Raw genomic sequence first — 288358 nt, 5'->3', positions numbered from 1 at the left:
TTACTTACACACAATTCACATCAAATAACATCAAATTAGAAAGACTTATGAGGCTAGAGAATAGCATCCTGAAAAGCATCTTGTCCAGGTGTTAAAAGTGAGCCCTGATAACGTACCCAAGGCCATGCTGGGTTGCTTCTCCCAGTCATAGAAGTCCTCATTGTATTCTGCCATTGACTAATAGTAGAAGTTGCACACATGAATACAGGACTCATTTCCTTTCTGTACGTTTTCCCAACAAGAATAGTAGTTGATTAGCCATACAGAAGACATGTTGCTGCATCTGGTAATCCATATGAAATGGCAGGAGAGACAGCAGGAGAGGTAGGAGCAAGGTTCATGTCTTTACCCACCTGATTAGTGAGATGGTGTTGCCCAAGTAGCCTAAGATTAGACAAGACAATAAAGGAGTTTAAATTCTTAATTTCATTATATCCTTATCAAATCAGATACTTGATGCAAATTGTATTTGTCCTCTAAATAACCTTCTCAGTTTCTAGAACAGAGACTAATCTATGCACACATCTATGCACAGATGTTTTCAGAAGCACTGTACCTACTACATATAAACATTTCAGCTCTGTCCTGATGGTAAACCAGAGGAAGGACTAATGCAGAGTTAACCATGTGGCCTCTTTGCTGAACTAAAAACATGAAGGCCTGCAACAGCTTCCCAATGAAACAATAGAGCAAAAAGCCTGATTAATTTTAATGTGGAGCTCAATCATTACATGAACATCATTATATGCTCTAGTGCCTGAATGATGACCTGGGAGGTGCTTTCCAAACCTAGAGTTTGTACAGTTGGGAGAAATCTTGGAGACAATAACCCAATCTTTTGTTGTTCTTTGCAAACTCTAAGAAGGAACTTGACGTATCTTTTGGGTTTGCGGTGGGAGAAGGAGGGTGAAGGGAGGTTGCTATCAAATAGTTGTTAGAAACATGCTAAATAAAAGGTCTAGATAAAAAAAATGAACTTTCTTCTACAGACTTTGATGTTTCCAAACATTGATTGTGAATTGAACAAGAAAAAAATAAAGCAAGCTGAAAATGTGCTGTCAGGACTTTTAGAACACCAAGCTTTTTTAAGATTTTTTTTTTTTTTAATGCTCTGATGACAGATATATGAAAATGAGTGCAAAATGCACAGAAGAAAGAAAATAAAACCTCACTGTAGAATTTGCATAGACAAAGAAGAAAGTATAGTTTCCTAGCACTGACGACAGCATAAGCACGGAGTAACTTTCAGGAGAATTATTTTTGCAAAACACCAGTACGTTTCACATGCTTCAGTTTCTAATATGTCATTGTTAAATCAAAGAGTATTTTTAATTTTTTTTTTCAGGCATGTAGAAGAGTTAAGAAATGTGAAGCAAATTGTAACACTACCAGTAAGGCGTTTTAAAAAAAAAAAAAAAAAAAGTAACTTCTTTATATTATTCCTCTAGATCAAGCCAACAGATAAAATAGCCTACAGATTTCCAGCACAGTACATGAGCATGCACAAAATACGGTAGTTAAATCTTGCATGAAAGTTTTATATAAAAGTATATCTGACATTTCAGTTTATCACTTTTTGAGGATTTATGCAGGAGATAAGTGGTACACAAGTCATATCTTCTTACTGAATCTGAGCAGGACTAAATTTCACTCCATTTAGTCTTTGTTTTCTCTTCTCATTTTACATACCAAACATTAAATAGCTCAAGTTAAATTTTAGGAAAATTGCATACTTATGCTTTCTTAGAGCTGAGGACTTGTCTACAGGTTGTTATTCCAGACTACCTATAGTGGATTAATCCATGCATAGATCACTCAAGTATAGAGACACATTAATCTGTGTTAGGAAATGATTTAGGAGTTTGGTTATTTAAAATATTGCATTTATATCACATAGAAAGGGATCTGAACATATGTTTTTATTTGGACATCTACAATTCAACTGCAAGTGCATACTGAAATTAATGTCACTGTTGAAAATAATCATAATATTGCACTAATCTTCATACATTAAATGGTTCTAAATTGTAAGTTGAATATCATCTTGCAAGCAGTTAATCCAACATTGTTTCTGGCTATCGTTTATCCATACAGTGTTGTAAGCACTATAGTAAAAGCAAAAATATAGTAGTCAAAGAAATAAAAGTTAAATTTCTATGGAAGAAATTTGATTTCATTGAGTGAAATTGGAGAATGGTTTAAATTACCAAGGTACCACACCACAACTCTAGTTCCTAAAAGCAGTCAGCAATGATTGTCAATCAAGCTACTGAGTTTTCATTTTAGGTAAATTAATTTTTGCCTCCAAATAATGTATTCTATGTCAGAGTACTTCTCTGCCATATTCCTCAGATATGATGTTTATGTAGCTCCAATATCCCACTACATTTTACTTCTTTTATTGAGTTGTACCGCATCCTACATACTTTGGGTACTTATATGGATACAAATATAAAATTACATTCGCTGGTCCACAGCAGCGAATTTGCAGTTCTACAGGGGAGTAAAGATACTTTAACCAGTCAAGGTGTGTTTTTTAACAAATTAAAAGTATTAAGTTAATGCAAAAGTTCCGCTGAAAGCATGCAAAGATTAGGGATTAATAAGACTAGATCAAGAAAATGTTATTTTAAGGAGTGTTAAAAAGAGACCCAGGATCAGATTTCCACAGTTTAGCCACTATTGTGTCAGCTGAGCTACAGTACTTGTCCACAAGCATCCTCTTAGCCTGTAGGAAATAGGTAATTCAAGTAGCATCTCTCCCAAAGAAACAGAGAAAACTAAAGTCAAACTACTTTGCTAAGAGCAGGCACAGACACTTTCAGGGCCAACACATAGCAGTGTTTTAAGTCAGAGTAGCCTTACACAGTGTCCCAGCCCAAATTCTGCAGAAACATGCATGGTTAATGGACTACCTTGCAAGATTTCTGAAGAGTTCAGATACCCTGTTGTCCCAAGAAGAAATATCCCATCCATCTGAGCTCAAGCTACTACCGGCAGAAATCTGCAAGTAGTTCATAAGCATGTTGCTAAACTCCATCTCCTGGAAGGTGGGAGCGAGAAGAAGGAATAGCCAGAGTACATTATAAGTGTATTGCTTAAACATTTCTAGAATTAGATGTAATTATATATCAAAATGATAGGAAATAAATTAGCAATAAGGCAGAAACTTAGGGAAGGAGGTTCATGCTGCCGAAGAGAGAAACAAATGAAACCAACTTTCTTAATATTGGTTCCTGGGATCTAAACTTTCAAGGAAAAAAAATCCTGAAATCTGTGGCCCAAGTTTAGCTTCCTCAAAACTATCATTTGGGATGTTACATCTAAAAGACCTTTTAAAACCTGGAGTAATTTTGATTTTTACTTCCCGTAAAATCCACTCTTACATCCCTGTCAGCACTCCAGTCTACCTGAAAAACCTTGGTGTAATAGCCCTACAATAACAGTCGCTTCATATCATGACTGGGTATTTCCAAAGTGATTGAAGAGGCTAAAACGTAGTCTAGCCCAGACTGAAGCTAGCACAGTGACACCAAAGATTAATTTGGCCCATTTTTTTCCAGTTTCATTTGTGTTCTCTTGTATTTGCACTTTTAAAATGAAAAAAACTGCAAGGGAAAAGTCCCCTATAATATATTTGTTGGTTGCCAAGACCATAATTCTGAGAATTCTGTAATGAAAAGGATATCAATTCCAGAAGCAGTTTCTTATGGTAACTTTTATAGGTTTCAGTGCAGTAAAAACAAGCTTGGAAGCACTTAGGATCCATCTTTACATTACGTGCTGTATCTTTTTCTTCCATAGCATTTCTCCTGCTTTGGGATGCCTGGATGGATGGTCCAATAGAAGTTTGTAACAGATCTCACTGCCCATGAGAGTCCCCGTGCAGTAAAGGTTAGTCCTGTCCTCCTGATCCCTACAAGTCTTTGTGATCCATGGCACTGTCCACACTCTTCACCACAAATCAGGTAAACAGTCACTTTCTTTTCTCCTATTCCCTTCTTTGGGAAGGGAATGTTATACCACCCTGGGTCCAAATCAAGCCTTCCTTCCAGGAATCATTTTTCAAAACAGAGGCAACTCCCCACAGATTCCCAGAAGTAAGAATGCAAGCAGGCAGGAATATAGCACAGAGAGATTCAAGCAAGGTTTAAGCAAGCTGGATCAGCATTGGAATCAGCAAAGTATTTAATGCAGGCTAATTTACCCAGTTTCTCAAAGGGCACTGGAAAGATTTAGTTAATTATGTGTCGAGGCAGCATGCCCAGGGCACTGCGCTGTGACAGGAGACAGAAGGACCTGTTCTCTGCTTTGTAGCTGATCTGCTTCGTAACCATGAACCACTTTGCCTGCCTCTCCTCCCCTTGTGAATCTGTCTTGCTCATTAAGAGTGTAAGGTTTTTTGGGGCACGGAATGTTTTTCATCACAGGTGAAATCCTTGATGTGTTGCAGTCAAGAGTAAAACTCCAAGCTCTAAGCATTCCAAGTTTTAATTCTATGCATTCATAAACTGTTTAGCACAGTGAGGGCCCTACTTCACTTTCTAGGTGCTATAATGCAATCAACTTAGAGCTATAAAGCATCCTTTAAATTATGATTTTAAAGCAAAGCAATAGAATCTTTCATAGCTAGGAGGATATATTTATCCAAATATTTGATTAAATCCAAAGCCTTCTGTAGAGAGGAAAGTAATTTTTTAATCATAAAAGGAATACATGAAAAAGAGGCATAACATTTTTTCCTTATCCCCTTACTAGGCACACTTCAGATAGATCAACATCATACATCGGAACCTAGACAATATGAGGCATTTGGAAGATGGAGGAGAGAGAACAAGGGGAAAGGTTAGGCAAAAGGAAAAAACAAAAGCAGACCACAGGTTTGGAAGACATTTGAATAGTTTGGAATTGCTTTGAATACACCACTCTGAGCTGTTGAGGTATGACAAATTTGGGCTTTGTTTTAAACTAGCGTAGTCTGCTGTTACTGAGAATGCTTTTAATATTTCAACTTAAAGATATCCTTTAGGGTGACATATTGCAAACATGCTTTCTGTTTTGTTTTCAATTTTTCTTTGTTGTTGGAGTTGCAATGTAAATATGCACCATATTTTCCTCTGCATCGTCCTTATTATATTCATTTTAAAGTCTTCTCTATGAAGTATCTTCCTCCTGGCACCATAGCATATGGGAACATGTCAGTAGCCTGCCTCTGTTGAGTTTGACAATGAAAATATTCTTAGTAGTTTAACTACACAAGGGCAAAAATTGTGAAGGTAGGCAACAACACATGAAACTTATTTGCAAACATCGAAGATGACTTCCTGAGCAGGCCACAGCAAAGTGTGAAACAAGCAAACGATCTGCGGAGGGGCAGAGGGGAATAACTACCATGTACGATAAAAGTGAAGAAAAAAATGCACATTTGTTGATACAAAGAGGAATTTCCTACTTTTATTCCTTTCTTGCTTCACCGTGGCTCTGGTTCCTTCAATGCAAGTCTCTCCTTTTCCCCCCTGTACTTAACATGAGAATTAAGAAACTCGGGATTCCTTTAACAACCTGTTGCTCCATTTCACTCAACAGCCACTGCTGTCCATTTCAACAGGTTCAGTACTATGCTACATGCTTCCAGGAAAGTCTTGCTTGCCTTATTTTTCAGGAATTCACTCTTAATTCATCCAGTCAGCACCAACCTGTGCCTTCCTATTTGAAATCCAAGGATGAATTCATGATTACTACGTAAGCAGGTTGGTGGCTACCAGAAGCAAAAAACAGAAGAGTGCTCCCTAAGAAAGGAAACCTACTTTATGTTGTTACAACATGTTTTCTAAATCATGCTTCTTAGACTGTAATATTCTTCGATAGCTATTACGTTACCATAGCAACTACAAGTACTTGCTGTGGACCACTGTGCAAGGGACTGTACAAAACAGGAATGGTCCTCGGTGTAAATTCAAAAAAAATTTCAACAGGGAGCTACAGATGCTTGGAAGAAAAAGTAGATTATTGATCCACAAGCTAGTATGTGATATCACTGTATCAGCAGACTCGTAACTGGCAAATTTATTGTAGATATCACAGTAAAGGAGAGGTTTGAGGAAGGATGGAGCCTAAGGGCACAAAAAGGATTGTTTGAATATGGTAGCTGGTGTCTGAACATGCATGTGGGATTGTCAGAAGGCAGGATTTGCCACTTTTAGTAATGAATAGGATTGATAGGATTCAACACTTTCCGAAAATTGCTGGCTAATACTGAAAAATTTTGTGTTATTCCTGTTAAAATTTATCATCAGTTGTGGGTTTTTTCAATTTCATACTTTAACAATTTTACAAAGCTTTGTATCACCATGACCAAGAACAATATCAAAGAATTATTCTACCATACACCTTATAATTTGTACCTTAGACATTACATAGACTTTAGGTGTTGAAATTAGGTGTGTTATTTTTGTACTAGAGCACTTGTCATTGCTTTCCTGAATTTAAATTTGACTATAAAAAAATCTGTCATTAAATTTTTAAACATGCTTAGATTATTAAATTTCAAAACAAAGCAAGAAGTGAATTAAGTGCTAGGGAAAAAAAATAACTCAATCTGTCAGAATCAGAATTGTCAAATGCATCACTCTGAGCAGCACTGTTTTTGCCATTTTCCTGTTTGCCTTTAACACCTTCTTTGAATAATGTTCAACTACATTTTTTGCTTTGTTTTTATAAGAGAGCCAAACTCATCTTTTACCTTGAATTTATGGGCACAAATCAAACAAATCTCATTGTTCAGGCATGGTATAGGCAGAGAGGGGTTCTCAGCATCCCACTACTAAATTCAGCAAATGACAACGCATCACTTTTCTGATGCTGAAATACAACTCAGATAGTAGTAGAATTGGGCCAGAAAATACAGAAACAACTATGTAGAGAATAACCACACTTTCAGTTTTCTGAAGGTTGTATTAGAATAACCACTTCACCCATCTGTAAGACTCAATGCTATTTTTAGTATCTGAGTTCTTGAAGGTAAGCAAGATTTGCACTGGAGAACAGGTCTGTTTTCAAACAAATTTCTTGAGATGTTCTTATGTCTCATCAAGCTTACTGTTTTAATTTTTTTCTGAAGATTAGGGAAGCTAATCACCCACTGCCTAGTGGGTAATTCATTTTTATTTATAAAATCATTGGTTGCACCCAGAATGTGGTTGGATTTTTTGTTGTTGTTGGGTGAGGTTTTTTTTCCAAATATGCTCATTTCAAGAATTGAAAGCACAAAGCTTTATCTAGATTTTGATTGTTGTCATATTTGAGCAAGTGTTCAGATGTGCCGGTGAGTCTTTCTGAGGAAAATCGGCCACATTCTCCCACAGTTCTCATGTATTTATCATACTGACTCCAGCTAGAAAAACTTTCAAGTTGGAACCACTCTTTTAGGAGATGTGAACATCCTTTGTAGCAATGCCATTTGCAACATCAGAATAAGTCTGGTTTTGCTTTCAAATGTGAATATTAATATTTCAAAAGGAACAAGAAAGACAAAGTAGTCTTTTGTGGAAAATTAGCCTGTTCATGAATGCAGTGAGGAATACATAGACTGAGTTGCTAAGTAAATCAGATAGGATTTAGATCCTTTGACAGCTTCCACATACCTTCCACCAAATCACTGTTGATAGATACAGTTTTCATGAACTGCCTTACATTCTTCCAAAACACTGTCTAACAAAAAGGCATAAATAGAAGTCTATGATGAAGAATTACAGTCCAGGACAGTTTCTATATTCACTAATTTCATTTTTAAAGTGGCAATTACTGCTAAAAGTCTTCCCAATACTGATTCCTTTCAAATACTCATCCTCCCAATCAATGTATATAGAAAACAGACAGTTCTGTAAGCTGTTCATTCTTCCAGTGCTTAAGGAAGTTGGGGTTTTTTTCCCTAATAAGAAAAAGAATGTATTTAAGAAATTAAATAGATAACTTGACACAGGAATAAGATAAAATGTAATTCTCTCAAACCAGAGAATACACTGAATCATTTAAGAACTCTGCAGCAAAATTTGCTTCTTGGCAAACTGCTTAAGCATATTTCTACGACAGTGATTTGCCTTTTTTCTTTCCCCTGGAACTTCAAGATATGGATGGTAGATTTCTAGCATTTTAAGTGTCTGGTTGTTGTGCTCCATCATCACAATATACACACACTAAGAAGTGTGAAATACTTGCTTGTACCATTTTCCTTCCATTTCTTAAATTCAAACAGTTTCACTGCAAGGTATTCTAAGAATCCATTCTCACAACTATTTTTTTATTGTCTCATCTGTTCTACACATTATTCTGCCCACCCTGTTTGAAGGCTACAGTGCAGCAAAACACCCAGGTTCCCTAAAACATGACTCTGAATAACAATCTACTAAAAAATAGAAGTACATATATTTATTTATATGCAATATTAGGCTGTAATTGACAGGCTGCTTTTTCATGGAAATTAATTTCATTATCTCATTTGAAATTGAGAGCTACCCAAAGATTGATCAGTGGTGGAACATGAAAGTTATGGAAGTAGTTTGCATATGGTGTAAGGAAAAAAATTAAGTTAGATGAATTTAAAGAATTGAGCCATGTGAACAAAATGAGAATGAAAAACATTTAACAGCACATTGAGCAGACGTAAACAGACAGAACTGAAAGGGATATTGACACGAATAATTTAATTATAAGTTCCAGTTGTGTGAATGAATAGAAAAAGAGAAATCTCAATGAGTTATGAAAAATTATGCTAGATTTGATTATCACCTAGATGTGGGCATCACAAAGAAATGCTGATAAAATGATTACTGCATAAATGACAAAGGTCAATTTTGTTCACAATGATTAAAAAGGAGAAAAGGAACAACATGATGAAAACACTAAGGGCTTTGTTTTAGCCATCTCTACATATGAACTAAAATCCAAACAACCATAAGATCATGTCAGAATAGCTAAAGCTTTAGTTTGGATGGAGGGAAACAGGTGTGAAGATGAAAGAGGGAGAAGATGGATCTGCATGTCACCTGCACAGCAGCAATTCTTGAAGGACAGGTTCCCTGGTTAATGGAAAAAGCTTAGAAAGCACAAAATCAAGGAGGCCAGGCAGAACAAGATTTAAAGGAAGGACATCTACCACTTTCAGAAGGATAACACCACCAGTCATGACATTTTGCCTGGATGAAGTAGAGGCTTTGGCAAAGGTATTTCAGTTATGGTTAGGGCATAAAAGTGTACTGGAGAAGAACTAGGATGAAACAGATATATTGTCCTCATCTTTTCTAAAAAGAAAGAAAGAACACTTATGGGTATCTTTCTACATGAGAAACTAATCATTCTCACTGGCTGTCTCTCAGCTTCGCTAATCCCACAGCATTATATTGGAAGTTTGAGAACCCAAGACTGATTGTTGTTCAATCATACAATTTTGGAGTGCATTTATAATGAACAACAAAGTCTGACTCTGAACTTGGCATTATTTTCAATGAGATCTGACTGTGTACAGATGTGACAAACTGTGCCCTAAGACTTTTACTGCAGGTTTTAATTTCTAATACCATTCACGTGCTCATTTGCAGGTCTAGACCTATAATGCTTTGTTAGCTTGAACAGCTGTGTTTTTATGGCTGGACTAGATTTGAATGAAAGTTTAAAGGCTTGTGTGTACTTATTGTATATGTCCAATTAATCTTCACTCTGCAAGAACAAGGGTTTTCCCTTTTTGCTACATCACAGTTCTTATGCTTGCTTTGGACTGCAAACCTGGCTCACACTTCAAGTTAACAAGGCTGAGGTACTGCCCTAATAATCCCTAACATGTTTAAACAGATGTTTATAGCTGCTGGCATACCTAAGCTCTTGTTTTAATTCGTGAAGTTACTTGTTAAACCTGAGTAAGACACAGGGTTTCTGGTGATAAAGTGTGATTTTTGCTATATTTGATTGCTGGTATATGAATGCAAACACCTGAAGTGTCTCAAACTGTTCAAAATAAATGGCTAGTACAGATACATGGGGTTTAAATCTCATAGCAACACAGCAGAATAATTTTATCTTATTCATGTTATAATATGTCTAGGAAAGAGATCAGGATTTCATTGTGCTGGGTACTATGTGCATTAGAAAAGGCATTTTCTTCTACATCAACAGACTAAACAGAAGACAAAACGGACATCTCCTCTCCCATTTTATAGGCAAGTAACCAAGACATGGACATGAATAGTTTGCCCACGACCATGCAGCAGACCATAGCTGAGCAGACTAAACACAGCTCTTCAGGGTGCTGGCAGGGCCTTAGCCTAGAGCAGTCTGGTTTTCTGATAGTTTGCTACAGTCTTCCCATCACTTCTGAGAGCACAATTTTGGCCAGTAAACTTTAGATTTCGGATTCATACCTTTGCTACTGCATACTCATTATAGATGTTCACATAGTATAGACTATGTGGTCAAAATGGCCTATTATACGTTGATATGTAATACTGCCATTTACCATAATTTACATGGGACAGAAGACTGGCAGATCAGGACTCCTCCTGTAAACATAAGTTCACATTGGTACTTTTAAAATCTTATTTAAAATACTTTTATGTGTATATACCTCTCAGATTAGGACAAAGCATCAAAAAGGAATATATAATCTGACCAAGATTGTCACTGTGTAACAAACTATTTTGTGATAAATTTTGAGGGAGGCATATTTAAAAATCCAGTTCTGGATTTATAAAATCCGTATGAACCTGCATATTCAAAAAGGGCCAACAGAAGATTTTCGTAACTCCTCATTTAATTCATCAGATTGCTCTGCAGATGGCGATAAAATTTATTTTCTATTTAAAGAGTGTCTCGCCTCATCATAATCAAGGAAATACACTTTCCAACTTAACCAAAAACTTGGCAAGGAGAAAATGCTGCACTAGCACTGAGTAATCCCATACAAAAAGCCTGTCTCCCATCTTGCTTGTTTTGCTGTGCCAGAAATATTTTTAAAAGACCACAAAGTAGACTTTTCATATTTTACTGTGAAATATTCACACTCACTTTTAAACACACATGCTCTCAAGACTCCAACAATTGGCTCAGCCTGGCCTGCACCACATGAAATAGATGTTTCCCTTCCCCACAAACAGGTCCGTGGGAAGTTAGAGCATCTCTAGGCTGTCAGGAGAGGGGCAGAGAAGCATAGCTGGCTAATTGCCTGCTCAGGCCTTGTGGTATGAAGGGGAAATGTCCTGGGAGGAAACCAAGGTCTTCCAGAGCACATCCTCAAAACTTTCAGATACAGCTGTTGAATCATTTTTCCTCAAAGGAGAGAAAGGGAAGGGCTTTCCCAGAAGACTGGGAAATCAGAGCTCTCAGGTTAGGTGTCAGAGGATCCAAGGCAAAGGATGGGAAGATAAAAGGGGAGAAAGACTGCATTTAGCTCCAAGATGAGCAGAGAGCCACTAGGACAAAGTACCCTGTGTCCAAAAGCAAGTGACAGTTGGTGGATAGCAAATCTGAGACATTTCCCTGGAGCCCTGGGACAGGAATAGGCTGCAGACAGGGTGAAAGTCTGCATAAATGGCATTATCAGAAAGGTAAGTTCTGTATCTTACCGCACTTCCACACTAATATTTGACTGCCTTTTCCTGGAAGCTCCTGTAGGGAAGAAAATGGCAAACAAGGAATATGCAGATGACACTCGGGCTTTGAGAGTTTGCTTCTTAGCTGTGTTATCAGTGCTGAGTAGTTTGTAAAGGTGTACTGTACTTTACTTGCACTTATATGCTATTGCTGTGACAGTGAATTCAGGACAATTATCATTTAAATATTTTAGCAAAGCTGCAACTTTAACTCAAGAATTGTCATCACTTGGAGCCAAAGGGAACTACCACCACTCTCATTTGTGCAGCTCTCATTTTCCAAAAGCAATTTCTATATAAACATTTTCACAGTAAAAATTAATGACAACTCCACATGCCTTCTTGAGATTGAAAATTTGCTAGCAAGCTAAGAAACAAAATCTTGGAAGACTCTGAAGCATTTCTGGTGACTCTCCAAAAGAATACTTAACTGTGCTAATTCATCAGTTCAGCTATATATTTTCCTGATCAGGTGGTTCTTGTTTTTAAATGGATAAAAACCCCTGCATTAAACAATAGAAAAGATGTCAGAAATAATTTATCAAGTCATTCAAAAATACAACTACAGATATGCAAATATTTCCTCACCACCAAAAATGGTTTAAAAGTATATTTACAATTGTAATATATACAGCAGAAAAATCTTTATAGTATAGAGTTTTCTAGCTCCAAACCTGCTGCTAGGAGTGAAACCCTCGAGAGAGAATCAAGGCAGGTCTTTGGGGAGCTAATGGCATGAGCATATATTGAACCACTGGGAGGTATAGCCTGCATATGCATAGCTCAGTGAGGGCAAATGACAAACACTGGCCTATTGTATGCAGCTAAAAATGTGTGCATACAGTCGGTTTTTCTTCAAGGTGCAAAACAATTTAACAAATAAATATTCAAAGCCTTTTATTAAAGTAAGTTTCATCGTGAATTTTCATATTTAATGTATTTAGTTTTGAGGAATCTTTTCAGGTTTCAGTACTGCAGTGTGGTAGCATCTCCTATACTAATGGCAATGGGACGAATAGTTACAAAGGAAACATAAATGTACATTTTAAATGAAATTTAGTAAGTTTTACCATGCAAGAGGAAGGAAGGAACCTTAGAACAGCAACATAGATCATATGCTGCTTTGAAATCTAATTGCTAAATAATTTTATAATGCACAAAATCTTTACGTAACCTGAACACTGAGCAATTATTTGCCAGTACTTAGCAGTTATTGGCAGGGCTTCGCTTACTCAGTTGCTAAACAAAATGCAAAATGATAACCCTTAAGACAAAACCAGGATTACAGATGAAACTACTCTTTTGTTAAAAGTCTGTATAATTGTAATTCTACTTTGTTTAAAATATCTTGAGAGATCATAGATGCTTATGCCTGAGGCAGCAAGGAATAACAAAACTAAACACAAATCCTTCCCGTAAGGGTACTACTGCAATACACCAGCTATGCTTCAGTGGGATTGTTTGTCATCAAATATACATGAAAGACCAAGCCCCCTACTTGACTAGACATGACAGTTTAACATTGCCTCTTCCATTGCAGTGACATGATCATAAACATATTATCAAGTCCTGCAGTGTGATCAACAACAGATGTAAAATTAAGAGTTGACAAGTTTTAGCAGGTAGCTGAGCCTTACATATCTTCTGCCAAATTTAATTTTCACTTCCAAAAATCTTCCAGGCAACTCTTTTTTAAAGACTTCAGAAAGTACTCTTATTTTTCTTTTCTATGCTTGCAGTCAGTACCAGTGTTCTGAAAAAAACCAGTATTCAGATGTTTTTTCTTTCAGGACAATTTGCCTTTCTTTTTTTGTTTGCCTTTATTTTGCAGGGAAAAAAGTAGATCCGGGAAACAAGTTGCCTTTATTTTTATTCACAACCTGGATGACAACACACTGCATGAATAATGAGGCAAAAAATTAAGCTAGTAAATGATGTATTGCAATCCTAATTTTTAGGAAATATATCAGAAACAGAGACATACTCTAAGGGAACGTTACAATCAAAATCCAGCAGCACAAGAAAGTGCAAAGTGAAAACCAAATATAAACATACCTAGTACTAAAGACATGTCACACTAACTTTGTCACCAGCTAGTAACCAGGTAGTCTAATCCAGACTCTTACCAGGGAGACAACAATGCTGCATGAAGTTCCTGTATCATTTGGAGCAGTTCATTTGGTTTTAAACACTGAATGATCAGAAAAGAAATTAGGCTACGCCAGAGCATAAGTTCAAACAGCCTGAAACATATGGCTGTGCAAAAAAATGTATATCCATACCGAACAAATGCCAATATGATCTCCCTTGGTATTACATAATACCAAGACAGAGCCCTAACAAAGGGAGGGGGATGGTGCAGAGCTGTAAGTGTGTGCCTGTCAGCTCTTAAATGCTTGTGCATTAAAGGAAATCTCAGTGCATTCATTCTTCCAAATGATTCTTTCTTCACCTGTATCAGATATTTATCATATTTAGCTAGGTTCTTTAGATTATAATCTAAAGATAGGATTTTGTCTCCCAAGTTTAAGAGCACTAAGACTCCAGTATTGTTTGTGTATAATTCCAATTCATATCAAATAGACAAGAACCTTATGAAGTTCAACAAGGACAAGTGTAAAGTCTTGCACCTGGGAAAACATAATCCAGGAGTGCAGCACAGGCTGGGATCTACCCAGCTGGGGAGCAGCTCTGTTGAAAGGGACCTGGGGGTCCTGGTGGACCGCAAGCTCAATATGAGCGAACAGGGCATTGCTGAGGCAAAGAAAGCCGACAGGATGCTGGGTTGCATCAACAAGGACATCACCAGCAGAGGTAAAGAAGTCACTATCCAACTCTACTCAGCGCTTGTCAGGCCACACCTGGAATACTGTGTTCAGTGTTGGTCCCTCCTATGCAAAAAAAGATATGGACAGGCTGGAGAGTGGTCCAGAGAAGGACCACAAAGATGATCAAAGGACTGAGGAAAGGCTGAGAGAACTGGGTTTGTTCAGCCTTGAGAAAAGAAGGCTTAGGGGAGACCTTATCACCATGTTCTAGTATTTAAAGGGTGGCTACAAAGAAGATGGAGACTCCCTTTTTACGAAGAGTCACATGGCAAAGACGAGGGGTAATGGGTACAAGTTACTCCTGGAGAGATTCCGACTGGACACAAGAGGAAAATTTTTCACAATGACAACAATCAGCCATTGGAATAATCTCCCCAGGGAAGTGGTGGGTTCCCCAACATTGGGCACTTTTAAGATTCAGCTGGACAGGGTTCTGGGCCATCTTGTCTAGACCGTGCTTTTGCCAAGAAAGGTTGGACCAGATGATCCTTGAGGTCCCTTCCAACCTGGTATTCTATGATAATAATTAAGCAATAAGGCATGACAGGTAATGCACCTATTATCTGATGGTTAACTCCCATGGCTTTATAAAGCATAAGGTACCAATGAACGTATCTATTCCCTTTGGGGATAACTGTATTTCAAAAACCATTTCCTGGAGTTGCTGGTATAGTTTCTCTTTGGATAAATGTTTCTCTATCTTCCATGGATTACACCAGTATTTTTCTTGAACTGTATACTATGATTGACAAGTGTTGTTATGAAGATTTAGTTGTGCTATGTCAAGTTCAAAGTTTAGTGTTCAACCTATGATATGGCTTAACCATGACAGGACGATATTGAAACATGAACATCAATCTTCTAAACCAAATTTTAGTCCTAAGACTAAGCATCATTCATACTGAATAGTTAAAACTTAAAACCAGTAGTTTCTGATCATGAATTCCTCTATTGGGAGTTCACCATAAAACCCACGTTAATATGGTAGGAACAATGGTGGTATAATGATCACATTCATGTGATTTATTGAAGATATTTGTCTATCCAGTACCACTGTAAACTGTCTTTTTTTCAGTCTAAAAAAAGCCAAAGCACAAGACAGCCATCTGCAGCATGGGGAAAGGAAAGGAGAAAGGCAAGGAGAAAGGAGAAGGCTTACTCCAAAATGTTGGAAACGTTTAGCCTAAGACATTATTAAGGCCTAAAACACAATGGAAGAGTAAAACATGAACAACTATAGTGCCTGGATCATTTAAGTTAAAATGGATGTTTACCTTAACAAAGGAAATAAATATCTACTGTGGTTGCTGAGAAATAGCATCTTTAATGAAGTCACATTCGGTCTCAATTATACTGAACTTCTACATCATGGTATGGCCAAGAAACAAGTAACAGAGCCATGCTGACAATGTATGGTCATATGTCAGCCATTTCAACCCACAATAGGACATGACTTTTTTTTTTTTTTAAAGCATTTCACAGTCTTGCTCCTATTGCCCTAATACCTTTATAGATTCCTTTTTTTTTACTGCTCTAAATTGCAAAGTTGTTTAGAATTTTTTTTAACTGGGATTCTTCATTTAAATATTCCCCTTCTTTGAAATTTCTATTTGCAACCTTGTACGAGTCACTCCCCCTGTATAAACCTTTATAAATCTAATTTTGAAACTTGAAAATACCTTGGGTTTAACTACAGTTAACTGAGTGTTTGTAAGATGGGCCGTAAACAGAGTTCAATGAATGTTTAGGCCATTTAAATTAAAATTTTTCAGGAGCTTGGAAAAAAAACCCCACCTTAATTTCTTCATAAGGAAAAATAATTATGGTTGTGTTATAAAGTACAGGTAGTGAAGTACTAAAGCAGATCAAAAGGTTAAGAAATCAACCCTTATAAAAAGGTAGTGATAACTATAGGCAACTAGGAGAGAATATTGGAATGAAAAGGTGATAATCCGGTTTAAGAAGCTTGGAACAAAAACTGAGAATTGCAATTAATGAATAAAACAGAACTGAGGGGAAGGGGGAAGGGATAGCCATAAAAATCACATAAAATGACTTTGTCATTTCCTCTAGTGAATGATGGGAACCCAGACAAAAAATGTTAGGTTTGATCTGTTTTGCTATACTTCTTCTGAAAAACAAAAACAGAAATCCTGCTGACAGATTCAGGGCACACTTCGCAGCAGTTAAAAGTGGTGATTGCTCTACTACTATTCCTTCCCATTTTGTTCTATTCAGTTGTTACTTCCATGACCTCTGTCTACACCTCCCAAAAAAGGATTCCAGGACACCTAACACAGGAAAGCGGTCCTAACCAAACTTACTATTTCCAGTTATTAAATAGCAGATCCACTAAAACTACCTCAAGATTTCTTTTCTTGTTTTTCATACATTTTTATGCTATATCAGTTTGCTCCTTCTTACCTTTATTTTTTAAAATAACCATTTCTAACTGCCACTTGTTTGTTTTATCCTTCATTCATTTCTAAAATTTGGTATGATACCTCAGTCATTCACTTTGACATCAGTAGGCCACAGCAGAAAGCTGCCAGTAATACTCTATTATTCTGAGATATTTCACTTCTTATGTTCTAAATTACATCTTTTGTGCTTCTTCATTCATTTGAAAGATTTGACACAAGGGAAGCCTACCAACATCTCCATGATACTTTTCTTTCTCTAACCACTCAGAGGCCTGAAAGTCACTCCCCCCAAAAAATCTTATCTCCATTTTCATTATTATGAAACTATTCTACTCTAAAAAAAACTTTAATTTTTGCCACCTTTAAATGCCAGATGTTGACTGCTTCAAAACATTCAATGTTACTTAAATGACAAATTTGTCTTAGTTCACATTTCCTCCAAAACACAGAACTCAGATATGCCCATATTTGGTAGAAGAGTGTTACCAAATGGAATGAATCATAGATGAAAATGAAGTCAACTAATTGAGTTACTATTTTATCCTTATTATGTTTAGGTTTTCCCAGTTGTTAGTAGTTATGGAAAAGAATATACTGATCCCAGATCTCATGATCTGCCAATAGTTTTTATTTATAATTCTCAATCTCTACGCAGCGTAAAGAAACAGTATGTTTTGTAGCTCATCTGCACACGTAGTTCTGTACACTGAATCAGTGTATGTGCAGATATCTTCTTTCAAGAAGCTTGAACACATTTACCTGAAAGTTTTTCTAAACTGTAGAAAGGCATTCATATAATACTTTTACACAGATTAAACTTTTGCCAAGATTTGCACAGAACAACACTTCAGAGTTTTGGAAAAATCTTTCCTTCTCAATACACTGCAATATACATCTCATTTAAACGATCAGTTTGGTTACACATTAGGGTATCAAAAAACATTCTTTTCGGAGTTGCTCTCTGGCATTACCCTGGTCAAACAACTTAGTTTGCTTCTCCAGTGACAGACTTAGCTACCACGTGTAGGTTTTGCTCCTTTCCATTTGTCATGCCACAGACTGCAGTGTTCTGCTGCCCTTCGTTCCTTTTCCTTCCCTCCCTCCCACTCCTTATTATCATAGCCCTTGCTACCTTCCCTGCACGAGACATATACAGGTCATTGCTTTTTATGGAAAAATAGATCATGCTATCATCATATAAAAGCAAGAGTTAGCCTTAGCTGTTTGGAAACTCCAAAGCTAAATTGCATAAAAATCTAGTACCATCTCTTGTAGAACAGCTGGAGTCAGACACTGTCCTTTACATCCATCTGGCTGGTACCAAACATCAAAGTTCAGTACCTGAGTATGGAAAGTCCTTGGGGCTGGGACTGCATTTCTTGATTTCTCCACAGTGCTTGGAGTGTTTACTAAATAGTAATAGTTAATAACCAAAAAAAATGGGCTAGCACTTTTTCTTCCCTGAGTGGGTAATAGAAACTACTACCCTCATGAATAAAGAATCTGCCACAGTTTGTTGTTCCAAAACCCATTAGGAATCACAAAGGATTAATGGAATTTTAATGTTTGGGATAAGTTCTCTAAGAAAGAAAAATTTATGTCATCTGCCTGCCCCCTCCTAGTAAATTTTGCATCCATTACCCAGCAGAGAAGTAGAGTCTTTAATCTTGTTAATAATACGTAAATGTTGTAAAGATAGGTTGATGAGTAGTTGCCCCTTTGGTGGGAAAGGCAGTCACAGCACATCAGCTGTGATTAGAAGCCAGTGCAATCCACACAGAAAAAAAACACTCCAGAAGTTTGGAACAGCATTTATACTTCATTGCACATCACAAGACAAATTCATAGGAAAACAGGATTCATTGGTTCTGCTCCTTGTTAAATTAACTGCAAGCTCAAGCTACCTGTTAATAAGTGCCTTTAGAGAGATCAGAGTATGGAAGTGCTGCATTACTTTTAGGTATTATTACTTTTTTTAACCAATACAGTAAAAATCATGCAGTGCAATATTAACATTTTATAGTTCTTTAGGTTTATGCCATAATCAACATTAAAACATCTATAGTTAAATGCATAGGCAAGATGTATGCACTGAATGTCTAAATGGGAAGATTCAGCTCCCAGTAACAGGCTTCAGTAAGCACCTTTGGAGCAGTTGTTACTTTTGCAAGCCCGTAGCACCGCCACTGGATACTGGATTTATGTTTCTCTCCATTTATTAGCAAGTGAACTTCAGGTTAATATGAAGGCATTTATAAGTAAATAGCCAATATTAATAGTTAGTAGTAGAATTCAATTTTCTTTGCAAGGTCTGAGCCTAATTTCACCTATAGATAGTGCATATACGGAAAGTTTCACAGAATCATCTCAATATATGCACAAAAATTGTTTTTGTTGAGTCCATCAGTGCTGCTTCACCTGTAGATGGGGGTTCATTCTAACCTCTGTGCATCCTCAATGTTTCTACTATGCCTATGTATCTGGTATTTACAGCCTGCTTATCCATATTCCAAAATGTTTTATATCTTATCTTCATTCATATGCAATGAGAGTACAAGACTTATCCAAATGCACCAGCAATGTATCATTAGTAAACAATAACATTTCAGCCATAGTGTCCTAATTAGGTGTAGTCTGTTTCCAGCAAAAACTCAGAAACCCTCAAATAGTGCAGTTACTTTATATAACCCATTCAATTCAAAATATAATAGGGTATACAATATTTAATATATAATTTCAATTAGTTATATTAATACTGTGATGTTGCATGCTATTACAAACTTCAGTAACCTTGGTGCAGATACCTTAGTATTCCATATATTCTGTAACAAAGGACCTCAGACATTAAACATACATCATGTGTCAAAGCTAGTATGACTTATTCTTTTAGTCTGTATTGTAGAAATACTCTTTCTACTTACACTGCAATGTCTTACAACATAATGAAGAATTTTAGGTTTTTTTTCCCCCAAAGTGAGCAAAAAGTGGAAATAAAAATTGACAGTCTGCAATGGTAACATTTTTCAAGTTTGAGTTCAGCTTGCACAGTAGATGGTTCTCCAAGGTACCGTGCAGTACAAAACCAGCTCCTTACATGTATATGAGTATTTAAAAACATTTACTAAGACTTGTTGTGTCTTAGTGTACAATATAAATGTGGTGCATTTTGAGCATTAAGTGTATTTTTAATAGAAATTTTAGTCAATAGTTTGCTGATTTTTTTTTTAATTTAAAAATAATGCCTTTCCCACAAAAGCAGATAAATGTGTCAGATTCATAGTAAGAGAGTTTCCCTCCAGAAGCTTTCCTCCTACAAAACTATCTTATTTAAACCTTTCTTCTGCCTGGAGCCGGATCTGGCTGGAAAAACAAAATAGAATGAGAACAAAAAGAATTGTGTGTTGGGCTTTAGCGTCATACCACAAAAACAAATGAGTAAAAATAGATTTTAAACTTCCAGTTACCAGTTCATCACGTACAACCATCATCAGAATTTGATCCATTGTCTTACCATCTATTTCTTTCTGGCACTTCCATAAGTCAAAGCCTGACTAAAATTTTCAGATTGAGTTTATATGACAGGCATGATCTTTGTGATGTTATAACATGATCCAAAAATATATGATAAAGTAAAAACTAAGGTTTTGGAGTCCCCCTCCCATCTTGTCTGTTTCTACTGTTTGTATTCTGCTGTCCCAGTCATTATCTTTTGCTTACTGAGGTTTCTCTATCTCCTCTGATTCCTTAGACATTTCATAGCTGCTGGTTAGATGCTATTACCATGTGACATGTTCAACCTTTAAAACAAATAATTTACTTTGAAAGTTGAAAACTGTTAGAATGATGAATTCTAATGTTTATCACTGAGTTCTTTAGGCCTAAAAATACTGTCAAACTCTAAAACATACAAGTACAATAAAATTACCCTTATTTTCAAGGTCTCAGAAAATGGATAGTAGGGGTTTTTTCTGGTTCTTTGCTCAGTCCTGTATAGCCTGTCTGGAGGTGCTGTTTGCAAAATAGCATTTTCAGCTTTTATCTGGCAGCCACATTTGAAATAAGCAACAGATAACCACTGTGCTGCTACCTGCCATTCCCATTCATGTTTCTGTGGGAAAGAATGTCAGATCAGCTAAAGCTCACGGCCAAGCCATACAGAGAGAATAGAAGGAGCTCAGACAGGATAAGAAAGTTCACTAAATCCCAGAGCAGTGAAGTGGCACCAAAGCAACAAGCACTTCTGTTGCAAGAGAGCCTGAGGAACTGCTCTGCACAGTGGAGGACATTGAGTGAAAAAAAAAATGGTACTTAAATGGTTGTTTTCTGTCTTAGCTAGCCTGCAAAAGTGCTGCAAGAAAACATATAAACAGCTTTAATTTAGTTACAAGTCTGAAGGAAGCTGGAAAAAATGCAGAAGCTTATGGTTCCACCAAGTATACCATGGTGAAGAGATGAATGTTCACAGAGTCAGGCCTGGGGAAATCATTCCCTCTACTGTAGCCTCAAAGCCCCTCCATTGCTTACCCCAGATGAGAAGAGTTCTGTTACAGCAATGTAACAAGTCTGGGTATGAGTAGGCACATGCGAGTAGTGCAACAGTGGACCACAAATACCCAGATTAGATCATGGGAAGAGAACATGCCATGCCTGAATTCTCTTCTCTTGCACGGGTCCTTCAGCTAACACGGACATTTCTAGGAATTTTACTATTGTTTTTCTATTGATCAAGTTAAACAGCACCAACCCTCCCCTAACACCATTTTCAGGTGTCATACAGATGTGTTTTTTCAGCCTCTGCCATTTTGATTTTAGGGAGAAACAGCAGCAATGCCTTAGAAACTGAAACAAGGACCAGGCTTTTTATCTCAAGTTTTTCCTTAAAATCAAATCATGGCTCTTGCATCTCAACTGAACAGTAGTTTGAGACTGATAGTAAGTGTGATTGAATTTAATAGTAATGTTAGTCATTTAAGTTGGCATTGGGTCTGGCTCTGAGCCTTAGAAACTAGTAGGCAGCTAACATCTAGTATTGTTGCTGTAACAGAAGGAGATAAAAGCTGGACAGATTTCCAGTTTTCCCAACTATAACAGCTGTGTTCTACTGTCCAGAAAAAAAATGGTTTGGGATGTATTCTGGCAAAGTGTTCGGATAGCTGCAAATCCTATAGAAATCACTAAGCAGAAAGATGCTAAAGACTAGGTAGAAGAAGGAACTGTGCTAAATATGGTAGTGTTGTAATAAAAAAAATATTTTAGCACTTCATACTTTCCATGTGATATTCAAGTAGCAAAAATATTCTAACTGATTTTTCTGTGTGATTTCATTTGTACCTCCCAGTAAAGCTTTTGGATAGGTTTGAGAGTTAAAATTATTTGATAGAGATCAAAATCTCTTCTTCTGAAATGAAGAAAGCAATCATTGCCTCCAACTGTAAACGCTCTATTACTTCTATGGTATTTAGGACACTAAAAGAAAAGAGCCCATAGAAAAGGGCCAGGGATTTTTAATGTCAGCACAAGGGAATGTCATCATTTGTTTCCTTTCAGTTAAAATCCTCAAAAAATAAAGAATAGCATGCATTCATTGCTCTAATAACACCTTTTTTAAAAAAAGGAAACATCATTCTGTAGCTTCTCTGAAGTTATGCAAATATTGTACAAGAACCATAAGTAAACTAACAGAAACAGCAGGGTGAGTTTCAATTTAGCATTAGCTTAGTATGTTCTTAAACCCTATTTATTTCAACAAGGTTCAATAAGGACTGGTTTTATGCTTTAAGTGTGCAGCTAACAAAATCTGAGCATGCAGCTAAGCCTGGGCATGAAAAGTTTTCAGCAGAAAATGTGAAATCCTACATGTAACTTCAAACTCAACCATTAATTTCCCTAAAATGTAAATGCTGTTGATAAACACAAAAAGCTTCCAACAACATTCTGATCCTTCTATAGCATGAAATTGTAATTCCTCAAACAAAGATTAATGCTGCCCTTGTCTAACTAGACTAGAATCTCAAAATTTCACTCTAATTCTTGCCACAATTGTCTTTCATTTAAGAAAAGTTGCATAAGTTACTAAAATCTCCCAGGCATTAGTTTAGAACTGTCTATGATACTTAATATTTTCTTCTCTTTTGCCTCTTCTTTTACTACCACTTAGTGACACATAGTTTTGTTTCTCCTGACCGCATACATGCCCTTTGTAGTGTTTTTTACAAACTCAATATCAAAGTCTTTCTTCAGGAAAAAAGGAAAGTTGAATTTGGACATTCAGATTGCTGAAGCAACAACAGAGTAACAAGGCAGCAGGCATTGTCAAAACATATTTAAAGAGAGAATTCTTCAGAGAGCTTTGTAAGAACAAAAAAGAAAAAAATTACTTGATGTTACAGTACCCTGTGGGACTTGATTTTTGTTTTAAATAAGGAAATATTGTTCCTGAAGAAACAGCATATTGATTTGTTAAATCTGTGATTTAAGAGTAGCTTTTATACATTGAAATGTAAATGGTATATTTTCTTTGTGAGTTAGGGAAGTCTTCAGAGAAAACAATCTTCTAAGAGACTCTGCAAGCATCAAAACATGACTTATTTGTAAAATGATTTGTTAAGAAACATTGGACATGTTAGTAAGAATTAGTGCTTTCTGTCAGGACAAGATGCATAGCCATACTAAAACTACATGAAGCAGTTAATTCGCAGTTTTGAAAGATACACCAGGGCAACTGCATCAGACTGTCTTGTAGTAAAAGCAAAGAAATACAAGAGAAGTCAAAGAACTACAAGAAAGCAAATAAGAAAATCTTCAGTATAGATGGTGTAGATCAAAAGCAAGCAGGAAGCTAGACCTTTTTTCTGATTTTTTACTGAAAGGGAGACATTTTAAGCCAGAAGTAGTTCTTTTTTGAAGCAGAACCGTTTGATTCAGTACGTGAATCAAGATCAGAACTTATTTTTTGTAACTATGCCTCCCAAAGCCCAAAAATCTATTGTCTAGATAGTGAGTTTTGTTCCACTGTTGTTCATTATCACAGATTGTTCCCATATTTCTTTGCAGCTCTGGCTTTAAGCGTGTAAGTACTTGCTATGCCCACGGTATGCATCTTTCTCTCCTAAATATGAATAACCAAGGCCCTGTCTGCATGTTAACTTGCATTTGTACTGTCTACAGGAATGACTAAGACTTAAGTATTTGGTTTGTAGTTGTCTCACCCTCTAGTGGCAGAGACACCTTAGTTCTCATGGATGAAGAAATGGGAGATAGATTTTTTTCTTCTAGTCAACTGTGCTGTGTTACCTATTTACAGCAATCTGATAAAGAACTGAAATTGTCTGGGGTTTTTTTTTAATAAAGCTGCAGACCACTGTCTTCAGTATGTGTCCATCAATTCTAATGGAGCAATGCAAAATATGCTGACCTGCAGGCACTGAAATGATTGAAAAGGTGCTAATGAAGGGTAGTTGTGTGCTCAGATGTACTCCTTCAGTTATGAGAAGTGACTGCTATTAAAGCCTTCCTATGCCACCACAATTAGTAGTAGTATTATGCTACTGTCTGAAGACTAACAGAGATGGAAGCTCTATTTTCCTCTAAACTCAAATTCCCTATTAAATTTTCATTTAAAAACAGAAGACAGACACCATCTTATTTTGATCCCCAAGAAAGACTTAAAATCATAAAGCAAAGTTTTTATGAAAATAGAATGCTGGCCAGATATTAGATGAAAATTTAATACATTTCCTATCCTGCTTTTGAAAAAAAAAAAAAGTATTGAGTAGCTTTGGCTCCCACAGAAATTTATCTGTTACTTTACAGGATTAGACCCTTTGAAACAGAATGAATTCAACACTGAATCATTTAAGTTGGTGACAGTTTTGTTGTTGCTATTTGGTATGTACAGTTGTGGCAAAACAGAACAGATAAGGCTTTACTCTGCAAAGAAAATATGTGTCATTGCCAATACTTACTCATAGGTAGCCATTGACTGAATGGAGAACTCTGGAGATACTGATCAGCTAGAAATTAGTTCCAAACACAATTTGTTTTATTAAGAAAAGCCTTTGGCCATATTTTAGAGGAGAATGTATAAAGTACAAAACCACAGGGAACAGCAGCTTACTTGCCAGTGTGCTAGCACATTTGTTAAAACAGTTTTACTATTTAAAAAGTTTTTTAAAATCATAATTCTTACTTGTAAATATATTGTTGCTGATAATCAGATAAAGTTCCACCATGTCACATGAAGCTGTGATTTTTTCAGTTGATTAAAAATAAGTATAGATCATGGTGCATCATTCTGCCTACATTCCCCACTATGATATTTCATTTTCTTACACTTTGGCCTCTTGCAATTTGGCCAGACTTTGGCCAATTGGACTTTTTTCCCATGCCAATACAAAAGAAGTATTTCTGAAAATTAAGGTACAGAAAGCTACAGTATTTTTGCTACATCCAAAAATCCTACTGGCATTTTAAATGAGAAATCCTCCTAGTAGAGCACAGAAAAAATTGCATCTAACCACATTTATAGGACTGTGAAGCATCCATAAGAAGCATGAAGCCTTTATGGTTGCTCCAAACACCTGCATCATCGAGCAACTACATAGGAATGTGAGCAACATTAAGATTCACTAAATCCAGAAAGCCCTAATTGTAGAATTAGGATGAAAAAATAGGTTTAGCAGTCCATGCAGCATACAATGCCAACGCTACTATTTTAATTCCAAGCATGCAGTAGCATTTTTGCAAGAATACTGGCACACATTTGCACAGTCATTTTGTAGATATAGTGATCAACAGAGTCTTCAGAAAGACTTCTGGAGAAAGCAAACCTTCAGAGAGAATAGCTGACAGTCACAGGGCCCAAGGTTTAGGCTCCAGAGTGAATCTGTCTTCTTTAGCTACGAAGTCAAAGTTTAACCTATTACCACACAGCTGGATGCAGTCATTGCTGGATAAATCTGAAATTGTGCAGCCTCACTGTCACCCCATACGATCTAGGGTGCAAATGCTGCCTTGGGTACAGCTAGTTCATTTAACCTACTGCCCTACTTGTTGAATACTTTCTCAATTTTCCTATGTAGTTTAAAAGTGTCTAATAAAAATGTTTTACTTAACGTTTCCTCATATATAGGTCTCAAAGCATAGATAATGGGAAACAGATGACATCAGCACATACAAGCAAACTCATTTTATATATAAATATATGAAGTAGCTTTCAGAAAAGAGATTGAATTCTTGTGAGTGGGATGGGTTTAATTACACCACAGACTTTGATCCTGTTCACAATTCCAGTGTGAATGTGGGCAAAACTTCACTGAAGTGATACAATTACAGGCAAAGGTAAAATAAGAAAAAGTGTTTCAATATTCAGAGCTGCAGCAGAACATCTGAGGAAGGAAGATGCTATTAGATAGGTGGTTAGAGTACATATGTTGTACCAGCCTACCAGATAGGTAGGGTAAACCCTTATTTACTGCAAAGTCTACATAGTGAGTATTCTGGTAATGTAAATAAGTCCATTAGAAAACAATAGTGCAATATCAGTGCACAGGGAACAAACCATGTAATAGTCTAATAATAATTTTATGTATGTGTTACATTTGTCATCATACTAAGCATTTTTAAGAAACTTTGGATTCCTATTTCCTAGTACTGTATACTGTATTTCACTTTCACTAATGCCACATTAATGATAATATATGTACTGCAGCAGTAGCACAGAAATACCTACATGCAGTGAAGGATTCCCCAGGATCGGTGGGAGTACTGCCACCGCTCCTTGCTCTTAAGGGCAATACACAGACACCTGGTTAATGCCTGTTGCACTCCCTTTGACAGGCTGCTGAACTTGAGGGTTGCTGCAAATAACATTGATTAATTCCAATCATTTGCTCCATGTGTGTAATGGTAAACACTCACGTATCATCCTATTTCCCTTCCAAACAAGATGTAGTGCAAAATCAGGGCACATGAATGAGGATTAGAGACTCTGCAGTTTGGAGTCTATAGGTCTGCTTGTCTTGAAAGTTGCTCTGGTATAATCATTGCCTAACTTGATTAAAGACAGGAGTGGCACTGGTGTGTGTAAAGTCACAGTTAGCTGACATTCACCAAAAAGGAATTTGCACTGGACAACACTATCTTCTAAGGAGCTGAGCCCATGAACTCTTTGAGTTCATGACATACCATTGTTTGAGTTTAAATGTACAGCATATAGCACTTCCTTCTGGGGAAGACATAGATACTTACCTGTTCAGTCTCCTATTGCTATTCTCCATTTTGATATTAAATAAGAGAGGATCAAAATTTACCTTGGATTAGGGTCAGACTAAGTCTGCAGAGGATTCAAACCACACATTCTGAATTTCATCTGTACATGGCACAGTGCAAACAGAACATTACAAAATGATACCATATATGCCCATACCAGTATTCTGCCTTCTGACATTAGTAACTGGTCAGTTATCCAAACAGTGTTACTCAGGAGGGAGAACAACAACAGGTTTCTGGAGGATCTGAAAAGAAACCTCTCTGAACAGGACTGCCATTAGCACAACAGGTGAAGAACCACCCTAGGACATACTTCCCTATTAGCCAGAGAGGAAATGGCAGCCTCTGTTCTGACACACGTGAGCAGCAGCACCGAGCATGGGAGCAGCGATGCAGATACCAGCATGTGTTCCACCACTGCATTTGCTCTTCGCTGCATTTTACAGTCAGAGTCAATTGACAGTCACCACACAAGGGGATTTATGCTCTGGGCAAACTATTATCCGACTAAGGTGACCATGTGGAACTGCATGCAGAGGGTGGAACTGGGTTTTAAATGCTGTTAGCATGGTTGCAAAGGCATTGTTGGACTCTGGTTCCCTTTCCTCTTCAGGCTTTGGGTTGCCTGAATGTTTCTACCTAAAGTGAAGGAGCATGAAACCACTTTCACTTGTGAGCAAGAAAATCAAGATCAAAAAAACCTCGAAATATTGGCTTGAGTCTGAAACAACTTTTTTTTCCCAGCTTTCTAAAAGCTGCCCAGGCTGGTTCTTGCTTATCCTTTTCATGGCTCAGATACAAAGCACTGGGGTTTTTAGTTTGTATTTGCACTGTCCTGGTTTCGGGACAGACTGCAATGCTTTATTGCTATCTCTGTCTCTCATATAGCTACTTTAAAGTTGTGCTGAATATTAAGTCTCATAATTTGGAAGCACAGAAAAAAAACAACTGTTGTAACCTGAAATACCAAAAGTAGGCCTTTTCATTCCACACCAGTCAGCAAATTAATAACATATGTGCAGAATGTATTTCATATATGGTAGTGACATATTTGCAAAATATTCAAATTATAGTTTCATCCTTTGACCATTTGTACTTTTGACCATTAATCCAACTGCTTCCATTTGTTCTAATGCTAATTCCTAACCAAATATAAGCAACTGACAACAAACAAGGCAAAATTCAGCAGCTATAGGGATATTTCACTAGTACTCTACTAACATACCTGAAAATCTTTAAAGTCTTTAAGAAGGAAACAGAGTTGGTATAAATTACGCACTAAACTCTGATTTTATTGGTTTATGCCTCCAGTTAAGTCCCGTACTGCAAATAATTCCTTTTAAATACATTTAAGTGGTATCACACAGGATAAGCAAGTTAAAGACATGCACAAATGTTTCCACAACGAGGATCATAGCATATGGATGCAAGTTGGAAGTAGAAAGAGGAGCTTAAATTAGGTTTTTCTTATCAGGGTTCTGCTGCCCATTAGCATTATAGTGTGTTGCATGGAACACTGCAAGTCTAGCAGCCTTACGGAACTCCTGCAGCACACCATCACAAGTCAGGCTCAGTACACATAAATGTAAGTATTTTTCTTTTCACCTCACAGCTCTGAAGCCAGAGCACATTTACCCCGAGTGCTGGGGTAGAGATTTCATCCGTTCCTCCACCCAAGATTCCCAGGCCTACACCTTCCCCTCCCAAAAAGCGGTTTCAGGCTGTCGGAGGGTGGGATGCATACAGGAGGGAAGGTGTCTGCAGGCCCTGTGGAAGCCACCACCTCTTGCACAGCTGACACAGACGAGCCCCGCAGGGTACAGGCCCAGCCTGCCTGTGACTGACCCAGCACCATGCCAGGGAGAGTGGCACAAAGGGTGACCAGGACCTCAAGGGCCAGGAGCCTGTTTCAGCTTTTATTTTCTAAGCAACTTTAACAGGCATCCCTAACTCTGTGCTGGGACGAAGGGTGGAGGAACCCCAGCTGCAAAACGGAGCCATGAAGGAAAAAAACTAACTAAATCATGAAGTATTCCTTTTCTTACCAAAAGCCCACCTTGCCCAAGGGTCCATGGACAGCTTAGGGACGCAGCTAGGCCACACAGCAACCCTGGTGGAGACAGTGCCAGAGGCAGGCTGAGGTACAGCACAGCTGAGAGAGAAATAGGGCCCTCAGGGCTGAGCTTAAATGGCGCCCTGGGCCGTGGGTGGTGAGGGCCCAGGTGGGGCTGGTCAGGGCCAGTTAGTGCCCTCAGCCCAACTGGCCTGTTGGCTGGTGCCATGTAGGTTGTGTAGGCCCGAGAATTAATAAAAGGAATAAAAGTTACTTGAGGAAAGCAGCTGGGAGTAAGGTATGTTCAGCTCTAGGATTTATACGCAGTGAAGGGTCTCATAAACAAATGCAGGTTGTGCTGATAAGGCTGCCCATGTGATCCTGTACAGATTGGCTTTACACGGGCAAAAATGATACAGAGGAAACACAAATGTTCAAAGATACTGGAAAAAAAGTAGTAAAAGAAACTGGAGGATTCAGCTTGCTTGAAGGAAGACAGTTTTGCAATGAGATGTTATTTAATTTAATAGCGAAATTCTTCAGAGGCTGAAGAGAGAGGCCTTTGGAAACTAGTTATTGGAGAGTCTGCTTCCAAAAAATGGGTTTCCTTGTTACTTTTCTCTTCTAAAACAAATAAACAAAAAAACCCCAAACCTCTGGACATTTGTAGAACTGTTCTGAACTGAATCTGAGTTCTGTAAAACTGTTTTTTCATTGATGTTATGCATTACTTCATTTTTCAGTTTTGCTAAAGACCAGAAAAGCTAGTAGTCCATTAAAAGACTATTTTTCTGTTTCAGACAGATCCAAATGAGGAAATCAAGGAAATTTAATCAAAAAGCTGCAGATTTTACCAGAATTCAACAGTCCATTCTGGAAATATGTTGAATTTACACAGTTTGAGTAGGTTCAAGGACACAACCATACTTTTGAGTTCTCTGGTTTTAATCTGTTGCTGTTATAATACAATGGGGCAAAAAGATCTCAGGATCTGGATGTTATTTATAAAAGATCTGAGCACTCCAAGCCATATCGTCTTCTAATGCTGCTGGTTTAGTGGTAAATTGTGATTTGGAGAGCTTCTCGATTTGGGTCTGTCCACAACAGCAGCAGTGGTTTAAAATTAGTGTTTTGAACCACCGATTACTATGTATTTAGTGTCATGTTACAGGTTAAATAGCAGAAGAAATGGATTCACTCAGGACAGTTCTAACACTGTTGAATGTAAAAAGCACTCCTGAGCAGCTAAACTATTTCTAGTAGTTTGTAATGAACAGCAGCAGCTCTAAGTTCTTAATTTGCTCTAGCCAGATTCACAAAAAACATATCTGTCCAAGGGTTTTATTCTTAAGAAAGTTTTGACAAAATGAGGTAGGAAATTATTCCAGCTAATGTAGTTACATCTTGTCTATGTAACCTTGTATGCAAGCAGCAAGGCATCTTCAAATAAAAAAGCAGAAAGCAAGCAGTAGCTTCTTTAAGACTGATATTCAGAGCCTCATTGCAGCAGCATTTTATATCAAATGTGCTAGCAGGCACATAAAAGGCACACAATCCCGTTCATGTACTTTACAGTGTCCATTTAACTTTCTTTTCTGTAGCCCACTTTTTCTTATAAAGTCAAAAAATACTCTGCTGGACAGCCAGAAAAGAAAATGAGAGGTATTGTCTAACATTTCTGGCTGCAACCCGAGCAGTAATTATGCAAGTATCTTTGCAGATGAAAAATATTCACTTCTGCCAAGTTGGTTACTTTCTAAACTTGTCTTACTGTCCCTACTGCCACTACATGCATGGCTCCTTGTTGTGATGGGATATGTATTTGTTTGGTAAAGTTAATTATCCTCTATCAATTAAACAGAAATCATGAGCCTGTGTATGTTTATGTCTTAAGATATAATAGTAATCAGTGCTCTCAGCTTTCCTGATGTTGCATTTTATTTTACTGATTTTAGGATATTGGGCAACATTTTGTTATTTTGCTAGACAATTATTCCTGAAAAATTCTTGTTACAGATTGTTTTCTGTTGCATCTTAGTTGTGGGATCAAGATGCATGTGGCAACAGCAAGCTACTTGATCGTTTACTCTCAGGTAAGTTCAAATTCCTCAAGGAAAACGGTGAAATAAGGATTCACAGGATGATAAATAGAAAACTACAACATCTCTCTCAGTGACTGCTTATATTTGCAGTCTGATAACCATTTCTTAGCTTGTTCTTTCCCTTATTATTTATTTGCTATGTGCAGCAGTATCACAGATTCAAAACATTGTGCATCTGTTCAGACTCAGAAATCTATATTGAAGTGTGTAATGGAAGTGCAAAAGGGAAGCATATCTAACTTTTATTTTCTAGCAGTAAAATAATTATTGACAGTATTTTTATCCTCTGTTGAAGTCCAATTTGAAAAGAGGGCAAACTGAAAAATAACACTGATTTTTGTCAAGCTAGATCAGACCTTCAGTCTAGCCCTCTGCTCCTAGCAGTAGCAAACACCAGAAATTTCAAAGGATGCTTGCTCGCAATCCCATTTCCAAAACCAGAAGCACACTTGAGCCAGAAATGAGTGCAGTGAAAAAACTATCATTTCTAATATTAATCATATTAGTTAAAATTAGAATTGAATGTATTTAATATCATTTGTTATGATAAAATCAGTTTGTAGAGGGGAGTACTCTTACAGTAACATGCAAGCCATGAATTCAATGATTGCAGTAGATTTGTTTTTCTAGATGTTACAGGAAAAGCTAGCAAAATAATCTGTACACTTAGACGTTTCAAGCACTACATTTTTTTGGTCCAAAGCTATGAAAAGAAAAAAACATACAAAAGTACAAATTCCTAACATAAAAACTACTCCGGAAAAAATGTTTTACTGTAGAGGAGTGTCAAAACAAAAATTATGACAACTGCCTTTGCTGGAATGTGTAAGCATGGAGAGTTGCTTCCTATAGGTTTGAATGACTTAAATATATATGAAAGTACTGGTTATCTGAAGGCAAGACAAGGATATGTATATTGGTATGTGTCGAGATAAGTCTGTGTCAAGTGAGAAGCGCAGAAGAATTGTTCAACATTGCAGAATAACTGAATAAAGTCTCCGACACTATAGTAGCTTCTGGAAATTCCAGTAGTATAATTTGTGTCCTGTATTTGGGTGAAGGAGGAAGAAATATTTTGAAGTCAATTTAATGCATGTGCCAGGTGCTTGGATTAGCAGCTCTGAAGAATGAAGTCCAAAGCACAGAGCAGCATGGCTGTCCTATATATTCTGTCTCATTCTGAAGGTTATGCTTTCTTTAGAGACAAGAGAGTAATTTAATCTCCATGTTCATTCAGCTCCTGGCTCAAAGCCCACAGAATCAGAGAGAGAATATTCACCAACTTCAGTAGGCTGCAGTGTCAGCCTTCTGCCATTTGACCTGGTCCTGCAAGCCGTTTCTCTGGTGAGTAATTCTGAGTAAGATGTTCTAGGACTGCACAATTTGACTTCTTTTTCAAGATCAGGAGTGCAAAGAAATATTGCGTCTAGACATGGATACGTATCCACTAGAAAGACCCCCAACACATTTCTCACTTGTGACAAACCCTGAAAACCTAAATTTGTCTTGCATTCTCTCAGATCTTGCATGAAATTATTCCTTTCTTTCTTTCTTTCTTTCTCATATAATGCTGCCCTTTCAACATGTTTACTCTCTTAATGCAGGAGACAGCTCTTTATCTTTCAAAAAATTTGGATTGGCTAATGCAACTAGTCAGGTCAATCAGAGCACTATGTGCAGGACTATCTCCAAACAAAGAATAGTGGTGTTAAGAAAAATCAAACCTTAATGTCTCTAACCAGACACGGAGAAATAAAGTTGTCCTGGTTCTACTTTAATCAGTGATGATTTTGCCATTGACTTCAGTGGCGCTAGTATTTCACCAGGAGTATTTAGTTAATTTATTTTTCTAATTTAAACCAGGTGAAAAAAGCAGCACACGGACAATAATTTAGACTAGAAATATGTCTGTAAGTATTAAACCAGGGGGAGAAGGAATCCAACTTATTAAAGAATGCAGTGATTTACAAAAGAAAAATTATAATACATAGTTTTTTTCTTGGCCGTAAACACCACCAAGTTCTTTACTGATTTGAATAACTAATGTTTGTAATATTTTCCTATGGACAACAGGGGGAAACCACATTATGGCTGTAACACAAATAATTGCTTTCCTACATTTACTTACTTTCTGCAGTAATAAATACGCATAAGGCTCAGTTTAAGAATTTCACAATATACTTAAATTTCTGATCAAGCTGATTTGAATTAAGTCCACCATGCTAACCTTTTTCAATAGAACTTTACAACATACTATAAAACTGTTGTTTAAACAATGCTTCCCATAATTGCCACCAATAAATGATACCTTTTTATTGCTGTTAGAACACTCGTGGTTACCGCTTTCCAGAGGTCGCTGCAGTAATCTGTACGTAACTTTGTGTTATGTTGTTAATAATTGTATGGTTTTCTTTTTAGAATTCAGAAACTGGAAAAGCTTAAGAAAACATGCAAAATGCTGAGGATACACGTAAGTGAAATATTTAATGTCCATCATCCATAAAAGTTACATTGTTTACATAGGGTTCATTAGTATATAATAAAAATGTCATCTTAATGAAAGATTTTCTGGCAAGTCTTTTATATGTTAATTTGTTTAACATATGCTTTGGCTATACAGCTAAATAGGAATATATTTTAAAAAATCTTTCTGCAAATAGTTGCTTAACAGTTACAAAACCTCATTACTAAGAATTGGTTATTGTTACACTTGCTTGTTGGCTTGTAAAAATCATCTGTGATTTGGACTGGGAATCTTAGGACCAACTTTTTGTAACATACTTGCTCATTGCATAGTGACCATGTAAACAGCTCAGGGATCCACAAATTATATCCTTGTACTCTAAAAGTCATTGAGGACTTTACATACTGTACTGCTTATGTTTTCTTATATTGATGAAGAATTTAGGGATTGTTTTATTGTTGATGCTGATAGGAATGTTTTTTAAAACATGTCAGTTTTATACAAGAAGTTAAAAAATTAAAAAGTTAACACCAAAGGAAATGATTTTACACTGTGCAACAGTATTGCTACCTCATTCTTTTTGATTTTAGATATATATAACATATTGGAACTGCACTGTACTGCTTCTTTTCAAAAGAAAAGTTTAAATTAGTTAGAACAATTAGCTATGTGTTTACATAAAGTTAACTATGTTTGCATCAAAAAATGTTTATTAATGAAAGCTATTATACAAGAAACATCAAAGAGAAATTCATCATACAGAAATGTACACTATATGTGACAGATGGAAAAGTGCATGCAGATTTGTCTCATTTTAAAAAAAAAATTTCAGAAACAATAGTACTAAAGTTACTGGGTTTTGATTCCTATGATCTCGAATGAGTGAAAAGTTCTCTTTGAATTTACAAAAATCCATTTAACAGATATGACTAGTACACATTAGCAAGCAAGTGGAATGAATGCACTCAGATTTTATTTTACAAGTACTTGTGCTTGACAAATGTGATTTTTTTTAAAGAAAAGTTTTCTTCGAATATGGGCTGGGTAGATTGCTGCCAGGTTGCTCTGGTTTTATACACAGTTTCTCTAAATTTGTTTTTAATACCACACAATTTGTTGAAGCCTTCAGTTCTGTTAATTAGACACCATAAAATAACATATGTTTTGTTAACATTCAGAAAATGACATCAAGTCTTTTATTTTTATTTTTTGGCTCAATAGATTTTTAAATGTATGATTATCATAACCTAATATTGTCTTTGTCTTCACTGCAGTGGATTTCCGATCAAACTTTTCCCCTTCTTTTAATACTTTAGGGAATTTTCAAACGTCGGGATGTTTGGCTGTAATGCCCCATGATTTGTTCTCCCTGAAAGAAATCATAGTGACAATTTATTAAACTACAGAGCAACCTGGCTTTTCGGGGTCTGCAATTCTATTTTGTGTTCAATATACCTAGCATTAAATCTTGATTCATTTCATCATATTATTTAGGTTATATTTGTCATGCAATTACTTTAGCTGCTAGTTTTCTGGCTTTTTTAGAAGTCTAAGACAGGGTTTCAATATCAAATCAGTGGGGCATTACTTTGCACGTTCAAAAAAGGAGGTTAAAAGGCTAAAATCTAAATTGCACCAGCAGTAGCATATACATTGAATATGAAGAAATTGAAAACCTAAGAAGGAACCATATTTTAAAATATTTAAAAGGCCGTGTTTCCGTGTTTAATACCAATTGTTCACAGGTACCGTAAAAGCAAAGAGACGCACTGGTACATGTAGACTTTAAATAAAAAAAAAAAACTGATGGGAAATAAAACTCCTTAGATTCAAAATGGTTTATTCACACAAATTTAATAGGATATATCACAATTGTTTGGTCCATAAATATTTAGGGGAAATAGTTTCTATACAATGCATTTATCAATAAACAAAGAAACATGGACAATTTTGCTAGACCACTTACTGTACTATAAACACGAAGCTCAATATATAAGATTATTGGATTTATCAACTATATCTGAAAGAGTGCACAACTGCTTTCTATGACATGTTTGTCCCCTCTAACAGGATACACCATAAAAAGAGTTTCAGAAATAAGAGGTAAAACAGTACAAAACTAGTGAGGTGTCAAAAGGGCTTAAAACAGTTAATTTAACAAACAACACATATATCCTGATTTTTCACAAACTTACTCCCAAGGTATATCATAAGGCACATAGTAGAACTGAGTTTTAATTAGTCTACTTAATAAAGTAGATCTCTAGTACCATATATTGTTCTGTCAAAGAACAAAATTTATAAGTATCAATATTTTTACCTGTAAAAGTGTATTAATAAAGATCTCAGCCTTACCAAGGTCGTTTGGTCTGGTTAGTGGTAAATGCCCATAAGGTAATAGAAATAGGAAAAGTCAAGATTTAATATCCGTAGAAGATGATAACCATACTTGCTAAATATATAATGGCAAACACACCTTTCTTCTATTACAATGTTAACATCTCTTCCATCATCTTTTTTTAAAAATAAGCTACTTTTCTGTGCTAATTTTCTAAAAACCCTGAGCAAAAATTACAATAATGCACTTTAATGTGGGCAGTGAACTGTCAATATGTAACCACACATTTATACAGCCAAAAAGGACACCTTTAAAATATATTAAATAGCCACTTTGACCACCAAAAAAGAGATTTGATGGTGTCTAAAAAGTGGGGTATATGTGCAAAGTTATTCTTAACAATCCACTAAAAGCAAGACATAGATCTTGACTGGTTTTTGTTCGGTTTTGTTTCTAAGACTCTCCACAATCTAATTGGTGTTCAACTACAATAAAAGGATACAAATGAACATTCACCACTGCCCAGACCATTCAGACTTTTAGCTTAAATAAAATTAAAAAAAGAAAGATCACTATTGTAAACTAAGAAATGTATTCAGATCAGCATCCACAAGGCTTCTGAGTTTATCTGCTTTAAAATTATTCACTGCCAATTCCCATTTTTGTAAGAATTTTTGCTAACATTTTTTTCTTTTATACAAAGTTTAAAAAGTTAAAGTATATGTTAGAGATGTTAATGAACCAAAGATTTTAAATTCATGTGTTAAACAAAGTGTCTGATACAATCTCAGGAAACATCTAAAGTAAATTCAAAATAGTAATGAATAAATTGTACTGAAATCATTTTCCTTGAACATCTTAATAAATTATATTTTGCTTATTTCCATTTTCCCTGAAAAATAGTATGATTTATCAAAACCTCATTTTAACAGTACACATGCATCCGTCTTCTTGGTAACTATTTTTGTGCTCAGTAGAGTAGCTGGTCAACATCCTGTTTGCTCTAATGGTACGGCATCAAGGCCATGTAGTGAATAGCACTTACTTTGTTTTAATTCCAAATCAGAGCTGCTTGACAGAAAAAAATGAAAAACCCTCCCTATGTGATATTTCAGATCAGTAGAACTCCTCACTCGAGTTGTTATTCCACTGTTATTACTTTAATAATACCCTTATAGGAGTGAGCTCATTCTGGAGGGTGTTTTCCGGATCTTGCCTCCTTAATGTACAGGACACAAATTTGGAGACCAACAGGCTGATCCTGCCATCCTCACCCACATGCACTCTCATCACTGGGTCTTTCCCTCCAAGCCCTCCATCCAGGCACAGCTTTCAGTGGTGGCCAAGGACGTCCCAGCTGGGTGAAGAACTGGCAGAGGAACATTTAGCTATCCCAGTGAGACTCCCCTGTGCTCAGGGAGGATCAGGCTTGTGACTAATGCATTAGAAAAAAGCACTGGCACTTCCAGTCTGACTATTTCAATGATTAGTTTAATTCATTTGGTATTTATTTTTCAACATTTAAAAAATAAATCATACAAAACTTTTAGAAGTGCTGTAAGTGAACATACAATCCTGAAGCAGCATTCTTTTGGCTATAATTAAACTGATCTTTATCTGGTTATCAAGGAGGGAAAAGAATCTTTTTTTTTAATGTGGTAGTAATCATTTTTTTCAAGGTTCTGGAAATAAGTAAGATACAATTTTAAGAGGCACTTATTAGAATGATTCATGACCTTCTCTTCAGTTATTTGATGAATTTAAAAAATTTGAGTACAATTTAACAACAATAAATGTTCGTTTATTATAGCAACATATTACTTCAAACTCATTTGCCAAGTGGCTGCAGATGCTACACATCAAGCTGTTTATTTTCCCAAATATTTTGTGGGTTTGTTATTTTTTAAAAAAAAAAAGGCTTGAAAATAATAAAAATAATAATTATAATAATAATAATAAAGAAGAAGAGTAAGAATTAAAAAAAAAAAAAACTGAAATGTTAGAAAAGGTTTGTTAAGGTAGTTTGTGAGGGGCTCCCGGATTCGTGGCTGTCCAAGTTAGAGGTCACTGATGTCACTACAGTGATAGTGGGATTGGTCAGGTCTGTTAAAGTGGTCGCAGTGCCGGGTGGAGTGAGTGCGCCGCTGTCTGCTGAGGGCGGTGCCGGAAGTGAGGTGCCATCAGCTTTATCGACACCCCCATTCTCCTGCCGCAAAAGGTTCCTTCTGAATTTGGCTCTTGCGTTTTGAAACCAAACCTGCAAACCAATCCCAATTGATTTCTTTACCGATGCTTGTTTTGTTTTGCTTATTTTCGTCTTTGTTCTTGCTTTTAAGTCATTTTTTGATGGTTTTTTTTGTGTGGAAAATCGCCTAAGTCACTCTGTAGCTTCACTTGCTACTGGTGGTACTGACTCTTTCACAGGTGGGACGCTGCGTACAAGGCCCAGTGCTACGGGTGCTCACTGGAACATTGCAGCCCAGTGTGCAGACCTCATAGAGCAGCCTTAAGAAAAATCTGCTCGCTCACTCACCCAAGGAAAGCAACTTCCTTGATGGCCATGTAGTGTATTCTTGGGTTGGGTAGGTTTGGGGTCAAGATACATGATAAAGATTGAGGCAAAGGGTGAATGAGCAGATTTTTGCCAAGGCTGAAAGTTTGCCTTGATCATTTTAAAAGACTGAAGAAGGAGGGGTAATGACACCATCCCTATCACACAGATTGTTGATACGGGTCACCTAGTCTTTCTGTTCTGTAAGGTTCATTGAAAATGTTTTAGGTGACATGTAACACGGACAAGGAATTGCTGCTAATAGATTCTCCTTCTACCTCGATCTCTGCCCTTCTTTAGCACTCTGCATATAATACACACCTTGTTTTAACTTCACTGAACTAGCACACACCGTATAGGGATTTTTTTAAATGTAATTTGCTAGGCTGTCCTTCACAGGGAAGTGACTTTTTACTATGTAGGTCCTTAATGGTACAGTTGTCTAACAGGCACTGAGAGAGGGAGCCGGCTGGCCCTGGTCAAAGCTTGCTTCCTGCATATGGGGGGATCTGCTCACTGAGGGGCCACATGAACTACTCCAGGGGAGCCCAAAGGCTTCACCCAGTGTGTATGAAATTAGTAGGTTTGCTACCTCTACCCTTAATAAGGTCACCACAGAGAGACTACAGATCCCAGGATATCTGCTGGGTTGGTAGACTCTGGAGACGGTTTCCTCATGTTGAGGATGCAACTAATTACAAATCACATTTTAGTATTTGGCTGCCTTGGGGTGGTAAGGCATACATTCGGCACTCCTGCCATGTAATACCATACCCCTCTGCACACCCACTAGGGACACACCTAGCAAAAGTATTTCTACATATATCGCTATCGTTACACATAAGGGAAATGCTATTGACTGGCAGGGGTAGGGGAAAATTCTGTCAAGCCTGTGATGTGGCTTCTTACCTGCAGAACTCTCTTGGTCAGGCCTGTTTTCTGGGCAAGCTGCTTGAGGTCCTTGGCATCTGGGTTGTGGTTGATAGCAAAGTAGGACTTCATGGTACGAAGCTGGTGGTGTTTGAAGGAGGTGCGCATGCGCTTTGTCTTCTGGGATGGGGGATAAGGCTGCTGGTCTCTGTCCAAGTGATCTGCCTCATTCTCATTACAACCTGTTCAATAAACAAAATGAAACAAGGAGTTAGTGGCCATGCATCATGTAGGATAAATGAATCAAGGCAAAAATCTTGAGTCATGTACTGTTTGGAAGGAAGCAAGCAAGCAAGGAAGGAAGGAAGGGCTAAGATGGTGCAAGGATAAGTACAGATGTGGTAATTAAATAAGACAAAAAAGATCTAGAAGATGACCTTTTCCAATTCTTAAAACATGCTATGTCCCCCGGGCCTGTACCTACTAAGGGCAGACTTAGAAAGTTCTCTCTCCTTTGGCATTTATTTTCAAACAAGTCTTTTCCCTGTGGTGGTGGTTTCGCTTTGGGCGTTCAAAGAGTCATTTGAAATCTCATTCAGATTTTGAAATCTCACTCATTGAAACACTCTTAGCTTGAGAGAAGAATAAAGGTCAAACGAGCATTTTGAATGTTCCTGAGCTTTTCCCCCAAATCACAAGCACCTATAAAAAGAGATGTACAGCAGGAAAGTTTGTTATGACAGTTCATCAAGAAAGCATAAAATCTGGAGTTTTTTGCTGATAAAATAAATGCTTTTGGACTCTGCCTGGGAGTTTATATGAACTGCTCAAAGACCTTCGTCTGTAAAACATGTCTAGAAAGCAGTTGCATCAAGGCTTGATTCAGTCCCTCAATCTCAATCCCAATCAGCAGTAGCTCTTAGATGGTACTGATTTAGGACATTTCTATAAGCAACCAACTAGTGGCTCAAAACTTTAACAGAGTTTCCCTGCTTTCCCTGATTCAGGCTTTTCAAAGTGTCTATGAAAGATGAATTTGTTTCAGATTACACTTTTATGGGTGTGAATTGTACACAAGAGTTACAGCTGTTGGGAGACTGTGGCATCATTACTTCATATTGGGGAAACGAATGACAGTATTGGCAAAAAAAAGTAAGAAAGACATCTATTTTTTTATTTTCAGCTTAAAAAAAATTGAGTTACCAATTTATAGGATCTCATTTTATAAAGATAGCTCAGTCACACAGGAGAAAATTAATGGTGTCATCATAGCAGGGAATATTAATTAAAGAACAGCTAATAAAAAATGTTTCAGAATGTCTGTAAACTAGACCAAGTTTCATTAGTTGCTCATTTGAATTTTTTAACTGCTTTCCAATAGTTATGGGATTATTTACTAGGCCTAGTTGGTCCCTATTGAGAGAGAGAGAGAGAAAAGAGAGAAGGAGAAAGAGGGAAAGCACACAATACAGAGAGGCTGATGTTGACAGTGCTAAAAACAGAGGCAAAGCAACTTGAAACCAGGAGAAAATAAAAAGCTTCTTGAAGGTGTTTTCTCTTTTGAATTATAAGACAAGTCAACATGAACAGATGCTGGTAAGACAACACTTTGACAGAAAATCAGGTGAATTTTTAATTATAGCTAGATTTGCTTCTAGTCTTGGTAAGAAGTGTATCTGCACTTTCAAACAAAGTAAGCTGACACTTCTGAAAATACCAGGAGTTGAAAGTTGCCTTAAAAACAATTTCAGGCCAGATTTGGATTGTATTTACTACTTGTTTTCACAAGCAATCACACTGCCTTCAGTCAAACTACGTGGGCCGTAACTTATGAGCTGACATAAATCAGAGTACCAGAATTCAGTCCTCAGGTTTTACTTCAGAGAGTTGCAAGCTGTTTATTTGTGTTGTTTTCCTTGAGTCGCTCAGGTTTAGAGCAGCAGCACAAACTTCCTCGGGCTCCTCTGTCCTGCTTACTGCCTTTGTTTCTGTGATCTACTTTATTTTGGCTTTTATTTTCGAGAGAAAATGGGAAGAGGTCTCCAAGCATCCTCAGACAATCCTGGTTTATACACTGATTAGCTCACTCTCTATTTTACATGGGTGAAACAGCATTATGTGGTTTGGCCACATCACAGAGCAGAGTTTTACACTATCGCCTGGAGAACTAAGGGGAAGCAAAAAATTGGGCAAGACATTATTGCTCATTTCTTTGCAGGGGATTGGGGGGTTGTTTAATTTTGCTTTGGAAAGAGCTAGAACAGTTTGCTTTTTATTGCCAAGAATTCTTCAAGTGAACTCTTCATAGTTTTGCACACACACACGCACACACACATATATATAATGAAATAAAGTAAACAGCTCTGTGAGCAACAGCTGTGTAAAATATTTTCCTAGGGAAATCTTCTTCACCATCTCATTTCTATATCCTGTGGGCTGTAAGTCAACACAGTTTCCCTCAAAATACATATTAATTCTATGATATAAGAGGTAATATAGAGAAAGCCTTGAATGTTTTAAGTACTTTTGAATAGTTTCTTCCATTTTTCACATTAATTCCAGACAGCTCGCAAGTATGAATGGCTTTTACCTCATAACATTTTGAGTTATTTATTGTTGTGTTTCCACTTTACAACCGAGGAGCTGAGAAACAGAAATTAAACTACTAAACAAAATACAGAATAGAAAAGCTGTTGTAGATCCGGCAGCAGAATCTGATTTTCCATTCTGGCCCTGTGCTCAGCTCCCCTGAAACAAAATGTGCACACAAATCTGAGCCAGGTACTGCCGGATCGCTTGTGAATATGCTTATGTTTATGCTCAGCTGGTGAAGTTTTTGGTGCAGTGTTGTGTTTTTAAAGGTCGGATTCGTTTTCCATAATGGCTTGCCATATCGATGCGGACACCCTCGGGTACGACTGTTTCGGTGGGATACAGGTTTGGTTTTCTGGGGAAGTTAAATTCGTGGTTCTCACCCAACACTGAGTGACAGGAGTAAACTTTTGATACAACTTAGAAGTTGCCTGCTCAGAGGCGGAGCGCTGTCTCCCGGCTCGGGTGTGCTTTAGCGCAGACAGGCGATGGACGGGGTCAGGGCTGCGCCTCTGCCCCTCGGCTCTCCTGTCCGAGCCGCGGAGGCCGCGGGGAGCCCGGGCCGGGAGGGGAGAACCGCGCCGTTGCGCGCCTCGCTGCGCCGGCTCCGCGCACCCCCGCCGGCTGGCAAGCCCAGCCCGCGGAGCCGGGCCGCGCTGGGCAGGTTGCGCCGGGGCTGCCCGCTGGCCCCCGGCCCGCCGTGCAAGAGGGCAGCGCGTACCGCAGCGAATGCCCGGGAGGAAGGGCCCGCCGGCGGGCTGCGGGCTGGGCTATGGGGTCGTGCTCCAGATCCTACCCGTGTCCCGCTTCTCCCTCTGAAGGCGGCAGTCATGTATCCAACACTTAATTTTCTGTGGACTGGTTGCCCTTTGTAAATGGTTACGTGCAAGAGCCGTTACTGAATCACGGGGCAGGGAACGAAAAACGCGTGGAGGAAAGTGGCTGCCAATTATTTAGAGATTCTTTTTTTCTTTCGAGAAGCGATTTCATCTACTGCAACTCATTTCGTAACTGTTAGAGATTCGTTTTCCTCCCCCTGGATCTGGAGCGCAGTGGGTCAATGGGCTGGAGTCGTTTGCACCGGATGCACAGTTTGGCTACAAACTGTATTTTCACGAGACCGTGTGTCAACCCTGGACATTGCTAGATAATACTTAACAAAAAAAAAAAAAAATCACGGCCCTAACAGATCTAATTTCTCAGCCATCTAGCCTGAGTCCAAAGCATCAGATTGGAGCGTTTGTTGTCTGTTTTTTTTTTTTTCCCTCTCCGTTGCCCGGAGGATTCTGTGAGATCTCAATGCAGTGAGCTGTATTTTCATAATGGTTAGTGCTTTTTAATCTCCTTTGGAGTCAGTGGTACATCTTATGTGCCCCGTTGTTGTAAAGAAGGAGAGTTTTAAGACTAGCACACAAAAACTATGACGGCGTTTGCAAATAACGTCTCTCTTGAGTCCTGACCTGAAGTTTAAGGGGTGTTTTATCATACCCACAACTTTTCATCTTTCCCTAATTTCTAGTCCTAATTCTAACGATAAATTGTCCCTAGAAATATTTCCATTTAGGGATCTGGGGAATTTGGGTGATGGTGTGCGCATCAGAGATAGCACAGACCGAAGAGCGGGCGTACGGGAAATCCACCATTCGAGGCCGGGACTGAATGAATGCTGGCTGCGCTACAGGTTCCCTTTTCTTTAGCAGCTTTCAGGATTGATTGGAAACCGCTCCGTAGCCAGGGATTCCAATGTCATCTTCAATTAACAAGGAACAATTAGCGCAGTGATTACCCTAGCTCCAAGGTCTACGCATCAGAGGAGATGAAATAGCCTTGCACAGCTACCCAGTTCCCAGCTAAAGCCCGTTTCACAAGCAGCCCCAGAGGAGGTGCCGGGGGAAGGACGGAGGGGGTTGGCGGGGGGGCGGTGGAGGATTGCTTATGCATCTCAATGGCGGCGGGTTGAACTTGGGTGGAGGGGAGAGAGCTCCGGGCCGAAAGCGGTGCACTTTTATCGACCTGCGTTTGTTGGAAGCGGAGGCCCTGACCCCTCTCCCGCCTCCCCGGCGGGGCCAGCGGTTCGCAGCGCTCCGCCGCTGCCCAGACCGGAGCCCCCTGCTCCCTGTCCCGGCCGGAACGGCTCCCCACTTCACAGGGAAACACCTTGCACCACTGTTGCTTCCCACACCCTGCTTTCCTCGTTACCGTCCGTGAGGAGCTTAAGTTTCGCTAAAACAATTTTTGGAGTCGGTAGCTTGTTAATTCGGATTTACCCTTACTGCTTTCGTCTTCCAGCTAATGAAACGCCGCTTAAACTGCTTCATCATACCTGAAACTCCTTTACCTCTGGCCCCTAACACTGTGTGTTCAGGCACGGTTTGGGTACTTCAGTGACTGCAGTTAGGGAAGAAATTTAATACGCGGCAACACTTGTTCCATTCCTACCGTTGAGAGAGCAGAAACCATTCTCCTTCATTACATTCGTTAGGGCTTAGTTACAGGGAACAACATTTATTCGTTGGCCTCTTGTACAGTTCGATCGTTTATGTGCCAGTAAAACAGGATTATTTAGCCTGAAGAATTAATTACTCTAAATTGATTATCGAGTTATGCGCATACTGCGTTGGCATTGTAGGAGCCATATACTATAACTTCTGGGTTTTTTTCTCATCCGTTTGGTTAGTTCTAATTTGAGGTCTAACAGGTGAAGTGCTTTTTGCTAATAAAATACAAATAATGATAAGAGTATCTCTGAGGTTCCTATAGAGAAAGAACGCTGTGGGTTTGCGGTTGGGATTTTTTTTCCTTTTCCTTTTTTTTTGTCTTTACCCTGGGAAGTGGCTAAGTTTGGGTGTTTGACATTAATAGGCAAAGACAGCCTTTGAGGAGGGCTGCTGTTAGCTTTCCTGCAAATGCTCCAGCCCTCAGAGGGCTGTTTGTTTGATTTTCCAATGGTTAAGCAAGATTTGGCCTGGCTGAGTTACTCATGCACTGCCTAGCTGAGGGGAAGCCCGAGAACGCTCTTTTCGGAGGAGCGGGAGGGAGGTTCGGCATGTGTTTCCCACCTGAGTTGTAGTTGACGATGTCCACTCCCAAGGCAGGGCTCTTTCGTTTCCTGGGCCTCCCCTTCTGGACTGTGCCAGTGCCGTTGAAGTAAGGCAGGGCCAGCCCTCCGCTCTTGGCAGCCAGCTCGGTGTAGCTCAGCTGAGGGGGATATTCTCCTTGCAAAAGGGACTCGAAGTGGGCCCTGCAGTAAACCAGGTTGTCCTTCATGCCAAAGTGATCGCCTGTGGTCAGAGTCTTGTTGCAGGTGGTGCAGGTGAAGCAGCTCAGGTGGTAAACCGACTCCCTGGCTCTCATGACCATTTCAGAGGCTGAGATCCCAAGGTGGCAGCGGGCACATCTCTGCACGGAGAACCTTCTGAAGGAAACAGAAAAGTGGGCATCAACTAGAAAGGTAAAGGCAGACGTTGCCCCAGTGCCGCCCACCTTCCCCCCCGGCCCCGGGAGCTCGGCAGGGAGCCTGTCCCCGCCAGGGTCGCGCCCTGCCCGGCCCCAGGACGGCCCTTGTGGCCGGCTGCGGCCCCTGGCCCGCCTGGTGCCGGTGCTGCGGCTGGTCGGGAACACCACCGGGGAGCCGGCACTGGGGTCCCAGGGCAAACGCCTTGCACTTTCTGCCGAGCTGACCTAGTCGCTCAGGACTTCAGCAAAAGCCCTCCCGCTTGGCCGTGCGCATGACGAAAGGCGGACCGGGGGGAAATCCGTCCCCGCTCTCCTGGCGTTCGCATAAAGACGAGGAGGGCCGCGGGGAGCTGAACCCCGGGAAAGCTGTAACGCAGGGATACGCAGTGCCCGCTCCCGGGGCCCGGCCGCCTGGCACTCTCCGCGGGACAGCCGCGGGGCTGGGCGGGGCGCGACGGGCCCCTGCGCGGCGCGGGCTCCGCCGCGGCTGGCCGCCCCTCCCGCCGCGCCAGCCCGGGGCCCGCTCCCCGGCCCGCGGAAAAACGGGCAAGCTGCGGGCAGAGGGAAACTTTTGCTGGGTCTTACGCTGGTATGTACGGAGGGATACCGCAGAGCAGCGGCAGACCCGAGTCTTCTCCTTCGCCTGTTTGTGTACCGCCACACATGCTCACTCGGCGTGTGCCCTGTCGATCCGTTCCGGTTTTAAACATGCGAGACTTTTCGGAGGGGACACGTTTACAGGATTAAGGAATCGCTGACTGCGAAAAGCTACCTTTGAAAGCCCGTGTGGAGAAAAGAGCGTTTCGGTTCATAATGCCTTTTGAGGGGATGTGCTTTTGAACCCATGGGGACTGATTGCTGTACCTGTAGTAATCCTCCTTGCAGTAAATACTGCCGTCCTTGGCAAAGCAGGTGAGTTCTGACTCCAAAGCCAGTTTACATTCACAGCACTTAAGACACCTGAGGTGCCATTGTTTGTCAACAGCCAGCAGGTAATATCTGTCTGAGATCTTCCCTCCACAACCAGCACACAAAGCAGGCTTCTCGGGGCTCATTGGGGGCATGTTCTGCAAAACAACCACACCACAAGGGGATGAGACAGGGAGAGAAAGACAGGCAGGCAGTCCGGGCTGGGGACGCGGTCCTGCGCAGGGCCCGGGGCTTGTACAAAGAGACTGCTCTCTGGGAACAAACTCTCTGCTCCCGGCGGGAAGTTTGAGGGGGAACCGGGACCGTCCCCGCTAGGAAAGTATTTACCGCGATTCAGCTTTCGTGTTTATCCCATTAAACCTCTTCTAACGATCTAATGTCATTTCAATATGTGAAGGCAACTGATTAGGCCTCAGTAAGAAAAGCAGAGCCCATTCTTTTCTGAGGTCCTAAAGCTGAAGTCTGTAACTTCCCCGTTACTTTGGCATTTTAATCTTAGAGCGCTCCACAAGAACGGCATTTTAAAGTAGGAAAATAAAGTTTTGCTGCGTCAAAAGTTTATGGCAGAGGGTGCAGGCTTGCACCGATTTTCCGGTAATTTTCACCCGTGCTTAAACCAGCCAAAACCCCGTCTCTAAAGAGAACCAGGCCATTTAAAACAGAACTAAGAGAACGGAAACAGGTGAATGGTGTAAAGAGCAGTGAGCGCGAACGCTCACCACCCCGGCCAGGGACGTGGACAGAAAGGTGGGACAGGCTGGTTTCAGCTAAAACTAGCATCTTTTCATCAGCGAACTTCTGCAAGTTCCCATTAATCTGCTCCCCACGAGGAGTGTCGCTCGGGACAAAGGGAGACGGAGGGACGGCGGAGACAAAAGCTCTGCCGTGAAACTTGGGGCAGCGTTTGCTGATAAAGTAACAGGGGAAAAAAATCCCGAACATCTTGTTCTAAAGTCGCAACTGTTTTAAAGTGGCAACTCCGCACTCACTTTCCAATCTGGAGTTGTGTTCCTCGCCCCCTTTTTTTGCAGCAATTGAAAAGGCGAGTTGAATTTACATTGCAAATCCTCATATAACAAAGCGGGAGTTTATTTAAGAGAAGGGGGGAAGGACCCTATGGCTCAAAGCCTTAAAGCAGTTTTCCAGGCCGTTACTTTGTGTGCAGAGCCTTGTGCGCGATCGGCGGAAGCCCTGCAAGTTGGAGAAAGGGAGATCTCGCTTTGCACAAAACACAGCGTGACACTCGGTTTCTCCGCCATCCGTTATTACACTTGTGAGGACTGTGGTCCTTTGACTAAGAAAAGAGAAGATGTTACTGCTAAGCAAAGTGGTCGGCGGGCATAACATTCAGAGAGATCGGTGCCTCTTTGTGTCAATCGCACACTTCAGACCAAAAATGGTTACGAAAAGTAAGCGGTCGCGGTTTGCGGTTTAATTTGGGAGGTGCCAGGAGTGCAAAAAAAGTAAAGTACACCTCAGAAACTCCGGCTGGAGCCCTGCTCGGACGGGGCAGAGCGGCCGCAGCTAGCCGAGCAGGGGCAAAAGGCTGCTTCGCTGTAAGGACTGAAAAACCGTCCCTGTTACAATTTAAAATATTTTCCCCCGGTACTCCAGAGAGCACACCCAACGACATGGATTAGACAAATGTATAACTGAGCCTGGCCAGCACAGCACCCAGCATTACGGGTGGGTTTACAGGGAGCCTCGGAAGGGTTTCTACAAGCAAGGGGTGGCAGGGAAGGGGCAGGGGGAAGCAGCGTCTTTCTCTTCCCCAAAGCCAGGGTCTGTCCCGGTGCGGGTCCATGCTTGCAGGGATTCCCTTTCAAAGAGTGCCAGCTCCTTTCTTACCGTTTCACGGCCGTTCATCTGTCCCCCTTTGGCCAGGCGGGACTCGGTCTTGGATCGCCTCTCCATCTCCTCCATGATTCCTTGGATGTGGCCTCCGGAGATCCCGTGGAAAAGCATGGCTGGGGGACGGAAAGGACAAGTATTTTCTTCTGCTCTGCACCCCACTATTTCCATATACAGACCCCAGAGTCTTTAGATCATCCAAAACGTTTACACCGAGGCGCACAGCGCAGGGAGTGAGGTTGCAATAGGAGCTTCTCTTTGCACAAGCACCGAGGGCTTCCTGAAGATGTGCAGAAAACAAACAAGGGGGAGAAAATGTAATAATAATTAATTTTAAAAATAAAATAATAAAAGCGAGCTAAAGGATCTGTTACTGTTCTGGAGAGCTGGGGCTCCTGACTGGAGAGACTTGGACCTGGGGCAGTAGAATCGGTCGGGAAAGGATATAGTTTTGAATACAAAGAAAGCAAAAAGAAGTGCTATTTTCAGCAGTCCCTGGTTGCTTTAAAGTTCCCAGTGCCTGTAGGTTGGATTTGGGACTGCTGCTTTCCGGAGCTCTGTCCAATTTGTTAAGAGACTAAAGCCAGCCCATTTTTGATAATTTAGTAGGAGGAGTTCTCTCCCTTGAGCTGCCACTGATTTTTATTCAGACAACAAAGACCTGTCATACTCCTCTCAACCCCTAGTGATGGGCAAGCAGTGACAAACAGTACAGTCGGGGCTGTGGGTGGGGTGGGGTTTATTACCTCCCCTAAACACGGAGTCCCGGGAGTTGGCGGCGACAGCGCCTGGCGAGGGGCAGGGTGGCGCGGGGGCCCCGCTCCCCTCGGGGCCGCTCCGCTCCGCGCCGGGGGAAGCTCCGTTCCGCGGCCCCTCGGGCTGGCACCGCCGCTCCTGGCTCCGCCGCGGGGAGGGGAGAGGGAGGAGAAGCGCCGTTGTGGGGCAGCCGAGGCGGGACGGAGCGGCCAGATCGCTCCCCACGCCCCGGGACCAGGCGGCCGCGGAGGAGGTGGTTAGGCGGGCCGGGGCTTCGCAGGCAGGAGGGCACGGCGTCGCCCGCCTCGGTCCCGGCCGGATCGAGCACTTACCGGGGCTCTACCCGCCCTGCTGCCGCCGGGGAGCATCAACCCCGCGGGACCCCCGCCCGTACCCGCAGTAGGACCGCCGGCAGCCTCCGCGGGCAGCCTTCGCCGCCAGCCCCGGCCGCCGACGGGGCGGGCGGGCGCGGAGCGGTCCGGGGACGCCCTCGCGGGGCTCTCTCCCCTCGCCCGCTCCCCGGCTGAGGGCTGCGAGCGATCATTTTGTGCAGGGGACTGGGCGATGCATTCCTTCCCGGCTAATCTCTCTCGCTCTGCTCCCCTTCCCCTCCTTTTCCCTTTTTCCTACTTACTTTTCACACCACTCTTCCTTGCCTTTCCCTGGAACAGCTGCCGGCTGTTTCCTGACACCTCGATCCCTACCGAAGGATCTTCCTGGCGGCAGTTCTGCGCTCCCTGTTCCCTGGGGGACGCTCCACACCAAACCCGAGCGCGACTAGTGAAAGAAGTACCCCAGCCCCCACTTCCTTTCCAAAGCATCCCAGAGACATCCTCAGGGGCTCCTCGAGTCACCTCTTCCATGTAACCCAAGATTCAGGCAGCCAGTTTCCTCCCTTCTCTTTCCCCCCAAGTAGCTAAGATTAATGTTATTTGCAGATTGAATGTTGCTACATTCCTCCGAGTGCCAGAATACAGCTCATAAAACACAATTTCACACAAAGATGAAGTCAATCAAGTGAAATAAGCCGGGACTTTTTTTCTCTGTTGGCACACTAGACCCTGGACAGCAGGGCTGCTATTTACTGTAAGTAATGTAATTAGCCCTTTTGGATGGAAATCAGTGTGTTGTATGTGTGTGTGTGTTTTAATAAGAGAGTAATAGCTCTAAAACCGACGAGACTCAAAGGGGTAAGGGAATCTCCCTTAAAACGGGTAGATCCCTCCACAAGCCGGAGCCTCCTGCAGAGCACTCCCGGTCGGGGGGGGGAATAAAAAAGGAAAAAAAAAAAAAGAAGAAAAAAAATCTGTGTGTGGGGAAGGAGGAGGGAGAGATAGGCTTTCCTTGGAGAAAACAAGTCAATTAGCACAACAAGCCATCAGGAAAAAATAAACAAGGTGATTCAATCCGGGCTACGGGAGCTGTTTGCTTGGGATCGCCCTCCTTCCCGTCGTCCCTCCGCGGTGCCCCGACGGCTTCGGGAGACGGGCGAAGTTACGCCCCTCTCACCCCAAATCCCGCCGGGGGAGCGGGAGCACAGCCGGCACCCCACGCGGGGCTGCGCGGCCCGGCGAGCCGGCGAGACCCGTGGCGGGGACGGCGGCTTTGTCGAGCGCTGCAAAGCCGCCTGGGGAGGGAAGGAGGCAGCGCGGAGGCTCGGGAGGGAGGCGGCCGCGCTCCGGGGGGGGGGGGGGGGGGGTTAACCCCTCTGCAGGAGGGTTTGCTCCCCGCACACCCTGCGCCCACGAGTTGCCGCAGGCGTGCGCCTGCCTGGCGTGGGTGATTGCAGTGGTTGCTGTCGACAGAGGTGAAAAAATCTCACCTAGAGACGAGTTTATTTCTAATAGTTGCAATATAATCTTTCCACTCTACTGGCACGTTGAGGGTTTGGGTTTTTTTCCTTTCGAACGAAATGTTCCTTTATTCCCGTCCAGCTATTTTGTCAGGGGTAACTCACCCTGTCTCAGTTTCGTGTTGCGTCTGCTCCCTTGGAAATGGTCTGCGTTGCCCACGGCGCCCGTGTTGCCAAAGATACCCCGGCGTGTGCCAGGCAGAGATACCCGCCGAAACCCGCCCGCCCGCTCTGCGCGGCCCGGGCCGTCCCTGCGGCCCCCCCTCGGAAGCGCCGCCGCCGCCGCCCCGCCGTGACCGTGTCCCTGCCGGGCTGAGGACGGTCAAACTCATCGCGCCCGCTGGGAGCGGGGAGAGGAGGGGTTTGGGGGGAGCCCCCGGGGGGGCGCTGGGCCCAGCTTCCTCCAGGCGGCTAACGTGGGGATACCGCGCCCCCCGAGCGGGCTGTGCCCCCGCCTCGGGCGCTCGGGGTGCGGGCACCTCTCCCTTCTCCTCCCGCTTGTCTGACATTTGCTGTCTCGGGTTCACCGAAATACTATCTGCAGGTGCAGTGGCAAAGCGTCGGTCCGAGCCAGAGGCACCAAAAAATACTGTTTGTTAAATTCCCATCTCTACCTTAACACGACGGCGCCGTTAGGAATAATTGGGCAGACTCATAACAAAACTCAGAAATGAGTAAACCTCCTCCGGTTGGGCACACTTAATTAATTAGAGGGTCCTTTCTTTCTGCTCCATCAGGTACGGTTAAGGATACGCTGCTAGCTACTGCTGCTCCAGTAAAGGAGGCCAGGGGTTTCCAAGGCGTTTTCTGATTAACATCTTAATGTTGGCAGACCACTTCTTACCTAAAGGGACACTAAAAGTTTGTTGCTAGCATCAAACGTGACTTCTCCGCCTGTAGGACATCAAGGTAAATCTATTTCAATGTTCCTGAGATCTCATTCCTCCCTGCAAATTGAAACTCCGCTGCTCTAAGGCAGGCTGGTACCGAGAGGTTGCCATTATGGCACGAGGGTCTCTATATAGTTTTGCTGGTTTGCTTGGGGAGGGGAGAGAAAAGCTCACAAAGAACGCGACAGGGAATCTAAAATCCAAATCTACCAGTTTATCCCTTATGAATCCATCTGCATTAGCACTTCGCCTCTGAACGTAATTTCTCATTGCAGGGTGCTTTTATCTCCTTTCGCCGCGGCACTTTGCGAAGGATATCTGATGTGCAATATTCAGAATATTTTAGTAACATGACAGGCGCTCTCCGCTGTTTCCTTTCTGTAAGGCTATGCCCGCACTCCCCAAGCTCATGAGGATGAGGGGGAATCCATCGCTATTGAGCTTTCCACAGGTAAAACGTTTGCCCGCGCGTCGCCACTGCCCAAACCAGGCTGCGGCGCTCCCACAGCCAGCCCGCGCCCTGGCTGCAGCCCTTGCCCGGAGCTTTCCGGGCGCTTGCCGGAGCCGTTTCCACCTTCGTAATTAGCATGTGCCCTGGACAGATTTCAGCATGCGGTCACTGGGATCCGCTTTGCTATAGAGCCCGTATTCTTCCTGGCCACGGGCTACAGTCTAAAGCCTATTACAGCGTGAACGATCTCGTGTTTAGTTCTGAGGATTTAGGACAAGGTCTACATGCAAATTAATAATTGACCAACAATAATTAGAAGGAAGGGGAGGGTATTCAGGCGGGGGGGGTGGGGGGTGGGGAGGAGGGGGAGTTCTTTAAGCAGAGACGGTTTGGATTTAGTCTGTCCTGGATGAGGCCATTGCATGTCCCGGGCTGCAGGCGCAGGGCACTGCCCGGAGCACGGCGCGGGGTCAGCCGCCTCCCGCCGCTCAAGGGCAGCAAAACTTCACACCGTCTCCGTCAGGTACCTGAACTTTTCAAGACACTTCCAGTTTAATCATTTCCAGAAATTTAAAGCGCGTAGTAACAACAGCAACAGGATTACGATCCTGTTGCCTGCGAGTCGGGTGGCTAATGCCAGGTCTATTTTTAAATCCTAAAGCTATTTTCTGCTCTACGAGCTTGTGGTGGAGTACAGTGCTATTAATGATCAACCTCATCTCTTTGTGAAGTCCGCGGCTAGTACCAGCAATCTAGACACAAAAAAGGAAAATCTGAACAGAGTTACATCTCTCGGCGGTGGCATCAAATGTAGCTAATGTCGTTTTCAGCATTTAAATGTGTTCGGTTTTTTTAAAAAGCCCGACAGTGTTTAAAATTCCACTTTGGTGTCAGAAACGACATATTTTACCATCACCGTCTTTCTCCTGCCTCGAGTCCTCTCGAGTGTGCCGTAGACCAACTTTCGGATTATGGTGTTAGAGAAACGGGGAAAGCCGACGCATCGCAGCCCGGACTCAGACACCAGCCCCTCTCTTCCCGAGCCGGGCTGCGCGGCGGCTGGCGGTGCCACTAACGCAAGCGCAGGGTATCTTTAACCGTAAACATCATCGAATTAAAAAACCCAAACCTCCAACGTGCTTGTACGTCCCGGTAATCTGAAAACATGTAAATTAAGCCATGTATTCATTTGCTTAAGGAGATGATATTTAAATAATAAACAATTAGGTGCTTTGCATACTAATCGCAGACACATATCCCCATAGCCACGCGCTGTGACTGACCACAAACAAGTGATCACACAGCCAGAAGAAAGCAGGAGAGGCAGTTTATTGTCTAACACGAAACTGTTCACCGCCAAGGACCTCAGCATTGTTAGGTTATGAGTTGTCTGATATTAACCGTAATCGTATTTGCACTCCGGTTGTAATTAAGCCATTGGAAATTATCGTATTTTGCTGCTTTTGAAAAGGACTCCCTTACAGGCTAGATTCACAAACAGGTGAAAGGAGCCATTCCATTCAAAAAAAAAAAAGAAGAAGAAAAAGAAAAAGATTTTTAAAAAAAAAGAAAGAAAAAACCCACAGGCCCTTTTTTTTTTTTTTAATTGAGCTGAATGGTTCAGTCTTCCCAGGCTGCTATTTTTCTAGATTAAAACACAGATGCACCAAATGTTGTCTGCGAATACACCTGGGGAAACGACCATTCTGTGTTGTTTAAAAAAAACCCACCACGCCAAAGAAACACCCCGCAAATGACATCCGTGAGGTCTAAATAGCTGCATTGCTAGCAAAGACTCATGCAGGAGCTTACCTTGAGACCTTAGAAGCTTCTTCCAAAATTGTACCCTCCTTAATGAGTGATGAGGGATGGGTTTTGGATGGAGAAGAGACGCAATGATCTAGCCAGTAGATGGAGGTTGTTCCTTGTTCCTAGCAGAGGATCCCTATGTTAATTAAAATAAACAAGCTGCTTGGTGGAAAGATTTTTTTTTCCCCCTCTCTCTTCCCCCCCCCCCCCCGCCTCTAATATAGAATTGACGTGAATTTCTAACCTCTGACCCCTCACCAACACACATTTATACCTGCCTTTTATTTTCTGTTTGTTTCGAAATATTCTCCAAAACAAAATAAATAAAAAAATAAGAAGACTGAATGAAAGCAAAAATAAATCCCACCTCTCAATTTTGGCTGGTTTGCTGGATTTTCTTGATTAGCTGTCTCAGCTCCTCAGTAATCAGGTGAGGTGTTAATGGGGAGCTGGTTGTAAATAAAACTAATAAAGCAAAGAACATATTAGGAAATTAAAAAAAGGCGAGGACTGAGAGGCTGCTAAAAATATTGTAGCGAGCTGAGCGTTTCCCCATCATGTCGTTTTTTTCGTTCTGTGCTTATTCACAGCTGAGCAGCAAGCCCCGTGTTGTTGCCATCTCTCCACATTTTTTTTTTTTTCAAATCGCACTGAACCAGCCATGGACTGCATCAACCCTTCCCACTTTCATAAAAAGCCTCTCAAATGGAGTCGCTAAACAGCAAACTTCAGCCTGATCTGATGTGATATGATATACGGATTCATGGAGCAACCTCGCTTTGCCAAACCCGATGAAACTGTGAGTTGTCATGCAATACTACGCAGTCAAACCTGGGGTAATTGTAAAAGTGAACCCAATTTAACCCATTAGAATAAAATCAGATGCCAAGATGAATCGGAATCATTGCTTCTTAGGTGACAGTACTGATGACAATTGATCCACCGGCTCAAAACAATAGACAAATATAGGGTCGGGAGTCATTTCTCATACTCGGAGTCTCCCTCCTCGGGGGGATGCAGGGAGCCGGCGGCGAGGCAGGAGCCGGCTCCCGGCCGGGCTCCGGCGGGGGCTGCGGCCGCGCCTCTCGCCGGCTGTTACGGAGCGGCTCTGGCAGGAAGGGGCTTACTGCAAGGACCCTGTGGCTGGGGAGCTGTTTCTGGAGCAGGAACACGAGATGACTTCTCGCTTTGGCTTTGTTTGCCTGTTTCTCTTAACGCCTGTGACAGTTTCAGTTCTTCTCCCCTGAGCCGTGTGACCCTTAGGTCTACGTGGCCAGCTTGGTAATCTATTAAAAAAGAAAAAAAAAAAAAAAAAAGCAGGCAAGGGACGCTAACGATCTTCCTTGGAGTTTGTCAGGGAGCAGAGATCCGGCGGCGTGCGGAGGAGGCAGGGCTCTGCTCCCCGCCAAGGTGCGGGCCGGCGGGCGGGGGTCCGGCCGTGCGCCCCGGGGCAGGGCGGCCGGGTCCCGCTCTGCCTCGGCTCTGCCAGCCGCCGGAGCTGCCAGCAAACCGCTGCCGGCGGCGGGGGTGGGGAGCTCGGCAGCAGCCGGGTAACAGCACGGTGGCACGGGGAGCCGCTCTCCCCGCCCCGGGCTTCGTCCTGGCCGGCGGGGGAGGCCCCCGCGGCAGCACCGCGCCCGCCCTCCCGCGGGCAGGGCGTGGGGAGCCCGGGGCTCCGCCGAGGGCGCAGCGGCTTCGGGTCCGCGGTCACGGTGAACGTGCAGCAAAGAGCACATCCCACCTAACAGCAGCTCACCTAGAGAAACCAGCCAGGGAGGTGTCGGGCGAGGGCGGGGGGGAGCACTTCTGGCGGAGAACTTAAAAGCCGAGGTGTCTCCCTGCAGGAGGAGTGGGTTTGGGGCAGGTGACCATGAGCTCTGCGCAGGCAGAGTTTGCTTTGCCGGGGCCGCGCAAGTCCGTCTTGCTCCCATGGTCTGGATGGCGAGAACTTTTAAAGTAAGGTTTTCATTAAATCCGCTGGCGACAAGGAAGTTTAAAGCCATCCCGGGCAAAAGCGGGAGCAGCCCTCGGGCAGGATTAGCTGAACCCGTCAGTCTGTGCCTGCGCTGGGAAGTGACTGACCACGCAGGGAGAGAGGTGCCTTCATGGGACTTGCTCTCTTCTTAATCTCCTTGAGATAGCAACGGCCATCTGCGCCAAGGTACAATAATAAGAATTATTATTATCATAATCACCACGGTTGTCACTGCTGCGACTTTGAGGGAGGGTGCCGCGGGGCCTTGCCGGGGCCCTGGGCGCTGGGAAAAGCCCGGCCTGGGCCGACCCGGCTGGACGGCGCAGCCAGCGGCGGCCGCAGCCGCGGGCTCTTCCCTGCTCCTCCGGTTACTCTCTAAAGCGCCTAAAATATCTTTTTTCCCCCAATTACTGGCGCTCTAATGGGAGCAGGAGGCAGAGGAATATGCAAGGCTTATAATAAGCCACCTGCTGCGTCGCGCCTAACTAATGTTATGCTTTATTTCATTATTACTGCCGCGGCGGCAACATAACCGGACCTTGCATTACAAATTCCCCACCTAGTACGACAGCCGGGAGAGGAGGACACCGGCACGCCGGCGGGGGAAGCGGTGGCTGGTGGCCGTTCAGCGACAGTGACCGATGCTCGGTTCCTGTGCACGGAACCGGGACCCACTGGCGGTACCTCGCCGTGGGGCTGGGTTCAGCCCGCAGCTTTGGGGTGCACAGCTCACTGGATGCGTTTATAGCTGTCTCTCCCCGCAATGACCCCCCTCTCCATCTATTTGCATGCACACGCGAAGCTATATAAACAGCAGTAATAGCCTCATACGTTAAATCACTATTTGTTAGCACGGCTATTCCAAGTCATTTCAGATGCTTGGACTCAGTCTGTTCGATGTAGCTTCAACCTATTGACTTGCCAGACGAGATGTTCATGTGGACCCAGTTGCTAAAACAATGAAAACAGACTTTAGCTCTAAACTGTGCCACTCTCCCATCTGACGGATGTTAATACACAAACAAAATCCATTTGGATGTTTTTTGTTACCAGAAGGCTGCGCTGACGTTCAAATGATCTAAATCTTAGCATCTGGAAGCCTGTACAAGCATCTTTTTGGAATAGTCTTCAAGACATTTCGTTCAACCAAGGCTGAGGAAGAATCAAAATGGGACACCAAGCAACTGACAATAGTTTCCCGTCTAAATGAAACTGGCCGCTTCATTTGAAAGTACACAAATGAAAAAATGCCTTTCCATTTACTACAGCCCTTTCGAGTAACCCCACATCCTCCCACCCAAGGCCCACCTCGGAGCTGCTGTGTAGCACCGGGATATCCCCACGGCCACCGCCTGCAAGTCCCCGCGCTGGCAGAGCGCTCCGCGGGGAGCGGGGAGAGGAGACCAGCTTCATCTCACAGACACTCGCTGGGCTTGGGCTTCATTTAGGATTTTCTGGGCGCAGCAATTCATCGACACTATGATAGGACATACTATCTGAGTGCCATTCAATCTTAATGAAGATCTGTGGGAGAAGTCGTGCGAGACAATAAATACAGTAGTCCGGATATCAATAACTTTAGCAGGAAATAAAGGAGGACTTTCGTGTTAATGAAACAAAGATGAAGGAGCTCTTGGCAAGGTTGCCTCTAACGTACAGACATGCTCAGTACCTCCTGGGTGCTCATGAATATCTGTAGTGTGCTTTACACTTCATATTATGTTTGCAAACAGAATTCTTTTGTCTTTCAAAGGCTTTTCCAAACTTGGACACCAAACAGACCGATGTTCAGTCAAATACAAAGAATTTAAATTATTCAGGAGCCCAAGCGATTCAGTTGCGCCTTTCTTTCTCCCATCCCCCATCTCAGTGCCGGGGTTTTAATCCGGTAATGAGTGTGTCAGGGAGCCTCCTCGGGCCCTGCCCCAAGGCGGCAGGATCATCTGCCCCAAGGGGGGCAGGCGGCCGCGGCCGGAGACCCGCGGCGGAACCGCCCGGCCCGGCCCGGCCCAGCGGCGGCTTCCCCGGCCTCCCCTCGGGAGGGCTCCGGGGCCGGACGCCGCGTTGGTGCCTAGGCATCCCCGAGCTCATTGTACAAAGACGTCGGAGCATCCCCCGGAGCAGCCGAAGGGGATGGGCTCATCCCAGAGGGCGGATTTCCCCGGGTACGCGGCGGGAGCGCTGCCGCCGCCCCGGGCACCCGCCTCTGCCGGTGAGGAGCAACGCCCGACTTCAGCGGTGCTCACACACCGCACCGCAGCACAGCACCTCAACACGCAGCACAGCACCGCAACACGCAACACAGCACAACAGCACGGCACCGCAACACACAACACAGCACAACAGCACACCAGGCAACACAACGTCGACCCTCCCTGCCCCTCCCTCGCTCCCAACAGCCGAAACTCCTGGGCGTACCACAATCGTCAACACTTCTTGGACATCACGGTGCATACAAAAGTAACGTTAAATAAAACCGTGGGATTTTAACGATTGCATATGCTCGCTTTCTTAGTTTCTTTCGAAGTGAAATTAATTGTATTGTGGGATTGTAACCCGTTACTTGTAGCGCAAAAGAAAAGGAAAGAGGGATCAATAATGCGGCGTCTAAAACACACGTGCACATATGGTTCAGTTTGTGTTTTATTACAATTAAAACGCATTCACTGGGAGCCAGGATCAGGTACAGCAAATGCCAGTATTCCACCAGTGGAAGCCACAAAGAGCTGGTGGGCTTCGGTTTTGCAGCCGCTCTCGCAGAATGAAAGACGTTGATACTCATACATAACAAAAATGAGTGGAAGCGCTTCTTTTTGGACTGGTCTTTCACGTTAACTTGCTCATATGGACACTGCAGAAGAAATAAAACAAGTCGTTATTGCATTACTCAGTAATCAGTATGGAAAAGCCCAACCCTGCTTATGGTTAACAAGAATTGTTAATGATATATAAATCATTTGATCTATTGTGCCCTCCAGACTAAAAGGAAAATAATGGCAACCCCAAGCAAATGGTCCTAATTAGTGTCCAAGAAACCACTTCCTAAGTGTGTCCTTCCGACTCATTCCAGTTTGACTGTCCAGAACAATCTTTTGTTCTTAAACTTCTTTATTTTGTGTGTAACTGCAAAAATGCTCTGCATACCGGAGCTCCAAAAATAGCTCATCTAAGGGTACAGCACAGCACCAGGAGCAGAAGGGAGGACGAGATGATCCCAGTCTCTCAGTGTCGCCTCTAAATAGGTCCTGATCGTTTGAAACTTTATTTCCCCAAAGCCTTGCCTCCTGATAAGTCTCCTTAGAGAAGTACCAAAGGGGATTTCATCAAAAAAGCAAGTCCCTGCCGCCACTCAGACAGCAACACAAACTTTAAAAAGGAAAAGCTAAAAACGGACCCAGAACCAAGCCGTGCATATTCGAGCTATCACATGCTTTCACCCACTCTTCCCACCGCTTTGAAGTGTGATCTTGAAGTTAAATACACTGTCAGTATACCCATATATACCACACTTGATGTGGTACCCAGGCGAAGATTCAGGCACCAACTGGAGGAATAACAAGAGCTTGGCCAGTGGGTTATTGTGGCCTTGATCTTGTCTCCACTGAAAGCGACAAAACTTTCGCTGCTTGCTCCCACCGGAGGCCTGTGTCTTGGATGTGCAAAATACAAACTGTTATTTCTCATTAGCTGGAGTATCAGATCCTGATGCTTCATGAAAATCACCCACCCTTCCACCGAATCCCACATCTTTTGTCACTTCTCTATCTCACTACAAAACGTAATTCCTAAAGTTTTAAACACAGTGCTGGAAACAGACTTCCTGGCATGCTGGTTCTCTTCCTAGACATGACAGACTTGCCAAAGGGAACAGAACTTCTATAAAACGACAGTCAATTAAATAACTCGTGTGCAGTGCTCTTCATGCTCTTTCCAAGAGATAATGCTAATGGGAAATGCTGCAATATTTTATTTTAACTTTAAGAAAAACCGTCGACGACCTTCCCTGGACTTAAAACGTCCTTGACTCGTTTAAAGTCACGGTAAAACACGTAAGATGGGTTGCCAACTCTTACTACCCCAGCATAAATGATTTTACAAAGTCACGGAGACAACATACAAGCTGATGCCGAAAGGCAAGGCTTCGTACTCACATGTCTGCATGCAGAGCCACAGCATTTACTTCTCTGCAACTGGGAACTTCGGAGAGGACTAAATAACCAGCAACTGGATCCACAGAGGTCTGCTGGCCAGCCTTAAAGCAAAAACAAACCAGCTCAGCTCTGAGGAGTCTTCAGCTCTTTGAGGTTTCATATTGCAAGCGAGTTTGATATTATACTCTTATAACTGCTTAAATGAAACAGGCTTTCTTGGTGATTCATGTTTAAATGCGTTTATAAAGGAATTGCAATCTGTTGTTCACAAAGACTTAGCAAATAAATAGATGGGGACAAGTTACAGAAGTGAATGCGCATATCTGCAGGTATCGTTTTAACACAGCCACAGCTCCGCTCTTGCCCACCCGTTCCCTCAGAGACACCGTGCGCAGTGTCGAAATCGGTCTGAGCTTTCGGTGCGGCGGGACGGTAACAGGCTGTCAGCCCCGGAGGCGGCCGCGCTCGCACCCCGAGCCGGGAGGAGTGTGAACGGCCGGGCTGGCCGGCTGCGGGAGGAGCGGGCTGATCACAGCAGCGGCGGCTTCGCGGGAGAGGATGGAGCATTTACGCTCCTCTCACTTTGGACGTTTTCCCTTTTTTCCACTATTTCCGCTTCCCTTTCCAAATTTCAGCTCCTCGAATTTTACTTGTAAAGCATTTCACGCAGTTATCAGAAAGCGTTTGACGTATTTGACTGCTTTTCAGAGCTCCTTGATCAAAAGCAACGTTTATCCCTCCAGCCTCCACGCTACAGGGTGCCCCGCAATTGCAAGCCCGGGGCCACCGAGCCACTGCTTCCAGCAGGGGAGCCGCAAAGGCGCCGGGGAGCAAGAGATGGCGTCAATACCCGCCTGCTCTCGCCCTCTGCTCCGGCGAGGCAGCAGCCAGTTGCCAGGGACGGGGGTCACCCTTCTCTCGCCAAGGACGTGCCTGCAGCGCGGCCGGCACCCGGCACAGCGGCAAAGCAAGGCTGCACCCCAGGCCCGCACCAGCGGTCAGTGCCTCTCGGCTGCGGGACACCCCGGGGGGACGCCGAGAGCCGGGCCGGGCCGCGGGGCGCTGCGGGGGCTCGGGGAGCGGGAGCGGGAGCGCCGCGGGTGCGGAGTCACTTATCACATCTGCACGCCGCTGCCGGGCGATTATCGGGTCATTTCTTCCGTAATGCAAACCATGCGCTCACGTATTACATCAAACCCGTAACTGCGAATGATACGTTTCGTAACGGAGGTCAGCGGGCTGCAGCGAGCTGCGACACCCCCTCCCCGCGGAGCCCCCGCTCCTCTCCTCTGCCGGAGGACGCGCCAAAGCCCCCCCAAACCCTGCAGCTCCCGCCGCCCCTCCTCCGAGCCGTGCCGGCTGCGTGGGGCTCCCGCGGCGGCGCGGCCGGGAAGTGCCGGCCGCGCCGCCGCCGCCGCCGCCGGCCCCGTTGCTCCTCCGCAGGGAAGCAGCGGGCCGGGGCGAAAGTAACGGACCCTCAGCCCCGGCCCGTCTGTGGCTTCTCTGTGAGGGGCCGGTGTCCGTGTTCAGGTATCTGGGTGCTTTTTGGGATGGGGGTGTCTAACGTAGCTGTGCTCCCCTGGGATGCTGAACGCCGTGCATCTGCTGGAGCCACCGCCAGCAAGGACTCCCTAGTCGGGGTATGCCAGAAGTAAGTGTCAGTGCAACCACAATTTTTGTCTTTGTGCCTACAGATTTTGATACCACTTTAAATTGTACAGTTACACAGTTTCTCTTTCTCTATACCTACCTCCTTAACCTATTTTTTCTGCGAGTCCAATCCTGGTTTTCTGCACAATCTCAGGTTGCACATGGTGTTTCTCAGGAGACATGCTCTTACCTTTCAGACCTCCTCCTCAAGCCTTCAGCCTCAGTCCCATTACCAACCATAATGCCTGTGATGAAGCATTTCTGGTTTCCCTGCCCTGGGCTTCTTGGTCTTGACCCCACTGGATCAGTTTCACCACAGCCAGGTATCTGCAAAAGCCCAGAGCACGAACCGAGAAGCTCAGGCTCCGGAGCCTTGGTGGAATTGAAGCCTTGCTGCTGGGCTGTTTCACTCGGGCCCTTGTCCCCAAACTTTTTGCTCAGTCTTTTCTAGTTGCCCACATGGATTTTGGCCTTTTTCTCAAGTTGTGGCCTCAAGGTGACCCAGCTCCCTTTCTGGTTCCTCTCCCATTGCCTGTTCCAGGGTAGTGATCAACTCCTTACTCCTTTATTTTTTTGCCTTCCCAAACATGATGGTTCTCAGGGAACACAGCTGCTCATCAGATGTCCCTTTATTCCTCCTCCATGCTGAGTGTCGCTTCGTTGCTTCAGTTGAAGTCTACCCTCTGTTCTCCCCACTGAAGTCCAACCCTTGCTGGGTCTGTGTATAAATCAGACACTTTCCTCTCCCACAAGCTCTAAGGCCAGCAGGGACTGCAGACAGCAGCAGAGAAAAGGCTTCTTGTCACCGGTTCCAGACCCAGACAGTCTGGGAAGACCCCAGAACAGTCCAGAAGACAAATTGCAGATAAAGTCGTGCTTTACCCTGAGTCTGAGCATTTCTACTGAAATGCAATCGCCAGAGAATTTAGCTGCACGTATTCAGCAGGTATAGCGGATATATGGGTACATGGAAGGCATGGTTTGTTACAGTTCATGACTTGGCCAAATTAGGATACGTTTTCACTTATTTGGCAGAAGTTGCATTCCCACACACAGAGCTCCTAGCACCCTATCTCCCTGCCAAATACGTTACTGCTCCAGAGCAGGGGACACAAGCATTGCTTAAAGTCATTGGAACTACTAACGTGAACACAACAAAATATTTTTTTCATAGCCTTATCTACTTATAAAAAAAAAAAGAAGGCTATATCTTTCTTGGCTAAATTTTGCAAAATATTTACCCTAAAGCAAAGAGGAGTCTGGAAATAAGAGCTTAATTTATTAAAAATGGTACAGTTCTAAGGAGCTGAAAACAAGGGAGATGTAGGGCAGCTTTACAGATAGCGAGATATTGGCTCCACCTAGGAATTTATGAAAAGCATATTGTTCAGCAGCAGTGAATAACTCTAAATAATTTTCTTCAGGATTGAGTAACTGCATCAAATTGGTTTCAAGCATTTAATTTTATTTATAAATTCATGTAATGTTCTGTGTGGTGCTTTGCAGGATCCAAAAATATGTGCAAACATTGTGCCTAATCTGGAAGCTTATTTTCTTTCCTAGGACTGTCTTTATTTGTTTGATGTATGCATCATCATTCTAGTTCGTAATTCATATAAATACTCCTTCCACTGGAGGTTACATTCCACAAAATTATTTCCTTATCACTGACCTCTAGAAAAAGAATCAGGGAAATCAGCAGCTAAACCAATGATATAATCTTAGTTCACCTGACATTTACATCTTCATTTATAAATGACTGTGCAGGTTCCCCTGTGCTATCACTGATTTTGCCTTTAAGTACGCAGTGACTTCACTGACGTAAATCCTGATGTATCGCAATGAAAGAAGTGACCTGGCTCACCGACACCGCAGCCCTGCAGGAGTCCTTTGGAAATCCTGCACCATCTAGTTCTTAACAGCCATAGAGACACGGGCCCTCAACTAAGTTAAAATCTATACCTTATATACCATATTATTGGAATCTATTTGAAAAAAAGTGCTACTCAGGATAGGTATTGCAGCTGAGTTTGGATGATGAAGAGAAGATTGAGAAGGCATCTGGTACAGGGAGTGTAGATGGAGTGTTGAATGACAACTACTTATTTTGTCTTTACAGATTGAGTTGGTGGATTATGCAGTTTAGCAGTTCTGACCATAACAACAAATAATGATTTAAGAAAATTTGTATATACTGAAACATCAAAAACTGAAGATATGTTGGTTTCCTAGCTGAGTGGCCTATTTTATAGGTGGGTGAGTTATATATTTCAGTTAACCGAATGCAATAAAACTAGACTCGTTTTTGCAGATGTTGGTCCCAGTTCTGTAATCCTTGTAAGATTCAACTTCAGTAGCAGTTTCACAAATTCTCATTTTTCAATGAAAAAAACATTTTTTATAAAAAGGAGGAGCCAGTTTTATTCATTTATTCCAAACCACCAAACCACTACTTTTTGAGAGAGTAAAAAAGGATTGGCAGGTAAGGCCTGTACTGGTCCATTTGGCCAGAAATGTCTGCAGGTGTGAGCAAATTGCTTATTTTCAGAGAATAACTGGTAACTACGTTCTTGAGATACAGAGCAGGCTTTGACCGAGCAGTGCTGACTTTGCTCGTTACAGACAGGAGGCCCCGAAGACGTGAAGGCAGAATGTTCTGTCGCAGGCTTTAGCCGCTCCTTCATAAAAATCACGTGGAGGACAGTGCTTTGATAACAAATATTTTAAATCAGGTTCAGTGATTGAATTCAAGGTGGAATGTCACGATAAGAATCTGAACTCTTTATTTCAGTGGAAAGATGTTGCCAAAATTTATTCTCACCTGGCCGTATCTTCCATTAGGTTTGTGTGGCTGCACATGATGAGCTATTGTTTAGGGCATTGAAAAGGGGCCCATACAAAAGGTTGTATTAGCCATTGTATGTCTGGAGACTATCAGACGGTAAACTTTCTGTTGCAGTCTACTGAGTCCTCCGAGATGATGGGAATTTTTCAGGAGACAGTGTGGAACTAAATCTTCAAAAATGTTGAGCTTCCTTAGATCTGTTGCAGAACACGCTACCTTTACAAGCACGTTTTGGGAGCAGTGGGAATGAGTGTCGCCTGTCAAGAAGAGTGTCCTCTGCATAGTCTCTATTAGGGCATGTTCATGGGAATACATCTTCTTGCTTTGCCACTTGGTACCTCCGTATACAACCCAGAAAACTGGCATTTGTAAGAGCAGTAAGTAGTCCTGGGAAAGGTTTAGTAAATTCTTTGAATTGGCAGCCCAGGATGCCGTTACTTCCCAGTGCTGATGGTACAGGTTATGCAGTGACTAGGTGTGCAGTGTTACGCTGTGATTAGTGCTTGTTTATGCGCTTTCCGTACATGTGACTTCTGAGTCATAGCACTAAACATTTTTACCTACTTTTCTCATGGTCCAATTGCTTTCCCCTTGTTTGGCAGCCCTTCCAACGCAGCAGTCCCTAAATAAGGACATGTTGACATGTTGCACATCATTCAGCCCTCTTCTCTGGATGTTAGGAGAGTTTCAACCCTGAGTAATAGGAGCTCTTCCTACAGCTTTGCAGTTTACTTAGTAGAGCCTGTTCCTTTCTAGTGGCTGGCACTAATTTCCTTCTGTATTTTTTCCTGTGTTCTGTAGAACATAAATCAGTATTTTTTCAAATCATAGTTACAGACAGAAAGCTATCTGTGACAGACATTTGGAGAACATGCAATGTATCTTATTGAGCATCTTTTAATAGACTCTGCTTTTTGGTATGGACTAACCTTTCTTTGAAGAGAATAAGAAATTTTTGTGAAATGTTTTTTAGTGAACCTTCTCACATTCTCAGCTGTCTACGCTAGATAATACAGTCAGCTGTGAGCTTAGCAATGACATGTGTTTTTAAATCTAGAAAGGAAAATAGCCTTTTACTTTCTATGTGCTGATATATTAAAAAGCACATTATAATGCTAAACAGAGCATATCTACTTTTGGTAAAGAAGCTGTGTTGGTACGTGAACTGCTACATGGCTTGGTGCCATTGGAACATCTGAGCACAGTAACAACAAAGTAATTAATGAGCATACAGTTGATGTATACCTTAGCTTTGTTTAAGATTGATTATCTCTGCTACTGTCTGACTCTGGTTTCTCTCTTGGTGTTCCTCACATCACCACTGCACTCTTAGCCAGAGAAAAAACAGGCAGTTACGCAATTTTGAGAACCTGATGCCTTCTAATGCTGCTTTACTTTATCTTGATGTAAGGCAATCTTAGCAAAAATGAGAATCAGGTCTTGAATATCATTGCAGGTCTTCTAACTATATAGATGTAAATCCTCTGCACATATCTTCACGAAAGATAGACTGTCCAGTGCCTACAACGCATTTTGAGGTCAAGGAAACTGAGAAAGGGGAGCAGTCTGAAACATTCATCAGTATCTGGGAGATCTCAGGGGTCTGAGGAATTGTTGTAGTGTCAAATTCTCCTTAGCAGTAACAAGCACTGCGATTTTTACAGCGAGCAAGCAAGAAAGGGAAAGAGCATAATGGGGAGACTGCCATTAAATACATGATTACTCACTGCTGTGCCTTTTTCCTTTCCTTATTTTTTCTTGTGTTATGTAAGCTTATCTCCCTTGTCATTTAAATTAATGTACGTTTATGGTACTTCACTGTTAATAGGAAAATATAATTTTTAGATCAAAGAATAGCTAATGAATCAGAAATACTTGTTCAACAGTTGGTGATTGCAGTAATTTGCTGTTATGTATTGCACGTACAATCACCAACATACAAAATTACAGTATCAATATCAACTAATTGAAATGCTGTATATGGTAGCATTTAATGTGAAAGGGCTGATTTGCTTTAGCCTGTGTTTTCTCCTATGATTCATTGCTTTTTCTCTAGCACACATGGAGGGAGTCCATTGAAAGGACTAGCATTAGCATTGTGAGGACTTGGCAATTTTGTTTGTATAAGGAATACAGGAATGTAAAGGGCTCCACTTGGGAAGAGTGTCTCTTTCCTCTGCAAGTTGGATGAAGATTATGTTCTCTCACAGAAAAAAAAAAAGATCATAATCTTCTAAGACTACTTTTTTAAGGATTGTAAATGAAAACACAAATTAAATATTTGGGAGCACTTGTAGAACACTTACAGTTATGACATAGTTTTAGCTCCAGTAAGGAAAAGATACAGCACTTCATAGGTTTCATAGTCTTTCCTACAGCAAATGAAATTCAGCTAATAATTTAAACTAATAAAAAAATTAAGCTAAAAATAATCTAATTCAGTCTACTTCAAACTAGCATTGAACTTCTTGTTCTCTTTATCCGTGACCTGAAGTAGCAGTCAGCATAAACCAGTATTCATGTAATACATGGGCAAATAAAGAACGATACACTTGTGTTTGTGATATAAGGGGATTCTGTCGGGACTGATTTCTAGCAAGCTGGAAAGACCATTTAGTGGTGCATATATTAGAGACATAATCCATGTAATCTAGAATCTGTTGGTAGAAGCCACCCTGCTGGTGCCTACAGAGATTGCATACATGTTTGTCCGCGGATCCCTTTCATCCCTGTGAGGCAGGAGGAGGGAGTATCCTATCACACCTCTGGACTGAATGTTTTATTACCTTTCTTCTATTGCACCCTATGGACAGCGAGAAATATATTTTTATCAGTAGCACAGTTCAAGGGGTGATGGTACTGGTGGAAGCGCCAGTAAAAATGGGGATTTCTACCATGTTTTTTTTTATCCCAAACCAATGATACAAACCCCCTCCCATTACAATATGGCAAAATTCCGAATTCTTTGGATGAAGGCACTTACTGAGCAAGATGGTGAAACCTTTCCTACAGGAGCAAATGCAGATGGATTAGCTAATTTCAACAGTAGGAATGTGCTGGAGAATGTGCCAAGAGGGTTTTATTCTGTGTATGCATATATGGGACATATATGCATCTTTCTCCTGAGCCTGAATAAGGTACTATAAAGTATGTTTGACAGCTGGAAGGAGTAGAAGTAATTGTCCGGTCCCTGAGGGCCCCAACAAGCCTTAATGCCCTGAACCTGGACCCCCACCCACACCCTGCCCATGTGGCCCAGGGCTCTATTTAAGCTCAGCCCGTGGCTGTCACTCTCTGTCCCAGCTGTGTGTGGGTGTGGTGGTCTTCAAAGCACCACTGCTGTTCCCCTGTCTGGCTGTGGGTCCTGCCCATCCAAATGCTGATCGGCTGATGTCCTGGCTGAACCTTGGACCTGCTCCATCACCAAGGCCTTGCCTGGCCACAGTCTCCAGCCCACTCTGCCTCCTGGTGGGGGTGGTGGGATGGGCTCTGGCTGTGAGACCCTGCCCTGCTGCACCCAGGAGAGGCCCCTCACTCCCTGGTGAGCTGCTGGTCCCTTGCGGTGCCCTACCAGGTATTGCCAGAAAGTAGGTCTACATTTGCTTCTGAGCTTGAAAGCAGATTATTTGTTGAATGCACCTGACAGGGATTTTTTTTTCAGTAGGAAAGTAATAGAACTAATACTATCCTAAAGGAACCACATCAAGATTTCCTGTATTAAGGATGTTAGTGATTACTGGCCTTCCTTATTTCTGATGGATTTTTTTTTTTTTTATTTGGAGGAGTAGAGTATGTGTGTTGGTGGCTTTCTTCCAGGAGGGAAGGATTTGGGAGTAAACTATTGTATAACTCTATTTTCATAAATAACCAATTGAACTGAGAGCTGACTTCTGTAACAGGTAAAATGGCAACCTAAAACTGCCTTACAGCTGCTGGGTGATTTATGCAGAAGATGCTGGTAAACCCAGACAAAAGTCATTATGGTTGGTACTTTAATCTCAGCAAAAACCTAAAACTTTTTCTCAGCTGCTGCCTCCAGTGGTAGGTTTTGATGGAGTAGCACAGTTTGTGCATGTTTCTTCAACACTGTAGACAACTTTCTGCTTTGAACATGTGAGTACCCTAATTGATTGCAGGGAATTAGCTCTCTTTTAACGGGGTTTAGCTCCCTTACAAGATTGCCTTGCTCTTACTGTAACTCTGATGCCCTTATTCAAGCTCTTAATCTCTGCTGGCACTAGGAAGGAAAACAAAAATAGCTTGGATGATGTTTGAAACAGGCCAATTCTTATGTACGGGCTGCTGCTGACTGTGGTTGGCACACAGGTGTACTGAGGCCTGAGGGGGCTGTGCCTCACACTGAGGAGGTATGGCACGCTCTTCCTGTCACAACATGGGGATACAGCTGCTGGCCCTGGTTAAGGGCTCTGTTTACTCTTGAGTAATCCTTCCTTTAATATTTCTGTGCTTTAAAATAATGAGTAATTAAGAATGGTTGCCTTGAGATCATTGTCAGATATTTGATGATGATATGGTGATGATGAAATTAGTGATTTTTTTTTTTTACATATCTCTTTTTAGGGAGGGTGTGTCACTCTTGAAGCCTTAGAAACTAGGAAAATAAGCACGGAGCCTTCTTGTAGTTCTCTTTACTCAGCCCTATGCCAAACACCAGTCAAACGCTTGTATGTGTACTGCAGGCTGTTGATCATGGTTTCCGTTCAGTGCTTGTTTGTCATGACTTAGCAGAGCACTGTAAACAATCATCTTCATATGATCTAAATTGATTACTATAAATATTAACTAATTAAGATTTTTATTGCCTGCACCTGGGAATAGTCTACTAAAGGAAAGTACAGCTCTTAATGATTTTTTTTTTTAAATTTACTTAAACTGAAAGGAGAACTTTGGAGGTTTGTTTTACTCTTCAGGGACCTAGAGCCACTGTTGGTGTGAAGAGCTCTGTTTGTGGTCTACAGATTCCTTTTACTGTTTCTGTGGTAGTGCTGTTAATGCTTTCCAATTTGCTCTTGTAGGTAACTTGTGAGGTCTAGGATCTGAAATTTGCCTCTTCCCTGAATTCTACCCATGTCTGGCAAGAGCTTTACAGAACAGTTTAAAAAAATAAATAATAAAAAAAGCTCTTAGCTTGGATAGCAAAATGTCCTTTCTTTTTAACCTATTCAGTCTATGTTCTGGATCCTTGTCTCTAGAGAGCTTTTCTCCCTTTCCTTGTTGCCTACAGGATGATAAGCCACCTGCCTGACTGGATCAGTGAAATTCACTTAGTTCTCGCTCAGAGGGACCAATATTTGCCAGTAGAGTACGGATTTTATGTGAATGCTGCCAGCTTGATACAGATGCTTTTTTTTTTTTTTCTTTTTCCTTGGGGTAGTTCTCCAAGGTAGTATGCATCATGAGCTTTCTTGCTGTGTATATGAAAAAAACACAATAGCTTTGTATAGCAATAATATTGTATAACAATAAAATATGAAATAAATCTTTAACTACAAAATGTATGTTTTTCCCAAGAAGCACAAAGTCTATCTCTGACCTTTCTCCGACACTTCTAACTGCCTGTGCCTGTTGGTAGCTATTTAACGGAGACCTTAGACTCTAGGGAAAGGTTTAAGATCTGGTTTGATTGGTTACAAAGGAGTAGTATTGCATTTATATTGCATTTATAACTAATCTGTGGCCTTTCTGCCTTTTTCTTTTATTATTAAAAAAAAGCAACAATCAATTAAATGCCACTTTATTTCTTATGCTGTAATGAAAAAACTGATGAGGATTAAGAGGATAATAGCTGTTTATTTCCATTTTCCCAGTCAATTAAAAACAAAGCACCTACTACCCAGTGTGACTTCTGTAAAATTCCTCTTATAGGGCCCAATTGCAACTCTTCAAAGGCATCACCCTCATTGCCTTTAATGGGTTTGAGTGTAGCCTTGTGTGAGGAAGGACAACGCCAGGCATGGCACAGCAGCGTGCCAAGGCACCAAGGTTCTGGTCTGGGGTTTCAAAGATTTAATGTGTGAACTTTGGATGTGTCTTTCCCTGTCTTCTGGATTCTGCCCCTTCAGCTGCATGACAGTGCCACTTTTACATGACAAAAAAAGTTACTGAAGAATTAAATTTTGAAGATCCACTTGACATTTTACCTACAGATTGCTGTTCAGTAGCTAAGCACTGTTGTGTGGTTAATGTTTTGATAATGCAAGATTGCTCATAGATGGTGAGGTATGTCTTATTTTTGTTTCTATATAAAGAATGTGCTTTTAAAATATCCCTGGAGCATTTAAAAAACAATATCCAAAATTACTTCATGTTTGTTGATGATAGTCCAATAGACAGCATACCAAAACTGACTTTGTAATAATCCTGACTCTGATCACGGCTTAAATATGTGAGAATCTGAACTTACAGAAATCTTGGATTATGCAAGTGTTTATTTGTGTCCTTTTTGTAAAGGGTAAATATTTTACTCTTAAGTGGGAAGTTTGACCTGCGTTGTAATTATGGTCATAAATATTAGCTGTGAATAACAGATTAGTCAATGAACTGTTTCATTGTCTTCCTTGATATTGTGAGTGGTCCATGTTTGTAGAACAATGGCTTATTTGATGCTCTCTGGTTCATGTGTTGCTAACTAAAGGTATTTATCATTTAAAAAAAATCATTTTCATTTACACTGTGGAACGTGTTACTGTATTACACAGCTCATAAGGACAAGGGAAAATAATTCCAGTAGAAAAAATTTGATGTATATGTAGTTCAGGAGACTGAGGACCTAAGCTTGCTGACAACCTGTTCCGTGAGGGCTCTAGCACTCCCCACAGGCAGGTATGGCAGAGATGAGACAAACCTGACATCTTATGAGATTTTGGCTCCTGCTATGCAGTGAATGGGGCAAAGGCTTAATAGAGCATTTCTAAAATCAGTTCCCTGAAGTCTTGAAATGTGTGAGCGTTTTGAGAGCTGGAAGCTCTTAACTAGTTTACTTGTTCCTGTGTAAACCGCAGGTCATCTCCAGTATAGGGTGCAGCCTTGTTATCTGGTGGGGTGGGGTCGGGTCTGTGTGGGTGACTGAGGAGCATCAAACTTCCACAGAGATGGAAAGGAGAGGCTACAGTAGTGTGTCACCCAGCTTGCTGGGAGCTGGAGAGGGCAGGGGCTTGACAGGCTTTGGTGGAACAAGATGGGAAGGTCATTTTAAGAAGTCATCAATATAATATTTGCACTGTCACAAAAGCAAAACTTTAATTTCAGATCTAAATTTCACACTCGTTTGGTTGAAGAGTTGGTGCAATTGCTTCTGTATCATAATGTGCCACAGCGATGCATTCACAGAGGGATTGGCTGAGGCCTAGACACCCTGACCTTGGGGCAGGGCTTCCAATGTTTCTCTTAATAATCTTAAATTATTATTACTTTAACACATGGTGGATTTATATGTACCCTACAAAGAGATCTTTGCATGTGCCTTTGAACTGTAGCTGTCTCTGCAGTAAAGCATGATTGCTTAAACACCAAAAGCACAATAGAATAATTAAAGTAGTAGTCTTAGTCTCAGTTCAACTCGGATTGCATGGGGAGTTGCAAGGAAAAAAAAACCTGACTGATTTTCAGAGGTGAGATATTTTTTGTGAGGAAAAAAGCACTGTTGGGCTTATGCTTTGTAGAGGGGGGGGGAAAAGGTTGATTGTCTTACAACATATGTGAGTGTTAGAGGTGAACGAAGACAGGAGAAACAGAATATCCTTGGTTTTGGTTTGCTTGTTTGTTGTGTATGCTGGTGATTCGACTGGAAAAGACTAACCTTCCGAAGTGATCCCTTCCCTTTCCAGGCAAAGGCAACTGTCGGGTACACGGAGACACTTGGAACAATGCAGTTGAAGTCCTCCTGTACCGAGGTTTTGGATGGAGTCAGTCATGGAGCTTTTTGACTGGATTTTAAATTCGTACCAGGAAGGTACTTGAAAAATGACAAGCTTTAAGAATCTAAATGATACACACCACAAACTTAGCTTATAAAAGGTTAAAAGAAATGGGGACCCCTCCATATGAACGGTAATGATTAAAAACTTCCTAGAATTCCTTCAAAAACTCAGCTGTGTGCTTCAGTTGTACTCAGCTCCAGGAAACAAACTTGGAGGACTGGCTTAGCATTTCTTTAGGCCTGGGATTTAGAGTGCTTCTGTGTAGATTAACACTGGCAATTACGCATGATAAACTGATCCATAAAGGAAGTGTTATTGCTCTCTGATGAAATAACTTCAAAATCCAGTCTTTGTTTTAAAGTTTTTAGAGCTGGCAGCAAAACTACTTCATGGGATAGAAACAGAATTGTGGCCTTTAAACTGCATTTTATCTGAATTGCCAGTAAAAATAGAATTCTTCTAGTAGACTGATATCTGGCAAAGCAAGAGATCTGGTCTTCATGGCTATCTCTAGACTTAATATGTAAGGAGTGTATTAACTAATATGATTTTAAGCAGGACTTTGTGGTCAGGGCACGTGGTGTTTTAAAGCATCAGAGCAACTGGTTATATTCAAGCTTGTTCCCCTCAAGTACGATGTGTGGAATTACTCATTCCATATTTAGACACCTACACTGTAGGTACCTGTACCTGAGCTGCCTGTTACTCTGTTTATAGTCAAGTTATTGTATTCTTCTCAAGTACAATTAATCTCTCTAAAACATCTCTCTTGCAATGAAGTTAGTTATGCTTTTGAAGTGCTTATTTTTCCTCCGTGGACTATAGACTGATTCTGTCCTACTTTAGGTGTGGGTTTTTGAGATCTGCCACTCAGGGAGATGCAATTTCACCCATCTTGTCCCTCCTATTTTGTGCAAAGTATACTGACAGCCTGCTAATTTAAGTGCACTGGATGTTTCAAAATACAATCCTTGGCTACTGTAATTATAGCTTAACATAAAAATGAATGCACTTGGTCCCCTGTGTTACTAGGGAACTGTTCGACAGCAAAGTTTCAGCTGGACATTGAGCCTTAGAATGAAAATTTAAATTATCTCAAAATAAGCAACAGCTCTTTAGGAGATAACATTTTCTGCATATAAGGTTGCTTGGTTATTAGGTGTTCATCGGTCTAACTTGTTAATTGTTTTTTATGTTTCTGTAGCTTGGCAGTGGAAGTGCGTCTGGAACACAGGTACAAAGCAGGAGGGCCTGAGCCTGATGGATGAGCTCAGGAATGGCATGCCATCCATGAAGCATAGGACTAGGAGCAATTTGTGGAAGCAGCACAGTAACGAACATTCAAGGCTTGCATCGTGAGGCAAGGAGGAAAAAATAGGGTAGGAAGGGAGGATTCATAACAGAAAAAGCAATACATTAACCTGTCAAAGTTAGCTTATAAGGAGTGATTTTAAAATACAATGGCAAATACAACTGCCGCAGCAAAGTATAAGATTTCTCACTCTGTGTGGGAGGCTTCCATGCTATGTTGAAACGCTATTTGAGCTGCATGAAATTATAGCCTGGGTACTCTGTGTGTGGAGGGGTTCCCCTAGGTTGTGTTGATGGGACTGATATGAGATGCAAGAGTCGTATACTGATTTAAATGTATACTTGTTTCTGGGAGTCATAACCCACCTTGTGAGCTGCATGAGTAGGACTTTAGAATGGCTTGACGATAATACAAGAGAAAGACAAACCATGATTCAGCTCTAATTTATGCTAGTTTTACATTAGTAAGTCAGCTGACAGCAGTAGAATTGGTCCTGAATTTTTGTGATGTAAGATCAGAACTAAGAACAGTTTGTGTGCTTGAAATTTGGGCTTCCATACTCCATTAATTTGTATCACAAAGACTACATTATTCAGGCATGAGTAGTTTCATATTTAATATCATATTACATATGTCCCTTGATGAACAAAGGACTGTAATGTAATTGGGTTCAACCATCAGGTTAAACCCTCAAGAGAACAGAGTTCAAGCTGTTAATAAATTGCTGCAGAATCCCAACATAAAATTGAAGGTTGGGAATTCCATCTGTTATTTTAATAGAGATAGAGAACGATTACTTAAATATTTTAGAAAGGCTTGGCTGAGTAATAACCTAAGAGATGTGGTAGGACTGTATTTACAAGCCTCTGAGCTACTGACTTACTGTGATGGCATGGTAAGACAAACAACAGGGAACTATTAAAAAAAAAAACCTTCAATTTTTCTTTTCTCAGTCTATTTTCAAGCTTCCCCAAAAATTCTTCATCCTGGAATGAGACATAGCATTAAAAAATTATGAAGTTGACATGGCCTCAACTTCATTTATGGAGGCATTATTACTATAATATTGTGAGGTCCAGCCTTGAGCTAAGTGCCTCTAGTCTGAAACATCTTGCTCGGAGTTATTCAACACAGTTTTACTGGATGGCGTTGGAGTTGCTGGTGATGGAATGAAGAAAACAAATGATGACTGGCTTCTCTGAAGCTCAGTGGTAGGAGCTGGATAGAGAAGGGAGGACTAATTGGGTGAGCAAGCACTAGAACTTGTGGAATAAGAGAAAACAAAATACTAGTCATTAGAGGACATGTAATTTGGGCTTTTTTCTTATTCTCAGAATGAACTAAATGCTAAATTTGTGCTCAATTCTGTTCTTAAAGAGTATGGAACTGCTTAGATATGCAATACAGAAACTAGAGCTGCTGCATATAGAGTTGTAGATTGGGTGAGGACTCGGAGGCAGATGATGTTCTTTTCCCCAAGATTTTTCTTTGTAAGACGCTGTCACTGAAGTGACCAGAGTGCTCTGCCGAGGCAGTGGTGAATGCTGACCCCCTTTACTCCCGTTAAGCTCTTCCTTTTGGTGACAGCACCAGCTGCTCAGCAGCATGGCCCAGAGACTGAAGGAATATTGGCTGTGATGGTCAAAAGCAGTTTACCTTTTTGGCCATAACCAGAGTGCCTTTGCTTACTGCTGGATTAAAACTCAGGCAGGTGACAGAGAATATTGCCCATCAAGACTTTGAATGATAGCTGCATTATGAAATATAAGCCTGCTTCCTAGGTGAGAAGGTGTCAAGTTTTCTTTCAATTAAAATCAAATTCATGTTTCTGTGCCAGAATGTACAACATTTTTCCATAACAGAAGGCTTCTTTGTTGAAGTATATTCAAAGACTTAACAGTGTGAGGTTTAAAAATACATCATATTGAATTTTTTAAAACCATCACATTTTTGTAACTGGGTCATCTATCCATTAATTCATATCCCTTATTGCTGAGAGATATTAATATAGATATTTTTCATAGCATTAATCTCCTGTAATATGAATCTTTTTGCTTCTAAAATAAAACCCATTAAGCATTTGTTGGTTCATACAAAAATACAATAATCTGATAGCCTGATTAGATGTTATTTAATCTGATAATGGTGCACCAGTAGCTATGGGAAGACTGTTAAAAAAACACGGAAGAATTGCTCTATTAAATAAGAATTAATTTATCCTCTTGAATCTATCCTTAAACAGACCTCCCACTTCCCTGGCAGCATTTTTAGGAACAGATTAATGAAATCTGGGGAATAATTTGCATATGCAAATTACACATGCAATTACTTTTTTGTAGTCACAGCAGACATAGGTAACAATACAACTGCCTTCAAGTTTTTGCCAAAATGTAAATGTATCCTGTTGCATTTGGTAAGGTAATGCACATGTCTTCAGCCACTCATATCCAGAGGGAATGAACAAGGATGGTGAAGAAATTCAGGACAGAGGCAGTGCTGTTGGGGATTGTGGTCCGTATGCAAAGTCCCCCCACCTTGGCTGGTCAGGCTGTTAGACTGTGAGCGCAGGACCTTTCTCCCTCATGTGCTTATGGAGGGGCTGATGCACTCTGAGTCCCAGGAGGCGGTAAACATGGACCAAAAAGAAACAGAAAAACCTGCCGTCAGTTCTGGCTATGCACTTGGCTTAGGAGGGGAAGGCTGGGGAAGACATGGGAAATGGAGCAGCGGGGGCTGTTGTGATGCAGGGCTGGCATGGGTGTCATGCGCTGCAGGGGGATGTCCATCTGCAGCAGCAGCATGGAGGGTCTTGAGGAGAAGTGTTGCAGCTTTTTTTGCTGCGCTGGCGAATTGATCTTAAAACAGGAGTTCTGAGAGGTGTCAGGGCAATTCTTGGTCACAGCTGTAACTTGCAGTCCTTGCAGAGAGAAGTTGCTGCTGTGGAGGAGTGAGTTGGGATTGGTATTTGTCACCATGGGTGGTACCATTCCTGTGATAAAGGTGTTGGTGAATTTCTTCACATGGCTCCAGGTTTTCTACAGAAAACAGAGCCTGTGTGACTATATGCAGTGCCATACCTTCACGGGGTCCTTTGCTGGGACCAGCAACAGCCAGAACTGCAGTGTGTGCATCCTATGCTACCTCTGTGGTAAACTGGATTTGCTTCAGTTGAGTTGCTCCAATTTATGCCTGAACAGAATTAGGCCTTCTACATGGTTTGGATTCAAATTATTGCTTGTCACAGCCACTGTGCAAAGTCATCTGATGTTAATTCACTGGAGTACTGTGGATTGTCTGTTCTCTCATCTTGTCTTTTACTGTCAAAGAAATATCCCAAACTGAAATGTATCCAGAGCTCATGCACAGCAGCTCCAGTCTCCTTTTTCTGCAACTCAGAGGAAAGGAAAAATCTTTTGTAGTATGTACAGTGACCGGAAACTAGGTTGTAAATGGGGTATGAACTATAAGAATGTTAAAATAAATCTGTGCCAAAGAAACAGCTTATAAATGCTCCTTGTGAGGATTATGCATGCAACCAGTTAGCAGGAATTACTGGGTTTTAGGCAGCTGGAAAGCATTCGTATATATTAAATGTTTTCAATTGATTAAGTGCAGCTTGTCTGTAAATACTTCTTCTTACCTTGGTTGCTGCTGTATTGTTACTTTTTACACTATGCTATGGACTCTTGCTCTTTGGCTTGATTTTTTTTTTTCCCCTCCAGTCACTTGAGGGTGACTGAAAGTCTTGGAAAATGACAATAGACTGTGATTTGTCTTACAAATCTGGAAGTGCTCTCTGTAGAAGGCAAGATGGGACCTGGAATAGGGTTTGAGTTTGGGGATTGTGGATCCTGTATATGACCCCTGAATACATATGTGGATCTCATTCAGTATGAGAAAAATGTGAATTTATGATTTATTATTATATACTTCAAATAGGTTTTCTAAAAAGTCAAGAGCAACTCTATTGGAAAGATGGTTTTGATGCTTTTTCTTCATTTCAGATGGTTTAATACCAAGTAGTTATACATGTTTGCAGTTATAAGCTCATGCTTTTAAAAGTTTAAAAATTCAAGAGAATTTTTGTATGTGAGTCTTTTCAGACCTTGCTTCTGTTTGCATTATCATTCACATGCCCCTGGCATGCTTTAAGGGATAGTTGCTTGAATCCCGTAAGAATAAAATAATTTTAAATGGCAAAAGACATGTCAAAAAAATATTTTCTTATTTCATAATGGAATAATTACTCTGATTTGTGCAGGAATGAAAAATGTATTTACTAGAATACATTGCTAGCTAATGGAAAAAAGGTAAGTGTTTTGTCTTATCTCAGTAAAAATGTATGTTATTCTGATCCAACAATTTTAGTATACTTTTCTCAGACATGGACAAGCAAATGGAGATTTCAAATAGCTTTCCTGTGCCCTTTTTGCCCTTTATTTCAGCAATAGGGTCTTGTGGCTTGAGCAGCTAACTAAACCATGCTGCTAATCTAACCTAGACTAGTGACGAATTGCATGGCCTTTGGCAAGTAATTTAAAAAAAATAAATTTTGTTTCTGAAAATTATCTGCATGCCAGGAGTTGGACCTTTGTGAAGGCTGATCAGTTTTTGTAAAGAGCTTTCAGGTTCCTCAGTATAGCACAGTGTAATGATGCCTAGCGTTCAGCAAACAGCTCACAAAATCTAGGGTGTGATAATTTAGAAATAATGCTCTAAAAATGCAAACTTGAACTTTATCATTACATGTGATGTGGAGAAAACACCAGTGGGATCATTCATGGGATGATCCTCTATTTTATCTACTGAATTTAAAACTTCTTTTAAAGATGTTGGCTGGTAGATCCTGTATGACTATAGAAAGTACTAGTGAATAGGATCCTGTATTTTGGGAGTTAATGCTTATTTCCAGCCTGTCTTAGTCCTCATCCCATTGACTCTCACAAGCCATTCTGTCATTGATCTCTGGGATTCCACAGAGCAGTTAGTCATCCAGAATTAACTGGCTCTGGTTTGCTTTAGACTGAGGTAATGGTGCTGTGGTTGGATGTATCAGGTTTCTCCAGTCCCCACTAAAGTGCACACAGAAGCATTGCCACTGTTGGAAAAAGCGAATGAAGAAGCTAAGCTCCACTTCATTTTTTGCAGGCCTCTGTAGATGTTTACTTTCTTCAGTAAACACTGAACTTTAAGGGCTGTAGTAATTATTTGAAATTATTGAACGTTTCAAGATTTGGAATATTTTGACTAATGGAATTCAAGAGTTGCAGCTGGAATTGCGGTGGAGACTCATCCCAGGAATGATCAAAGGTAGGGTAACTTTTGCTGCTGTGAAAAATACTTGGCCTAGGTGATCTTCCCACAAAGATGATGATCAAGGAAATGAGTGCTTTCAAAAGTACCCACACCTCTGTTTCCGTGCTTTCTAGAAGTGCTCAGCAATTACCTGTATGGGTAGGCAGCCAAGTGCCTTGAAAAACTAAATGCTGCATGCCTGTCTGTGCTTTCATTCTCCATCTGTACAATGAAAATAACCTAGTATTGTCAAATATCTAAAAGCTTCATAAAATCTGTTCAGCAGACCTGGAACCGATGAGCCCTTAAGCTTTTTGAAGCATCTAAACTAACTTTAAATTGTCAGTGTGGTTGTTTTGGTCAGGAGAAGTAATAAGGTTCAGACACCAGAAGTCATTTAAAAGGTGATGTTCCCATACCATCTGGGATTAATACATGCTGCAGGATGATTCATAAAACTGCATGGAAATGATGTATGTTTATCCAATACCTTTGGCTCTCAGCACTATTCATAAAAATGTAAGTGCTCTGCTTCCTTTGAAATAGAGACTTGACAGCATGTAGGGTTCCCTGCTTCTTGTTAGCATCTCATCTAAGCTAGGAGTGGACAGGGAACCTCTTCATCTCTCCTGTGTCCCAGGGGAAGGGCAGATCAGTCTGCCTCCCCATTATCCTGCCTACCAGTGGTCCTAGCTATAAAGTTATAAACAATGGTGATTTTTCTGCTAAAACTGATCTTGGACAAGTTGAAGATCAACTATGCAAAAAAGTTTAGTACTTACCACATAAAAATGTAAAACACCAGCACTAGAATTCTCCCTGGACTATTGTTAAGCCCTTTAAAACTACAACAAATGTTACTGAAACAAGCAACCCCAAAACAAAACCTAACATTTTAAGGCAAAACAACCCCTGGGCAAAACTAAGTAGAGCCTCGGCATTCATTATACATTACAGGATGCTTATTCCTATAGCTGCAGGTAATCTAGGTACTCCATAGCAACAACTTTGAAGCATTTTTATTAAATATTGTATCATTAAAAAGTAATAGTTGCAGGGACTCTTCAAACACAATTTTAATATTGACAGTCTACTAGAATTTTGGAAACTGAACTTTTATAGTTACTCTCATAACAAAGATTTTTAGCACAAAACTTTAAAAAAAACCAAACCACTTCCCAAGTGAAGAAGTGGGGTTTCTTACAATGCTTTTCCATGCAAGTCCGATCCCAGATCGAACAGCTACACTATACCACAGGCAGCTTGGAGCAGGGGCAGCCAAGCCCTTAGCGGTGGGGGGAAATGGCTGCACAGCCTGTTGGTGCACTTGGGCCCTGATAAGAAAATTGAATGAGAACTTAAACTTGTCTGAATTAAGAATTTATATGGAACCCCCTATTAAAATCAGCAACTCAGTGACAAAGTATTTTGGAAAAATCTCTACTTACTGTCAAATTAAAAAACACTTTATAGGACCAGTTATGTTTATAATGCAAGTTAGGTGGTATTGAACACCCTTTATCAACAGCCTCAGTAAAACAGAAGTGGGAGGTTAGTCTAACACTTGCATTCAAGACCCAAAGATCCGAAGTCACGCACAGCCTGACATGACAGTTTTCTGGTACCTGGTGACAATCCAGAAACTGCCCTCAGGGTAGCTCTGTGATCCTGAGCTGTTTGGTCAGTCATCTGGGATGTAGGAAACTGACTGTGACATTTCTACAGTGGAACAAAAATAAATGGAGAAACTTCAAAACCTCTCATGAAATAGAGTTATTTTCTGCTTTGCTATGTTATCTGCTAAACTTGTCCTCCTTCATTTGGAAAGCATGGATTGCTCTGCAGCTGGGGATTGAACTGAACCTGGCATGGGTCCACGCTGGAAGAGCACTCTATCCACCCTGGTAGCTGTGACAAGCACTCTTCCTTGTGAATTAATTTACACTCAGGAGACTAATTTGGAGACTCGGCGCAAGTAATCGTGCATATGCAGAACAGCAAAGCTGTGGGAGGCTTGTTGCATTAGCACGTTTGGTTTTATTATATATAAAGTGATGCTGAAGCAAGTGAACATACCTCCAAGGCCAGAAATAAGATCCTGGTGCTGGGCTGTAAGATGGCCTCATGTAATGGTGATTTTAGTGAGAGGGAGAAAAGTTTTTCTCCCCAAAAGCTAGATGCTTGGGAAGCAACTGCTGGAGCTGTGTTGCTTCTGAAAGTGCTGGAAACTCGAAACCTCGGTGACAGTGGTGGCCCTGGCCATGAGGGTTGCCTCTGGCTTTCTCTGAAGAGAAGTGGCTCAGGTGAGTGGGGGAAAACTCACATTTGGAGCTGGTTTCTGTGATGGAGGAAATGGGGCCACCTTTCTTTCTGACTTAACTACTGGTCTGTTCACTTCAATTCTCATCCTGCTTTGGTGTTAGTGTGCTGGGCAGCCAGGTAGAGAAGCAAGCACAGATTTTAAGTGTATTGAATATGTACAGAACAGCCTAGCAGCAGCTGCAGCGAGCAATGCCCAGAGCCCGGGCCACCAAGCAGCGATCCAAAGCATCTGCTCAGTGCCTCCCCTGAGCACCAGCGCTGCGCTGCTGCAGCACCGTGGTATTGGGAACAAACGGCCCTTTTCATTGACCGAGGGGCTGATGCTTCCAGAAAGCCGTGCCTGGCCTGGGGGGGACTGAAGTGACCCCGTATAGGTCTGAAAGGGGATGTTTGTGCCAGTATCTGATCCCTCTCCTTAGTGTGTGCCTGCTTGATTGCAGGCAGATGCTCTCCTTGTGCTCACACACCCTGCTTGGGAAACTGCAATTCAGTGTCTGTGTGGTGAAAGCAAAGGTCTGAAAGCATTGAAATGAGAATAGCTGTAGCTCTTCCTCAAAGTGAGCACACCAAATGGACTCTTAATCTCTAAAAGATTGTTTCAGTGGAACACAAAATAAGGTGCTCCTTAAACAGAAGTTCAACTGCTGCATCAGACAAATTATAATTTAAATGTTTTATAACAAAATCTCCATCTGGTGTGCCATTACTCTCAAGCCTGCAGTTCTTGGTAGCCGAGTTATGCTCCCTTCTAGCTCCTCTGGGAAACTCTCCCTCACCTCAGAGGTGGAGTTGCTGGACTGGCCCCTGGTGAGAGGTGATCCCACTCTTCCTCTGCTGGCTCTGGAAATTGCCTCACCATCTGTGGGGCTGGTTCAGACCACTGAATTGGCAGAAAACTAACTCAGGAAACTTTTTTTTTAAGCTTCTTCCAGATGAGCATGTTCATTTACTGCTAGGAAAGGTGTAATCTCCCTGTCCCTCTGCAGGGTGTTGCCTGACCAGGATGCGGGTGTCAGCATCAAGGTGAATGGGCAACGGAGAATACGCCAAGACTCATCAAAACCATCCTTTTTCCAAAACAAGATGGGACTCCTTACCAAAGCAGTAATAAGGATGCTGGACTGTGACATATATGTTGGTGTAATAAAAACCCTTGAGAATGAAAGATGAAGTCTGGGCATCTTTAAAATCAGTGGAAAAATCTGCTGAATGTGATTAAGATCTTTCACCATAAAAATGAGAAGTGTCCATTATACCATCAGGCTGTTGATACCTTGAGTCCATATGAATTAACAGCAATTTGCTGCTGCAAATTTTTAATTTGTTTTCTGGTGGCCTGGAGAAATACCACGCTGCATGTGCTAGGTAGGTGCCTTTTTTCTTTTGACTGATGAGAAAGCAAGTGCTGAAATCTGCTTTCCCTGGCCAATAACAAAAGGAAGTACTCTCTCAGCCAGGGACAATTTAAAAGAGAAAGTAGATCAAGACTTAAAGAGAAAAATTAAGAGCATGTAGTTATCAAATGATGCAGAAATCTGCATCTCTGTCTTAGTCATTATAAACCCCGGTGCTCTTGCAAACCAGCAGTACTTTTCCCAAAGTCAGAGGAGAGCCTATCCCTTGTTCTCCTGTTAGACCATGGGATAAGACATGCTTATCCACATGACATTTATATTTATTTGCCTATGTTGCAGCTTGGTGCGATCTAAAAATGTGGTCATTGTTTCTAGTTTTTTGAGCCTAAAACCTAAAGCTGCACTACTTCAGCTGGATCGGCTGGCGTGCTGTAGAACTGAAGGCACTCTGGTCTCAGCTTCATGGAGCCTGCGGTGACAATGCAAATGCAAAAACCTTTTGCAGGATTTGAAATGTTGATTATATTGGTATTATATAGGACATTGGGGACATAAAAGTCATTTGGCATTGACTTCATACTGGCATATTTATATTCACATTTTTCTATTTATGATTGTTTAGGAATAGGATCAGGAAATGGATATTGAAACATTACTTGCCAAAAGCAAAGATGACTGAAACAGATGATGTGATTCTTTAGAGTAATTTTGTACAATCAGGGAAAGAAAGGAGTAAAGGAGAAAAACAGTTTACATGTCAGTTCTGTGAACTTCAGGATAGAAAGGCCAGAAAGTACAGTGGGAAACAATCTGAAACAGTCAGCAGCATTACTTTATTGTGAGAAGTGATGATGATAAACTTGGCTACAAAGATGATGAGAAATTCTGTGGTGTAAAAGATCACAGTCCAGAGTTACCAGGTTCACTGGACTGAAATCAGAACTGAAACTGGATGCCAGCAGAATCAGACACTTTGGCTCCACAGAAGAAAACTGGGCAAGAATAAAGATTTTTTCATCCAAATGCCATGGCTCCAGTCCCTGGCTCTGGGAAAAACATGCACAAGAGCTTAGTTATTGTTTTCCCTGAAGATGTATTGTACAACTTGATAAAGCGCAAGAAATTGCATTTACTTATTAGGGTATTTAGAATAGGGCAAAGCACTAGGCTAAAGATAGGAGCATGGGCTGTAGGTCTGGAATGACCTTTTCAGTCACTGTTTTCTGCCCTGACCTGAGAAGCTACACTGTCATTATCCTTTCATAATTTACTGTAAAACTAGTTAGGTTTTTGCTTTCTCTGCCCCTATTAGTAGGCTGTTTCAAAACTCTTCTGAAAAGAAACCATATTTCCTCTTTAAACCTCTATGAAGAGTATTTTTTTAGCCCAGTTCTTTGTGTTGTTGGTATTACAACTTAGGCTAATATCTTCAGGTAGTAGCAACTTCAAGGATAGTTGGGAAACTGATCAACTGCCCTCACAGCCTTTGTTTTCTGAAACTAGATGAACCACTTGCTGCTTTTCTACTAGACATATCTCACCTGGTGTGAGACTCCTTTTTTTACCCACTTCTATGTTGGCCTTACGAGTTTGTATCGGCTTCTGTGCTTACTCCTAAAATGCTTTTGAAAGTGGTTATCATCAGCTACTTCTGAAGTCCTTTCCCTACAGTTTTCCCCACTTACCAGTTCCAGATAGTTTTAGCGCATTTCATTTAAGGAAATTCCAAGGCTCCTTGGCGTTCATATTCTTGACTTCTTCAGGAAAGCTTACTTCACTCAGTTTCCCTTCCTTAAAGTTTGCCCTTTGGAAATAAAAATCACAGTTATAGACCAACATTTGTTTCTTTTTCCATTTAACTAAACTGGAAGCAAGTTCCGATTGCTTAATTCAAATTTATTTTGCATGTGCAACTCTCCTATAACATAACTTCTAAAAGTCTAAAATAGCCTTGTTTGGTTCAATAATTATTTCATAAAGAAATCTGTCAGCTGCCGTGTTCAGGAATAACTTTGTCAAATCATTAGTAGAAAACACTGGTTCATACAAGCAAAATTAAAATTGCGTATTATAGAATTCCTGTTAGTGTTCAGCTTTCTAATAAGAGAGTGGGTTTCAACAGTAGGTTATTGGGGTGACCTCTCTAGAACCTCCCTTCTCATGCTTCTTCCATATTTTAAACAAAACTTTCTATCTTTAACTATGCTGTCCTTGCTTATTTAATTATTGTTTATTACATCATTGATAAATAATTCTACCTCCCTGTAATATTTTTCTTAAACATCTTTTCTTTCTTAAACAATAGCTGTAGGTACCTGTATTGGGGTTAGGGTGACATGTTCCCTTGGTTTTGAGTATCTGTATAATATCTGTGTTCAGTCATACATTAGCAAGTTTATCTCTTCATTTTTCTGTTCAAGTCTCTTGTATTATACAAATGACAGTAAGGGCAGGCATCCATTTTAAGCTACACAGAAACTTTATATATACACTTGGATGTTTAATATCTATTGAGCAGTGAAGCCTGATTGCCATGATTCCAGGACTTTACACACCCGTGTGGATAAGTCAAATGCATTGTCTCACTGAGTGCAAAGTGCTTATGCATGTGCAACAGCTTATCTATGCAAGTGGAGTAGTTAGATCAGGCCTCCAGCTAGCACTATTAATCTTGTAGTATGATCTGAGGTGGCCTTAAAATGAATAAATCTATCTGTGATAATTAACTGTTTTATAATACTGACCTTGTGGAAAAGCACATTAAACAACTAAGAGACTGAAGAAGGATGGTTTGTTACCTAAGTTCTGTTGAGTTGGAAGAAGCTGTTTTTCAGACAAAATAAGCAATCATTCATGATAGTGTTTGACACTGATCTGAAATACCGGGGCAGAAATGGCATTGACATGGTCTACGGTTGCCAGTATCTTGCCCAGTGCCGTGCAGTGGATTATTTAATCTTCCAGTTTTTAGTTCTCTGCCCAGGAAATAGAGAATAATATTTAGCTTTCTCATAATGGTAGCATGTTGGGATTAGTTTCTGTAGGTTTCTGAATTCAACAGATGAGGAGCTTCATAAATCAGACAATCTAGACGTGAATTGCAATCTGGACTCCTCCTTTGGGATTCCTTTGGAAGGCAAGTACATTGAAACATTTTCTCTTGGATTATCATACAGCAAAACTGCTGTACAAATATTAGCCAGTTTAACTTTTTTAGCATTTTCAATATGTTCTGTCTCTTACAGAGCCTATTATTCCTGACAAGATGGTCAGAAAGTTGGGGTTTGAAGTGTAGACTCTTTGTTCCTTGTTACGGTTGTTCAGGGCTAGTCCTGGTTTGTTCACGTGATCGTGTACCCAGAGACCAGCTGCAGGCTGGAAGTGGAGCTGCTGTGCAGTGGTAGAAATCTCTTGGAAAATATCTGATATATTAGTTTATATCAAACCATGAGGACTATTATTCATGCTGTTCCTGGTCTTCATCATCGTGGCTGTCAGCTTGAAATCCTTTCTAGTCAGCTGGGCAGAAAGGGTTTAAAGCCTCAGGCATACATATGAAGCGGAGAAAGAAGCACTCCGAGGCTGCCTGGCAAAAGTAGCCTTCTCTGTCAGTGGGGAGCAAGGGATGGAGATCACGCTGAGGTTTTTTATTTTGTTGGTTTTTTCTTGGGGGGGGGGGGGGGGAGAAAGGCAGTGGCATAGCCTTTCCCTATGTTCAATTTTGTTTAATAAAGCTCTGCAAAGCTGTAACATATCTCCTTGTCCTAAACTGCAAAAGCAACCTGAGATGGCCCTAAACTTGCCCCTGTGGACTGTTTGTGTCTGACTGTTATCACCCAGGTCCACTTCTTAGAAACAGTTTTAATAAGTGTGACCAATTGGGGCCAATCTCTTGATGACCTAAGCTAGTGGATTCTTTTTAGCAAGTTTTGCCAACCACAAGAATCTGCCAGCCACCCCAAAAGCAAGTGAAGTGCTTTGGAAGAGTAAAATTTAAGCCAGTTGCTAAAGGTAAGATTTTAAATGTGTAGCTATTTAGATAAATGGGAATACTGGAAATAATCCTGAAAATACTTATGCATATACTTAACCTTAAGCATACACGTAATTCCATTAACTTCAATGGGACTATATATATTTCTAAAGTGAACCACCTGTGTGTTTGAGAAGACCAAGCTATTAAGCTTCTCCGCATGCAGAATTTTATCCTGTGACTAAGTCTTTGTGTATCATGCTGTAAATTTACCCTGAAGCTTGCCATAAAGTCAGTGCTTTTAAAGAGTATATTTGAAGAGCTCCAGTAGAGTCTCAAGGCAGTTATAATAGTGTGTATTTGATTTACAGCATGCGATTGAATTAGAAGGGTATTTGAAAGGGGATTTATGTTAAAATAATGTAGACAGTGATTTAGAGCATGGATTGTGGCCATAAGTATGGGCAAAACAGAAGAGTTTATTGCAGCAAACAGCTCATTGCCTTCTGTGGGGAAAAAACACAGAAGTAGAAAATTTGGAGATTGTCATCTTGGCTAAGTATATCTGTCAACTAAAAATACTGGTCAACACATGGCTTTTCAAAGTAAAGATGACTTTCAACAACATCTTGTGTAACCAGCACTGGATAGAATCATCAATGAGCTGGAACAGCGATTTGGAAAGGAGAACCATGAAATCAATAAACCAGCTGGGACAACGAGTCCAAGAAATACACATTTCTTGGAAAATGACAGAGCATTCTGGCAATAAGCGTTATAAACGAGAGTAGATCTGAGAATTTTGCCAAATTCTTCAACAATACTGTGATGGCTCCCGAATAGACACATGCCTTGACCTGATTAGTAAACATTTGGGTTTTATACAAAAATGCAGAAATGAAATCTTAAAATAATAATTCCAAAGCTTTTTTATAACTCTCTAGATCACTCTCAGTATTGTTTTCGTAATTTCTTATTGGAAGCTTAAAATGCGAAGCCAAAACATCAGCTGGCATAAATTACCTGACTTTTGTGAAGATGGACTCATGTTAATGATCTGGGGCAACATCTGTCTCCTTCAACACGTCTATTCCCTGCCGTTAAGCACAGTCTGTGATTTTGGATATAAGTGGGTTTTAAAAAACATGAGGCTGTTCTGAAAAATGGAAACATATTATTAACATAATGTTGAACTTTACAAATGGATGTAAAAAATGTTCATGTATGCAGAGTGAAACCTATGAAAAAACCCAAATATAAACTTGCATTGGGAGAGAGACGAAGACCACAGTGACTCATTTGGTAACAAAGTGCATCTGAATGAACACAAAATGAGCTTCCTGTTGCTGCACAAAGGAGCACTCTTCTGTGCCCGAAGGTGCAATAGACAGAAACGGTGTAACTGTGTATAACCTTTTGGGTTGGATTACTCTGTATAATTGGTACAAACAGCTGATTTGGGGGTTCCCAAACTTCTCAGTTGACTTCTTAGTTTTGAGGGTTTTTTTAATGCTAACACTTGGAAAACAAACTAGTAATGATCCCTGATGTGAACTTGGGCCGCAATTCCCTGCTGACAGAATCTGATCTGACAGCTTCACCCATGAAAAAGATCCTAAGTGCCTTCTTACAGTCTGAAGTCCCAGTGTAAAAACCTTCCTGGATTCACCGGGAAAGGCAGCACTGCTTTCTGTAACAGCAGCCTCATGAGTGAAGTTACTCCCCAGCACTGTAAGGATACAGTGGATAAAAACTCATAGGGGACAAATGCTGAGGACAGAAAGGTCTATGCAGTGAAATGATGCATGAAATATTAAGAGGGCGGGTGTTTGGCAGCTTCATTAGGAGGCCAGGGGAAGCATTCTGCACACCAAGAAAGGATGAAGGCAACTGTGTCTTGGAAACTTGACAAAGAGACCTTTGTGTTCTCCTCACTTATTTGGTTTAGTACCATCACACTCCTCTCTCTTCCCGGAAAATGCCCTCAGACACAGCAGAGGACCCTGTGTTTTTGTTTGGGTGGATGTACAGGTCTTCAGTCCCCTACCCCTGACACACTGAATCAGTCTCCTGCTGGATCCACATGGATTCACACAAACTATGAGAGTAGATGGAGGGAGCTCTCCTGCTCTTGTTTCAGCAGGCTGTATGTTCAGCCAGACATTTCAAGATCAATTATTCTCAAATTTGAGTTTATATACAAGCTAGGGAATGAAAGATTTTTTTTTTTTTTTTTAAATGGGAAAACACAACTTCATCCCAGTGCTCAAGGCTTTATCTGATATCTGTGCCTCGGTCCAACATGGAGAGAACTGATGGCAGGAGCACAGAAGATGGAGCTGATAAATAAGTGGCAGCAGAGCTGCATAGAGCGCTGGAAATTGAAGACAAGGAACTACCTGCAAAAAGAAAGAATTTGACAACATAGGAATGTGGAGGAAAAAAGCATGCCAAGGAAAATGATTTTGACAATATTTGGGAAAATATCAGAACGGACAAGGTTGAGCTGAATGTAGTCAGGTCAAGATTCCTTCTTTGAACATGAAGATTGCACAAAAGGTTTAGTAATATAAAATTTTTACCCAAAAAATGATTGTAGAGAACATCAAGAAAATATTCGTTGAAACATAAAATGCTAATTAACATTCTCAGCGTAATTTATCAACGTTACAGACAGAAAGAACATCTACAAATTGTAAGTATTTCATAGATACAAATGAACAGGCAGTAAAATCTAAAGAAACGCTAAGGACAGAAAAAACCATTTTTTAAGGTAAATTAATCATAGTGCATTGAAGATATTTTTCTACTTCTGTGTATATGCCATTGTTGCTCCTTGTCATATAAAAGCATACTGTTTCATATGGAAAAAAGAAAGTGCAACTTTTTTGTCAGAGAGCTTTGAGAAATTTTCCACCACCAGTACTTCTCCTTTAGGACCCTTTGTCTTTTTCCCAAGCACCTGTTAGCTCCATGATGTTTCTGCAGAGGTAAATCCCCTATATTAGACGAAGAAAACAGCAAAGGAAGCAAAGCAGCACAGAGAAAATTCCCTTGCAGGTCGCAGGTCAACCAGTGCTTGTCCCAGTTGTTTAGGATCCTGTTTGCTTTGCGGTCCAGCTGCAGGACACATGTTTTCAATATAGCTTCTTCCAAAGCTGAGAGGAGATTGTAGATTTTGGTTTATGTACCAAGAAAAAGATTCTCTGTTGGCAGATATTTCCATGGCCTGGTTCTGCAAATGCTTTCTCTTAGATGCTTAACTGTGAACAGAGTCATTAGGAAACAGGGGAGGGAATTGCCTGAATGCTTGTCCCTAGTTAACTCACTTGGGTTTACAGTATGGGTGGTTACATTGACTGCAGGATGAGTTTAGCAAAAGAGTAGCTATAGTAGCAGAACCCTGCACTGCCATATTTTAGTGGTTATTTCGAGTTACACATATTTCATGTGTAGTGGAATACAGCAGAGGGACTGGAGGGATGCTGATTTGTTGCGTGCATTAAAGGTAGTTTGCACTGATTCTTCTGTTGCAGGGAGTGAAAGCCTGCAAATACTTGGTTTGAGAAGTGCAGAGAGGTTGCTCTCTTTGTTTCTGAATGGGTCGAAAAGAAAATAGGTTAGATAAATATCTTTACATTTACTGGTAGTGGATGACTCTGTTCCTCTGCTGTGTAACTGTGCGATCAAAGACGACTCTGCATAATGCCCAGATTTGTTGAAAATACTGGTTGACTTCCTCAGCAGGCCAGAAATCATCTTACAATAAAGCATGACATGTTATTACTTTAGCAAATTATTTCTTTGGGTTACTGCTGTTACAAGTTGATGACCACATGATGAGAAATTTAAATTTTTCACTGATAACATTTAACAAAGGCAGTCTCACGAAAACAGCAGAGGGAATCGCAAGAATTTTGGTAAGTTCATGGGCACTACAGTTAGACTATTTTGAGCGCCTCTTATCATGTCCATTATAAAAACAGCTTCTATGATATGAGTAGATTGATAGCACACTTTGTACTGTACATAATTTTAATACACTCTGTAGGTTACAAAACTGAAAATAAGTTGCATCGCATCAGAATTGCAGTATACCATGTCTCCAGGCTAAACTAGGAGATTAATAAAGAGGTCCTACAGTTCAAAACAGGTTTTATTCACTTAACTAGTGCCTGGAAATACCCTATAGCTTTACTGTAGAAAACAGATAAAGGAATTATTTCTTCTTTTTTTTTTAACTATATTGAATGATGGATTAGACCTAATTGTCATCCCAAGCTTATAAATTGAAGAAAGAAATTTATTTTGCAAGATTCTGCCTGTATTTTGTAACACATTTGAGGAATTATCATATGGATTAGATCTCCTGAGTCTGCTAGTGGCTGATGTATGTTCTGTGAAAAACAAAAATGACATATTGTTTTGTAAAACTATTCCCTGTGTTTTCCCACTTGCCAAGCCTACTCTACATTATTTGAGGAAAAAAATGTTGTGCAGAATATTTTGTAATTTAGTAGGAAAAGTGGAACAAATTATTGCAATTGATTGTGTCAGTAATGGATATACTTATGTTAAGTGTAAATGCTGGTACTGGGAATATTTATTAAGCTCTCCAAAATATTTTCACTTGGCAAATTTCAGATTGACTAGTTTGTACTCTGTGGAACAGGCCCAGCCCTGATTAACATATATAAATTGAATGTTAATAATCAATACCAGATGAGATGAGCAAACTGTGAAGAGCTGAATGATAACAGCTTTCACAACGCTTTTTGAAATGCACATCAGTAATGCTTTGCCACAGAAGCCTGGATACAAAATACCATGTTTAACAGCTGGCATCAAAGAAACTTAGGAGATGATAGAGCAGAAAGAACATGCCCTTGGACTATTTGATATGGTGCAATTACATGCTAATGTGTAAAAGGTCCTTGAATGATATTTTTGCTTTGTTTTTCAGGAGATTGCAACAGAAATAAAGAAGTTGATCCTTGGAAATGAGGATTTCAAGACAATTATATTTCAGTGTAGTCCATCAGATCTCATGTGTTGCTAGTGCCAGTATTTGGATAGAAACATTCAGAGATTAACTGCTTCAAGAAGTGGTAGTGATGAGGATGTAGTGATCCCTACTTCTTCAGGGTCAACACCAAATTCAGGACTTAGAATGATGCTCTCTTGCTTGACGTCTCGAGCTCTTGTCTTGGAGGCTCAGTCTCATCGTGTCAATCTACATTGTCCTGTCGACTGCAGTTGCACCATAGCTCTAGCTATGTTTCTGGCTCGTGCTATAAGTGTGCACGATGAGGTTTTTCTTCGGTATCGCATAATGTGTTTGCAGGGATATTTGGGGTCTAACATGTCGTATGCACAAAGTTGAATTATTGTTTAGTTCTGTTGTATTTGAGTGCCTCTTTATCACAGGCCCTGGCATTCATAGAGAACTTCAAACACCCTGATATCTGCTAGAATTGTACCAGGGCCACGCACAACCAATCCAGGAGGTTTCTGGAGTGTATTGAAGACATTTTCTTGAAGCAGGTGATCAATGAACTGATAAGGGGAGATGCTCTGCTGGACCTGTTACTCACAAACAAGGAAGAACTGGTTGAAAAGGTGAAGGTCAAGGGCAGCCTTGGCTGCAATGACTGTGAGACTTGGCAAGTTCCTATGGAAGACAGACCTGGAGGGAAAAGGGGCCCACGACAGCAGGTCAATCTTCAAGGACAACCTCCTTAGAGCGTAAGAGTAGTCTATTGCAATATGCAGAAAGTAAAGCAAGCATAGCAGAATATCAGCATGGATGAAGAGGGCGCTCCTGACTGAGCTCAGATGCAGAAAGGAAGCACGCCAAAGGAGGAAGCAGTGACGGCTGCCCAGGAAGAATACAGAGACACTGCTTGAGTGTGCAGAGAAGGAATTGCAAAATCCAAAGCTCAGCTTAGTTGAAATTAGCAAAGGATGTGAAGGGCAACAAGAAGGGCTTCTTGTGCATATGCCTGGAAACAGTGACCAGTGTCAGCCTTGGTCCAGTGACCACCCAGCAAGTCTGTTGTGATGAGGCAGGATCAAGGCCAAGCCAGGAAATCAAGTCAGCGGGTCAGGATCAGGGCCAGGATCAGAGAGGCACAAGACTGGGTACTGGCACAGCTGCAGCACAGCTGCAGCGTGGCTCAGGCAGAGGCCAAGCGCAACAGCCTCAGCTTGAAAGCTCCCAAGGGACGGAGAGGCAGGCAGGCCCTTGCTGAGGCTGCCTCTAGCTTTCTTCCCAACAAACAGCTCAGATCAGCAAACAGGCTGACCTTGAACTCAGTCAACTAAACTCCTGAACCAACTAAAATCCTGGAAGGGGGAGTTCACTCAAGGCCCTGATGCAATACAGGCTGGGGATTCACTGCCCAGAAAGCAGAATTGCAAAACAACCTGGGGGACCTGGTGGACAACGAGCTGAATGTGAGTCACCAACATGCCCTTGCAGCAAAAAAAGGCTGACTGCACTCCAGGCTCTACTAGCAAAAGGACAGGCAGCTGCTGAAGGGAAGTCATTCGTTGCTCTGTTTGCTTACTCTGTCCAGCTTTGGGCTCCCCATCACAAGAAAGACACTGACATACTGAAGCAAGTCCAGTGGAGGGCTGCCAAGATTTTGGGTGGCTGGAGCTCGTGATGAAGGAGGAGAGGCTGAGAGAACTGTGCTTGTTCAGCCCTAAGGAGAGGTGGCTTCAGGGGGAACCCCCCTGTTGTATGCAGCTACCGAGGGGAGGGTGCAGAGAAGATGGAGCCAGACTCTTCTCAGAGGTACACAGTGGAAGGACAAGAGGCAGTAAAGATGAGTTGGAACATGAGAAATTCTGACTTGATACAGTAATTTATTTTTTGCCGTGAGGGTGGTCAAACAGTGGAGCGAGCAGGTTGCCCAGGGAGGCTGCAGTATCCTCCGCCCTTGGAGATACTCAGAACCAACCTGCATGAGGCCCCGAGCAGCCTCCTTTACCGTGACGTGCTCTGAGCAGGAAGCGGGATGAGGTGACCTCTGGAGGTCCCTTCCCACCTGTGTGATTTCATGTGGCAGCAAGGTACTTCGGTGCACTGTCAGAACGCAAGTCCTAGGACAGCACACGGAGGTTTGCACTTAGCAACACTTCTAGTTCTCAGGAACACGTATGCATTATTCTGCTCCAACATCTGTCAATAATATAACAGAGTATAAAGCAAAATGACTTTCTAATGGAACTATTGAGCAAAGCAACAGATGGAGAATTCTGTGCAAAATAAGTAATATCAGTATGACTTAATTTTTCTGTTTGCCTGGGACCCTGAGAACAAAATGGCATGATCCTGTGGCAGACTTACAGCAACATTTGAGAACTGCCGAGTACCCTATGTTCCCTTTTACACCAGTGAGGAGTGAAGCCCTGAAATAAAATGGTGAGGTGGCTGCACAGGGTAGCTGTTGCCATCTTTCTGAACTCTCTCAAGCACATCCTCTCAAATGCCAAATAGTACGGTGTCCTACATTCTTCTGCTCTTAAACTGAATCTACAGCTCCGGCGGTTAGGGTAGGCAGCTGGACTAGCTCCAGTAATTAGTCATCAGCTGTATAATGCATGGCTGTAGTAAGGCTGTACTGTCCCAAGGATAGCCCACTGGCCTTGCTTTTCTTGAGCTGTCACTTCCTTCTTCCAATCTCATTCTAGCCAGATATTAAACTCAATAATTTCTTCAGTAAGCATACCAATAATTACGGCATTTTACTGTATTAGTTAATTACTGGAAATTACGCTCACATCTGCTGTGCTTAGAATCTCTCAATCAGTTTAGTGCGTTCAGTATCTGATCCAGTGGTGAGTCAACAATGGCAAATACATACAGAGATCTAAAACCATCGTCTGAACTGTTTGTAGTTATTTAGCACAAAGATAACTGGGTCAATTGTCCTAACACCTCTGAATGAAGAAACCTGCAGAAGATGTTTGATATTTCAGTGATTTACCTGTGATCCAATTGCATAACAAAGCGTTATAGCAACAGAAGTGTAGGAAGTCTTCCTCAAAAAGCTTGCTATATACCTACATTAGGATTCGTACGTTGCACAGGGATATAATTTTTCCTTTACCGAAAAAATATTAATCGATTAATTTTATGTTAGAGGAAATTTGCCTTTTCCTAAGAAGAAAGGTTGGCATTACTGAATTATCTGATGCAATTAATTATGAGCAAAGCACCCACAACAAAACATGAAGACAAATCTCTGGCCAAAGAGGCTGGCACTGTGGGCTCCTCGTCATGTCAGCCACAATATTAGAATGTGAGTTAGTGATATTCTGATAGGGGAAAATGTATGGTGCTTTTTAATCTTTTTATGCAAGTAAATATAAAAATACACCATCTCTATTGGCTACCTGAAAATTAAATACTGTTTGTGGAGCTGAGAAACTGCCTTTTTTATAACTAATTTCCATACAAAACATCTGTCAGTACATAATCTTTCATAATGATGGCAGTGCATACAGAGAGCCTTAATCCATGGCAAATAAACAGCTGGAAACTGTTCTTTTAATATTTAGTATTGCTTGATTTACTGTTTGGAATTGTTTTGGTAGACACAGCAGACAGTTTCCAAAACAGCTTATAGACTTTTAACACATCCTCATTTTAATAAAGTTCAGTTCCTAATTTTATGTATGTTTGGCCTCACTGCAAGAAGTCCACATTCAGAAGATTACAACAGTATGAAATTTTATGGCTGATAACAAAAATCAGTTTCTTACTGTTTTGAATAGAACTTTTTTAGAAATAACTTTCAAATCTGGCAAAAAAAATCTTGCTCCGTGGTAGTTTTAATGAATACCAGATTCATCAGGTAGCCTACAACCTGCAGCATTTAAAATATACATTTGAGAAGTGTGAGGAATATATCCTTGCCTAAACAGAACTGAATTTATTCAGCAAGAAAGCGTTCAATCTGGTAAGAAACTTTTACTTGCAAATGACTTGAATGAGTGATTTCCTTCTACCGAATACATGCATATTGAAAGATGCCGCCTGACCCCGCTGCTTCACTAAAAAATTCATCCTTAAGAAAACTATCTGCTGGGCTGAAAAAATCTCCACAACGATCACTAGCTGTGAGAAAGAATTGGGTATATTCCCTTAGTGTTGCCACCAATGTTTCTCAAACCTTTCTTGGAGGGATTTTTTTTACGCAAAGAAGAGAACAGTTTCTTTCTTCAGTCTTTCATTTCTTTGAACTTCCTAACAGGGAGGCCAGTTGCAAGATGTCTGACTCGCATCTAAACTGAAACTGGGCAAAGACCACCGCTTGTTTTCAAACACTCCTATGAATAATCAACATCCACCGGAAAGCACTTGGTATTCGCAGGCTGAAGGCTGGATTTGGGCAGCAGAGCTGAAAGGTGGTTTATTCTACTGTTAGATTCTGCCATTTCTGAATAAATTAGAAATCCACTCAAATAATTTTCTAAATTGTCTATGAATTGAGGTTAGCATGCATGGAAATATTATTTATCTTTAATTTCTAAATTAATTTACATCCAAACCACTGATAAGACAGTAGGACTGCATAGGTAAAGCAAATGTCTGGTTAAACCTTATGAAGGCTTGTAAATATTTGCTAGATACGTACTTCACATCTTCTGTAGATTATGGTGCAAATCTAACTAACAGAAGGTATTACAGATCAGACTGTGAGGATTTGCAACTACTACCAGTAAACCAAATGCTGAGCTAATACAGCCATATCGTAAACATTTAAACTTTTGAGTGTCTTAGCTCTTAAAACTCTGTAGCCTGAACTTATATTTGTAAAAGTTCCCCCAGTTCCTTTGTTAAACTTGCAATTAAAGCTGACCTGATTAAGATGACCTGCTTTCTCAGTCTTGTTGGTAGGACACATTGATTAGAAAGCCTGGGAATCCTCATTCCTATCCAAGCAGTGATCTCTCCCCAGGAGTTCACTGATTAATTACTCAGTGTGTTTACCTGCGTGTGCATGTTTGGGCAGATTAGCCTTTGCACATAGCATGGCTGAGGGGACAATGACAGCTACTGGAATGCTGCATCCCTGAACTTTAACGATAGCATAGCATAACCTTCACACAAAAGTCCTACTCAGCCACGTCTATACCTTTTCAAGGTCACCTTTGCTCATGTTTTCCTTAAATCACCTGTTCTGCAGCAGGAAAACTTAAGCTTTTTACCTTGTTTTTGTGAATGAATAATGTTGAAAGATGAAAAAAGATGTTTGGATGGATCATGCAAGGAGTCAATAAATGTGTAGAATATTTGTACACATGTATTTACTGTATATATTTAGTTAGAAGCTGAATTATGAAATGACCTAACGTAGGTATCTGGTATTTCTTAAAAGTAAAGTATTTTCTCTTTTAAATATTGTCTCATGACAGTATTATGGCTAAGAAGTTTAATGGGGAAATTGATGTTTGTGAATTTGTGGGTTTGGAGAACTTTGCATCAGTAGATTACATTGTCACTCATTTACAATTTGGGATGAGTATGTGTAAGATTCAAACAAGCTGATAAAAAAATAACCTCCAATCCCATTAAAATGAACAGCAAACTCAGTGAGGTCAATATTTCATTCTAAGAGATGCTTATCAAGTCTGTGAGGTCTGACAGGTGATTACGTTGTTAGGAGATGTACTGATAGCTGCCGAGATAACATAAACCAACTGTAACTCATTTGAAGGAACGAGGACTAAAAGTGATCCCTGTACAAACAGACTCAGTGGTGAATGAAGAAGTAATTCTTGGTACAAGGTATAAATTGCTGATCATATGAATGTGTTCTAAGAAATGTTTTGCTATAACCATACAATGGGAAATGGCATCTTTTTCAGTTTTGCCATTTTTGACAAACCCGTTGGTGTTCCCAGGGGAGAACATCTTTTTCAGCAAGCTCTGCTAACAGTGTTCTGAAGGAAATCCCTTTACAGGTTTTAGCAGCATTTAAGAGGAAGACTACTTTTATTAGTAGTATGTTTTACTATTAAATGAATCGTACCTGACCAGGGAGAACTTCTGTGATACTTAAGATCCCTTAATTCACAATACTTGTGCTCCAGCTTACGGAGATGATGAGAGCTCTCTTCTACCTCAGAACTGGGCAGCAAAGAAAAAGAGCCTTGCTGGAGTTAGTTGGAGCGGGAGATTTAGACCTGTACAGAGGCGGATTCAGCCAGTGATCCCTAAACCCCCTGGTATTTCATAGGGTCGCCTTTGTTTGTCGGGTAAATTCTGTTTCCTGTGCTCCCTGTGAATCTCCTCACACAAAGCATGTTTGCTTGCAGCTTGCATTGGGAGGATTCAAATTCCCCCACGCTAAATGCTTAACAGAATACTTGTCTTCAGAGGCTTTGTGCTTTTCCCTTCTTTCTGTCCCTTTTACCTTCTCCCTGCCAAAAGAAAATCACTAACTGTGTGTACGTAATGGTTTCAACTTTAAAAAAGTAATTGGATTCTTACGGAACTTCTCTCCTTTGCTCCACCATTTCCAAGTGACACGATGTGTGGACATTTTTCGTCTGTTTCTCATATCCCTTTTTGAGATCCTAACCCTGCTCTGCGTCACTTTTATAGACCCAAACCCACATGGTTTTGATTTGGCAGAGGATGGCAGATTGCTCCATATTAGAAAGGATGTGGATGCTTGGTTTTGGATTTTGTTTGGTGTTTTTCAACTACATCTCCTGTTGTTTCCATATTGAATTTGGTTGTAAACTAAAAAGTACGCTATACGTTTCATGTTGATCCTTGAGATGGAGCTGCCCTGATGGCACTTCCACCCTCTTCTTATCTGATTCAGATGAAGCAGACTTCTGGGTATTTTTCATGCAACTCTTACTGCGAAGCATTAATCAGTTTGGGAGAAAATTAAGACTTGTAGGTCCAATTCAATTTACATCGAGACCTCTTACTGACAGCACATAAGAGCTGAATAGTGTCTATAAATATCTGTATCAGTTTTAAGGCTCCTTTACCTTATTACAGTGCTACAAAGACAACTAATCACCGCCGGCAAATTACCATTGAGATTGAGTAGGAATCTTTAAATTACCTGATTTTCAGTTGCTCATATCTATGAAATAATTGTTCATCCCCCACCCCCTGCCAATCCTCTTATATCAGTCCCTACGCTAACCTTTTAGAGAGAATTTAGGCAGAATTCATCCGTTTTCATGTTATGCAAAGCATAAAGAAAAATGTTTTGTGTCTTCTAGATTACCCGGTAGGACAGTTGACTCTGAAAAGCCCAAGTATCATTTGCTTCATGGTTCTAATTTGGAAAGGAAAACCAAAGAGTAAAGAAAAACAAACTAGACTTTCCCAGCTTCAGAATATACTAAAGTAATCCATTCTCTGCATATCTATTAGGTTTTTCTTTCAGTTTCTCCTTCTGCCTCAACCCTTTCCCAGGCAAGGGCTGAAAACCAGGCAGCAGCAAGAGCTGGTTTTGAACACCAGCACCCCTCCTAAAAAAATCGTCTTTCATTAAAAGTTGCTGTGGTTGCAAAACAGTCTTAAAAACATGAACTAAGTGTAACCTGGGCATAGATGTCTGCTTAAGTTTTTACAGAGACTGAAATAACAGCTCTGAGAGATGGGAGCCTCCTCTCAACAGGGTTTTCTCTCGTGTGCCCTCTATTTTAAACGTGAACTTTCTCTACTCTTCCCGCTCTTCCAGGCAGGCAAGGTTGTCACTGCATCCAGTCAATTTACTCTAGTGACAAGGCACGTATTTACTTTGGGAAAGAAACCTTACCTATTTTTTCTCCAATTACGATAAAATAAATTCCAAGGGACCTGATGGTCATATCTGCCAAGACAGACACCAGTCCAAGAGACTGGTTGGAATCACACAGTAGATCAGCCTGATGGGCTGCCAGACTGCTCTTCTGCCTACACAAGTGGCAAGCATCAGCAGCTTAAGAGATGAGAGAAACAAACTCACAGTAGGCTTATAAAATATTTAATATAATCCGAAATACAGATTTACTGAAATCCTGAAACACAGCATTTTTTTCACTTTCTTGTACACTTCCGATGTCACTTTCCACAAATACACTTTCCACAAATACCATGTCTCAATATTTGGATAATCATCCAATCCAAATTCAGTCTTGCTAAATTATTGGCCATTTTTTGCAGCAAAGAGTTTCAAGTTCTGTGTGCTTTACAGTATGTATGGGAGGAGAGATGGAGGGTGGAAGGGAGGTAGAGAGGCAGACGTACAGACAAGATTGTGATCGTCTTCCTCCCCACATGCGCTTTCTGCTGTACCCAGCTTTACTTGCTGCTGCTGCTGCTGCTGCTGCTGCTGCTGCTGAAGCCCTTTCGGTTCTGCAACATCCCTGCGTGCAGGATGTGGGCAGCCTGCCCCGAGTGCTGCGGCTGAGCCGCTCAGGGCGGCTGCAGGAGGGTCCCTGCCTTGCTCTTCCCATCGCCCCGGCTGGAGCAGGGACGGGCATCGCTCCCCCTTCCTCCTGGCCCTTTAGTCCAGGCTGATCCTATCAGAGAAGTTAAGTTTCACAGCGGGTGAGTTAAAGCTGCCTGCTTCAAGGGCCACTCACGGTATACCAAAATACACATTTCATGATTTTTTTCCTAAAAAACCCCTGAGCTATATGAAGTGCGTGGTTATGCGTGAAGGATACAAAGCCCCAAACAATTTCATTTACTTCAGTGGGAGTTGCAAGTACTGGCTGTTAAAACACAGCCAAGAATTATTGCAAAACGAAGGCTGGGAAAGTAAGTACTTGAAAACCAAGAAAATCCCAAAGCTAAGGTTTCTGCCGCAACATTCAGTTGTTTTCGCTGCACATCTATGTGTTTTATTATTATTTAATCTATATCCTGTGAGGTGTGTAGGATGTGTAATGAAGCCAAAACGATATTGCCTTGGAAAAGTTAGTATTTGTCATTTCCTGACTTTTGAATATTTGATTTTTCAGCCTCAGTAATGCACTAATGCTGTTTTATGTGTTTAATATATAATTGGCTGGAATTTTTTTCAACTGTTGATACGATGATTAGTTTCTGGAGGAAGAGTGAAAAGAATGACGTTTTTTCTTTGGCCCAGTACCGCAGAATCTATTTTATGCATTTTTTCATTGCAATGATACTATGCTGGTGAGGGAAACTTGGTGTAGGTGGGAATTTGGCTGCTCAGTGCCTCTCAGATGAATGAGACTTGGAAGCCTCTCAAGGACGGTGTGATTTTTTCTTCCCTTCCAAACTCATTGGCAACAGTCGAGGGTATAAAGCTTTTTACATGTGTTTACGGGACGGTGCGTTTACTCCAGCGCCTTCCCCCGCCGCACCACCTCTTAAGCAGTTTGGGAGACTGGCTGTTTAGCACTCGATAAAAATAGAAGCTAAACAGATTACCGCAGGTTAAATTAACATTTATGACCTTTAGTACGAAAAGCTCCACTTTCCTGCTGTTCATAAAAAAGGTAAAAGGGATGTTAAGATGCGTAAGTTAACACACTCGCCCGACTCATCTGAGGAGCTTATTTTGCAGCGGGTGAAGGTGTCCGTGAGGTAAAACATGACCGCCGCCGATGCTGCCGTACCTACACGCTGCCCTACCCCACCTACGAGGAGCCTCCACCCGGCCCGGGCCCAGGCCGGCCCCCGGGAAGGGGCTGCAGCCGTCCCCGGCCTGGCCGGGCGCAGCCGGCTCCCCGGGCCCAGCGCACCTGCCGCGGAGGGCAGGGGTGTACGCCGGCCCCGCCGGGTGCAGGCCCCGCGGCCCCCCGCCGCCTCCCGCTCGCCCCCTGGCCCTCCCCCGCCGGGCTCAGGTGACACCGGCCCCGGCGGCTCCCCGGGCCGCCGCGGAGCTTCCTGGTTCCCAGAAGGTGCCGGAGCGGCTGCAACAGGAACTGAGAGACGGCGGGAGGAGGCGGTGCCGCCGCTCCGCTGCAGTCGCGGCCTTAGCCGGAGGAGCGGAGCAGCCATGGGCCGCCGCCCGCCGCCGCCGCGCTGAGCCGCCCCCGCCGCCGAAGGCAGAGGGGCCGGCGCTGCCCCCCTCGCCCCTGCCGGGCGGGGCGCTTCTCCCTGAGGGGCGCTGGAGCGGGCGCTGGGGCCCCGCGATGTGACCATGGACAGCAGGGTCAAGTGAGTGCGGGGGGGGGGCGGCCGGCGAGGGGCCGCGGCGGGGCCGGCGCGGGCGGGGCGGGGGCCGCGGCGGGGCTGTCAGGCGCGACGGGCCGAGCTGAGCTCCGCGGCGGGCAGGCAGCGAGTAGGCCTCGCAGCCGCCCCGGCCTGCCGGGCCCGCCAGGCGGCAGGCAGGGAGGGAGGGGAGGAGGAAGGGGAGCCCACCCGGCGGGAGCGTGCGAGGGGCCGGGCGCGCCGCGGCCGCTGAGTGACAGCGGGGCGGGCGGGAGGCAGCGGGGCCGGGAGCGGGCGCTGCGCGCCGGGCCGGGGCGAGGCGGGACCCGCGGCCGGGGGGAGCGGGGCGCGCACGGCGGCGGGGCGGCGCCCCCGGCCCGGAGCGAAGGGAGGAGGCGGCTGCGGCGCTGCCGGCCGCTCCCCCGCCCCTCGCCGCCTCCCGGCCCGCCGGCGGCCCCAGCGCGCCTGCCCTGACATCGTCCTCCCGCAACTGTGGGGGGAACGCGCTCCTGCGACCGCCGGCCTCGCCGGGCCACGCCGGGTCAGAGGCGTCGGTGCCGGGGAGCGGCGCCCGGCAGGGCGCGGGGGCGGGCGGAGCGGTGCCTGCTCTCTGTCGGCCTGTGACCGGTGGAAGGGGATCGTGAAATGGTGGCAGCTTGCTCCTGAGGCGCCCACCCGGCGTGGCGGGAGCGCGGCCGCAGCCCGCGGGCCCGTCTCCCTGCCTCGGTAGCCAGAGCTCCCTCAGGCCTGGGCAGTACTGCTGCCCGCAGCGACCCTGCCTGCAGCAGCTGGTGGGCTAAGGTTTGTGACATTAATCTCTCCAGTAATTACAAACCTTTTTGCCATTATGGTATGGCAGGTGCAAAAGAGGGTTTTAGGTGTTTGGAAGCACTGCCGTCTAGCCTTACCCATCAGGAGCGGCCGCCTGGTCTTGCTGACATTGGAAACCAACAAGGTGTTAAACATGGGTTTCAGGAATTGACAAAAATCTCTGTGTAAATATACGATGAATAAGCAGGCTGCTACCGAGGAGCTGTAAAGGAAATGAGAGACAGTCTGACAATTCTCAGATTAGTTTGACACATTTTTGACACTTCTAAGCGTAGTGGGATGTGAAGAGTAAACTTAGAAGCATTTTTCTGCAAAAGCAGATTTAGAGTAGTACAGTGAAAGACGGAAGGCAGTGTTACTTCAAAGAGCTTTCTTCATGAGCATAATTCAACTAGGAGTTGAGGTAGAAGCCCTCATTCGATGTTTGTAACACTTTAACCGATTCACATTAAAAACCCAGTGTTGTGTGGTTTGGGTTTTAGGAAGAAATGGAAAGGGTAAGTTGCCTGAGAGCATAAACCCAGCGCCTGAGCTAGAGTAACATCATGGGGAGATGTCACTTCTTTTAAAGGAAGGATTTTTGTGGTTCGCTTTTCTAGGTGGCTCAACGAAGCCAAGCGTTATCAGTTTAATTCAGAACTAGCTCACCAGCCAGAGGAACAATGGACAGACTTTAATACCAGAGTAAATCTCCAATATCCTGGATTTAGGCAGTTGTAACTCAGAGCAGAATTTGATCTCCTGCACACTGGATCAGTAGATACAGGATTTTCCCAACTAAATGCTTTAAAACATGATGCAAGGAAAGATTGTGATATGGGCAGGTTGTGTCTCCATAACCTGAATTAGACTATAATTGCATATCTCAGTTGATGATGGTGCTGAGGTCAGTGAAAGCATGTACTGAATCAATTAATTTGTGACAGCTGAAATTTTCCCCAGCTTAGCCTTTGGATTTCATTCAAAACTTTCTTTAAAGAAACAACAGTGTGTTAATTTGCTGCATGTTTTATTTGAAGCATTCTAGAAACCTGGAACCAAGTCTTAGATTTTTTTATTTGCCTAAAACTCCAGCTGACTTCAGTGGGAGCGTTACCCAAGAAGGGAGTTCAAGTGTGAGCCTTTTATGTGGTTAAATAGATAATTGATACGGGTGCGGTTATACCACTTGTTTTTAATATAAATAGCAGTGTGCTTGGTAGGCAGAGAGAGGTGGATGATATAGTAATGTCATTTAGAACAGTTTTAATAAATATTTAGTTTGGCATTAGGTTGAGTGCTAATTGCTGTTAGCATATGCAGTTCATTATTATCAGGTGTGTATTTACTGGGGAGGTGAAAGAGGTGTTGGCCATCTCACAGAGCTGACCATGATGGCTGCTGCAGATATGGAGGCTCCATCTTCCTGGCGAGCTCAGGATTGTGTCCATCCCTAGTTATTGCATTAATGTTTTCTCACTTGCTGAATCATGCCTGAGATTCAGCCTTTAAAGTCAAAGTTGATGATCAATATCTTGTGAAAGAGGAAGCTAAGTGATTCTCAGCCTTATGCTGGTAATCGTATGCATTTAAAGGGTAGTGGCTAAATTCATGGAATTAAAATGGAAGTCTAATGATGGGCTATTCCTATTAAGTAGAAATAAAACGTAGCTTTAGAAAAAGGCTGCCCAGGACTCCATTAATATGTTTCAGATTGATTGATAAGGATTTTAGTAGCACTTTCTTTTCCAGCTGTTAGGCGTGGTATGATGGAGTGACTTAAAAGCTATTTGATGTATAAGGCAGTGACAGTATCACTTAAATAAATCACACAGTTTAGCTTGTTTATCTTCCTTATTCTTTTTTTTAAGGCTGTACAGGGAAATGTGACTTTTTGCTTCTTCCTTAGAACTGATCTGATTACTAGTTTTATTTTAATGAAATTTTAATTTATTTTAATTTTATTCTGTACAAATAGAATGGAAAAGATATAGTATGGCAGAAGCACTATCTGAAACGTATATATGATTAATCGATTGTGTTTGCTTCTTCTAGGGAAAATCCAGAACGTACCTTTGATTTGGTACTGAAAGTAAAATGCCAAGCATCTGAAAATGAAGGTAATATACCGTGCCTATTGATATTTATTTACAGAAATGAGAGATGGAAAAAAAATAGTTTGCACCCTGATCTAGTGTCATCTTATGTTTTGAATGGGGATCACATCTTATGTTGGATTGGGATTGTATTAGAAAGTGACTACGGTTATTTTATTGCCTTTTAAAATCTATTAACTTGTTAATTCATAGTTGTGGTGGGTTTTTATTGTTATATTTTCATTTTGGCTATTGTAAAAACATTTTTGTTCTGAGAGAAATACTTGCAAAGCTTGGACTTGAAATGCATCTGCTACAGTTCTTAAGTCTTAAAATGTTGATTTGTATAAGATTTCATTTTAGCAGAACAATTGACTTCTGTCTATCAGTGGAATGTTAATTTTGATCAGTGTGATAGGGAGAAAGTAAGTTCTTTTCTGAACAACAGAAAGAGACTTTCTTTCTGGCTCATATTTGGCAGCTGCTTTGGTTTGATATATGATACAAAGAGCAATGAGTGCTGACTTGAGCTTATATCAGCCATCAGTTTCACGTCTCTATAAACACGTGGTAAGAGATGTAGTAGTGCGAGAGTTATCTGAGAGAGGCTTTTTTCCTCTTGCGTAAAAAGAAGGTGGGATTTCCAGTGCTGAAATTAAAGTGACCTCTAGAAAGTCCATTGGGGGAACTTGGTTCATGTTCTCATCCGAGGTTGTTGGCCTTATAAAAACACAGGGAGAGAAGAAGTCTTGTTGGGGTTGTGTTGTAGTCATGTTAGTCTGTGACAGCTGTGTCTTAATCACAATTGTAAAAACAATAAACTACATCTTAAAATTGAGTATATTTCTTATCCTACTGTGCATCCTATCTGGATGCTGTTTCCAGAGTTTACTACTCTAACAAGTTAGAAGCCTGTAGAAGTTTATAGCCCCAAACTGTTCCTTTTTTTTAATTTCAGCCAACATTTCTGTTAGTGGTGTCATGGGTACATGCCTAATATGTTTACAAAAAACACTTTTGTTGAAGCTAAACAATTGTAGTTCTTCAGGTCTTTTCCTGACAATCCCAACAGGCTTTTCTGTACCTGTTGTATTATATATTATCCATTATTGATATCTCAAGTTCCTCTGCTTTTTTTTTTCTTTTCTTTTTTTCTCCTCTTCATAAGATTGGTCATTTAGTTGTGGAGTGACATCTTGGTCCTGGTGCAGTCCTTGGGTGTTTTCACTTTTTTGGTGACCCACCAGCGTCCTTTGGTTTATTGCCTGCTTTTTTGATTTGCTGTTGGTACAGTCATGGTTTGGGGAATCAGATGGGCTTTCCTAACTCCCTGATCATTGTTGTGGTTTGTATCATGGCACACTTTACCTTCTGTTCTCTCCCTTTTGCAGTTTTTACCTTAGTAATTTTATAGACGATGTCTGTGAACCCTGCTTAGCTACTTGACTTCTGATCTGTTCCTCCTTGCATTGTGCATTTAGTCTCTGCCTCCACCTAACATCCCTTCCTGGGGCCCCGTTCACATCTCGGTTTAGGCTCAGCTTCAGCCTGCAGATTTTATTCCCTTTCTTCCTTTCCCTCCCGAGAGCTAGACTGTTGATAATCCTTTCAGGTCGTCATCTTGAAATCTTGAAAAATATGGGTTTTTTTCTTCTGTGATCAGAACATGGATCCATATCCTTTTAATTCCTTTTATCTCCCGTTTGACTTCTGCTTTTTGTTTTGCATCTTTCTGCCTCTGCTGCCATAAGAAACCACTTCTTGTTACCTGTGGCTCTGTGAATGACTGCCTACGCCTGAATTCTGGTCAGAGTCACTTCCCCTGCCTCCCTCGGTGGGCGTTTCATGCTGTTTATCACTTCTCTGTGGAGAGTAGCATCTTTAAGAAATCTGTGTATCTCCTTGAACTGTGACCTGAGTTAATGTGGAGACTGTATTTGTGGCTGTATTGTGGGTGCACATCTTCTACTCCACTTTTTGCTATCGTTCCTTCTACCCAGCGTGGGCGCAGTTGCTGTTGATCCGTGGGGTGGCCAAAGGCAGAAAGGAGGTCTGATACCGGTAGTGTTGGAGTCTGCAGTGTGTGACCGGCGAGGGGTTTAGGGGTGTTTCAGCTGGCCTGGAGGTTTTATTGATTCTTGCATGGGTCTGCAGATCAGCACAAAAGTACAGTCCCCTTTTACCAATCAAATTGTGCTGGCTGAATATTCCAGTTACCATCCTGCTGTACTTGGTGACCCATCTGGGATTCGTTTTAATTTCTTTCATATTATATCTAATTCAGGTAACAAACTCACTCTAGTGAGGGCTTGACATCGTATTTACATATGGTATTATGAGCACAGTGATGTATCAAATTAATATATCTGAATGTTAAAGTTATTTAAAGGAAATTCACAAGGGACAAAAGTGTATTCTCTTCACCACCACTTTAGAAATGGAGCACAAGGCTTGTCATGCTAAACAGGGAGCTTTCAAGGTTAGTTTATTATAAGGCCTAACAAATTTGACAGTTACCCTGTATTGTAGGTCTTGCCTTTAAATAGATTTTCATGCTAGGATAATCTTTTGAATATATCATACTTGAAAACGTGATCCATTCACCTGTTTCTTTGCTCATGCCTCTTTCTTTCTTATGAAAGAGATTTGTGTTTAAATAGGGGCTTTCTCCCTCGCATCCCATCTGCTCCTTGTACTTGATCCTGAAGCTATGTCAGGGCTGAATTTGTGACATCACTGTCACCAGTGTTGCCGTGGAAATATCACAGTCAGAAAATTATGATCTCCCTGCATGAGTGAGCAGCAGGAGAAGCCGACTTAGGAGAGAGGAAGACCTTAATGTGACCCATGTATCTTTAAGCTTTTTCTTTTCAAGCTTTGCTGTAGCGTGCGTTCTCCTGCATTTTAATTTCCCTGTGCCAGCGTGTAACTGTTCTAACAAATAAAAATTCAGGTAGCCCTACTGCATGTGTAGCTATTAATAAGATGATGTTTTTATGAGGACGCTATATGCCTGCAACAGTGTGACATGGTGAAAAATTTTGCTGTTAAAATTATTATGCTTTTGGAAAAGTATTTTTAGATAACTTCTTAATTATAGCATAGCTCTCAAGGAATGTTTAATTTTTCGGATCTGACAGTGTCCTACGGCTCTTCCAGCTATAAAGGATCATACATACATGAAATGCAGCAAGGTTTATATGTATTATGAAATTTGTTCTTAAATAATTCCACTAATTATTTCCAGCATTGTTTTCTACTCAATGTGAACACCTGAGAGGTTTCATGTAGTTTAATACAAATTTATCACTTCATTTATGGTAGGTAGCTCCTGATTTGATTACAGGCTAAGCTGTGCTAGTATGTCTTTGGTTATAGCTGGATCAAGATTTTGTTTTCCAATTGGATACCTGTTTTTTGTGATTTAAGAGTAGCTTGCATACTTGAATATTTATTTCTTAATACTGTGTTCTTGACTGAATAGATGATCCTTTTGGGCTGCTCTCTCCGTTTTAAACTATGGGAGTGCACAATAGCATTGCTAGAATAGCGATCTTCTAACCCTTTTCTCATTTTTGGGGCAGGAGAGAAAAAAGGGTACTCTTTATGTAAATATTCTTATAACTGAGCACTCCATTGAACTAATAGCATGAATTGTAACATTTTTTGCTGTTGCTGACAAGCTTTGTTTATTCTTCACTCGGGTTATGTTAAAAAAAATAAATCTATTTATTAGAGGGGCTTAATGCCTTCTCTTAGCACAAAACAGGATATGGTTCCCTCAACAATTTAGAATATATTGCTTACTGTATTTTCAGAGTAAACAACGCTTTTGATATTATACTACACCTAAGACTTTACCTTGAAAGTTGCATTTCAGCTGTATTTAATTAGACCGTTGAGGCATATGTTCTAAAGAGGAGAAAAAAAACCTTTAGGACCAAAATCAGATTGTAGCCCATGTCATAACTTCCAGTCCTTTGCAGCATGGTCAAGATGGTAAGAGTCAATTAACATGATATGTTGAAACATAGTAGCTAGGTAGCGTGACAACTTTTTCTTGGGAAAATTCTTAACCCGATTCTCACAAAATTTTGAGTTTTATTAACTTCTGTTCACCAGAGTTTGCTGAGCAACTGGGAGATGAGTGCTAAGCTATTCTGACAACCCAATATTTGTTAATTGTGAATTTGGCTTGCAGTGTCAGTAGGACCTTATAGCAAAAGGTTTTACATTGCCTCCCAGGCAGTTGCAGATTTTCATAATTCTCTCCTGTGTCACTCCTTAATGAACAAGCAAACAAAAGAAATAGCAAACATGTGTGCCCCTTGTTAACATCAGCAGCTGGCCTTCTGTATTAAATTTTCACTTATAGACCCAGAGGACAACTTGATAACAGATATCAATATTATCAAAACTGTTGTGTTATTTTAAGGACAAGCATTGCTCTCTAGCTTTAGGGTAAAAAGATGCAAGTTTTTTGCGCTTCGGGCTGAATCACCCTTTCTAGGTATCGGGAGTAATGCACTGTTACAGTTGTCCTTAGCGCATAGTCTTACATGAGTCTATTGGTTCAAGATTGTATGACAGCTGCACCTACAGCAACTTTACTCTTCTCCTGGCACTCTCTTGTCTCTTAAGAGTTATACTGCAACTGGGGCTTTAAGATATGCTTGAGCCTAGAAATTGGCTAACCAAAGCAGTCTGCAGCTTTTTTTTTCTCCCCCCGTTTTCTTTTTTCTATCCAGATCCTTCCATCATGAAAAGTAAACTGAATTTCTGGAAAGTTAATGTTTCTGAACTCTTCCACAGGACACGTCCAAAATAATAGTGCCAGTGTAATCTTTGTGAAGGATGTATATTTATCTATGTATCTATGCATACACAAACATATACAGTATGTGCATACACACATATACGTCTGAACTTTAGATTTTGGTTAAATGTGCAAAGATGAAGTTGGTAATTTAACTCATTCTATAAACTGTACGTCCTAGATTGATTTTATTAAAACTGGATTGCAGAGGCCAGACACAAAAGGCAATGCAAATATAGCAGCTAGCAGTAGAAAGGCAATGTGCAACAACTTCTGTGAACATAAAGTCTTCAGCATTTCTGTCCACGGTTTCCCAAGAAGATGATGACTCAGATTGGTTTCAATTTGTGTGGTTAAGAGAGTGCTGTTTGCTACACCTTCATTTTCTTTGATTATAGCACATATGAAAAGCAACAAAAAGTCTCCACGGAGCGTGCAGGTAGATCCAGGAAATTCAGCCACTCAGTGTCATGGTTTGGGTCTAGGACTGCTTTAGTCCTGACTGTTCAAGATTTACTTGAAAACTCCTTTGAAATAACAGTTCATTTTCTGTTCAAGCAAAGAGTAGTTGTTTGAACAAGGCTTGAAATTTGATTGCTTTGTCTCTATTTCCTCTTTAAATGCTAGGAAGCTTTCTATAGCTCTAGGGCTAGATACATGATTTTCAGAGGTGGTGTTTAATAGGTTGTGTTGAATTGCATGAATAACTCCTATAGTTTACCTTGCCTGTGCCCGAATGATAATAAATCTTAGTGATGCATGATCTCTAAATTATTTTTCTTTAAAGGGTCTTCTTTTCATTAAATTTTCAAGGAAAAGCCATGAAAACCCATTTAATCGTGTATTGGTGTAGTTAAGAACTATATGAATTAAGTCCAGGAATTAGGCCAGAAATGCAAAATTCTTTGTATGAGGTTTGATTGTGGTCCTTAAGGTACTAATAAGATATGTAGTTCCAGGAAGGTCCCAATTCTGAAAAAAAGTTTAATGCAGTTGGTAGTTCTGTCCATGGGTAACCTGTCCAGCTTTGGTAGGGTTTTGATTAAGAGTCTTCCAAAGCTGCTTTCAGGATTGTGGTCAGAGCAAGCACAATTTTTTCTTTTTTTTTTTTCTCTTCACTGTAGAGAGCTGTTTGTTAACCACAGACTCTGAGCCTGTGGGTGTAACATGCTGATCAGATAACTCTTTTCCTCTGCTGTACTTTTTTTTGCAGAGCATCACTTGAACCTGATTAAAAAGATAATTCTATCAGTGTGATACATGAAGAAGTCTGCAGGATTTCTTTTAAGAGCAATTTAAACTTTTGATATAATCTTTATATACTGCTAACCTTTTTCTCTGTTGGTTTTAACTGGAAGGATACTAAGTAAGTACTGGCCTGCAGAAAGTTAGGTGTCTCTAACTTTTTAAAGCACACTGTGTTCTTCAGGTGACTATGAAGAACAACTATATATTACTATGAATTAGATAAGCTTTCTTACAAGTCTCATTTATTTGTAGACTTTTAGTCTCAAATATTGTGTTACCATATTGGAATTTATTTTACACCAATAGAAAGTTAAAGATGCTTTTTCAATTTGTACAATGCCATTTCAGAACATGGGCTATCTGATTATAGTCTCAGATGCAGTTTCTGTATAGAAAAAAAAAAAGCTTTCTTTCCGTACTCCTCTGAAGTTTCATTAAGCTCAACACCCCCCCTCCCCAACTCATTGACTCATGAGTTGTTATTTAGGTTAGGGCTACTTCCCCATAATGGTTTCTTGTTTTTCTGTTGAAATTTTCAAATGATGGTACCTAAAAATCCTGGAAGTGGACATTTAATCTAACCTGGTTTCTCTACAGGATTATTGATTGATTCGGAGCAGAATATTTCACAGTCCTTTGTTGAGGATTATGTAAATGTTTTGAGGGCAAAAGCAGGTAGTGCCTGAGATGGTGCATCACTTTTCGTCCTTTTTGACAAAACTGAGGAATATAAGCCAGAGTTTGGCTGAAGCTCTCTTGTACGAGCACCAAGCATACCTGTAAGTCCTTCATAAATTATAATCTGTTGTATAACTTTAAACCCTCCAGTTGTATCTAAACGAATGTTTTCATTATATTCAAATTTCTTTCATTTAATTGGAAAGCTCCTCAGGGTATGAACAATGTCTTCTGTGTGAAAGAGTGGCTGTTGGAGAATTATGAACAACAAAAACAATTAAGGCAACTATGATTTTGTATCTAAGATAAAGATTGACATTTTGATGCTTTTTACCTTTTCCTTTCATTATCCAGAGACTGAGAAATAGAGGGTAGTCGTTCCAGCTTTCAGCTTCTCTTCACAGATGCAAAAATGTGGAGAAAAATGTTGCTGCTTTTCAGTGCCTCATTTCCTACAGATTTTTTTTTTTCCCACCAACCTACAGAGATTCTTGGATGTATGTGTAATTTGGAGGTGGGTGCAGATATGTGTGTGTAGGAGGGGGAAGGGTGAGAGCTGCTGGAGAAATAGGTCAAGGAAGCCCTTTCTCCTATCTCCCCTGCATTCTTCACCAGGGAGAAGAGACCTTGGTGGGGAGGGACGACCCTACTCCCCAGCAGCCAGAGGACAGTCCTGGGAGGAGCGGCAGGCTCTGCTCTACTCCAGAGATTCCAGCTGTAGTAATGTGGGGGCAGGCGCTGTGGTATCAATGCTGGTAGAGATGAATTATTCCCCTGCAGGCATTTGCCTGACTGTGTCATTTCTTCATGTAATGCCGTATGCCACTTTCAGCAGTGTGATCGGGTTTTGGGCAGTGAAATTAAAAGGGAAAAACTTGATGAGTTAACTAATACGAATACTAACTTGTTATAAAAAGAATTTTGTATAAAATTCAGTAGAATGAACATACCAATATTAATATAACTAAATATAAGCCAAAACCAGCAACCTGTATCATGTAATGTAGTCAATCAGTATGAAAGTTGACATTCCTGTGCTTTTTTCACATTTAATTTTAGTTTCGTTTTAGTACATAACTATTTGAGATGGCTGCCTGGGGGATAGTTTGCGGGCTTTTAAATTGCTCACATTCAGAAGTGTTAAGAGTTTGCATATTTTTCTAAGCTAATGTCAGCGTGCTTCTGCCCTCCCACACACTGAACAGTCCATCTTACACAGAGGTTTATCATTCTTTAAGGAGATATGTTATGCTGCTAGCTCTCTTCATATATAATTTAATGGCTTGTCTTTCATGTACGGAGGATTTAAAATCTGCTTAAAAAACTTCGAAAACTGGTTAAACTTTCAAGGTTTAAAATGCTTTTTGCAAAGCTGTACGACACTTCCCTCTCTAGCACTGACTTGAAGAGGCTGAAGTGTAGGGTTTCCTGTCTGGTTCACAGAACTAATATTTTTAATTCTTTTTCCTTTGCCACTGGTGGTGATATCTGGGGATGCAGATACATGTAAATGCACATGCTCATCATATAACTGTTGGGATAGATACTGCTGTTTGTAAATAAAATAAAACATGATGAGGGCTACAAAGGGAAGAGTTATATAACTGTTCATGAAGGGCTTAAAACCCCCTGAAGCCAAAATAAGCTTTCCCAGTAAAGTGCTATTCCTTAAAATAATTTTGTGTAGTAAGAGCAATTTGAGCATAGCACTGTTTTGCAACTTGTGTGTTAAGATTCTGTATTTTTTGTGGTAGGCTGATGTGTGATAACTCCAAGATCCAGGTAAAAACATGATATTTACAGGCACATACTTAGGATGGAAGATTCTACATGACTGACAGATGAAGTACTAAAATGCTGAAAACATTAACTTCTTATATTTGCCTTTGACATTTTTCCATGTGTCTTGGAACTGTAGTTCTATGTTTAGAACTAAATAATTTGGGTGGACAAAGACTTCTTATATTTTGTGATTCTGGTTTAGGAGAAAAGATTAAAACTTAATACTGAACTTTAAATGGAGAAGAGAAAAAAGCAGAAGTGGTGAGAGAAAAAAGGCCTGAACAAGATTTTGGGTGTGGTATCTGCGCTTCCTGAGCTGGGAAAGCCAAGGCAGCAGTTTACAGTCATACTGTCTTCCTTTGCAAAATTCTTAATCCTCATTTGGAAGGTACTGTTCAAGTATTAAATCTTTAATTAGAAATAAGGCTTGAACAATGCCCTTAGATTACGATTCCCAGAGTTTGAATCTGGATCTGGTTTCTTTACACATTTGAGCGGGTATTCAGGTGTAGATTAAAACCTAGGTAAAATTACAGACTTATGTCTGAAAATAGCATATTAGTTAGGATTTCTGTGTTTACTTTAGGACATACTTTACAAACTTTCTTGGTTAATGCCAAGTTTTAATCATCATAGAGGCATAATCATCATAACCAAGGTTTTTTACCATAGCTGCCATTTTTCCTTAAACTCAGAGTGGGAAAGAGTGACACAAAGAATGATTAATACTTCTGCTTACCTTCTAATAGAGAACAAGAAATTCCTATTCATCTGACTTCAGATGCTGTTCACATCAAGGGTTTTATTTGTTGTACCAGTTGAACCTGTTTTAGAACACATCTAAATATTGTAAAGTTACGGTACCATTGTGTAGATGGAGTCAAATGTTTGCCTTTGGAAGGAGGCAGTTCTTTTGCTCTGTTACAGGACAAGCTAAATGCAAAAATCTGCTGTCTTTGTATTTAAATACTGGATGCTAAATGTTGAATTTAACTGTGTTGCAAGAGTTGCACTTGACACAGAGAAATGGTTATAAGGCACAGCATCATTTTTCTCAGAAGCTGCAAAGGAAAGCTTAACATTTTAAGGCAGCTGTTTCCAGGAATGCAGTTGCATTATTGAAGAATGATGGTAATTTTTATATCCTCAGGTTAAGATGCAATATAAAAAAGCAAATGTAAAAGAGTGTTTTGTGTTACAGTGATTGTGTTAATGTTCTGTTTAAATGCAAAATAAGAAAAAGTAGCAGCATAGAGGTAAAAGACAAGGATTGTGTGACAGTTGTAAACTTACCTGGGCGTCTGTAATGAGTTTGAAATAACGGAGTGAAACCACTGTGCCTTTAGAGTGACAAGAGGGAAACAGTTATTGTAACTTAGTCTTGCTAGCAAGAGCTGATCATTCATGCATCCTCTTCCTATCCTTTGGAGGTCATTTGGCTCCTAAACTGTGTGTGTTTGCTGTTTGTTTGTGTTTTACTTCAAATAGCTAGCACCGCTATAAGCAGCGTGTGAGGTAAGCATCCTTCCTGCTTGTGGTGGCACCTGGCAGGCTTGCTCTGTGGGTACACTTGCTGTTCAGCTGGTGGGGCTGCTTCTGGAGCTGACAGGAAATGTTTCTCACGCAGGTCAGAGAAGGATGAATGGGTGGGATTTTCATGCCATGCAATGTAGCATAGGCTGTTGTTTCATCTCTGAGCATTAATTTCAAGTTTTGTGGGTTTGTTAAAATAAAAGTGTTGCCAGTTCAAGAAAATGAAAAAAACTAGGGATGTCTCTCCTGCCATCTTCCTGATGGCTTTTGGGCTTCTAGGGTACTCTCAGAGTGTTGGACTTGTGTCGGGATTATGTTAAACTCCTGTCCTTTTTTTTTCAGGAAATGGGTTCAACAACTTTGCTGGTGACTTCCAATTTTCTGTTCACATAGTTACACTTAGCTCTTAAGGAAAAAAACCAAATACTCGAAGTTAGATCCCTGTCACCCATGGTCGCTTTAAGGCATTGCACGTTCGGAGAGAGATTAAATTTTCATTTTGTGTAAACACAATTCTGTCTGAAGAGCACAATTAGGCTAGATTGGTATCACGCAGTAATTCATAGAACTGAAAATAGTTAACGGTATTGTGACACAACATGGGAAATTCTGAAAAACTTTGTATCCAGGAAAGAGTTTTGCTGGTATTCATATTCTAGGCATCTTTTCCCTGCTAAGAATATTGCCAGATAAAAAAGGACTTCAGTTCCCCAGCGGCAGATGAATCTCTTACTTCTTTAGCTGAAACTAATGAACTTTTCCTGTCATGTTACAGGTAGCTGTGATGACAGTGATTGTGTGCCAGGACAGGTGAAGCTTTCTGACACTGGAAACTGAGTTAGGTGAAGTTCTGCACATTCAGTTGCAGTTTCAATCAGGCATTTTTAATTGGGGCATTTGAGTAAACCCATTTTAGTTTCTGGGAATGGGCATGTCCCATGCAATGTAAGTACGTGCTTACATCTGCTTTTACTTGCAGTCAGAGCCCTGTAGCATCTTGCAAGGTCTAGTCTAAAAATGCTTATACAAGTGTCAGCCAGGGAAAATAAAGTCAGATCAAACTAGCAAGTGTAATTAATAAGTAAGCAATTTAAAAAGAGAATTCTCTTTCTCAGTCTTGATATGCTGTATTTTACAAAGACTAATTTGAAATGTATTCTTTTGCATTCTGGTTGTGATGTTAGAAATCAATGCTATTGAACTGCATGACAAAAAAAAATGCTTGAGATAACCACCTCTACAGTGCCTAGTTGAAAACATTTTTCACTGGCAATAAAAACCATAATAAATTAAAGCTTGCCTTAAATTCTCTGGCAACTAGTGATGGTGACTATCTTCTTTTTAAATAAACAATTTTGTGTGACACTGCTGGACGCTGACAGATCTAGCAAACTACTTTATCGTTGAGAATACTTGTCAGGCCTCGCAATCCTTGGAGGGAATTTGCATTGTCTTTTCAACAGTGAACAAAACAGAATTCCTTTCAGCTCCTACTATTGGGGAAAATGATGAAGGACAGGATAAACCAGATCAAACAAGAATAAAAATAAAATAAACTATCAGAACTTTCAGTGGAAGTGAAATAGGATGAAGGTTGGAAATAGAAGGGTAGGTGAATTGGTGTCGGCTGTGGACAGCAGAGCTCTCGAAGTCAGTAAATCCATGAGGACGGGCAAAGCCTGAGCACTTGCTCTGTAAGTGGCTGGGGAACATGATCTTGGTCTGCTCGTATATGATGTGCTTCGTGCATTTTAAATAGATGAGAAAGATCTGAAAGATCTGAAACTGCAGCGTGATTTGAAGCTCTAGAAAGAGAAAAAAAAAGTACTTTACTTCCAGCCCTAAATTACTTCAATCTGTAGGCTTGCCTGACTCTCCTAACATGGGACTGAAGATGTCTCAGCTCTGAAACACTGCTTTTCTCTGCCTTTCCCAGAAAACTTCTTGGTAACAGCATTTGCTCTCACAGAACCCACCTGTATGGCTTCTCCTACCCAGGTGTTTCGGTTGGTGATGCTTTCTATGATTGCTTGACTCTTGTAAACTGAAAAATACTCTGTGTGGTAATCTGTGTGAAAATGAAGGTATCTTGTTCTAAGACATTCTCTGCAAAAGGATTACCCAGTGGAAATTTTGGCTTTCTGGTGAAGAGCGGCAGTACTTCATATGCTGTCCAAGTTTTAAAATGCTCAGTAGCCCACCTAAAGGGAGACAGAAGTATTCAGAATAAAAATTTGGCTGTGTATGCAGTCACTTCAGTAAGTTGTGGCCTGGGATTGCAGAATGATCTGTGCACTCATCAGTTAACATCGTCATTAATGACTTTAATAGAAGAGAGTCTGAAATTAGTTCGATTTAGGACAGTTGCAGAGGCAGTCATTATGGTTGTATTGTAACGTGGATTTAGAGTCAATCTGTGTAAAGTAAATATATACCCTTAGTATACGCAGTTCTTCTGGATTCCTGCTGGCAACGTAACTGGGCTGTGTACGGAGCCAAATCAGAATCGCTCACATTGTGTCTTAAAAACATAATGGGATTTTATAATCTGGTAAAAGTGCATCGTTTGCTTCGTGTCTCATCATGTACACTCCTCCTTATATCTTAATATAACAGGGAAACTTGATACTGATGTATGCTACTAGGGTACTTCTGCTACTGGAGTTCTACTCCTGTGTATTTTAACACTAGAAATTATTCATCTAAGCATGACCAGTATGTTTTAATTGTCAGCACATCTTGAAATATTATTCTTTCAGTGAGCAAGACAAAAAGTCTTGCTAGGACAGAAAGTGCTAGAACAGCATAAACAATAGTTGCGAACAAAGTGATGTTTCGAAGTGCTTTGTATGCAATGAGACCAAAGTTATTTGGGTGTTTGGTTGTTTTTCGTTGGTTTTTTTTTTTTTAGACCTTTATTTAGTTAATGTTGCTTTGTATATGTAGAACAGTACGTATTACTTAGCATAGCAGTTAATACAGTAGCTTTGTGCTTATGAGTCAGAACAGAATGCAAATCATGAAACATACAAATTGCCTAATCTGAGATAAATGTTGCAACAGTTAAGTGTTACAGAAAGTGAGAAAGTGCCTTTCTATTGATTGGTGTTCCAGATCCTCAAGTTTTTCTTTTTAAGTCCCAGCAGTATATATTCAATTAATCTATTTCATGGGAATATTAGAGGTCATATCATATATGTAAAACAAAAAGAAATGATGGTGTATGCTGTGTGTTATCTTAAATTAATTTTCCTGTAACAGAGCAATACTGATCTATTACAAGAAAATAATACATCTTAGAAACCAAAGAAACCACATTTGAAATATAAATCAATAGTTAAAAAGTTCAATTACCCCATCATATTCTTACTTTGTTCACCAACATTTCTGGAGGATTTTGTTTAACTCTACAGTGTATCAACTAGACATACTGGAATGATGTGAGTATTGCAAATATACAGGATTAGGCAGAGCGCCAGATTTTATTCTCAGATCTACTTTGAACACCAATGGCTGAGGTGAATTTGAAGTCAATGTTTTCAACTTCATTAGGTTCTTCTTAAGAAAATGTTTACTATATAGCAGTGATGGAAAACAGTGGTTTGTTGAGATATGCTAATTGACTCCTCAAATCTGAAATTCTCAGACATTATAATATATTTTTTAATTATCTTCAAATAAAATATGTGAGCAGTGAAACAAGAATGCTCTTTCATATGAAGCCATGGTAGAAGTTATGGGCATTGATAGAATGCACAGGTGTGTGGATAAAATCTGCTTTATGTATGATGAACTGCAGTCCTCCCCTCTAGAAATTCCTGCGCCCAGAAAACTGATCACATACACCAAAGATATGGTGGTGCAAAACACAGTATCATACAGAGTACCAGCGAAGTCTAGTTTTGAATGGTAGTAAGTCAACAAAGAAAAGCGTTTTATAAACAATAGATGAAATATCTTCCTAACTTGTGGCTAGATGGCTCAGTAGTTATTAATAGGATACAAAATCTTTCAGCTCTGGAATATGTTTACAGAGCTAGCTCTTTTTTTTTTTTTTTTCTTTTGAGTGTCCTGTTATTGTTTATGCTTCCTCCTTTGCATGTGTGAGGTTTATGTTTTCATTTGACTTAGAAGCACTAAGGGAAAAGGAAGGACCCCCCCCCATGTTGTAAGGGCCAGACATAATCCTAGATCCCTGTTGGACTTTGCTGATCTTGAGCTTCAGCCAAACTGGGGAAGAAAAATGGTTCCACAAAGGTAAAACACATACTCTATGTTAGTAGGAAGTGCAAGCACCAGTCACCCCCAAAGGGGAGTGAAGAAAACCAGGATCACGTAACTGAAAGCTCGAGTGATGCATTGCTGTGGGCCACATCAACGAGCTTTACTGCTAATAAGCATCCATTAGGCAAGTTCTGCAAAAAAAGGCCAAGTCTTTGAATAGCATTTTCCAGGAAATAGACGCTTCAAGTTTGAAATGAATGACTAATACTAAGCGCAGTATATTTCTTGGTAGTAGTTTTCTGGTGCTAGTGTTAAGCATTACTGTCTATTGTTCTACAGCCTGTCTTTCCATGGGCAGCTAGGAGAAAGCAAAAGCTGTCTTAGTTACTGCGTGGCTGCACAGACATTGTGTCGGTGTAACTGAAGTAATAGTGAGGGGATGAATGTGCCTGAAACTGCCGTGAAGAAAATGGCATATATATGCTGGTTCTCATTGCTGGACATCAAGATATAAGTGCATTATAGAGGAATTACATAATTTTCCTCAGTATTAGCTTTTCCTGTCCCTGAAGTAAATATTTTTTGGAAATATCATTTTTATAATATCAGAAAATGACCTAGGTTTGTTTGTTTTTGTTCACTGGTGACTAAACCTGAATTAGCAATGTATTTGGCTGTAGTTAAAACACCTTTTATGAGCTCCCCTTCAAGCAGGAGCCAGTGGGGGTGAAGTCTATGGCTAAGCAACCCTTTCACCTCAAGTAATCTGAGTTTGGTGGTTAAGACAGTGGAGAAAATTTACTGTATAACCTTTTAAACATATTTAAGCAGTAGAAAGCCTTTAAACAAAAAAAGCCAAAAAAAAAAAAAGCCTCTTTATAAGCTATTGTATCATGAAATATGAGAGGACTGGGATTGTGACCTCCTTGAAGTGCTGTAATATCTATACTATTGAAAAGATTAAACAAGACTATGCATTGTTATTACCTTTGCACCACAGCAGCACTTCAACTGCAAATCTATGTGAAAGTTATAACTTCCTGCTGACCTGTAACTTCAAAAAGAAAATTTTTCTGGGCTTTATTCAAGTAGGAAATTTATCAAAAGCTTCATTAAAACATTGTTAATGTTGCCCAATGCAACAACACGTTTGCAAGATGTTGTTTCATGATACCCATAATCCGGGGAAATCAGTAAATTAATAGTTTAAAAACTACAAGCCATTTTACCCATAGCTCATCAAACGTATCCTTAGTTACTTACTGCCTTGTCAGTCTTCAAGGAACAGCAGTTGTGAGAATGGTACCCACTCTGCTTTCTGGTTTTACTGTTAGGGGCTTGGATGCTTTGCCAAGAGAGAGGTGCGATTTGGCACCTCTTTCTTTTGATTCCCTTTGCGGCAGGGGAAGCTGAAAGGACTCCTGTCACCTCGTACTGCAGTCCCAGCGTTGCTTTGCTTCTCTAAACTTGTCCTGCGTAAGAAAGCTGGCCGAGCAAAACTAGTAGGTTTCTGTGACTGTTAATGGGTGAATGGCTCCCCGTGGCTTACGGAGAGCAGCTAGGAAACATGGAAAGAAAATCCAACGAGCAATGACTGATTTAAGAGAGGGAGCAGATTAGGATTGTGCTGGTGTGTAGCATCACTCCTCATGTCTTTGTTTTTAGAGGGGAGAATATTGCTGAACTCTATTCTCAGAGTTCAAGGTACAACACGTGTGTTACATTTAAGATAGCAGAGTTTATTTGATTTCTTTCTTTTTATTCAATAAAAGCTAGTTAATGTGCAGAGAGTAGTGAAGTAGACTATGAGATCTTGTTAGTTCAAGCCGAAACTTTTGCCACATTCGTAATGCGTTTTTAGCATTTCAGAGCATCTGATAATTGCTTCTGTTAATACCAGATCAGTATTGCTTTCTATGTAAAACACAGGATTTAAAAATAGATCAATATTTTAAAGAACTATAAAAATGGATGAATCTGCTATGCTTTCTTTTTGTTATCAAAGCCTTCCTGTATATTTAGCAAAGAAATAACAAACACTAAAGTGTGGGGTTTTTTAAAACTGCTGTAGTTTCATTCCAAAAGCAAAACGAATAAGTGATGTATTCACTTACCCTTTATTAGAACCTTTCTTGGGGAAGAAATGAACAGTTTGTAGTCAGAATTTGCTTAAGTAGTTTTCAGATATTACTGGAGGGTTATATTCAGTAACCTTTTTCTTTTTAAATTTACTGCAGGGCTTTGTGGTACTTGAAATGACTCATATGTTGTACCACAGCTTAAAAACTTACCCCTTTGTGTAGAACTATACACGTACCCCTCTACATGTAGAACTATAACTCCCAATTTTTGAAGCAGTTTTAGTAACTTACTAATTGAGATTAAAATGATTAAAAAGCCCGAAAGTGATGGTAGATGAGTAATTCTTTGTGTATCTGTCAGTGTTAAGAAGGGTTTTAGGTGTACATTTGTGTGTAGTTTACTTTCTTACATGTGGTACTTCTAAGGTGGTGCATATTGCATAATTGTTTAGATGTTAATTAGATTATATGCTTGTAGATCAGGAACGAAAAACAATTTAGGTAATTTTGTCTCTAAGTATAAGAAAGAACAAGATGGTGAACAGCAGCCTATAGATGAAGAAGAGGACAAAGTAGGTCAACCAAGTTATCTGTGCAGGGTGATTCTTAAATGTGTGGTTTGTGTCTTTGGTTTATAACTGTCTATAAAAGAAATTTTTCTTAGCACATCAGAAATGAGATTTCAGTATCTTGCTCAGTAGCTTAATGAAGTATCCCCTTATCATAGTGCAGTTGGTTCCTCATTTTGCTGTCTTCTCATTTTGGTTTTAATTTTGGGTGCAAGTGTATGTGGGAGGAAGTTGTGACTGGGGCTTTTCATTAAGGAGATGTTCTGTAATTTGAAGAACAGAAATGTATTCTTAAATTAGACTTCTGTGTTTGAAAATTTCTTCCAGCAGTTCTGTGCAAAAGAAAGATGTTGCTTTTCATTGTCAGGACAAGTAAAGATTCTGGGTTTTTTTTCATTGCAGATGAGTTATCTGTGCATTCCTTGTTGTTTAATGCATATGTGATCTCTATGTGAAGGCATGTGTCCTCTTTCGCATAACTGTTAAAACATGGCTTAATAAAACCAGCTGAAGTTAGCCACAGCAGGTGTTCCAATTTAGTGCTTTGGTGACACGGGCCAGTGTGACCTGAATCTGGCTGAATTATCCAGAAAATTTCTTCTGAGATGTGCTAAACTCTGCTTTCCAGATCTGGCAGCTTAAAATAGGTCTGATGTTGCTGCAAGGAGCTCAGCATGCAGTCTTTGAAAACAAAGCTGCCTGCTTGGAACAAAACACCTGAACCCCCAGTCTGAAATATGAATGCTTTCCTGCACTGGATGCAACTTCTTTCCTGCGTGGATCCAAAACTAAGCCATTACCCGTTTCCAGTGGTCTCCAAAAGCATCAGGCCTCTCTTTTGCCTGCATGAAAACTGCTCTGTCCTTCCTCGTCACGGATGAAAGGGGACCAGCCCAACGAGGGGAGGGTTTGGAGGGCTGCCCCCCGGGACCCGCCCCTTGCAGTCACGTTCCTGGTGTGACTCTGTTCTTGTATTTCTAACTGAAAGAAAAATGGAAAATGTGTCAAAATACAGATTCTAGCCTTCTAGGCAGAGAAGAAAATCCAGGAGCAGGTTTTGCAGGAGTTTGTTCCTCTGCCTGTGTGCAGCAACTGGTGGTGGTAGGTGCAGGCACAGCGTGCTGTGTGTCACTTGCCCAAAAACTGCCTCGGTGGATGCCAGCATCCTTTCTTCAGCGTGCATACCCATGGTCAGCTGCTTAGGTTTGGAAGTTGGTTAAAACTGATATTTTCTCTCGTAGCCAAATGTGGACCTGTCTTGTGCAAGCACGCTTGTTTTTGAGCCCCCTTTGTACCCTTGGCCTCTGCAGCGTCCTGGGGCAGCACTGTCTGTGGCTGTGATACAGAGTTTGTGAGCAGGGTTTCCTTCTGTTTGTTTTAAACACGCTACTATTGATTCACTTGGATTATAGGTTTTGTGTTACAAGAAATAGGGACTATTTATTTCCTTTTCACCTTCCCTTGTGCCATGGGTGATCTTTTATTTCCCCACAGCTGCCTCTCTAACCTGAAAGTGTAATCTGTTGAACCTCACCATGAGTAGGTGCTTTTCCATACTATGATATATCCTTTTGTGTTCTTCTCTCAATCTTTTTTGGTTTTTGAGGAGAGGGTGGTCAGAACGGCGTGAAATATCCCAGGTGTCTCGTGCTATGGATTTCTGTAGCAGCAGAGTGATGATTTGCAATTTTTATTTTTTTTTTTCTTCCCTGTGCTTGGAAGCAAGTGTTTCGTCACTTACCCATGGTGGAGAATTTGCTGTTTATTGTTACTGGTCTTTCTCATAACAAGATTATAAATATATAGAGTTGTAAAAACAAACATCACCACCCCCAAACCACAACTTTTTGAGTTCTGTGTCTGTTTGTAAAGCTTCAAATCAATAGGTCATCTGATCTCATGTAATGCGGTTTTTCAGAGTATTTTTTTCCTGATGTTATGGTGCTAAACATGGGGTCAAAGAAGAGAATATAAAAATGGCACAAAATGTATTTCCAGCATAGGAAGAAGAATTTTGGATTTTTACTTCTAGCCACAGGGAGAATTTCAAAGTGTTCTGATTTTTAAGTCTCTCATGTTAGTATTTTTTTTTTTTTCCTCTCAGTAACCTTGTTTAGAACTAAAAATAATAATGAATCATAAGAAAATAGATCAATTTCTATTATCATACTCTTGAATTAATGCTCTGGATTTATTCCTTCTCAGACTACATTTCTTCTCAGATGTTTTGTCTATCTGAAATCACTTTACATATATCCTCTCAGACAGACCTATATATGTGTGAAAATGTGCCTCTTGTTGAATCACACTCACAGTGAATATCTATAAATAAGCAAGTTCTTTGGTAGCATGCAGGATTGTAGTATTAGATCCTCTGTTGTTTTTCTTCTGTGGTGGCTGTGTTGTTTTGGGGAGCTGACTTAGGTTCCTGTGTAGTACTACTCAGCTTCAGAGAAAAATGGTTGTTTTATAGTTTTGAATTTAATGCCCTTAAGTTCTCATTTGAGAAATCTCTCTTGTAGTTACTGACTTGGCCAACCTATTTAAAAGTAAATTGAATGTTGATATATCAAGTTGAGCATCCATTGCTATCTTGCACTGAGAAGACCTTGTCTGCGGAGAAGGCAGAGTGCAGTGGACACGGAGCAGAAGGCATATCCAATCCGTGGTGTAGAAGGCAACCATTTTCCTTTCCAGTTTAATCATAGGAAATGCCTCTTTATTACTATTTCTTTGTATCACTTCTGGAGATTAGTGATAATATGGTGGGGTTTATGTATGATAACTCCGAGTAAAAGTAGTTCAGTACAAGCCCGAGGGTGTTTGTGCTCTTGTTGCAGTGCAGCAGGCGTTGCTGCTGGTGACTGTAGTGTACAATACACATCTCCTTGGCAAGCAGTCAGTCTTGGGAAAGTCTTGGGAAAGATCACAGAGCCTAAAACACATCAGAGGTTGACTAAAGTATTTTTATAGCTAAAGATATTAACAGTATCTAGCTATGACAGCAGCTATCCTGTGTGGGATTTTTTTTTTTTCTAAAGGGCATTACAAGGAACATTAAAATACTCAGGCTTCCTAAGCATGACTGTCTTGTGTGGCAGAGGGAGACGGTGGCGTGTGCCAGATGTCTGATATTCCATGAAGACAGAGAAGGTTATCTCCTGTTTTCTGCCTCTTTTGCAAATCCAACCTTTTCTACCTGTTGAGAGAATTGAGGTTGCTGTTATTCCCATTCTGGGGCGTTGCAGTTACGGTTGCGTTTGTTTCCAGGCTCTTGAGTCCTGTTGCTTTCTGCATACTGCTGCCGTGACCAGGCCCTGTGGGGTAGCTGCTATGGGATAAATGTGGATTTTTTTTGTTTTTCCTGTTATGACAAGGATGATTTTACACTTTCTTGTTTCAGCACGAAACACACTTTAAAAAACAAACAAAAACCCCCCAAAACAAGCAAACACCCACATGTTCCCCCAGTCAATCAACTTATGCCAAACAGCAATTCGTTTGCCTCTCTTTTTGAGACACTCTGGCTCTCTTTTCAAAACAGATTGGTGAAATTGGTGAGAGATACATTTCCTCAGCTGTGGCTTATTCTCCTAGCAAAGCCCTGGGAATTCTTTCCAAAATACACACGCAGGAGAGGCCACAAGAACTCCACAAAGATGCAAACATCTATTTGTCTGCAATAATAAATTCTTTTCAGTGATTCACAATATATCATATGCTTATTCACACACTAAAATACTGCTCAGATCTAGGTTTGTTTTATGTTTTCTGGCTTGCCTGTGGATTTTTTTTTTCTCAAGATGAAAGAATATATTTTTATTAATGTTAGTTCACTTCAGTAAACTTTCTTGTCACTGTGTTATTTATGCTATAGAAATGCAAATGTTACAAAGAAACAAAATACAAGTCATTGCAGTGGGGTTTTTTTGTTGATTTCCCCCCCACCTCAGAAAATCCCATAGTTTATTTGCACTCTATAGATACCTTTTCTTGCCCAGAGTTCTCCTTTTTTGATGACAAGTGATGCTGAGCACTTACATGTCTTGTTCCATACAGCAAAGTGTAAAATATTTCTGTTGCCATACTTCTGTTATTTTAATTGCTGAAGATAACTGGGACAGTGGGCAATACTGATGTTATGCTTTCAATTAATTCTGGAAGATACGCTTCTTTTCCTATGTCTTGAGCTTTGCCTTAGTGTATCCTTAGTGAGTATAAAGTTAGGCTCTGTAGATATCCAGAATGCTAGGCGCTTGAGTATAACTTAATAATCTGTGTATTATTTTAAAGACACACATAAGCAATAGCTGCTTGCTAATAAAATGCATTTACTGACCCATGAGTGAATTGATCCCTATGACTATTTAAAGCTTAGGGCTCTAAAAGTTTTTCTCTTATCTTTATGTTAAACAATGGAAAGTTTTACCGTATGTTCAAATAACGTCTTCATCAGGTTCACAACAGGATACCATAGTTAATTTTCAGTTGAGTGCTTTACAGGATTTTCTTTTTGCTGACTGGTTGGGTGAAAGTCTAGACACTGAGAGACGAGGTGTTAGAGGGGCCTCACAATATAGTTATTGTGAATGGTAAGTAGGAGCAGCTTCCTCTGATGTACGGACTCCATGCCCAAACCAGTAGTACAAAGGCATAGCTTTTGTTCAAGGGGATAGGGGCTAATCCGAAGCTGCACACTGTGAAAAACCTTTTATGGAAGGGGGGAAAAACTTGCCTTGAAGGTGAGAGGTCAGCAGTTTAACCTCTGACCATAAAACAAGAGACTAGCGAAGAATGGGATGAACAAGGGGGAAAAATACTTCAAGTACTCCATTCTTTGTTTATCAAAAACGGGTCAAGCAAATGAGTGTCAGGAATGGTTACAGGAGTTCTGATGGGAGTCTGAAGATGTGCTCTGGCTTAGCTGTGCATTGCTACAGAGTTTGGAGCTTGCATAGCGCTCTCTTCTCAAATGCTTGATAAAGAGATCCCCAAATGAAAATCTAATCTTTCAGCAACCCTTAAAAGCACAGTTACTCTGCTCTCCTCCTCCCCAGCCCAGATCAGGTCCTTTTTTTATTAAATTTTTTAATTCTAATCTTTGCATAGATTAACATTATCTAGCATTTGGCCTTTTAATTGTTTGCACTGTTTCTGGGCTGGTTTTTGGAGTTCATAAAGAAGCATCATAGTAATAACCTCCTCACACATGTTCAACAGGCAGTGAGATGGGTCTCTTTTAGTTAAAGCCGCGGATCTTTGGGTGGTCAGTGCCATTGTACAACAGCAGGGGAGAGCTGTTTCCAACCTTTGTGCAAAGGGAATATGGAGGCTTTCCCCTCTGATCTCATTTTGGTATTATCAGTGCTGGGAATTTAGTCACAATCCAATTAGAAATGATGGAAGTTATGTTAACTAATAGTTAAGCCTCCCATATTCTCAGGTCCACCCGTTTGGACTAATTGGTTGCGCTACTCTTCACTCGGGCTGGCAGAAGATACCAACAGTGATTAATGTACTTGGTGTGTTACAGCTCAGCTCCCTGCCTGGCATACAACCATTCCTTGTGCTTCACTACATCAAGCCCATGAGAAGTACTGCTCTCCTCCCTCCCGGTCTCTCCCAGCATGCAAAAAAGCAAAGACGACATAATGCCTTGCTTGTGCACCTCTGGAAGTTTTATACTTCACTGGACATAGATGTGTTTTATAGATGAGGTAAATTCCTCTTCCTGCTTCACATGAAGGGATTAAAGCTAGGCTTTGTTGTTGACCCTCTTCACATGTCACATCTTCAAACATTTGCTTATGACCTGGACAGCTTTAGGCCCCTTGCATTAAGAGAAGTGTTCAGTAACCACCAGCATTCCTCAACCAGCCAGTGGCAGGGCTTCTCAGCACTCTGGGAAATATATTTTGGTACACGCTTGATTTTATTTGTGCTGGAAATAGCACGGCCTCAGACTTCGTGCTTCTTTTGACCCTTGGCTGAGCTTAATCCTTCGTTTCTCAATTTCATAGACATCTATCTTTCTTCTTTTTAAGTATATTAGGGACAAATTCCTCAGAAAGGTGGTACTAAGTGTACTTCCATGATCTGACACATCTTCAAATGAGAGAAAAGACTCTTCGTTCTCTTGACATTCCTTAGAAACTCTTTTGGGTTCACTGATTTCAAAATACAGTGTTTTAGTGGAGAGCTTGTCAAATACGCAGAGTTGTTTAACAAATAAATTTTAAGTGAAATACTTAGGATTGTGGCTGTTACTGGACATACCTGTGCGGGTGATTCCTATAGCTATTACGTGAAAGTAAAATGAATAACCCGTTATACTCTATTTGCCTTGCTGTTAATGGGTTAGTTTTGTAACTTTTTCAGTGCAGCCTACAATATGAATTGTGATCTTTTAGGCTTTTCAAATTTGATGGGATAAAATGGTGTTCTCAAGCAAAATAACTGACATTTTTGCCCTTGGGAAAGCACCAGAAAACGTTTATGCATTTTAGAGTAGGTGACCTTCCAGTATCTTGTATCTGAATTTGGAAAATAAGAGATACAGTTTTTTCCCCATAATTACTTCTTCTGGAATCTTTGAAAGCAATCTAAGCCTCTTCCATACCTTATGAAAGATGACTGATGATGTCATTGTGTTCTGGAACAGCATCTCATGCAATATGTCCATATTTCAGGAAAAAAATGGGCTAAAACTACTGCTGTATGATAGGATGTAGTTTGTATATCCTTGCTAAGTTTTTCCCCCCTGCCCCTCCCCCCCCCCAACTGCTACAACAGGAGAAAAACTTTGTGATAAAAATTACTCTGTGTGTCCAAAATAAAGTTTCTAAGTCATGAATATCTTAAGGTGGTATATTGGCTCTGGGAAGGCAAATGCCAAGCGAGTGTGGAGTTCAGCTAGAACAGGATTTTATTTCTGGAATCTTAACTGTCCCTTTTCATAGAATCGTAGAATCGTTTAGGTTGGAAAGGACCTTTAAGGTCATTGAGTCCAACTGTTAACCTAGCACTGCCAAGTCCACCACTAAACCATGTCCTTAAACGCCACATCTACACCTCTCTCAAATACCTCCAGGGATGGTGACTCAACCACTTCCCTGGGCAGCCTGTTCCAATGCTCGACAACCCTTTTCGTGAAGAAATTTTTCCTAGTATCCAGTCTAAACCTTCCCTGGCGCAACTTGAGGCCATTTCCTCTTGTCCTGTCACTTGTTACTTGGGACAAGAGACCGACACCCACCTCGCTACAACCTCCTTTCAGGTAGTTGTAGAGAGCGATAAGGTCTCCCCTCAGCCTCCTTTTCTGCAGGCTAAACAACCCCAGTTCCCTCAGCCGCTCCTCATCAGACTTGTGCTCTAGACCCTTCACCAGCTTCGTTGTCCTTCTCTGGACACGCTCCAGCACCTCAATGTCTTTCTCGTAGCGAGGGGCCCAAAACTGAACACAGTATTTGAGGTGCGGCCTCACCAGTGCTGAGTACAGGGGGATGATCGCTTCCCTAGTCCTGCTGGCCACACTATTTCTGACACAAGCCAGGGTGCTGTTGGCCTTCTTGGCCACCTGGGCACACTGCTGGCTCCTATTCAGCCGCCTGTCAACCAATGCCTCCAGGTCCTTTTCTGCCAGGCAGCTTTCCAGCCACCCTTCTGCAAGCCTGCAGCGTTGCATGGGGTTGTTGCGACCCAAGTGCAGGACCCGGCACTTAACCTTGTTGAACCTCATACAGTTGGCCTCGGCCCATCAATCCAGCCTGTCCAGATCCCTCTGTAGAGCCTTCCTACCCTCAAGCAGATCAACACTCCCACCCAGCTTGGTGTCGTCTGCAAACTTACTGAGGGTGTGCTTGATCCCCTCGTCCAGATCATTGATAAAGATATTAAACAGAACTTTCCCTGAAGAAAGGACGTATACTTTACAGTTTTAAGCAGAATGTTATTCCGTGGCATTTACTTACACAGAAAAGAAATCCTCTGTGGGCACATGGGGCTTTAGGCTCCAGTTCTGTCCTGGACGTGCTTTTCAACATATGTGGACAAGAGACCCAGTTCACAGGCTTTCTGTTTTGTCTAGAGCAGCTTAGTCCCCTTGATAGGAATGAAGAATTTAAACAATAACAAGTCATCTGGGATAACTTGTTAAAATTAAGATGTGATATTTGCACATTCATAATTCTTCGAATCTATTTTTAGTCTTTTCAGTTTTCAGAAATGAGTGGATTTTTCCTGCTCTGGCAAGTGTACTGATTTTGTTTTTCAGAGTGATGGAAGGCTCAGGATAAGAAAGGAGTTACTTGAGGCTTGCTTGAGAGAGAGTATGTCTTTCTACTTAAAAGGTGCAACAGTGTTTTCGTACCCTCTATGTTTTCTTGCTAATTATCAAAACAATTAATTAAAAAGGTGCTATAAGGAGATACCTTATTTTATATAGACATAACTTGCACATACATCGTATCCAATTGATTACAAAATTATCAGCATGGGTGATTATGAAAATAGAATTAGTTATCTTAAAGCAAAGCAACTTCTATTTTATCTAGCTGCATATTGAACTGTTTGTGATGAGAAGTGCACGCGCATGGTTAATGATTGGTTTCTGCTGCAGCATAGTGTATTTTAGCACAAGAATTTGCTTGTCTGAAAGCATTTTAATACTTCCTCTGGAAATTGTTTTTTTTATGTCTTATGAAGATTGGTTGGCACCTGTGATTAATTCTTAGTATTCTTAGCCTTGTTGTTTTCCTGATAAATGACCAATGAGACAATGGTACTATTTTCTTGGGGCCTAACTGGTCATGACTTTAATTTGTGTTTAGATCAGAAATTATTAGCCTTTAACATTGATTTCAACTGTACACTGTTGCCTGTCTAGGTTTCACATACATTCATAGAGCTCAACTGTTTCTCCTAGAGGTGAATTTCCCTTTGTTTTCAGAAACAAAAGGAAGAGTAAAGAGGAAAGCTCCAGGTAGTTATGAAATTGTTATCAAACCGTACTGATAATTCATATCATCCTTTTAAGCCTTCCTGTGGTGAACGAGCAGCCATGGCAGCAGTACTGTCTTACTGATGGAGACGGAGAACATGTGGGAGGACAGAGCATGAGTATGAAACGAATAGAAGTGATTAGTGATGTGGGGCTTGTAGGTAGCCTGAGGTTTGCGTAATGATCTACGTCAAGGAAGAAGTTGGAGAAATAGATACAAAATGCCTTTTTATGAAAAATTTCTTACAGATTAATGTAATATAATACGTAATATTACATGCAGTGTCATATATTTCAGCTCTGTGCATTCTGTGTGTTGACGGCTGTTATTGTTGTGCAGGTTTATAGGTGCATTCTGAAATATTAGCATCAGATTTATTTGGTAAATCGATGTTTTTAGATGAGACATAACCTTAGTTTATGCTGTTGTTGATTTATTAATAAGTCATTCCTTGTTCTTTCACATCAATAATAACAGTATCACTCTTTCCCTTGCTAATATTTTTGTCTGCTGTATATCTGGTGCATACACATGCACTACTCATGGTTTCCTTGTCCTTATCTCACTTCTTTCTGCTCTAATGCTCTTTGGAAAGTAAAATTAAGACCTTTGTTACTTAAGAGGCAGAAATACTCAGTTCAAACATATGGATGGCCCATCTTTCTGTAATACTCTCTTCCTTCCTGTAGTCCTTATCTGCCCGTCCCCAAACACCCCATTGCTCTTCTGAGTGTGTGCAGGCCTGTTTTCTTTCTACTTTGAGTGGCAGTAACCACTCTCTGGGCCGCTGCTTTGCCTCTCTGACCAGACGACCGACCAGCTGGAGCCTGCAGCCTGGCTGGTGTACCCCAGCTTTCCAATCAGCAAGGCAGCCGGGCCTGGGTTGGGCTCCCACCCAGCAGCGTAGCTGTGTACCTTGCAGGGTGCCTTCATTGAAGTAACTGCTTCTGACATACGTTCTTGTACTCTTAGGACAGCTAGTTTGAATGCAGACTGCTGAAATGGGAGAAGGCGGCTTCTGACCTTGCCTTCTGGAAAGGCTCAATTTACAAAGGATGTGTTGAGTTCTGACCCCACATGGGCCATGCGAGTGCAGTGTGTTGTTTTGAACTTTAGCTTTTTCTATTGGAGTGAAATATATTGTCTGCTATTATCACACTGTTAAATTAATTTTCACTATTTTGTGCTCGATTAATTTGAGATTCCACTGGATGAAGCAGGCATCAGGCATTGAGGTTTCGTAAGATAGAATAGTTTTGCACTCTAACCACATCACTGTTACTTTGTAATGGCATGTAAATTGAAATCATGCATCTACATCACCCTCCGACTTTGCTATTCTGAATAAACGGTACTTTAGAAATCAGTAGAGAAACGTAACTCTTCTGTTTTATTGCTGAAGTACATGATATCAAGAAATGTCTTGGAGAGTTTCCTAGTTATCGAATGTGCTTTGGGATTAGTAACTACTAGAGACTGGAACCCAGATCTCCTGCCTCCAGGGCAGCAAGACACAATACCATTCTGGTTACAGCCCCTTTATGTATATTGGGATGTGGTTTACATCCCCTGTTTTGCTGACGCCGCTCTAGCACATAATTGGGAATTTTGACCTGAGTAACTGTAAACACCTGTGAGAAAACCCTTTGACTTGCTTTTACTTGTCTTATGTATATGTGTGGCCTGTGCTTTAAAATTACTAAACCGAGGCTTGCGTGGAAATGTCCTTTTTTTTTATGCCTGTAAATGTTCTTCTGAATCAAAAAGAATTCATTTTTCCAGGATCTCTTGATATTTGGGAACCTGAAATGACTTACTTGAGGTCATGCAGCAGGTAACTGGCAGGACTGAAAATCAGAGTGTGCGTCTTCTAATTCCCAGCGCGTTGTGCTGCTGGCTGGGCCCATGTTCTAGCTCTGCTGAAGCAAAGAGGGACAAATACTGTTAATGAAGCTGAATAAAAAAGAATATAAAATTTTTTCTTGGTTCCCTCTACTTTGCGACTCTTCAGAGTTTTGAAGCAGTTGGAGAGGAAAGTGGACAGAGGTGCAGCTATGTCAGAGTTTGTTTTACTGAAAGATCAATGTATTTTTCAGTAAGATAACACCAAAGAAGTAAATTGCATTAGCCTTCTGCCGTGTGTGGTGTTCTCTTTTGAAAGGCTTAGTGAGTGAAAAGTGCCTAGTTCGGGAGCACGCCTGGGAGGGATGTGCCGGGGAGCCTGTGCTCCTGTACTGGGAGGTCTTTGGTGGGGATCAGAGAGGTCTCTGTTCCCCAGGGCATCAGGTACCAAAGCCACGGTGCCTCTGCTGGGTCAGCCTGAGCCCCTCGCTCTCAGTGTGCATTGTGTGCGATCACTGGCTCGGAAATGTCTGGGAGACCCTTTCTTAGTGTTTTCTTTGTTTTCTGTGAAAAAAACCCCAAGGTCTGGGGATTCTGTGTAGGTGGTTTGGTAAGTGACTGGAATATCTTCATTAGCTGCACAGACTAATACTAGAGGGGACTCGTAAAATAAATGCTAGTGTAAAGGTTGTTTTCTGTACTCTTTTTTTTTTTTTTTTCCCCCTGAACATGGCTATTGGATACTAAAACATGAGTGCTTCATGATAGAGTGAAAATCTCAGCTGATTAGAGGTTTATTAGCTGTTGAAGTAACACTGATCTTTCTGTAAGCAACCTCTTAACCTGCTTTTCGTGTTTTGTTCTTATCAAAAGTTTAGTGTTGACTTTTAAGGAATGGTATGTGAAAAACGTCAAAACATTGATTTTCAGCTGCATGCTGCCTGCCATAGACAAATCGAGGCTGAATGCATGTGGGCCAGCCTCTAAAAATTTTGTTGTTGATTCTTGCTCACATGGAGGGCCCTTGGGACAGATGGCCCCTCGCTGTTGATGGTTCGATTACAGTGATCACCCACAGCTTCTGAGGAGTGCGAAGAAAAGAAATTGCTTTCTTTGTCAAGGTGTTTTCAATTCAATTCTCACCCATTAGCCCTGTTTGGTTAAGTTTTGAATTACTCCATCAGGTGACTGATGAGTTTATTTTTTTCCCCCCAATGGTATTAAAATAGATTTGGTATAAGATGGAAAGCAAAGGCAAAAAGAGATTAGTGCTTATTGATCAGTGCTCCTTCATCTTTATTCTGGTTTAACGTATCATGAACAACCAAGATAAAAATGAACACTGTATCAGAATAGGCTAGAAAATACATATTTTTAGAAGATATTTTAATTATTTTAAATCTGTGAACTGTTCACACATATAGCAAACTACATATGTAGGCTATGGCTAGTCGATGTGGTTGTTATGGTTTTAGAGCTTTGTGTAACTGAGAATGTTTATGATTATTTTAATTTAATTCATAGCTGATTGGTATGTATATAAAATTATGAAATGTTGTCTGATGTAATTAAAGCTTTCATAGTCAGATGTGTTTCAGTTGTGGTGCCGTAGATGTTCTGAGGAGTAGGAAACAGCCAGGCCAGGTCCCAGTTGTCAGTGCTGCTCTACTTCTGTCCCTTCCTACCACAGCCAGTAAGCAAAACGTGACAGGTTTGAATTTGATATAGACAACATTAATTGTAATGGGAGAATGAAAACGGGATAAAGATAGAGAATTTGAAACTATGTTTTTGTAACATACAATTACGTTCATTCTCTTTCACACATAGGCTTGAGTATCGCTACACAATCCCCAGCCTTGTTTCACAGCGTAATCATGGAGATGGAGTGAATATACAATACAGTAGTATCTGAATTAATTGAAATGTCATAAATAATCTAGAATAAAACAATGAACAGAGAATCTAACCCCTTCTCCCTGTAGCTGTCCTTGGTTGCAGCAACAGTGTCAGTGGGGTCGGCTCTGCAGAGCTCACCAAGGCCCAGAGAGGTAGGTCCGAGCTGACAGAGGGAGGAAGCAGGCTGAGGACTGGACAAGAAGTCCTCTTGGTTTGGGTTTTCTTGTGTATATTTTCATGAAGGTCTTCTGCCTTAGAACAGGTGTATGCTAGATTAGTGTTCACCGGGGCAGATGAAAAGCTCATGATTCCTATATGTATTTTACATTCAGAGGACATTGATGGAGCCTGTATCATGATACAAGATGAATGCTGGATCGTGAATGATGTTCAGTAATACAGGCGATGGTGCTTTCACTGCTGCTGGAAACTCCCTAAGTATCGGAGGTGGCCCGTTTCAAGAATGGTAGTCTCCCTCATGCTACAAATCAGAAGTGCTTGAATACGAAGTCAGTATCTAAGGCAGTAGTTTTCACACCTTTAAGCTTATCACTGCCCTTGGTTCCTGCACCTGCAAAGAGCTGTTGTTTGAGTTTACCTTCCTTCTCCCCTGTGCTTGGGGAAGGCAGGGCCTCTGGGAAGAGGAAACGAAACACAGGCCAGTCTGCGATGCCTGAAGAATTGCCATGTTGCCAACTCCAGTTTCAGCTTTGCTTGCAATAGTCTCATGGGAAAGGAGGAGGTGTGCTTGGGGGGGAGACAGCCCCATCCTACGGGCTGGTCACTGCTGTGTGTGCTGTGTCCAAAGCCAACAACAGCCTGGGGTTTTGTCTAGTGGCTCAAAGAAAACGTTCATCTTCCATGTGTCTGCCAAATAGAGAAGACACTTAGATAGCGAGCAGGGTAGGAAGCAATTATGGAGGGAAGGAAACACAGAAGACAACAGAATATTTTTCTACCTTTGTGCTTTCCACATGATAAATTTTATACGCTTAAGTTTTGGGGTGTTTTCCCTGTTTGGGAGCAGTTTGTCTAAAGCATTTGGCCAGGAACAATATTAGTGGAGGATGTTTGAAAGCGGCATTTGTCTACTGATGTACTAAATATATATCATAGAATGGTTTATATCTAGTCTATCTGTATACTGCACTTACCTTGATAATTTGGGTAATGATATTATGTATTCCATGATAATCTTATCTATTCCATTATTCAAATGTATTATGTATTCCAGTATTGCTCTGGCCTAAAAAACCTGTTAGTTATTGAATCATCACATTTTACTGCTTGCGCTAGTTGGCATTTAAGGCAAAGGGCATAATTTACAGGGAAGTCCTGCCCTCAGATATTAAACAGTTGGGCTGTGACCAGGATGTCGTCCTCACCAGTGGAAAGCAGAAGGAATGCTGCTGCGCTGTTCAGGCAAGAGGTGATGTAAATAATCATATCTTCTCTGGTCAAGAGCGAGTTCCCCTGCAACATTGATTTTTTTCTTGAAGAAGCAAGAGAACTGGACTAACTTCTGCTTTGAAAAAAACTTACAGAAGCATGAAGTTTTTGGTTAAATTTTTTACTTATTTAATTTATTTTTTAGGCATATAAACTGTAATGTAAGATTTCTTTTTGTATTCTTTTTGAAAAATGTCTGTCAAAAATGGCTTGAATGTTATTCTATGTTTCCTGCAACCAGGCAGTTTGCTTTACAGGATCACATATATCCCTGATTTCATGTCCAAGTTGATACCAAATTTGTATTTCTTGAAGGGAATTAAGAAGCAGTAACTCGGGCATCCATAAGATACTGAGATGAATTAGGAAGCAGTAACTCAGGCATCCATAAGGTACTGAGACGTAGTCTTTGTCATGTGCCAAAAGCTTTTTGATTTTTCTATATGCAGTCTGTGTGGGTTCCAGAAAGTGAATATGATGTTTTATCCGGTGAGATAAAATGTTTTTCTCTTTCTCTGGTCAGATATTACTGGTGTGGGAGAGCCAAGTGATGGGCCGTCTCCGGCATGCTTGGCTGTGCAGGAGGTTTGCTTCTTCCTAATTTACTTAGTACATATTACTTGGTAATAATTAACTTGAACTTTTCTAGATCTTTCTCAAAATCAGTCTTGCAGCACGAATACAGGAGAATGTCATGTAGCCCACAATATTTTTTAAGAACCCGTACCTTCATTTAAAACAAACAAAACTGCACAATGTGTCTGTTTGCAAGGGGGTGTAGTGAGTTAGTTTTTCATCCTTACAGGGCGGGATGTAAAACTTGTATTTGGTTGCAAAGGTGAATGAGCTTAGTCTTACTGTTTTCAGTTATTGTTCGTTTCATTAGATCACTGCACAGCCTGTCTGGTTTAAACTTCTTTGAACAGGAGACCCAGTGACAGCAGAACCAGAAGTATTTTGTTTTGTAAACCTTCCTCAAACATTAGCAATGATTTAAATCATAATCTAATTATTATCAATGATATATGGTGCTCACTTGCTTGTTCTTTTGCTACCTTGGTTCTTAGATCCTCATTTTCATGAGCTGTAATTCAGTCACGATTACAAGTTAAAAATAGGAAAATTAAAAATAACACTGCGGCTCCAAAAGGCATACAGTTGTTGCCAGACTTTACGAGCTCATTCTAAAGACTTAGCAGGTAAAGAAACTCCTGCTTATCTTGCGAAGAGACCAAATGAAGGCTGAACATACTCATTTTATCTTTGCACTATCTGTGCAATGAACTCTCACCCTGATTAAGGTTTTATCCTGAAGCATGGCTAATAGCATTGCAGCCAAAAGGACCCTTTCTTTCTATCGCTAGTTAGCTGAAATGACTTACTGCTCTGTCCTTCAGTGGTAACAAATTCTTGGGCAAAAAGGGATTGACTTGCCGCTCTGAAGGAGATGGCAAATTGTGGCTAGAAGTTTTAACCATCTACTTGCTCATAAAAGGGAAAAAGTACTTATTTCCTAGTTTGAGTGTGTTACAGACAGGGAAATCGGAAAGATCAGAGGAACCATCAGATCCAAAACCGGTAGTGCCATCAGACAAAGCCCCGCATCTCTACAACGTGGTAGGCTGAGCCTTGCACATGGTTAGCTGGAGTTCAATATTTGCGTGCTGTTTTCACATCCTTGTTTTTTCCGAATACTTTGAGGAACTGTTATCACGTAAGTTAAAAGTAGAAGTACTTGAAAATAATTCTGTGGTAAACTTTACAGTCAGTAAATCTGTTACGTGGCTTTACAGTGCACAATGTACACGTGTCAGATTCACACATTTCAATACAGATTGTGAGCTGTTAATGCTTTGATGGGGTAGTAATGACCTGCGTGTAAAAGCTGTGGAGTTGCCATGATGCAATGCTGCAAGTAGCCAACTGAGCTGGACCCACTGACTTCAAATGCGAGTTGTGTTTGTGTGGAGCAGAGAAGAATGTGGTGTGTGTCGTTTTTGTTTAAAGACTGAGTGACTCTTACAGTTGTGGATTGTATCTTTGTTTTCCCATGTATTAGAAACAAAATTCTGAGTTTCCACAAACATGGTGTGAGCACTGGTATCTTGAAACCATTTAGTAAGTTACATGTCTGTGAAAAGATGCAATTAAATTCTGAACCATTTGATTAAGTCCATGAGTAATTTAGGTTACTTGTAATTTGGGGCATTTTTCAAGCATAAGTCCTACAGAAATTATTTTAAACTGTGATACTGTTTTCAGCTTACTTGAAAGCCTGCCCAGCTTATGTTCAGCTACAGTTAAAAGCTGTTTCCTTAGGGAAAGCTTCCTCAGGGGAGGAAGACATTTTCATCTCACCTGTGAGGAATCAGTCTTTGTAATTATTTTTCTGAACCTGACTGAAAAGTCACTGATATAAAAATCACATTTCTGATTTGCAGATGTGCAACCATGAAGACTTACAGGCGACAGCTACTGTGACTGTAACTGAGGCAGGCTACTAAAATGTTATTTTCCATTTTCCCTTTCTTAAAGGGCAGTATTTAGTGTGTGTTTGTTGACACTGTTGTCATTTAGTTCACACTTTACTCTTATGAGTGTCGTGGTTTAACCCCCGCCGGCAACTAAGCACCACGCAGCCGCTCACCCACTCCCCCCACCCAGTGGGATGGGGGAGAGAATCGGAAAAAAACAAACCTTGTGGGTTGAGATAAAGACAGTTTAATAGGACAGAAAAGGAAGGAAAATAATGATGATAATAATAAAATAACAATAATACTACTAAAAGAATTAGAATATACAAAACAAGTGATGCACAATGCAATTGCTCACCACTCGCTAACCGATGCCCAGTTAGTTCCCGAGCAGCGATCCGCCCCCCTTGACCAGCTCCCCCCAGTTTATGTACTAGGCATGTTGTCATATGGTATGGAATATCCCTTTGGCCAGTTTGGGTCAGCTGCCCCGTCTGTGTCCCCTCCCAGCTTCTTGTGCCCCTCCAGCCTTCTCGCTGGCTGGGCATGAGAAGCTGAAAAATCCTTGACTCAGTATAAACACTACTTAGCAACACCTAAAAACATCAGTGTGTTATCAACGTTATTCTCATACTAAATCCAAAACACAGCACTATACTAGCTACCAGGAAGAAAATTAACTCTATCCCAGCTGAAACCACGACAGTGAGAAAAGTTAAAAGGAAAAATGTTGAAAGTCACACGTTCCAAATGTCTCCTTTGATGCCAGTGAGAGTCAAGTACCTTCACTGCCTAAATAATTTTTCAAAATGGGGTATAAGCTTTGCAATCAGTTGAAGACAAGGCAGAGGCCACTGGTGTGAGGAAGGGAAAGGGGACAGGAGACACTGGGCTCCTGCGTTGTGGACACATTGTGGCTTATTTTGGAAAGGTGAGTCCAGGTTCAGCACCTTGCTCAAATGTGCTGCTGAGGTTACTGTGTAAACACCTAGAGACTCAGAAAAATCTCAGTGTATTAATATATAGCAGGAAGAGCTGGCAAATGTAATTCCTGAAACTTGTTAACATTTTTCTGAAACTCACATGGTTGTAAAGTGTCAGTATTTAACTGTTAAAATTGCCAGTGGTGAAGCACTCAGTATTACTGGTCTTTGGCTGGAAGTAGTCGGCTTTCTAGGGGAACATACCTGTTTTGGTGCAGCGTTTTTTTTGCCTTGTGCTCATTTGCTATTTGCTGAAGTAGCAACTGTTTGAAACTGTGGTGGCAATTTAGGAAGGCACATTAGTGGGTAAAGTGTGAGTAAAGAACTTGAAGGTGCTGGATTGTTAAGATTTGATATAATTTTGTAAATACGTTTTCTTTTGCTTTTATGAAAAGACTAAGAGTGTGGTTGCATTCTGCAATAAGCTTTCTGTGGAATAGTTAGAGTAAGAACAGACTTAATGGTCCTGTAGAAGTTTCTTTCAGTATTCCTTTGATAAGCAAAAAAAATACGTGGACTACATGATTTGCCTAAAAGTGTACTTTCAAGTATTTTCTATAGTGGCACCCTCATTTGCATATTGTCTTTAATCTGACAGGTTTTAAGTGCCAGAGAAGTTAGTGAGTGTTCCTTAGTTTCACTTTTTAAATGAAATTGCTTCAATGTATTTTGTCCTTGTTCTTTCTTTTGATTACTGATGCTTGGAAAATACTGTAAGTTCCTTCTTCCCCCCTTTTCCACGGCATCTTGCTCTTCCTCCAGCTGCTGGCGGGTGCTCCACTTTGATCCCCCAAACCTGGGAGCTGAAGACCACTGTTGTACTCAGATCTTCCTGACAGCAGTGCCTCCCGTTCCTACTGCACCTCTGGCACTTCATGTATGAAACTGTTAACAAGTGGATTTTAATATGATATACAGAAGTCTTTTTTTTTTTTTTTTTTTCCCAAGAAGTAATCTTTTTATGTGAGTGCTGGTTTTTTCATCAGATGATTTCATCTGTGAAAACGCTTGAGTTGCATGTTATGGTTCATCTCTGTTTCTGAATCACTATTGTAGTAATAAAATACTATATTGATACAAAAGCATCATTATAATTACTGTTGCAAGTTTCTGTCAAATTATTTTAAGTATGTAGCAGATTTTTGCCTTTGAACAATAGCAATATTATAAACTTGGTTTAGAGAACTAATTTTTTATTGCTGAAAACTACTTATTCTAACAAAATCAATTCTGCTTATTGCTTAAATGTGTGTTTATAAAGCTATTCCCTGAGTTAATGATATACCATTTCAGCTTTATTAATTGCATTCTCATGTTCACATAAGAAAAACAATCTGGAACTACTTTTTTTTTTTTTCCCAGACAAGAAGAACTGTCCACAACAAGCTTTGCTTTGCTGCCTTCCCTTTCCTTGCTGCGTTTCTTCCCCACCCCCATAACTCCTGGCTTCAGTCTTTTCTTTCCCCTCTGCACTGACAGCTTTTTTCCAATGAGTATCTTTACAGCATCAGAGAAAATATAGCTGGAGGGATACTGAGCAGTCATCTAGTCCATTCCTCTGTCCCAAGGCATGACCAGCTCTGCTTGGTGGTCTTTTTGTCTGTCTTGCTCCCTAAAACCCACAGGGATGAAGATTCCTCCTCTCCAGGCAGAATATTGGACTACTTAATTAATCTGTTTCATTTTACCTTTGCTGTGTTTTCCTGTCTGAAATGATTCTTTGTTGCTATCAAGAGAATTACCTGAGATGATGTTTCTCAGCATGTATTTGTAATTTCTGTTCCATTACCAAATTGTATATGTGCTAATTAGCTTATCCTGTTGTATTTTTGGGTGACGTTTATAATCTGCATGCTTAATGATTCTGAAGAGTGTTTTTAGAGTATATTTAACTACTGAATTTTTGGGAAAGTTACCACTCGCAAAGTTTTCTCTTTTTATTTTTTCATAGTTTCGAATGCACTACTTCTCTAATCTACTCTGTCATGACAAATAGTACTTTCATATTTTCTTAGATTTGTTACAGAAGTTAAAATGTGTTAGAAGTGGTTTTCCTAAAAATATGGATTACATGCTTTACGAAGTTACCTCTATGGGAATAGATTTTTGGAGAGGAATTACTTACCTTGAGGATATGCATGTGTTTTCCTCTTCTCTTAATATGTATCATACTTGCCTGCATTTTTCTTGTGGAGCAGTTCTAGATTGCAACATTTTGAATACTTTTGGTTTTAACCATTGCATGTGACTCCCTTTTCTCTTTGTATCAAGTATACTGTACTCTGAAGTTTTGGTCCCTCAACAAACCTTACTATGCTTATCTCTCTTCTGACTTGTACCAAGAGTTGCATCTGCTTCTAATTGTGGTCCTCAGGGGCTTAACTGGTTCTTTCTGAATTTTGTTATAAAAAGCTTTCTTTTAAAATACATAGAGACAGACTTACATGATCACAAATGATGCAAAAGTAGCCAAATAAGTCAAATGTCACAAGTTATGTCTAGCAATGTGTGCGTGAGCTGCAGCCTTGCAGCGGTGTGAGATTCACACCTGGCAGACATACTTTCCAATGCTGTAGGATATTCAGCAAAGGGATTTTAAAGTGTTACTGGCACGTGCTAAGGTGTACTTTTGTAAGAAATGTCTGCCCTGGATGCAGTAGGCATAGGAAGAAGTGATGCTTCTATGTGCATATATCTGTTTACACGTGCAACTACATATGCATTTACACATGCAATGCACAAACTATTTACGTGTGCACCTAACAATTTCCTCTTACTACTACATTTACTTAGAATTGGTGCAAAGTGTTTGTCCCAAAAAGTCTTTTAGAAAAAGAAAACGAAGAGAAACTTAGTAGTTCCTCAACTGGCTATAGCAACAGCTATTTCTGAGTGATCTCATCCTCTCACCCATAAAATCAGCATAAAATTGACCTAACATTGCTAGATCAGATGGGGTATCTGGAAAGTAATCCTCAGGGAAAAGAAAATTCAGTCTTTGTAAATCTGAAGATAAAGTGCGTAAAGTTGCAGAATCGGATTATACTTTCTCTTTTTATTTCTAAATCAGTACCCTTTTGTTTCTTCCTTTGCAGCACTTGTGAGAAGTTGCCACAAAGATGTGTCAGATGCTGCCTGAGCCTAGCTCCAAAAGCAGAAACAAACATAATCTTTTGAAAAAAGCCCAATCCCTGACTCGGATAATTATCATAAAATCCCAAGGCTTTTATAGGTGTTCGGGTTTGGTTTCAGAGAGTGAAGGCAAGCAAGAGTATAGCAACCTTTCTTTTTGAAGCACAAGTCACATCAGATTTTCTTACTTAATAAATGTATGGCAAGTACCTACTAAAATAACCAGTTAAAGGCCAGTAATAACAACTGCAAAACCCAGCTCAAAGCAGTTGAACAAGTCTTGAAGGCGTGTAATTTTTGCTGAATGTAACACTGAATGTTTTTCTTCAATTGAGTTAGGAATATTTTTTTAAATGTTGGCTCTTTTTTGTTTTCATGAAGGAGTATCAAGAGCATTATTCTGCCTGTTCAGATCACATGAATTTAATTATCCTCTCATGATATAAATATCCTTTCATGATATGAAAAGAAATGTTGTTATACCTGTAGTTCAGTGAACTGGAATTTACTTCAGAGTTGTTTTTATTATTTCAAGTGAGACCAAAGTAGTATGAGAGTGCCCTAATAATTGAGGTGAAGATAGCAAACTGAGCAGGACACTAAATTATAGTTGCAGGTTTTACATCTGTTAGCATATCAGGGCACCAAAAGAAGTTATTGGAGCTGTTGATCTTGTTGCCAGTAGGTAAAGGGTGCTCCCGTGAAATGCTGTTCAGCTCCGTTGGCACCTCGCTGAGGTGTGAATTTTACCCATTTTTTGACCCTAAATCCCAAGTTACCTAGAACCAAGTTTTGCTTAATTCTGAGATTGTACTTTGCTCCTGACTGTGACCTTTCAAAATTACACTTGGACGTTTTGCTATTGTGGTCTGCTTCCTTTTTTGAAGCCTGGCAGTTATACTTTGACTAAGAACAGTGAAAGAAAGAAATTACATTACTTTCTGATTTGGAAGTTTATACATTAAACATTGTACAAAGTATCAGAAAACCCCGTGATTTTGTTACTGTATTGCTGAAGGATTTAATATACTAAATGTTTCTCATGTAACTGTACTTCACAGCTGCCAAAATAATCTGCCTGGTTTCGTTGCTACAAAGAGGCGAGTTTGCCAAGTCTGCTCCTCCTTGGCAATGCTCCGTCAGCCTGTCTTACTGCAGAACGGTCCACTCACCTAGTTGCAGGCAATAGCTCTTGAGTTTTGCAATAGAAGCAACTATAAATGGTACAGCAAGACTTGGGAAGTTCAGAACAAGAAACAGGCGATAAGAACCGGAACTAGAGGCAGCTAGTGACCAGCTTGTATTTCATGAGGTCTAGAAAATGGTTAAGGCTGGATCGCTGCTGGGTGAAGCAGTCCTGCTTTCTTCTCACCACAACTCCCCATTCCCTGGTTTTTCTTCCTTTTTTCTGGCACAGACCCAATGGTTTTGGGGAACTGATCTAGTTGACGCTGACCTGAAAAAATCCAGACAGTTGGTTTGATCTTGGTCAGTTCCCTCATCTGGTTCAGTGTGTAGCCATGGAAGAGTTTGCACCAGCAGGAGAGAGACGATGGCACAGGATCACCAACAAGTAGCTGGTAGTGGGAGTGCAGTAGGATTGCTCGTTTGCAGAGAAATTAATGCTTGAAATGTTTGTGGACATATGGCCTTATATTTGCAAGCTCTTTTAAGGTATTTTTTGGATTCTGCACAACTTCCAGTGGTTTTTAGCGAGTAATTTATGAATTACTTAACATTGAGTATTTGATATCTGTTACCATGCTTGCTGCTCCTTGAATTTTTCAGAGATCACTGTTGATATATAATTACTTTCTTTTTCGTGATACTAAATTGGGAAAAAAGGAAGAGATCTCTTACAGTATAGGCACTGAGATATTCAAACTCCTCCTGTATCTGGTCATTACACAGATGTGTTTGTGATTTAAATACACACAAAGTAGATGGGGATAAAAGGTCTCTGTTCTAAGTAACTGTATTTATTGGCTCTCATATTTTTATAAACATAGCATCTTATCTCTTGTTTCATGTCTGCCTCCAAAAGTTCTTGCTCCCCATAGTAGGTGGAGGAAGATTCCTTGTGCAAAATACATACTTTTTGATAAATAATAGCTACCGAACCCTCCTCAGATGTTCTTAGGAGCAAATATGTGCTTGTCCAATAAGAGGAGTCAAATGACCACATTTTTATCTAAAATCTCAATTAGATTTGAATTAGATGAAAATTAGGTCTAAATTAGATCTAAATTAGGTTGAGTTGATTGACAAGTTGAATTTTGCAACACAATTGAAATGTATGTTCCACTGTTGGTTTAACATCTGGCCCGGGGTGAAGGAGGAATGCTGGCTTCAGTCACCAGCTCCTTGTGAGCGGGCCAGTGGCAAATGTGAGTGCAGCAGCTGCATGTTGAATAGTAGGATTTGAAATCAGCAGCTGGGAATGAAAATACCATCAAAGGTGTTTCCCTTCCATTAAAGCTTTAATTTGCAGCAGCAAACATACGTGGGAGGATGAAGAAGAGCAGAAACCTCCGTACTTTGCCAAAAGTGGAGAACCCTCCAGTTCTGATGTAAAACGTAGCAATAAGAAGGAAGTTTCTGATTTATCAGACAGTGCTGGTGTTAGAGACTGAAGTGGAAATCCGAATACGTTTCCCAAGTCTTGGCTCCTCAGAAGACAGGAATCCCAGCAGCTCCCGAGGTAGCCAAGAGGTTGCAGTTCTCATCAGGCAGTGTCCCCCGGCGCTTGCCGGTGGGTTTCTCCATTCGTTTTACTGCCCTCTGGCACCCAGAGCTGTCGTCGGCCGCGCGGCCGGCGGCGGGAGGGTCTGCCTGACGTTGGCTAGGGCACGAGCAGAAATGGGAGAGCTCTCCCTCTAGGCCGGGCTTTGGCACCGACCTGGGTCTCCCTTGCAGGCAGACGGGTAATTTCACTTGTAGCACATGGACAAATGCTGCTGCTAACCTGTTGTGGAGAAGCGCTGTGAAGCTTCATGGGTGTTTGTGATACAGTTTAACAGTAGCACCTCGGGAAGGTTTTGTATCGCAGGAGATTAAAAGCTTTGGGGGGATGAAGAGCGTAATTCGGTTTTTGATGAAAGGTTATGGTTCAGGTCATTGTGTTAGATGCCTTGAAAATAATGTTAATTGTAGGCTAATATGTAGCCTAAATAACACTGATTATTTTGATAATTAACAGTTTATAATAGGTTAATGAAAACTTTAAGATATTATTGAAATGCTGCTTTTAAATGGCTCTGAACAGAAAATACTCAAACGTGCTAGCTCTTTTAAACTCTTCCTTGAGAGTGCTTGTTACATTGGTACTATCTTTAAAATCACAAATGACACTTTTCTGTACCTTATAGAGATCTTTGTTTTCCTCTTCTTATCATTTTACATCTTTTTTTCCTTGGATGGAAAGAGGTTTTGTATCACTTTATTTCTTAATTAAATGTGAAAATTGAACACATGCTTAAAAAATGAAGTACTCAAAGGTTAAAGAGTTGAAGATGAAAATAGTTCGGTACATTATAACCTGCTACCATATGTAAGACAACAAGCATATAGTTTCATAAATATGAAATAAGTCTTTTTAATAATCCAGTATCTTCCTTAGTTTTTAGATACGTTTTTGCACTTGCCTCAAAGCTTGAAGCTAAGCTGACCCTCTCTTTAATATTAATGTACTCTGACTGTAATACTCTGTTCCTTTGCCTCTGATTAATGCTGTCTGTCAATTATTTACAGATCCAGTGGTACTGTGGAAGTTCCCGGAGGACTTTGGAGACCAGGTTGGAAACATGAGATTGAACTTTTTTTTATGTTAGAATAATAATAAAAAAAGCTCTCCTATTCAGCTGTGGAGAGGCAGATGCTAATGATAGCGGGGAGGAAGTCTTCACCCAACTGGTGGCTTGGTGATTAGAATTCCTTTGTGACAGGAATATGCAATAGCAGTTGTAGAGCACTGTATATCGTACTGATTCTCTGTATCGCTGTATTTTTGACACGGAGTATTTTATAAGCTGTTGCTGTTGGAAGTGTTGCGGTTTTATCTGTTGTAGGATTGAAAATGTGGACAATTTCCCAACAAAACTTTGCCAAACATTGATGTTAAAAATTGTGTTAACAAAAACCACCAGAACAAACAAGTTGAAGAGCATGACATGTATTCCTTTAATCCATTAAAATGCAAGATTATATATATTTATTTAATAATATTTTAGAGAAACCCTAGTTATTTGCTTGGGGAAAAAAATAAATAATCCTCACACCCCTATAAGAGACAATGATCTAAACTTACTGATTTTGAAAGCATGAAAATCTTAGTTTCTATCTATAATTAATCCTCAAAGGAAAGTTTATACATATAGGACTGATGGATTATTTCACTGTTTGTAGTGATAGCAAAGCTATTAATTAGTGTGTTGCTTTTTTTCCCCCTGGACTGTTTTATTGAAGTTATTAATATTAAAATTTAATGAAACTATTAAATTTTATTATTTAAGCAACTTTTAGATTAGTTTCTTTCATGGAAATATTTTTATTTTCATGAACAAAAATACATAAAAACACTAAATAGAATAAATCTCTCTGACTCAGTGTCTCTCTTTGCTCTTCTTTTTAGACTGATACTGAGTCAAACATATTCTTCATTGGTAATATCACCACAATGGATGATCTGGAAATATTTTTGTGCAGTAGATCTTGATAAATTGTTGATTTTTTTTTTTTTTTTGAAATCAATAATACAAGATTCTGTAAAGACAGCTATAAGGTGATTCATGATGAAAGGAATAAATATACAAACATAGAAGGCAGGATGTCTAGTTAGGGAATAGCATCAGTCAGAAACATGTGCTGCTTATAAGATAGTGATAAATGGTACATGAGCAAAGTGTGCTGTTATGTGTTCTTAGCTAGACATCCAGCAAGTTTTGATAATTTTTCTGGCTGCAGAGTGATCATCTTCATTGTCATTTAAAGTCTTTTTTTCTAGTTTGTTTTGTTCTTTTTCTGTTCCCTAAGAAATACTTGATCTTAAAAAAGAAAAAAAAAAAGAGAAGAATTATGTATGAAGAAAAATGGGAACTTATTCAGTATGTCGAAGGTTATTCAAAGAACAGCTGGTGTAGAAAAATGATTAGAAGATGAAGGCCCACTAAAGACTGGAGGGGAATCACACAAACATGCAATAGACATACCTCATCTATAAAAACCAGAGTCCTCAGGCAGCTCTCTGCCTTTGGGCTCTGAAAAACCTATGCCTGCACATCGTGTCTCAGCAGTGTAGGGAATCTAGTGTTTCAGGTAAATTGCTTGTGTTCCTGGAAACCAGTATGTTTTAATCCTCATCCTTGCAAGGGAAATTTTCCTATTAGAACCACTGGATTTGAACAGACTATATAGCAGCTTCTATAGCAAACCCGTGAGCCAAGTAGTCAAGTGAAATCAGCAGAAGCCTTCTGTGTGCATGTGTGTGTGCATGTTGAACTCAGTAGGTTTGGATTGGAGACCTGAATATCTACCAGATTTAATTTTTTTAAAAAATGAGATCTCACTGAAACTATCAAGGCTAATTTCGCTAATTTCAATGACAGTGTGAGGGGAGAATATTAAAAAAAAGAAAAAAGAAAAAGAATATTCTCCATCCTATTTTCCAGTCATTTCTATTTTATATGTAAAATGTGTGAGTTAGCTTTTGGATGTGTCCCAAAGAATCATCTTTCCTAAAATCTAAGGGCTGTCTGTTTGCACAGTGATGTGATAACAGTGGGCAAAATATTTTCCTCTCTTCCTGAATTTTTCTACAGTTTATCATGTCGCCTTTTTGTTGCTTTCATAATGCAAAGAAAACTTGTCTAAGCCATTTTGATATGTTCCTCCTTTTTCTCACATTTGTCCTCTCAGTATGCCTGAACTTTCCAATGCTTACTCATCCCTAATCCTCTCTCTTATTCTTGTGGCCTGCCATTTTCTTTGGTGCTGGGCAGTATTCTTCTTTTGGTCTCTCTTTTTTCTTAAATGTCAACTTTCTGAAATCTTGTTTTGCAAAACATCCCATCTGTTTTTTTGGATGGGATGTAGAAACTACAGATGATCAGGAAAAAGAAGAGATTAGTGATTTGTCATAATCACTGACTCACACGCAGTCCATTAAGTAAAGGAAATATTAAGGCACAGTTTTGGTACCACAAAAGAATTTGCAAGATTCATTGTTGATTTCCGTATCTGCCAAGACTGCAGGGAAACCACTTATTTTCTATCTGGTAATTCTTCAGATGCCAGAATAAGAAGGAAAAGGGAAAAACACAGAATGGGGAAAGAAAAAAAGTAATGCTCCAAGGCAGGAAATGAAAAATACTTCTCTTTGCCAGGAGTATTTCAGAAAGTTGGTTTGGTTTGGTTTTTTTTTGATGGTGGGAGTAATTCACTTTTTAGTGACTCTCAAAACTATCAATTAAACAATGAACTCATGCCAGGTAGAATTCTAAGTACAAAGAACCACGCTACCATTTCAAAGAAAATCTTTATTAAAAAGTACCCGGAAAGCCGAAAGAAGTAATCCGTTTGAGACATCATAGAGTTACAATTTACTGTTGTATTGGCATTAATGCCATAAACATGAGTTTGACAATGTTGAAAAAGTTCTGAATAATCTCAGCACTGTAGAAAAAATGTGAAGATTCCTGATTTGAGCATATATAGCTCTTCTGTGGTTCTCTTCACAAGCTCATATTTGGATGAGGAATGGATTGTAGCCATTTAATGGAATATTTTTTTTTTTAATTTAAAATATATTTTGAATGTATATGCCTACAGGCTCTGTCTTGTAGTATGTTCAGAACTCCCCCAGTGCTCAATGACATTTTTATGACAAAAGATGCATGTGTGTTTAATCTTGAAATTCCTATTTTGTTTATTCAGGCTGGTTAGACCAGAGTTTAATTTCAGCCTTGCAAGCTTGTTTTCAAATGGAAGCCTATACAGAGAAAATAATAATGCTATGATATCTAGAAAAAAAAAATCTAGTAGTTTTTAAAAATAAAGTATTTTTTAAGGGCTTTAGAGAAGCAACCCAAATAAAAACAACACCTTTGCTTCCAAAATTAAATACTTCATAACTATTGGGGGAAAAAAAAAAAGTGTATCTCTGCAGAAATTAATGTCACCCAGCAGAACTGCAAACTGCTGACGCGGGCTGTCTCCTCATGGCAGTGGAGTCAGTGGCAAAGCCCTATTGATGTCAGATGTGTCCAGATGCCTCCAGTATGCCTCTATTCATAGCTGTTCTGGAAATAAAAACACTCAAGCTCCCAGTAACTTCATTGGGTTGAAACGTTCCTGGGAAAAGGAGTAGTGCTGGCACAAGGAAGGACGAGAGCACGGTGCCAATAGCACCAGCAGGTGTTAGTGGCTCTGCCAGCGGAAGTGCTGCTTTCCGTATTGTCTTAACCTTTGAAGCATGTGAAGTCTAACATTTCTTACAAAGTTAGTAATTACAACTATTTTGGATATTATTTTTAGCTGTGTAAGAATTCAGTTGCTTTTTAGTCTGACTGCTTATTGGCCCAAAGTGATTTCCATCTGCTATAGGTCCCGGAGTATATGGTGTATAGAAAAACTGATCCATTGAATAGTTCTTATTCTTCTCCCTTCTAATCATGTAATAATTTCTTTCTTTAGTCTGCCACTTCTCTGCTGTGAAAAATGTCTCACCAGAAGGATGATATAAATAGCTAATACGGCAGGAGACGGTCTTACCAGAAGCCACTTTAGTAATATGAAATATGACAAGGGGTTGTTGACTGAAGATGGGGGTTAAGAAAGAACTGAGGCTCTGCATTAGATTGTTAGTTGTGTCGTGGATTTCATGCTATCTTCTCTCGCTCTCTGCTTTCTAAGGCAAGCCGATTAAATCTGCTTTTTCATGTCAGGCTTTTCCCAAACCCTGCAGATGAGTAACCAGTAAGGGATATGGCATACCATGTAAGGAATCTCTACTGTTTTCTGTGAAGTTACTGTAACACCCTTTGTGTTATTACCTCATATTTTATATCATAACATCTGGTTTTTATTTTTAATGTATCACATTATGCAAAAGTCACCACTGAATTGTGAGCAATAAACCTTACTCCTTATCCTGTAGTGATCCAACTACTAAAGCCTGGTATTATACGTGTAAATCTATCAGATTCGTGTGAAAATATTTGTATATATAAAAATATATAGATTCACATGCATGTGTGTAAACATCAGTTGTTTAAGGGTTAAATCCTATGAAGTACTAATACGTTAGCCTTCCCTCAGCAAAGCACTAATCGCGCACTTTACTTTCAATGTATGTATTAACTATTGAAAGTTAAGCCTGGCTTAAATGAATGTCTGATTGGAGTCAAAGTGCTCAGTTTCTTGCAGCATGGAATATTTAATTGCATGGATCATGGCAGCAATTAAATAAATGAGGCCAATATGAAAGAGATTACATATTTTTTTAAAGATTTAAATAATAGAACAAGTTTTATTTAAAAAAAAAAATCTCAAGAAGCAAGCTGAAGTCTGTTGTCTGGGTCAAAATAATGTATGGAAGCCACTTGTGACGATTTTGTGTTCCTCTGTGCTCTCCTAAGAGAGCAGCAGGAACCCAGGAGGTACGAGACTGTTTACGCTCTTTTCAAGGCTGCAGGCATGCTGTTAGGGGATGCATCTCACCAGCTTTCTGCATTGGATGGCTTTGTTCTTTTATTCTGATGAGGCATTAAATACATGTTTCAAATGTTTATGCTAACTAGATAGGTGCTTGCTTTGGTGTTTTTGTTTTTATCAGTAAATCTTAAAAAGGGTTTTGGGATTTTGTTGCTTGTGTATTAATAAGTTTGATTAGTATTTGGGTACGTTGGTATGAGAAAGGCGGAATCAATCTAATGAGATTACTAATTTTCAAAAGTATTTTTGTCTAAATGTTACACATTATTGTTTAGTTTAAGGATATTTTGGGACTTGAATCCCTGTGTAACTTTGAGGAAAACAATTAACCCACCTGAGATGATGGCAACTTTGTACATTGCAAGTAAGCTTTATCAGGTTAAGATAGTTTCCTGTGATTTCCTGACAGTTTGTGTTTGAAATACATACTGTTTTTATTGAACAATACTGTGTGTGTAAGGCAGCAATGCTTTCTGTCTATGCAAATCACAGCTGATAGACGATCAGCAGAAAAACATTCAGAGGTGTATTTATAGTTGCTAACTGCACAGGGTGAACAGAAAAGATCTGTCTGGTCCTGATAAATACTCTGTGAAATAATTGCCCACCTAGACATGCTGGGAACACCCAGGATCACAGAGACCCTTACATCATTTGAGATGTAAATATTCCAAGATGCATTCTCAATTTTTTTTTTGTCAGTTCATCCCAATAGAGACAGAATGAATCTTTGAGAGTTTTATTTTTAAAATCATAAAAGCCCAATACTGAAAACTTGGAACTTTCTTGAAATTTTGAGGACAGGTGGCAACATCAAGTATGCTTGTTTTCAGGATTGTGGCAGTTTTGTTTTATAGAGCTTTTAAGTTAAAAATGTTGAACTTGATCAGCATATGGTACTGGCTAGCCTCATCTCTACCAGCTCTTTTGTTATCTTGTTATTGTTATAGGTCTTAATGACAGTTGTAAGCCATAGTTCTGGATGCAGGGGTTAGTCCACCCTGGGGAGGAGAGGGAGAAACAGCAGTGTGGATTATGGAAATATGAATTGATCTAAAAAGCAGCTCTCTTGTAACAGAATGGGACTCAAAGAAAGACTGGGGAGAAGCTGGTGAAAAGACGATGGAATATGATGTGAAAATGATCATTTGAATGCTTTCCTTTTCATTCCCAGCTGCTGTGTTCTGGTGAAAAGGCATGCATTTGTATATCTTAAGGCTGGGTGAAAAAGGGCCAGATGAATGGAATTACTTGTTAGATATGTTTTCATTTTGAGTCAAATAAATTATGTGCATTTTAATAGACTGTATGCATATGTTAGCCATTTTTTTAATCATACAGCTGTGATATTGGGGGACTACATTTTGTTCAAATGTTCTGCTCTCTGTTTGCTCAAATAAGTACAGTATTAATATTTGACTGTCCTTCAGATATTCTGTATCAGCCTATCGAAAATAACTGTTAGTGATTTGGCTTATTCCTACAGCCTTCAGCGATGTGCCAAACCAAAGAAGAAAAAATTAACTGATGGCTGAAACAGTGATGACAATCATTTGGAACGTCTTCCAGAAAGACTGCCAAATTGTCATGTGTGATGTCGTTGTTGATTGACCTCAACTACCCTCAGAATATTCCAGTCTAATGTCACCTAATTCCTTATTCTGTGCTACCTTATATTTTCTCATCTACTTGCTTAGTACCCTCCATCCACTTTAATCTTCGATATGTTGCCTCACTTTTACTTTCAGTGTTGCTCTTGTGTCTCAAGCCCACTGTTGCTCTTTGAGGAATATCCTAACCAGCTCAGCCTTTTTTAATGTTTGGTACTGGATGTAATGTTCCTGAACACTATGTTTGGTTCTTGGCTCTCGCTCTGCCTTTCTTGATAATAGTTTTCTGCAGAACTGGGAGAGCATTTGAGGCACATTGGTTCACTGTTACTGCTATAGGTATTTGAAGTGTCACTTCAAATAATTTGTTTATATTTTTGTTAAACAAAATAAATTTCTTTTACATATTACTTATGTTAGGAAATGGTCTGGGATCAAACGTCATAATCCAAGTATGATGAAATCAAGGAACAAGGGCACTCTGATGCCAAAGAATGAGACTTGATGGGACTGAGATCAGGAACTGGAGCGGCAGAGGACTTTGCCAGCAGCAAGAGCAAGGCAAAGGTGGTTAGTGGGCTGCAGCTGGAGGGGTCCAGACTACGTGATTTGGGATCTTGGATGAGGAATGAGTGAAGGTGAGGCAGCTCTGGGCAGGTGATCAGGAAGGGAAATACATTAATCCATCAGAATAGAATTATTTCTGGTACTCATTACCTCTGTGTAAGTTTTCAAGGCATTGTGAACTACTTGGCTGGTAGACTCTATTTGCTTCTTCCCTAAGCAGAGGTGTTGAGTTTTTGGTTTTTGTGTGAGTCAGTTTCTGCCTGCAATCATGAATAAAAGTACAATCAGTAACAAGAGATGCACATCTGAGGAATAACCTGTCTCTGAGGTTACAGTGCATGCTTATCTCTGTCCTTTGTCCTTCACTGGGTACTCATGGCCACTATTAGAGAAAACATACTGGGCCAGTGCAGACTCAGTGCATCAGTTCTTGAATTTTAGACTAAAGTTGGGAAGAGGGTAGACCTCTTTCACTTTATAGAGAAATCCTGCTGTAGGAACAGGATTTTTATTAGTTTTCAGTAAGTGCGGTGAATACTTGGGTTAGATTTGTGAGTGTCTTCCCTGAGCATGGGGAGTTTCATTCTTCTGGATCAAAGTGAAGCAGCTGAAAACCTTCCTGGCTGTAGCTGCTTGTGCTGCCTGGCTTGCTGGTGGAAGCTGCCTCCCTCTTCTCTTAGCTGTTCAAAGTTGGCTTATGCTATATCGGAGGTCTAAGCTAAGCGGATTGACTTTGTGCTGAAGTGGCTGACGGATGCTCACATGCAGAAACACCAACCTGAAATTGTTGCAGAGTAATCTCTAGCAACGATGCAGTAGCAGGGAGCCAGAAGGTCTGGACAGGCTCAGCCATAGGCATAGTGAATGTACATTGCATATCTCCTTGGGAAGAAATACATCTAATCGTATGTCCATTGCGTTTTATTTTTTGTGATAGTCATCTATCTGCATCTGGTAACACAATGGATATGTTAGTGCTTTAAAACTATGCTTGTTTGCTTCTTCCCTGTCCCTCTTTGGTCTCGGAGCTGTTTCATCTCTCTTCCATTTTTCGACACTGTTGATAATACCTGAATTTGGTACCGAAAAACTATTACTACAAGAGATTCTTGTTGAGCTGTGTTATGGTAAGGCTTAGAATTTGATCTATGCTGCCCGTAAAACAAGAAATAACTGTTTCCTTTATAAAAATATCACAAATAATTGTAGTTATGAAATGTTAATCCTAGCAGGTTCCTTAGAAGCTGATTTCCTTTCTCTGTTCCTTTTCTTTTGGCTACAGATTCTCCTAGCTCAAGGAGCTCAGCCCACACATGTAATTGGTTTCACTACCCTTTACAACGTAATGTGGTTCCCCAACTTCCCCTACTACTGACACAGCTGTGCGAGCCGGCACGCTCCCCCGCAGGACTGCACATTTAGAGGTGGACGAGACCAGTCAGGGGTTTAGCTTTTGGACTATCTCACCTTATCTATCTGCATAAGTCACTCTCTACTACAGATATTTTCTCTTGGTGTGGCACTCAAGTTGTTCATTAACTTATACTTCATTTATTAACTACTTTTAAGTTTCTGAGTTGCCAGCAAAATCAGGATTTCATCATGGCATACGCTGTACGGTCATTTTGTGAGAAAATCAGTGGAAAGTTCTGATTCTGGAAGAGCATCACCTGGCATTATAAGACACAGTTTCACTCCCCAGCCTGAGCAGGCCAGTTCTTGCATATAAGCAATCTACAGATCTGGTGCTGACCTTTCTGTGTACATCAGTACTGGGTATTTACTGGGCAGACCAGTCGTTCAGTAGAAGCTTTCTAGGCAAGGAATGACATCCTACTATTTACAGACACTCTCTGTTTCAGAACTTGTCTTTTAGGTAACTAATGCAGTACTTCTTATTTATACTTCGGATTCGGTTCAGAAAAAGGAGCAATTTCCTATGTCACGCTCAGGCTGCTGTTCCCAATTTGACTGTTCTAGTCATAATGTTCGCCTGCTTGCTTCTGCTTCTGAAATATGCCTGGGTGAAAGCGTAGTGGATGGAAAACTGAGGGAGTCAGAAAGTGTAAAGTGGTATTTCAAATAAGGTGGAGTTTTTTGTTCGGTTGGTTTTTACCTGTCAGCCTGCAAATCATGTTTTATGGAGAAATCCAGACTTTTTACTGGTGACACTAAGAGGAGACTTGAAAGAACTTCAGTAGTTGTCAAAAATGTTTGCTGGTTGACATCCAAAAGTCTGGCAACCTCTGATCACCTGTATTGAAAAGACAACGTGGTGCCATGTGCAGATAGAAACCATTATCTGATTTATGAAGTAAATCCATTTAGCTGGTTTCTCCCTTCTGCCTCAAAAACGATCTTCTCCTTTTCTTGTCTCTGACCTTTCATTCTGGTTTCCTGGTTGCTGCGTGTTGTGGGTCTTCTGCCTTGGCTACTTCCATCAAAATTGCAGTTGCTTTTTTTTGTTTGTTTCTTTTATAATTAGTACTATGCGTAGTTTGAAGTCTCTGGTGAAATGCTAGAATTTATGCTGGAGAAAATATTTGGAATATATTTGGAACAAAATATGCTTGGAGTTGAAATGAATTGGAAATGTATCAAGTGTCATCGAGAGCAGAGTTTGTCATGCTTGAAATTTTATGACTTTTTCAGTATATTTTATTTTTATGGAAATGCAGCTATTTATTATTTGTCATATATTTTCATAGTTAATTTTAATTTTAAAAATTTCTTTCCTTGATGATCAAGAAGAAAATCTTGCAAATAGGAGCCTTTTGACCTGAGTGTCAACTACACCCTACTCGTGATATTCCTTGATACTGTTTTGCAGACATTTATGAGACTGCAAACTTCACTTTAAAGCCATATATTGAGTAGGTAGAGTTGGGTATGTTGCAAATAGGCTCATTTCTGTCCTGAGCTATCGGGGTATTCCAAGGTGAAATGAAAAAACTTAACAGGTAAAACAAATAAGAATCTATTTTAGTAGTGCTTTATTTCATGGTGGTTATTTTTTCAGCACTGGAGAAACAGCATCTGAACAGGATGTGCAGGAGGTTCTCAGTGTTGCTGCCAAAGATGCATCTTAACTGGTGTTGCAAGCAGTAGGAAATCTTAAGACGTCTTGAGTGAAACAAATATTGCTTCCCTCTTAGCTATGCAGGATGACGTGGATTTTAACCTGGCCTTCAAAGACTTGCATATTTGGATTTTGAAAGTGATGTCTACCTTACCTCTAGTTTAAGACAATTTCTCTGTTGAGTTTCCAGATAATGTTAGAGATGCTGTTATTGAAAGTTTATATTAATAAAAAGTCAGTTTTTCCTTACTGCATGATGATAGAAAATTGTGTCATACTCTGGTGTCTTTTTTTTTTTGTACAAAATGTAATGAACTTTCTTAAAGATAATAAATACTCTACCACCTTAAAAGTTAAATATTGCACACATAGTAATCTCAAGAGTGGAGACGGAAGAGAGTATTTCCTGGTTTTCCCAGCTCTCTGATATTGCCTAGGGAATAATGGTCTCCCTGACATGAGTTAGGGAAGTAAGGGGCAACTATTTATTGCTGCATGGGATACAAATATTATATGCTTGCTAGAGCTGTATGGCGAAGTATTATTTATCTGGTTTTTGTTTGCCTTGCCAGTAATAGGGGTAGGTGGTAACATTTCAATCTACACTTATTCTAATGGGAACTTTCTTTGGGAAGAAGAGCATTGTCAATTTTTATGTTTTTATTATGAGTTCCAGGAAAGTTAAGGGCTTTTTTTAAGCAGGTAAATTAACCTGTGCTGAACTTCATATTGTTTTAACTATTCTGCTACTTGTAACTGAGCTTGTTATTTTAAAGTGAACTTTTGGTCCCTGTATGCTACTCTGGACACAACTGTGGCTGAAATATGCTTTATTTTTAACTGGTTACATGATGAGATTCAGGAACAATTAGACAAATAGAGACTCCAACATTTTATAACTTAGTAAAAAATCTCTGAATTTTAAAACTTACTCTGTGGTTGTTTAGTAAGCCTTATTCTTCTGTCTTGCAGGATAGTGAGATTAACAATGCCTTTTAAAGTATTCAGGGTTAATTAATACATTTGTTCTTTTGACCTTGTAAGGTGCCTTTGAAAGATGCTCTAAAAGCAGTAGTCTTATGCATACTGCCTGGGACACCGGCCTTAGTCTGCTGTACAGGGCAAGAGCATCCTGTAGTGTGCCTCCAGTCGAAGTGTACCGCACCCTGGTCATGTCACTGTTCCAGTCATTAATTTTCTTTCATCTATTTTTGTCTGTATTTAACGTACTGTTAATTCTAAGTGATGTTGCAACAATCATCTATAAGTTCAGTAGCAGATACAGCTGACCTTCAGGTCTCCACTGCCACCTCTATGATAGCTACTTGTTTACGTGATTTTGCTTCTCTAAGATCTCAAGATCTTCTTGTTACCTTGCTGTCTAGAGTCTTTCTGTCCTGCTATTTTGTCTGTCTTCATGATTTAACTGTGCTCTTATTGTTCTGTGGAGCACAGAGCAGCTAGACTAAGCTACCAAAAATCTTCAGCTGCCTGTCTGGCAGGAGCAGGTAGGTGAACCAAGCTTTTCTTCCTTCCATCCTCCCCCGAGGCATGTGACTGAGAGGTGGCCAAGTGGAGAAGAGATAGGGAGCAGGAACAAGAGAAATTAACTCTTGATTGGAATTCTGCAAGCGGTGGTCTCCTCATTTGCAGATATTCAGCTCCTCATTCATTTTAGACAACAAATATTTCTCTCAATAAGCTTTAGAAAGATGAAAACATGATACTTTTTAGAGAGCAAGTCTTCCTCTAAAAGTCTTGGTATTTAAGCATTACGAGCAACCTGATTCTTCTGAATGTCAGTCATAGGCTGTAGGGCCTCTCCAGTTGTAGTTTACGTGTGAGCCAACTAAATGAGGATCAAAGATTGTTCTCAGCAGTGGAGTAGAATTTGTGTTCTGTGGGTCAAAACAATCTACGATTGTAGGAAGGTACACATAGCTCAGCTTAGTGGAGTTTTAATCTTTCTTGAATCCATTAGTGACAACTTCTGCTACAAGGTCCAGAATCACCTTCCCCTTTATATGTTTGTCAGCGATCTACGAACTCTTATGTGTCAGCTGTATCGGGACAGGATTAGGTGTCAGAAAACACAACGCTATCCACAACTTACTCTGAAAATTGTGAGATGAAAAGAGCAGGTCTATTTTGAGGGAGCTGTGATTGCACAAATTTTCTTTTTTATCTTCTGGGAATAGAAGTATTGCAACAGGTAGAGCTTAGAGGGCACATCTACGGGTCTGTGTTTTGCCACCCACACAGCACTCTGAAACCCCTGTGTCACGGAGTTGTGTTACCCCCACCGTCTTATGTCATGACTGCATTCATCCTGTGGTGTTACGCTGCAAATGAAATGGTGCTATGTGCATGTGACTTCCATGGGACTACCCCATAAATATGACTAGCAAGCCAATTAGTAATTGCTATTAAGTATTAATATTTCTCTGAAACAATTTCAGAGAATTCTTCATAATTTGCCTTTAAACCTAGAGGAAAATTTGAAATAGCCGAAGGCAAAAATGCAGAAAGTTAACTACTGATTGTGTTTCTTTCCAGTGTACAAAGTGGGACTCATTGCTAAGTCTGGAAAACTTCTTTGTTTCAAATGATTCATAAAGGTTGGAGAAAGGTGTTGCTTGTGTTGCAGAGAGCTTGTTAGAATCAGATAGTTGTACGCTTCTGCTTTCCAGTCTCTCCTTCACAAGTAGCCTTGATGTCCTGAAAACTCTGAATTATATGTACACTTTATTTAACAAATATGGAAATGATAGCTAAAATATTTAAAAATGGAGATTTCTGACTTTTAAAAAAAGGTTTAAAAAAAAAAGTAAAAAGCAGCCATGTAATTTAATGGTTCATTCTTGCAACAATGAAGTTCTGTAACCTTAAGGTACATTTTTACTTATTTCTTTCTTTCTTAAAAGAGCTTTGCATCTCCACCCTAAACCATTTGCATTTAATTTCTGTATTCCTCTTTGCTTTAAGTGTTCAGAAAGCAGCTGATAATTTTTTTTTTTAACCCTACAGAACTACTAGATAATCTCTGAACGATGCACTTTGGAGAGAGGCACATAGAGGTTACAAATAGTTATGGAGGCCTGATAATGACTTCCATACTTTAGACCTTTGGATTTCTGTGGATGTAATCTAAGATTAAATTTTTTTATTATTCAAACCGTTTGGGCCTTTCTTTATTGTAGCTACAATTTTCTGATGAGATTTTTAGCAGAGGTAAGAGCTAAGTCTTTGAAATATAACTACTGCTGCTGGCTTCGCATGGGTCCCTGCTGTGGGTGTGCACGGCTTCAGAGGAGGGAAAAGGAAAATTCAGTGGTGAGGACAGAGCTTGCCTTTTCATCGGCTGTTTTATGTGGCAGCATTAAAATTTCACCTTCGTTGAGCCATAATGATGAAGGCCTCAACGCTGCAAGATGCTAAGCAGCCTGGCTTTGATTTAAGAATGAACCTAAATCTGTGCTTAACTTCAAGCATTCAGATGTTCCCACTGAAGTCACTGGTTTGCGTCAGAAATACCTGTCATGACAGTCTTAAGTCTCAAGTAGATCTCTTGTTTGTATGTTTGGACTGGCACAGGGTGACTGAAAACTGTGGTAAGGAATGGTGAAATAGAGTCCCCTTTGAGGAAAGATCAGAGAGCAAGTTGGGTTAAGAGTGAAGAAGAGAGGACATTGGAGTTGGAGATGGAGACATGAGTAGGGAAGACTGGTAAGAACCACCAAAAGAGACACCTGCAATCAGGTGTTTCAAGAGGAGACACTTAAAGAGAGGTTAGTAGGAAGAGGAAGTTCTAGCAGGAAGAAAATAAGAGTGTTGAAGGACAATTAGATGAAATACTGAAATAGAATAGCAAGTAGCTTTTTCAACAAGGGGAAAAAAAAGGAGACTATTTAATAAAGTAGATATGACAAAGATAAAAGATTGTCAAAAAAGAGAATTTCCCCTTTCAGTGAAAAGGGGCGGAGGGAAAAGGACTTCACAAAAATAAGGTAGAGAAATAAGAGAAAGACAACAGCTAGAAAAATACTGTTGCTGAGAAAGAAAACAGCTGAAGTAAGGATAACGGGGGGGAAGTGCAGAAGCGTTTTGTAACTAAGTGGATGACCATTTATTTGTGCTCCTATAATTTATATTTCTTTGGATGATTTCTGCCTCAGAATAGAGAGATGAGGATAGGTAGATAGCTATTTGAGTGCTAGTTTATATGAATGATTTTGGTAACCTGGTCTGTATTATGTAATTAAATAATTCAAATTATCTTGGTTACTATCTATTTTATTTAGGCCATTTCTTCCCTGGGTATCCTGACGTGTCTCTGGACTGGACACAGTGTGACTGTGTCTCAGTGTAAGGCTGTACCCTTTCTTCTCCAGAGGTGCTCTTTACATATGTAGTAGAATGGACCTGGGGGTGAACCCACCTGCCTGCTTGAGGAACAGTCTTATGCTGCAGATAAACACAGAAATAGTTGGAAGGTAACAGGACTCTCTTTCAAAAAAAACAGTGTCTAAACTGCTGTTTATGAAGTGGTTCAGCATTCTGGATACCTTAAAATATTCCTGTCAGGGAAGATTTTCAATCCTTTCACAGGGATGCACTTGGAAAAAAATCAGGTTCTTTTCCCTCCCCACTTCAATGCAAACTACAGAATATGTTATAATAAGAAAAAAAATGCAGGGGTGAATAGTTCCCACATCCTTCTAACATCAGAAATTGATCAGGTTAAGCTTCAATACTTAAATATTTCAGTAGTATAGTATTAAGTGATGAACTTAATTTCTGTCAATTCATCAAATCATCAGGCCTCATTTACATAGAAAAAGGTAACTGGTTGAAATGTGAAAGTTAAAGTGAAAAAACCCACTGATACCTGTGTAGAGATACATTAATAAGCTGATTCTGTAATATGTGTCAAATCTGGTGCGTAGAAGCAGCTCCTGTACCTTCTTCCAGCTGTAATAAGATCCCATTGTGTCTTGTTCAAGTGGAAAAAGAAACAAGTATCCTCCCAAATTACTGTGCTCTACAATGTATACTGAACAGCCATGAAGGTTTCATACGCTTGTATCAATTGACTGTGATATTGTAAAAAAATAATCCTATCTTTTCTAGTTAGTAAGGAATATGGTGTATATCTTGAATCTAAGCAAAATGACTAACCAGTAATTTCACTTAAGGGCAAGATTGTGAGTTATCAGGAGCTTTTCTCCAGAAAGCTGGTGTGTATGAGTTCAGAAGCATCTTCTTACCACCTTTTACATTGCTTTATAAAATGATACACAGAGTTAGCTGTATGGGTATTAAATGAGCAAGGAATGCTAAATAATTCTTACTTTTTAGGCTTCTGTAGTATCATCTCAATGTAGAGGCAGTGAGCATGACCAGGTCTGGCTGGAGTTGTGTAGTGCAATTGATGAAGGTGAATTAATAAAACCGCTGGACCATGAGCCTGTGAGAGTGCAAGTTTCTGCTGCTGTGCTATAGGCGTAAAGGAAATATTTTCTTAAATACCATTTCCATTTTTGTTTAAGCTTTTTGCGAGGGAAGCAGCATGCTGTGGTTCACATGATATTAATTTTCTTCTTTCTCTTGGAACATGTATAAGAAATGAGATAGCTATCCTTTAACTTAGCAATTAAACTCAATTGTGTATGCAACTATAGATGTTTATTCGGTGTTTAAAAGCAAACAGATAATCTTTTACTTTTTTTTTACAACATCATTATAATTTTCCCCCTGTATACAATTTCTTTCCCTTATGACACAGTGACCATTTCTGAAAACAGTAATACTGTGAGAACCAGAGGAGGAAATAATCATGGGACACGTGAATCAAGGATATTTTGCTTTCTGAAGACTTGTACAACCTTTTGTCTTCAGAAATAGACACATACTTTTATGAAGCAATGAAAATAAAGGACAATAAATATGTTATTCTTTTTCTGAGAGTGTATATGTTGACTTAAGAGGAAGTCCTGGCTGAGTTATGGATCCTTGAAAATGATGACCCATTAGGAGACAGAGCTCAGATTTTATTCAATAGAGAGGTTACTGAAAGTATCAGCTGTAATTGTACACGAATAGTGACTGTGTATGTGAATGTGTTTATAATGTCATTTGCGTTTTAAATTTGTCTAGGAGCATCTTGGGGGCATCCTGTTTTCTTCCATTTTAAAAATTTGAATAGCACCTGTAATTAAGGGAGAAAACTGAGCCCTGGAAGCTAGGTAGGACTTCCATCTATTGATCTCTGTAAACCCGGCTTACGCTGTCAGGGGAGAAGCAGTCAACTGCTGAGCTGCTTTGTCACTGACATAAGCTGAGAGAGGATTTTTTTTTTTTTTTTGTCTATACTGTTTATACACCAGTCTATAGACCTGCTGGCTGGTTGAATTTTAAAGAGTGCGGAGGTTTAAAGACTTGTCCCCTGAGGGATGCTCCTGCCAGTTGGGAAGCGAGCTGAGGCTGCTCTGCAGAAGTTGTGTGCGCGTGTGCTGGCTGGGGGAGGGACGGAGCAGAGCTGGGGGAAACGCTGTCCTGCAGCTCAGCCTGGAAAATGCTGCAAAACATACCCATAATTTTCAAGTTGTTTAGTCAAAATATTGAGCTGATACCTTCGGTTTTTCTTGTTTTTGTTTTCTTTTTCTTGTGTGATAATTTATTCTGAGAGAATACAGTGGGGAACATAAATGAATACATTTCCATACCCAATTCTGAGTCAGTGCTAAGCTCACCAGGCAGCAATTAAAATCCTTGGTAGCAAGGAGAAAATGACTTCCTATAGTGTGAGAATAGGTGCAGATTTGGAAAGAGAATTTAAGTAGAGTATAAAATACTATTTCTTTGGAATGGGAAAAACAAGCTTTATGAGCCTGAAGTGACAGACTATTTAGAAATGTTAAGCAAATTTCTGAGTTAAAAGTTTTGATTAGCCTGTTCTGCTTACTTTCTTTTGTTAGAGTTTATTATTACTACTACCAGCATTGTGTATGCTTGTTTCCTGCCTACAGAAATTCAAAAGTTTACCTGCCCTGTTTGTATTTTGCTCCTCACCCTTCTGCAGTGGCCGCTCACAGCAGTCAGGATGGTGCCTGAGCAGTTTCTTTTGGAGAATATTATATATACTGCTATTGTTCGTAATTAAGTTAATAACCTTTCCCAAAACACAACATGTGGCTTTCATACCCTTCTTTATCTGTGCTGACAAAGTAAAAGTTCCAAAGATTTCTTGAACTCTCTTGTATGACTTAGAAATTCTAGAAAAGTTGACTTTTCCATTTTGTACTGTATGATGATTTACTGGGGCACATCATATACCTTTAAAATGTTGCAACTAACATATGTATGTTGTACTCAGAGGCATCTTTTTCATGAACTATTCGTCCCTTGCTGATAAACTTGCATGGGTTCTTTCTTCATGTTTTACACTATCCACTGAGCCAGGCAAATGTTTGAAGTAAATAGTCATTGTGGTGTGTCGGAATTTAAATACATAATTTCCCCTAATGGGAGTTGACTGTTCAACATGCAGTAAACAGAGAGTTCAGGCTGGAGAGTGCTAACATCTTAGATCAAGTTCTTAAACCCACATGTGCAGCTCTGGAAATTTGCAATCAATATGCATTTTTCTGAAAACACACACCTTGCGGGATAACTCGTGTATACAGCAGTGTATGTCTGTTGGTCTGCTACAAAAAGGGAATTCTGTAGCTTTGACCAACTACGTTGATGTTGACTGTCTCTTCTTAGCTGAAGTATTTCAGAGAGGGTTTGTTTTCCCAGTTGGGAGCAAGGAAATAAAACCTGTTTTTCTGGGATCTTATAAAGTCATTATTTAATATTTGCTGCTGACTGATCTGGTAATTCACTTTTTTTTTTTTTTAAAGAAAAATGTTGACTAGTTTGAGAGCCTTTTTATATTTTAATTAACACATTTTATTTGCCACTAAACAGCTTCTTAAATAAAATTCTGCAAGAAAGAGTGACATTATCCTTTCATATTATGGTACGCATGCAGATCCGGTGGATTTCCCCCCCCCTTCCCTTTATTAATAGCGAGGCTTGCTTGTGAAACCCAAAGGGTTAATCATATAAATTTCTCCTTTGGACCAGCAGACGATTTCCATCATTTTCAGCATTTGACTATGGAACATGTATAGAGTTGTTATACCTCTCTGTAATTCATTCTGCTGCCAACTTCATTCCCTTTTCTCTGCCTGCATTTTAATTGAAACAACATTTGTATTTTTGAGCCAGGATCTGTCAGAAGTCCCTGTGGCTAGTCTGTGGTACAAGTAGCAGCAGACGTGGCTTACCCATATGGTGTGGTGCTTCTTGTAAAATCCATATGGCCTTGTTGAAGGGAATCCCAGCGGGGATGTGAAGGGTGTTAATACCCTTCAGGCCAGGCCTTTCCCTCCTGGGGCTTCTGTGGCATTGTCTTTGCAATCTGCCGAAGCGCAAACTTAATTCCTTTTTAATAATCAATTATTTCAGTCCAGGAACGTGTGCTGTATTTTTTGCAATCATATATTCCTTGAACTTCTTATTTGTTATGAGTATTCTTGGATATTTTTTAAAAGCAAGCTGTAGCTTGCTTTTAAAAGCCTTTCAAAGGCCTTTTCAAAAATTCTAACTTTATTTCTTTTACTTGTATTTACAGGAAGTGCTGAACAGTGTTCCAAAGTTCTGCTTTCCTTTTGACGTTGAAAGGTATGTGGTACAGTTATCGTTTATTTAAAAATATTTCGTAGAAAATTATATTTAGCATAATTGCAAGGAAAGATTTAAAGAAAAGGAAAACATATTGTACTCCCTAAACTTGCACCTGCGGATGAGAAGAACACGTCCTTTGTTGGTCAAGTAAGTATGAAATCACTAGTGGGAAATTATCACAGCAAAACGTAACCTTTACAGAATTTTAGGGATATCTCTTTCAAGGTAGAGCTACATTCCGGCTCCCTGTTTTGTCCATTATAATTGTAAACACCATCTGTGTTAATATAAGGATATAACATAGTTTCCTTCGAACAGCAAGCATCATAAAAAAAGAAAAAAATGTTACAGTGCACCAGGATATAAAAACTCACCAAGCAGTACTGAAAACATGTTGTTTGAGTTCAAAGAAATTAAGACTTTAATTGCATGGAAGTAACTGAATATGCAATTGATTTTTCTCAGAGAAGAATCAAGACCATTATTTATAATTATATTAGCCCTTACCTTTCTGGTATCAGTTATAGTATGGTTTCCATGTAATGCTGCCAGTCATTTAAATTGTTCATATAAAACATTTTTATTAATTAAAATATTTATTTAGGCTTGTCAAAATGATTAATGGTAATTAATTTAATAAATTGTACTCACTCAGTTTGGAAAACTCATGTTGTCCAAATCAGCAAAGACTGAATTAGAAGCTTGATGTGCATAATTAATGAAAGATACACCCAGGTAGTGTGCAGGCTGAGCTGGTTTCAGAACAACATTGGCATCAGTTGTAGATGGAGACTCAAAGACGTGAAGCATCTATTGGATGCAAGAAGCTGCTATCAGTGGAGTAAAAGATGGTGTGTGTATAGAGGAAAGAAGAGAGGCTTTGCAGAAAAACACACTGGCAAAATAAAGACCTTCATAAACACAACTTCCCGGAAGTAAACTATGTTCATTTAGTCTTTTATAGTTGAATTCAATTAAGTTGTTTGGGTTTTGAATAGTTAAGCTCACTGTCCTTTAAGCTGTTTTAATGACTTAACTAATATGGTTGTCAGTATTGGCTTTAAAGCATTAAAGTCTTTAATGTGCTTAAGATATGTACAGAATTCTGTTTAAAATTGGTAATGAAGATGAATAATGGAAATAAAATTTGAGGATAACAGAAAAAGGTGAGGTTCTGTTGCTGCCATCCAGTGGCAAGAAGATAATCAGTGGCAGCAAATAATTATTTTCAAGTAACTTGTCTTGCGTCAACTATTTCTGTTGAACCATTCAGAAGACACTTAGTTGCTTGTATGAGATGGATAAGCTTAATCAATAAACTATGGGAATACATGAATTTATAGCACAGCTAGGTATGTGTTTTAGCTGAGTATCTGAAGGAAAAAAATAAAAAAGGAAAAAAAAGAAAAAGTTACGGGATGTTTGTTGTTTGTCCATTAATACCCTCCCGTGCCCCCCTCCCCAGACATGCTTTTTGACTCGTGGCCTCATGCTCAACTGTAAAGCAGTGCTCTCAAAGGTGCAAAATTTCTAGAAATTTCATAAAAATTGGCAGTTGGACAGAACGAGGAGAGGTTCTTGGAAGCTGAGATATACTGAGAAGGGGAACAAAACCGACGTGTTTGGTCAGGCCTGCTGACTGCTCAGGCAGTACCGTGGTGTCTTTAAAATCAACCACCGCACTCCCAGCTTCTTGCGTGGCTGAGAGCTGAGTTTTAGGGGATTTGTAGGAGAACCAACGGCAATGTGGGATCATGAGAGGATAAAAGAGCATGGACAAGGAGGAGGGGCAGAGCTATTGTGGGGAAAAGGACAGAAATACTGAAAGCTCATTCAAGAAAGCAGGCGACTGTTTACTGACAAGCTATTTGTGTGAACAACTTACTGGCTGTGTGGTGCATTTACCATTTACTACTCAGTTCAAGCATTTTCTATAATGTAGACATACATTACCACTTTTTTTAAAGAAAACCAGTTGTCTTCTGCTTTCTCAGTTTTGCTTTTAGGTTTTGAAATTTGGATTGATAAAGAAAAGGATTGAGAAAAACACTGCTGTGGCCCCTTTTTATATGGCTTTTTTCGAATGGACATTTAAGATGTGACAAGAATTTTAGTTTTTGTCTAGCCATAAATGTGCTTTTCACTTGTCTGGTAAATATATATATATATATATACACACACACACACAAATTTTTTTTTTCTTATATAGAGGATCATGATAGACCATACACCTAATACCCCGAAGTATTTTACAGGCAGTTTCAATGACAGTTTCTGTACAGAAAGCTTTGATTGAAGTGAAACACAAAGTATCTGTTTCATTGATCGAGTGTATTATACTTTAGAGACCATAGTTTCTCAACCTGTATTATGTGTACTATACATACATAAACCACTTCAAGCATTATCTGATCCTAGTGAGAGCTACAAACTACCAGTGCAAAAGTGATAACTTCCACTGATGCTGCTGATCAAGATACCGAGAACAAAAAATGTGACTCTGTTCCGTAGATTGCTTCTGGGTTCCTACTATACAGTAGAGTTGGAGGGAATGGAGTGTCTTTTCTGTTAACTAACTAAATAAAACTCATTAAAGTAGGAAATCTATATTCTTCAAATTATGGAAATAGGAAGGTTAAAGCACCATTAAAGCACAGTGGTAAGATCATCGTCACCTGTTTTCTTCCAACTCACTATTAATTAGTGAATGAATTGAAAAGTGAATGAAATGAGAACATGTATTTGATTTTGTTTTATTCACTGTGCTACAGTGATCATAGACAGAGATCCAGATTTAGTTCTCACTATTTGATGCTGCTTACATCATCTCACCAGACATACCTACTTTATCTTTTACACAGATGTTATAAATAACTGTACACTACTCATTCTAATTATCAAAAGTATATACTGTGAACGGTGATTAAAAATCTAGAGGTAACTCCCATTAAATTTAAACTGAAAGTTGGGTCAGAAAAGGCACAATGGTGTAATGTTTTGACCATGACTTAAACTTTGAGTTTTATGTATAGTTTTTTATTGAAAGCAAGCACATAATTTCATTACTGCTGGTTATGGCTTACATTTTATTTTGAAGGGGTTAAGAAATGAGTGGCGTCATAGAAGTTCTTGAGCGTTTGCTCCAAGAACCTATGTCTTTTTTTGTGAATAGATTATTTTTGGCTTAATAAATGGCGCAGTTGTATAACATTCTAACAGTTTACTTGTAGATATTTACAAGTAAGTTCTCTTTTCTGTGCTACAGAATTCCTTTCTCTGTTTCTTTTCGTATAGAATAGGAAGATTTAACATTTGAGAACACAGAGATTTTAATTTCCTTTTTAATGTTTGCTAAACTAATATTAATACATCAGAAAAAGCACTTTGTCCTTTCTCTTGTTCCTTGAATCCTTTATGCAAATTCTGCATGGTTTTCTTCACTTTTCTTTCTCCAGCGGTCTTCCGTATTTTCACTCTCAACCCAAAAGTCAGGTGTAACTCTGCAGAGAGCTCACAACTCGATCTGTACATCCATCAGTTATTTAGCTGGATGATGACTAGTGAGCATGCAACTTCTCCTCTTGTTCCTTTTGGACCCATTTCAAGTTCAGTCCTAAGTTGTGCTACATCACTGCTTGACCCCTCAACTTTATCTGTGCTTTGAATCTCTCTCATTTGTCTCTGCCATAAATACTTCCCCTCTATCCTTCCATGCCTCTGTCTTTTCCCTTTCAGGATGCATTTCTTCTGCTGAACACGTAGCACACGCCTTTTTAGCTAAGACACTTTGGAAGCTGCCTGTAGGATCAGCATGGAGACAATGATATGTACCTCATTAATTTCCCCTGTGGTGCTCACCCGATCGCAGGGAAGTGTTGTATTTTGGAGCCTAAGGAAGTGGTGCTGATGCTGTAGAAGATTTCTCATTAGCAGTAGAATATTGCTCAAGTATGGGAATTACTGTGCATGTTATTTAACTCATAATCTGTTAGAGTCAATGAGTAATGATGGCAGGAATGACATAACTTTCACTTTCCCGTTCCTGGCTAATGCTGTTTCTGTTGGTATTTCTGGTAAAAGTCTGTGTGCAGAAACGCAGCTATGATCAAGAGAAGTGCAAAACAATGACTGTAGAGATAGTTGGATTTGCAGATCTTGTGAAAGACAATTATAAGATATCTTACACAAAAATTTTTTGCCTTGAAAGTAAATAGTTGAGAATGAAAAGTAAATAACTGGGAACGTATTTCAAGCTGTACAGGTGAAGATAAATAAACTATAGCATTTCCTGTACACTTCAGTCATTCCAGTCAGTTTGCAAGATGGGTTGTGAACTCAAAAATGCAGCAGCAGTTTTATGCAATTGAGTTCTTTCCATCCTTTATCTCATTGTATTGTGGTATGTGTGTGCGTAATACCAAATGTATGTGTAAGAGAGAAGTCTTTGTAAGGACAGGCTGCAGCGTGCACTGTGCACTGTGGAGGAGTGTAGCTATTGGTTTCGAACGTGGGTTATTTGGTTTCCATGTGTGTGCAGAAGTGGACCCGTCTGAGAGGAAACCTGGACACACCGAGGGAGCTGCGGTGTACTCCGATAGACCCTCGGCCAGGTACGGTGGCCAGGGCCCCTGGACAGAGCAGGCTTCTGTTGCAACTTAAATACACCCAGTGAGACTCTTTACTAACTAGTTGTGGTTTCTTTTAATGCTTCTGTTGTTTTGAAAACATAATCCCAATTATAAGCTAACTATGCTTTTTATTTGTGGGAATTTTCTTACTTGGTGGTAGCTTTGTACATTTTCATATCTACTGTGGTTTTCTTCCTGTTCCTTTTCTTTCTGATGTGTAAAGGGCTGGGGTTTCTGGGAAGCAGAGCTCAAGTCAGATAGCTCAGTTGGAGCAGAGGAGCCCTCCACACAGGGAGCCTGAGCTGTGGAGTCATGGATCATGGAGTGGGCTTGGAAGTGGAGAAAATAGTCCCTGAAGCTTAGATTTGGGGATAGCAATTAGTTGAAGGAGGTGGCCCAACCTAGGGTTACTCTCTCCCCAGTCTCTCCATCAGCTTGTACGACTACCTTAACATCTGGTTTTCAAATTACTGCTTGAAAGGTTTCTAATCTATTGTCTGATCTGGGGAGAATTAGGGTGAATGACTGGTGGGGTTTGCTTTTCAGCATCAGATTGGGAGACGAAATACATCTGAAATGTTCAGGTTTAGGTAGCAGCCGCCAAAATTTTTATCGCAACTGTGTACTTTAATTACATGGGTCAAGTAAGTGTACGTGACACTTTATAATTAATGATACCAGTAACTTTGTTTTCTTTTAAAAGTCATCAAAATCTGTATTCCTGTGCATAGTCTTTCATTTTTTGAAACTCACTGAAAAAATTAACTCTCTGAAAAATCTCTCTGAAATTCAAAACCCATTAAAAATTCCTACAATTTGAAGAAAAAATAATTTCAGACATCTTCTGTGTCCTAAACAGATTAATTTGGAAGAAGAACAATTCTTATTGAGAGCAAGGGATAAATTTAATGATTAGACATGCTGATTTTCGTTCAAAGAAGAGATTTAATTCCTGCCTTAATCAGCTCTGTCAAGGCAGCCTTAAAATGAGGCTTGAACAATGACTATAGTGTAATGAAAAATCTTTAAAATGACTCTTTACCTACTCCATGGGTACCAAAGAGCCTTTTCTGCATTGTGTAGATATGTACTTAGAAAATTTTAAAAACTACTTTTATTCCTATAGTGAACTGTAATAACGTTGAAAGAGCCCATTGTAGTCTGCAGGGTTAATAAGTATTTACACACATTCTTCGCTATTAGTGATTTATTATTGTTGAACTAAGATTAAAAGTAAGCATGCAGGGCAAGAGTTGAAAGTAAGTCAAAAGCAAGGCAGAGGAATGAGTGAGGAGAAGGTCAGCAATGGTTGGGAATAATTTGTGCCTGCTCTCCCTGCACAAGCGAGTAGATCATGCTCTCTTCAAATAGCCGACTAGACCAGTGTTTTGCAGAGTGTTTTTGAAGCTCGGCCAGTTGATCCTGTGCTCTGATAACATTTTGTGTAGGGAATTCTGGTACGTAATAATTGCGTTTTACCTGTGTTGATTTTCACGTTAAGGAAAACTTGAGAGGCATCATTGCTGTGGTTCAGTAGCAGTGCCAGGAGCTGCTACCTGCCTCTGAAAGTGAGACTTGACTTCCAAAGAACCTGAATGTGCCGCAGTGGAACAGAGAGGCACGAGCCTCAAGTCACGTAGCCAACATTTGTCCACATTATGGTACATGCAATATATATGTTAAAACTGTAGTGCTAGCACTTTTTGAATGTTTTGCATGTCTGGTTTCTACATTGTTGTTATCTATTGATATACAGAAATCCCCAATCATCATTTGTTTGTTTCTGTAAGGCTTACATGTAGTCAGTTTTAATTCTGCTGAAGAGGAGTAAAAAACCAGGCATCCTTGCTACCCCGAGATCTTAAATGGAGTTCTCAAATTAGAAACCCAGAATTAATTCAGTATTTTAAACTCTGATCAGAAAATGTGGTCCAGATGGATGGTCACTGGCTTCTATTAGCTGTTCCTTTGAAGCAAATGGGACCAAATGCAAACTTCTAGTTTCTTTGTGGAGATTCAGTTTTAGCCTTGGAGTTTTTCTCAGTCTGAAAATCTGGAACATGCTGCTTACATCTCCTTCTAAGCTGTGTGGGAAGCAGTTTTCAAGCCGGGCCACTTTTACACTGACTGTTGAAACTAGAGTTGTCTCTCTTAAAGAAGCAGAGGGGACACGTTGAGTTGGAGGTGGTGAGATGGCATTGGAATTGCCTCCCGCTGAACTGTCATAAGTTGGCTGGACTATTTTTAATAGAGAATATCAGAATTTAAATCTCATTTTTAAAGTGGTCTTGTGTAGTGACATTTTACGTATGCTTTCATTGCAATACCAGTTATTTTCCCATGTCATCTTCAGGTTTTGGGAAGGGAGGAGGCAAATAACTGAAAGCAAGAGATCCTTACTGATGTGAGCTTTTTGGGCTAAGGAATTGTTTTCAAGCGGTAATGGAGTAGTCATTTGCCTGACATAGATGTACACAGTACATTAAAAGCAACGCCTGCATAGATGGGCATCTATTAACAGTTGCTTTTTTGTGAATTATCGGTGATGTCTTTGGGTTAAGATGGTGCATAGAGACCCCAGCCTAACCATGGCAGGTGTTTTGTGGTGTAAGAAAATGCCAGTCATGGCTGCAGAAAGCTCCAAGCCTAACGGTGGGATGCAGCAGAGCAGAGGGGGTGGGAGCAGGAGGCAGCCGAGGTCGCTGCCTGGTGCGTTACCAGTACTACCGACTGACCAGCTACTGCTGAATTACTGTGTAGGCCCCTGGCAACAGTGTGCGCAGGGATAGTGAAACCATACTGCAGGTTTCAGTGGCGATCTGCTCTCAGGAATAAAGAGGAAAATGCAAAGATGTGAAATAGAAAATTGCATCATTGGCAGGGGAGTAATAACGCATTGTTATTGATGACTCTCTACTGTATCAGGTGTAGTATACAGGCAGCATGCTAGCTACGCAGAACCTGAAAACTGAAGGACTGAGTGAAAGCCGTTGAGTGTTTACTATGTTTAAAAAGCACACTAGGTTGTTCCAGTCTATTGAAGACAAGTGAGGAAAATGCTTGTTTTAATGACTTGAGTTTAATTACCTAACTAAAAAAAGTCCATTAATTAGTATGGGTTTCCAGTGATTATATTGGACTATGTGTATCTTGTAATGTTGCATATGCTCAGCACAGGCGTTTGTTTCAGCCTAGTCACTGTATGTTCATGAGGGACTAGACCAAATTGAAATGAGTGGGAGACTCTACAGTCTGGGTAGCAGTATCACTTAACTAAGCTTTTGTCATGCATGTGTTAAGCAGTATAATGAACATGTGTCCCATGTAACTTCTCTCACCCTTTGATCATTGCTACTTTCTTATTTCCTAGGGAAAATTTTTATATTTTATTTTGATGGGATTAAAAAAAAAACAAACCACAACACACAACCCCAACCCATATTGCAGGGGATAAATTAAAAAAATATTTTGTGCTCTTAGATTGGAAGACTGTGAGGTCTGTGATGGTTCTCAGCTTCTGCGGGAATTCATTTTCAGCTTGGCATCTGAGATTGAACCACACATGACATGTTAATTATAGTACTTACTGGCAGGTGCTTAGGTATTCTGCTGTAGAAGATCATGTAAGAATGGGGAAAGAACAGCGGACAATAGGACTACAGGCAGAACTGCTGCATTTTATGTTTTCAAATCTCCATGCACTCCCCATCATAATTTTGTTTTCATTGGGTTTTAATTAAATCTTTAAAGATCACTTCCAACCCAAACCATTCTATGATTCATTCTATGCCACACATTACCACTCCTGGCTAAAAATGCAAAGTCTACCTGAAGCTGATTTTCTTTGGGAGATTTTGGAAAAGTGCAGTATGTATTTCTGTGAGTAAACTTCAGATACAGTTTGTTGGTGTTCTAAAATGCTTACATTGAATGCATTTTGCAATTTCTATGAAGATCACTGAAGTGTGGCCACACTGAAAAGCGGGTCCATCCCATGCTCTCAGTGATCTTCTGTCTGAAGCTGACATTGCACACGAGAAAAAGGCGCCTGGCATGAGAGCGTAAAGGAGATAAGAGACACGTCATGGCAGTGAAGATGCCATTTCTTCTTAAAAAGAAACTGGGAAAAGGTTCATGCTGTTAAGCAGAAAGTGAGGGGTCAGGAATGGAGGTTGGGACTGGGACCCGGAGATGAGCATGAGGAGTCAGAGGTGACACTGGAGGGGAGGTACAAACTGAGAACAAAACACATTAGCCTGCGCTGCTGAGGGAACGCTGGCTGAGCAGAGTTTGGGAATAAGAGGAGTTGGAACATCAGGCAGGGAAATTTTGTGTAAACCTACTGTCTCAAGTGGGTACATGTTTTGATACAGTCTTGAAGATATTATTACTTACTATTTTAGCTGTCATGCTGTTAGTCCTTGATTGTTTTCTGGTTTTTGCATTTCCAGAACCAAACAAGTTTGCACTGGAGAATGAACTTAGCAGCAGGTTCTTTGTCGGGCAGTGTGTAGTGCAAAAAAGGGAGGAAGATGTGTGTGGGTGAGTGGGAAGGCTACGGGTTTAGCCAATGAAGCTATTCTGAAGGGGGGGGGGGGGGGGGAAGGCAAGCTAGTTTCCTAATGGCTGTCTTAAGCCAGGCCTGTATTATGACATTTAATAAATTATTTGTAGAATTTTAAACCTTTGGTTTGGTTACCATTTTCCACTGTTGAAGTGTACTCAAAGCCAATAAGCTGTGGCAGGCTTCTGCAGGCTCTGCGTAGGCCTTACTTAGGAGAAGACCTTATGAAATGCCCCATCCACTCAGCCTAGGGGCCAGATGCCATGGAGCACGTCAGCTGGAGCGTGGGGCCGGGGCGGCATTGCTGAAGGAAGGACCCGGCCTCTTCTGTGCCGAGGGGAAGGAGTCGGGTGCAGGAGGCAGCCTGGATGGTGGGAAGGGAGAGAAGGATAGTGAGGCTTGAGCATGAAAATGCTTGAGACCAATGACTTACATGCTCATGTTTTATGTGATTTAGTGGTTTTATGCTCTGTATCTGCTTTTGCAGGGTGTCCCAAAACCAAGTAGGACAGCATTTTACCTTTGTGCTCACCGACATTGAAAGTAAGCAAAGGTTTGGATTTTGCCGTTTGACGTCAGGAGGCAAGGTCTGCCTCTGTGTTCTAAGGTAAGTCGGTATAAGAAAAGTAGAGTCAAGGAGTGAATATAAGAAAAATACAAGAAAAAATTATCCTTTCCAAATTCTCTGCTAATGTGTTTTACTTCTCTATCAGGGTATCATTTCTCTACAACAGTGTTACCATTGATTTCACATGAAAAGTGGTCCCAAGCCCCATGTGATGGTATTCTTGTGTGAGGCTAAATAATTCTATTTAAATAATATGAAATCTCTGCTTAAAAGCAGAGAACAATACACTGCAGCTTTAGAGGCTTTGAATGTTATGTGGATATTTTTACTTTCTACTGAGTTCTTTGACAAGTATCCAGTCACTTTAACAATAAAGTGCATTAAGCAATAAAGTATTCCTCTCCTTGGAAATATGATTTTTGGGTGTCTCTTCCATGTTCTTTGGCCAGACTATATCTAATATAAGAAACGCTAGAGCCAGATAATTCTTGATAAAGAGCATGCCGCTGTTGCAGAAGAGATATTGATGACAGAGAAATTGACCCCAGTGAAATACTTTTTCTCCCTCTGCCTTTTCTTTCTTCTCCTGTAAGATAAATGTTTTGGTAATGAAAAAAACAATTGTTTAGCTGTCCTAAACCCCTTTTAATTCAATTAATTAAAAGGCAGAGTGCTTTAATTAAAAGGCAAATTTGCAACTTCAGTTAAGAGCCTAGCAGCCTGTAATGCCTATAGAGGAAATGGGAACATCCAGTTCAGCAGCACATGAGAAGAACAAGATTGAAGTGTAATTGCCTTCAAAGTGAGAATCTCCAAACACAAGGTGAAAGAGAAGCCATGTGCTGCCAAAGAGCCAAACCCATTGGCAGCAGAGTGGCAATTCGGAGAATTTTGGAGAGTAAGCTAGGAAGCTGTCCTGGTTTCGGCTAGGACAGAGTTAATTTTCTTCCTAGTACCTGGCAGTGCTGTGTTTTGGATTTAGTATGAGAATAACGTTGATAACACACTGATGTTTTTAGTTGTTGCCAAGTAGTGTTTATACTGAGTCAAGGATTTTTCAGCTTCTCATGCTCAGCCAGCGAGAAGGCTGGAGGGGCACAAGAAGCTGGGAGGGGACACAGACGGGGCAGCTGACCCAAACTGGCCAAAGGGATATTCCATACCATATGACATCATGCCCAGTATATACACTGGGGGGGCCGGGAGGGGCGGATTGCTGCTCGGGAACTAACTGGGCATTGGTCAGCGAGTGGTGAGCAATTGCCTTGTGCATCACTTGTTTTGTATATTCTAATTCTTTTAGTAGTATTATTGTCATTTTATTATTATTATTGTAATTATCATTATTTTCCTTCGTTTCTGTCCTATTAAACTGTCTTTATCTCAACCCACAAGGGGTTTTTGTTTTTGATTCTCTCCGCCATCCCACTGGGTGGGGGGAGTGAGTAAGCGACTGCGTGGTGCTTAGTTGCTGGCTGGGGTTAAACCATGACAGAAGTTTATGGAGAAAAGCAGATTTTCAGGTATTTGGACAACATGGAAATCAAGCAGTCATCGAAGGTGTCATTAGGATAGACCACAAGAGTTAGGGAGACCAACCCATCATTGACTTGTAAAAGAATATCTGTAAAAGAACTTGCGGAGGGGAAAAAAAGACCAGACAATATAGAAACTTGTAGAGTAGTGCTTAAAGTTATTGGAAATATCACATCAAGACTTTTGTGAGCTTTTAAACAGATTCCAAACTAATGTTGAGAGCCAGTACAATGGATGTTTTTTGGCAAGTAATTTAAAAATAAGTATTTGCTATAAATATTGCAAAAAATAATAATTACTACCATATAATGAAAATAGCAAAAGGAAAAGATTTTATTCTGGAAACTAATTGACTTTCTGTGATCCTGACAATATTTCTTTAATAATGCTTCAGAAAGATTTAATTCTTAGGATTTTGGAGTATATAATACTTAACACTTTTCTCTGTGATACCTTTGGTTGATATATCTTGTTAAGGCCCAGAGTGAGAAAGTATGTGTATGCTTTTAGCTCTTTTCTCTGAGTTAACCTTTTCTTTCGCTCATCAAGCTAGAAACAAAATTTTTTACTTGTACTCCTGACATTGTCTGTCTGGCTTCTAATGCTATAACAACAAAAGTATAATCAGTTACGCGCACTCAAGTACGCATGTTTATATACTATACGTAGTGCTGCAAAGCAAAGGACACAAATTTTCAGCTGGTGTAAACTTCGGTATTTCTTTTAACATTTCCCCACAGACATACATCAGCTAAACATCAGTCAACCGTCTGTTACTTGGTAGAAATAACTAGGAAAATGAAAAGTGGCAAGCTATAATTTTTCACCGAACCGTAACCACAGCATTGCCTTTATTGCTTTTATTGTGACAATTTCAAATTTACAATGCATAGCTGAATGCGTAACAGCACTAGCTTCATAGCATCGTACTTCTAGCTTGCTAGTCTGTTTCTCTCCAATTTGTGTGTTTGTTGTGTTTAGCTCAGACAGAAAGAATGCATCAGTATTTCTATCTGATACGTTCTAGTATCCAGTCTGGTTTCTGCTCTGAATCCAAGATTCATTAGAAGTGACCAAGTGCAAGAAGACTCACTAGCAGATTTCTTTTGGCATTTTATCTGGCTCTTCCTTGTCCATGTTTTTTGATCTTAAATTAATCAAAATAAAAGAAATCTTAACAAATAATGCTGTCTTTTTATATATAAAGAGTGTGTATGCATGTTCACACTCGCTCTCTTCCAAAATAACATAAATTTATATTCACTGTGCGTATATACACATAATAAATCTGATGTATGAGCAATTCAAACTACTTGTCTGTCACAGATATGTACACAATAGTCATAGATTTTTATGTAAACACACAAATGCAGATGTACATAAATACCATGTCTAACTACACATCTACATATGCACGTATATGTGTATCGCCTCAAAAGGAGTATATTAAGATTGCTGACTGGGGCTTTAAGAAAGACAACTAGAGATAGTCAAATACAGAAAAATTAACTGAGTGAAATGGTCATAAATAACTAAAATCTAAGTCAGCATCTCTGAAAAGAAGAGCAGGAAGAAGCCAATGATGAGAAGGAAATACTATAGAAATTTGGGTAGGCTCATGAGTGGGGAACAGGACACAACTTTTCTGTTGTGAATGTCTTTTGTGGATGGTACCAGGCCATGTGTTAGCTTACGCCAGGGCTGCTAAAGAGATAGGATTTGAACTGCTGAATGGGATTCTTGACTGAAAACTGACGAAAAGGCTGCTTGTCCTCAGGTTTTACACCAACAACCTAAAGCTGCTTGTAAGATTAAAGTCTTGTGGTTTATGGGACTTCTCTCTATAATTCTTTCTTCATCTGAAACACTAATTAAAGGAAATCGTCTCTGAATTTGCAGCCACCTCGTCCTGCTTTAAACTGTGTAGTTTGAAACAGAAAAGATACTTGTACATATAAAATTATTCTGTAAGTTTTATGGGTTTTTTTACGTTTTATATACACATGTATATGAATTGTGTAAACGGAATTTTCTCCCAAATCAGAATGTTTTGTTCAAGTTCTCTGTATGTTTATACAGTGAAATAAAAATCCACCAAGGTAGCTATCTCAGGCATTTTTGTTTGAAGAACTTAATTGTGATACAGTATTGTCTAAAATGTTCATACAGAGCTTGACTGCAGTTGCCAAATTCAAAGAGCCAGTAAGTGCAAAACCATAGTAAAATGAGAAAATTAATCTTGGATTATTCTCCAGAAGTTTTGTGTGATTCCTTTGCAAGTTTTGTTTTGTTTTTTTCTTTAAACTGCACAGCTGCTCTGTGAAGCTCTCAGTGTGAATCCTGCTGTGTCACCTCATCCCTCTCCACAAACTGTTGAGCTAATGCAGCCCCGTAAGAACGAGGGGTACCACAATAGGAATACTGTAATATACCTTGTTGTGCTCATATACTATGCTGGAACTTTTCTTCTAGTTTTACTTTTTATATTTTAATTTAAATAATGATTTTGCCAGTTGAGATGTGAAGTGGCACAGTAGAAACTTCAGCGTTCACTTTTGAGTGATAGAAGGAGACTTAATTCTTCTGGATATTGTTTCTAAATATCACTGCTGTTTGCAGTAGAAATAATACTCTCTGGGTTTACATGAAATTGTTTTTGAATTGCCTGAGTGGTTTTAGTACAAAGTGGAAATAATTTGACTGAAATTTGTTTTGTTAAAAATCTTGAAGCTGTTGATGGACTCTGAGGTTGACCTTTTGTATCCAGAGGAACACAAAATGCATCATTAAAATGCTCAGTCTTAATTTCATTAATTTTATGACTGTAAAATTGTCACCTACGTTTCCAAATGAAATGCTCTAATAAGGAAGACAGGTTTATGTGGTAAGCCTTTGTAGTTCTTCAGTTCAGACCACGCTTGAAGCTTTCTCACTCTTCCTTTAGGCAAATCCCTTAGAAGCAGAATGTTTCAATTTTACACATTTTGTGTCAATTTTCCAGACAGAAAAGTAGCCCCTAGACATTAGACATTTAGCTACGGAAAGGCAGTTTCCTTAGTTTTATTTGATTACTAGAAGTTAGATTCCTGCTGATAGTTCAGGACTGTTAGTGGTTACCTGACTGTTTGACAGAAAACATTTCCTCTCCTTTATTTAACCTTTGACTCATGAATGTAAAAGTTTTATCAGAGCTATAGTAGAAGCACCAGTGAGGTGGAAGACTCCTTACGGCAACAAGGGTTATGCGTGACTTTGAATAAAAGTCTGAGCTCCTGCCTTGTGGCTCATTTGGATTAAAAGAAAATGCTAAGTACGTTTTTAATTAACCATGAAATATCTTGGGCTCTTGCTTTCATGACAGGCAGTGGCTGTATTTTTAAATAAAGACCACTGTATTCTCAACCAGGGAATATATATCTATTAAAACAATATTGTGTATATTTTGATGTTTTTCTTTATTATGGGAGAAATGTTTTGTGGCAACTTTAGATAAATTGTTGTATGTTGCTGGAGGTTGTTGTATGTTTGTCTTGTATGTTTATTTCTCAAACAGTTATTGATTGTAACATGAGGAATGTAAAGACAATGTGTACAATTAAAGAAAAATAAACAAGAAACCAATAATGGTTTCATAGTTTAAGAACCTAAATTATTTTTATTTGAAGTTTAGGCTTCTAAATACATTAAAATCGAAAATTAAAGCCCTGTTTTTCCTCTGTTTATCTACTGTGAAGGGGCTTCATTGATAACCTTTTGACGTTTTCATAAGACAGCTAATTAATTATGAAATGCACTGCTCATAAATAATTTTATGAATACAAGTATCATGGTAAGGTCTTTCTAGTAATGGACTTCAATTTTATCTGTTGTTAAGGTACATATTAGTGTGACAGTTTTGAGTTAGGAGTAATGTATTACAGGTCTCCTGTTAAGTTCAGCCGTTTCAAAACTATTTTTTGCAGACAGTGCATTTCTGTACTGACTTGAAAAAAATTGTTACCCAACCTAACAGATGTTGATGGACATTTGTGTGCTGGATGACTTTTCTGTACATAGACTAGTTGTTCTGTGCTAAACAAAGATTAAATAATTTTGCAAGATTTGCTAACAGGATAAGCTAAGAAGATTCTTTTACCTGTAATGCTTCTGTTTTTTAGCTATCGCACAAGCAAGTGCTATACAAGCCAAAAAGGCTAAGTGCTGGGTCCTGCGCTTGGGTCACAACAACCCCATGCAACGCTGCAGGCTTGCAGAAGGGTGGCTGGAAAGCTGCCTGGCAGAAAAGGACCTGGAAGCGTTGGTTGACAGGCGGCTGAATAGGAGCCAGCAGTGTGCCCAGGTGGCCAAGAAGGCCGATAGCATCCTGGCTTGTGTCAGAAATAGTGTGGCCAGCAGGACTAGGGAAGCGATCATCCCCCTCTACTCTGCACTGGTTAGGCCGCACCTCAAATACTGTGTTCAGTTTTGGGCCCCTCGCTACGAGAAAGACATTGAGGTGCTGGAGCGTGTCCAGAGAAGGGCAACGAAGCTGGTGAAAGGTCTAGAGCACAAGTCTGATGAGGAGCGGCTGAGGGAACTGGGGTTGTTTAGCCTGCAGAAAAGGAGGCTGGGGGGAGACCTTATCGCTCTCTACAACTACCTGAAAGGAGGTTGTAGCGAGGTGGGTGTTGGTCTCTTGTCCCAAGTAACAAGTGACAGGACAAGAGGAAACGGCCTCAAGTTGCACCAGGGGAGGTTTAGATTGGATACTAGGAAAAATTTCTTCACGAAAAGGGTTGTCGAGCATTGGAACAGGCTGCCCAGGGAAGCGGTGGAGTCACCATCCCTGGAAGTATTTAAGAGAGGTGTAGATGTGGCGTTTAAGGACATGGTTTAGTGGTGGACTTGGCAGTGCTAGGTTAACAGTTGGACTCAATGACCTTAAAGGTCCTTTCCAACCTAAACGATTCTATGATTCTATGTACAGTGCTTTATCCAATACGATGTACTGGATAAAGATGTAAAGCCTATATCATGGGAATGTTCATCTATGAATAAATCTATTTACTAGAGTAGTCCAAATAAATTAATAGGATTATTAACGCATGTGCTTGCAAAATCAGCCTGTGATATAAGAGGACAAAAAGGTTGCTTGACAGCCTTGAGGATGTTACAAAATAAAAAGAGTTTATACTTGCTCTTTGAATTGAGAATCTAAAATACCACCTGATAGCTGTCTCTATTATGAACAAACACAACCTGTGTTTATGTTTACTTTTGAATGCAAGCTGCATTGTATATGCACACACACACAAATGCACTCTTTATTGTTTATGAAAACAACAAATGTAACAATTCTTTATTATACTGAATTAATAGCAATTAGCAAACATATAAAAGAAAAATATAAAGGGAACTTTTTTGCTTTCCAACAGATCTTTGTAATATTTTATTGCAGTAAGAACAGTATAGTTAAAAGTATCAACAAAAACTTTTGCAATTAAACCATACTTTTGAAGAACTGAAGATTATGTGGACAAGAAATAGAGGGACAGGTCTTGGTGGCCTTTGGTTTCATGCCATATAATGTAAGGGAGTACTTGTTTTGATTTCCTTAATTTTTCATGTTTAAGAGGCATGTTGAAATTACATTAACCTCATGTCTGTGGTTATAAGGCTTAAAGCAAATTTTTTTCCAGTCTTTGAGCTCAGAAAGGAAACTGGCATTTTTAAACTATGTTCAAGTATTCTGTTTTTACAATGGCTTTTTTTTGTGGTTTTGTTACATGAAGACATGGAAGTGTGTCGTCAGCCTGATTTTGCTAAGGGAAGAAATTCTTGTATGACTACTCTGGTCAGCATGCCTTGCTGTGTGAAAGAAAAATCTCCCTTGGCTTTCTGCTAGGGTTCATTAATTTCAAATAATGAATTTGACCTTTTTATGCATAGACTTAAAAATTGCATGTAATTTTTCTTTTCACAGTAAGAGGGGAGTTGAGATCATAGATGTAAGAAAGAAATACGGTTAATGTTTTATTGAAGTAGGAGCATTTATTTTTATAGTATGCTGTTCATAAATGTTCATTATGAAAAATGAATGATCAGATAAGATTTTAGAGTATTCTACAGCAAAACATGCTGGGGTGATGTACGCTACTAATGCAGAGGTGATAGCTGAAGACTGGAAAGGTTTTAGATGATCTGACCCATTTGTGTGTCCAGTGTTATAAAAATACTTTGCGATTTATACCTGCCTTGTACCTGGACGTGGACAAAATGCTAGAACAGTGTTCCAATCCCTGCTGTAGTTCTAGGCTGGTAAAACTGTTCAGTAGCTCTGACATTTGCAGGTACTCTGAATGCTGTGGTGAACAGTTTTGTTTGCCTATCTATGCTGCGTTTCAGCAACATGTAAAACCAGGTTAACATGATTTCAGAAGATAATAGGAGTCCTAGGTGGAAGAAAACTCAAAGATTAGATGTTTTAGGTGCTGTTATGATGGACGTTTTACAAGGGCATGCAGCGTTCATGCCTGTAAGCAGTGAGTGGCCTTACACAGGTGCAATGAAGTAAATTTTATGATTATATAAGAATAGGTTGAAAAGCAAATGCAATAATGTCACACCTTAACTACTGTCAACAATACCAAGCATTAAAAAAGTCTGTGAGCATTAAGAGGTTGATGTAGTTTTGATTAATAGCCAGCACAGTGTATGGTAAAGTGTGATAAAGACATTAACACAGTGGCTCTAAAAGAAATCATTGCCTCTGTGTGTCTTTGGCTTGGCGAGAGTAAATTCCTGATGTTTTTTTTTAAGAACCAGCAGTTAAGCATTTATAACGATAGCAAACTAAGATTGCTAGAAAACTCATAACTATAACTATATGTTCAGATTTCTGCTGGTCTCTTTCTTTGCCCTAAGAATTGGGATCTGTTACTAAAGCCTTGCCAGCTGCGTACTGAGAACAGAGGCGTTAAAAAGAAAACATAACCCTTCACTGGACTCACTGCACAAAAGTAGACTTGGCTTCTCTACCAGCCAGGGTTTCCCCTAACAGGTTTCCTTTTCCTATCAGGGAAAACATTTAGGTTCTGCATACTGGGCTTTTTCAGTTGCATTTAGCATGTTTCCTGAAATATATAAATTTGAAATTTTAAGGTCTGTCCACAGCACGCACTAAAGCATTTAAGAAATGCATTGAAAGTATGTCTGTGGATTTACACTGCACTGAATAACAAAGTGTGTAGTATTGTTATACATGAGTATGAAATGTAGTAAAAACATCTCAGGCTTTATTTCCTTCCCAGCCCCCCTTCTAGTCTCAAAAAACTAAGATTAACCGTACTATTACCATTTTAGTAATGTTCTTTGTGATAAAATTCTAACAGACGTGAGAAGGTGTGTAATTTGTAAATAAGGAGTAATTTATACTGGTACTATTTAGTTTACCAGACTTATTACGTCTGTATCAGAGGCTTAAATAGTGATTATGGAAAGTTCTGTTGCATGCGGTCACTGATGTCACTGTTAAAGGTAACTGTTCTGTAAATAGCTGACAAAAAAATGGAACTGATGCCACTGTGTTTGAGTTTCTTTTCTCATGCTCTTCAGTTATGTCATTTGTCTTGGATTCTGTTTAACTCACTGAGAGTATTGCACACATATGGGCTGCAGACTTGTGTTAAAAATCTATTAAGTATTCGTGTATTAATGTGCTGTGTATTTACAATATTGGTGAATGCTCTCTTATTTTTAGAAGTTAATTCTGTCTATAGAAATGACTTTATAGGGAGACCAATATTCTTACATGTAATGTGACATCTATACTATTGCATAGCATTGCACCACTTGTCAAATACGGGGTACCTGGTCTGCCCAGGTAAAATTGTTTCATTCTCCAGGGAAGCAGCAGTTCTGACAGTCCACCAGGTACAACAGGACGTAGAATTTCAAAACTGCAAATAACATAGCTACTGAAAGCTGTGACATTTAAAGATAATGGGAATGTGATTTGGCAATGTTTAAAATGATTTTTTGTGCCTTTAAAATAATGAGAAGTGACAGTATTGTGAGCTAATCTATGCTTAAAGGAACTTCAAGCAGGTGTCCAGCATAAAGAAATGTAGCTTTGCTACTATCTATCAGTGATGTACCATTAAATTTGTGGGGAAAAGTTTTATGCATTTTATTTATATGTAGAAATATTATAAAAACGTGCAAGTCAGTTTAATTGTAGTAGTATTTTGTAAGCACTGGAAAAAATACATTGATATTTTATTAAAATGCTTTTTCCACTCCTGTTTTAGTTACCTACCATGGTTTGAGGTATACTACAAGCTCCTAAATACCCTGGCAGATTATTTGGCTAAAGAACAGGTAATTTTAGATATTCTGTTTCTTTGTGTAAAATATTTTCCTTGAAATAATATTCACCATTTGAAGTGCTGTAAAGTGATTCTATACTGTTTAAAAGTTTAAAATTTTAGTAGGATTTAGAAGCAAGTTTTTACATTCATCATACTGAAATTCAAAGAATCTGAACATACAGCTGCCACTGTCACTTGAATCCCACATTAATCTTAAAAAGCTGCTGAGAACGTACCTTTATAAAGTGTCAGTCTTAGCATAAACAAGTCCTGGGTGAAGTGTGAGCAAAGTGTCACATCGCTGGAGATCTGTATGATGTATTGATTGTAAACTGTAGATCTCTGGAACTATCTGATTATCAGTTACAAACACTTTTTTTCAGAACTGCATAAAATATGATGTACTGTTTCACCCTTCATATTAACTAAAAACTACCTCTCGTAATTCTGTCATCTCAACTATTGCAGCATTTGGTGAAGAATCATGATAGTTTAGTTTGCATATTCATGAGCAATTAGACGTATTCCAGGATTATGCAGGAAAGGAAATACTGGCATCTGTCTTTACTGAGAACATTAAAGCTATACCTTTCTGCTTTAACTATATTAGTGTACTAGATTGTAATTAAAAAAAAAAAGCATCAATAGTCAGCCATATGCTGTAGACTGGAAAAGCTTACATTTCAAGAATATATGGACTATAGAATAAGCAATTATTGTGCATTATAGTAAATGGACTACAGAGAATGATGATTTTTATGTAAAAAGAAGATGCAGTAGGAAAGTTTGGTATTAGCTGTGTTTAAAGTGTGGAATACATTTCAGTCTTATCAATGATATAATGAGACTTTGGTTCTGGCCCTGATTTCACTGTAATAGTAAAAATTGTTATTAAGGTTGTATTTGACAGAAGGGGTAGGGATTGTCTTCTCCTTTGTTTCTTGATCACTGGTTCTGGCATTGCAGCTATTACTGCAACCAATTTAAGTTGCTGGGTTATAAGTTTGTTTCCTATATGCTGAGAAAACTGTTTTGATGGGTCACAAAGTTTTAGTAGCGTACGGAAGTATTTTGTTGTATTGCCTAGTGCTGTATCTGTTGCTGAGGAGGCTGTTAGAGGACATTGCTCCCTCCTGGCCCACGCACCATTTGTCTGACCAAGAGCTAGACCCAAAGTCTTGTTTACTAGTGTGAGACCCAGTAACATCATCATTCTTGCAGGGAGAGGCGGAAGCTTCCTGCAAACTCAATATGTTTAAAAGCTGGCCCTGGCTTCTCACTGATAGTTTTAGTTTTACTTTGACAACAAAAAGAATTTAATCTGCATGAACAAAAACCCTAAACTGAACGAAAACCCTAAACCAAACAAAAACTCCAGCCACATCTATTTCCCAAGTAAATGTCTCTTAGAGATCAAGGTGGGGGATCCTAGTTAAACCTGGTACCTGCATGTACTTTTTAGTAAACCTTATTAACAGTTTTATGTGCTCTGATGAATCATTTTTAAAGTATACAATATAGCTATGTAGCTGCATATTTAGTAAAACTTTGAATAGACAAATATAATGGCTAACAGTTTTAAGAAGATGATGTCCAAGATGCACAGACCAGCTAGACGTGTTAACACTATTTTCAGTTGCAAATAATGTGATTCATTTAAGGAGTATATGGGGAAATATGTAAGAGTTTGACTTAACTTGTAGATACAATCATTTTCTGAGATACAAAGTTGGCCTGAATTTTATACTTAATAGTTAAATACTTCACTGTGAATTGCAATTGTCTTTCTCATGAAATATGTGTCTCTGTGTCAATATATAGTTTGATGTGTAGTAAATGGTAATTAGTCAGTTTTTATACAATAATTAACTACCTTTTAAAAATATTCCCTATAGGAAAATGACTCAAATGATTTGTTAAAATCATTGTATAGCCATCCTGTGCCAAAGGCAAATGCTTTAGTCAGTTTAAGTGTGGTAAGTATTCTTTGTTTAACTCCTACTCCTGTTACTGACTATAAAATAGTAGGTAAGGTTGAAACAAAAAAAAACCACCCAAACCCTTTGTAAAGAGTAAACTTATGTTGCTTCCCATCATTAACTAGCTTGGACAACCTCCCCCCCCCCCACCCCACCCCGTGCAGAATAGAGTTTGTCTCTGTCTCCTGTTGTTCTCTTAAAGTCATAGTCATAAAGAAGCAGAAATTTGAATTTTGCTCTGTGGATGAGAAAGTAAACTGCAGTGGGATCCGGCAGTGCTAGAACTACTTTTTTGTGCTTCCAGCTGTTTCATGTAGATAATTTTGGTTTCTCCTGCTGTGAATCAGGAGTCACTAACTCTGTTTTATTGCCTCTTATGTCTGAGTAGGTAGACTTGCAGGATTGGACAAAAATCTCTGTAAGCTGGCTTCTTTCCCGTCTTCCTTCCCCTTCTTAGTTTTGCTTGATCATGCAAAAAATGCTGTAGGAAAGATGGTAGGAGAAGTGTACTGCATTACATGAAACTTTCAGCACATCTAAGTGAAAGAACATGTCCATGCCTGCCTTGCTTTTGTGCTCTGACTTTTCATGATGTGGGCTGGACATTGATAGTATGGCAAGGTGGTGTTGCCGCAGAAACGTCAAAAACTGAGCCTGTCACTGTTACAGTTCCTCACGTTTTTAACAGAAATAGCATATGGACGCATGTTTAAATACATTTGTAGAGCCTGCATGAAATGTAAAGCCAATACAGAGCCTCTGCTGTCTCCGAGACATTGCTCATGTTCACAGCATCTGTACAATTACTGCACGTATAAGTAACTGTGTGCAAATAACTGTTTCTTGATTGAATTTATCACAGTTTGCAGGGCACAGAAAGAAGCGATTTTGTAAAGGCTTCACTTAAGCACATGCTGAAAGATCATTGTTTTATTTATCTTGACCTTATTTGTGTCATTTCCTCTTACTTTTAACTCATTTATTTTAGAATTGAGCCCAATACTTCGAATAACGTAAGCACAGACTCTAGAAAAGCATCTGGCCCTCTTAGGAAGGCGTACAGAAATGGAAAGTCTACCACTTCCGTTCCAGTAGTTGCTCACCCTTGCTGCTTAACATAATGCTGCCTTTATTTTATTTTAATTTGTCATATTTCAGATTCCTTGTTATGCTTTTTTCACTAGGCTATAGAGGCCCAGTATTTTTCCCCCTTCAACAGTGCTAATCCACTGTATTTGGAAGTCCTTCCAGTCTTGTGTGTTGTTTTTCACCAGAACAATGTACTGGTTTTTGAGGCTGCAGTCAGAATTGTTTCTATTGCTAAGTTTTTTCTTTCTGTTGTCAGTGTAATATTTTCAAGTTATTTTTCAATTCATAGTACCTTTGCCAAGAATACTTCTGTATATCAAATAATATTTTGCTATCATTAATTGCAGTATTATAACCAATTCTAATTTGGCAACCCTAAAATGCTTTATAAAGTCCCTCAAAAATCCTACTGTGTTTCAGAGGGACATAGAGAAGTTTTAAAGATATTTTTCCTTGCATTTCTTGCAAAGTGTTACTGCCTGTTGCTATCAGTGTTGCAGTTCATCTTGCGTAGAACTTGCCTACCTCAAAATGAATGTTGTGATAAACCTGGAAATGGATGTTGTGGTGAATACAGCTGGCAACACTGGGATGACAAATGGCTTGCAGTAAAGTTGATGCTTGCTGGTTTTATTTCAATATTATCTGACTGTTGAAAAAAAATTTTTTTTCTCAATTGTCTCTTGTTCCCAGTAGCTTGTTACATCAAAGAGTTTTGTAATCTTTTTAGCTGAACAATGATTATCTAAATGCAGGCCTCTTGCCGAATGCTTGGCTGCAGGTACAGTTGAGCAAATATTGTGAGTTCAGATGAGGCAGAACAGGAAGGAATTAGGTTAGCCTGAATCGGAATGCTTGTTGGATCTACAGGCATCTCTGGTTTTGTAATGCTCAGTGCTACAGGGAGCAGGGAAATGTTTATGCCCACTTGCAACTCGAACTTCGTGTGCCTAGTCTTTTATATCAGTGTTCCTTTCTTGCTCCTCATATATTATAAATAAGCTAGACTGGAACCATCAGTAGTAATAAACTTAAAAAGAAGTTAGTCTGAAAAATCATTTTAGAAATGACATCATGAGCTGGCTTTTCATTGTGCCAGGATGAGTCTAGTTCAAATTTCATGATGCAGAATTAAAAAGATCCCTCCCTGCGTTTACTCAGGTATGCTGCAGGGTAAGGCTCATAGACGTTGAAGTGGGGTTTAGATGGCAGACCACAACGGTACTTAGGATTGCATGCATATAATCATGCATAAATTACGCCCAGTATCTGGATACATGGTGTTTCCCAGTAATCCTTGGTCAGGAGGACACCAAAATGCCTTGGTCCAGTTAGGGACCAAGTTCTACTCTGACCTATCGGTCCCGGTAACAAATATTCTGCAGCTGAAATTTATGAGGGCTGATCATTCATTCTGTGAAACCTGAGCTTACATATAATTTGGGTCACTTTTATTTTACTCATAGAGAGCTAACAAAAATTATTTTTCTTCTCCCCCCCCCCCCCCCCTTTTTTTTTTGTTGGAAAAGCTAGTTAAATTAAGTCTGAATTCAAATGGGGGAGGAATACAAAGAATAAAACATATTTTCAGCCAATATTTGAAATGTGGAATATTACAAGCATTAGAGTCAGCTTTGGCCTTTTTGTTGGAAAACTAAACAGTCAATTCTTCAATCTTTCTCTCATCTTGCATAAGAACCAAGAGATGATTTTTGCAAGTGAGCAAGTTTTGAAAAAACAGCCTTGTCTTGTATCGGTGAGTTTAAAAGGCACTGACTATCTAAAGCCTATTGTAATTAAAGAAATAATTACTTGCTATAGGATATCTCTTTTGATTCAGGCTTATTCATACCTGTCCTTTGGGAAATTCTGCTGCCGTCTTTAGCCTAAAAGAGCAGTCTAATATTAATGTACCTATTCTTTTTAAATCAATCTAACTTCAGAGCTCTGTGTGTGTGCGTCATAATCCTTTCGTAAAAACTGCAGCCAAAATCAAACCCTTAAATTGATGAACAAAACTTGGATTTTCTAGTGTCCTTTTTAGAGAAAACTTTATACAGGACAGCAGCTATTAATTTAGTATCTCTTCCAAGGTCGTACATCTTCCTAAGGGAGTTCGCAAAGATGTGCAAGGACTCCATACCACATTATTTTTGCTGCTTTATGACTCTTAATGACTGCAGTAATGGGTCTTTGCTTCTCATGGTTCTGACTTCCTTTTCTGTTTAATGAGTGAAATATTATTACTTTGTTAATTATAAATAATTACTTCTCTAAGTTACTAACTTCATTACTCAGAAATCTTTTGATAAATATTCTGTGACCTTATTGCATATAGGAAATCATTTTCTGCTCTCACTATACTTCTGAAGAATGTAGGCATTCTATTAATCAGAATATTTTCCTGTTCCTGACTAGAGAAAAAAAATCTTAGCTTTTTTCTCTGTTGATGCAAAACAATAACCTGGGATATTTATTGTGCAAGTGCTATGATGTTTATGGGATGCCTTTTTTAAGCCAATTTTTTTTTTCTTAAATTTTTAACTATTGCCAAATGACCTAATTTGTGGGGAAAATTTTCTATTAAATGTATCAAGCTGGTTTAATAAGTCTCCTACACAGAGTTAATAGTATTAATAAATTTTTTTTTTTGCTTGAACACAAGACACATTTAATATCTTATAGACTTCCTTTATGTTTTGGTATATCTTTTTCAAGTTTGACTTGAAAACAAACTGTGTCTTTGTGTTGTTAGTTATAACTTTAAAATACACTATAAAAACAAAGTCTCTGAAAAATGTCAAAATTGTGTTAAAAACAAATAAAAGCGAAAAAGTCAATAATTATTACATTTACTTTGTATGCACTTAAGGTTTTTTTGTCCTTCAAGATTTAGACTAATATGCAAAAATACCTTAAAATTACTGAGCTAAATCCATGTCTGATAACTACTAAAAGCACTGCATTAATAAGAATAATTTAAGTTACATCTGTTTTTAGTTTAATCCATTTTATATTTACATCCTAGATGGCCTCAAACTAAGATGCATAAAATTGCTAATGTATTTCATAAATGATTGTGGAATCTCAAGCTGTCAGAGCTTGCATTTCTGTTAGCACATTTTTGATTCAAAGATGTTTGGAAAGAGAAGAGAATGTGTATCAAGTAATAATATTTCTATTCTAATTAATTTTCTCATGTGAATGATTTTTCCTTTTCCATTCTAAATTTACGTTTTTTTCCTTTAACATTTTTTTTTGTTGTTGCAATTTTTAAATCAATGCTTAAGTTAAACAATGCTACTCTCAGTCTCGTGGCAACATTTAAAGCTGGCTTAATTTCAGTGTTATTTCAAAACTGCAGCCCAGCGTTTTGTTCCCTTGGTTTGTGTGCTGTGCTGAACCAGAGCTTGTCATTTTGTGTCGTGATCTGCTTAATTCTTTGTCTGGTAGTGGTAAGAATGCTATTGGAAAAATGGCTATTTGGTTAAACAAAGATGGGGTTGGAAATCCTAAATGCTGGATTTTTTAAAAAAGAATTTTTCGTTTCTGTCTGCATAAATTATTAATTATTTTTCCCCATTGATTAGCACTCGTATTTCATTACTCCTGATATAACTGGATTGCCAACAATCCCTGAAAGTGTAAGTATGCAGTTTCTTTTTTAAATATTTAGGAGAAGTATCAACCTCATTCTGTGGGTAGGGCTGAACTCTGCTTTTATCAATAGGAGATGTTTTTTTTCCAAGACTGTTTTTAGAATATGATTGAAGTCTATTATTACAACCTTTAGCTAGTAGTTCCTGTTGCATTCATCATTAACGCATTTTAAAGCATTATCAGGGCATTTTTGACCACTGTTATATCTACCCTTTGTTCATAATTACTTGGCTTGTTTGTATTTATTGGGATTATTTATGTGAAATATATTCTACTTCTGCACCTCGTGTTATTTGAATACCTGCCCTTTAAACATTGCATTGCTAAGCTGCAAATTCAGCTATCAAGATACGCAGTTATTTTTTGTGTAAGAAGGCATTGTTTCAGGCTTTCTGAAAATATGCCATACCTGCTTACGTTTGGATGGTAACCATGCACCAGGACTGATTATTATTATTATGATTTTTTTAATGAAGACTTGCATTCTGTAGATGCTAAATCCTTGATGGTGCTGTGGGTAGATTGCAAATGTGAAATCTCAGATCACGTTCTCTATGATGTGTTTAGCTGGATAACATCTAATAAAAGAGCTTCAAAACTTTCTGCTTTCCACTCTTGCATTTAAATCTGGAATTGAATTTGGATGTATACGTGTGCATTTTTACACTTTCAAATAATAACTTCCTTCTGAAAGCTAAGCTGTTGGGGGGTTCACCACAGTGCAGAATCACACAGTACCGCAGAACTCGTTGTTGGTAGATGCTGTGGTGTTTGTGCGGAAAGCGTGACAGAAGTGTGCTCACAGCCTCTGCGGTGGTGCATCGGCGAGGCGCGGTGGGGAAGGTGTGCCGGTCGCCTGCTCCCCGCCTCCGCACTGCGGGCGAGGGGCAGGGGGCAGGTTGTGCCCCTCTGCGTCCCGGGCGGGCAGCGGCTCCTGGGCTGCAGGGCGGGATGGGCGAGGGAAGGAAACGGAGCTGGGGAAACCTAGGGTGGCGAGGAGCGGTAGGGTGCTCGTAGCCGAGAAGAGGCCTGCGGATATGTCTGTGGTGGTGGAAAGGAGTCTGTGCCGGGGACCCAGGAGAGATGGCATGGCCCTTGTTGCAACCCAGAAAACTACGGAAAGTTGCTGGATAGAGGAGTAAAAGGACCCTTGTTGCAAGGGCTCTTTGGGCAGGACAGGGCTTCGGTTTTAAATGTTTATTTTCATCTATTTCACCCTACGGATTGAATTCCTCTAGTTTGAAGAGTTGTCTTGTTCTAGCTTATTATTTGGGGTTCTAAAAAAACATATCTTTGGAGGTTAGAAGGTGTGTTATGTGGTCAACTTGAAGAAAATGTGGGGAAGCTCACTCTGGGCCTCTGGCTGATGGAGGATCTTGTGATGGTGCCACTGTGGACTTATTTTTCTGATTCTGTGGGAGAAAGGAAAAGTAATTTTCAAGGTGCCTTTCTATAATTATTTTTTTACTCCATTTATAAAAGTGTCATCTTTCCAGTATGAATCAAAATAGTATGGTACTACTGGAGGGTTAGAACATGCAGGGAGTGAAGAGATGAGGTAATTACAGTAAATTAGCAATAAAATTAATTTTCTTGTTCTTTGTTGTAAGATTCACATGTTTCGGGGACAGTAACTTTTCAGATGTAATGCAGAAATAACTGTGACTGTCTCCCAAAGATATATTGGTCTGTACAAGATTGCAAACTCTTTTTACCACAGCTTTTGCAACACAGAATTAGCATATCATTTACAACTATTGCGTTAGAGAGTGTCCGAGGTAAATTGGACTCAAATTATCATGGTGCGTCAGCCTCTGACAACCAGTTAAAAGTAGCACTTGAAAGACCAGTTTCTTTCTAAATGGAGTGTTTGTAGCCTTAAAGCTCTTGTTTTTATCTCTTTCAAAATTTTATGCAGCACGGACCAAGAATAACTCTATACTCTGTGTCTTTGAATTAATAATGCATTTCTGCATTTACATGAAACTGCATCGTCCATTGGATCTTTGTTTGTCTTTTCAATATCTTTTTTTATTTAATATTGTAATATACCAAAAAGGAGGTCAACCTTCTGATCATCATCCAGGCTTTAACTAAAGTTAGCTTTTCACATAGTAGAGTCTGTAAGGAGATAAACCGGCAGCTGCTGAACAGCAGCTCTGCCCCATGCCGTGCTCCCTGGCTGCGGAGGGCCCTGAGCCGGAGAGGCCGCAGCCAGCCGCCATGTCCTGGCCCCCGCGGCGGGGGGGTGTGCTGGCAGTCAGGGGGGTCACCCCACTCTGAAGCCTTTACCACTTGTCTTGCCCTCGCTGTTTTTTCAGAGGTGTGTTACCTTGCTGCCATGTGTTGGCCACATCCAGTATAGCCTAACAGTTCCACTGTTCAGATTTCTATCCTTGGGTTGGGGCATATAGTTGACAGACCTCCTACATTAATGTTCAGTAATATGTTGTTCCTGAGAAGAGATGAGTCAGAGTTCTGGTTGCAGATACGATAATGAATGTGTGAAATTAAATGTTTTGTAAATTGTGGGGTGTATTAGTATATTTTCATACCTATTCTCTAATGTTTACAAAAATTTGCTGTTTTCCTAGGCATTTTTTGCTGATAGCTGTTTTAGCTTATTCAGAACTTGTATGTCTCTGGCACTCTGCCATGCAGAAATACTGTTAAGTTCAGCTGGAACACAGAGATCCCCCCACTGCCTTTTTCTCTTTTTCCCCCACTTTTGTGTTGTCTGAACTATAAATAAGAGGTGCTGGTGACTGCTTTTCATTAAACCCCACAGTGGGGATGGGAGCGGGGTTCTTATTAGGGGTGAGAAAGGTGGCTGCAGGAAGGACCCAGTACCTTCTACTAGTGCTGCTGGACGTTTGATGTCCTGGTGCATACAGCTCAAGCAAAAGCTTGGTGTTTTTCAACGAACTGTTTTACTGTGCCTGAAGTAGAATAAAATGTGTTGACTTTGGGAAAGCCTGGCAAAATAGCACAATTATATTATTGTAGCTGTGACACAACAGTTATTGCAGTGGTGGAAGATCTGTTCCTGGGTTGGAAGTAATGGTTACCTTAATAGCATATGGTACTATTGCTATAATACCAAATTTCATATTTTTTAAAATTTGGAAAAAAAAAAGGGCAAATAGAAATTAACAAGCATAATCAAATGAGCAAAATATTAATAACTTAGACCAAAGTTAGTTTTTCATTGGCTTTAAAACTCAATCAATTATTCTTAAAGCATACAAATTTTAATGCAAAGGGATTTCTTTCATAGTTTTGGGTTGGGTTTTTTTCCCACCTACTAATTGGACAAAAATTTTGTAAGTAATACATAAAATGTTCCACTTAGCTACTACTGTTGCTATATTGTTAACATCTTATTTATTTAAACAGAGAAACCTCACTGAATATTTTGTTGCTGTGGATGTGAACAACATGCTGCAACTTTATGCCAGTATGTTGCATGAGAGACGAATCATTATTACCTCTAGCAAACTAAGCACTGTAAGTACTTCACACATCTCCTTTTAAGTAGAATATATTGAACATTTCACAAAATGACCTGCAGACCTTTGTGGTTTTAGATATGTTCCATGTGTACTTATAAGACAATATCTACATACTTTTCTGATATATGGTTTTAGTCTGGCTCTTGAAGTACAAAAGTCTGATTTATATAAGACCTACTCGGATACATTAAGTCAGGTTAATTATTTTTCTTATCAGGAGATGAGAGTTCTTTAACTCTCCTGAGTTCATTTCTGTACCTTCTAACCTAAAAAGAATTCTTAAGGGCTATTATGAGATCTTTATTATTCACTTGTGGCTTATTCCATTGGAGCTACTTGAAAGAAATCAAAGGTCCATAATAATAGCTGCTATCCTAACCTGGTAATAGGTAGATTCATCTTTGTTAGAGTGGTTTGGGAGTGCATACTGTAATAGCTCTGATTTGGAGCAGCTCTTGAGACAGATAATAACGTACAACTCAAAATAGCATTTTTTTATTAAAGGTTTTAGGCTACTGCCCACATTAAAATGTTTTTTTTTTTTTCCCCCTTATGCCTGCTTAGACTGCTTAATAAAAGAATGTTGTGTTTCATTTTGAAAGTATACCTAAATATTCAGATGTTATTTTGTTTTACTCTTCACAGAATCTTACGAGTTTTTAAAATATCCTATATTTTGAAAATATTCCCAAGATTAATTTTGCATTAGTACAAGACTGTCACTGCATAAAACATTTTGTTTAATATGCTTTCTATGGTGGAAAATCAACTTTTATGTTCCTGAACACTGCTAATTGTACTACCAAATAAACGAACAGTTATTTTCAACACATAGGTACAAGGTTGGATGTAGTACTGAAAATCAATATTTTCAAAGACTTGCAGGTGCCGATTTCCAATACATAGGTGTGCATGTAAGGAGTGAGAATTTTTGGGTTATAAATAGTGGATAAAACCCCTTTAAATTCGTTTGAGTCAAAAATAAATTGAAGATAGAGAAGATTCAGAAGATTCACCATAAAAGGCTGACAAGTTTTACAATTCTAGGTGGTAGTAGGAATTATATAACTGCCTTATTTTTATTTTTTTATTTTTTTTTTTAAACATCACAGTGTTGGGTCCCTGAATCTGCAGTCACTGTTGCAGTTAGGGGAATGCACAAAGACAGCACTTTACCAGTGGTTTGCAGAATATGGAGCTACATCAGCCCATGGTGATTGGAGAGTAAAGGAAACACAGGGTCATATAAGCAGAGGCCATGTGAACAACTGAAAACCAGAAAAATAAATACTGAATTGAATATAAGCAATCTTCAAATTACTAGTCTATGATATGTTTTTTAACCACCAAAGATTTTACTTTATCTTAGGAAATTTCCATGTTCTATCACATTTTTTTCTTCCCCCCGCACCTGCTCCCCCCCCCCCAAAATGGCTAGGGGAAGAATTGCGCATTACAACACAGTAATAAGACCACCCAAATGGGCAAAGAGAATTTGAAGGGAAAGCCCTTTTAAAGAACCTGGCTTAGTAGAAGTTCACATGATGTAGCAAAACCATGGAATCCTTTTTTTTTTTTTTTTTTTCAGTTTGCCAATCTGGGACCCAGCTTGCTATATTATTAAAAAAAAAAACAAAACAGAAAAAAACCCCAACCCATAAAAAAACCCAGCTCCAATGATGCCCCAGCCAAACCTCTTTTACTGCTCCAGTAGAGAGGAGATAGGAATCATGATGGCAGCTCTGTGCCTGTGGAAGATTCATTCTGCAGGTGGGCACGTGTCTGTCTGCTTAACATGATTTAGAATCGTACTCTCAGCCTACATTTGGATCCTCTTAAGACTTGGTTTTGTTAGGCTGAACATCTCAGCTGATCTCTGTTGCTATGATATGGCAAGAGAGGAGGAGGTGTCAGAATCACACTGCGCTGATCTAAACCACCTTATTTCTATGTTCAGATACCAAGCTCTTTGGAAGTCATTACAGAACAACAGATATAGTATGCTCGTTGTGAGAAACTTTAACTTTGTTCAAAATTCAGCTGTTTATTCCAAACCTTTTCATGAAGTAATAGTCATCTTGATGATGTCCTCACTTGAAAATAATTTATATCACTCTCCTGGACAAGGATAGATAGAAATAGCAGACATTAGTAGTGGCATTTGGATGTCCTGAAGAATGTCCCCAGGCTGTGAATGTAAACAGTAGATTGCAGGTGAAGTCCAAAAAGAGATAGCACATCAATTTCACTCTCTTCTGGTTATTTTTTCAGTCTACTAGCTAAGTCATAGCTAAATGAAATTATTGCCACATCATGTTGGATCCTCTTTCGATATAGGACTGGGTTAATTTCCACTTGCACTAGTGAGTTCTGATAAAACAGAAAAATAGACCTGGCTTATCAGGAACTTCAGTGAGAACTGCTACCTGCTAATCTCTTTCATAAACAGAACAGGACTGATGCGAGGCTTGCTTTTTTACAGAGCAATATAGTTTAAAAAGTAAATTAAACACTTCTCAGTATCTCCTGTAAGAATTTAATTGAATTGCCAAGAATGATTAAATGTGTTTTTGGCATAAGATGATCGGAGTTAACATTCTTTAAAATGTTGGATTGCTTAATATAATACAAATAAGCAAATGGAGTGTATTTGGAAATCAGCATTTGCTAGCTTTGTGCTGTTTTACTGTTGTGTACAAAACACAGCAGACTGGTACTTTGTGTTGCAAAGGTCGTGTTTTAATATTCCTGAGTTACAGCTTGATACTTGAAAAGATTATTTGTTCAAAAATAGTGCTATCAAGCACAACTTTCTGTTAAGGGAGTTGTGCCTTATCTTTGGGGTTAACTGAGTATCAAGTGTTTATGTCAGTTCATGAAGACTGGGTTGTGATGTCACCTTTGAGTTATTAGCTCTGTTTCGGTTCACTATCTCAGGGCAGTGGCTGATAACAAAAGGCATAATTCAAGGCCTTGCTCACTTTCTCCTTGCCCTTCTTGTGGGGGGCCAGGAATGGAAAACTACACTTACTTGTGTACAGGAATTCTTTGTCTAGCCTTTCTGCCCTTTAAATTTCATGCTTTCATTATACTCAAGTAAAGGAAAAGTAAAGGGGAAAAAATGATGCTATATTTAAAAAGAAGGCTTACTTTGGAGGAAAACAGAAAGAGAAAAGAAGGTTGCCTATTTCAAGCTGTTGAGTAGAGTTTTTTAATTAAAAAAAAAAAAGAAAAAGATAAGTACCATTTTATCCTGAGGGTGTGTTCAATTGTCAGCTTATATTTTATTTCAGCCAAGTAGGCTTTGTTTTATGTGCATCTTCTGATTTTTGCAGTTGTTATGTATTCTTTGCATCTTTCTTTAAATTTATTTTCTGTGTTTTTACCCCCTTTAAAAACTCCTTTGGTGGAGATCTTTGTCTACTTGCCCTACCAATTACTACCAAGATACAAGTGGAAACTTCCCACCACTCCTTTCTGTTGTAGCTTCTGGGTCATTATTTGCCCTAACTATTGGTTCTTTTATTAGCTTGACTTTCCAGCCACTTTAATAATGTGATTATCACCAACCTCACAGCTTGCTTCAGGCTTAGTGGTAGAGTGAGATGGATTCAGCTAGCCTGAGGATTATGCTCTGTAGCAAACACTACCATTTCTGACTTTTGAACAGTAAACTATGAAAGAGAAACAAATTATATGGCTTTGGATTAAATGAAAGGATGAATGAAACTGTTGTGGTTTAACCCTAACCAGCAACTTAGCACCACACAGCCACTCGCTTACTCCCCCCTTGGCAGGATAGAGGAGAGAATCGGAAGAGTAAAAGTGAGAAAAGTCGTGGGTTAAGATAAAGACAGTTTAATAGGTAAAGCAAAAGCCGTGCATGTAAGTAAAGCAAAACAAAGAATTCATTCACCACTTCCCATCGGCAGGCAGGTGTTCAGCCACCTTCAGGAAAGCAGGGCTCCATCACGTGTAACGGTGACTTGGGAAGACAAACACCATCACTCTGAACGTCCCCCTGCCTCCTTCTTCTTCCCCAGCTTTATATGCTGAGCATGACATCATATGGTCTGGAATATCCCTTTGGTCAGTCGGGGTCAGCTGTCCCGGCTGTGTCCCCTCCCAACTCCTTGTGCACCCCCAGCCTCCTCGCTGGTGGGGTGGGGTGAGAAGCAGAAAAGGCCTTGACTCTGTGTAAGCGCTGCTCAGCAATAAGGAAGACATCCCTGTATTATCAACACTGTTTTCAGCACAAATCCAAAACATAGCCCCATACTAGCTACTATTAAGAAAATTAACTCTATCCCCGCCAAAACCAGCACAGAAACAAAGGAATTGATCTCTTCACAGAGGTGGCTGTTAGTTGTTTCACTTTAGCTGTGAAAGGAAGAGCTTTCCTAATGTCATGCTGTATGTTCTTGTATAGCACCGTTTTCTCACATGTCACTGCATCTGCATGTATTCTTATTAGTTGCATGGAGCTGTATGAGTTTCAGTACAAATAATTTTTTAATTCAGTCTTTCTATAAATTATTAAAGTGCTGGGGATGGCTTTTCCAGGAAGGCTGAACTACAGCATTGATTTTATGCATGCTGAAGGCAGGCCCTAGATGTTTCAGCCCCAAGTGCACCTGCTGTGGTAGTCTACCAGAACATCATACCACACTCTCATGTATTCAAAGCAAAGGAATAAATCATGATTTTACAACAGTGCATCAGTTGACTTATTGCTGTTTTGTGACCGGAGGTAGGAAGGATTGCTGTTTAAAGCCATGTCATTGGTTCTCAAGTCACTCAAGCATGAAAGCTTGTCATATGCCTCTGTAATTGTACCTCACCAGTCTTTCCCTAACTAGTCAGCTGGGGCTGTGCGTTTTGTCTCAAACACCCGGCTGGCCAGAGTCTGACAGGAGCTTTCTCATCATCCTGTCAGTAATATGCTAACTAGAGTGTATCTTCTGCGGCCTACACTGGCAGGTGGAAAGGATGCTACACTTTAAAGCAAATGTCTAAACGTTATCTCCATTTTGACCAGTATTTGTTTCAGGTAATACAAGTCTAATGTCTCTGAGAGCATGGTGGTTACAAAGTTCTGCTTTGCACTGGCTGTAGGTTTCTTTGGTGATCCCTATAAAAACAAACGTATGTGTCAAGAAAAGATACAGTTGGTTTTTTTTTTTTGCGGTGAAGGAGCACTGAATATAAATTTACACACAAATATACATTTGTGGAATCACTTTTACTGTTGCTTATATGCAAAGAGAGCTTTCTGCGGTTGCCTTCAGTTGCCATAGTGAGTTGGACTGAGCGGTGGCTTCATGTTCCTTGCCTCATTAGTCTTGTTGAGGTACGGTCACACTATCCACAGTCACTCAGGCACTGGGAAGACGTGGAGGTCTCTTGGAGAATGTAATACCAGCTGCTAGAGAAAGCGAAACACCCCTTACTCTAAACACATTGTCTTTGTGAATTGCTTCACTCCTCCTGCATCTGACCCTAAATCCGAGATTCTTGAGTTTATTCCAAAATCCATATGTCCCAAGGCAGTAATATTGTCAACTGAATCAGAAAACAACTGTGGTGATTGTCTGTTTCTCTCACTTCACGTAAATCTCTCTGCAGTTTACACGTTGGTGATTCATGGATACGGTTAAAAAAACTGTCAAGCAGCACTTTGTGACTAGGCCAGGTCGCTGGGATGTGGTTTTGGAGCACAGTGCATGTTAGTGTGGAGCCTGGAAAGACAGAAAGCTCCTCTTTTGTATTTTTATGTTTTTGAGTTCAAAGCTGACTATTTATGGAGCTACTTCTCTGGTGCAAACTAAGGATCCAAGACAGTGGAACAACTGGCTCTGTACAGGCCTTCCGTGTTGGAGAAAGTAGTGGCATTGGGAGCTGTCATACAGCTTAGTGACGTCCTCACATTGCCTTATGCTAGGGTGATGCTTCCAGTTCTGATTAAACGAACTATAGCGTCTAATTTATTTTAATTATGCACTGTAGTGCAGTCACAATTTTATCTAAAAATGTATTTATGAAGTGTATGGCAGATCCATTGTAAATAATACTGTTCCAATAATTCAAAAAATTACAGATTTAAAATTTAATTCGTATCTCACATTCCTGTGATGTAGTACATAGTGGGCGGAAACGTGCAAGGGCTAAATTTAGTTCTTGGAAAACAAGAAATGGATGGGAATTTATTAACTTGCAAGGCAGAACAGATATTCTGCTGATACTCACTGAGCTCCCAGAAGCATAATTAGAATTCATTTTGGAATATTAGGTCAATTAGACCATTTCGTCTGGGAGTAGATGAGTGGTGGTGTTCAATAATTTTTTTTTTTTTTTATAGTTCAGGTGTAAGCAGTCTAAGATAAACTGGGCAGAGGTACATGTTGTGGGTGCAGTTAAGGTCCCATTGGGACACCTGTAGGGAGTGTACTTCTAGCCATGAAGCTGTAGGATGTCAATATGGAATCAAAATGTGGTTAGGATATACAGCCAGACCTGGAAAGCTCTCCCAGTCCTGAAGTTTCGAATAGTTTTCCCATTGCCACAGCATAATATTAGGAGAAATAATTGTGAAAAAAATTGAAATGTGTGGTCAGCAAATGATTAAAATTCTTTTTCTTTCAATAAGAGGGAGAAAAAACAGTAAAAAGTTGCAGATCGCTATTACCTGCCATTTATGTAAAAGGTGAAGAACTGTATCACTGGGTTTTATTTAAAAAAAAAAAAAAAAAAATCCCAAATCCCAAACAACCCAGAAACCAAAAAACCACACTGTAAAAGAAAAGCATGTAGACAGAAAGATCTACAAATTCATTTCCAAATTAGATTTTTCACTTATTAGCACTTTCAGGAAAAACAACACATCCAAGATTAAGATAATCTGGGGCAAAAGTTGTTTCTTTTTCCAATTCATATCATATGGCAATTCAGTAGAAACTACTGGAGTGAAATGCTGTCTAGAGCCAGTGCAGGCGCTGCTGTGGGCATATGCAATCTAAGAGAAGCCTTTAAGTACTGAGTCCTTTGTGGCTGGGCTGTATGAGAACTGAAAGTGAAAGAGTCCGTGTTCTGTTGACCAGAACTGTCTCACCCCCTACAAAAAGTACCACTGAAGTCATTGGTGGTCGTGTGAAGCGTAAGATGTGAAGACGAGTTACTGAAGGGTGTGTGAGTGTAATACCAGCTCTCTGTTCCAGTGTGCCATTATGGCAAGATTTCCCCTTTTTCACGGTCACTGCTGCTTTATCACTCTTTTTTTCCAAAATTCACCAATGATGAGATGAACTATAACATAGTCAGTGGTTATCTCTACTCTTGCTCGCAGTAAATAAGTTGTCTGTCAGCTGTTCACAAGGAAGCTGTTCCCTGCTGCTTCTTAATTAGTGTATGGCAGAAGAACATACCATGGAGTTACTCTGGGGGAGGAAATGTTAATAAAAATTATTTTCCTGGAAACTCTTCTTTCAGAAGCGAGAAACATTTGCACAACTCCCTTGTTTTATGGGAGGGTAGCTCTTCCTCCATGGAGAGAGGTCATAAAATAAAGGAGGGAGGAAAGGGGGAGTCAGGAGATGGTCAGGAAAAGGAACAAAATGTATATGTTTGTGGTGTTCTGTGTTTTTGTGAGAGAGGAAGAGCGAAAGAATTTAGGAAATAAACGAATGTCAAAACGAGAATAAACAAATTGTCAAGAATGCACAGCGATGAAATGAAGAAATATGAGGAAACTGAAAGTATTGAACAGAAGATATAAAGAAGCATAATTAGTTTATTATAAGATAAATATCAGAAGAGACCTGTTAGTTAACCTAATCTGTGATGTGTTAGGGATAAAAGCTGACGACTAACTTCCAGAAGTTTCCTTTTCAACCTATGAAAAATACTAAAAACTTTTGTGGGATGAAGAAATTAACTGTATTGAGTTACGTGGCTTTTTCTGTGCCACCCACACCTACTTTGTTCTATAGATGCTTCTGATTATCTATAAAAGTGTGTGTAGGTCCTTAGCATAGGCACAGTATGCCAGTGGTATTCCTTGTTGAGCGCTCACCTGTCTACTACCACTTCAGTTTTATTTTCTGCTCAGCTTCCATTATTGGGAAACATGTCACTCCTGGAGCCATAGGCAAGGAGCAAGCCGTGTCTGCAGTCTTTTCCCTTCCAAACTAATGCGCAAGAATGATGCCATAATGCTGCTTTGTGAATCAAGAATTGCAAGAAAAGAATGAAATTGATTGCATATGAAGTGCTGTCAAATTCATGAATAACGCTCGTCTCTTCCCTTTCCTTCCCCCAGAAATAATGATAAAAGGATGTGAATAATACTAAAAAAAACCAACCTCCCAAACCCAGGAGACAATAAGTTTTTTATATTAAGTGTTTTATTTTTCACATTTAATTTTCACAGTGGAAAAAGTTAAAATCTTCATATGTGGACTGGAAATATATTTCCCTTCCCCTCTCTCCCTTCTGTGAGAGAAGAGGGCTGGGGGTCTCATCTTGCCAACGGGAGGGAAATGCATTATGGCTCATTTAAGGTCCTCCCTCTTTCTTCTTTAAGATTATGGGGATGGCAGATGGGAAACAATTAGCCAGGAGCTAAATTAAAGAAATGGCTAAGAAGTAGCTTTGAATATCGTGGCTTGGACAGTATGTTCTGTTCTCTTTTGTTGTTAAATTTTTTTTTCATCAGTGACTTTGGACTTCTCACCAATGCCAGCGGGATGGACTAAGTTTATGATTTAGTCCGACTGCTTATTCTTCAGAGCTGGGAAAGGATTTACGCTGTGTTGTAAACTGGCGAAGGCAAGGGCTCCCTTCCCACTTTTACTCCCCAGCAGTCTTCCCCCACCCATTCAAGAAATGAATGGGAAGGTAGGTCTTAGCAACCGTTAGGTATCTGTTATGGGTTTGGGGCCTGATCTCATGCTTGATCAAACAAGATTTAGATATGGATGGCCCTCTAACAAAGCTCGTAGTCTTAGGAGTTGTAATGATGTAGAGGAGAGGGTTCCTTTCACCTGTACAACTGTTCCCCTTTCAGGAAGTGGATAGTGGTTTCTCGGTGATTCTCGTGAATTGGGAGTATTGGGGTAACAGCAATAAGAGTTGGTCCAGGTTGATGGTTGCTACTGGAATTGTGGTAAAACGGTGACCCATCCCCTACAATTTATTGCTATGGGTATTAATAAGTAGATGAGCTAACTAAACAGAATCTTTGGCATCTTTCAGCATATGTGTGGTCAAGGCAGTGGGAGGGAAGCAGTTCTTTGGCCCAATGGGACTGTGAGGGAGGGGGGAGAGAGCACACCAGTACCCATTTCTGGACGTGGTGTTGACAGAGATTGACAGTGTTTGAGGGTTTTTCAGGAAATGGTTTTATCACAGTAGTTCTTTAGTTGCTTACAGTAGATTTTGAAAGGTTGTATGGTATCACAGGTTAATTTTGCTTTAGCGTTTTGTCTAACTTCTGTTGCTGTTTTTGGCTTTCTGACAAGATTCCGCTAATCAGTTTCTGTCTTTCTAGTTTGTGTGTTGCGGTGTGTGCAAATCTTGCCACCTATGTTCTGCCTCTCTTTTTACCTTTGGTTATAGAAAAGACTTTGAAGAAAATAATTTGTATAGATAGAAAGTAACTGCCTGGTAAGTTTTGTGCAGGATACAGAATAATTATTTTCACATTACTCATTGAAATTATGTGAATAATAGGTATCAAATAAGCATAATGTGTGAGTCTGCAGAAGATCTTTCAACTGAAGTAGTATGGCTCTAGACATAGAGTGTTTTAGCAAAAACTAAAATTAGAAAAAAAAAAAAAAAAAGGAAAGGAAAAGAAAAAGGGACCAGTCCCTTTGAAATCCAGAGTAGAAAGGTTCATTGATAGAAGTGAGCATTGGGGTAGCAGATACACACATCAGAATTACTGCATCCACGTGAGGGATAGGTAGGAGCTGCACTCTTCATGTTCCCAGGAGCAGGTAAACCTGCTTTGATCAGGTCTTGAACTAAAAATTTTCCTGACTGTTCCTGTTCAGCAGTGCATAGATTTTGAACAGTCTTCCCAAGTGGCTGCTTATTGCCATAAGGTGGAAAGTAACTCATCATTCTCTAGAATTTGTCCATTATTTTAGTCTTGCAGGGATTTGGTAGTAATCAATTTACTGTCACCCAATAATGAATTTTGCTAACAAACTTTGTAAGGTGGTCTCCCACTATTTGGAGAGACTGTATTACACCAGGCACATAGTTCCAGCATTTTTCTTTTTTTTTTTTTTTCAGGAGACAAAGATAAAATTATTGTACCACAATCACTACAAAACTCTGGAGAAAACACCACATACTTTCCTTGCAGGGTGATGAAAGCTTATATGGTGATGCTGGCTGCAGTGTCTTATCAGAAGAGATCAGAAACAGACTGAAACTTTCAGTTGTACTCAGTAATGTTAGTAAATTCATTACTGATAGAAACGGGACGGGAAACTTCTTTTCATGTCCAATGCAAATGCTAGGGATTTCAAATAAAATTTGGCTATTTATTAGAGGGTTGAACATTGAAATTTTTTGTTAAAAGTTGTTTTTTAACTAGTTCAAGTCAATTGACTCATGTTGTTTATGTAATTTAAAACCACATTATTTAAACCAATTTTAAAACCATAATTAGATTTATTTTTGAAATAAAAGTTGTTTAAACTAGAAGATATTCTTTGAAATGGAGAAAAATAGTCTGAAAAATCAAAATTGTTGGAAGCAGAAATATTAAAAGTTCTGTTCAATATTGAAAAATGGGTTTCAACAGACAAAAACTTAGAAACTGCCTACCCGTTTTATTATGGATAGAGACACAACTCTGGTAGGTCTTTTCCAGTGCAGTGGACTAGAGGAGGATGTCTCAACATCATTTATTGCCTCAAAACATATCAGATTTGCAGTAACTAGGTTCTGCAGTGCTGTTCTGCTATAATTTAAGATTTTTTAGCTAACTGCAGAGTTGAGCAATGATGTATGTGTGTGTATACATAAATATATAGCAAATTTTATTGGACAGATGCTTACACCTTATATATATAAGCTTATCTGTAAAGGGGGATCACAGTTCACAGTTGATGTAATCTCCAGTTGTTGCTGGCAAAATAGGTAAGATTGTACACAGCCTTGAAGGTGACCTCAAGATAATTTAGGATAACGACTGCCTGTCTTGAAAAAGAGATTTTTCTGATCTATGACATTTCTCTTCTTATAAATTTTTTTTTTTTTAAAGGTGGATCTTGATAATTCCTTTTGGAATAGATAGCAATCAACAGACAGGCTCCATAGAAATGCCTTTTCCCTAAATAGTGTAAGGAATTGTTTTCTGCAAAAGATCTCACCACTTGGTCAAGCAACAGATGCTCATTTCTGCACCTAGGAGTTTGTGCTGCGCTCTCTGCCTTACCGTCTCCTCCTTCAGCGTTTGGCAGGGTGTCTGCCGGGGCTCTGGCTGGCTCCGCTGCCAGGTGCAGATGCTATCAGACACCCCCCAAATCCGGGGCCGCCTTTATAGACCTCTGAGTTTTGATGTAAGCAGTCGGGCTCTACCTGGTCACCGAATGCTTTTCAGATCTCTTGAACTGTCTGGTTACTTAAGACATGCAGCATTATTCCAAGATTTGCAGTAGTCCCCGTTCTATTTAGGAGAGTGAATATGTCAGTTAAAGAGGCAAGTTATTTAAATGGCTAATGCATTTGAGAAATGCAGTCACTGTTGAAACAGTAAAAAAGGCAAAAAAAGAATTTGCCAGAAAGTGTGCAATTTTTAATATGAAATCCATAATTATCTTATCAGTATTTGCTTAAAGGCAGAGTTGGCACAGTATTAAAATGTCACGCAGTTTGAAGAGCAGCAGAATCCCATAGCTGCTTATATTATAAGCTGTATACAACAGGAAACTATAAAACATATTCATGCCATACTAAAATGTTTGGAAACCTACTGCAGCAGCATAGATGAAAATGTTTAAATAAGATGTTGGATTAAGAAGTTATTAAATAGAAAAGCAAGGAACAGTACAACAAAACCTTGATGTGTAAGTAATCACATCTTTACCTTTCCTGCTAGAAATGCTAAAATTTAGTAGATTTTTTAAAATAAAAATATTAAATAGATGCCAGTCTGAGTGCCACACCAAAATATAGATTGTAAAAAAGCAGAGTTAATAAAACTTCAAATGTTTTTAAGGAATTATCCACTTCTTCTGTTAAAGTGAGAACTAAAATATAACACACATATGCATAAGAGGAAAATATTTCTTCATGCAAATAGTATAGTCATCTTAATTCATAATTTAAGAATGCCTATTAAGAGGAGGAGGTGGTGGCTGTATACATGGGGGGATATCCTGTATAACTCTATGCTCAGCTTTATTTCAGTCTGTGATTGAAATATATGCAATGCTAATTTTTATATAGGTAGTTGCGGTTTGAAATTTATATACTATGTACAATAGTATGTGGGCATACTAATTAGTAATTCCGTATCGATTTTGAGTAAAAGAGCGAAAAACACGATGCTGAGCTTGACTACACTATCAGTAGTGTTAGTTACACTACAGAGAGAGATAATATGGAAATAAAACTCATAAATCCCAGTGCATAGAAGAGGGAGAAGATACTAATTTATTTCTTCCCCAAAATCAATTAATTCTTAGTAACAACACAGTAATTATTAAAATAGCCATTATTATAATTCTAAAGTGAGAGTAATTGCGTAGGTTTGATGTAAAGCTAAGAAACGAGATGTTACTCTGAAACGAAGAGTTTAAATATGGAATTATGATATACTTGGCTTTCTGTAGTGTAGCTGTCAGGCTCGGGCAGTTCACTGGTCAATAGTGACATTCTGTGTGTCAGTGAACAGAGTCTCCTGATACCTTAACCTGCAGTTCACACATTACTGAAGCTCCAACTGTCGAACATTCAAGTCCCTTGGTACTACTGCAGCTTCCAGACTCTCCTGACTGGCTCATGTTTCATTCTTTGGCAATTTGCCCTAATGATCTCCCTCAGGAGCTTTCAGACCCTCTTCTTTTCCATATTTAATCATGTTATATTAATCTGAGTGCTGAGCAAACTATGCTGCACAAATTGTAATTGTCTGTGATTTCTGCTGCAATGGTCTTATAATTACTTTTTTTTCTTTTTAGTGTAAAAATACATGTACAAAATTGCAGTATAATTTTTATTTACAAGTCTAAATGTCCAAGATGGCTAGGGTGTCAAAGCTTTAACTGCTGATCTGTTCCACAAAGACTTTTTTTTCCTGTAAAATCCATAATGTTTTAGCACTTGCTGTATGGACAGGATTTACATTTTATTTTTAGCTCTTTGTTTTGTTACTGTAAAAGTACCTATCTAATAAACAGCACTGTTATCAAGTTAACCTCAGATAGTAATTTTGTTGTGATATAAAACATTAGGACAGTCTTGTCTTTTTCCATAAGCTTGGTGTCTTCTATGTGGGGCATTCCCTTTTTTTATTTATTTTTTTTTTTCTTTTTTTAATGAAGTTTGTAGTGTTTTATGTGCTGGATATAGGCTACCTTATTTTGAACACAGTCTTGATGTTTTCTCATTCTGTTGTAATTCTGTGGCTGCATAATAAAATAAATAAATTTGAGTGACTGCCTGGTATTTTTGGCAAAGTGGTATTTGGTAGATCAAATTTGAATTCTTAGGTATTGCAGATTATTTTGTTCACTCAAGGAGTGAACTCGACCACGTTTCTTATCAATTCCATAGATTTTTTTTTTTTTTTGGGGGGTGGGGTGGGGGTGGTGATTTTTTGTTTGCTTGTTTGTTTTAGGAAAACAGGGATGTCCATTTTGAATGGTAAGCCGATTGTAACACCTCCTTTCTTGGTCAAGGAGTCCTTCATTTTCTGGTGATGCTAGTGCCAGACTTGCCAGTCTCTGCTTTGGGAAGGGAGTTTTGGAAAATTGTAATGATGTTGCTTTGCTGTCACAGGGAATATTCACTTCAGATTTTTTTAAAGGTAGTTTGGAAATCAAGATAGTGACACAAACAGGAGTTAATCCTGCTCCTGAGTTTAGTGCTCTTCTGTGGCTTCATGCAGGTTCAGATCAATTCCAGTTGTTCCAAAGAGCAGAAATGTGGACCAAAAAAATCCCCTGAGTCTTTCCGCTCAATGGAGCTGAGTGCAGCTGGGGTGCACACGAGTTCTGTGTGTTCATGGCAGTACCCGCATTTGACTGTGATAAATATCAAGTAGTGCATGTTTATTTTTCTTTTTTCAAGGAAATAGCTGAGCAGGAGTTTTAATTGACTTGTTAGCCTGACTTCTTGCAAATGTTGTACTTGTATATGTATATCAGAGTTCTTCACAGATGTGCTTAAGCCATTAAAAACAATTGAAAAAATGCTATAATAGGTGGTATGGGGAGGTTAAGATTCTTGCATGTCTAGAAGTTACTTTAAGATAATGTATTTTCTTTTTATTCATATTTTTTGTTGCCAATTCTGTGTGTGTGTTTTTATTTTTAGTTAACTGCTTGTGTTCATGCATCAGCTGCATTGTTATATCCAATGTATTGGCAACACATTTACATCCCAGTGCTTCCTCCACATCTTCTGGACTACTGCTGGTAAGACAGCTAACCTGTTATCCCCATTTCTGAGATTCTTACCTGTCTTGAAATTCTAAGTAACTGATGAAAACACTAACTACTGATGTAACTAAATGTACAGCATTCAGTTTATGAAAGCACTTAAGCCAATGCTTAAATGATGACTTGAATAGAGATATTTCGGTATGCCTTTACATGGTGTTTGAATTAGTACCTTGAATTACAGTGCTGATTACTATCAATGCAGCATTTAGAATCACGTTTATAATAACCGTTCCTGTTTTATTGCTAGAGAATGCATTCAATAATTTAAATGCGACCATGTTATGGTTTTCTTTTATTTGGCATTTATTTTAACTTGAGATAAATGATAGTGATAGAAGCATTCAGAAAGAAACTGATCAGTTTTTCTGGAATCAAACATTAGTAGGCATCAATGTTTCCCTTAGGTCTATACAATGATTTAATATTTGTATTTTAGACTCAGCCAGGTTCAGGATCCTATCCAACACCTTCCTGAAGGAGCTTAAAATCTCATTTTGGTACTTCCAAAATTTTCATTATAAGAATTCTGCTTCTCCTGATGTGTTTCTGTTCACATGATGGACTTTGTGCATTTGGCAAATTTTTAAGTTGAACAAGAAAGAATCACTTTTTGAGTCACTTCTGATCCTTCAAGGGATCATGTTTCCACACGCATGTGTTTCAAGATTTCAGGCTAAGAAGAGATCTACTTTGTTTCATTCATAGTAGTGCCAGAGATACCAAATGAGAGTTTCCATTAAAGCACCTAAAACAGGAGTATCCATCCCTGGAGACTTTCACTTTAACTAGACCCTATGGATCTGTGGTGGAAAAATGAACCATTTAAAGCCGTTTTAGAGATCAGGAATTATTATATATACAAACCAAGTCCAAGTCAGATGCCTACCGACATAAGTCTATGTTTCTGTTACTAATGTTTTTCTTCACAGAAATAAATTATGCTTGTAGGTTTGCTGGGCTTTATGTTTTGGTTTTTTTCTGGAACCTGTAAATATTGATGTTCCATTGAACTCCACCCAGTCTATTGAACTTCTTGTTTTCAAAGAAATTCTCATTATGTTTCCTTGAGTCTCTTTGATAGTTTTTCCTCAAGTTTACAATATTTGCCCATGGTATATCTTTTTCTGTGGTAGTTCCTGTACTTCATATGTATATTATTTATTGTTTTCAAAAAGAAATCAAATATTCTTCTCCTACTCCTTGCTTTACTTTCAACTATAGCTAAGCCTTTCATCTTTAATGATAGTTTTCTTTTGAAGAAACTCTGTCCTAATTGTTTTTCCTCCTAGCTTTGATAAAATGCACGAAGATGGGGGTAGAGCTTGGATGTATTTGTTTAGGTTTTGTATTACTTGAGCTTACCGCCAGAAGCTTTGTAATTTCTTCAGTATCATCCATAAATGCTGTTCTCAGAAGGCAGATCAACACCTTTATTCAAGCTGTACCCTGCAGAGTGCATCCTGAATACTAGAAGATTTTTTTATTTCCCTTCCTAAGCGCAGATAATGTTTCCAGAAATAATAATGTTAGATGCTGTACACAGCGTCTTGTGATGATGATAATAGTTGAGATTCTAGGTCATTATGGTGTGACCTGAGAATTTTTTTTACTCATTAAAAAGAAGCGTGGAGTTTCTTAAACTTGTAAAACTCATTTATATCCCTTTTTCTTTTTCACAGTAGTACAATAGAGTGGGGAAAAAAAATGTTTCCCTTTTTTAGAGATGTTCAAATGGAAACATAAAGTTCATGAAAGGAAATGCACAATTGATGAATTTACCACAGTAACTATAATTCAGACCTTTTAACTCAGATTTTTGTGCGTTTACATTTCTCTGTCTGATCATGTCTGGTTTGAATGGTTGTTTTGTGAGACAGTTTGGAATAGTGTAATAAAAACACATAAAATACTTAGCTTTCCTCATGTTTTGGCATATTAGCAGTAATAAGTGTTTTCCTCATAGGTATATAATATATCAAGTTCAAAAACCTTGATGAATTCATAAGGTCAAAGTTTATGGTAGGCCACACCTAGTGTGCAGTCCAAAAGGCTCATGTCAATTTAAAATTAATAAAATAATTTTCTAATTCTTTTTTATTTTCATTTTTTATGCATTTTGATAGAGCAAAGTTCTTTTTATAAAAGTGTCTTTTTTCCTTTTAGCCTAACAGGCATTTTCATACCTAGAAACTACATTGTCATTGCTTCACTTGGACTTTGTTGGGATGTCTCCCATGAACTCTTATTTTCTTAGTGTTATTCTGAAATGGTATTCAAATAAATGAAGTAGGTGATTATCAGTTTGATAATTTTGTTCGTTCCAAGGGAGTAAGGCATTTTTATACAAAGATAAAATACATTTAAATCTAGTAGTTTAAATATAGGCCCTGATCCTGCAACTTTTTTTTTGCATTTTAATCATCCAACGTATTTTGAGAGAAATCCACAATTTTTTTTTTTTTAATGAGTTGGACTATATATCTTCAAAATTTCATAAAGATAAATGATATAATTCTGTGGGGGTTAGAGTTTGATAAATCACGTAAACTGCCTAGCTGGTACATTTTGTGAGCATGAAAAAAGAAAAATGTATCTTTGAGTAAAACAGTTAGATCTATATTAAAAAATTATTTAAATTCTTCCACTTGTCTTTTTAATCAAAAAGCCTCTTAGGTTCTATCAGGCAACCTGATGTACAGACTGGTTTTAGACATAATGTAACAGATGTTCTTAAAGTAGTCCAAACCCACTGGTACTCAGCATCAGCGTGGACTGTAATGCCGTCAGGATTGGCCAGGTTATGAGTACTTACAGTGTCTGGTGTGTGAACATACTGTGTATTTATTTACTTCAGGATGGTTTTTTCCCCCCACGTAGCTTATCTCGGCCTTGAATTCCGTTATGAGAACTCCAATGTGAGAATTGGAACAACTATCCAAAAAAGAAGAGATAATAAATTTCTTTTTCTACAAGATAGCAAAATATTAGGCAGTGAAAGTAATTTTCATTTTAGCTCTAGAGGAAGAAAACACAGCGGAGTTACTAAAAAACCTGAATTTTCTGAATATTTTTTAAGAATTGATTTATCTTCTACATTTAAGTAAGTGAAAAGATACTGTTGCACTCAGCCTGGTAGGTGGCTGGCTTTCAAGAAAGCTTTTACAAAAATTAAGTTTGAGCATTGATATAGGTATTATATTTGAATAAAATTAATTTTTATAAAAGAGAAAGCGAATTTAATCAAATTTCTGTGTAATTTCTTGGAAAACTAAGTCTCTGATATAAGAATGTATGACAGTTTTGTCTGTGGATGATAAAGCATCTGTTCTGCTGATGCTCTGTTAAAAATAAAATGCAATTAGAAAATTCAAGTTACAATTGCAACATGTCTTTTTATGAGATTTGGTCTCTTCTGAATTGGGATATGCGCACGCCTGTTTTCGTGAGAATAGGACAATTATTTTCCGATTAACTTGCACATTTTGTATAACACAGTAATTATTTTAGGCAATGATGCTGTAGATTAATAACATTTTTGGTAATAACATACATAAGCAAGAGAAAAACTATATAGCAGCTCCCAGTAGTATCATAGTAAGCAATTTCATGTACATATTACAAACCTCTGCTGTTAAGGCTTCAGAATCCAGCAGTAATAAAATTCATTCTTCACTGAAAACAATCAAATTGACTTTCCATACCTGCAGTTTTTATTTCATGCATTTTCAAGATGTATTTATCTAATTAGCTTTGTACCTTTATTCTGTTTAACTTCTCAAAATTGAAATGATGTAGCTGTTGCTTTGTTCTATAGAAAAGAGCTACACGCTACCCTTTTTAATGACAGATTTATTAATGGAGCAAATCATCAGCTATTTTAAGTCAGTACCGACCTGGTAAAGCTGGTAGAACGGTGTCGGTGTACAAGAGAACAAGTGTGCATACAATGCAAACATGATACAGCACTTGTTTTCACCGTAGTTTCTCCCACGTTATTTGTAACGCTAAGATACTCTGATGTGATGAACCTGAGAATCTATTTTGCTGCATATTCAGCAGAAGAATCCTTAGTTACATGTCAGTCATAGTCATTATCATTGGCTTGGTTAAATATGTTACGTAGTATAAAGCATTCTTAAAATTATAGAATGTTTTAAAGCTCTCTGATTCCTCTCTGAATATAGACGTGTGTCTGCTCTGGAGTGACACCCATTTACAATTCCACGTAATTTGTGTGTAGTCCACAAAGGCATAAGGCCTTAGCCTGGATGAAGTCCTCAGGAGGTACTAAAATTTTTCAGTTTTGGGCTAAGAAAAAGATGTGTGGGGACATAGGGGTCTCCATTTCCCTTTTTGGAAGCCCCATTGCCTAGAAACCTTAAGCCATGACAGTTTGCAGCCTCAGCAAACCTTTATTGTAATAGTAAAAACATGATGAAAGCTTGTTTTGGCCTCAGTCAGTCTGGGGTTTGGGTTTTTTTGTTTGTTTGTGGGGGCTTTTTTTGTTTGTGGGTTTTTGGTTTTGGTTTTTGGTTTTGTTTTGGTTTTTTTTTTTTTGCATTGATCCTCTCCTGTGGGACATTGTTAATGAGAGCAATTGGCTAATCCGTAGCATGTACAGATTTTTCTAAAACTGGCTGCAGTCGCAGGCAGGTGAGAATTGCTACTTTTGCTCCCAGAGCTGGGACCAAATTGATGAGGCCATGTGAACTGATGCAGTGAAGCCTCTCCCCGGGCCTCAGGAAGTCAATCGCCAATCAGTCGGTGCCAGTGGCTCAGATCCGTGATCAAATTAATACAATGGGAGAAATTATTGTATGTCACCTATCTGTGTAACTTCGTATAAGTCATCTTACCTTCCATTTATTTTTCAGAGATTATTTTTATTTAGTTTTATTCTCTCTGGTCCCTTAGTGTTTCGTTTCCCACTGAGTTGCTTAAACCAGCCTATCTATTGCTTGCTTCTCTGGAGTGAATATTTTTAGTAATCTCGCAGTACCCAAAAGTGTGATGATGATCGTTGGATGTTTTTTGCCTTCAGCGCTGGATACTGAGTATACTCTTGGTCAGACGTTGCCAGAACACATTCACTAGAGGAAGAAACAGAAGATTGTAGGAAACCATGATAAACTAGCCTGACTAATTCAGTTTCTTGCTTGCATGCTGCAGGAGGTCTCATTCCAGAGGCCTTGTGTGGATATTTGTTTTATTTTGAGAATATATTTCCTTGTCTTATTCAAATTGGAAACGAGAAGTTTACTATCTTGAGTTAAATAGGATATTATACAGCTTCCAAATGCCCATGAAGGAAGGGTTTCAGAAGCACATTCAGAACCAAAACTGGCATTAATGATGTTTGCATTGCAGTGTGGTGATGTTAGCTGGTACCGTATTCTCTAGAATGGTGTTTTAAAACCATTGTAGTTCTAGAGGCAGACCACTTTTGGAACATCTGCTAGGTTAGCTCTGCCATACAGTATGGTTGGTTATTGAAACTAGGTATGGCAAGCCGGTTAGCAAGCCGTACGCGTCTTCTCACTCATACTTCCATAGTTAGGAACAGCGTCCTTTATTTTGTGGTCATCTTTACTGCAGAGTAAAAAAAAACAAAATAAAATTTCCTTTGTCTAGTAAAAATTTCAGTAGCAACTGTGTTCATTTAATACAGGCTTAAACAGTGAATGTTAACTAGGGACTGTATGTGCCAAGATTTTAAATATTTTTTGCTCCACAAATGTTGTGGTAGCTGGTACTTAAATCTTGATCTTTTCCACTTTTTTCCTTCAGTGCACCAATGCCTTATCTAATTGGCGTCCACTTAAGCTTAATAGAGGTAAGTTTAGTATACCCTTCTGCATATGGGTAAGCATGAGGTGTGTGTGCCGTAAGTGATAATTTTAAAGGAAATGCTTCAGAAAGAATCCCTGTTTTTTAGCATACAGAATTACAAAATTTAAGCTTCAGATGCTTTACAAAGTAAAAAATGTCTCTCTTTGAAGTCTTACTTTTGAAGTGTTTTATGGAAACATGTAAGCTCTACGTCATGATTTGTTTCTGTGTGTATTTAATAGCTCAATGATAGCTTTTTTCCTGCCTTTTTTAGTGGCTCGGCCACAGATATTTCCCAATAATAAGAACAGTTAAAATTTATTTTGGAGTCGCCATCAATCAGAATTCAGCATCATTCTGATTTCCCAGATAATTTACGTTCCTGTCCCTCTGAAGATCAGAGTCTAAGATTCATCCCATAACATTAATAACTATTAATTTAGAAATGGGTATTTTTTGCCAAAAAACAAGAGGTAGCCTTTTCAGATTTGAACATACAACAAAACAATGGAACTCACCTGAGTGGTAAGTAATAGCTGGGTCATAAACAGCTTTGCCTCTTTCCATAACCATTTGATGACCCCATTAAGCCTACATGTGTAGTCTGATTATCATGCAGAGTAGATGATTGATTTGGGAACTTGATTTGATTTACACTTCTGCTAAAGCAGTGTCTAAGGATCAATTCACATTTGCTAAGCTGATGAGGTGGGTTCTCCCCCAGTCTGAGCCACTAGCACTTTTGTGTTTCCAAAAAAGAGCCTTCTGTCTTGTACACTTCTTAACTCTGGGCATAGCCTTCTGTTCTCTCAAATCAGGTTCGTATGACCTGCATACATTGATGGTAATATCTTGACTAGGATCTTTTTCCTTATTCCACCAGAAAATAATGGAACAGAAGGGCTTGTTCTGAAAAAGAAGTCACTGAATTCCTTTTGGAATTATTTCCTGGACCACACTATTATGTGTTATTGTAGGGCCATATAGAAAAGAATTCTATCCTTTTTTCATGAAAGGAACAAATTGTTTAGTTCTTAGCTGCTAGTCAGGTCCATCTATGAAAGATTGTTTCATCCATTCTTCTGTAATACTACTAGACATCACATGCGTGGGACTTACATAAATCTGCAAATAATTAGTTTTCTCTGTTTTTCGTCTGATTATATGATTAACATCCTATATGATTTTCACAAATAAGAGAGAATGAAATGTTGTTAATATATGTATAGTTCTAATATATTTAACTGTATTTTGTGTAAATCTTGGGTTTCAAGAATTCATTTCTTGAATATCCTTGTATTTCAGAGATATATTAATATAACCTTACTGTTTGATGAAGAGGAAATGTTTTTGAAAGCTATTCTGAATCCTGCGTTTAATTCACAAATCCTACATCTAAAGCTCGAAATGTCTTTGTCATTGTTGTCCTTTGTAAAATCATTGTTTGTAATCTAGCACATTATAATAAAAATGTACTTCAGGAGGATGCCATAGTAAAATGCTTTTCCACTATTTTTTTTTCCTCTTAACAGAGAGTAAAAAATAGATCACTGGAGGATGTGGTTTTGCTAAATGTTGACACAAACGCTCTAGAAACCCCTTTTAATGACCTGAACAACCTACCTGGTGAAGTGGTGAGTCTTACAGATGTTTCATTCTTTCTTTCTTATGTATAAATGCTTGAATTACTAGTAGTTATTTTTGCCTGGTTTTGCTAACTGCTATAAAAGGAATAAGGGGGTGAAAAACACCAAGTGTAGACCCCTATATTGGAGATTTTTACCTTTGTGACAGTTGAGGAGATGTTGAATGGAACATCATATTCCTTATTGTAAAAGTAGGATCATAATTATAAAGCTAGCCGCATTCATTAGGCATGGCTGCTTTAAACGCAAGAGTCTCTTCATCTCATCTTAATCATTATATTACAAAGTAGGCATTTCTGTCTGCCTAGTGGCATGTCTTGCAAAAGAACGAGAGAGTTTTTGAAGGCAAAAAGAAGAAGGGGGCCAATTATCGGCTTCTGCTTCCCTGCCACCTGCCAGCGCTTTCCTTTTAATTAATGATCTGATGGCACTGGTCAATATAATAAGAAATGCTTGTACAGTTGGGGTCAGAAAATTCAGGCTTTGATCTTCTTCAACTTTCTGAAACATTTATTTGTTTTCTCTAAATTATTTCAGTTTTATTTTAATCTCCTCTATCCTGCTGAGGGCTGTGTAAATGAAAACCTATACTGTTTGTCATTTGCTTTGGCAGAGCAAAGACTGCTTACTTAGAATTCTATTTGTAAATTAAACTGCAAACCCAGTTTGTCATAAAAGACATCTGATCCTTTTGAAATGACGAAAACTGTCTTTTGTCTGTAAAGGATGATAAATTAAGTGCCAGTTCTTTCTGGACTTTGATCTTGCAGAGGGTGTCCCCCTCCCTTTTTTTTTTTTCTTATTGCCTATAGGGGAACATACTCTGTATATCATTTTAAATAGTCATAAAATTCACTTACTTTGTTTTTCCCAATAGAGCTCTAAAAGAATATCATTGTGAAACCACTGTTTTGATTATTTAGTTATAGATGCTCAAGCTAGCACAAATGGTTGTCAAGACAAAGAATTTTATATCAAAATGTGAAATCAAAGAGTTACACTTTCTGAAATTGTAAATCATAAAACCAGACTGTCTTAAAATAAGACACTGTAGTGACATACTATGTCTTTTTTTTTTGTTGGTAATTTGTATATATTTGGTACAATAGAAATCAAACTCTTGATGATTATATTAATGTCAGTTCCCTTTGATTTTAATGATGTTAAAATCTAGACTTTTTATAGATCATCTGGTCAGTCTTTTGACTCGGTATCAGCTATGGTTCAGAAATGTAAAAGACTATAAAAATTATTCTGACGTTTTGTGATTTTACATTAGTGTATGAAAAAGTGTACACACGCACATATGTATATACAATAATTTTGACTGTACTCTATTGTTCAAGAGTATAACAAGTTAAGTAAAAAATGAGTCATTCTGTGGTGTGTCAGTAATTTTAACTGACCTTGCCTTCCGTGAATAAAGTTGAGGTTATAATGTCATGGAGGTACATACCTCTTGTCAAATAATAGCTAGATGTAGAATTGAGAATTAGGCATCATCTTCCATAAGATGCTGGTGTTGTAGCTGGAAGTCCTTTGAACAGTAAAAATGGATATTTGTGCAATGAGAGGGACTTCTCATGTATTTTACAGATGCATATCAAAATGATCTCTGAATGAGTAGGCTAGCATGAAGAAAATAGGGATACAGATCTTCATACTTTTAGAAGTATATTCTCCCCCAGGATATATGCATATTACTATTACTAATGTTAATGAAGGTTATCCAAGTGTACAGACCATACAGTAGACTTAAAATATTTCATCCCATATCTAATATAGAGCAAACCAGAACAACTACATTTTATGCAAAATATATTTGCAGAATTTGAGGATTTTTTTAATGAAGCTTTTAATTTGAATATTCCCATCTCTTCTTCTACTTCAATCTGTAAAGCACTTTAATTAAAACAATTTTATGGAAAACACATACAATTATAGTTGGAAAACCTGGAAACAAAAGGCACAGACAATGTCTGTGTTTGGCTCATAAAATGACAAAATGCTTGTCCTTCTTTTGCATTCATGAGGGCCAGTGCAACTGCTAACGTCTCAATTAAAAAGTATAAGACATAGGACTATAGAGTCAAAATGGTAAGTTAGACAAAACATTAAAGCGACTGTCAAAGATACTTACATATGTGAAGCATTTTAACCTATATAAATAAACCTCATAAGCATACATACAAAGGTAGTAAAACTTCTGATGAAAAAATATGAGTACCTCTGAAGGGTGTTAAAATAGAATGAAGAACTGAAAATATAAAAGAAGCTCTAGTCTTACTATCCCTTTCAAAAATTGATTCCAGGTTGGTTAACAGCCTAACAAAAGAAATGCAGTATTTTCAGAGTTTTCTAAAACTGTTTCTTGTGTCTGAAGGAAATAGAGTAATTATTTTCTTGATCAATAAGCCTGATGATGTCCTCACAACATAGGTATTTAATAGTTTACCCATGTATATGTCTATTAAAATGCTCTGATTGTGAATTTTTTCATGATAAATTTGAGATTGAAAAAACATTATTATATGGCATTGTCTAATAAACTGTATAATAAATTAACTGAGATTTAAAGGCATTTTTAAATCATTCACTTAAGCATTTAAATTATAGTTACAGGCTAGATGACTTTCTATGCATGTGAACTCTATTATTCTGTCAGACTGACCAGTGGTCTTGACTGTGCAAAGGTCAGTGGTCACAGTTGTCCTGAATTACCAGTCCTTTTTTCATGTGGACCCTCTGCTGCGTTGCATGCTGTAATCTTCTTAATGGCTTCATTCCAATATTCACACATAATATTTTAGATTTATTGACTGTTAGAAATACTACCATGCCAGTAGCAGTTCCGCTACTCCTAAGGTATTTAAAATTGGAAAAATAAATCAGTGCAAGACTTCCAGGAATCCTTTGTTTTCTTAGAGGGGGGAAAAACCCTCTTTTTCCTCTCTTCTGACAAGAACACTTGTTTTAAAATTTCATCATTTCACTGTGAATTTGTCTATTATTTTTTAATTAAAAAAAATGAAAACAAGTAGCTGCCTCTGTGGGAGTAAATTTCCTAATACAGTAATACTTAGATCACCACGTTAATAATATAAAATGTTAGAAAAAGAACATTTGTGATGTATATAAATTAGCGGAGACCATAGAAACAAATTTATAAACTTTGGGCCTGATCCTCCAATACATGCTTATGGTTAACTCTGACAAAAACACTACTCCTTTGCTCAAATTTGAACACTTTCAAAAAAAGCTTGGAGAATTGAGGGCATCACCTTTAGCAACGAGGTCTTACTGACTTCTCCATAGACTAAGCAAAACTTTTATAAATGTGATCTTCAGAAAACAATAGGCTTTAGAGGTTTTTAGCATCTTCTGTGGTCGTTAAATATTGTTAACCGTAAAATCTACAGAGCTGTTGAAAGATGCGTAACTTTTGTAGTGTGTGGTGCCTACACACTATGATGCAATACAGAGTCTAAACGGATTTTTTAGAGTTTTGTTTTGAGATTCCTAAAGTCACAGGATTTTAATGCCATAAATTGGGCATATGAACATTACTGTTCTAAAAGTAGCATTTGAGAAGTAGGCTGTAATTCATGTAGAAAATTAAAGTTACCCTATAAAACAATTGCTGGGAGTGCAAGTTATTTCTGAAAATACAATGATTAATAGTATTATAAAGAAGTTATGGTCAACGTGTAACAATGCAACTAAAAAGATTTTTTTTGTACAATTTAAATATAATAATTTACTATATTTTCCCATCAGAAAATAGCCAAAAATATTACTAATATATTTTAGAAACTCAGAGCAGTCAGCAGTGTTTGCAATGTTATGAGACAACTATTTATTTTGAATAAATTCTTAGAGTTGACATTCTGTTGAACCTCGATATAGTTTTAGAAGCTAGAACGTGGGATTGAAAAGTACAACTAGTTTTGAAAACATTTGCTTTTAAGTAGTTGGTTTCATCTAAATGAGTATTTGTGATTAAATACTGGAGGGCTGTCTGAGATGCCTAAATCTTGTGTGTGTAGATAATATCAAATATGTAGAAGCCTTTTCGTTAACAATATTGATTTAAATCATATCAGATTCCATTTTGTTGTAAGGTTTTTGTTTTGTTTCTCTTCTCTGCCATCTTCTCTCACTTTCTCGCTGTTGAGAGTGGGCTTACTTTTATAGTGATGTGATCTGATGGGGAACACCAAAAAATAGTTTGAAGCGTAACAGCTGTCACTGATACCAGAGAAATACCTGGATATCTTTTTTTCAGAGATCTGGTAGTCATTGGGAACCCCAGTGCATGGTTCTGCATTCCTCAGGCAACAAACGTTTTGAATACTACTATATGTGCTTAAATTTATACGCGTGCTTAAGTTTTTGCAGCAGCAAAGGATTTGATTAATAGTTACATGATTTTATTAATTTATTTTGTAACTTCATGTGCAGTTCTATTCTTCTACTCACATGGATATTGAGAAATCAGTCATGCTTTGTTTCTGATCAGATAGTTATATTTTAGGAATCTTAGAAAGGACATAGAGTGACTATTTTAAAAAAACGACGCTTTTTGTTTTAATGACCAACACAATATGTTTCTACATTTTAGGTACACTTAATTACATATGAAAGCAAAATCACACATCCATCTCGTGACTTTCTAAATCTCTGAAAAACTAGTCTATTGATTTAAACCTTCCTGAAGCTCTGATTGCTCTTCAATTGGTAGTGTTTAGCAGTCCAATGAAGTCACCTTCCTATAAGAAGCCGTTGCTAGGAGAAGATAAAAACAGTTTGCTTCTAGTGTAAATTAATAATACCATTTCTGAAACGGATCACTAGTGTCTTCCAGAAATAAATTTTAACAGCATTCTAACCCCTGTGGTTTGTTTGTTTGCAGTTCTTTATTTTTAAACTTTGTAAAAGGCTATTTCTGCTTAAGACATACAAAGAAGGGGAGAAAAAAAGTTTGGCATTCTTAGTCATAGATAGGTAGATGGATTAAAGCATATCTGAGGAAAAGATTTTGATGAAGATGCTGCTTGGTATTTTTTGGCTTGGTGCCAGAACTGTGTATTTTCTTTGAAATTTTAAGAGCTATTAATGATGTCACCCAAAGGGGTGTCTCACTTCCTTGGCTTTAGGTTCACAAATCATGAGCAATCACAATCCTGCTGTGCACCAAGTCCTTCTAAGTAGTTCAAAGCACTGTCTCTTGTCTATACCTACTGTACTGACTGTAATAACTACTTTATCACTACTTTATCACTCTATCTTTGATTAAACTGTGGAACTGGGAGAATTTGCCAGCAACCTACCCAAATGCTCAGCTTGGATTTGTCATCACTTGGTGGTGGGATAAGCCCTGAGAAAGCACTGTCTCTCTGCATGCATGTTTGCTTGCCTCTCTCTGCATGCATGTTTGCTGACCTCAGCTTGAAGGAAACCTAGGCAGGTCTCAAGGGTGCTTCAGGCGTGCTTCAGACAAGATTCCAGTTATGACGATTGGGAAATCAGGGTTGTGGCCCACATTAGATTTGCAGGCTTTTTCTTAAGAGCACTGCGCTCCTAGTACTTCTGCAGAATGATCTAATAGAGCTCTTCCTGCCTTTTAGCATTGCCTCCTGAGAGAAGCAGAAGTTGGAGGAACTGTCTTGGAACTCCGGCATAGCCTTTGTTAGGCTCGAACTCCCTCCAGAATGGCAGCACAGAAATGTGCATCTGACTTGCACATTTTTGTGCTGGAGAACCCACCTCCAAACTGCCAGCCCATTGGGATGTTCTTAATATTGTTGAAATAATAGTGTACCAATACTGCAGTGAAGCGGGAGATTTATTGCTTTCTGTTGTTCTTTTTAACGTGTTTTTGCCTAAAGCATCCTGTTTATCGATTTACATTAGGGTACATAGGGTCTGTCAGAACTGAGAAAATCAGAAAATACCATTTTCCTTCACATCCCTGACTTTGTCCTATAATTCCTCTGCTCTACATCATCTTTACCTCCTTTCTTCTCTTACCCTGTCTTATTGCCTGCCATAATTTCCCCAAACTCACAAGGTACAATTTAGAAGAATGTAGATTTAAAAGAACGTAGAGCATTTTCTACCTTTTCCATCCCTTATATTTAGAAGATGCTCTGTCCGTCGTGACAGAGACAACATTTTAAGGTTGAGAGTTCTTTTTTTGACCTCATGTTACTGCTTTTGTTTTAGTGAAACTGAGCTACCGTTGATGGGCAGATTTCCCTTATACAAAGGATATGTACATTTATTTCCCCTGGAATTAAATAAACCTTATTTTTAATAAATTTAATCATACAGTACAGAACAAAAAAAACCCCAAAACCAAGACACGGTTTTTGTACTCAGACTTGTTCTTTTTTTTTCTTTTGAGGTGTAAGGAAAAAACATAAATGAGCCTTGGTGTATGCTTTCCATGGGCTAAACGAATCAGGCTCTAAACTTTTATCTAGATCTATGGAGCTTGGATATAAATTGAAAAGATCACAGCTATGGGGAAAAGACCTATACTGTAAAGGCCTTTCTGCATAGATTATGAACATCATAACTCAATAATTTTTTTTTCAAAACTATAGTTATAATTGGACCCAATGGGGGTCTCTGTCTTTGATCAGATCACAGTAACTGTGACTTTACACTGGAAAATGTCACTACTGTGAAGGTTTATCACCTGTAGAGCTGGTCTTTTCTCTGATGCCATGTTCAGTTCTCATTAGCATTATTCAAAGTTTAGTTGTTAATTAGGTTGACACTTCAATTACAATCATCATCTACAAGAGCAGTCAGGACTGCTTGCATAAAGAAACAAAGAGGTACTCATTCTTGCATGTATTTCTAAAAGAATGAAAGCTGTTCTGGTGATAGTTTGTGTTTATAATTTTCTGTTTAAAAAGTAACTCTGTTACTTTGTGTAGTATTTAGCGACTGAAATATTGCTTTATTGGGTATTTTGCAATACAAAGGGATGTAGAAACATGTATTCAACGTAATTGGAGTTGACTTACTTCTCCAGATGTCCCTTACGATGAAAATTAGGAGAGTATAGACTAGAACTGGGTGTAATTCCACATATCTTTAAGGAATACTGTAATAATTCCAGATTTATATGATTTTTCTCCAAAGTATCTCCAGGTCAGGGTCATCTAAATTAAAATTTCTCTTTTTTTTTTCTAGTTCTATATAATCAGTGATTGCCATTTGCCAAGTAAAAAAAGACAGACCTCCTTAAAAAAAAAGTCAAGCACTAAAATAATTTTTTTTCCTTTTTTTTTTTTTTTTAAACTACAGGTGCTTCCTACGTGTTGTTATTTTTTTCCCTTTCACATGTTTTGTCTTCAAGGACAATTCTAAAGGCAATGTAGCACGGAATTTACACAAACTTTTCTCAGCTGTTTGACAGTGGTAGCAGCTACTTCCATGGTGCATGAGAAACGATGTAAGACAGTAATTTGACTTAAAAAACAAACAAAACCAAAAACCAAAAAAACAAAAACCCCTGAAACTGAATAGTAAGTGACCATTAAGAGTCCTTAAAAATAAGCCTTCATAGCATAAATAAAAAATATCCAACTGTCTTCATTCAAAACAAGTAGGTACATGTTACGACTGAGAAAAAAAAAATCTGCAGAAAAGTGGCTCACATGCATTTTACTGTAAAATAATTAAGCTTATTTATGTCAAGAGGCCTTGGGAAAAAAAGAGAGCATAAACCAATTTGCATTAGCACTCTACCATCATCCCCTGCTTTCATTTCAATTAACAGACCAGCAGGTGCTCTTCGCAGTTAAAAAGATAAGCTATCAAGGAGGAGGATGAATTTTTGGCTGACCTGTAGACACCATGGTTTGCCTGCTGATTGGGTTCATACCTCGCTGTACCAATTTCTGAGGTGTTAATTTAACTGTTCCACTCTGTCATGCAGGTCTCGGCCTTGAAAAATAAACTGAAAAAGCAGTCTACAGCTACGGGTGATGGAGTAGCCAAGGCCTTTCTTCGGGCACAGGCAGCACTGTTTGGATCCTACAGAGATGCACTAAGATACAAACCAGTAAGGCTTCTTCTTTACTTCTTTTTTCCTTAATTTATAAGAGCACGGTCTCATTCTCTGCAAGCAAAATATGAAATGTTTTATCCCAGTCTGAACACTTCAAAGAAAATGTTTTAAATCTTACTTTATGCTAAGGATACATTGGCAATTTAGAAGACACTACCACCTCCTGACAGTGAGTTGTACTGAAAAATAAATGCTCATCCAAAGTCAGCTATTTTCTTATTTGTATCACTTTTATAATTTACTTAGTATAAAATCAGATTGTATTAATGAAACTACTTACACACAGCTCACCTGATTTAATGTGGTGAAGAACTGAAGAGACTGTGCCTTTCAGACTCCATCATTTTTCACTGTACCGGTCTAGAGACTTTGCTGTGTTTGAGGCCAGAGGCTTTTAATTTCCTAGCAGAAGCCAGATATGAGTCAAACATGCATCCCTTCTATTATGCACTTATCTTGATTCCACTGAGAAGTTAGGAGAAATGAAAACCCATTTCATCCCATCAGAACTTCAGAATTCGTATTTCTGACGTTTTGCTGGTACTCAGTAGATTAATGTGTTAGGACTTTCATCCTTTCTGATTTATGAGGGTGGCACATATTGAGCCTATTAGAGAGAAAATCATTTATCAGAAACAACTTAGAGATTCATTTCATCTGTCAGTCCAGGTTCTTTTTTTGATATTTGCAAACTACTTTTTAGATATTTGCAAACTACTGATAGTAGTTCCATTTGATAAAATGCATTGAGATGACGTTGGCTGAATCAGATTCCGAGGGTATGATGTTTGGTGGTCTGATGGATTCAGATAAATACTGAGATTTGATAGGAGAAAATCATCCTCGCTTGAGATGTCAAGTTTGTAAAACTAGTGGGTGTGTGGGTACATGAGTGGATGTTTGTTCGAGGGTGAGGAGGGCAGTGTATTCTGTTGTTGGGTAAGGAACTATGTGGTATTCCTTGACGGAAATGGATAGGATAGTTATTAATTCCAGATGAGGCCTTTTCCTGGAGGAAACATTAAAATAGAGTATGGTACAGTCTTCCTTCTGCCCACATGGTTCTTTTACAGGTAGTCTGTTTTGCCACGAGCCTTTTACACGCTAGCTGTCTGTGCCACTGACAGCCATTGTTATTGAGATGAAAAGTAACCCATGCAGAAATGAAGTAATGTTTAAGGGTTTAGTTCAAATAATTGTGTTTAGCAGTCATTATAGTTTTCTTGTGATATGGAAAGCCAGTTTGTGTGTTATATTGAAATGACTGTACCTGTTTTCAAAATCGCTAGAGTTCAACACAGTACTAGTTTCATTAAAACAGATAATTTCAACAAAACAGATAGTTGTCATTTATTCCATAGTGGCATTACCTGATGTTGCTTCAGGAGGGGTTATCTAATTTGTCTTTTAGTCTAAAGGTGAGGACACTGGTCTGTGTCAACTCATGGCATCTTGCAGTAAGAGCTGTTAAGTCAAAAAGTGTCTTAATCTACATTTGATATATGCAAACAGAATTATGTCAGTCTGGTTGATGTCCTTACCTCTGTTCTGACCAGAAATAGGCTCCAGTCAGTCTTTTGTTTTGGTAAGTTTGTTGAACTGAATGTGCAAGTTCTTAGCATTCTGATTAGCATCTCTGTTGAAATGACCTCTCCTTTTAACTGATTTCCATTTTATTTCAGTTTTTCTGTTGGCATATCTGAGATATCTACATTTGCACTGTATTGGAAGTAGTGCACTACGCATCATTTCAACTGGCAAACATTTGTCAAAGTGACCTTTGCAGTCTTTCTTTCTGCATTATTTTCTTTTGTGGGTTTTGGTTTTTGGGTTTGGGTTTTTTTTTTTTTTTTTTTTTTGGCTCCACTGATTGCATATAAGAGAAGATATTTATGAAACCATTGTGGCCTGATGGTTTTTTTTAAAGATACGTTATTTCAGAGTATCTTAACAGGCAGAAGTCTGCTGGCAAATACCAGCATGCCTTGGATTGACATCAACTTGTCCAAAGACAAAGTGTATTTAAAAAAAAAAAAAGTGTAACTTATTTTGAGCTGTGTTTTAACTAATAAAATAAACATAATGTGTTTATTTTGAGCATAGTTTTAATTAATTTAGTATTTTACAGAATTTTTGCTGTGATAGAAAGATTTATTAGAAGCTGAATTTGCTCTGGATTAGTAGAAACTAAGAGGAGTTGTCCCATGATTGTTCAGCTCATTTTACGTGTGCCTTTTGAACTCAGTTTCATGCATTGCGAATTGGGAAGTTCAAAAAAACAAATCACATTTGACTATATTAGGACCATTTGTCAGGAGTCTCAAAACTTGTGAACTGTTATTGCAAAGAAAATACTACACTTTGTTTTGGAGTCTGTGGTGCTAGATCTAATAAGAAAATCTAAACCACAGTTATGGACTTTATTTACATTCTTTCAGGAGCTCAAGTAGTATTCATGTAGAAAATTTGTAGAGGGTATACTTAAATGAAAATATTTTCTATATAGATTCGAAATACTTTTGCTATAAATAAGCTTGTCATATTTTCAGAATCAAGAACTGAGAGGTTTTGGAGTACCATTTTTGGGATGGCAAATATCCTGATGAAAAATAAAATAATGTATTTGGATAGTTATCGATTGCTTGTAAGTTGAAAAATATGTTTAAGTGAACTGTTTTCCTTGCAACTGTGTGTTCTGTATGATTTTAACTTGAAACATGAAAAAAATGTCATTAGTATTCACTTTGTAGTAAAGAACAGCTTTAATAGTGTCTATACTCATCCAACACTTCTCTTCACTCCAAACGCTGTTCATCACACTGAACGCTCATTCTGTGCAACTGTTTGTTTTCAGCATAGGACAGATTCTCCTCGGTATAGCAATATGTCTTGAACAAACGTCTAGCAATTATTGAAAAAAAATGATTGGTGAAAGGGAAAATAGGAAGCTTCAGGGGTCTTGAAAGGAGTTCATGGGACTCCAAAAGACCATATGGAAAACTTGACTACTGTAATACAGACAGGAAATATGACGTGTAATAGATAAAGGTGATAATATTTCTTTGTGTAATAAATGATAATAAAAAACTTAATCCAGTAAATGTTTCCAGGAAAAGTGGAAATAGTTGGTTTTTTCTGATTTAATCACGCTACTGAATCAAAGAAATCGGTCAAATTGATATAAGTGCCAAAAGTATTTTTGTAATATGCTACACTTTACATTAGCAAATATTGCATAATAGGAGTGGATCTGTAGAGCAAAACAGTACAGTTGGTGCTAAGAACCTGACCTCCACACAGTGTGCATTTCTACCTTTATTGTGCTTCTTATTTTAGTCTGATGTTGAATAGTGAATACCCATGACTAGCTGCAGCTCATTTTCTGCTTTAGTTTAATCCAGAAGGAATCCAGTTCATGCATGGTAGGTGGGGATGATTGAAAAAATTGCTTCGCTGTCATTTGATAAATGACCGAAAAATAATCCAGAACAAAATGTCATCAGTGGAATGGTGAATTATAATGTTTTTGAATACGGTCTCATTCACGTAGAGGGCTGCAATCCATTTTGAGACGTTGGGTGAGATGCTCTGACAGGGGAATGTGCGTGGACTTTGGAGGGGTCTCCAGCAGTGGCAGTGAGGCCATTCAAAGTGTTTTGCTCTAAGGAGCCCTGGACTGTAGAAAGGCAAATGATCAGTGCATGGTTGTACTCACCCAGCTAGCAGCTGCAGCGTGAGCCATTGCACGATCTACATCAGTGATCACAAACAGTTTTGATCACAAGAGTCTAACCGTGCTGAGACATTGCAGTGATCAGTGTTGTTAGATAAGTGCTTCTTACATCATGTAAAAGCATATACAAATCCAAATTATGTTTACTTTGGGTGGTCACAACCTAGCCTTGAACCTTTTGTTGCTCTTATTTTCTTCAGGTAGTCCAGCATTTGGGAATTTATCATGGAATAATATTGCACGTTCCATGTTTCAGAATTGCATGCATAGGTGGGAATTAGATGCAAAGATTACAACTGTACAGTTTGCGTCATTTTGTCAATCAATGTATGTGCAACGTTGTGTTTTTTCTAGCTATTTTACTTTACACGTTCTTCATGGGTAATTTTTAGGCATTCTTCCTTATATCAGACGAGCCACACCAATCAAACATTTTCACAACTCTCTGATGGCTAGGGAGAACGGGCCTTACACATGGACTTGTGCAAACCTTGCAGATGAAAGCAAAGAATTTTTTCCATTAATCATATACCATATGGTCAGTTAATAAAACACTATATGATGTAAAGAATTCTTAAACAGGCAATATTCCCAATCTGTGTCTAGAGAGGGAGAGGTAGATAAGAGAATGAGGAAGGAGCGGAAAAATAATGAGTATAAAAGTATTTACCATGATAGAGATTAATTTTAACATCATCAGGAAAAAAAGCAAAGCAGAAAAGTTGTTTGCTCCTAAGCAGCAAACATCAGGAGGAAATACAGGTACAATATTTTAATTTTTTATTTTTAAAAAAAGATAATTCATCATGGCAAGTCAAATGCCTTTCAATTGTATTTCAAATGTACCAATCTTCTTACTTTATGACACATCTATTAAAAGGTTATGGAATATAAGCAATAGTAACTTATTTTCTACCTTTGAAAAATTGGTTTTTCTTCAAGAATTAGCTAACAAAAGATGAAGTCACTGAAAAAAATCACCTCTTTTGGGGAAAAAGTCCTCAAAGCTCTTGATGTTAAAACAAAAGAAATAAACCCAGGATAGCTTTGGTTTAAGTTATGATGGTTGTAACATCACTCATCAGGAATTAAGAAATTAAGAGCAAAGGCTAATGGCTTGCCCTGGAATGCTCAGCAGTAGGAGTTCATGGTCTCATCAGCATGCCAGGGGTTCCAAGATAACTTCCAGCTTGAAGATAGCACAACCTGTCAGACTTCACTTTAATTGAATGCTAACTGGAGTGCTTTGGGCCAATATTGACACTATTTTAAGTAGTGACATCGGCTTTCCAACAGATGCAGGTATTGTATTCAATATGCAATAAATCAAAATAATACAAATAAGTGTTATATTAGGAAAAAAAAAGGTGTTTTAAGATTCAGAATGCACCTGAATTACTTGAGAATGCATAAGTAATGATTGCTTGTAATTGAGTTTCAAAATGAAACCTTTTGAGGACAGGTATCTCTTGAAATGGACGTTGACTTGTTTACCTTTCCCCCAAGAGTTAGGCATAAAAAGTACAGCAGAGTACAGAAACAGAGAGAGAGTAATGAAATGCCAGAACATAGTTGGTGTTTAAATCCAGAACCACCTTGTGTAATATCTGTTAGTTGTGACTTCCGTAAGAATTTTATTTTACATGTTGAAAGCCATATTGTTTAATTTGTCTTAAGGACCGTAGTAGTCCTTTATTGAATATAGATATTGTATTAATAGGAGTTGTTGTAGGGTTTAATTGTGACTATAAGAAATATCAGCACATCTGAATCTTTTTTTGGGTAGATTGCAAGAAATTAGCAAATTTTGCAGAAATTCATTTGTAATTTTAAATGGCACCTTCCTGAGTAGAATCATAGGTCATACTCAGTTATCCCCTGACCTTTATCTCTGAATGTCATGACAGCAGATGAAATTTCGGCTTTGTACTTCCTTGATTTTAAGCAGAGGAATTTTAATATCAAAACCAAAATAGTGTTTAAAATTTTGGTGGTTTGTTTTTTGTTGGTTTTTTTTTTTTATTTTAATATATTATACAAAACCGAAGAAGCTATGGCCATACCTACCTACCTTATACTCTTCATGTAATAAGCGAGAGCTACCATATGAAACGGTTATAGCAATAGTACAAATAGTTGGTATGAGTCATCTCATACTACGGCAATATGAATGTTTTCTGAAATAAAAAAATTAAAATGTTTGTACTTCTTGTTCAAGTTAAATATCATTAGATTTAGAAAGCACAAACATACCTTCTAATCTAGATTATTTTTCCCTTTAAAATGATCACACTGTTTTAGCTCACTGTTTTCACATTCCATTGAGGTCTGTATAAATAGCTTGCTTAAAATGTGTATGTAGCTTAGAGTAAGAAATTCCTGCTGTGTGTGGCAAGCTATGAAAGGGGAAGAAAATTCTATAGCAACTGTTGTTAAAAGGACAGATATCTTGTTTGGGCATAGATTGTTTGGTCTGAGTATTAGCTGTCTACTTTTCAGTATAGTGTCCCCACTGGGTTTTGATCGAACTTGTTTTGAAAGTACATTGTAGATCAATATGACAGGGGCCATTTGATGGTCTAGTAGTTAAGTATCAGTGGAGCATTCCTCCAAAACTCAATTTCTAAAGGTACCCGGTTGTATTTGCAGAAACGAGAATGTTATAAGCTTTATGTATGAAAACTTCTAGAGCTATTTTTTTTAATATTGATTCAATAATTTATTTTTTAAATAGCACTTCAAAAGACTTCATGTTTACAGTAATAATCTTGAAGATTTGTAAAAAATTTATTTGGAAAACAATTTTGTTGTTCAGAGCCTTGAACAAATAAAAGAGCTAGGAGTTAATTGTATTATTTAATGCAATTTCAGTAAAGTTACAGCAGATACCCTGAGAAAACTTCAGTGTGGAATTTCTACAGGTTTTAACAGATCTTCTCATTTTCATGTGCTGAACAGGTAGGAGCTTTAAATCTACTCAAATTTTTAAAGCAACCTTGCTATCGGTAGGTTCAAACAACATAGATGACTTTTGGATGTGAACTCTTTATAGATCTAAATAAATTGGCAGCTAAGGAATAGCTTTGGTTATTCTGCCTCCGAACTGTACTGATAAGGGAACAGATGCACCAATGCATGAGTGCTTACTAAGTATCTGAAGCATCCAGCGATTAAAGGAAAGTATTTGGGAAAATATTACAGCCATGCACTAAAAATGTGTGTTGAACGACCGTTTCCTGGCATTCTGTTACATGGCTTGGGCGGGACAAGTGCCATCAAGTAAAACTATCTGACTGCTCTCTCTTCCTGGGCTGATGTGAAAGGGAGAGCAAGCATGCCTGTTTTCTCTTCTGCTGGGAGATAACCTCTCCTTTTTCTCTTTCATCTTTCCCAAGGCAATTGGGAAAGTGGCAGTGGAGGCATAGCTTAGTTTTTATTTTTCTAAATAGTATATTTTGAAAATACTGTTTTCTTTCTTTGGTGCTAAATTTAATGTTTCGTAGTAGGTCATGAGCCATCATCTATTCAGGTCTGCACTCCCACAAAGCCTCTGTATTTCCAGAAATCATTTCTTTATGTAACAACAACAACTATATATATATATATATGTATATATACATATATATGTATGTAAAAAAATAAGGAGTTGTTATAATTTGCTGCCTTGAAATTTTTTGGAAGAACGGCAGAACTGAGAAGAGAGTCTGCCCTCAGGAACACTATGTCTTGTACCACCATGTCTCACTGGAGACTATTCCATTTGTTTTGATGCACTTTGAATTTGCTAAGTAGCTTGGGGTCATCTTCTTAAGACAAGAGTCTTTAGAAGCTCAAGAATAGCTAATGCAAAGTGGGTCAGGACGGCAGTGCTATTTAAAGTACCACAAACATTTCAAGCTATTTGGCAGACCCAGCGTGTCCTGCATGTGTACAGTGTGCACCAGTTATCTTGGGATAAGTAGTAGATGGAGTAACTTGGGTGCTTCTCCTGGGACTTGATCGACACAGTGCTACGTATTGTAGTGAGATGGGTTTGCATACCACAGCATTCCAGCTACCCTGTGAAAGGGGAAGGATTACATTAGGTAAAGGTATAGCTTCTAGCTCTTCCAGTGAGATTTCTTTTCTGAAATCAGAGGTTCCATAAAGAAGTAAGGATGTAAAATTTAAAAACAAGTTAAACATGAACTTAAGTACTTTGCTGAGTAGGATTGGACCTCTTAAGAGAGAGACTTAAAAAGAGGGAAGCTTTTGATAGTATAGGAATAGGATTTTAAAATGACATCACAGTGTTTTTACTGCAACTTTTCCTTGGATCATACTTGAACCATTTAAAAACAAAGTGCAAGATGTAAAGAGCAGTTGAAAATGATGCAGAGCTACTCCACCAAACTTACCTAGGTCACATGCAGAAAACGCTTTGTGATATTCTGGAAGCACATAACTGCACAGTCAGCCAGAATGATGGAAAATGCATGAAGTAGCATGTGCGGTTAAACAGGCTTAGGAGCAGAAAGCTGCGGTGATCATGGGCATGAATAAATTTGTCTTTAAAGTGGCTAACAGTTGGAGTTGTGAAGCCCAGTATAGCAGCTGTCTTTGATCTTTTTTCTTTCGAATGGCTGGGGTGTCTTTTATTCTGTTGCGGGACTGCACTGTATATGTAGCTTGTGGGTAGTAAAATATTCTATGGTATGGTGTGGCATTTTGTTGGATCCTAAATTTTCTGTCTTTGAGACCTTTGGTAATTGTTTCTAACCTGGTAATTATTTTGGTTTTGTAAACTTGGATGAGAGGCCTTTTGGCTTTATGATGAAATCAGTTCATGTACCTTGATCGCTACACAAACTTTGTAATGTACCTATTGTTCATCCAGTTATGTTGAACAGCTTCAAGTATTTATCACAAAGTATTGACAAGACTAACAGAATTGGAGAGAATGCTCATCAGAAATGTCCAGCGGTGTCATGGTTTAACCCCAGCCAGCAACTAAGTACCACACAGCCGCTCGCTCACTCCTGCCGCCTCCCAGTGGGATGGGGAGGAGAGTCGAAAAAAAAAGTAGAACTTGTGGGTTGAGATAAGAACAGTTTAATAACTAAAGTAAAATAAAATAATAACAGTAATAAAAATATATAATAATAGTAGTAATTAAAAGGAATATAACAAAAAAAAAAGAAAAAAAGAAATAAAACCCAAGAAAAGACAAGTGATGCACAATGCAATTGCTCACCACCCGCTGACCAATGCCCGAGCAGTGATCCGCCCCTCCTGGCCAACTGCCCCCAGTTTATATACTGGGCATGACGTTCCATGGTATGGAATACCCCTTTGGCTAGTTCGGGTCAGCTGTCCTGGCTCTGCTCCCTCCCAGCTTCTTGCACACCTGCTTGCTGGCAGAGCATGGGAAACTGAAAAGTCCTTAACTTAGGATAAGCGCTACTTAGCAACAACTAAAACATCAGCGTGTTATCAACATTATTCTCTCACTCCAAAGCACACTGTACCAGCTACTAAGAAGAAAATTAACTCCATCCCAGTGGAAACCAGGACAAGTGGTCTGTGCACACTGAAGATTATCAAATTTTAAATGAAATTAGGGAATAACATAGGAGTCAATTTGATAGTTTATAAATAATCTTATTAGCATCTTTTATTTTTAAATGAGTGCTGTTTTCAGTAATAATTTTTTCAACAAACACTTCATTTTCAATGAATACTTGTTTATCTTCTTTCATCATCAAAGTGTTTTGGTATAGGGTTTTTGGTAACTATAGGCTATGCGCTTTTCCCATGTTGGGGAAATACATTTTATTGTATTAAATGTTAGTCTCATCTGTTCAGACTTTCTCCATAACAATGTTCCAAAAAGTTTGTAGCTTTTGTTTTGTGTAAAAATAAAATAGATGTGTATTTCAATAATTTCCTGTTATATCAGCAGCGTATTTATCAATCTTCTCATGTTTTGGTAGAATAAATATAAAAATAATTTCGTGCATATACATATTTTTGGACTGAATTAGAGTTTTGGTTTACTAGTATTGCTGGTTTAGCAGGCCAGGGAATCAGAGTAATCCTGAACAATAATGCATGTTAAATTATTTGAAGCAGTGGACCTGCTCTTCCTCAAAATTTGAACCGCTTCCTTGAAATTTTTAACAAAGAGTGCTATAAAGGTAACATGAACCAAATGTAAACCACTTTACTTTTTCCTTGCAATGCGTATTTTGTAGACTGACTTCATAAACCAGAGGTTCATTGCAACATGTATTTTGAGAACTATTTAAATCTTGTATGAAGATTTTGGGCTTTTTTGGTTGTTGTCTACGTCTATTTAATTGGATGCATATTTATCAAGATTGCTTGAAAGGGAATATTTGTATGTATTGACTATTAAGAAATAAATTTGTAATGGAGAATTTTAAATAAATCAGCATATTTGTATACTTTAGTTACCATCTAACTTTTTCTGTTTAAATTTTTTAGGGGGAGCCTATAACTTTCTGTGAGAATAGTTTTGTGAAGCATCGTTCCAGTACTACTAAGCAGTTCCTGGAAACTGCTGTTAATCTTCAACTGTTTAAACAGGTATGAGAGGGTAAATGACCCATATTTTCTCTTAAAACATATCCATGTTTAAATACATTTTCCTTTCTGTCAGCTTATGAAACTCTGGGATAAAATGTAAGTACAAGTACTTTGTGTACAGACAGTCATCCCAGTTTTGTTATATTTTTAAATCTTCAGTTGTAGTTAAAAAGAGTGGTGGTGGTGGGGAAACTCAACAAAAAAATAACCCCAGGGCGCAGAGCCAGTGCAGCACCTCTTCAGAGCCAGTCAGCAGCTCATCTAAACAAGAAAAATCATGGATCTCCCAGCTTGATGGTTGAACTTCATTTTCAGCTCTCTTGGCTCATGACCAAAGAACCTAAACAACATAGTGCTTACTTAAATTGGACTTCAGTGGCGTTTTATTTAAAAACTGGATTCATACTGTAATTGCAGCTTTCATTGCTAGGCTTTTTGAAGTATGCACGCAGAGAATGTTACAAACCTGAGCCATAGGGGTGGCCAGAAGAACATTCTAGCTGATCTGTTAATGCAGATTTTGAACTAAGAGAGAGCAAATTATTGAATGTCTGGCACAGCTCAGTAATAGTTTTATTACAGTCTTTGAAATGACTTTTTTTCTTTGTTTTTATTCTGTAACTCTCTTTTTTTTCTCCCTTTTCATCACATGACCCCATTGCATCAAAAGGGTGGTAAGAAACTTATTACTAGATTTTTAGGAAAATCAAGGAAAATCTGAATGAAATCAGAAGGTTCATAGAAGTATATATTTGCCTGCAAATAGCTGGAATGATTGAGGCATGGGAGTTCATGTTTAAATAATCTAGTAGACTACTTTGAAGATATACCATGGTAGATAAGAGAAATCCATTATACGTAGAATCTTCTAATTTTCAAAAAACATTTGGTGTTAATCAGAGGCTAGTGTCTAAAGTAAAGATTTATGCAAGGATGATAGTTTGTAGAAGTCCTGTGAAAATATGTTTCTCCTAATTGTGTAAAAGTTAAGGAAATACTGATCATAGAATTGGCCTCCTTTAATTTTACTGTGTTTTATTTTATACAATAACAAAATGTAAATAAAAATATAAAATAATAAAGACGAAATCTGAAACCTTTTGAAGTATCCAGCACATATGATTGAAATGGAAAGAAGTAATGGAGTAAACAGTGTTGTTTACATTTTGCGTATCTCAGTGCGATAAGCTAGCACGAAACTTTCTTAATAGAAAGCTGCCTACAAGCAATGTTTCTAAATTGTTGTCACACTACTACTACTAAAGCAAGCTCTTCAGCTGTAAGAAAAAGGTTTAACTCCACTGAAATGAATGGGCTTGTCGGTGTGGCTCTGTACTTACCTATTACATTTTAATATGTGTTCAATTAAACAGAATCAATTTAAAGTTTGTTTATAGCTTGTTTTAATTTTATTTCAACTAAAGGAAATAATATATTTTAGAGGTTTAGGAAATAGTAACAATTTTGATAATGTATGTGGTTTAATAGTAGTAGTAGGTTTTTTTCATTCCTCTAGTTTCTATTGTGAAAGTTACTCGTACTTTTTCAGCTAATCCTCAGCCCAGCTGCATCTTCTCCAGTTTTGCCCACTGACAAATGAGCTGTTTCCAAAGTTGTTTGTGTTCAAAAAGACTAAAATGTATTTTATTCTGTTCTGGAAAATCTTTTAAGCAGAAAATAGTTCTTAGAAGCAGTCTTAAACCTAGACCAAGCAGAAAGTAGGTACTTTAAATGCACCCTTTTTTGCCATAACTGTCAAGTAAGCTTTATTTGTGCCATTTTATAAAATTCTTCCTCTGTCCTTTTTCCTTTGTAGGTTTTTAATCTTGTCCCCCTCTCTCCTACATTAAAAGATGTTAATTCCTCTAATTTAACCACTCTTTTAATTTTGGAAGTTGTGGTATAGCTAAATTGCCTTTCCTTTATCTAGAAAATTAATTGTCAAAGAATCTGCAAGAACCAGGGTTTTGATAACTCATATGTTATATCTTTCCATTTACTCATTTACCATTTTTCCCCCCAAAATCTGTGTGTAAGCCTCATCAAATTGTTAAGGGCAAACTGACAGACCAGCGCTTATCACAGCCTTTGTTTTTTAAGTAATGTTACTGTTATTCTTCACTTCAGCTGTGTTTCCTTTACCTTGATAGACTCATAAAAACTTTTTTACTTCCAGATATATGTGCTGGTTTCTTTAGAATCGTGTAACAGAGGTGAATCTAGGGGTTTTTTTAACTCGAGTTTTATTCCTCAGGTATTATAATGTCCATTACTGTATCTCATTTTCATTAACACTTGGCATCATAGTCTTTACTGAAAATTGAGACAGGATATTTTTGGCAGGGACCATGCCTAGATTATCTTTTAGCATCAAACCATTCTCTTGGACTTGTAAGTTATGGATGTGTCTTTTACATCAGGTTGATGGCTTCACATTTTTGTAAGTTGAAAGGACTGTTCATATTGCTCTGAAACAGAATACACCAAACTGTTTATGCAAAACATACATTTTCCAGGAATTCATAGAAGTAATTTATGATAAATACCCTGATACGGATGACAGCTATAGGGACATGTGAAGTTCAATTTGCTGCAATTTGCTGGCTTTAGTTTTCTAAAGCTGTCTTCTGCCCTGAATACATTTAATTTTAAAACCCCTGGTTATCGTTATTCTTAAACCAGTAGGATATTTAATCATATAAAAAATATTTTTCTTAAAAAGAAAATAACTGTTATTTATATATTAAATATTCTTATTTCCTGATTTAATATTCTGTATATGACAGTTTTTCTTCAGATTAAATGTTTGCTCTCTTAGACTGTATACTTATGTTACTACTTTTCTCACTGTTTTTTTTCCACATCTTTGATGTTTGTACTATTATGTATACTATCTATTTGTTAGCTTTTTCTGAGCCTTAGAAAGGCTCCCCTTTAGTTAGGGTAACATGGAAGGTAGCTAATCTTTATTTCAAGCTGCAAACATAAGCAATTAATAATTGCATCTTACATGTCAAATAGTTCTGATGAGTGTCCAGGGAAAATATTAATTCAGTCTTAGAACTAGCATGAAGCCTAATGCTAGACTATCTCGTTAAATAATGTAATTGTATAAGTAATGTAATCTGCAACATTTATTAGGATTTGTTCCTAAAATGATGGGAAGTGCTAACTAGAAAAATAAATAATGAATGCAGGATTAGGACTTGAAGAGTCATAAGTCTCTGAAAATTATTAGAAATTTCAAACTTCATTTACAAGCTTTGAGTTGAGCTCTCTTCTTGCAAGCTACTGAGCTGTTATTGTGTGGAAATCACATTTATGATGTTTTCTTTGCTTCTACTAATGTTTTGTTTTTAATAATGGGTGAATTGACTTGGAATTTTTACTCCTGCCTAAATAAATGATTGGGTTTAGCTCACAAACATCATCCCTCCTCCCCCACGCCCCACCCTTTATCACCACCCCTTGTGCAACAAGATCTTCTGAAGTGAATGTAGTCTATAGTTTGTTTTTAGAATTCAAAATTATTTAAGGATTATGGTCGTTCTGTCTTTAGTCAGCTTAAAATCCAAGAGTAGCACTGGAATTACTAGTTTTTCATTGAAAGTGGTAGTCAACCATTGGCTCTCTGGATCTCAAAGTGAACGCATTTCTTGAAATAGCAGGCCCAGATTTTTCAAGAGAGTACGGGTTTGAAAAATGGGAGAAAACCATAAAGTGTATGTGTAATTCCACGTGCTGTTCTTTTCATGTAGCAATTTAAGTGCAACCATTAACAGTAAATTACTCAAAAATAATTACTACTGCTACCACTACTAACACTTATAATTTCCTTTCAATAATTTATCCAATATCTTTTTGCTAACAGTTCTGTTTGTCAGTATTTACATTAAGTACTGAGTTGGAGTGATCCTCTAAAAACTAAAATTCAGTCAGTGTCTCAGTCTTCTGTTGATAGAATTTTACCAAATGATGAGTATGTCCATAAATCTTATGTTAGTTTATAGTATGGAATGAATTCATAACTTTCCCAAAAGAGATAACGTCTTACAGTTCAAAGGCTGGGGATGGGAGTGGGAAGTTGTTTGGGTTTGTTTTTTTTTCCCCCAGCAGTAGCTAAAGATGCTCTTATCTCTTTTTCTTACTGTGAAATAATCCAGTGATCCCATAGTGGTCTGACCGTGAACCAACCTATTTGGAAAAAAGCCAACTTGGAGTAAAATGAAAAAATAAAAAGGAATTTAGACAAGAAAGAGAAAGAAATGGTTATCTTTGTGCTTGCCTTATTCTTGCTGCTGGAATTTTTGTACTCTGAGGAAGTAATTTGTTTCCTATCACTAGTCTGTTCATTGACAGGCATCAGATTGTCACTGACACTGTTTGGATAATCTGTGGTAAAATATGATATAGGCAAATAATTAATTTTGGTTAGTTCCTGTATATTGTTTAGTACCAGCGAATAACTCATAATTCTTGCTAGAAGATGAACCGTGTATAATTGGAAAAATGCTTTCTCACTTTATCTCTCAGACTTGAGGTAGCCTTTTCAAAACAAAAAGGGAGGGGTTGCTTCTTGAAAGAATTTTAAACCTCTAAGAATGTGCTCATTGTACTTCTTTGAAGCCCGGTAATTCTTAAAAAGAATGTATTCATTCCTTCTGAGAGGTTTAATCATTAATTATCTTATTTTGACTTTTTCTGACATATTTGTATCATTTCAGTCTTTGTATATACATTTATCTGTAGATGCAAATCCACATGCTCATGCAGTTGTAACGTCTGCATAAGGACAACTGTTGCAATATGCATCTGTAGATGCACCTAAATAAGTGTTAGTGGTTAAAAAAGCCAAAAAGGGCAAACGTGTTAGAACTTATAAATACAGTGGTGTGAACCCTGAACTGTGCTCAGTCAGGTGGAGAGGATCTTAGGGGTCTGCCTTGGCATTATGCCTCACTTTGTTTTGGCACTTTGTGTCACACTCCCATGCAGTTAAATGAAACGTCCTTCGAGTCAGGTTGCACGTTGCCAGTCAAATCCAACCTGCTGCTACCACCGTTTCTGAAGCCAAGCCACAGCCTTCCTCTGCTGTTTCACTGGATGGTTCTGCTACAATTTCCCTTCACGTACTGTCCATACAGGGTCATGTTTCTTGTGGAACACACATGCTTTTAATGGACCTCAAGGAGACATCGTAGCCTATTGTTTCTTTGGACTGGGTGTGGTGAAATATTTCCAGTTGTTCTAAAGGTACTTTTTGTGTACAGCAAGTTCTACTTTGGACCCATTGATGCATACCCAGAAAGGGATACCATAGGGAGGTTTGTTTATGTTGTTTTGTTGATGATACGAAGTAAAGTTACGATTTCACAACAGAACATCAGCGAATGTCTCGGTGACCTTTATATGATTATGATTACAAATCCAAAGTTACCATCTGTAAGGAAATTAATTAATAGATTTTCATGCCATTAGAAAAGCAAGAAAAGCTTGAAAAACATTTAAAATATTTCTGAATAAAAATTTGTAAGTTTTGCATAATATAGATAATTTACTCTGACATTGCTGCTGCTCATAGTTGCAACTGCTCTTGCAAAATCCATCTAAAAGCAGTATGTTATCCTTAAGCTGTACGTTGTCTTGAACATACATATTCCATTATAATGTACACACTTAAAATTATAACACTGTAAAGCAATAGAAGGGCCAACAAAGTGTGACTCTCTTTCTTTCCCCCCCCCCCCCACCAGTTTATTGATGGTCGGCTATCAAAATTAAATGCTGGAAGAGGATTCTCTGATGTTTTTGAAGAAGAAATCACAGCAGGAGGCTTTTGTGGAGGTACAGAATTAATTTGAGTGTACTCATTGACGCTTCTTCTTTGGGAGCTGTTCAACGTGATGATGTCCTCATGATGTCCTGTAAATTTTAGAAGTCATTAATCTTGTTACTGCTCCATTGTTTCCATTCATTCTTGGAAAGGTTTTAGCCTTTAACAAATCACTGCTGGGACACATACTATTATGTATCTAGTTATATCAGTATATTAAATGAAGATATGTTGGTTTAATCCAGTAAAATAACACCTAGATTTTAGTAGAGGGTGAAATATCACTATATTATTTACATTTTTAACTGCACATTTATATAATATGATACATGCTGTGTAAACTGTATTTTTAAAATAATTTTGAAATTTGTGCTGCTGAACTTTTTCTAGATAGTTATGTTTTCCTTAAACACTTCTTTTTTTCACATCTAATTATTTCTGCTGTGCAGAAGTCAGAATGATTTCCTGAACTTTTAGAGAAATTTGCTTTCTGCAGCAAATGTGTTACTCTAAAAAAGAGGGAAAAATTTGTAACGTTTATATATCATCTGAGAAGGGACAATGGAAGTTTACCTTCTTCATAAACAAAAATATTATTCCTTGTGTTGTTTCCCTCAGTTATGTTTATTGACAATTGTTATAACACTTTTCACATTAGCTAACTTACAAAGTTAACCCATATAGAAGAGTGTGTGCTGAATCCGTTCCTGATTATTACAAGATTATTGAATGGTTTCCTGTTAAACATTTAGTACAGCTCTGTTGTTATTTGAGGTATCATAGATGCTATCGAAATATGCATGACACAGCACAAATACTATTTTATGGTCAGTCTTGAAAGTAGTATAGAAGCTTCCTCAGTAAATGGAGGTTATGTGATTTGAGCAAATCCACTGAGTTGCATATGGCAGCTTTAGGTGGTCTTCCTTTGCAAGACTGCCCTTAAACGGACATGTGTAGAGAAGAGGATTTGGCCCCCACGGAGAAATCATGAAGTGGTGCAGAGCCATCTTCACCTTCCGCAAAATACCTTTTTTTATACTCAGAGTACATAAATCCTTTTGTTCAAGATTTTCACTGCCTTCTCCTGCCTTCTGTGTCTTGTGCTATGATCTAGCACATAATTTGTGGATTTTTTTTCTTGATTACAGTGTGGTTAGTTGTACAAAGATTTACTTCTTTTCTGCCTTTTTAGGGTAACTTATGCTGCTCTGTAAACAGATTTTAGGCATTGAGCATCCATTATTCAGATAGGTGATGTCAGTATTCGGAGTTCGTTTGCTGACTGCAGTTAGGGGGTCAGGAGGCTCCAATAAAACTGCAACAGAAGTTAGATAAAGCTTGTTTCTTGGCTGCGCTCTGGCAGCCTGTGAACCACGTCTCACCTGGCTCTGCTCAGGAGGGAATGCTCAGCTTTGCTAGCAGTTCTTGGTTAGATTGCAGTGCGTGCGTACTTTTCAAGTCAGACAAGCTGTATATTGCCAGGCGGTGGACAAATTGCTTAGGGCACATATTCAGTATTTACATAACTGCTGTCTCATTATCGTTATGAAGTGCAGGGCTAACAATATGTATGCAATTGAAGGTGACATTTTGTGACGCTAATGGGGTAGAACTATGATCTCTTTGCAGAGTTAACTCCCATCAACTTTATCAGGAAGCCCAAGGTTTTAAAAAAACAAGTGAAACCCAGCCTTCAGGAAAGTCACAGAAAGTTAGTGTAAGCTACAAACTGTTAAAAGGACAGATGAACATATTCTTAGCTATAGAGAGTATAATTTTAAAATTACTATATCAAATGGAAAGTGTTTCTTTAATCTCTTTTTTAATTTGCATTTTTCCACATATGTGAGCATAACTAAACCAGCATAGAAAATTAAACTGGAAATTGGAGAATAAGGCTTAGATTTCATTGTTTTTGTGATTTCCACCCCCCTCCCCCCGCCATAAAGTGGTCAAAACTTATTTCCCTGTGACTATATGTGAAAAGAAGTTTGTCAGCCATCTTCATTACAGTTTACACTTTATACTTAAAATTTTGTTTTCTGTTACATGTATTATTCTGTGGCAGTATTAGTTCTCAAGAGTTTTATGTAACTTTCAATACAAGAATAGTGATGATTGATTGGCTTAGCACTTGGATTTCTTGTAGAATATATCCATTAAAGTAATTTGTAATCACATGAATTTTACTACAGCAGTCATTTTTTTTGAGTTGGTCTAATATCGGTGGTGGTAGTATAAGGAAAACTGAAAAAGTGAAAACCTTTGAACCTCTTTTTTTAACAATAATTTATTTTAAGTAGTCAGCATTTTCTTGCTAGAGTTTCAGGAGGTTCAACTCTAGCTGAGGGTATGCAGTGTTAACACGGCCTTTTCTGCAGCTGAGTATTTATCTGTTCTCTTTATTGCCTTCCCTGAGGTCTCTCTACACAACTAGAAGACAGTTAAACTTCTTGGTGATTTTCTGTGATCTTTTACTGTCTAGTAATTGCTTAAGTCATAGGCTGTGACAGAGAAAGTCAGATGTGGAAGGAGTCACTGTTAAGGACACCACAAACCAGATGATATGTGAATATTATTGATGAGAGTTTGAAGTTATGAAATCTCATGTTAGAGAAAGTACTTATGGTTCATTGAAATTTCATTAACACACTAGCAGTTGTTAAATTTCACCTTATTACATGTTATTTGCATGCTACCTTCTCTGGTAGTTCCAGGGAGCCACATTGAAGAAGTAAAAAATGAGTCATTTTTGCTTTAGGTTGCTCTATGACGTTCTTACTGGAGATAGGATCATAATGATCACCAGCTTCTCTCCTTTCTAAGCCAGCATTGCTTTCCCTTGTGCCATCATTCCTGAGAGTTTGACTGTCTCAAAATTGCTTGTATAGAATTCAGTGGAATGGGTGCAAGTGCCTGATATGAGTATAAACAGCTCATTTTTTTCACCTCATTGAGAAACTTGGGAATACCTTTTACAATGATCCAGTTAGTTCTTAGCCATGTTCTAGGAGAATGTTTTGGCTTTCCACTAGCCAATGCAATAATTCCACCCAGGCCTTAGTTAATTGATTATTGCAAAGCTTAAGAAGTTTTGAGAACTCCTGTTAAAAGCCTGTAACATCAAGGGTGTGTCAGTACGGTCCTTTCAAAATGGATAAACTCTCTGTTTGAAACTTCAGCATTCTTGTCAACGTGAATGTCTTCTCTGAGGTTAGTAACAGCTGACAGTACCGGAGTATTCAAGTGACTGATGTACTCTAAAACTTTCTCAGGGGTGAGGGACCCAATCTTTGGTGTTGAGCTGAAGCACCTTTGGGAAACAGTATTCATTTCTTCATCAAGTGCTCAGTAGAATTTAACCCTGTCCTTCATGGCCAGCTTAGTGGCACGATAGTTCTCAGCAGTCCTACAGAAGCCAGTAGCTCTCACTTGCCTTTTAGAGGTTTTTCCTTTGCGAAAGAAAGTAATACAGTTAATAATTTAAAAGGATTTTTCCTGCACAGGAGTATATAGTTGTGCCGTAATCCTTAGACTTTTCTCTCGTTCTTTTTCCTTGGGATGGTACCATTTGCAGTCCATGTCATTTTTGTACTTAAAAGTTTGCCCAGTGGGATCATTATGCTTGAATGCAGTTCATTATATATTATTCTTTCCTTCGAGTTGGTGTTTTTCTTTTTAGACTTTTTAGCAGTGTTACCTTATCGTACTTTTAATTTATCTTTCTACCTCAATTGGAATTAAAAACTCTGTGTGGTGAAAAGATATGCTTTTAGAAAGAAAATAGAAAACATGAAATAAGAGATACCTAGGTTTTTTTCTTAGTGTACACATATTCTTATCTTTACATTCCTTGTCTATCTGGGAAGAATGAAATTAATGAATAATCCTCTAAGGGAATTTTTTGTGCAGATTGTGAGGAGGGTTGAAACATTTAAAATGTTGAATGTATGTTTGATTGTGTTACATTTTGCATTTCTATTTCAGGAAATTCAAGATCTTATCAGCAGTGGATGCATACAGTGAAGGTATAAACTTGGTTAAGTAATTATACTGGCCGTCCTGTTCTTTAAATCTTTGTCCTTTTCCTTACATATATGTAATGGTAAAAGTTTGTTCATTTGCAAGGAAAATATAAGTACATTCTATAATAAATAACATGTCTATGGTATATGCAATAATTTTGTGGGTTTTCTCTTGAAGATTTAAAAAAAAAAAAAAGTCCCATACACAAAACAAATGCCAAAACACACAAAGTTTTTCTGTCTGTATAGCAAGGGATTTCACTGCTTTCTGTATCATGTTGCATTCTATAACTGTGAATTAGGTGTGACAGCACAATTTGATGTGAAGTTTATCACTTCTAGTAAATAAGAATTTTGTTAGTATGGATTTGTGCAGTTTGGCTAGCAGAAGACCTTTGGTATAACCTTGTTATTCTGCAGGATTAGTAAAATATATTATTTCAGATTAAGAGAATTCTTGTGTGATTAAATGAGATAGTTCTTTCTGTCAGGTCAAAGTATTTTTAAGTTGCATAATAAATAGGATAGGAACACATGAAAAATAGCCATAACTTCTGAATTGACTTTGAAATGGTAGCAGTGAATGAAGAATGAAAATACATCATTCTGTTAGAATGCATTGATAAATGTGTCAGCTATGATAACGACGTACTGTAACCCTTGGGTAGCTGCAGACAGCAGGTTGGAGAGGAAACACAGCTGTGGTTATTCTTACCGATTTAAAAGGAAGATTGTTACTTCTTTGCAGCACACTGTTTATTTTTCCTTGCTGTTGTCTTAATGTTTGACTTGTGTTAAAATGTTACTAAAATACATTTTTTGTACATTTCAGAAAGGCGGTGCATTGATCAACACAGCAATGACCAAAGCCACTCCGGCTGTGAAAACAGCATATAAATTTGTAAGATCATCTATTTCAAATAAATAATACATAAAAATACCGCAACTTCCTGCAACCTCTCATTCTTCCTGAATACTTAAAAACCTAAGCATTTTGTACATGTATTGCAGAAAAACACTTCAGCCTGTAGAAAGTTTTTAGCTTCATTTGTTTTGTCATATAGCACTAGGATTTAGAGTTGATTCAGATTTTTCCAAATAGCTTGTACATAACGGTAGACATTTTCAAAGCATCAGTGTGCTGTTTTCATTTCAATCATAATACATACTAGAAGCTTATTTGAATATCATTTAGATATTTGATACACAGCTGTAAACTCTGCCTAACTTGGTGGCAACATGATTAAAATATGGACTCTGAAAACAGGAATTCTCATTTACACTAAGGTGCCATAACACAACACAGGCATTGCAAAGTTAACATGAGTGTAAAACATTTTGTAAATGTTACATTTATATGTAATATAAATATAGTGTTATAGTATATCATTACGTAGTATATAGTGTTAAGATGATGTAGAGATCTCTATTCAGAAGAGATACAGTTTGTGCTGGACAAATGGAGTCCTGGCTTACGCAGATGCAATTTCACTTTGACACTAAGTGCTGCACTATTGAAAAGATGTGGTAAAGCATCAGTAATGTGTGCAGCAAGTCTTTTCTATTATCTGCTCTTTTAAAGATGATACTAGAATACTCGTGTTTAACTGGATTTAAAGCTTATACTTTTGAGCTTAAAAGATCTTGTTTTCAAAAACTGCCTAACCAATAAAGCATGTGAAATTATATGGTATTATGCAGTATGGAAAAATAACAATAGTATAAAATGAAGTGGGAAGTATTTTAAGGTTACATTTTTAATATATGGGAAAATACTTCCTTTTTGCTTGGCTTCCTTTTTGCTTTTCCGAATGTTTCACTAGTTGGATACATAATAAGAAGTCCTGAATAAATCAGTACATCAGTCTAAGCTAGTGTATTTTAAGTAAAGTTTTCAAACAGAATTTTTAATTTTACATCAGTTGAAAAACGCAGCAGTTGTGGAGAGAAACAGGTAAATAAATTAAATATACTTCACATTCATGGACTCATTTATAATTTAAAAAATGGTTCATTAACAGGTTATCTGCAAATTATTCTTCTTCAGTTTGCACTAGCTTAGACATGATCTTCTCCCAGCCTTCAATTTTGATAATTATGTCCTTGATAATAAAGGTTCTTCAAAGTGAACTTCTGTGTATGCCAGGAAACACTGGTAAATTTTGTGAGGATCTGGGTGTATAAGGTGTTTATATTTATACCCCATTTAATTTCTCATGCTGTTGCGCTTTATGGAGCCTACTACTAGAGAAATGAAATATGCATTTCTTAATTGCTAGATAACTGATTGGTAGCCTTGAGTAATGTGCTCGGTACCATCCCTCAGAGTTAGAACACAGCACTCCAAAATTCATCCAAATGCTGTGAGCATGATCTGGAAAGTTTAAAGTGGCTCTCAGGTTAGCATCTGCTACACGGCACCCCATTGTGCTGTTATTGAGCTTATAGATGTATCATTTAAGGATCAAAAAGACTCTCTGACCTCTTGATTCAAGAAAATTATTTTCTTTTTCTGAGTTTCCATGTGTAGAAAACCATAGAAAAATAGGTGGTTTCCACATATTTATGCCCTTAAATATATTTTTAAAAGTCCTATTTTCAAGAAAACCTTGAAAACTTTCCTAGTTTTTTCCTATATTCATGTAAGAAAGATACCTTTCCTTCTGTTAGGATTAGGGGTTTTGGTGTCATCCCCCACCATCTTTTCTTTTTTCCTGCTCCCTCCCCTTCTTTCTCTCTGTCTTTTGTTTTTTAAAATGTTTTTTAGCATAAGTACGTGGTATTCTGTATTGATAATTCATTTCTCTATTGAAGAACATTCTTGGCTGTTTTCTATGCAACAGTGATCCTTGGCTGCCTATTTTAATGCATACAGAATTCTCCCCTAAATAGCAGCACTACGCTGTTCAGCAACACTGGGCAAAATCTCCATCTGCATATGAAATCACTTCATTTCTCTTAAGATTGATGTTGCCCCGCAAGTTGCCAGACTGGAACACTGTAGCATTCATCTTGAAAATCTTAACATTTTTCCAACATGCCTTACTGCTAAAATACCCTTTCAAATTTAAAGGACCATTTCAAATAAAGGAGTGATGTATACAACCATTTTTAGCCTGTCCTTAGTAATATTGGAGAATTTTTGAGTATGTATGTTTTCACAGCATTGGCATGCATGTAGTGAAAAAAAAGTCCTTAAATACATGGACAAAGCATGAATATATAAAATATACTGACAATGCATGTATGAAATTTGTGATAAAGGTTATTGCCCTTCTTTATATCACCAGGTGTTTAAAAAAAAAAAAGAGGTAAAATAAGTATGGCATCATAAAGCTTGTTCCATGACTACAGCCAGTGTCTTGCAGAGCTACTTAAGTCCTTTTGTTGTTCTAGGCAAAAAATCAGGCAAGGCAAGGAATAAAAGAAGTGAAGAGTAAGTTAAAACACAAGGTACGTAGTACACTTTTTACTTTCTTACATTGCTTCCTGTATCAGTTTGAAGCTTATACTTTACAAATCACATGAGATTTGTGTTTTTAATGACTTTTGAAATATGCTTAGCCCTTTGTTCAACAATACATTTTTCATAACGAGCCCTCTGGCAACTATCTGTCATTCTATGCATCCACTGAATAATCTCTTTATTGTTTGCATATTTTATCATAGAACAACAGAGGTCTTCAAAGATACATTAACAGGATGTATGTTTTCATAAAGTTGATTGCTTTGATATCACAATCGAAGCCTTTGCTTCAAGCTGAGAATTTGAGATGGGAGAGTCTTGCAGTACAATGTATTTCAGAAGGTGTAGTTGTCCGTTTTGGTTTCATAAGATATGTGAACAATGGCAATGTTTAAAAACGAAGGAATAGTTTCATTTTGCAGAAGCAACATTGCAGAAATATCAGAAAAGATGTTTTAGGCATTTTGTAGCTGCTTTTCCCATTGAAAATTTTGTTTCCACAGAAGATTTTTCTGTAGGGAGAAGGAACCGGTTTTTAGATATATTTAATGCTATTTTAAGAAAACTTTCAGAAGTATTTCCTAGATGTTTGAACAATTCATCTTTTAAATGACAATGTTGATAATTCAGCTGCTTGAAAAGCTAAATTTGATTTTCTTACTACAGATGGTATTTTCATGACAGTAATAGATTGTGGCAAGATAATTTTGAATGCATTCTGCATGCATAATATGGAGGGTATGTTTGCAGATAATGATTATAAATAAAGGAATTTAAATATGTGTTGTTGCTTAGGAGATTGAGGAAGAGTATGGAACTTGCAGTGCTGGTGCAGTACAGACTGCTCCCGTCTACACATTGCATTATGAGAAAAGAGCAAACTCAGAAAAACGAAGACTGGCACAGGTAAGACACCTGCAACTTCTGTTCTTATTCACATACATATGAGGAAAATTTTTTGCCACTTATAGTAATGCATCAGTGAATCTGTTTAAGATTATTTTACTGTCTGTGTTTGGATAGTGTGATTAAGAGGCTATGATTATAGAAATACTGCTGTACTGCTTGAATGGAGGAAAAAGGCTATTCGTATTTCATCCCTGTTGAGAGGGGAAAAAACAGGACATTTGTAAGTATGGATCTGAGATTTAATTCTTAAATACTGTTTTGGATAAAGGCTTCTCACAACAAATATATTCTGGTCTATTCACAGATCTGTGTTAAGCTATCTTTTTTAGTTTCTTATAGTGGGACACGTTAATTTTGTATTTCTAATAAATTGATTTGGCAGTCATATGGCCTTTAACCTTGCTCAGATAGTTGTGATTTATTATTTTAGTAGTAAGTCAGTTAGTTAACACTGTGCCGATCTCTTGTCCTTTTGTTCTCTAATCCTTTCTAGTCTTGATTTGAAGTAACAGGTGTAGTGTTTCAACTTTGGCAAGTGTTTTAATGTCTTTGGATTAATTTTGACAGTTTTATTTCAAAGGCATCAATACAATAGTTTTTGTAACACTTTTCTTCTGGGAATAAATACCTGCATATGTACATATTTTAATGTGTGGGTATATATTTTTACATTATATTGTTATTGTATATTTTTAATACATGTAAAGAATGTTTATATATGGATTTTTAATGCCTATATCTTCCTCATATGAGAATTAGGTATACAAATTCAGTCCAGCTGATCTAACAAAATTTGTTTTTTTACTTTAGATATTGCAATGATAAAAATCTGAACTGTCTGTTTAATCAATTTGATTTTGAATTAGTTTTCATCCTTAATAAATATAAAGTCTGTGAAATTTAACATAGAACTGATGCAGATTATTGCTAACTGGTGTTGAAATTGTGCATTAGTATTAAGTAATTGTTTTTAGTAGGGTTAGAAATAATACGAAGACTTTCTGCTTTAATTATTTAGGCAGGTTTTACTTTGTACCTGTTTTTGTGATCTCTTAAAGCCAGTGATAAAGTTTTAAACTATGTGCCCTCAGTATATTTTTATATACAGACAGCTGTGGTGCCTGCATTCTTTCAGGAACTTGTGTACAATAGATTTTCTTCACTGAGTATCAGAAGGGAATATATACAATTCTAAATGTATGAGTAGAGCTCTGATGTTAATAACATGAATGGTTGTTAAAGTACTTGTTTCTAATATATAACCGTCATTTTAATATATAGCAACTTCCCCCCCCCCCAATATTTTGATAATGTGAGGTACTAAAAAGCTTTTAATGCACTATAAGCCAACATTCACAGATTAGTGTAGGTGAATCTAAAACTGTGCAAATATGTAACACAAATGTACCCTTGTAGTTGGTGAATTTTTATAGTCTGCTTTTATTAAAGAAATCTGCAGTAATTTTCTGATATGGTAGTGCTGCCTACTGTTACGTACAGGAGTCTAGGGATACAAAGGAATACAATTTATCTTGGTACAATTAAACATTTCTTTTGAAGGCCTGTATTCGGACAGAACAATTTAACTTCTGTATGTTTTTGTGTTTGTACAGCTGTATACTGCTAAATCCTTTAATGTCATTGTTGCTGTTTCTACCAGTCGTCTTTTAGTTTTGAAAACAAGACAGGAGTGCATATCCATCCATAGTTTTGTTTACGTATATACATATACACATGCATGTTTATGTATGTGTATACACACATACCTATACATGTACATATATAGGGTTTGTTTACTAGCAAAGCATGTAACTAATAGCCCCGCAGTTTAGCCCTGCTGCAAACGGAAGGTCCCCTGTCTTCTCCCCAGCTCTCGTCCCGAATGTCACGTGAGCCCAGTGGGCAGGAAGGAACAAATGGTGATCGCTCCCCAAGAACTCTGCTCTCGCAGTTTCCTTCACCTCTCATTCATGCTATTCCTACTTTTTCCTCCTCCCCAAAAGCAAACAAACCAAAATATTTCTAAAAAATAATAGTCTACTGTTGCTACTCTTGTTTTTATTTTTGTTCTTGGTAAGTATTTGAATAAGATAACATAAATGCAAGTTCTTTATCAGTAAGTGGTGATTTTAAATTTTACGTCCAAATAAAAATATATATTTGTATTCACAAGTGTATGTGTATGAGAGAGACTATGTTTGATCTAGTACTCAATCTGCCATTTAAAAGAAGTGAATTTCACAGATTGCTATTGTTGTCAGGTTTAATCCTTTTTTCTGTAACTCTTTATCCTGCAAATGAACCTCTCCACCCAGATTTCTAAAATGGTGCCCATGAGTGTCTATAGCAGTATAAGGATAGTGCTAACGTGCAGTTCATGCACTTTGATGTATATGTAAAGTAAGGACCAGATATTGATTAAGTTGCAGTGTCAGTGTATTTGAATATCCCCCCAAAACCTAAACAAACAACAAGCAAGACAGAGAGATTGCTTTTAATGGTCATCTTGCTTCCAAACAAGAGGCACCGCTGTACTTTATTACTCTCTCTTCCATACTGAAACATTTAGAAACTTGTAATTATGAGGAATTTGGTGTTATATTTTATGTCATGTTAGACGCATGCGTTGAGCTTTTCATTCTCCACTTCTTGGAAACAGTTAAACATAAATACTAACTAATAGTTACCTGAGATGCTGTAAAACATATTTACTTCGAAACATTATGTATGATATGAAAGTTTGCTTCACTCTAAAAGGTCATTTTAATAATTGGTTCATAACAGGATTTTGGGGTCTGGGAGGATGTTTCCTTTACAATAGGAAGTGAATCTGCTTTTACCCCAACAAATGGTAGTTTGTATGTGGGTCTGCTAATTAGTACGGTTATTTCCTGTTTTGTTGATGAGGCTTTAATAAATGTCAAGGGTACAGACATGAAGATCTCCCAATTAGGCTTTGCGTTTGTAAAACCCAACCCCTTTGCTTTTGTGTGAAGATGACAGTTCCAACTGCAGCCTCAGCCTAACAGGGCTCAAGGGAAAGGATACTTCTCTGGTTTTATTGAAAACAAGGCCAGTTTGGCCCAGGGAGAATACCAGCACTGGTCACAGTGCAGAGCCGTTTTTAACAATGAATATTTACTAAGCTTTATCACTGCTGTCATAGTGGTTTTATTGTATTTTTTTTTGCCAGATCGGCAACAGACTTTAAAAAATTAACAGTAAATCAAAACAAATTATAGCATGTAAAATAGCTGTCAAAACCTAATCAGAGGATAAATAATTGTGTTATTGCAAACTGTAGTGATCAGCTTGCCCTCCTATAATTTGCATTTTGAAAGTCTTTCCTAAAAAAAGAAATAAAGGGAGTGCACTCATACATGCCTGTGTGCACGCGTGTGCGCGCACACACGATTAATCTTTGCCTAAGATGAATTGTTCTATCTCTGTAATATTAATTTGAGCTTACTCTTGCTTAGGTTAGCTGTTCTAGGCTTTTTATACGTGTGCGAGCTTGACTATATTGCAAGTCAACATTAACAGATGGATTGCCCTAAGCAAGGGAAAACCACAACAACAAAATCTAGTGAAAGTGGAGGATTGAAGCTTTTTATTGTTAAGCCTTATTAAAACCTTGGCATGTGCGCTGCTGTTAACTGTTTCGTGCCTAGGTCTAATAATATGTCTCTGGTGTGTTTTATCTCCTGCATTAATTAGGTATGTAGAAGATATAAGAAATTACCAGCTAAAATTTTTGAAATAAAAATTAATGCATGCATGAGATTGCTTCAACTCTGTTTGCGGTATCTTGCCAACGATATTGCTGAGTTCCTTTAACTATTGATGAGGAGGGTATGGCAGTGCATGTATTAGGCTACTGTGCATTCGGTTTTTGCATAATCTATTTTAATTCTGTTTCATTATATGCTCCCAGGTAATGCAGATTTCTGGGTAGACAGAGCCCTAAATGCAGTTAGAGCTCTATAAAATTGTTCCAAATTAACGTATAATTAAAGAGAGAACATATTTATTATGAGCCTAGATAGAATGCCAGGAAGATCTGTTTGATTTCATGAATATGGTCTTTGTAATTTTACTGTTATATCAGGTGATAGGGTAGCTTATTAAAAACGGAGCATTTCAGGATGTCAATAGTCCTAATGTATTCAGTGGCTAATAAAATGTTCTTGAAGATTTGCAGAATACCAAATAAGCACTACCAGTTCACTTTATAATTAGTAAGTTAGCAATGCCCCCTTGTCTGTAAGGAAATGTATGTAATACCTGTACCTTTAGGCATGCACTACCTTGCAGCTGTAATGGAAATGGGCATTCGGATTCTAAGTGTGGATTTACCAGGAATCCCTGTGTGTCAGCACTACTTTAAATGTTCATATATGGAAAAAACCAAGTGAACTACTTCCCATGACTTTGCAGGATCTAAATACAGTGTCTAAGAAGGTTTTAAAAACACTTCTGCATAAAGTAACAAAAGCCAAGTTAGACTAAACTTTTTTCTTGGTATTTTTGAACAGAAGAGAATTACCATTTTTTCTTTTTTAAAAGCGTATCACAAGTGTAGCTTTTACACTTTTATTGAAGTATATCCTAGTAACTAGACAATATGTAATTCAGCTTGCAGTAGGTATACTTGGCTTCTGTTCAACAAAGATAGCAAGTGTCAGGCAGGAAGATGTGTTCAGAATAACCTTACCTTCAGGAGTGCCCCATTTATCAATACCCGTACAATGGCCAGTAAAATAAATGACACAATCATTAGCTACAAAGGGCTTCCAGTAACTGATTACCCTCCTAACCTGAAAAAGGTGGTGAGAGTGGGCTATTCTGAAGACTTTTTTTTTCCAGGAGCATAAAAGAGGAGAGAAAAATGCTTGTGATAATGCAGTGCTGAATGTACATATTCTGTATAAGGTGCCTGAACCCCTTTAAGAAAAAAAGAAAAAAAAAAAAATCCCGCAGACAACCCCACAATAATTTCAGAAACATAAAAGCTCTGATTAAAGGCATTTACCTGTGTTTGGATTCAGATAATGTGCTTGAGATCACGTCTATGCCTAGCATCCACAGATAATACTGGTTATATAGCCAGAGGTATCTTCTGCTCTCATTGACTAAAATATTACAAATTGACAGATGTCATAAATAGTAAGAGCTAGTTTTTAATGTAAATCACATTTTGTTTCTGTAAAATATAGTTTTGAATTAAGCTTTGGTTGATTAGTAAATTCTGTTTCTTTAGCTAATGTGGTGTAATTTGAAAATATTGTAGATATCATTAGCTTCCTTTAATTTGGAGAAAAATCTTTTGTCTTGGTGTGTCAAGTAAGATCTCTTCATTCTGCAAAACAGTCAGATTTCCTTTTAATTAAAAATGAAAAAGCTAGGCAACAAAAATTCAAATTGTAGATTACGAGAGTGCCCTCTCGTGGCTCTGATACCTTTCCGAAGTAGTACAGGCTCGCATGTACCCTTTGCCTTGTATAAACCTTGCTTTTTACAACAGAAGACCTCTTAGAAATCAAGTGGTACTTCCTTTATTTTTTTTACCTGAAAGTTTATTTGGATTTTGTGCAACTTAAACATTTAGATGCTTTCATGTCTCATGCATAATTTTATTTTCAGGAATACACACTACCAAGTAGAGATACAATTACAAGATTGCTTAAACCTCCCCCCCACAAGAAGATAGTAGATACAGCCTCTAAACAGTGATAGTGACTGATTTTAATTTAGTCAGTGAACACATTTAAAGAAAAAAGAGGTAGTATAAGTTTGTAAAGCTTTTTTTTTATTTCAGTGTTTTTATTAGCGTGAGCTCCCTTCGCTTCTCTGCCCCGATCTCTTCTCACCATGGTTTTAAGTGAAGGACTGTTGCAAGTCTCCGCAGCAAAGTTCTGCTGTTCGTTCTGCACCCATAAACCAGTGTAAACCTTGTGGCTGCCTATTCTTCTTTGAGTTTTGCAGTAAACATCACTGGAGAAATCTCTCCACTAATTACTGTGATTCCAATTAAAAAAAAAAAAAAAGAATGGGAAGATAGGGTAATGGTCAGGAAATAGCTCTGGAATTTTTTGTTACCCTGTGGGCATTTAGTGGAATGTTTGGTTTTTCAGGGCAGTCATCAGCACATCTACCTCTGATTTATCCTACTGAGAGAGACATTTAGACAAGCAAAAAGTTTGCGGGTGCTTTTTCTGGCTATTATTGTCACCTATTTTAGTTTTTTTTTTTAACAAATAGAAAGGCAGCCCTTCTGAGGGTCTGTCTTCTACAAACAAACGAACCATACTGGTATGTCTACCAAGGTTTCTTTTTTCTGAAGGATCTGAAAGAAAAATGCTATTTCACAAAGTACCTTCAAAACTGGATGAACCTTTCTGTCCTTAGTAGTTAATTGAAATAACCAGATTAATTTTTTCATCAGGAGAATTTATTGACATCTTAATGTAACAGTGGTACCTTCCGCTTTCATTTGCTGTGTATCTTCTGTCTTCCACGGGTTGCGTTTTGGCTCCACCAGGCCAAAGCAGGGAGGCAGAAGAACCGTCAGCCAACGGCTGGGACCTGCGTCCCAACTTCCATGTTGCTTTTACCTTCTGGCCTGAAAGTTCAGAGAGCATGACCTTATGTCTAAAACTTCAGCTCTAGTACTGTATGTTCCCTAACCTTTTCTTTCTCTCTCTAATCCTGTACCTAAGAGTGAAAAAAATGAATAAAGAAGTTCAATTAAAGAATAAAGTTTGGCTGGGGGCAAAAGGAGGGAGAAGTAGAAGAAACAGGAAAAGCCTTTCCTGCAGGGGTCTCAGCGTTTCTGAATGTGAAAGCCCAGATTCAACCCGTCTAGTTTTAGACACTACTGAGATGCTGAAGTTAGCAGCAGTGCTACCTTAGGCTTTTTCCGCAGTAAGTGGAGAGAGAGGGACAAGACCAAAGGGCAAATCAGCCCAACTAGAATCTAGATTGCATCCTGATGATGCCTCTTTCCTGCTGTCTAATTTAGGCCCTAAAATATCTGAAATTAGTGAATAGCATCCAAATCTGAGTGCCATCCATGTTCCCCAGCTCTTGTAGAAAAAGACCTTTGTTGAGACCTTCTTTGTTGAGCAGAAGACTCCTACTGGTGTCAGACAGGAGGAGGGACAACTCCTTGCGAATTCTTCTGGTTGGGAGCCTTAAACAGAAATGTGCTTGGAATCAATATTTCTGTTTCTAAGGCACAATCTTTTTTTCCTTGCAAATGTGATTAGTCTGTCTGTTTTCAAGCTTCATAGAGAGCTTCCCTCCAATAGGTTCTTCCACTGTTCATGTGTCTGATGGACGGAATTCAGTGCTGCTCAGGTTTTATCTGTCTAAAGTTCTGTGACATTTGGTGTTTTCCATTAAATCGTGAAGTCTGGAGGTATATGATATTTGTGTTTAGGATCACATCCACATTGTACATTTTAACTTCAGTGGTTTTGCTAAGTTTTCCTTTGAAAAAGTCACACGTGATCTGCAAACAGCACTTTTTGTAAAATCACAGCAGTGATTTTACCATGTGATAGTTCTGCTAATGTAAGGATATGATGCACGTTTTAACCGAAAGATCAATTTAACCAGTAATCTCTGTTTTACCTGCTTAGGAGTTGTATCAAATAGGTAGCATGTTCCAGCCAGACGAACTGGGTTTACAGCTGCTCTGATTCACTAAAGTCACACACTGTGCACCGGAGTTACTTTGAGGTCTCTTGACTTTCCTGTTACCTCAAAACCACATTCCCTTTTCTGCCTTTGTGCATATGGACATTCACATGCCTTTGTGCATATGGACACTGATTAGTTTTTCTTTTCTGACGTGCATTCCCCCTTATCTTCTTGCTCCTCTCTCCACTGTGACCCCCTGTCGTGGTTTAACCCCAGCCGGCAACTAAGCGCCACGCAGCCGCTCGCTCACTCCCCCCACCCAGTGCGGGGGGGAGAGAATCAGAGAAAAACCACCTTGTGGGTTGAGATAAAGACAGTTTAATAGGACAGAAAGGAAGGAAAATAAGGATAATGATAATAATAATATGACAATAATAATACTAAAAGAATTAGAATATACAAAACAAGTGATGCACAAGGCAATTGCTCACTACTCGCCGACCAATGCCCAGTTAGTTCCCGAGCAGTGATCTGCCCCTCCCGGCCAGCTCCCCCCAGGGTATATACTGGGCACGATGTCATATGGTATGGAATATCCCTTTGGCCAGTTTGGGTCAGCTGCCCTGGCTGCGTCCCCTCCCAGCTTCTTGTGCCCCTCCAGCCTTCTCGCTGGCTGGGCATGAGAAGCTGAAAAATCCTTGACTCAGTATAAACACTACTTAGCAACAACTGAAAACATCAGTGTGTTATCAACGTTATTTTCCTACTAAATTCAAAACACTGCACTATACCAGCTACTAGGAAGAAAATTAACTCTATCCCAGCTGAAACCAGGACACCCCCTCAACCCTCCATTCTGTCATTTCCCTTCTCTCTAATCATTGAGTAAACCTAGGGCATTAATAAGCATGAAAAAGGGAAAATAAGTGATACTTTTCTTAGTTAGTTTTCATAACCGCAAATTCTGCCCAGTGAGTCTGATTCTTAAAATCATCCACAAAAAAATTCCATAAAGAATACTTGTTTATAAAAGAGCTGCTCGCTTGAGTTGTTGCAAATGGCACTGAAAATCTCCATGTCCTATTTTAAAAGACTAACACTTCTGCTTGTTGCCAATTAAAGTGAAGCCAGGCTGCCTTTGGATGGTGCACTCTTTGCAGCTAGAATGACGTGTGGCATGGTGCCACAGTGTGTCAGCTGAAAATGGCCGTTTTTGCTAGGAATAACCTCTGTGCCATTGAGAAGAATGAGCGAGATCTGGCTATTTGGAGGTGATAGCCTGACTGTGGGCAGCATGGGGCCTCGGTCTGATTTGGAGGGCCAGGAGATGGTGCAGGCTTCCTGAGGGAAAAACAGTCTGCGCTTCTTCAGAGGAAATGGAAGTTTATTTGTTGTTTTGGAGAAAAACATAACTATTTCTGAAAAATATTTGCAGAAACGTGATTAATCCTTAAAAATCAAAAGCAGTGTTACAAAATTCTCAAGTATTATCTGTGTTCAGGAGTATAGCATACATAAAAGGTAGGAAGCTTAGAGCTTGTTAATTTTTCATCACAGTAATTCAGAACATAAATAATTATAATGTGCTGTCCGTGACTAAGTATCTCAACAAATTTGTCATCCTTGCTTGCAATAAATCCTACCTCAGCACGGATATTAATGTTTCCTTTAACTTTACAGAAGTCAGTGGAGATCTCTGTTGTATTACAGCTTGTCATTTCAAAGTACTGTGCTCGTACTCTTATCTACACGTTTCTGGTTGTCTATGTGTCCAAACAGATTTTTTGGGGATTTCCTGCTCTTGCAAGCTCTTTATTGTCACAGAAGAGGATTTCTTTCTGTCATTGGGAACCTACTTTTTTTGTGTATCTCTGTTTCCCTATCATTTTGATTAACAGGATCTCAGAATTGATGACACTTCTATCTCATGGCATACAGCTGTGGATGTTTCCAACCACTTCATGTTCTTTCAAATGCATCATCTATATGTCTGAATCTGTTAAAGCAGAGAAAGTTTCTATCCTACGAAGGATGAAGGGGGTTTTTATTTAACTTTAATAGCTTTTAAATGATCCATGAGTCCTGTGTTAATAATAATTAAAAAAAAAAAAAAAAGGCAAATATGGCGTCTTAGAATCTATTTAATTTATATCAAGGACAACTTTTCTGATATCAGAGCATTATTTTTGTGAGGCATCATTACTTTGTGTTACTTTCTGTGAATAAAAGCACACAAATAATTTTTTGAAGGGATCTTTTCTAGAAATTAATCTAAAATTATTGCTTGCATCAATCCTGGTCTGGTGTCCATGTAGCTAGTTGGTATTCCTCGCACTACTTTAAGCTTGTGGTTGGTTGTACCATGTCCCAGAAAAAGAAGGGCATTGAAGAAGAGAAAGTTCAGAAACTATACTTCTTTTTTACCTCTCTTCTTTTCCTCTTCCCCCATCAGTCTCAGCTCTTGTGGAGTGTAATGTGAAGTACTTTCCTGTGATTTCATTATCCATTGCTTTAGGTCACAGTCTTTAACTGGAAAGGAAGGCAATGGGTTTTGCTTAACTAGAAAGTTTGATTAAGAGATCTTTTGCTTCCCTACTGGAGGTGAAGCCATAATTACGTCTGTGATTGGGTTGTAGAGGAGGATGGGTAAAATAAAATACTGAACCATAAATAGTAGTGGACTTGTATTTATTTTGCTTTCTTGTACTGAATGAATAATCTTTGAATTTTTAAGAAAGAGGAAACAGTACTTCATAGATTTAAACCATAGTAGATATTTTTCTTTTCTTGAAACTTTATACGTGTTGATGTATTGAGTAGCTGGTAAATGTGAAATTATATGTGTGCTGCCATTTATCAAAAGATTATTTGTTTCTCACTTTGAGGACAATTAATAGCAGCAGCCTTGTTAAACTTCCTGCCTTAGTGTCAATCAATAAGCATTCATTCCAGAAAGCTGTGCTTCTGAAAGTCTAGCGTTAAATAAAAAGCTGACATTTCAAAGATTGACTTTCATGCCCAATCAAGAATGTAACCATCTTACATTTAAATCCTTTAGCATTCATGTATTTTGTCTACATTTTTATGCCATAGTAGTACATTTTGTGAGGCTACCAGCAAGCAGAGGAGAACAGTTTAAGGACCTATTGTCACTTTGTTTGGTTCTACCCGTATTTATACTGTCAGCACCTTCTCTTTCTGGTTTCAGTGATCAGCATTTACCACAACTGTATAGGTAGCAGACCACTTGCAGAATGAGATTTTGAAGTGGAGCAGAAACCAAAGAGGGTGTATACCATGTATACAAAAAGGATATATATCCTCACGCTGGCTGCAGTTGTTCCTTTGCCGTACTTTAAGCACAGGCTTGATGGTTCAACAGTGGCTTGTGGAGAGCATGAGCTTGTTGTGTTTAAGTATGTTGAACTCTCTTATATTCCAAGCAAGATGAGAGGTGGGTTCTTGCAGTGCAGTGTGCCCAAAGATGAGAAAAATTTGAAATAGCAGAAGCTGAATCCCTGTTCATGTTTCGATACAAAGTCGATACATTAAATAATAGATTTATTATGTAAGCAGAACTAGTTGGAAGAAGCAAAACAATTGAGTACTTTAAAGAAGTGTGTTGCTTTATTTTATAGAAAAAAACATGACAGCAGTCTATTAAGACTTTATAAAGTTCTGGTGCAGCAAGAAAGGAGTGTTACCATATCATTTCTTGCGGTAATAAATTTAAATGGTCTGGTTGTTATTAGAATGTTGATCAGGAAGGAAACAGAAGTCTGTCCTTTTTTCATAAAAAGGTATAAAAAAGGTTACACACTTCAAAATGCAGAAAAGACAGAAATTAAAAGCTTAAATAACTGCAAACAGCAGGGTACGTCAGTAATGGAAGGACTTCTTAAATGACTTTGACAGCTTTTGCAGGTGCACGTACTATGTCACTTTGCCTAGTGGGGCATTGAAAAAGATTTATGGTTCTCCTTTTGGAATTTATTAAGAGTTTCTTTCTTTCTTTTTCTTTCTTTGCAAAGTAGTCTGGACATACCCCTCCCTTGCAGTTGTTTTTATTACAGCTCCTAGAGGAAAGTCACCTATTCAAAAACATGTGTAGCTTGTTGTCTCTATGACTAGCTCACAGAGCTGTAAACTCTGGAGAATGTTGTTATTTACAGCCAGATATTTTCCTCTCCTTCCCCATTTGCTTTTTTTTCTTTGTATGTAAATCCCATTTTATTTGGTTTAGTTCTTGAAAGTCTTCCTGTATAATTTTGTACCGCTAAACATTTAAATTGGTAACAAAAATATTTTTTCAAAGAGAGTCTGACCATCAGGAATGAGAAGGTTTTGGTTTGGTTTGGTATTTTTAGGTTTATCAACATATGCTCTGTTGTATTCATTTGTATGACGTTATTCTTGCTTTCACTAACACACTTGCATAATACTGTTTGTAGATGCTCTGAGGGGCCACAGCTATGCCTGTGGTGTTTGCTGATTCTAATTAATTTTATTCAGTTCCTGTTTCTCAAAGACACAACCTTTCTTTTTTCTTTTTCTTTTTTCTTGTGGTGTTTTGGGTTTTTTTAAATTTTTTTGAAACTTGCCATCTATGCTCTTTTAAACATTATTATTTCGACAAATCAGTGACTGTTATCTTGTGGGATTTTATTCCATTGACAGAGTTAATCCATCTACAGATGAACAAGTGTCGGTTTTCATTTTGTTTTCTGAAATTTCTCAACATTTTTAAGGAGCCTTCTTTCCTGCAAAATCTTGTCTTTACGTTAGTAGAAGTAAATGTGATGGCAGCATCTAATTCTGATGCAAATTCCAAGAAAGTGAGACAGAGACAGGGTTTTGCCCTCCAAGAGTCAGTTCCAGGATTAGAGCTTTAATTACAATGAATGTCATGTCAGAATTTTCTTGGGGAAGTAGTGAATTACTAGTGTTATAGAAACAAAGTCTTTTAATTGTCCCAGTGAAGATAAATACTTAAAGCAGCAACTTTTAAACTGAAAACAGTGACTGTACTTGTGGCAGTAATCAGTAAGATAACGAATTAACAATATCAATTAAGACAGTGGTTAACCTCCCTTTAGTTACAAGCAGGGATATGATTGATTACAACACTGATGGGAATGACACAAAGAACTCACAAAACTGGGAAAGACTTAGAAATATCAATAGTTTGTTTCTCTGCATTCCATCCTATAACTTTTGCTCAGAATGAAGCTTAGTTTGGGTTCTTTCATAGTTTTTAATACTCTAAGTCGTCTGTCATTTTCTATCAACTGTTACTTGGTTTAACACATTAAGAACCACGTTTCCTCTATGGAAAGTGTTATCGAAACTTGCTGCTTTAATTAAATCCTCTCTTGTTGAACAAGAACAAATGTGTCAGTCTATAAAGAGTGAACATTGAGACATTCCTGACAATCATGGGGGGAAAAAGTTACAGAGAGTGTCTTAGTACATGTAGAACACTGACAACATCTGTAATAGGTGACGTACTGAAATCCTCACAGTACAAGATTTCCAAGCTCCTTGTAGCCTGAAATTAAGGCCATATTTCTTCCCCATCAGGGACTTGTTGTAGGTTTAGGCGTTTGGTGAACTGCATGATGAGATGTGGGCAGTAGCACTTCTTTTTACTTGCGTATGATTTTCTTTAAAGTTAGCTAACGCTGTTTTCCCTTTGCACAAATTCTATCCATATGTCTTTAAATTATGGCCAGTTTTCCAAGGTTCAGAATCTCTTCAGTGGATTGATTGCCTGCATAGTTAATCTTTGCAGGTTTTTGATAAAAAACAAGTATAAGAGATGCACAGACCTTAAGAGAGTAATTTGTGAAGCACAGGTGACTAAAATTCCTGACTTAAATGTTCTGCTCAAGATAGAGACTTTTTCTCAAGTATTGTAGAAATCTTTAGCCTGGTTCTGTTTGCTAAATAATAATGTGATATAACAGGTTAGTGAGTACTCAGTATAGTAGTGTGTGAATTTACAGCACACCAGCTTCTCTACACAAGCTTCCTATGGGATGCTCTGAGTGTACACTAACTTTGAGTTAACTGTAATTTACAGTAAATTATCCTGCACAAAGGCATTCTTAGTGCACAGTTTTCGAGCTGGCATACTACTTACTCTGCAGTTCTCTTTAACACCCTAATATAAATATAGCTATGCAAAGAGACTCCTGACTTCTTTTGTATTTGCTACTTCAAAAATCCATTTTTCTTCATCCAGTAGACCACATCAACCAAAACTTGGCAAATAGTTCTATCAGAAAGTAGTAAACCACAATGCTTTTTGTGATATACTTGCAAGAAAGGGTAGGTAGTAACTTGAGTGATGCTTTTCCTCCAATAATCAGTCTTCTGCTAATCAAGGCTTTGCATAAATAATAAGGCCCTCCAGGCTTTGCATAAATAATAAGGCCCTCCATAGGCCATGAAGAAAAATTATTCTCTTGCTCTTTAATTGGTGATGCTTGAGGACTTCACATCCTCTTATAACAACTTTTAGAAGACTTGATCGATATGTGATTTTCCTCATCAAGTGCTCAGGAAGTCTTAATGAGTGAAGTGGCAGCTAGTCTCCAAATAAGTAATGCTGAAATAGAAAAAATAAACAGAAATTATAATGTTAATTTTCCATCCTTCAGACTCGTTTCAACCAGTGTCTCAGTAACCAGGATTTTCCCTTGGATGAAGACGATGATGATGAAATGGAGAGAACAAGCAAGTAAGAAGCCTGTTCGGATGTGTGTGTATGTATGGGAGAAAGGGTAACTAGTGTTATTCAGCAAAGTTCAGTTCAAGTGACGCATTTTTCTCCTGTCCAGGCTGCTAGCTTGATTCTTGATCTAGATGATGTCAAGTAGTTTAGGATTAAATCTGCTTTTAAAAAGAGGGACAGGCTATTATATCTTTTCGTTATTTATAGTGCCTAGAAGAGCTTGACATAATCTTCAGTCTTCACAGACTCAAGATAAAAAGATAGACTACATACACAAAGAAGCAGTGAAGTAATATTAGTCAACATGGTTGGCAGTGACCTCAGCTAATCTATTCTTTAAGTCTTGTGTTGTGGTCATGACAATGGAAAGTTTTCTGAAGGGTCTGAAAGAGAAATATTGCCTTGTGAGTTTTATATCAAGGTCTTCCTATGTGTGAATTTAAGGAAAATCGTAACTTGAGGCTTAAGCTGCATTGAGGCATTCTCTGATTGAATTCAGGAGATGATTTTTGATAATGAACATATGGATATAAACCATGAAGGACCTTGAAAGCAAAGTCAAGCAGCTTAAGCCATGATGCAGCAGGGAAGAGGGAGCTACTGAAGCGTTCAAAGGTTATCATCGAAACAGTGAGCCATGGAAATACTCTTTGTAGTAGTATTCTGGATAGACAGAGATAGGGAAAGACTGCAGTAGTATGGGGGTCAGAGGTAAGGGTATTGCAATGAATGAAAGAGAAAATAAGAGACAAAAGCAGTTTTCTGCTTCTGACAGACAAAAGTTCTCCTTGCAGATAGACGGTACTTCAGTAAAGCTGGTCGTAGGACAGAAGAACAGTTGCAGTATGCAGGTCTTGCCATTAGAACAAAGTATGTGGCTAGGTCAGCTGGAGAGGTGTAGCAACACTGACCTAAATGTAAGGTGTAGACAAGGGAAAAGAGGAACCAATTTTGGAATAACTGTAAAATTTGAAGGGAAGATTTGGGAAGTCATATTAAGGGTGACTTGAAATAACAGTTATGGTGGTCGGGGAAGAGTCAGGAGACAGGAGAACCAGCTAATGGTAACTGCATCTCGATAGATATCATACATCTATGTTTAGGAAAAATTTTTAGTAGAAAGAAATTCCAGGTTTATGTTCCCTTTCAAAAGTCTTGGAATGCATTCTCATACTTACTTTCAGAAGTGGCTGTAATAAAATGGTTTTTATGTTCCTAGCTGATGGAAAAGTTTTTGTTTTCAGATTATCGTCGGAAGACAGTGAAGAAGCTTCTGCTTGCTTTTATGATAGTGATGATTCTGGTGAAACTGGAATAACTCCTCAGCATCAAGGAGAAATGGACTTGCTTGGGGAGATTTTGGACACGCTGAGCACACACAGTTCAGATCAAGGAAAGCTCTCAGGAGCAAAGAGCCTGGATTTCTTTAGGTCAATGGATGACATTGATTACAAGACTGCGGTTAGTCTTCTGCTTTCATTTGAAAAACAACTCCAGTCCCTTTATAATGGAATCCTGCACTTCTGGAATCAACAACATGCAGCTCAGACACTGCAGCATAGTCCTTAGAATTGCTAGTGTGTCTTCCTAGGGCTACGTAAGAGTACACCCATGCTGGGCACTGCATGATGGCTTTTCACCAGCCAAGAGATTGGTTACACCTTTGTCCAGTTTACCAAGTCATCTTGGAACAATATTTTTCCCTTATAACAGTAATTATGTATAGAGCTGTGAATAATGTAATAATTTACTTAATCAAATAGTTTAATATTATATTTAGCTGTTCAATCTGGTATTCCCAGAGCTGGTTTTAGTCTTTTCTTACGCGTTTTAGAAGGTATTTATTTCCATTTTCACCTTCCATCCTTAAACTCGTCATAGTGATATTGTGATGTTTCCATCTTGATTAAGTCATGGGATGCATGTGGTAATTGCACCTGAAACACTGCTAGACTAGTACTCCAGAGCTTTCTAAGAGGGCTCCTTGATCCTTTTTTAGGTAGAGTTGCACAGGACCTGTAGTGTAAACAAACTGCTTGCCTACAACTTTAAAACCCTCACCAAGTCACTGCTGTGATGTTAGCCAAAAAAATGTTAGTGATTTTGAATTCCAGCTCATATCAGCTGTCCAACATTTACTTTTGCTGAAAGGGATCCTATAGTAGAAGATTAGTTACTGGAACAGCAAATTCTGATGCAAATGTTTAAAAAGCTTGTAAAATTTTATATTATGAGTGTCACACAGGGGTCACATGAATAAAATGCCCATTTTTGTTTGGCCAAAAAAATTTAATATTGAAAGTTGGTATAATTAATTACTGAAGCAAAGAGGAAATGCCATCTGGTTTTAGTTTTAGTCCAGCTCCTTCTCATATTATGGGTACAAACCAGCAAAGTGTGTCTTTTTTCACTGTCAAAACTGCTTGTGCAATGACTGAATGGACAGGGGAGACAGAAATCCTTCCTCTGTATAAAAGGAGATCCTTAGGATAAGAGACAGAGTGTTCTGGCAAGAAAGTGTAAAAACGCTTGATCTTACATTGTTTCTGGGGTTGTTGTTTTGAAACATTGAACCGCAAATGGGATCCATGATTTAGGAACACACAAAATCCATTACAGTGTTTTTGTTTCAAAAGTGCCAGTGTAGAGATGTTTCTTGTGACATTAACTATAAACACATGTTCTTTCTTTCAGAACAAGTCGAATGCACCTAGTGAGAGCAACCTTACCCTGCTCTGCAGCAGCGCTAACGATCAAGCAGAGTGGAACCTCGGTCAGGATGACAGTGTCCTCCATGGGAAGCAGCTCCCTCCATCGCCAAGGAAGCAGGTTTCTTCTGGTGGCCATAGAGAATCTCTCTCAAGACTGGAAGAAGAAAGTAGTGACAAAACCTTTATTGCTGACAAGATGGACACCACTAGTATGACATCCCCATCTCCAGTACGATCAAGTGCCCAGTTTGCTTCTCTAGAAAGTTTCAAAGCAGGCTATTCTTCCTATAAGTATGCAAAGCAGAATGAAACACTAAGCAATACCTCAGAAGATCAGCTCCCAGCAAGTCTTGCTCAACATCCATCCATTCTGGTCCCTTGGGAGAAAGATGGGAAGGAAGGAAATGAAACTCCGGAAGAGGGTGGGCTTCTTCAAGAAGTGGTGTCGTTATGTAAACTGAGTTCTGCTTTTCACTATGGTCTAAATATTTCAAAGGATAGCTTATCCAGCAGTAGCAGTGGAAATAAAACATAATAAAACTATGAGAAGAGAAACTTGACTCCCATCTGAAGTTAAAGGGAGACTACTCAGGACTCCATATAACTCCATATAACGTGATAACCAAAAGATGAAAAAGGAATAAGAGATCTTTGATTATAAAAATAATTCTCTTCAGTTGAGTATGTATTTTCTGCCATTGGGACATCCGCTTCTATGTTTACCCAGTTCATTTGTTGGCTGTAGTTAGGTCCACAAAATGGAACTAAATATATGAATGCACTCTTAAATCAGGTACTAGTTAGTCTCTGTGTTAAAAATACAGCAGGTGTATGGTGCTTCCTAGCATTTGCTTCCTCTAAGCAGTAGGAAAGGTATCACCTAACAGATAACCAGGTTTTGAAGGTACTATATTAATCCCATTAAGCATGAAATGAACCGAGCAATCTGATTTGTCTGAAATATACAAATGTGAATATTTGAATGAATAGTAATTGCCTTAATCTTTTGAGAAGAGGTTTAACTATCTTAGAAGATGAATGCAAATCTACAAAACAGCAATAATTATTTTCCATGGCAAGAATTTTCTTCAGCAAAGGGCGGGGGGGAAAGGAAACTTTTTTTAGATAAAGGAATTTCTTGTGAATATAACTTGGAACTTACTTCAAACTAAAACTGTGGCCCTGTCTTCCAGACTTCAAAAAGGTGGCGCATGCTTTTCTCTCTTCTGTAAAGTACATGAAGTGCTGAATTATAATGTGACGTTTATTAACTTCTGTTTACAACTAAGACACTTTAAAGACATATTATCCGGTTTCCCTAGGTAGACTATTTCATCTAAAAATTTTCAGAAACGAAAGTGTAAGTGGAATTGATAGATTTCTGTTATTTTTTATTTTCTACAGTTTAATGGTGTTTGAAAACTAATTTGTGCCTCTTCTGAACTATTTTCTTTCCATTTTTAGTAGCTACCTTTTTGAAGGTAGATTGAATTACTGTTACGTAGAAGTCATACTTAGTTAAATTATTGAAGAGTCATGACTGAAAATTACTTGTAACACTAGAAAACTAGGATTATGGATTCAGTTTGAGACTGCATATATCCAACTCTCATTTTAGCCAAGTTGAACAATCAAAAATCTCTTTCTAAATTCAGTGAAGGAGAATAAATGGACTTGATGTATATTGTATTTAGAACAAGCGTTTGTCCTCCTTCTGGGAGTGTTCCTGAGTAATATTTGGATATTTGGAAATTTGTGCTGCAATATGGAGCAGCTCTTTCCTTTTTTTTTTTATTTTTTTAATTTTCCTCCCCTTTTCTTTTTCCACCTCTCCACCTTACCATACATATATTGTCCTCCACAGTAGCTCAGGACAGGAAAGGCCTGAAGTAAGTTTCAGCAGATTGGAATTGTCGACTTTGAAGGATATTTGTGATGCAGTTGGTAGAAGTAACACATGGGTATAAAGAACTGTGCCTGAGAAGAACGCTCTCCTGCTCTTCTAAACTCATGTCAGAAACCTTTTTTCTTTCTTTCCCTCTTTGTCATGAATGGTTAGTCTTAATCTCAGTATAGGTCTGAGTGAGCACGTTCATGAGGTCAGTATTTGGATCAGATTGCGCTTTAATATCTTAATAGTAGTTTGTAGTAAAGTTTAATATCAATTGCCACACTGAGATTTATGAATGAATTTTCCTTCTAGCTAACACAAATGGAAAGGGTTTTTTTGGCTGCTTTATTACAAGGCAGCTGACCTAAGGGAATGGATCCATATCATTACAGAGGCAATGTTTGATGCTTTACTAAAGAGATGCAGCAGAGTGAGACCTTGGCTTTGTTAATGCAAAAGTTTCAGCTTGTTCCAGAATGAGAAGGGCTGGGCCAGTACTTGTCATTGAGGATGAGCCTCCAGAATTCTTTTTTTAATCAGTGCAGTGAAGGTAAAAGGTTGTAAAAGTGCAAATCTTACAGAAATATCTGTATCTGATTAGAACATGAACATTCCTGAGGGCATCTGCAATCTGCATTGCTGGAGAATCTCAGTATTCCAGAGTTAGAGGTTGTATGTCCAGAGGTCTGTACTCCAAGGTATTTCTCTATCCTTTGGTTTCCTCTTGTGTATCAACATGGTATATTGTGGATTTTTTTTAATAACATAAAAATGTTATTTGGCAAAATATTTTGCACTATGAAAAGTCAGAAGTGTCATAAAAATTATTTAAAATCTTTACTCTGAACTTTACAGGTGGGTCAGACCAGGTGGCTCAGGTGCTGTTCGGATGAGAAAGCTGCAGAGAAGCCTCATGGATGTTTGTTTAGAGCTGGTATTAATGACTCAGTAGAGGGCATTCTTCTCCTTTGCTGGTACTAAACATTACCCAAAGGTAGTGCTGCCAAGTGTGCCTAAGAGAAGACAGGCAACACAAAAGTTTTTGTTCTTGTAGCACTTCTCACTCATTCTCATTCATGTCCTTGCATTTTGTTGATGAGAATTTCAAGATTCACCTTTTCTTTTCCTCTGCATCTGACATAGTGTTTCTGTCCACGGTTCCATCTAAGATGATGTTTTGTTTTCTTAATTTATTAAAGATAATAAACAGTATTAATGTCTTAAGGAGAAAAATAGAAAAAATTCAGAAATTATGGCCATCATTACTTTCAAAACCATCAAACACGTAAGTCCAGGAATGCTGCCAGAAAATGGTTTTCAAAAATGTCTCTCTGATAGAATAAATCTTACTGGTGTTGCATGAGAGTTAGGCACTGAACTCCTATTATCACATAGATAGTCCCATTCTCACCTTTGTGGAAAAAATACGGAAGCCATGTGAGGCTGCTAATATTCTTATAGTTATTATAAGGATCATAAAATTGAAAGTTTGATAGTGGAATCTTTCAAAATCGAGGCATTGTAGTAATAATTCACTGTTTCATTGAGTGAAAATGCAGGCTGAAAAGAAGTAAACAGATGAACTAAAAGGTGGAAGGTAAAATGCAGCTTAGAATGATTTTTATTTCAGTCAAAATGTTAGTTACTGTGCTTATGCCACATTGTTTCCTTACTATTTATAAAGCCTATAGGGTGTTTACAGTCATTAAATGGTATGTCTTTTTTGGTTTTTAACCTTGTATGGGTTCAAAAATAACTCAGTTAAATTTAACTGTAGGTACATTTTTAACTCTGTAATATTACAGAATCTTTTCCACTTACTATCAGTGATCTTTTAAAAAGGCTAATATTTGTGCCTTATTTAAACAGAATTACCAGTTACCAAATAGATAAGAGTCCAAACTGATATTTCTGGTTCAACACTGTTGTTCTCTGTTCTTGTGATAATGTAAAACTGTTTATTGGCTACATATACAGTATTTTTATTGCTACATTGGGTCCTATATTAAGATAAATTGTCCAGGTCCAGTACTTTTTACAAGTTTTATACTTGTATACTTTTTATTTGTGGAAATCCTTCTAATGTCTTTGAAAATCATCAACATTCATCACCAGCTACTGGTGAGAACTGAATTCTGCTCAGAGCTCCTGTGGTGGTCTTCAGAGGCATCTCTCTTCTTCAGGATCTCAAACATCTTCCCATTTCTCCTGTTTAAGGGAGATACCAGGTTATTTGATTAAGCTTTGTAATCTGTTACTTACACAGAGGAACAAATTTCTGATGTAGAAAGTCAAGCTAAGGCTTGAATTTAATATCTTTGAGTTTGTTTTGCATAGATGTCTGCCTGAAATGAGCCGTATCACTCATCTGGTTTGGGAGGAAAAAAGTAAGGGCAGTAGAAGGAGAAAGGGATTCTTGGGTTGTTCCAGTGGGGTGTGGTGAAGCAGAGCCTGGGAGTCCTCAGGAGGGGTAATAACTTTGAGGAAATCCAGATTTCAGGATATTGTTTAGTGTTCTAGCTCAGTTGTAGTGATTCCAACCCAGCCATGTAGGCAAAAGTAATATTGCCTATGGAATTAATCCCCTGTGGGATTTGCAGAATGGATAATATGTTGTCCCAGTCAAAGCCTTCCCATCCGTGTGTATAGAGAGGCAACATGTGAAAAACAGTGCAGATATTCAGGGAAGGACAGTACTGTGCATGCAGAGGTGATCCCTCCCCACCCTCTATGCATGCAGAGGGCAGTCTGTGTAGAGTAGGCAGTGGTTTGCTCTTCCACATATTTGGGTGTCATGTAGCTCCAAAAAATAGAGTTGTTGTGAAGGAAAAATGTAGTTGTAGAAGTTGTCATAGAACTTGTTGACTGAACCCTTCATTGTCATTTAGCATTTCAGTGATACTACTGCTGTTTGGGTGGGGTCATCGGAACCTCTCAGCACTGGCTGAAGTCCCCTCTCAGGCAGTGTAACGCAGACTTCAGCTGGAGTTTTAGACACGTGCTGGATGCTTTTGAAAATCCCACCCAATCTATTAAAGGAGTGTTTTAGATCTCAAAAATCTGTTTTAGATGTCTTTTCAGGTTTTAGAATGAGCTAGTTTACAATCTTGTGTTCTTGTAAACGATGTAAAGTCTAGGCAAAAGAACAGTTAAGCCAGGTTTTTAAAACAGCTTCTGTTTCTCCACCTACAATCAATTATATTCGGTCCTACAGAACAATCTTTCATTGGTGCAGCTGTCTAATGGAATTGCTAGGAGCATCTAAAATCTTTTCTCTATGCATGTAATTAATTGAAGAAACATTTCATGCAATAATCGAAGTGCCAGCATGAGGCCCTTTTGCAAATGCACCCCCTGTGTAATACTGACTGTAGTACCCTGTCCTGCAGAAAGGAGCCCCACAACCACTGACCTCCCTGACTCCGCAGGGAAAGGTCAAGGGCGGTCTTTATTTCCAAGGGAGTTAGCATCTTCTCTCTTGGTGCCAGGCTCTAGTCCAGGTGCTGTGAGACTCCAGCCAGCGTGTTCCAAACAGCCTGAAATTTCAGGCTAAACAAATGTGGCTAATAAAATTACACCGGAGGCAAGCAGCTTCCTTATTGCAAAGCTCAGGATGGTGAAGGTTGTCTGTTCGCATGGTATCACAGTAAATCTTTGGAGAATGAATGTAGAAATCAATGCACCAGCAAAAACAGTATGAATGGTGATGTGACTTGTCTTCAGTAACTTCTTTGCTGCTATTAGATGTGTGTGTCTTTGCCAAGCGTTGTTTACCTGTTAACAGAATCTGGGCTGAATAGAACATGTCCCTCATCCCCAAGAGCATGGACCACAGCTGGTCTAGAATTCATGATCGTCAGGGTGGTTGAAAATAAAGGAATGGAAAAGGGATGGTATGGTTTTTTGTGCAAAACCTTCCTTGATTTGCTTTGTAATGTCTGTTTTACAGTTTTGGTCAGTGGCCAATTGAAAGTACTTGATAGGTCTTTCCTGGAGGCTGCTAAACTTCTTCTAAATAGAGTTGCCTGATGAGTCCACAGCCACCTTAGTCTAGAGGGCTGTCCACCATCTGTGTAGTTGGCAGGGTCGTTGCCATTTTCTGCTGGGTTGGAGTACGAAGCAGGTGACACAGTTGGAAGTTACTCCAAGGTTTACTGTAGTAAAGGGTACTCAAATTAGTTTGTACTATTACTTAGGTAAATACTAACGACATTTGTATTTAGAGTCCAGTAACAGTATTAGCATTTGAAAAATAAGTTGAGTTCAAGTACGTTGACGTTTGTTATGATTCTGTGTGAATTGACATTCTGTTTCTGTTAAAAATAAGAGAGCTACTTGGTTGTGGGGAGGAAATGTGTTGACTTTCAAATCTTCAGTGAATTTTGTGCAATATTTCTCCTTGTTTCAAAGTAATTTAGTAGTGCACATCTGCTTTTCAAGCAGATCCTTGAAATGGTATTTTTCAAAAATGTGTAAAATTACATGTAGCTTTGGAATATGGTTGTATGATAAAAACATGAAGAATATATTCTAATGAGGCAAATGTATATTTCCAATGACTGGGAATGATTATGGATGTCACATTCTATGGAAATAAAAAGGCCTAAGCCAATGTTTGCATACCAGTAGTTCTAGGTAATTCTTAAAACCATAACCCGGTTACATTGAAGTAAGGGTAAATATTAGAATTTATGATGTGTAGTTTGTCATTTGATGATTTGTTTATCATTGATAAAAAGATGAGGAGTTAAGCATTGCTTTTCAGTACCACCAAGGAGGTGAGAGTTCATGGTGATGACTGTATGTATTAAGAATCTAGTTTGTGACATCCCTAATTATCATAAGTCATTACTTAAAATATCTGCTAATGTTGCCAGTATCCTTTTAATTTTTTTGTAAATGAATTTCTTTGTATATTGATGTACATTTTGTTTTAACCTTTGATTTTCCTTTGAGAACTTCTTTAAATTAATATACTTGAATGAGGCAATAAAGCACTGTGGAACAGCTAGTCTTGGTGCAGCTTACGCACAAGCACGTCATGTCTGTTACTTCATGGTTTTTGAGGAGGAAGAGAAATTTAAAATGCTTACATGTTTAGCCAACTGACAATTTGTGTTTCGTTGTTTTTAGTTCTGTGTCAGATACGATGAGAAATGCCTCAACATGGAACAAAGCAACATTATGTATCCCAATGCTTCTAATTTTTTTTCAGAATGTTTTTTTTAGTGACCTTTGAAAACGGTTCCTGATAATGTCTTTGTTGTGAGCCTTTAATACTTATAGGAGAGGCATGAAGTACAGGACATTTTGAGGTTTTATTGATCATTTTAATAATTTCAGAGATTTTAAAAAAACCAACCAGCATTGTCCTAACAGTTTTAAAAATTTAGTTAGTTACTGACCTTTAATAAAACTAGAACCACGTCTAAGAATTTACTCCATGCTTTTGCACCCTCTGGACTACTGTTCAAAGTCATCTCAAGAACTGTAATTCAGACCTTAGACTACTGTCAGTAGTGCACTGTGTAGAATGTAGTAAATGAGCTGTGATGTGTGGTGTGTTTTGTTTTTTCTGTTTCCTTCCAAGTTTGTGGCATCATTAGAAGTTTTTGGTGAACTCCACATTACCATAAAGTGCCCAACACTGTACTATAAAATAAAACCTAACAATATCAAAATTCCTTGGGTGGTGCAGGTTCTTGTTTGATGGGTTGGTCTGAATAGCATTTTCATTAATGTGTTTTCATATTAATTACTGTTTATACAGTACAAAAGTTAAATGCTAATGTCCTTTGTAATTCCAGTGGTATTTTGCTGCTTTTAAAAATCTTAGCTAATCGTGCATACTTGTTAAACAGCTTTTTTTGGTCTGTAGATCTTGAAGTTCTTACCAAAAAAGTAGGTATATTATCGCATTTTTATAGATTACAAAATTGAGATCTTAAGGGGAAACTGCATGCGGAAGGTACAGTAGCAATAACTGATGGGTGCTATGGTTTGAACCTTTAACATTGGATATTAAAAAAAAATAATTGTATCACCAAGTATTTTTGTACTGTTAAGCCAAGTATTATAAGTATCAGAGAGGTCTTGAGGCTACTACTAGTAAGGGAAGAGGGATGTCCGACCTCCTGTAATACCTGTGGTCGGATCTGACTGAAGGGTCAGACTGTGTGCTGCTGAGAGTCGCTGGGACCTCAGCTTTTCAGCCCCCAGCCTGCAAGCCTGGTGTTGACACCCCCCGCTCTTCCTTCCTCGCTCCCCTCGCGCCCCGACTCCAGCCCTCCTGCGCCCCGGGGCACTGTTGGGCTGCGCGGCTCTGTCGGTCGCCGGCCTGTCGGTGACCTGCCTTCGTTCCCCCCTTTCCGCTGCTGGTGGGGAGAGGCTGATGCAGAAAGCACCTCTTGGCTTCGGTGGTGGTCAGGAATGAAGACGAAGATAGGGTTTATTTGTAACTTAGGCAGGCTAAATAACACGTGGTGGGTTGACCCTGGCTGGACGCCGGGCGCCCACCAAAGCCGCTCTATCACTCCCCTCCTCAGCTGGACAGGGGAGAGAAAATAAAATGAAAGGCTCGTGGTCGAGACAAGGACAGGGAGATCACTCAGCGATTACCGTCACAGGCAAAACAGACTCGCCTTGGAGAAATTAATTTATTGCCAATCAAATCAGAGTAGGGTAATGAGAATTAAAACCAAAGCTTAAAACACCTTCCCCCCACCCCTCCCTTCTTTCCAGGCTTAACTTTACTTCCAAATTTTCTACCTCCTCCCCCCCAGCAGCGCAGGGGGATGGGGAATGGGGGTTTGGGTCAGTTCATCACACGTTGTTTCTGCCGCTCCTTCCTCCTCAGGAGGAGGACTCCTCACACTCTTCCCCTGCTCCAGCTTGGGATCCCTCCCATGGGAGACAGTCCTCCATGAACTTCTCCAACGTGAGTCCTTCCCATGGGCTACAGTTCTTCATGAACTGCTCCAGCATGGGTCCCATCCACGGGGTGTAGTCCTTCAGGAACAGACTGCTCCAGCGTGGGTCCCCCGCGGGGTCACAAGTCCTGCCAGCAAACCTGCTTCAGCGTGGGCTCCTCTCTCCACAGGTCCGCAGGTCCTGCCAGGAGCCTGCTCCAGCATGGGTTTCCCATGGGGTCACAGCGTCCTTCAGGCATCCACCTGCTCCGGCGTGGGGTCCTCCAGGGGCTGCAGGTGGGTATCTGCTCCACCATGGACCTCCATGGGCTGCAGGGGGACAGCCTGCCTCACCATGGTCTTCACCACGGGCTGCAGGGGAATCTCTGCTCCGGCGCCTGGAGCACCTCCTCCCCTCCTTCTTCCCTGACCTTGGTGTCTGCGGAGTTGTTCCTCTCACATCTTCTCACTCCTCTCTCTGGCTGCAATTGCTGCCGCACAGTAACTTCTTTTCCCTTTCTTAAATATGTTATCCCAGAGGCGCTGCCACCACTGCTGATGGGCTTGGTCTTGGCCAGCAGCGGGTCCGACTTGGAGCTGGCTGGGATTGGCTCCGTCGGATGTAGAGGAAGCTTCTAGCAGCTTCTCACAGAAGCCACCCCTGTAGCCCCCCTGCTACCAAAACCTTGCCATGCAAACCCAATACAACGTAACACAATAATAGATCATGAGTATGTTATCAGGTATGGCTTAGCTTTTTCATGTAGTTGCTTTGCTGAGTCATTTTATGCAACTGTATAACTATAATTCAGTTAGGATTTTACATTAAATGGCTATGCAGTATAATCTCATCTGTAATTCACTCTTCTACATTAAAAGCATTTTGATATCTTATGCAGACAAACCACAGAGATTGTGGTTTCAATGCTGATATATTCAATCCACAACTGATGAAAAAATTACAAATTGTTTTCATACAAAACAATGAGGGTGTGATTTTAACACTTGCTATTAGACTTGTACTAGCTTACTGTAGCCAGCAGAGTGATACAAGCTGTGAAGACTGGTAGCGCAGGGATCTTCACTGCTAGGTTAAGCATAGCACATCTTGCAGTCATTTCTTCATTTTGCCAATAGACGTGCCCACATTTATTCAGCTATTAAAAAGATAGCTGTGAAAATGAACTTCTTCATAGGTCCAGATTATGAGCCAATGGAGGACATTATAAAAATGTAGAAGCCTTTAATTTTTGCAGAAGGAGCGAGAAAGTATGAAGATCAAGCCTTTCAGGTTAAGTTTGCCTGCTTTCCTTAGTTTATTATCTCAGGGCTCGGAGAGTGCAGTTGCAACTTGCTTTCTACGGATGTTTCAGTTCAGTAAGTTCTTTCAAACCTAAGCATGGGAAAGGATTGAGAAAGAGGAGGTAATAAGACGAGTTTGTAAAATTTGCCAACTTAATTTAGACTCAGATGGTACAGCAGGACTCTGTTCCTGTCGATACAACTATACCACGTGTCTGTGAAAAATGATTTCAGAGCAGTTTGGTGTACCAGTCACACGGTAGCACCCTGAGTATGAAAGCTGGCACATTTATTAAGAGTTGTGGCATTTGAGGGAAAAATGCAACTCAAAGCAGTGTCTTTTGAGGACTTGTTTAGGAGGAGAAATCATAAACACTCCTATTCATTAGTAGCTTCTTGGTTGGTTGTGCTTTAAAAGCGGCTGAGTATTGCTTTTGCAAGATACTTTTACACAGTGCAGCTGCAGCCGTACCTGAATGATGGACAAAGCATTTCATTTTCTTTCCAGAGCTCACTGTGTGTTAACCTCATGTTCACAAAAGGAAAAGTAACTTTATCAAATTCATGGATTTAGATTTTTATTTGATGTGACAAGTGATAACAACAACAACAACAACAAAAAAACCCCTAAGCAATGCCTGAAGTGATGTTGTGGGTTTGCTGGTATTCAGATAAAGCAGAGTCAGTCTGCTGATTTTCATCAGTCGGAAAAAATGCTAGCAGCTTCTTAAGCTTCAAAACCCCAGAGGCTGTCAATCCTGTTACAAATTCTGTATGAAACATAAACAAGTACTAGTTCTAAAAGCAAAGTTTGGGAAGCACATTTGGAATATGCTACGGGCCGTATATAATTTCCTTTCTGTGGCTGCCTATTTCACATTCCTCCTGAAAGTCGAAGGGCCAGGTGCCTGATGGTGTACTGCTCCACTAATTTTCTTTTTTCAGGTTTACTTCTTCCCTCAAATAATTGTCACTGAGACATGGGGAACAAAACAGCAACAAAACCCAGCACACAACAACACTGAAAAAGAAAGGTACAACATGGGCTACAAAGAATCTATCAAACTTGGTTGCAAACCTTTTCCTTTTAGATCTGTTATCTGTTTTTAATTAAGTCCTGCAAAATACTCAGTGTCATGGATGAGACACAGTAAAGATGTACTCTGCCACGTAGAGCTTACACAAGACTTGTGCCTACAGAAGTTCGTTTTTCAGGTATGTATAGTTCTATGAATAGCTCAACTAATATACTTTCCAAGGTATTTTTATCCTGGTATGAAATCACTTCATTTGATTTATCTTAAGACACTTCCGAAATGATGAAGAGGAACATTTCTGTGTGTTCAAGATGGGCAGAGGGTGCTTTTCTCAGCCTGGACTGTTCAAAGGCCAAATGTTAAAAACCATGTTTGACTTTCAGGTTTTAGCCTTGAGGTGCTCACCTTAAAACTTCTGGAGCCCAGTTTTTAAGAGAGTGGCTTAGCATTGGTGACTTAATTTAAGTTGTGGTAGATTACTTCTGAGGCTCTGGGTCCCAGTGCCTTAAAATGTGCTCTAGAAGTCACAGATACAGCAGAAAGTTGTGGCTACCTGCTCCCCCCGTCCTCCCTGCAGACCTTTGTGCAGTTCCGTACGAGCACTGGCTCCACATTCAGTAATATACCATTTTATAGTATCAGCAGTTTTCTATTCACTGTTCCTTTTAAGAAAATAACCTGTTAATATAATACCACCTGTTTAGCAATGAGAAGGATTATGTACTTAAAATGTTCAGCTGAATAATACATACAAACATCTGACATTTGGCCTGCTCTGAGAATAGGCGACATGCTTATTTAACGATTTTGAAAATGTTAAAATGGTGAGGTAGAAATTAAAATGTCATTTTAAAATATTTGTATTTAACTTATCTGATTCAGTCCTTTTCTACATTTCCCCTTGGCATATTCGAACTGGGGGTCACGGTAGCAGTCTGACACCGCGGATACTTTGAACGATATACTGAACATTGTTGGCATTTCAGCCTAATTAGTTGCATCCTATTTTGTGATTTGTCTTTGGTCCTTTGGGTTGCTGGCCCAAGATTTTTTTTTTTAACCTTTTTTTTATGCTCATCGTCGTCTCATTTTAAATGTCAACGGACCAGTACTTGTGTAATTGGTTTTTTCCCCTTACTTCTTTTCTCCCCAGTGTCAGAAAATTTGACAAACGATTTCTACATCTCAGGCAGGCTACATGAGAAAAATATATCCCAGGACTGAGTGACAAACACAGGCCAATCTAGTCCATGCAGGTCTTGAGCACAGCCACATATTTTTCTGGCCGGTGGTCACTGTTACCCACAGCTTTGAACTGGAATGATCTTTTCTTAGGCTGGTTTAATCGCTTCTGCCAGCACTGGGCCACCCCCAAAAGGCAGATCTGCATCTTCTCTGTTGGGCTCATTTCTCATGCCAAAACCTGGTAGAGCCTCCCTCTCCCTGGGGGCCAGGTTGAACATAGTTGTCTGTGATCCTGCGACGGATCCCGCTGAAAGAAGATGCTTAGGCACTGGGCTAGTTCAACTGGACATTGAGAATTTATACATTTAAGAAGGGAAGTGTCAACCTGCTGATTTACTTTAAGCAACCCTCACTTGACGTAATGGTGTGCCCAAGGAAATATTTAAATGTCTGGAAGAGCTGGGGTCACCGACACTTGGGGGTGCGCTGGCAGAAACCGAGGAAGAAAAGCAGGGCACCTGCATGCTCTTCTGGTTTGCTTTTTTTCTGCTCTGTCATTGGGGTCTGAGTGGAGGTGACTCCTCCTGTGGATCTTTCTCAGTCATTGCGTCCGAGGCTTGGAACGGTGTTCAAACAGTAGTGCTGTAGGCGGCCTGAAAGGAGAGCCCTGTGCTTTTTACTCCGAAATGACGCCTGGGCTCCTGGCTGGTCTCGAACTGGCTGCGGTACAGGCAGGGTGCCCTGTCACCACCGGATGCACACAGCTTGTCATCTGGGCATCGTTTGCCTGCTTGCTGAGGAGAGGATTAGAAGCAGCTAAAGCTGCATTTAATTGTTTAAGCTGTTTTACACTTGGAGCAAAAATCTGTGGAAACACCCCATGCATCTTCCCTGCAGACTTATGCTTTTCTAATCTGCTTTAAGATTGTGAAATTACTTAGGGGTAACACCTGAAATTCTGTTAATACCTTGTACTAGCTGCATGGAAGACATTAAGTTATTTGTTTTGTGGGACAGAAAGCAGCTATTTAACCCGAGGCTGCCCTATGCTGTGACTACTTGTACAATGCAAACATGCTGCGGTGCAAAGAGCTGTCCGTACAGGTGAAAAAGGCTCGCAGCCCAAATGGCCACATATAATTAAGATTGCCGTGCGGAGCCTGCCCTTTCGGTTTGCTCTCACTCCTCCAGTGCCTACGTTGCTGTCACCGTTTCTGAATTTCTACTGCCAAGTAAAGTTTAGTGCAGGTGCCAAATGAAACTAAGTGGGTTTAAATTGGAAACACACATTTTTGTCATTGCTAGTTATTACAATACATGCCAATGAAAATTGCTCTTTTGCTGAAACTACAGGTGAAATCTGAAAGGTCATACACAATATTGAGCTGAGAAAAATGTCATGCTTTAAATGGTGCCATGAAGAGCATAAAACCAGATGAAGGCCTGTGTAGTTTTTCTCTGATCAAAAAAGATGATTTAAAGTCATGATTTGGACATGTCAGTCTTGCTGGTTTTAGGTGAATGTTAGATGAATTGCTGGTAAATGTAGTTGCTTTGCCAAATGATTTCAGGGAAAGAAAAATTACAGCCTGATAAAAGCAGAAATTAAAAGCAACTTTTGTGAAACCAAGTAAAAATATAACAAAGTTGCTCAAGTTGGTTACAATATAAAATCTCCAATACATTTTTATCCCATAAATATCATTTGAAGGAACCTAAACCTAGAAAAATCACCACCGAACTGAGAACTGTGGCCTTCAGGACTCCACCTGTGCCTTGATTCATAATTTATACTCTGGCTTTTCGATGCGCAAGAGGTCTTCACACCTCGTGGCATGCATTATAGATGGAGGAGTTTAGGTTAAAACATGCTTTTACTGTGAGGCATAGGGTATCGCCCGCTCTCCACATCAAATTCATGTGTGCAATTTAAACAAGACCTTACTCTGCTCCCAATAAATACACACCAGATGTATCTTTTATAAATGTTAGGTTTTGCAGCATCTTGACACATGCCAGTAGTTTGAAGGCTGTGCATGCTTCAGTGGGGCATGAAAGCCCCATCCATTCATTCAACTGTGACGTTTTGCAGTAGGCAAAATTTTAGTGTTGTCAGCTACTCGCTGTTCAACTTTATTGACTTACACCGTCTAATCTGATGCTCTTTTTTTGACTTGTTTTCAGAGGTGTCAGTTTTCTTTAGCTGAGAGACGATTGAATAGCACAGGAAAAGGAATATGGCCAAAATCCTCTGATCTGTGATTCCTGACGTTATGTGACATTACACGTGTAAGGTTTGTCCTGCAGTGAGACTTGCAGGAGACTCAGGGCTTACATTAAATAAAACATAGTGCAGAAATTTTTGACTGGGAAAAAGACTTAGCTGCCTCTTATCTGGAGACAAGCTTTCTGCTGCGGGACTTTATTTATTATGGCCATTTAAAAAAGTGTATCAGCTATGTTCTTTATTTAATACCGTAATTTACATTATGTTTATTATTAATTAGCATCTGTTTGAACAATAATCACTAGCCAGACTTCAGACGTAGACAATGACGATAAATTGTGGCTTAGCTTCTCATTGACCAGAAAGCTGGATGGGCCCCATGCTTTCTTGCTTCCTCAAGATCCAGGAGGCATGAGTTTTGGAGACCTCGGAAGGGAGAGGATTCCACATCCGAGAGCCCTCTGCTGAGAATGGCCTGTCGTGGCTGGAAAACTAGCATGGCATCATAGCTGTAAGTCATATGCTATCAAAATTTCAAATCACTCAGTTGTACTGAACAGGAAAGATCATCGTATTTTGTTGAAACAAGGATCCTCGAGCTTCCTCATGGCGTCATGAAACAAATCCTTAGTGGTGGTGGTGTTCATCTTCCAGAGAACACAGAAAAGCAATGTTTTCTATTTAAAACCCACAAGGTCAGATCATGATCGTCAGTGTTAATTGCTTGGGAGAGCAAGGTCTTACAGCATCCAGTTACTAAAATAATGGCAAAGCATGAGTTTCATGGTTTTTGAGATGTTCCTCAGGTTCAGGCTTAAGAGGTGCTACTGATTTAAGCAGTGAAATAAACTTCCCCAGAATCCCCTTGACCCACTTAGATTCTCCTGCATTAACTTGTGCTTTTGAAGAACAAATAAACTTTTATTTAAACTTCTGAGAAACAAAAAATTGGACAGTTATTTAAAAACAACTAATGATGCTTAACATAGCCCCTGGAACAGAGTTCCTCACGGGGAATATCACAGGAGGAGATATTCCTCAATGATGTGGTGTATTTGGATTCACCACATTGTCCCCTGTGATTATTTGGCAGGTGCTCGAAGCGCCCTGCTCTGGATGCAAAACAGCTGGGCTGGCTGCACCACAGGCTGCTGGTGGCTGAGTTTGGTCGGTTACATGCCAACGTGTGGAGAACATAATTCCTCCCCCAAAAGGTCGTGTTCACCTACCGTCCTAGTTGTATCGTTTCTGCAAAATGAGCTATTCTTGCTAAGAGAATTTATAGCAACCTCCTTACCTTCATGACAGTCCTTTAGACGGCTGGCGTGAGCAGAGGTGCCCCTTCCAAGAGGGCCAGAGGACAGAGGTGTGGGAATGGCAAATCTCAGCTGGGAAAGAGAGCCTGTGCAGAGTGTGGGAAGTGACCAGAAGTGAGGCAGAATGGGCTGGTGTCCCTTGCCTCAAAGCGTCATCTTACTGTTGCTAGCCGTTTCTTCTAAGTGCTGCCTCTTCAATGCTCTGTGCTGGTCGGGAAGTCAGCTGCTAAGATGGCCATCGGGGCAGGGTTGGGCATTGCTCAAAGAAGGCACGTGAAAGTGAAGGAATAAGTGTTTCGTTTGTCTTAAATCTGTCTTACCTGGAGGTGTTCTGGGGATGCAGTCATGGCAAGCCGAGCTGGAGCGCAGCTTGCAGCGCAACTGCATCAGTACAGCTGAACTCCTCTGAGGGGACCCTTTCAGTTACAACTAGCTGATGCCTTTGGGACAATAGGACTCTTGGTTTCTGAGGTGGTTGATCTTTATTGAAAAGTAACAGAGAAACTTTTGAAGTGAGCAGAAAGCCCCCTGTGAAAATGGGACTTACATCAAGTGAAGAAAATTCTTACTGCTCTGCCATTTTTCTGCCTGCACTCGTCCACAGTGCTGCAAAGACAGCAGTAATTTAAAAAACAGAGCATGTGATTCTCAGCTTGTATCAATTAGCTCCAGTGAAGCTGTATTGATTCATGCCACCTTGGGACTGGGCACAAAACACCTCCCTTTGATGGGCACAGGACAATCAGTCGGTGTGGAGGTAGTCAGAGGATGGTGCAGATTGCAATGCTGAGGCTGGTGGCCCCGACCATAGTACAAAGCACATTCTTCTCATTTCCAAGTATGGAAAATGTTTCTTGATCACTTCATTCCAAATGGCAAATCTGACTTTTTAAACTGCAAATATAGTTCTGGCCTGGGGATAATTTCCTTTGCAATTGCATGATGAAATAATCCCGTAAAGCAAAAAAATATAGGTTGCATGTGGCTCGATATAATCCTTATTTATTGGTCATTTTGATCCTGTACACAGCAAAATAGTAATATGAATACACCATCTAAGCTATAAACATACTATCTACATACAGAGAAGGAACAGTTAATTTTACATAAAATGGAGAAGGCACATAATGCAGTGATACACTATGATCATTTTGAGCTGGCCAAATTCCAGCTGCAATACTTGTATTCTGCCTAGTGTAAATATTCCTGGGACTCTGAAGGTACTCCTCACTGTTTCACAGGCTGGATGTCACCCCTTTCCAAGGCAAAAGGGAATGGACTGTGAAAGGGGAGTAAGTTGCTTCATCCTTCCCCTGCTTCTGAGTATCTTCAGAGGGATTTGGTGCAGAGCAGGTCATGTGCTCTAACTTAGCACCCTCTCTTTCTTTGTAGAAGGTTGTTAGACATGAAGAGAAAGTTTAAATGTGTAGGGTTTGGGAGTATATTGTTCATTTGTTTCTTTGAAGGATAGGTTGCAAGTGATCATGAATAAATTATTTTACTTTCAACTTTTGAGTCAAATAGTGAGATAGATTAAACAAATGTAATTTTGAAATATTTTAAGTCTTCTGTGTGGAGATACCTCCATATTAATGGAGGTTATTGGTGCTTTTTGGGAAACCAGAAGCCAATCTCGATATTTTTTTCCTTATAGCAGCACAACTGCTCTCCACAACTCTTAGATGTTATTGCTCCTCCCTGAATGTCTGTGCTTCTATATACATTTTATTATACCCCTGGGCTGAGAAGCAGTAAATAGCTTGACATCTGCTATATCAGTCTTAATCTGTGGTTTAAATTTCAGCAAAGATGGTATTAGACACTCTTTATAATGTATTCTCTTTCATTTTAACTATTGTTCCCTGGTTGAGATATGGCCCGGAAGGGTCAGTCTTCCTAACCATGCATTTCATGGTCACTATAGCATGTTAATACAGTGACAGCTTTGGGACTTTTTGTGCTTCTCCAGGCTGCCATTGAGTTTTTCCAGCTGCAGCATCTGCCTCCCTGCCTTCTTTGGAAGTTGCTTTGTTAATTCAGCTTTTCAGAAAGTGTATTTAGAACTGACATTTGTGCCTTTTGGGCCTTTTCTTGTTTGTTTCTTATAAGATCATAAATAGAGTTTTGGCTATTTCACATTTTAATTCCTATTTGCAATAAAACATGCTCCCTCTAAGTTATCTTACACTGATCTGCTTCGGTAGGTAATTCTCATTCCTGACTCACCATCATCCTCCCTCCCTTTCCTATGGCCTCACTGCTATGAAAGCCCAGCTTCACCCTTGCTGTGATCCAGCTTTTGCCTCCACCTTCCTCAAGTGCCATCCACTTTCATTTCCTTTTCTTCTCTCAATTTTGTGTGAATTTTCACCACTCTTACTTTTATCGTTTCCTCTCCACTGAGACTGACAGCAATCAGAACTTACTCTAATGTTAGTTTAAAGGTTTTTCCCCTGCCTTCTGTCTCCTTGACTTACCTTCTACAAACCACACTCATATTTCACCGTGAGATTTTCCCTTTGTTGTGCTTTTATGGGTGTCTTTTTAATTCTTTAGGAGCATATTCCTCCAGAGCTCTCTTTGGTCTGTATGAAAACTCTTCAGGCTTTCATCTTCTCTGCTCGTCCTTCCTCTGTACACATTCCTGGGTATCTTGCTCAGCCCTATAGATTCTCTGTGTGGCAACACTTTCTCAAATATTTTATTATCTCTGTACAGATTGTTTTTCTACTGTCTCCAAAATTTCATCCAGAAAGTCAAACCACCTAGAAGAGCAGAATTACTTTCCAGCCACTTCCTTATTCTTGCTCTATCTTCACTGTGAACAATAATGCTTTCCTTGAAGTTAGTTCTCCGTGCAAACTGCCTCCATCTTCAGCTGCTGTCTCTCTTTTGTCCTTTTTCTTTGAATCATATAATAATTTAGTCTGGAAGGGACCTGCTGATGTCATCTAGTCCAATCTCCTGCTCAAAGAAGGGCGAACTTCAAAGTTGGATCTTTGTTAGAACCACTCTACTGCTATTTCTGAAATGACTTAATTTCTGGTTTTCTTTCTCCATCTCTGCTATTCACTGAGATATCTATCAATTTTATTTTTCCTTTTAGCTCATTGACCAGAAATCCAAGAATGCAAAGCAGATGTGTGGAAGCATCTTCTTTGCATCCACTTTACTCGTTCAGTGCTGCTTCTGCTACTTGTGCCCAATTCGTGCTCCTAGGTTCCCCCTGGTTTTCAGAGCTCTCTGTCCCCAAGCCCTTCCCAGCCTGCAGCCTTACAGCTCTTCTTCTCCACTTACTTACTGCTGGCCCTCTTGTTATCACAGGTTCCTGTGTCTTTGCCCGCTTTGCCACTTTCTAAGCAGAGATGGCCTTGCCTTTGGGTCTCTCGCAGCTTTTTTGGGTGAGGCTAAAGCAATGTGTGTAACAATCTGCACAAATCACTCCTGCTTCACTTGTGGTCTCTCATCCTCACACGCTGTTCTTTGCTGTCTTGTTTGCTGCGTGTTTGCTGCTTCAAACTGTACGCTCTTTGAGTCAATTTCTTCTTTTTTCCAATATTTGTGTATCTTTCTAGAAATGATCGCACCTAACAAACTTTATGGTATTCTTTATTATGCCTTAGCAGTGTCTCATAGGGCAAATGCTGGGCTAAAACGAGTTTCAATTAAAAGCTATTATATCTGTAATTACATAATGCCATGATTCGAAAAGATCTACCCTGAGTCTCTGCTATCTCTTATCTCCCATCATATTTTTGGTAACTTATTTTTCCATTCTTTCCTTAGTTGCCATTTGAACTCTCTGGATTTAGACTGCAGCTGTACAACAACGATTGCATTCAAAATAATAAGCTTCAGTAGTAAATCTGTAAATTGGGCTAGAATAAAAATTGTTGTGCATTTTTGCTGTGACTACATTCTGCTCTTTTAACTCGGCTTGAATCCTACCATCCACTCACATTTTCTGTTGTGCCTTGTTTTGAAAGATATCAGTGAGGACTGCAAAAAATCCAGAATGTGCTTACTATCATAGTTACTGCTAATCATCCAATACAAAAATAAATGTGAGTGACACTGATCTTCAGTAATCCCTTAAGGGGTTCATTCAAAATGAATTAGGAGTTGATCATTAATTAAAAAGATGAGTTAAACTCTTGGATACTGAATGTGCGTACTCTATTATGCAACTCCTGAAATAACCATCTGGGGTTTGATGTGTATATCTGGGATGTTTCACAACTGCGGGAACATATAAGCTGAACTGCAGGAAGAAAGAAATGCCATCATGGACTTTCTACTCCGTTGCCTCTTTATTGTATGTTCAGTTTGTGTGGGAGCAATGTTTATGCTTTAATTTCTTGACTACAAGTAAAAATTAACTGGATGAGTTACTGCTAAAATTTGCCTCTACATTTCAAAAAACCCCTTTGACCTGGGTGTATTTTTGGCACATCCTTTCCTACTACAAGAATGATCATTAAATCTCATGAAGATTTTCAAATGCCTATTTCATTACAAGATTTCTTCCAAACTTCTCCTGTTATTCCATTACATTTTATGCGTTTGTTTCTTTTTCAACAAACAGTTGCAATCCTTTTCCTGCTGAGGTTTACGAGGTAGTTAAATGGGATTATCCCTGTTTCAAAAGAGGAAAACTGAGGTATAAAAATTTATTTGCCCATGATCATATGAGAAGTCTGAGCTCCAGGAGAAGCACCAAGTCTGTTGTAATTAATTGCAAGCCAGTGCTTTACCTGTGGGTCACTTCTGCCTTTTTCCTGGTATTTTCCATGAGCTTCGGGAAACGGTTTTGAGCACGCTTTTTGGCAGCCAATGTATGTTTGCAATGTGAGAAGTGATAGTTTTCTAAAATGGACCATCAGGTAATATGGTAATAAGAAAATGGCAGTAGTGTGGATGCACAGGATTTGTTTAGGATGTTTAGGTTCCATGTCTCCTTAGAGGTCAGATTGTGCCCACTGGATATTTTAGGACACAGTCTTTTATACTCAGAGAAATATATGCTTTTCTGGAAACTGAAATTCTTTTCAGTAGAAGGTGGAGGGGCAGAAGGTAAAATGAGAGAACTGGAGGAAAGAAAACCAATTAAATTTGGAGCATTTATTTTGGAGAGGTTTTGCACAGGTTCCTTTTAATCCCTGATTAGCAGATGAAAGCAGATATGCTGAGACACAGCTCTAGTACTAAACCCTTTGATAACAGAATTACAATGTCTGTATTGTACAGGCTTATTTGATTTGTCTGCATCGTCTGCTGCAGCAGTGATTTCTAGGCAGTCAAAGGAAAGC

The 288358-nt window shown here is 39.1% G+C and overlaps 2 protein-coding genes and 1 long non-coding RNA gene across 8 annotated transcripts in view; 1 reads left to right on the top strand and 2 right to left on the bottom strand.

Moving 5' to 3' along the window:
- Positions 1 to 29256, bottom strand: part of LOC127019315 (uncharacterized) — a 34483-nt gene extending 5227 nt beyond the window's left edge. The window contains exon 1 of the long non-coding RNA XR_007766889.1: positions 29205 to 29256. This is a non-coding gene — a long non-coding RNA (uncharacterized LOC127019315). The remainder of the gene's footprint in view (positions 1 to 29204) is intronic.
- A 4523-nt stretch (positions 29257 to 33779) lies between these two features.
- On the bottom strand, positions 33780 to 49985 carry LHX9 (LIM homeobox 9). Of its 5 annotated transcripts, XM_050900746.1 has the most exons (7): positions 49757 to 49985; positions 48578 to 48646; positions 48364 to 48482; positions 46450 to 46652; positions 45189 to 45544; positions 39577 to 39779; positions 37931 to 38373 (listed from the first exon to the last, which is right to left on the bottom strand). In XM_050900746.1, exons 1-7 carry the CDS (start codon positions 49983 to 49985, stop codon positions 38116 to 38118), a joined length of 1437 nt encoding a protein of 478 aa, XP_050756703.1. In that variant the 3' UTR covers positions 37931 to 38115. The 5 variants fall into 5 exon arrangements, with proteins under 5 accessions (XP_050756706.1, XP_050756707.1, XP_050756703.1 ...); XM_050900748.1 differs by lacking the exon at positions 48578 to 48646 and having other exon boundaries at positions 49757 to 49810; XM_050900749.1 differs by lacking the exons at positions 37931 to 38373; positions 49757 to 49985 and adding an exon at positions 33780 to 35147 and having other exon boundaries at positions 48364 to 48851.
- Positions 49986 to 102037: 52052 nt separating this feature from the next.
- Positions 102038 to 267901, top strand: DENND1B (DENN domain containing 1B). 2 transcript variants are annotated; one of them, XM_050901330.1, is made up of 23 exons: positions 102038 to 102102; positions 104962 to 105026; positions 146462 to 146505; positions 165357 to 165406; positions 175089 to 175208; positions 184994 to 185063; positions 186949 to 187029; positions 189818 to 189877; positions 191712 to 191765; positions 195178 to 195288; positions 209847 to 209947; positions 215762 to 215807; positions 217336 to 217437; positions 225404 to 225529; positions 235755 to 235856; positions 241610 to 241700; positions 245680 to 245720; positions 246550 to 246618; positions 249114 to 249170; positions 249979 to 250089; positions 264399 to 264478; positions 265717 to 265933; positions 267167 to 267901. In XM_050901330.1, exons 1-23 carry the CDS (start codon positions 102086 to 102088, stop codon positions 267716 to 267718), a joined length of 2367 nt encoding a protein of 788 aa, XP_050757287.1. In that variant the 5' UTR covers positions 102038 to 102085; the 3' UTR covers positions 267719 to 267901. The 2 variants fall into 2 exon arrangements, with proteins under 2 accessions (XP_050757287.1, XP_050757288.1); XM_050901331.1 differs by lacking the exon at positions 102038 to 102102 and adding an exon at positions 104224 to 104243.
- Positions 267902 to 288358: the final 20457 nt, after the last annotated feature.

This window comes from Gymnogyps californianus, chromosome 8 (genome assembly GCF_018139145.2).
Source record: "Gymnogyps californianus isolate 813 chromosome 8, ASM1813914v2, whole genome shotgun sequence".
In the NCBI taxonomy this organism is placed as follows: Eukaryota; Metazoa; Chordata; class Aves; order Accipitriformes; family Cathartidae; genus Gymnogyps; species Gymnogyps californianus.
The sequence above is the reverse complement of the archived record's forward strand: the minus strand, read 5'-3'. Positions and strand labels throughout refer to the sequence as shown.

Bases quoted from the DNA above. Each gene is read 5' to 3' on its own strand.
- LHX9 (XM_050900746.1), bottom strand. From the start codon at position 49,985: ATGGAAGAGGTGACTCGAGGAGCCCCTGAGGATGTCTCTGGGATGCTT. The intron at 48,483-48,577 runs GTAAACGTTTTG...TCCGTCCCCCAG, and splicing joins CCTGCGCTGTGCGCCTCGGT to CCATGCTTTTCCACGGGATC. The intron at 45,545-46,449 runs GTACAGCAATCA...TGTTTCCTTCAG, and splicing joins TGCAAGGAGGATTACTACAG to AAGGTTCTCCGTGCAGAGAT.
- DENND1B (XM_050901331.1), top strand. From the start codon at position 104,224: ATGCAGTTCATTATTATCAG. The intron at 105,027-146,461 runs GTAATATACCGT...AATTATTTACAG, and splicing joins CCAAGCATCTGAAAATGAAG to ATCCAGTGGTACTGTGGAAG. The intron at 215,808-217,335 runs GTAAGTTTAGTA...TCCTCTTAACAG, and splicing joins TCCACTTAAGCTTAATAGAG to AGAGTAAAAAATAGATCACT.